At 48.9% G+C, this 250,228-nt stretch overlaps 3 protein-coding genes and 1 pseudogene across 8 annotated transcripts; 1 reads left to right on the top strand and 3 right to left on the bottom strand.

The window, feature by feature from the left end:
• Nucleotides 1-20,640: 20,640 nt before the first annotated feature.
• On the bottom strand, nt 20,641-35,070 carry LOC102514438 (annotated as a pseudogene).
• On the top strand, nt 25,601-29,755 carry LOC116665709 (translation initiation factor IF-2-like). The gene is made up of 3 exons (XM_032486186.1): nt 25,601-26,269; nt 26,465-26,660; nt 28,725-29,755. The coding sequence occupies exons 1-2, from the start codon at nt 25,973-25,975 to the stop codon at nt 26,651-26,653; spliced, it is 486 nt and encodes a 161-aa protein (XP_032342077.1). The 5' UTR covers nt 25,601-25,972; the 3' UTR covers nt 26,654-26,660; nt 28,725-29,755.
• A 46,444-nt stretch (nt 35,071-81,514) lies between the features above and the next one.
• KCTD15 (potassium channel tetramerization domain containing 15) lies at nt 81,515-97,332 on the bottom strand. 4 transcript variants are annotated; one of them, XM_032486189.1, is made up of 8 exons: nt 97,203-97,328; nt 97,123-97,160; nt 95,431-95,529; nt 93,737-93,829; nt 92,920-93,095; nt 87,782-87,926; nt 85,223-85,528; nt 81,515-84,049 (listed from the first exon to the last, which is right to left on the bottom strand). In XM_032486189.1, the coding sequence occupies exons 4-8, from the start codon at nt 93,800-93,802 to the stop codon at nt 83,891-83,893; spliced, it is 852 nt and encodes a 283-aa protein (XP_032342080.1). In that variant the 5' UTR covers nt 93,803-93,829; nt 95,431-95,529; nt 97,123-97,160; nt 97,203-97,328; the 3' UTR covers nt 81,515-83,890. The 4 variants fall into 4 exon arrangements, with proteins under 4 accessions (XP_032342080.1, XP_006193863.1, XP_032342079.1 ...); XM_006193801.3 differs by lacking the exons at nt 97,123-97,160; nt 97,203-97,328 and adding an exon at nt 95,829-95,850 and having other exon boundaries at nt 81,520-84,049; nt 95,431-95,526; XM_032486188.1 differs by lacking the exons at nt 97,123-97,160; nt 97,203-97,328 and adding an exon at nt 95,720-95,743 and having other exon boundaries at nt 81,520-84,049; nt 95,431-95,526.
• Nucleotides 97,333-121,612: 24,280 nt separating this feature from the next.
• CHST8 (carbohydrate sulfotransferase 8) lies at nt 121,613-242,065 on the bottom strand. 3 transcript variants are annotated; one of them, XM_032486192.1, is made up of 5 exons: nt 241,546-242,065; nt 207,225-207,301; nt 185,594-185,809; nt 123,759-123,796; nt 121,613-123,194 (listed from the first exon to the last, which is right to left on the bottom strand). In XM_032486192.1, the coding sequence occupies exons 3-5, from the start codon at nt 185,721-185,723 to the stop codon at nt 122,088-122,090; spliced, it is 1,275 nt and encodes a 424-aa protein (XP_032342083.1). In that variant the 5' UTR covers nt 185,724-185,809; nt 207,225-207,301; nt 241,546-242,065; the 3' UTR covers nt 121,613-122,087. The 3 variants fall into 3 exon arrangements, with proteins under 3 accessions (XP_032342083.1, XP_032342082.1, XP_032342081.1); XM_032486191.1 differs by lacking the exon at nt 207,225-207,301; XM_032486190.1 differs by lacking the exon at nt 207,225-207,301 and having other exon boundaries at nt 185,594-185,812.
• Between the last annotated feature and the right edge of the window lie 8,163 nt (nt 242,066-250,228).

Below are 250,228 nucleotides of genomic sequence, written 5' to 3' on the forward strand. Positions count from 1 at the left end.
TCATTAGGATAGACTCTAGTCCAGTTTGACTGGTGTCCTTATAAAAAGGGGAAATTTGGATACACAGAGGGAAGATGAGGTGACGAGACAGAGGGAACACCACCTCCAAACCAAGGAATGCCCGAGGCTATAAGAATCTAGAAGAGAGGTGGGAAGAGGCTCACAGCCCTCACCAGGAACCGATCCTGCTGACATCTTGATTTCAGATTCCTAGCCTCTTGGGGGAGGGTATATTTTAGTGATGCAGTGCATGCCTAGCATGCATGAGGTCCTGGGTTCAATCCCCAGCACCTCCATTTAAATAAATAAGTAAATAAATAAACCCAATTCCCACCTCCCACACCAAACGAAAACAACAACAAATTTCTAGCCTCCGAAGAGAGAGACCGCTTTCTGTTGTGTAAGGCACCCAGTCTGTGGAAATGTTTTATGGCAGTCCTAGGAAACTGATACACCCTGTCCTGGACCTTTCACCAGGGAATGCTGAATTCAAGCGCTTAATTATGATTCATCCATTTAGCCCTGGTCTCTGACGTTATCTGTTGATGGAAAAGCAATGCCATAAGAATATGAACTACCCTTGGGCAGACTGGGTGTGGCCCTAGGAGAATCCCTGGCTGTGGGGAATTTCTATCAGCTGGGACAGATGCAGATGAGGAACGTCGGGATGGGGAGAAGACAAGAGTGACACACCTGCCCTCACTCTCCCCTCGACACTGCTGTCCCGTGGACCAGTGTGTGCTGGAGAACTCTTCTTTTTATTTCTCTTCTAATGGGGGAATGGGGGATTTCACTCTGAGCACGCACTCTCCCACTGAGCTATACCTCCCACCCCCACTGGAAACTCTTTAATGTTGCATTTGTGCTTAAAATGGGGACTAGAGGTAAACCTGATCATGAATGAAGAGTCGAAGAGGGAAGAGGGCGTGTGAAGGGATGTTTGCTTGGATGCAGTGAAAACCCCGCAGAAAATTTAAACTGGGAGCTGCCTGGCACATGCAGGAGGGAGACCTCAGGCCACAGCGGGGCGGGGCACGTGCAGCCTGCCAGGTGGCCACAGCTTCCTTTGATTTCTTCTTTTGACTGTTCCCTTCCTTCGTGACTGCTTTTCAGATCTTTCTCACTTATAGTTGCCTTGAAATAGTCTTTCACGAGGCTCAGTCTTTCAGGGATGGTAAAGATGCCGGGGGAGGGGGTACCCTCACAAGGGTCCCCACATTTCTAAACCTGCTTCTCTTATTTCTCTCCCAGAGAGAGGCAGGAAGACTATTCTTTGCAAACAACCGTTGGTCGCCCACTGGTCTTAGAGTTTGCTGTTTGTGGGAAGAGCACTGAGTTTTATGAAGTGACATCTTTTGGTCTGCGGGCCAGAGTCAGGGAATGTGAGTCTCAGGAGGGAGAGGAGAGGAGAGTGAGGATGGAGTATAAACCCAGAGCTCACCATCTGCTTCCAGCGGCATTTTCTAGCTGAGGGGCCCTGGGCACACTCTTGACCCCTCCCGATGCCCTGTTTCTCTGACTATAAACGGTAGTAACATCAGCACCTGCTCCAGAGGAAGTGCCCAGCATGAAGTTGGACATGGATAGAAGTGTGCTGTATCTGAATTTGAGTCAGTATGTTCTTCATTCACAAGACCGTTTTAGCAGCTACCTAACGACTAGTCCCCAATGCTGAAAGAAAATGCCTTTCTGGCAACACTGTGAGCACCTGAAGTGGAAAAGATGCTGAGGTCATTCACTGTCCTCAGTGGAGTCAGTCCCTCCGGCTGGCAAGGTGTGGCCGTGTCCTCGGGAAACATCAATTAGGGGGTAAATGTGACTGGTGGTGTCCCCACCACCACGCTGCTGTGCTGGAGGTGACTGCAGGCTGCACCCCTGGAGCTTGGCTGATGCAATGGGGAGCTCATCTGGCAGCTGCCCTCAAGATAGCAAAGATGGGTAAAGATGGCCAATGAGCAAAGACAGGTAAAACCAAGGCAGATGGCCAGGGACTAAGCCCGTGTCCAGCGGCAGCCTGTTCTCACCTTGAGGCCAAGCTGGTGACCAGGTGTGGCCCTGCGAGGGCTCTGCCCCTCTTTGGAGAGTGGAGGAGCTGGTGGTTTCTGCCCCCGCCGTATGTCCCACGGGACTGAACGGCACTGAACAAATCTCCAGAGAGGGTTTCCCATTAGACATCTCTGAGTTTTGGAAGAACTAGAAATAAACATGAATGGCAGGTACTGCTTAGGCTAAAACACACACAAATGGATCATAAATCCCAAACCAAGATGCCGATTCTTATTTCAAGCAAAAACGCCCGTGTTTTTAGCAACACTTTGCCTGGAAAGGCTGTACAAAGGGCTGGCACAAACCCTGTCTTACCCGAGGAGCTGATCCCTGAGAACAAGTGAATACCCATGAAACATGAGGATTAAAATTAGGTGTTTTTTTTTTTTTCCCCAACCGTCTTACTTTTAATAGGTATTTAGCAGAAATCTGCATTTTTTCACTTGAAACATGCCTTGCCTTTGTTGGCCAGCTTATGTGTACCAGTCTGCCTGCCTGTTTCCGCTGGCTTGTCATGCTCACTAATTAGAGAGCTGCCTGCCTGATTCACCTTGTTAATTAGAGTGACTTGCACACGGAGCCCTTCGGGCAGTGAGCGAGAGAGCCTCGCACCACTGCCCCGAGAACGCTGCGTCTGTGAAGTCATTCTTCTCATCTACCTTCTATTTTTCATTTGAAATGAATAAATCATTGAGATTTTTTCCTTGTGGAGTGAGAATGCAAGAATTCACATCTCTGTAAGATGTAAATTGCATGTGATCAATAGGAAGGGATGACTCGTGTTTTGTACTTACATGATTTCCTAATTTACTTCTTGTCAGTGTATGAAAAACAGCCTGAAATGTGTGTCTCCTCGCCATGAATCAGTGTCCTTCATCTGGTAAAGGAGGGTGGTGAGTGAGAAACGCAGCTCGCGGAGTCTGGTCTGGTGGTGGGTTGTTCGTTTGCACAGAGGGAGGGACGCCTCTGAAACCCTGACCTCAGAGGAGAGGGTTTGACCAGCTCCTTCTTCTCCAGCTGCCCCCGGGCCCCAGCTGCCCAGCGGGTAATTTTGATGGAGATATTTCTTGTGTAATGGAGATTTCCACTTCTTGGAATTGAGATTTTAGATATACCATGTGCTTTTAAAAAATCAAAACATTGAAATGATAGTTTGGCTTGATCGGACCACGGACACAATCACAGAAGCAGTAGTGCCTTTCAGCACCCTGTTGCCTTCTATTCCAACCTGCAAAACTTTTCTGAAATTCGTTTCAGTGGTTTTCTCTCCAACTGCTTGGTTAAAACTAATCGTTATAGTTAAACCAGAACAGGAGAAGGCAGGGAACTCTCATTAGTTGAAAGGAAGGTGGTGGAGATAAAAAAAAAAAGAGAGGGATGGGGACTCAGCCCTGCTAAGCCTGGGTGTCTCTGCTGAGAAGCCTGTTCAATAACCCCATTATCAGTCTGTGTGGTTAGATAGTATCTTAAACAGGGTTAACCTTTTTGTTCACCCACAGCATTCACAGTAATTGTACACAGTCACTTGCAGAGATTTTGGCAAAAGATTTGCAAATATTTCTCTAGGAAAAGGAAAGAATTTTATACCTGCTCTTCCTGGGAGAGGCACAGACCCGGGTAACTGTTCTCTCGATGCTTTTTCCACCATTTTCAACATCTGATTTTGTGCCCACGAGCACGCATTGAGCACTTGCTGCATGGAAAACACTGCCCCAGCCTGAGGGAACCCCTGGGACACAGAGGTCATTCCTGTCCTCAGGACCCCATGTGTGGGTGGAAGAAAGAACTGGAGAAGTAGATCATTACCAGAGTGCTGGGTGCTGGGACGTCTGCACAGAATAGGGGGGTCAGGACTGAGGTCACCAAGGGAGGGATGTCTATGAGGGTCACTGGGACTGAGCAGAGCTGGCTAGGTGGAAGAGGCCTTGCAGGCAGGGAGCACAGCATGTGCAAAGGTGTGGAAATGCCACGTATGTTAGTGGAGTGTGAACAGCGGAAAGGCTAGAGGATGAGTGAGTCTGAGGGGAGAGGGCGGTAGGGGAGGGAGGCACTAGTCAGGTCCCCAAGGCCAACATTCTACCCTGGACATTACCTCCAGTTTTCAGTATTACTGCTGGCACTGCTACGGCCTCCAGCCTCGGCAGAGGGATCAGTGTGTAACAGCCCCAGACCTCGGTTCGGGCTCAGCAGGATCGCCTGCAGGTCCGTAGGACTCCATAGGAGGATGCAGAAGTGCACCTGGCCTCTTCGGCACGTCTGCCGTCCGCCCAGCTCCAGCCCATCGGATGTAGGGAGTAGAGGGGGTGATGGGGGCAGATACTGACCTGTCAGGAATCTCATGGTCAAAAGAAGCTGTCCTTGCAAGAACCTCCACCTGTTTGACCTTGCGAATTTTACCGAAGATCCAGGTGGCAGCCTGGGCCCTCACACAGCATGTCCCAAACACCTCGTTCAGTTCCTCAAGTGGGGTTTGAGCACCCGCCCTTTGGCTAGGGTCAGTGCAAATAGCCAGGGTTACAAAGATAAAAGTTGTCTTTAAGAAACTCACAGAGATGGCAGAAGTGATGCCTGTTTACAGAGATGTAGAAAATGCACTGTTAAGTATCAAAGCAGCAGCCCAAAGAGGGAGGTGTCACTCGGGGGAGGTGACACTGGGTTTTACAGGATGAATAGGATGTATTAGACTGAAGTGGTGGCGAAGGCTTTTCTAGGCAAGGAGCAGTAAGTGCCGGGTTCAGGAGCTGCAAGGATTCATTCAGGTTCTGACTCAGGGAATGAGCCTGGAGGGTTTGCAGTAGGGTCCCAGGGGATGAGGATCTGTGGGTTTAGGGCTGAGTGGAAACAGGATCAGATTTAAATCGATAAAGGAGGCTTTTGCCAGCCCCTCCCTAGTTGTACAACACCAGAGGCGCTTTCCACGATATTTTGTAAGTGTTGCACCTACAGTGTGATGGCAGAGGCTCTTTTCCCATCCAGGCAAGAGCTAGCCAGGTCTGAACCAGCAGGGACTGAGAGAAGATTCTCAGATTGAACAGTCAGGGCTTGGGTGGTGAGAGGGCAAGAGCCATCCAGAAGGAGGCTTACAGTTTTGGGGACTGAGCTTCGGAGTTAATTAATAGCTTTCTATTTGCAGAATCTTAACAATTGCATCTCTTAGAGATGTGAGACTTCCTGCTTCACAGCACTGGTTTACAGCCACGGAAATGGAAAATCTAGCCACATTTGCACCCACCGTCCAAGTGGTGTTGGATTCGATGATGAATTCATCACCGCCAGGACATACCACTGCTTCTAAATTGGTTAAGATGACAGTTGCAAGCTGTACCAGCTTTATATGGTACAACCCAACCCCTTTTAAATTTATTTTTTTAATATTAGCATTTTCTTTTTTATCGACATATAGTCAATTTATAATGTTATGTTAATTTCTGGGGGTTTGGGGTGTTTTTTGAGGGGGGAGATGATTAGGTTTATTTATTTAATGGAAGTACTGGTGATTGAATCCAGGACCTCGTGCCTGCTAAGCACGCGTTGTACCACTGAGATATACCTTCCCCGCTGCTCCTTTTAAAAAAAAGGTTTCTCTTCCCTATGGTGAGTGGTCAGGCTTGTGCCAGGCAGGAGGGAGGGCCAAGATACCCAGAGCTGGACCCCTTTCTAACTCAGGACTCCCTGGACATCAATTCATCTCCAAGGAGTGAACTCACCTTCTCAAACAGGTCCTGTATGTGGAGTGAGCTTTCCAGATCACTGCGGGGGGCTTACAATCATATCTAAATATTGACGTAAAGAGTGCAGCAGCCCTCAGTCAGCTTAGTCCCCTCTTGTAGGGGAAGGTCCAGAGGCACGACTGTGCTCTGTCTCCGTGATGCTCACAACTGCCACTAGGCTTTACCATGTTCGGGGTTAGAGAAGATGCTCAGATTGAATCTAATCCTTCAGGATTCATTCAGTCACTTATGCATGCCAGGCCCAGAGCTGGGCTCTGAGACGGTCCCTCCCAGAGCCAGTGCACCAGGAGAGGCTTCTCAGGAAGGGCCATGGGGTTGGGGTCTCTCACAAGTGCATCAGTGCTCAGGCGAAACCCTGTGTCTCTGTCTTTAGAGAAGACCTCAGTGTCAGACTTTGTTCCTTTAGCAAGTTATTTGCTTTGGTAACCTGAGTTACAAGACAATGAAGAGGTGGAAACGCACACACATAGTGCAGTGAAAGCAGAATTAACATAGCAACTGAAAGCCCCATGAGGCTTCTCCTGGGACGTGAGACCTCGTGGACACCCTCATCCCCTACTGCACACACATGGGCTTTACTCTGCTGGCTGCCCACCAGCCACCCTGCTGTCCTCCAGCCTCCTCTGGGCGGAGGGCCACACGTTGGTGCTCTAGCTCCCTAAATCTGTAACATATCCCTGAGAGCAAAATCTTGCCCACCTCCCATTGCCCCAGCAGTACAGAGTCCAGACACCATGGACTCTTGGGAAGCCTCTGCTAATTGATTAGTAGTTTCTCCACATATTCAAAAATTTCATCCTTTGCTTGATTCTAAAGGCAGTGCATGTTGACGGCAGACAATTTGGAAAATACAAAGCTGCTGAACTGCTTAGAAGTGACTGTTTCAGCTTGTTTAGGCCAAATATATACCGCCTGCCCTCCCGAAACCCACCTTCACAATGCTCTAGTTGATTTTACACTTTGATTTCTGAACTTCGGCTTCCTTACATTGTGATGGTTCTTGTAAAATTTACTTTCAATGGACTTTTTCTGGGGGAGAGATGAGGGAAGCACTCTAAACTTTGTGGTATTCCTTTGCAGTAATACTATGCAGGTATAAAATCCTAGCAGGTTGATTTACCCAAAGTGGGAATGCTCCCCTCCTTCCTGGTAGGGGGTCTGGGACGCTACAACACCAGGTGAGATTAAGTTGGTACACACAAGGCATATAAGTGAGCATCACTCACACTCATGAGAACGATTCATGTTGCCCACAGTGGTACTGCTAAGCTCGGATGCAGGGGCATGCGGATGTGTGCAGACAGATACAGGTGTCCCAGCTCCAAGAGGCAGGATGATCAGCTGAGGGCTCGCAGCAAACCACATACAAATCGGTGGCTGGTGAATCTGCCCATAAGATGCAGGCAGCACCTGTTTTTTCCAGTTGGTCTTTTGCTGGAGTAGACCAAATGATTTTTTTTTTTTTTGCTTTCTTTTTCACTGAAGTATAGTCAGTTACAATGTGTCAATTTCTGGTGTACAGCATAATGTTTCAGTCATACATATACATACATTCGCTTTCATATTCTTTTTCATTATAGGTTACCACAAGATATTGAACATAGTTCCCTGTGCTATACAGTACAAATTTGTTTATCTATTTTATACATAGTAGTTAGTATCTGCAAATCTCAAACTCCCAATTTATCCCTTCCCACCCCCTTTATCCCTGGTAACCATAAGTTTGTTCTCTATTAGACCAAATGATCTTGAAGCCTAAATTTAACTAACGAGTCCCTTTGAAACAACTTTAATGCATGTTTATGTTTCCAAATTTGGTGATTTTGGGGGTCTACTCTGAAAAGAAAATGTTTGATTTTTTTTAAGGGTGAGGACATAGTCATCATTCTAAATGTATCTGTTGAGCACTTCCCAAGTGCCAGGTTGTCTAACAGACACAGAAGGATTCAATCTTATCTTTGAGGTGCTCCCACGTTCTGGTGGGAGACTGAAGGTGAGCACCACCTCTGCAGGGGGATGTGAGCTGGGACGGGGTCGGTCCACCAGGAAAGCAGGAGTTAGTCAGACAGGGAGCATACTGGGGCAGGGGCAGGGTGGCCAGAGGAGTATTTCCAGCAAAGGTGGGAGATCAGGTGATGCCTGCGGCCAGACAGAAGCACGTACCGCAGCTGCTGGGTAGAGGTTGAAAGGGAGCAGCTCAAAGACTTCTTGGGGTGGCCTGCGGTATGTTACATTTTCTTTTGAAATCAGCTGCCAAAATCTAAATACTGAGAGGCTTCACATTCAAAACCAAACCAAGCCAAACCTGGATTCCAGGGTTTTCTAAAAAATCTGGCATCCGCATTCCCACCTGACAGCAGTCCTGGCCTCCAAGGCATCTGAGCCTGGAGCTGTGGTGTGGTGAGCAGCGGGGAGAGGGATTTGGACCTCGTTGAGGCAGTGAGCACTGTGTCCTGCAGGCAGCAGAAAGCCATTGAAGGGCTGGAGTGTGCAGCTACCTAGGCAGGTTTGCCTTCTAGAATACTCTGGTTACAGCCTGCAGGGTGGATTTAATGGGGCCGGAGAACAGGCCATTCACAGTAGTTCATGGGAAGGGTGATGGGGAGATTTATGATGGGTGAATAATGCCCAGAAGATACCAAAATTTAACCCCTGGAACCTATGAACATCACCTTATAGGGGGGGAAAAAAAAGACTGTAGGCATGATTGAAGAGTTTTGAGATGGGGAGATTATCCTGGATTATCCAGGTGGGCCCAAAGTGCAGTCATGTGTATTTTGTGGGAGGCAGGGGGAGATTTGACAGAAGAGGAGAAGGCAGTGACCATGGCAGCAAAGGCAGGAGGGATGCGGCCACAGACTAAGGGATGCCAGTGCCCCGAGAAGAGGCACCACAGAGCACATTCTCCCCTGGAGCCTCGTGAAGGGGTGTGGCCCTGTTGACCCTTGACTTTAGCCCAGGGGTCCTGATTTCTAACTTCCTGCTCTGGAACTGTGAGAGAATGAGGCATCGGGTCCCCAGGCTGGGTCCTGCTGGAAGCAAGCCTGAGACTCAGCTTGAGATGCAGGAGCAGGCCCCGGAAGCAGAGGGAGGGCCCAGGGGATGCGATGGAGCTGTAACGGCAGTGGGCAGAGAAACCATGTGGAATGCTCCTCCGAACTGTCCTGCAGAAGGACACGGAGCTGGGGCTTCTCTCCACTGGCTTTCATCTCCCAGTGGTTGCTGGTTGCCTGGATTAGGTTTTCCAGAGAAACAGAACCAATGGGCTATATAAATATTCATAATATTTAATATAAGTATATTAAATATTCATTATAATAAATCTCTCTGTATGTAAGTCTCTCTCTTTATATATATTTGTTACATGTAACTAAATTAAATATATATATATATATATATATATATATATATATATATATATATATATATAAAGAGAGAGACTTATTTTATAATAAACTGGCTCATGTGCATTTGAAAAGGATGTGAATTCTAGGTTTTTTTGAATGTTATGTCCTGAAAATATCAATTAAGTCTAACTGTTCTCTTGCATAAACTGGCTCATGTGATCACAGAGATCTGCAGCCCAAGATCTGCAACCAGCCAGCGGGAGCCTGGGAGAATCAGTTGGGTAGAAGACCACTGAAGGCCAGCAGGCTCGAGACCCAGGAAGGGCTGATGTTTTAATTCAAGTCCAAAGGCAGGAAGAAAAACGATGTTCCCAACTCAAACAGGCAGGAGGAATTTCCTTTGGGGGTTCAGTCTTTTTTGTTCTATTCAGACCTTCAACAAACTGGGTGGGGACTGCCCACACTGGGGAGGGCAGGCTGCTTGACTCTACCGAGTCAAGTGTTTGTCTCATCCAAAAATACCCTCACAGGCACACCCGGAATACTATTTGACCAAGTATCTGGGCACTCCACGGTCCAGTCAAGTTGACACACAGAATTCACCATCACGTTGACTCTGGGGTATTAATCCCTCTACCCTCTGCTGAGTGGCCTCCTGTGGCCACTGTAAAGTCTGATGGATGCTGAGAGATGCCTTTGAGAGGGGACCCAGGCTTTGTACAGGCGACCATTCATGATCGCTGTGCCAAAATCAGGTGTGCTGGGGCGGGAGGGTGCGGCTGGGACACAGAAAGCACCTTCCCCAGGCTCCTGAGCTTCTGTCTTGGGCAAGGGTGGGAGTAGGGAACCCAGTCAGAGAAGCAAGGGTGTGGGGCGATGCTAAGTCTAGGCAGCAGCGGGTCAGGTTTACACGTGCTGGGACACGCAGGCAGGTTGACGTGGGGCATGGCTGAGGCTCTGCACCCCGGAGTGGGTGAGGTGGCACTTGTGGTCTTGGTGAGACCAGCTTCAAAGAAGCAAAAGGGCAGAGTCTAACCGCAGTGGTGGGAGTGGAGATGGTGTGGTGGAGGCATAGCTGAGGACAGTCCTTTTGAGGAGACCCACAGGACAGAGGCATAAACGGAGGACTTAAAAAAATTTTTAACTTTTTTTACTTGAAGTATATTTGATTTACAATGTGTTAGTCTCTGGTGTACAGCATAGTGATTCAGTTATACATATATACATTCTTTTTCAGATTCTTTTCCATTATAGGTTATTACAAGAAATTGAATATAGTTCCCTGTGCTATACAGTAGGATCTTGTTGTTTTATATATAGTAGTGTGTATCTGTTAGTCCCAACTAAGGGAGGACTTTAAAAAAAAAGGGTTATCTGTCAGTCAGTCAACAAGCATTATTGAGCACCTAATCTATGATAGTCCCTGAGAACATGGCCATTATCAGCACACACTAAGCTTCTGCCCTCAGAGAGTCAACATGTAATAAAAAATATAATAACTTCAGATGCTGTAAACACAGAACAAAAATAATTTCAGATACAGATAAGAAGCATGAAGAAATAAATCAGGGTGATATGAAGGCAAGTGACAGGGCTACTTCAGCTGGACTAGTTAGGGAAGGCCTCTCTGAGGAGGTGACAACTGTGGTGACTGTGGGAGATGAGAAGGACCTCATAGAATACATTACCTGCAAACTGATGCTAGGCAATTATCAAGTTTCTGGCAGAGAAATGGGGGAGGGTGTGCCAGTGCAAAGGCCCTGGGGTGAGTGTTCAAAGAAGAAGGGGGTAAGTTGCATGCCTGGAGGGGATGAGACCAGGAGGCTGCTGGGTCGCACCACGCAGGGCACTGTAAACCACAGGGCAGGGGCTGGAGGTGAATTTAGTTGCTCCAACAGCTTCGGAAACAGGACACATCTGATTTACGTATTTCAAAGGTCACTCTGGCTTTCATGGGGAGAATGGACTCAAAGAAGGCAAGAGTTGAAGGCAGAAAAGCTAGGGAGGAGGCCCCGTGGTTGTCCAAGCTGGGGATTGTGGGACAGATTTGGGCATTGCCGGGACAGGCCTGTCTGGGTGTTCTAGGATAAAAATGATACACAGAAGGATGAAATTACCATTTCTACGGTAATCATGCTGCAGTGGTGATGTAATGTGTTGTATTAAATAAAGAGGAAACTTGATAATTGCCTGGCATCAGTTTGCAGGTAATGTATTCTATGAGGTGTATGTTGTTAGCAGGATTAGACTTGTTTAGGAGGACTCCATCAATTAATGAGCTCTTGCAACTGGGTCATGGAAAGCGTACCTTTTGTTTTTTAATTGAAGTATAGTTCCTATACAATAATATATGTTACAGGTGTACAATATAATGAGTCACAATTTTTAAGGTTATACTCCATTTATAGTTATTATAAATTATTGGCTATGTTCCCCCTGGGTTGTACAATATATCCTTATAGCTTATTTTATACCTAATAGTTTGTACTCCTTACTCCCTCCCTCTTCCCTTCCCTCTCCCCACTGGTAACCATTGGTTCTCAGTATCCATGAGTCTACTTCTTTTTTGTTATAATCACTAGTTTGTTGTATTTTTTTAGAATCCACGTATGTGATATCATTCAATATTTGTCTTTCTCTGTCTGACTTATTTCACCTTGCATAATACCCTCCAAGTCCACCCATGTTGCTGCAAATGGCAAAATTTCATTCTTTTTTATGGCTGAGTAATATTCCGTGTGTGTGTGTGTGTGTGTGTGTGTGTGTGTGTGTGTGTGTGTTGTGTGTACACACATACCCACATCCTCTTTCTTTTTTTCTTTATTTTTTTATCGAAGTATAGTCTATTCACAATGTACTAATTTCTGGTATACAGCATACTGATTCATATATATATATTTATTTATATTCCTTTTCATATTCTTTTTCATTATAGGCCATTACAATGTATTGAATATAGTTCCCTGTGCTATACAATAGGACCTTGTTGTTTATCTATTTTATATACAGTAGTTAGTATCTGCAGATTTCAAACTCCCAATTAATCCTTCCCCACTGGTAACCATAAGTTTGTTCTCTATGTCTGTGAGTCTGTCTGTTTTGTAAATACGTTCATTTATGTCTTTTTTTTTTTTTTTAGATTCCATAGATAAACGATATCATATGGTATTTTTCTTTCTTTTTCTGGCTTACTTTACTTAGTATGACAATCTCCAGGTCCATCCATGTTGCTGCAAATGGCATTATTTTATTCTTATGGCTGAGTAGTATTCCATTGTATGTATATACTACAACTTCTTTTTTTTGTATATATATATATATATATATGTATATTTTGTATATATATATATTTTTTTATTGAAGTCTAGTCAGTTTACAATGCTGTGTCAATTTCTGGTGTACAGCATAATGCTCAGTCATACACGAACAAACGTATATTCATTTTCATATGTATACTACAACTTCTTTATCCAACTATCTGTCGATGGATATTTAGGTTGCTTTTATATCTTGGCTATTGTAAATAGTCCTGCTGTGAACACTGAAGTGCATGTATCTTTTCAAATTGGGGTTTTTGGTTTTTTTGGATATATACCCAGGAGTGGAATTGCTAAGTCATAAGGTAGTTCTATTTTTAGTTTTCTGAGAAACTTCCATACTGGAAAACGTACCTTTACTAGAGGTAGACTTTTCATAAATCCATCTGTGACTGGAATGGCGCTTTCAGAGTGCGAGTGCTTCTCAGGGCAGGAGCAGAAGGCCTGCTTTGGGAGAAGACTTGTTCCTGGAGACAGTTAGTCCCTCTTGCCCCGACCCTCACCGCAGCTTTGGAGGGAGGATGTAAGATGGCTCAGGGGGAAGGTGGCCGGTGGGGAAGGTGGTGGGCTGCTTGCAGGCAAGAGTGTCTGCTCACCTTACACCCACAGGTGGAGAGGAGGGTTGGAAAGTCAGGGTGCAGAGCTGAGTTTTGGGAAGGGTCTGGCTGGGGACCCGCTGCCCAGAATGGGTGAGGTTCTTGTGCCAGACCCTAGCGACCTCAAGAAAGCTTTTTGGAGGAATGTACCATTTCTTCTCTGGCTTTGGGGGGCAGTGTGCATTGACTTAAGTTCAGCATAGGTAGAAGAGGCCAGGTCGCTGCTCCTTGACTGACTCTGGACCACTGATGGCAGGTGTCCTGCTGTCTGGAGCAAGTGACGGACTTAGTCAAACTGAGGAAAAGTCCCGGCTCTACCCTTGTGAGCCACAGAATGTGCCAGCCAGTCTCCACTACCACACGCAGGGTGAGCAGACCTTCCTTTTCCCAGATGGCTTTTCCCAGCAGGTGTAGGAGGCCCCTGCTCCCCAGTCATCAGCAGGGTGGGCACAGAGCTAGTGTTTGCAGGGCCACAGTGGGGGTGCATCTCAGACCTGAGAGCTGATGCGAGCTCCCCTACTTCGCTGTCCTTCAGCAAGACACAAGGACCTGGCCAACCCCCCAGTGTCAGCTCTCCAGGGTCCCCACTCCGTTTGCGGCCTTTGCTTTCTTGGTGATCATTTTTAGCAAGTAGACCCTCCTTTTAATATATTCAGCAGACATCTGACAATTGTGATAACCCTGATGGGTGGTGAGCAGGGCAAATTAGCTAAAAGATGATTGATTTTTTTTATGCGCAATTTTATCTTCAACCTTTCCTAGCGACGTGCTCTCCCTGAGTAATAATTTCTTCTCCCAGGTATTTGCCAGTATCGAGATTGCACATCTATTTACGGTTGCCTGGGAGCCCCATAATTACAATACAGTCCAAGTGCCCATTTTCTTTCCTTGACTACAAATAGGGATCAATCGAATTTTAAATGACCGCTCCGGGGCTGGCTCTCGATCGTGACCTTTGTAAATGATTAGAGCTCACCACTGTTGCTCTGTCTGCCCAGAAAGAGTGAACGGGCAGAGCTTTCTAACTGGCATTTCATCTGGATGTAGGCCAAAGCTATTCCAGGTGAAAACCAGCCACGAGCTGCTGTTGGAGAAAGGGCTCGTGGACTTTCTCTCCACCCCAAGGACACTTCCGGTGTGTCCCCCACACCCTCTTTCCTTTGCCTAAGTCCTGGGTTCTGAGGGTGTCTATGGATGGAGCTGCGCTCAGCACCCTTGTGGGCAGAATTCTGAATATCCTCCGAAGCTTTAGACCTGCAGATAAAAATTTCTTGTCAGAAAGAAATTTCTCTCTTCTTCTTTTTTTAATCACTGAGTTTGATCTCCATGCTAAGCTTTAGTTTGTGAAGCCTGAGAAAGTTCAGTGTAAACAGTTCTTACTGAAAGAAGCTGGGTCCAGGCTTTGCATTGAGCTCCCATTTAACACCCTAGTCATCCTCAGGGCTGGGGTTTCTGATTCAGGCTGGAGCCAGCTGCAGTGTGTTTGAGTCTGAGGTCCCTGGCGGTGCTGGAAGGCTTGCTGAAGCCCAGTGGCAGAGGCCTGGGCCTCCTGAATTTCCAGGGTCAGGGGTCAGGAAGGCTGTCTCCCACCCACCTCCCTTTATGGCAATGAAGGGGCCATGGGGAGGGTGAGAATAACTGACTTGTGTAGTCAGGTAAATATAGTATCACGTGCAGACCTACTGGCAAGAGCAAAACCAGCAAAGAAGATGGCTTTCATGAATGAAAATTTAGCTGAAGTGGGCGGAGCAAACAGCCACATCTTCTAACGTGTGTTCCAGGAAACAGCCACGCAGAAGCAATAGATGAAAGGGGGCTACGGGAGAAAGGGCTCCATCGTCAAGGCAGTTTGGGAGGTGCTAGGTCAAACCTTGTGAAACAGGTTTCTTTTCATATAATTTTTTTTTGTTTTTTTCATTAGTGAAAGCTTTTTATTTTTAATGGTACTACTGGAGATTGAACCCAGGACCTCATGCATGCTAAGCATGCGCTCTACCGCTGATCTATACCACCTCCCCTGAAATAGGTTTCTTTACCAGCTTGCACCCTGTATCTCCAAGAGAGGGGCATGATCTCCCCCTGCCATCCCAGCTCGGGCCTCCATCCCTGCTCACCTAGACAAGTGTGACAGTTTCCACCTGGTGCCGTGTCGTTCTTTTGTCCTCCAGAACCTGTTTTCCACACACAGCCAGAGGGGCTTTTTAAAAGACGATTTGGCATGTCACACCCCGACCTAAACCCTCTAATGGTTTCCCACTGCACTCAGAATAGACTTCAGCTGTCATCGTGGCCCCAGGCCTGCCTGCCCTTGCCCTGCCTCTCCTCTTCACCTCTCCTGTTCTAATCTCCTCCTTCCCAAAGGCTTCAGCCAGCCTAGCCTCTTCAGTCCTTGGAACTTCTCAAGCCCTTTCCTGCCTCAGGGCCTTTGCACTTGCTGTTTCCCTGCCTGTGAACTTCTGATGATCTCGATTAGCTTCTCCTTGTCATTCAGGTCGCAGCTCAAAAGCACCTGGTGAAAGGTGCATTTCCCCACCAGCTCTACCCCAGCTTTATATACCACTGACATGTATTATTTTCTTTACAGTCCTCATTGTTCTCTGAAGTTATTTTGTTTATGATCTCTCCTTGCCTGAATGTGAATCTCATTAGGGCAGATTGATGTCTCGGTCTATCCCATTCACAGTGACCCCTTATGTTTGGGACCATGCTTGTTACTTGGAGGAGTCTCTATAAATGCTTGTTGAGTAGCAGAATCAACAGCAGGCACGTGTTTGTTAGAACCTGGTGAGTTACCAGACGGGCACAGGCCACAAGTCCTCGCTGATACGTGCTGTGCACTTAAACCACGTGCAGACCCTGGCCCAGGTAAAAACCTCACCATTTGAATGTGTTCAGTATTTGGAAAATTGCTTAGAACCCAAGGGCTCAAAGCTGGTTTTGAAGTCTCTCCTCACATCCCCAGAACTCAGCAGTGGCTGTGCATGTCAGGTGCGCCCCCGCCCCCCCAGTCTCCTGGTCCTGATTACAGATGCCCCCTCCTGCCATTTGTGCTGCGGGCAGAGTCCTTTCCGGGTAACAGGGCTCTGTGGCTCTGTCACCCCACCTCTGTTCCTGTGTCTGGGATTTGGCTCCCCATCCTTCTTCTGGCCCCACCTCTGTAGGCGGGAACTCTCATTTCACTTAAATGGCCCAAGACATTTAGGAAGGTAAGGAGGGAGGGAGAGGGAGCCCTGGTTGAGCAGACTGGGCCCAGAGATCCTGGGCTGACACAGTTTTCCCTGAGCTATTGTGTCACTGAGCCTGGGAATGCCTTCCAGTCTGAGGCTCCCCTGCACCTGATGCACTGTGTCAGCAGGATTGATGGGGGTGGCAACAATGTTGCCAGAGCCCGAGGGTCCCCCACCATGGAGGGGGCCAAAATGATGGCAACCTTCTGGCCAAAGCCTGGTCCCTGCTTGTCAGATACCGTGGCCTCAGAGGGTTGACCTCCCACCTCATCTGAAGGACATAAGCCTGCCTCCTGGGCTCCCACCCGACACTGCACACCTGCCCAGAACCTTGTTCCCATCTCTGCCCTCCCATCCTCTGTCCCACCCCCATGGCCTCCCTGGTACCTTCCTCTTCTAGACTTAGGTAGTCCTCCTTTCCTAATCAGGGATGGCCGGTCTTGTTCATTCTCCTCGTTTCCTGCCGCCCATGGTGGTTCTTCGCTCATCCGTCTCCCTGTCATCTGTCTCTTCAGTCTTGCTTGGTTGACTCCCCTGCAGCAGCCAGAGAGAGTGTGGTGTGTTATGGCCAAAATCAGACTATTCTGTGAGTCTATGGAAGGGAAGATAAATCAGCATAGTAAAGAGTTTCCCTTCCAGTCACACTCCTTAGGAGCACGATTTTCTAATTGTTTACAACTTCCAGACTATAAAACAGGAACGTGGGCAGTGCCAGCGAAATCCGTGAAGCAGCCCCTGTTTGCTTCTGTAATGTGACAGCCATTCCTTTAGCCTGTGAGGAATACTGATGGATGAAAGTGTTGACTGGCCAAAAGCCCTGGCTGGAGAAAGCAGAAGATGTAAAACGTGAATGTCCTTTTACAGCGAAAGGAGCGTCTTTCAGGACAGACACCAATGCCCAGTGCAGGGAAGATGACTTAATTTTCATATTCTTTTTCACCATAAGTTACTACAAGATATTGAATATAGTTCCCTGTGCTATACAGTATAAACTTGCTGTTTATCTATTTTATATGTATCAATTAGTATCTGCAAATCTTGAACTTCCAATTTATCCCTTCCCACCCCCTTCCTCCCTGGTAAACATAAGTTTGTTTTCTATGTCTGTGAGTCTGTTTCTGTTTTGTAAATAAGTTTGTCTTTTTTTTTTTTTTTTAGATTCTACATATAAGTGATATCATATGGTATTCTTCTTTCTCTTTCTGGCTTACTTCACTTAGAATAACAATCTCCATGTCCACCCATGTTGCCGCAAATGGCAACTTTCCTGTATGTTTAGAACCAATTATAATGTTAAAAAAAAAAGAGAATAGAGGGACACAGTCAACAGGTTAAGTGAAAGAGTGACAGGAGTTTCATTAGAAATTAGAACCTCCACCTATGGACACCCACCCCTTTCCTCCTGTCCCCCTTCTGTCGTGGTAACCCAGGCTACAGAAAGCCAGTCTGCAATCTAGCTCAGTGGTCAGAGTGGGATGTTATAATCTTTATTCAAAGCTCCTGAAACAATATGGCATCTGTCTGGTCAAACAAAAATACAAGAATTTATTTCTCATAGAACACATATGCATTTTCTTTTGCTCCATCGGAGGAAAGGAAATGGATACATATGACTTCACATGCACTTCTGCTCTAGAGCAGCCAGACAGTTTCCCTGAGATGCTATCTGTAAACAGAAGTTACTTGTTGCCATGAATTTCCGCTCTCAAGTTTTTTTTTTCCCCCTTTGCCTGTTCCTAGACTTGAGCAAAGCCAGTCTAGCTAAGAAATAAGTGAATTATTTTTAGTTTTTTCATGAACTCTTTCCTTCCTTTGGCCCAAGGCCCACTGGACCATCAAAGGGATTTTAATACTAAGGTTGGGAAAGGAGAAGAGTCTTTGCTGGACCACTTATTTCCATGCTTGCCCCTTCCCAGCTAGAACCCTGGGCACTCTCAGGAGTCTGGAAGCCCTTGCTCTTATTTATTGCGGCTTTACAAGGACCATATTACTTCTCAGACGTCCCCAAGGTACTTCATATTCAGCACCTTTCAACAGAGACCTCTGTAATCTCCTCCTTGGAGAGGGTCACTTGAGCCAGAAGCCCTGAAGTCCTCCTTGACTCCTCCTCCTATTCATCCTTCTCCCTGTCACTTACCCACCCTTTCAAATCTTATTCTCAGTATATTCCAAATGGAAGGTTTATTTTTCCCTAAATAGGCTTGGGGCTGCCAGCCCTAGTCTGAGGGTGGGTGATCTTTGCTCAAGCGTTACATACATAAGAAAAATCTTCCTTGCAAAGCACCAGCCTCTGTTGCCAGCCTCCGCAGCATCCCTTTCTTGGCCCCACCTCGAGGCAAAGTAGTTGTGCAGGGATATGAAAGTGTGACCTCTCCGGAGTCCCTCCTTGGAGTCTGTCCTTTTCTGGAAGACAGATGCAAAGAAACAACAGTGCAGCAGAAAAAAAAAATTAACCCCAGATGAGCAATAATTCAAAATTTGTGCTCATCCCTTCTTTTTCCCTCAGCTCCCCATAATCTAAGCAGTAGAATGGATTTCCCTTCTCTTCTCCTGCCCCTCCTGTCGGGGTGGGAATGACACTGGGGATGGGGACCGAAGTGATCCTCAGTTTGCAAGCAGGATTATCTCTGTTCCTGCCTCTCTCCCTGATAAGATTAACTCCCCTCGTGGCTGAAAAGGAGTCAGGAGACATGAAGGAGAAGCAATATATCCTTAGGGGAGAAATCTCTGGCATCTCTATCTGAAAGAAGAGCTTGCCATCTTTCGAGGAGGATTAGATCTCGCCTGCCACACTTGTCATGCGTGTTTTCAACTGCAGTCTGGCCTTCAATTATTGTTATTTTCACTTGAGGTGTTCCAAGTGTTGATGATTTGGTTCCATCCCTTTTTGGGATTTGCGATTAAAACTAGGTCTTCATAAACCTAAATGTAAAATGCAAAACTATAAAACTCTTAGGAGATAACCTGGGAGAAAATCTTCATGCCCCTTGGGCTTGGAAATGGCTTTTTAGATATAGCACCAAAAGCATGATCCATTAAAGAAAGAATTGATAAGTTGGAGTTCATTAAAATTAAAAACTTCTGCTCTGTGAAAGACACTGTTAAGAGAATGAAAAACAAACCAGAAAATCTTTGCAAAGCATCCATTGCAAACTCCCTATTAGAGCTAAGAGGGAATCTTCCCCTTCTCTAATTGGATGTACCATGGAGATTTTGGTTTGCCCAGTTTCTCTCCATTAGACTACCAGCCTTTTAAAAAAAGACTGGAGTACAGGAACCAGCCTCCCTTCCTTCCTTTTCTCCCTCCTTCCTTCCTTCCTTCTCTCCCTCCTTGCTTCCCATCTTCCTATATTTTGTTATTTTCTCTGGTGACAAACCATAGTACCCAAGCTAAGCTGGGACCAGGCAAGGGCTCAGGTCCAAGACAGGGATGGATGTTGTTGTCTGCCGTGTTCTGGATTTCCTCAAGGGAAACATAGGTTGGCTACTTACTCCATTTTGTTTTATTTTTTAATTGAGAGATGATTTTTTTACTTTGAAAGCCAATGACATTGATCCATTGCCACATTTCTAGATCCAAGGTTGAAAGGACAGCATTTTCAGAGATGACTGTGTAAAGCCTCAGGTATGTGCAAAAGTATTGGGGAAAAAAATATGTGAGGACAGCATCTTAAAGTCTACTTCTGAAGCACTCGGAAAGCATGTTTACAGGCACTGCACAAGTCTTGAGGGATTGCTTCAGGGAAATTGCATCTTAGCAATGACTGAATCTCCATATCCGGGGACAGAGGAACAGATTAAACCTGTGCCTTAGTCAGGTACCCTCGGGGAGGAGGGACAGCTTAATGACTCGGGGACAGCAGCACCGGCAGCATTGCCCTGACCAGCAGAGCTCCCAAATGTATCTCACGCCTCCGCATAGCCTCTGGCAAGAGCCTCTAGTATCATTGCACACATGCAGCAGAGTGACCGTCAGAACCGTCGGGTGTGAATAATGATTGTTTCTCTATCAAAATATCAAACTTTTTATAATTCTGAAGATACTTTTTAACATTTTTATTTTTGAGTAGTATTAGACTTACAGAAAGTCGTGAAGGTAGGGCAGAGTTCCCATATACCCCACACTCAGTTTTCTGTTATTAACATCCTGCATCAGTATGGTATATGTCACAATTAATAAGCCAATGTTGACACATTATTAACTGAAGTCCATCCTTTATTCAGATTTCCTTATTTTTCACCCAACATCCTTTTTTCTTCCCAGGATCCCACCCAGGACACCATATTACATTTAGTTGTCATGTCTCCTTAGCCTCCACTTGCCTATGACAGCTTCTCTGACTCTCCTTGTTCGTTTGTTTGTTTGTTTGTTGTTTCTGCTCCAGTCAATGAAAGGGAAACTTTACTGAGGCCCTAGAGCCATGAGGCTTGCGCAAGCAGCCGCCTTGCGGGCAAAGCAGGAGCCGGTGGAGGGGCCTTGTTTGAGCTTCTTGGGGCGCAGGTTGCTGGTGTGGCCACACTTCTTCTTGCGGCAGTTGACAGCCCAGGGGTGCAGGCGAGTATGACACTTGCGGCAGATCATCTTGTCACAGTTGTATTTCTGGGCAAGCTGGCGGAGGGAAGGCTCAATGAGGCCACCTCACAGACGACGCACTAAGTGCAGGGTGGACTCCTTCTGAAGAATATTGTAGTCTGACAGAGTGCAGCCATCCTCTAGCTGTTTGCCCACAAAAATCAGATGCTGCTGATCAGGTGGGATGCCCTCCTTGTCCTGGATTTTAGCTTTGACATTCTCAGTGGTGTCACTGGGCTCAACCTCGAGGGTGATGGTCTTGCCCGTCAGGGTCTTCACAAAGATCTGCATCTCTGCGTCTGCTGCTCAGCTGCTTTGTTGAAGAGAAAGAGCTGGACTCTCCTTGGTTTGATGATCTTCAGATTTTAGGTCAGGTAATTTGTAGACTGTCCCTTACCTGGAATTTGATGCTTTCTCTCATGGTTAGACTTAGGTTGTGGGTCTGGGAGAGGAAGCTCACAGAGGTGAAGTGCCTTCTCATCACATCCTGTCACCGTGACCTTGATCACCTGGCAGAGGTACTGTTTGTCAGGTGTCTCCACCTGTACGGCTCCTCCCCACCCCGTTTTCCTGCTATACTCTTTGGAAGGAAGTCATGGTGCTTAAGGAGTGGAGGAGTGTGCGCCACCTGCTTAGGGCAGAGTGCATACATAAATTATTGGGAATTCTGCATGGAAAATGTGTCTATTTCACCCCAATTAGTTATTTATTTAACCAATAATTTATTTACATAAGTATGGACTCATGGATATTTTTATTATACGTTGAGTTAAAACCCAATTCTGTGTTAGTTACTTTGTTGATCAAATTATTCCACGGGGAGCTTATTCAGTTGGCTCCTGTGTCTCTGACTTACCTCCATAATTGTGCCTTTATGGACCACTTTCTTACTTTTTAGCACTTTAAGATGCTCCAGGCTCATCCTGTATATCCCAGTCCTAGAATCATCCATTTCTCCAAGGAGCCCTGGTCCCTTTTTATTGGTGTGTGATAACAGAAATCAAGATCTGGGCAATAGATGTGTTCATTGCTACCAGAGTCTCATTGCTTCTAGGGCGTCTCAGATGACAGAGAAAGAAAACGTATGTGTGTGTACTAACCTGTATATACACACATATCTCTAAATAGTTCTATATGTAGCCATATTTATCTGTATTAAGCTAAAAGTAAGTTCATGCCAGTGTCTTCAACCCTAATCTTTTACCACATGGATCATTCGTAGTCTCCTCCCCTTGCTTATGTGCAAACTAACACCCCATCAGTGAGAAACCAGGCTCCAACCATCCACCATCCATTTATTTAATTGTTCAGTTCATAAATAAATAAATAAATAAACATATATGTTTCTACTGGTTTTACAGTTGTTCACCCCTCCCCCTTTGGGAAATACTATATCAACTGGAGTTCAGTACTTACATACAGTTCCTTTTGCCTTTGGTCCTAAGTCTCCACTCATTTCTAAAGTTACTTAGGTCGGCACCTTTCTTCCCCACCCCCTTCAATGAGGTTATTTCATACATTTGTAATACAGTTAAATTCTTTTGTCATCATCTGCATTCCATCATGGGATTCTCCAACCTCCTGAATAATTTTTTTAATTTACACAAATTAAGTTTTGTTCTTTGTGCTTTAAGGTTTTGTGGGTTTGATAGTGTCATGTAGCCATCATTATAGCATCATACAGAATAGTTTCACTGCCCTAAAAAAAAATCTCCTATCCTTCGCCTATTCAAGTATCCTCTCTCCCCAAACCCTCGGCAACCACTGATCTGTTTACTATCTTTATAGTTTTGCCTTTTCTAAAGCATCCTATAAATGGAATCATATGGTATAAAGCCTTTTCAGACTGGTTTCTTTCACTCAGCAATATACATTTAATATTCATATTTTTGCATGGCTAATTCCTTTTTATCACTAAATAGTATTCCACTGAATGGATTTACCACTGTTTATCCTTTCACTCATTGAAGAACATCTTGGTTGCTTCCAGTTTGGGGTAATTATGAATAAATTTACTATAAACATTCATAGACAGACTTCTGTATGGACATAGTTTTCAAATCAGTTGGATAAATACCTAGGCGTATGATTGGATTGCATGGTAAGACTATGTTTCACTTTGTAAGAAGCTGCCAAACTGTCATCCAAAGTGGCTGCCCCATTTTGCATTCCCACCAGCAATATGAGTTCCTGTTGCTTCACATTTTCTCACCAGCAATTGGTACTGTCAGTTTCTTGGATTTTAGCCATTCTAATATGTGTGTAGCAGTATTGCATTGTCATTTTAATTTGCATTTCCCTAATGATAAATGATGTTAAACATCTTTTCATATGCCTATTTGCCATCTGTTTAGCTTCTATAGATAATCTTTACTTTTAAATAATTTCAAACCTACAGAAAAGGAATAAGTACAGTATATACAGTATCAAAAACTTCACTGTTCTTAAATAGTATGAAAATAAGTTGCTGGCTTGATGCCCTGTCACTCCCTAAAACTTGAATGTGTATTTCCTACAAACAAAGACATTCTCCTAAATAACCATACTACATAGCTGAAATTGGGAAATTAACACTGATCCATTACTAATACCTACTCCTCAGACCTCACTCGTTTTCCCCAGTTGTTTCAGTGACATTCCTTATAGCAGAAGGATTGAGTCCAGACTCATGTGATTCATTTATTTGTCACGTCTCCTAGCCTCCTTCAGTCTGGAACTATTCCCCAGTCTTTCCTTGACTTTCATGACCTTGATCATTTTGAAGGTTACAGACCAGTTATTTTGTAACTGTCCCTCAGTCTGGTTTGACTGATGTCCCCTCATGTTTAGATCCAGGTTTTGTACTTTGGTCAGGAAGGTCAGGGAAGGGTTGCTCTGCTCCTCTGGTTGTGTCTTATCAAGTGGCACTTAATTTCAATTCGTCCCCCTGCTGCTGCTGCTAACTTGATTAAGGTGTATCTGTATCTGCCATGCTTCTTTACTACAATTTTTTAAACCTTTGTAATTAATAAATATTTTGTTGGTAAGTGCTTTGAAACTGAATGAAAATCTTGTTCCTCATTGAACTTCCTGCTACTACTTCTAGCATCTACCGATGATTCGTGGATGAATTAATTACTCTGTTGGCTGTGAGATGATGCTTTTCTCACTCCATAGTTCCTTATACATTTGGCATTCTGCCATAAGGAAGCATTCTAACTATCCTCCCCATCTATTCATGTGTATCGGTGTAGACGCATGGATTCAGTGGATCATAATTGCCCCAGATATAGCCAGTGGGAGCGCCCTCTGTGTCTGTTTGACAAGTCTGTCTCATTCTTTGGGCACTTTCTTATTTTCCAGCAGAACAAGCTGTTCCAGGCTCATTTGTACTCTCCTTGCCCTGCCCTTTTAGTGGAGAATGATCCATTGAAAACCATGAAAACCATGAATTTGCACTGATAATTCCAATCGTCATCTAATCCTAAAGACTTCTATGTTCGTTTGGTAGGGCTGCCATAACAAAATACCACAGGGTGCCTTAAACAACAGATATTTAATTTCTCACAGTCTTGCAGGATGGAAGATGAATAGATATGTGATAAAGCACGCATAGTAAATACTAATTGTGGAATATGCATGGATGTTCACTGTACAATTCTTTAAATTTTTCTGTATATTTGAAAATTTTTACAATAGACTATTGGTAAGGGAGGAAAGAATAGGAACCACTGTGAATAATAGAAAAAGTGCTAGCTAGCATTTATCATGTATTACAGTGGGCTGGGCCTTGTGCCAAGCACTTTTATAATCAACTCATTTAACTTTCTCAACAGCCCCGTATTATTATTTTCTGGCGCTATTATTTTATAGCTAAGAAATCTGAGGCTGAGAGAGTTAAGTCCCTTATCTACGGTAAAAATGCTCGTAAACAGAGGCAGGGCTCCAATTCAGGTAGGTGTGATTCCATAACTGATGCTCTGAACTCCCTCAGATCTAGAACTCCAGCATTCCTGTCCACCTTCCATCTATTTCTTTGATAAAAAGAGAAAAGTTGAAACCCAATAAATGGCTTCGAGCGACTCCTTGAGTTTTACACTTCTCCAGTATGGGATTGTATTTTTTATAGAAGGAAAAAATAAACTTCTTATTTAAGTTCTCTTCCTTCAGGGATGGGATCGTCTCCCTCCCAGCAATCTTGCCAGTTGTGCCTTCTTTTCCACGTGCTAAGAAAACAATGAGTTGTCATGTTTACTGGCTCCGTGTGTTCTTGCTGTGCTCTGAAGGTAGCGCAGGCTCTTTTTATGCATGAGAACACTGTGAGACCCAGAGACTTTAAAGAAGTTGACCAAGGTCACACAGAATTAGGGGACAGGACAGATCTCGCTCTCGTGTCTCCTGATGCCGAGTTTGGGGTGTTGGACCTGAGTTTCTCTTAACAAGTCTCCAAGCTGATTTCTGTCTAAACCGAGCCTGGCAATAAACCATCACTTGCTCTGAAAGCCCCGTGGTTACTGTGGGTATTTTCCAGACAGTCGTACTTCCGGATCAGCACTCCTCGCCTGGCATAATTCCCGAAGAGCTTCCGAGCAGCGAGCTGGGATTTGAGCCAGTCGTCGACAAGCGGTCTTGGTCACCTGCGCTCCTTCCCCAAAAGGGCTATTTTCTTTCCAGGTTTCCGTTTTCACAGAAGGCCTGTAAAACGTCCGGATGTCCCATCCTATGCTGCACTGTGACCCTAGAAGAGCCTTGGCAGATACCTGGGGGTGCCGATCTTCCCCAGCAGGAAAGGGCCCCCGTTCTGCAAAGATGTGGCCCCGGGAGGCAGTGCTCTCTCGCCGCGCAGCAGGGCCGCTGCCTGGGCAAGGGCCAGCCTCCCTCGTGCCCTGACACTCCCGGGGCGGAGCTGGAGGCCCCGCGTGAGCCGGCTGACCAGATGGTCTCAAACCCCAGAGACCCTGGCGGGCACTGGCAGCCCCCAGACCCGCCCGTATTCAGCCGGGCCTTCCTTATGGGCCTTGGGCGAGACCTGGGTCCCGCCGCCACACGGCTGGGCACTGGCACCCCATTTGGAGGCTGCGGCCCACGGAGGTGGAGTAACTGGGCCGAGGCCGTCCAGCCCCACCCTGGGCCCGGAGGCGCGGCGCTCGCAGCCCATGCGGGGCAGGCGGGGCTGGGGTCCCGCCGGAGCACCCCCGGAGCCGCCGTCCGAGGTTCCCGTCTCCGCCTGGGGTCGCCTGAGCACTGCGGCTCCAGAAGGCTGCTCGGAACGATTGGGGGAAGGGGGAAGAAGCAGCTGCGCCGCGACTGCTTGCGGCCGGAGCCCGAGGCGGGGGTCGGTTTCTTGGCAACGGGGCCCCTGCTCGGGTCGGACCCTACCCCTCCCGGTCGGTCTCCCCTCCCCCATTGAAGCTCCGCGGAGTCAGAGCCCGGGGACCGGAGGCGGAGCCCAGGTGGCCGGTGGTGGGGCCGGGGGGCGCGACCGGCGTGGGAGGGGGTGACCTCGGGGTTGCCCAGCTGCGGGTCGACGTTTCCCTGACTGCGGTGGGGCTGCGCGGCGGGGAACCCGGAGGGCCCGGCGGGGCGCAATGGGTGGGTGGGTGGGTGGGGCAACAAGTCTGTTTCCGCCCGGGCTCCGCCCGCTCCAGCAGAAACGAGTCTTTCCGGTGGGGCTGCCCAGCCGGGTCCACCCCGCCCAGCCTCCCGGAACCCGCCCGGAGACGTGCACGACCCCGCCCCGGCCGAGGGCGAGACCAGGCCGGAGGGTGGAGACGCTGGAGAGGCGAGAGAGCCGGGATCGTGGGTTCCAGGACTGCGAGTTCCGGGCTCCCTCTTAATGATCCGGTGGGTCCCCAGGGGGACCCTGACAGAGGGTTTTGGAAGAGCTTCCTGGGTAATTCTGCTAATCGAGGCTCCAGTCTTAGCTTATTATTACCTTACAGCTGGGGAAACTGAGGCACAGACAGTCCCAAAGCTGCACCATGAGTTAGCAAATCACAAGGAAGCCAAGTGAAAGCCTACGAGGAGTCTACCCGACAGAGGCCGGGATTTTCCCCAGGGCGTGAGTCCTGAGGGTCTGGGGTAGACAAGAAGGTCCAGGGACTCTGGAAGGCCTGGGTACCCGCTGCCACAAGAGCTTCTCGGAGCTGACCGAACTGGATCACCGCGAGAGTCCCCAGCCTTACGAAATTAATGAGGAAGATGCCTTTCTCTCCTCAGCCGAGGAGCAGAGACTCCATTTAACCTCCACAGACATCAGGACAGGGACCATTTTCCCTCCCAGCCTGGCGCCAGCATGAACCCGAGGGCATGTCAACAAGGAGCCAGGAACGGGAGGCGAAGCATCCTTCATTTCCTCTGCGGCAGTGGAACAAGTGAGGTCTCTGATTGCCAGAGTCTGGCTTTTCAAAATCGCAGCATGCTGAGACCCAAAGCCGGGGTACCCTGCAGGTTTCTTTTATCTGCTCAACCTTGAGTCAGACTCGCAATCAGCATTTGATCAAGAAACTTGGTCAGTTTCTCAAAATGCAAAATCAATCCCCGATTTTACTTTTCTACTTGGCATTTCCTTGGGATATTCTCGGTTCTGGGAATGAAAGATTATAAACTATTGTCTTAAATTCTGTTCTGATTAGCATCCTTTCTCAATTCAGAATTTCCCTGGAGCCAGATCTTTGCAGCTTCAGGATTATGACTTTTTAAAAACATAATTTTGATGAATTTTTATCTGTTCCCTAAATTAGAAACTCCCTTAATTACAGGAGAAAACATTTTCAAAGAGAAAGGGTAGACCATTAGAGCAAGCCCTAGAGCAACGCTTCTAAAGAAAATCTCAGGGCAGGCAGGTCCTCTGAACCAAGCGAGATGGTCTTTTCTGCAGCTGTCAGGCCCACCGTCTTTCAGTTAACTCTTGACTAAAAAATAAGGAGTAAATGAAGATTTGCTTAAAGTTGTTCATCCTCCTGCAGAGGATTCTAACTTGAGAGAAAGCATAGTTTTGGTTAAATTGTTTTAAAATTGGGCTTGGGTGGCCAGATGGTAGCAGAGGGGAAATTACACTTTATTAAAGAATTTCCAGCTAATAAATAAAGAGTGATGGAACATCACCATTTTGTATCCTTATGGGAATGAATGGATCTAGGCATGATCAGCTATGGCTACTAACATCATGAAAAGGGAGAACCCACGTGATGTGGTAACGGAAAAACTCAGCACCAACTGTGAAGTCATTTTGACCCTCCTACCCCCTGCCCCACCACATGAATCAAACCTGCATCCAATCAAGATCTGATCTGGATCAACAACGCTATGAGAACATCATCAAAACTGTCCATATACTGTGAAACTACAAATGACCCAGTTCTCCAATAAGCTATTGCAAGGAAAACAGTCACATTTAGATTCTAAATCAAATAATTGTTTTTTTAAAAATGTGATGGGGAGAGGGTATAGCTCAAGTGGTAGAGTGCATGCTTAGCACACACAAGGTCCTAGGTTCAATCCCCAGTACATCCTCTAAAAATAAATAAATAAGTAAACCTAATTACCACCCCCCTCAAAAAGTGACATTCACAGGACACTTGTAAATTTGAACACTGATGGTGTATTTGATATTTTAAAAGTATTATTACATTATTTCAGAATGATATTATACTTATTTTTTAAAGTATTTAAAATATTTTAACATATTTTTCATGTATTTTGGAAATACGTGCTGAAATATTTACAGATGAAATGGTATGATATCTGGAGTTATTTTGAAATCGTTTTATGTAGAAGTAAGAAAAGTGGGTGAAGGCATAGATGGAAAGAGGGTTGCACATTAGTAATGAGTATATGGTGGTTCATTATACTATTCTCTTTATTTTGTATTATGTTTGAATTTTTTTTATCTTTTACTTTTTGCAGGGTATTCTCAACCTTGGGAACTGGCATTGAAGCCTGACTAAATTGTCTGGGATGGAAGTCAGGATGACCAGCCCGTGTCTCTGCTCTATGACTTTGCATTTGTCAATTTCCACTTGTCCATTCAAGAAACATTATGGAGGACCTTCTATCTGCTTGAGTGTCTGAAATTATGGAGCTCACACTTTAGATTAGAAAATGACAAAGAGGGAAGCCACCAAGTGGAACTGTGGAAGGCTCTGCAGAAGAATTGATGTTTGATGTAAGTCCTTACAGATGAAAAGATGTCAGTTCCTGTTCTGTAAGATGAGATGGTCAGACTAGATCTACAAGGACGACCCATTTAATCCTAATAGATTCTGTGGTTATAACCTGCCCATCACCTGACTTTTTCTTCTCCGTGTGTCCCTCCAGGGGGTTAACAGACCTGTATCGACTTCCTGTCATCATCTTTTATTCTGTTACTTGAAGCAATCCACCTTGAGCTGTTGTCTTGGGTCTCCCAGTTGTGTTGAGAGGCCAAAGCATTATCATGTTAGCCCGTCTATAACCTTCTTAGGGAATGGTATCTTGGGCTCCAAGATTTATTTCCATCCATCTAGTTCCCAAGGCATTTCACTTAGTCAACTTAGCTGTACATTTGATAGTAGTTATGCCCAGCCTTGGTGATAAGGCCTGTTTGCTCATCAGAATATGAGTGCCTGTAGCCAGTCCCCTCAGCCTTCCCACCTGCTCTATCTTCCCTCTTTTCTTATAGGACATGCAATTCAGCATACAGCATGCAGCCTGGCCTTTGGGTTACCCAGTTCATCCTGATACTCTGCTGATACAGGTTGAACTTCGTACTTTAATGACCTTTCCACTCATGTGACATGAGCCATCTGTTGGGGCAAAGCTTAAAGCAGCAGTTGTCATTTGACAAGTAGTTGGCAGTATCACATCTCTCCTGTGTTATAGAAAGTTGTCTTCTGTTTTCATCTTCTCAGCTTTTATGGATGTTTGTACTTTAAAAGAACAATTTCTGAAACTTTTAGGGAAGTGAGATAAGACTCTAAATTTGGTTGCTGTATGTTCGTTGAATGAGTTTGCCTAGGCTATGATACTGAGATACATTGTCTTCTTTTTTAGGGGGAGGGGTGCTGGGTAATTAGGTTTATTTATTTATTTATTTATTTAGTGGAGGTACTGGGGATTGAACCCAGGACCCCGTGTGTGCTAAGCACGCGCTCTACCACTGAGCTATGCCCTCCCCCATTGTCTTCATAGGGACCTGGCAGCATCTGGCAGCATGATCCAGAGCCTGGCAGAGGGCTGGGAATGCTAGCAGCTCCTCTAATTCTTACTGCTATAAACCAAAGGTATACTTCACTGTGGGAAAAGTATTGGGAAATTAGCTGTGATATATCGTATGTTTCCAGTGACTGCTCAAAAGCTTCTTATACTAATTTAGTTAGAATAATTTCCCTTAATAGAAAACTATAATTTTCTACTTTTTCCAATCAGTTGAACCAATTTGTACTTTTTTTTTTAGCCACCCATATGGAATGTATTACACCAAAGCTTTTACCCTAAACCTTAATTTTTGTGCTAACCATCATTATAGCTGAGGAATTATGCTAAAGGAATAGTTGAGACCTCTACTTCTGGCTCTGGAACACCAGCCTGGATCAAACCAAACCTCCCACCTCAAGCAAGAAGAACAACTGTATAATTTTAAAAACCTGTCTGACAGTGAGAACTTGAGAGGGCAAGATGCTGGAGAGAACAGAAAAATAGAAAGGTGAGCCTGACCTCTGACTCCATTTTAGTCAGCTTGGGTTATAAAATAAAATACCAGTAGACTGGGTGGCTTAAGCAGCAGACATTTATTTCTCACAGTTATGGAGGCTAGAAGTCCAAGAGCAAGGTGTTGGCAGATTTGGTTGTTGGTAAAGGCCCTCTTCCTGGCTGGCAGATGGCCAGCTTCTCTCTGTGTCCTCAAATGGCAGAGAGAGGAAACTCTTGTGTCCCTTCCTCATCTTATAAGAGCACTAATCCAAAATCATGTTGGCTTCACCCTGGTGACCCCATCTGAACCTAATTACCTTCCCAAGGCTTCACTTCCTTATACCATCACATTGGGGGTTAGGGATTCAGTATATGAACTATGAGTGGTGAGGCATAAATACTTAGTACATAACAACATTATTATTCCCCTCAAGGCATTTACCCCTAAGAGCAGTGACTTAAAGCCCAAGAAGCTGAGCAAAGCTTTGGCAATCTCAGAGAGTCCACGGTAATATCCTAGGCTCTTGGTGAGGACCTCTGAAAGGTTATACCAGTAGTAAGGGCAAATCCAAAAAGGATCAACTCTCACAAAGGAACAGCTTTGACTCAAACCAGACTAAGATGGTCTGACTCTGTACTAACTGTGTTATGAAAGCAAAAGAAAATCTCTGGAGAAAGGTAGCATCATCCACAGTACTGCATGGGTTCTATAATTTTTCATATACAGCATGTGGCACATGATCAAAATTTACTAAGCATACCAGGAGACAAGACCAAATCACTGTAAACCAAGAGAAGAAATAGATAATAGATACTGATTCATAGGAAATCCAGTTATTGGAGTTATCAGATATAGACAGATATAGATAGACTAACCTCTGACTGAGACATTCAAGGAGATAAAAGGCAAAATGGAAGATTCCAACAGAGAATAGAAATATATTTAAAAAAAAAGAATCAATGGAAATTGTATAACTGAAAAAGTATAATTAAAAATAAGAATGTATTAGATGAGTTAAGAGCAGATTAGACACAGATGAGGAAAGGAGTTGTGAATTGGTAGATATTAGAAAAATATCTGAAAAGAAGCACAAAGGGATAAAAGGATGGAAAATACAGAAAGGGTATCTCATATTTGGGACATAGTGAAAAAGTTTTAGCATAATTGTAATTGAAGTCCCAGAAGAGGACACACGGAGAGAATTAAACAGAAGCAATATTTTTTTTTGTTTTTTGTTTTTAATTTAATTTAATTTAATTTAATTTTTAAACTGAAGTACAGTCAGTTACAATGTGTCAATTTCTGGTGTACAGCACAACGTCCTAGTCATGCATATACATGCATATATTCATTTTCATATTCTTTTCCATTAATGGTTATTATAAGATAAACATAGTTCCCTGTGCTATATGGAAGAAACTTTTTAAAAATCTATTTTTGTATATAGTGGCTAACATTTGTAAATCTCAAACTCCCAAGTTTATCCCTTCCCACCCCCTTTCCCCTGGTAACCATAAGATTGTTTACTAGGTCTGCGAGTGTGTTTCCGTTTTGTAGATGAGTTCATAGTGTCCTTTTTTTCTTTTTTCTTTTTCTCTTTTTAGCTTCCACATATCATATGGTATTTTTCTTTCTCTTTCTGACTTATTTCACTTAAGATGACAATCTCTAGGTCGACCCATGTTGCTGCAAATGGCATTATTTTATTCTTTTTATGGCTGAGTAGTATTCCATTGTACAAATATACCACAACTTCTTTATCCAGTCATCTGTCAATGGGCATTTAGGTTGCTTCCATGTCTTGGCTATTGTATATAGTGAGAAGCAATATTTGAATAGATAATGGCCAGGAGTTTTCCGAAGTTGATAAAATATATAAATTCACAGATTCAAGAAGCCCTTTGGAACCCTAAGCAGTATGAATACAAAGAAAATCCCACATTGGCACATTAGAGTCACACTACCAAAAATCAAGAAATAAGAGATGATCTTAGAAGTAGCCAAGTAAAATGACCGCTTGCCTTCACTGGAACTATCATAAGACTTAGAGCTAACTTCAACAGAAACCATGCAAGCCAGAAGGCAATGAAATAACATCTTACAGCACTGAAAAGCTAATCTAGAATTTTTTAACCAATAAAAATACTCATCAGTAACAACAGTTAATTGAGGATATTTAAAAATAGACAAAAAGTGAGAGCATGTGTTAACTAGCAAATATCCACTAAAGGAAATTCTTTTAGCCAGAGAGAAAAATTACCGCAGATGGAACTTTAGAAATGCAGAAAGGAGTGAATGCAGAAAGCAGCAGAAAGAGTAAATAAGTGGGTAAATTTAAATGAATAGCGACCAAAATAATGTGTTGTGGGATTTTAAATACATTTAAAATTTTTTAAACAAAATATATGTAAGAATTCATTTGTATGATAACAATAGAACAAAAAAGTGTGAGGGAGTGAATAGAGTTAAGATACATATTTTTGTTTAGGTCTGTTTAGGCATAGGTTATTATATTATTCAAGAATTAGTAAAATTACTAATCTATTTTAGATTTTAATAAGTTAAGGATTCATGTTATAATGTCTTAGTCTGCTTGGGCTACCATAACTAAATAATGGACTGGGTGGCTTAAACAATAGAAATTAATTTTCTCACAATTCTGGAGGCTAGAAGTCAGAGATTAGGGTGCCAGCTTTCTCTCTGTGTCCTCAGATGTCAGAAAGAGAGAGAACTCTCTGGTGTTTCTTCTCATAAGAACACCAGTCCTATCAGATCGGACCCTTATGATATCATTTAACCTTAATTAGTTCTGTAAAAGCCCTGTCTTCAAACACAGTCACATTGGGGGTTGGAACTTCAACATATAAATTTGGTGGTGGGGGACACAATCCAGTCTATTACATAATCTCTAGGGTGTTGCCTCTAAAGGAATGGTCAAAAATACCTATATAACTAACAAGCTAATACTAGAGGAAGAAATGACATGAAAATAATCACTCCCAAAGAAAACAAAGAAGGTGAGGCAGATAGAAAATGAAATAGAAACACTGTAGATTTAAATCTAAATATGTAAGTAATTAAGGTAAATGTAAATGAACTAAGCATTGCTATCAAACTACAAAAATTGTCAGACCAGATAAATAACAGAAAACCAGCCAACACATTGAGACACACCTTAGGCATAAGAATAGGAAAGGTAGCAGGAACAAAGATGGAAAAAGCTATATCATGCAAACAATGACTAAAGAGATAGTTGGGAGGCAGAAAGATAAATATTTCTAATGTAACCACACAAATTTGCTACTATCAGTAGCAGTTAGTGGAAAATATATTTTCCTGACTTTTATTGAATCAAATTGGCTGTTCTCACATGCCTTTGAAGCTAGCCGTTTTCTTAAAGCAGGATCACACTCTGTCTTACCCACAATGCCACCTGTATCAAGGAGTCAGGTGCTGAGAGCCTCATGCCAGCCTACAAACCATGCTGTTGAGTCTGGCGATCTTTGTGTCATCTGCAGGCACTAGACCCTTTCTTTCCATTCACCCCATGTTTGCTGAGCTTTGCCAAAAGTCAGGTTCAGTGTTGGGCAGTGCCTGTCCTAGTGGAGTTCACAACTCCAGAGAGAGAGAGGCATACAAGGAGAGGACCTCACAGTCTCTAAGTCTTCCCTGTAGCAAAGGCATCGGAGCCTGATGAGAGAGAGACCCATTCTTCCTGGAGAATGGCTCGCCTTTCTCCCTTCCCCAAATATTTATTGAGCACCTGCTATGTGCCAGGCTCATCAACGTGTTCTTTTGTTTTTGTTTTTTTCTGACCTAAGACCATATTCTTACCAAAATACTATGACATCTTTAAAAAAAAAATGTGGGGAAGATTTTTCTCACTAGTCACTGAATTTTGCAAAATATTTATAAACACAAGAGCAAATGGGCAAATACAGAGGCCAAGGTAGGAAGAAGGGGAAAGGAAGGGACACCAACCTTTACAGAGCCTTCATTTTTATTATTTCACTGATCCCAAAATAACCTAAGGTGGGAGGTGTGGATACACTTTACAGATCATAAACTCAGGCACAGAGAGGTTAAGTTATTTGCCTGGAGGCCCCAGCTTACAAATTGAGAAACTGATCTATAGATACCAAGTCTTTTGACTCTTGGTTCAGTGTTCTTCTTACCCTAGGCAGTTGAGTAGTAGGTGTCCTAAAGATCTTCTACATTCGTGGAGCCCGTGGGCTTGGCAGTGGCATTTGTGGAGCAATGTGAGGAGACTGGGGGAACACATTTCTGCCTCTGTGTCTGCTATGCTGATGGGCTGAAATGCCCAGATGTCCCAGCTGGGGTTGGAGGCTGGTGCCTCCTCCACCCACGGCTCACCCTTTGGCCTCCCTATCTTTGGGACTTTGTACCAGCCTCTTGTCTGCTGGCAGATGATGAGATAGAGCATCTGAAGGTGGGTGAAGGCCTTTATTCTTGTGGGTGACCCTCTCATCATGAGGGTCCTTGCATTTTCTTGTCATTTTTCAGAAGTTTTCATACTCACTAAGAACTGGCATTTGCAGGGATGGCACTGGTGGAAGGTGTTCACCTAGTCTATTGGGCCAACAGTGTAGCTTCAGAACCAGATAGGAGAAAAGAGAAGAGAAAACCATTCATGGGTGTCTTAATATGCATATCTTCAATACCATAGACTGGATGGCTTAAACAGCAGAAATTTCTTTTCTCAAAGTTCTAGAGGTTGGAAGTCTGAGACCAAGATGCCAGTATGGTCAGGTTCTGGTGAAGGCTCTCTTCCTGGCTTGCAGAGGACTGCCTTCTCACTGAGTCCTCAGTGGCAGAGAGAGTGAGCTCGCTGGTATCTTAATAAGGCCACTAATCCCATCATGAGGGCCCCACCCTCATGATTTCATTTAACCAAAGTACCTCCCAAAGGTCCCTTCTCCAAAGAAATTAGAGGTTAGGGCTTCAACATAAATTTGGGGGGACACAATTCAGTCCACAACCATTGGCTCTTTTGCCAATGGCAAATCTCTTCATCTCTTGCCAGGGTATTGAGCATATAATGATTCCAAAGAAGTAGAAAGGAAAAGCACCTGCCCTACTGTCTATCCTTTTCCTTTTGTCTTTTTAGGGGACTTTTGGCAGGTTCACAGCCAGGGATCAAGAGGGGCCACTCTCCCTTACTGAGGAAAATGACCCCAGGCAGGCTGCATGCTGTTTCTCCGGATGAGTTTAGTGCAGGGGGACCAGATGTCCAGGTGGTGTTGAGCATGTATTTAGACACCTGGAAACCTAAGGAAGGTGGCTGCTGTTTCTGTCTGAAGGTCAAGTCATTAAGTGGCATTTATATCTTTTAGCTTTCCAAATTAGCTTGTTTTTAAACCTCCAAAGTTTGAACCTTGTAGGTTTAGCTGTTGAAAACAAAGATGCTATACAGGCTGTTGGCCAATTTTCCCTTGGATGGACTCAGATGGGCAGTCTCTCTGCCCCAGCCCTACTCTCTCCTCTCCTTAAGAGAACCCAGCGACTAGATCTTTCTTTTTGGGACCCAGCCACCTAGTCTCTAGTAGGACCTCCCCCTTCGTGCTCTAGGGCTCCAAGTGGAGGCTCATGCCCAGCCCAGTCCCGTCTCAGGTGCTGGGCCTGCACCACGGGTCTGAGTTGGGGTGCCCAAGCCTCCGTGCTTCTAATAGGCTGAGGATACCTGCTGCTTGACTTGTGACAGCTTCTGACCAGCCTGGACCTAGACTTGTCCCTTGACTGAACTCTGGTCCTGGCTTCTGATTGGTGACACCCCTGTCTCCATTTCCTGGTGTCCCTGAACCACTGCTGACTCTTCCTGGCTTCCCTGGCTACACCTCCCGCACACACATCCCTCTCACTAGGGTGTGAGCAACTGTCCTGGGTCTTCCTGGGACCTGCTCCCACCCTCCCCGCCCTGCAGGGATGCCCCTGTGACCACATCTAGCAGGTGGCTTGTGAGGAGGCCAGTGAAACCTTCAGGGAGGGCAGCCTGGGTGGGGTGCTTCAGCAAAGCTGGAGGGTGTGGATTGCTCTGTTGTGGCCTAGAAACAAGGGTTTTACAGAATGGCCCTTCATGCATGCTCTCCCAGTCCCTGATGCTTCTTGGTGGGAGGATGGATTCACACACAGCTGAGTAATGAAAGCCAGCACTTCCTGTTTTGATGGCTCAGCTTTGACAAAGTGGCACCAAAACAGCTGGCTCAAGCTGGCCCGTGTCAGGGGGTACTCTGGGGCAGAAGCAAGGACTTCACACATGCTCTCTTTTTTAGCTCTCACCACCACCCTGTGGGGCCCATAGTGCTATCTTTCTGAAAACCGAGGCTCAGAGAGGTTAGGTATCTTGGCCACAGTCACACAGCACATCCACGACAAGGTACCATTCATAACCAGATCCTCTGAGGCCAAGACTCTCAGGACACTAGGCTGGCGTGCACCCCTTCTGTTGCTCCACACAGTACAGGCTCAGGGTAGGAGTGGGGAACTGACATCTGCAAAGATATCTAGTCTTTTCTTCTTTGAAAAAATACATCACTCTGCACATCTTCAAGTGTGACTGTGTTTCACAACTTTGTAGACCTTGACAAATGCAGAATATGACGGACAAAGGGGCGCAGTGGGAGCTCCCTGGCAAGTTAACAAACCAGCGAAGTTGAGAGGGGGTCTTCTCACCCTGCCTCAGTGCCTGGAGCTTCCCTGAGCCCCACCCCAGATGTTAAGACTCTGCTTTGATGCCCACCAGGGCTGTGCCCACACTTGGGTCTGGGTGCCTGGCAAGTAGACCTTTGCCTTCACCGAGTGATGGTGTATCCCAAGGGATACATTTGCTCTAAACAGCACCTTCTGAGACCCAGTTTCACCTCTGGGAAGGATGACACCCTGTTTCATAGAATCTGGAGATGGGCTTCCTGGTCAGACCCCTTCTGGGACAGAAAAGGGATCTCCACTTGGCAGCCACTGGACCCAACTCACCCCTCCCTCCCTCGACCGCCCAAATGCCCTTTGTTGCAGAAAGAGCTCCACATCCCAAGCCCCCTGACCGCTGGCAGCCACATCTAACCAGCCACCACTCCCAGCTTCCTGGCTGCCCCTGCATCGGGCGCCAGGCCAGGCTCTCAGACAGCGGCTGGCCTGACGAGGTGGTGGCCGGGGGATGGTGACCGTGGCTGATTGAAGTCCCCATTTCCCTTGTACAAAGGCAGCATAATTAATCAGGCAGTAATGAATTCAGGTACCACTGGCTTGTCACCTCAAGAGATAGGCTATCGGAAAGAGCTGGAATTCAGAAGAGTTAATCAGGTCACCATTAGAATTTTTCAGTATTAAATGTTAATATTAAGTGGAAGATTTATTGGAATTTAACCAAAATTTGGTCTGTCGACCTTCAGGAACCCCTATCCCCCTTTCTCCCTTTCTCTCTCCCTATGGCTCTCCGGGCAGGGGAACCAGGGGTGGGTGGGCCTCTGACTGACTCTGGCCCTCCACTCGAGGCTGTCTTTGCTCAGGGATGACTCTCCCCTTGTGCACCTGTTACTCAGCATCCTCTGAAGTGGGGCCATGCGGAGGAGGAAAGCTTATGCTCCCCAGCACTCTGCCTCCAGCGGCGCGTGTGCTGTGAAGCGGGCAGGGGTTTTGGGAGGAGTGCTGGAGGCTGTGGCTGGGACCTGACTGCGCCGGCCTGAGCTCTCTTCAGCTTCCAGGAGCAGCCAGCCCAGGAACGCAGCTGGGCCGTCACAAAGCAGGGATGCTGATCTGAGCTCAAATCTCTGTCTTCTCAGGGCCCCACTGGGAGTTGGCTTCTGTCAACGCAGTGGGATTAGATACAGTGGTGATTGTGAGCCGCCTTGCTTGTGGCTTGTACACAGTAGGCCCCCAGCTGAGGAAGGCTCTTGCAGGTGGAGCCCCTAGAACCCTGAGCCCTGGGCTGAGGCCAGGCCTGGGACTAGCCCACCAGAGGCTGCTCAGCTCCAGGTGGAAGCCCCAGCTGGTTGTGGGGCCTGAGGTGTAGTGTGTGTCAGGGTCCCTGGCAGCACTTGTCACTGCCAGGTCAAGATCAGCGATCCCCAAAAGTCCCAGGAATACTGAGAAGGCTTCCCAGGAGAGGTACTATTTGATCTCTTTTAAAGGAGTATGCTGGGGCGAGAGTATGCTATAGATCACTGGTTGAGCACATGCTCAGTGTACACAAGGTCCTGGGTTCAATTCCCAGCACCTCCATTAAAAATAAAATTAAAACAAATAAATAAATAAACCTAATTACCTCCACTCTCTAAAAAATATATATATAATAAAGGAATATGCCAGAACCACTGGGTGTCCCCAAGCCACTGGGTCCCCAATACAGAGTGAATGGGTGGCTTGAAATCCCATGTATCCTGAGCACCTACTGTGTGCTCAAGCAGAGAAGCAAGTGATAGGGTGAAAAGACCATCTGTTCATTTTTTTTAACGGGCAATTCACAGAAGAGGCATGCAAAATGGCTTGTAAATTGATTTTAAAAAAAAGATGCTCAATCCTGCCTAATCTTAAGGAAAACGCAAGTTAAATAAGGTAACATTTGTCAGTCATCAAATGGGCAGAAATTTACAAGCCTGACGGTATCAGGTACTAGTGAGGACGTCAGAATACTGCTCTCAGATGCTACCTATTGGTGCAACTGCTTTGGAGGGCCGAGCCGTTGCCTTTAGAACTAGAAATATGCATACCCTCCAACCCAGCAATTTCCCTTCTGCTTTGTCTACCCGCAAGAAACATGTATGTGCACAGAGAGAGAATTGTTGCACCAGCCTTTCTGATAGCAGAAACCTTAAATGCCCATCAATATTGGAATGTCTAAATAGATTAAGGCATCTTCACAGCATGGAGTTTTATATGGCAATTTAAAAAAATTGAGTTGGACCTATACGTATGCAAATAGATCTCAAAGATGTATTATTGAGTGAAAAAAATCTACAGAACAATATAGATATGGTTTATGTAAAAAAAAAAAATCCCAACAACAGAACTCATCAATGACAACTAATACTGCATAGTTTTAATGGAGTCCCCTGTATGTTGCAAAAGCATAGAACAAAAGTCAGAAAGAATGTATCCAGACTCAGAAGTTACCTTTTAGAAGGCTGAGGGGTCAGGGATCATAGGAGTTCGGTGAGGGCAGATGGCAGGGGCGCAGCTTGAGCTTTCTCTACAGTGCTATAGATTTTGGGGAGGCAGACGGGTTAATGTACCTTGTGTAGAATAGAGATTAATTTTTAAAAGAGTTTGGCTAGGAGAAACAGACAGTGCATCTGGGGGCGGTTGGCAGAATACAACGTGTAGAGCTGAGAGAATGGCTGAGAAGGAATGGAAGTGAGCAGACGATGAGCAGACGCCCTCCGGGGCTTGCCGAGGGGAGGAGAGGGAAGGGGAGCCTGGGAAGGCCAGGGAGCCTGAACACACAGAAGGAACCGCTGGGGAGGGAAGGTGCAGAGCTGGGCTTGTGATTGCTTTGTCCTTGGCCAGGCTGGGAGCACCACACACAGAGATGCATTTCCTGATGCTTAAGTTTCCAGCTGTGACAACCAAGATTCTTCCCCGCACCCCTCCTATCCTCCGTTTAAACTGGCGATCTGTTTCTCCTGCTGCTCAGACAGGAAGCCTTGATTATTTTAGCATAAGGACCCAGAATTAAAAGTCAGTGCTGCTTCTCTTGGGGTGTGATGGAGATGTTAGCTCTCTTGATTGTGGTGGTGATTTCATGGGTGTATATATACATCAAAACTCATCAAATTGGACATCCGAACTATGTGTAGTTTACTGTACAGGAATCATACCACAATAAAGGTGTTAACAAATAAATAAATAAATAATAAAATTCAGTGCTGCTGACCCCTCTAAAAGCATCATCCACAGGAAGTGGACTCTGGTCCTGGGCACACCTTTGCTGGCCAGGGCTGCCCCGTAGGGCTGGAGGTCTGCCTCTCCTGGGTCACGCTCAGGGGTCCTCAGGCTTACAGGTGGTGGTGGTGGGAGTCTCAGTTGCAGCCACCTGGCCAACCTTCAGCCCTGAGCTCAGCATCCCTGCACAGAGTTAGACCAGAGAAATGTGCAAAAAGGATTGTAAAACCAAACTTATCTCCAAGGCTCCACAGTATGTGGGCTTTGGAGTCCGAGCTGACTTATTATGCCAGCTCAGCCCCATGGCTCGTGGGTATAACTTTGTGCAACCTCAGATTTGCCAGCAGGGTTTCTGGGAACAAAGCAAAATAAAATATGTGGAACTCTCAACTCCATGAATGGCACCTGGTAAGTGATGATGGTGGTTGGAAATAATGATGCTAACAATACATCTCCTCCTGTCTCTTCAAGACCTTTATCAGAACAGCAAATCTTTACATACTATGAATGTGATTTCTGATGTACTGAGAATAGCTTATTCTAGTGTGATGTACAAGAGAACTCTTTTAATTCAGTAAGTCATCCCCATCCTGGGTTTCTTAAAAGTGGAGTTTTATTGTTTCAGAAATCTTTACAAAGAGAGACCCCAGTGAACCTGGAATGAGAAGGGCCAGTAAAGAAATTGCTTCCAGCCTTCCAGGGGAGGGATGGCTGCTCCCCTGCTGTGTTATCTGGTCCAGGTGGGACCCCACACAGCTAGCAGGGCATCCGTCATTCCCCACAGCAAGGCCAGGACCAGGGAGAGGTGAGTAAGACCCTGGCCTGGGGGCAAAATTTAAGGAGGTGCCAAAAAACTCAGTAATCAAGATAAATAATATTTTAATGCAATATATTTTTAATAAGAATTAATGCAAAAATATCTGCTGGTGAACAGAATGTCACCACTTTATACCCTGGCTTCCAGCCCCATCCTACCCCATCAGCAGCTGTCAGGCTCCTGACATCCTCCTTCCTGGGCTCTCTGGGGCACAGCTAGTCTGCCCGGGTTTGGGGGAAGGCAGCTGAGAAGCAGGCTCTGTGACTTCCCTCCCATCAGCTTGGGGAGGAGCTAGGAAACCTTTCTGGACAATTATCTTTTGAGTGTGTGTGTATGATTTTTTTTTAATTTTAATTTTTTGGTTACCCTGTTGAAGAAAGGAGAGATTTAAACCAAATAAAGCATCAAACAAGGAATAGGAACGTGCGAGCTGACGGTAGAAAAAGCAGATTTGAAAACTGTTTTCAGAAAGCCTCCTACTGTCTACTGTCTGATCTTTCAGAAAATAGTCAAGGGTTTGCAAAACCAAGAACAGCTTTTCAGTTTTACATGCCTTCACTTTCCCCCAACAATACTGCTGCAGTAAATACACGTTCAGGGTACATCCTGTCTGCACCGCTAGGACCTAAGCATTCTGTACATCTGACTTGAAAGAAAGCTCAGCTGATTTGCTTTCAGACGCTACCCATCTCAATCTTAGGTACATCTCTCCATCCCTGGCTGATGGGTCCGGATGCCCAGCCAGCGAGGATATTTCCACCCAAGAAGAGGCAGGAAACAGCTACAGTCTAGAAGACATTGGTTTGATGAGACAATCCATTAGTTGGTTGAACCCCCTCCAAAAGAAATGGGATTAGGGGAAACAAAACCTTTTTCTGCAAGTTGGAAGTTGTGTGACAATCCCTTTTTGCTGCAATAAAATATTTAAATCAAACTAAATGAGTAGTAGCAATAATAATATAACCATATACATTTATTCTGCTATTTTTCTATATATTTTTAAAAAACTAATTTGAGATATTTAGAAATAAGGCATGCTGTTTGTAGCCAATTATTTGTGGTGTGTGGTTAAATTCACTGCTAAAGGGGCTGCAGTTCTATTAAGGAGGATGTCGGGAGGCTGGGTCAGGGGGAGTCGGAGGAAATCTGAGAGGAAAAGGACCCCACTTCCGAAAGAAACGGCAGTGGAGGCAGGCAGACAGGTTTTGTTTTAAGTTTTCAGGCAAACACTCCTTTTGAAAAAAATGGATGCTGTAATTTGTTATATTAATGATATTCTTTAAATTATTACTCAAAATGCCATCCAAGTGAATGGTAAGGTAGAATCCGTTTTGTCCTTCCCTTTATCTGTGGACTTCATTTTAAAATCACTTTATTTTTCAGCACCTTGGTTTTGTTGTTTTTGCCAGGAAGTAACTTTTTTGTTCGAAAGTGTATTAATGCAGAATAGAAATAAAGATGCTTTAAAAAAATTCTTTCAAGCACAAAAGGAGATGGTTTTCGACAGATAATTTTACATATTTACATATTTTACCTTAAGCATTTTGTAGTCTCTGCCTACTGGTGAATGGATCAGATTTTTACACTCTCTCAAAATGAACCAGTTTGACTTCTAAGCCATTGCAAAGGACGGAAATGAATTCTAACTTTTTTTTTCCACTTCATTTTCGCATCTTCACATTTCCTTATTTCACATGGTTTAAAATAAAATGCCTCCAGCATTATTTTTCCTTTCTCAAGAGCAAAGTGAATGTGACTTTTCGGAGGGGTCACAGGATGCCCTGGGGGCCTGTGGGTGTTGTTGGACCGCTGCCTGCTTTCAGCTTGACTGAAGGGCTTGTCAGAGTTTTCATCTCCTAAGAAACAAGCCGCCGGCGCTGGCCAGAAGCAGGGGAAGGCAGCAGTCTGAGTCCCACGCTGGTTCTTTCCCACTGACATCAAATCCTGAGGTTTTAAAATTAATCCCACACAAAGACAGCCCTTCATTGTGGTGCCTGTTTGAAATTAGACGAGCAATAATGACCTTCCTAAGATGTCTCGTTGTTAAGATAGCCCCCTGTTGAAACTGAAAGGCTGCTGAGGGGCACCCCCACCCCCAGGGTGGGTGAGATGCCCCAGCAGTCGGGTCAAGGTGACCGCCTGGCCTGGCCAGGGGTGCTGCCGGGTGGCAGGAAGTGGCCACTAGCCCAGATGGCCAGGCTGCCTCGGGCCTCTACAACCTGGAGCCGCGTTGCTTCCCAGGTCTGAGCCTCTGACTGTCCCTGGCTGAGAACCACTCTCACCTCCGGGTCAAACAGATTCTAACTAGTATTTTTGTTAAAGGGGATGGGAGACATAAAGGGACTAAAACTGAACATTAGCAAAGAAGGTAGTCATCCCTTCAAGAAGGAGAGGCTCCAAGGGATACAGAATGGGGAGCTCGTGGTCCTCAGCTGAACCCCTGCTGGACCCCCGCTGGACCCCACTTGTCTTGGCCCTTTTGCATGGTGACTTTTCTTCCCCATAGCACTGTGGCCAGGCTAGGACATGGCTGGGGTCGAGTGCTGGCCACCAAATGGGCCAGCCCAGGTTCTGGCAGCAGACTCTGCCCTCTGAATTGGGGGCAGCGCGGCTGCCTCTCTGCTGGGCATCTGGGCACTGGGCGCTCATCCACCAGCTCAGTGGTACCTACGGGCTCTTCGCAGGGCAACTAAGAAATCACTGCGCACGGAGAACAGACTTGAACAGCAGCACCCCTGCACAGTAACAGAAACGGAGTAGTGTTCAGCGCTTATGTGGTTTGAATGTGACCTTCTTACCAGACTAGACCGGAATAACAGTTTAGTTATTTTCGATAACTGCTTTGCTTCTAAATAATTAGATATTGTAATCATTCCCATCAGTGACTCCATTCGGAGCCCTGTTTCAGTTAAACTGGTCATTGTGCCACCGTGGCCTGCATGGAGGTCTTGGTCTTTAGAAATAGAAAGTACTCGTTAAGTAATCTGTTATCTGTGCTGCCCACCACAAGCTCTGCTGTATTTTTCCCAGTGTTCCTATTTGGAGAAGGATTGTGTGGTATTGAATTTTGAGATTCCTAGTGTCCGCTGCAAAGGTTTTTTATCTCATTTGAGTTGCTTCTTTTAACCCTTGGCAGTGCTTTTGAAGAGAAGAGGCACATGAAGACAGGCTGAGTATTTTGTAAACAACCAAAGCTGATTTATCAAAAGAGCGCTTTTTTCCCACTGTAATGGTCTCTGTCAAACTTCTCTCTCTATTCTGAGTGCTGGAGAACAGGGCTGGGTCTGGTCTTCGCATTCGGCAAGTTAGAATGATGCCTCCTTCTCCGTTTTAATATATTTCACCTCTCTCAGGCAGACGGATCAGAAGCTCAGAAGGAAAACTGATGCCCTTTCCCGCAGCGAAATTAACCAGAATCACGTGGAAAACAATCCAAGCCTTGTAGGAAAGGGGAGCCATTAAAATGTGCCCTGAGCGATGGGCTGCACCCAATCTTGCAGCCTGGCTCACGCGGCGGCAGCAGACAGGAGGCTGCTCCCCGGGATGGAGAGAGCCTTGTTGCAGTGCCACAATTAAAATCAGCTCCTCTGCCAAAAAATAAAAGGGAGGAGGGAAGAAGGAGAACATCAAAGACAGATTGAAATGTGTAGTTAGTAATAAGAGTGGTCTCCTCTTGAACCAAAGCCTGCAGCAATTCACGGCCCCCTTGTTAATGAGAAATTTTGACCTCTGGTTTGTAAGTTAAACTTGTAATCCCAGCTAATGAAGTAAATCACTTCCAACTTGAGTCTGTTGTTCCCCGTCTGCTGTGCACACTGGGTCTGAGAGTGAGGATCCAGGTCTACACACACACACACACACACACACACACACATTGAGGGGAAATAGAATTATTCGGTGATGGCAGAGTTTCTTGCCTGCTGAGGATGTGCTGGTGGCAGGGATGCAGGCACAGATTGTGGACCTTACAGTTATTTTATTGTAACCTGTGTGTTGATAACGGACAGAGCCTGTTAGACTCTGGGTTGAACAGCAGGATTGAATGACACTGCAGGGAGGTAAGCCGGGGACCCTCCATGCCACAGTTCTTCATTTCTTCAGCAAATGGAAATGCACCTTACTCAGGTCCAGGCCAACCACCGAGCCTATAGTCCAGTGCTTTGCAAATGGTAGAAGTCGATGCGTATTTGCTGAAGAATTGCTGCCGATTGAAGGAAAGACTATTTGGGTGATGTGGAGCTTGGAGGAAAGAGAGCGCTGCTCAGGAATGTGAGCCCGAGAAAGGCAGGGCTGAGAGTCTGTGAGCTGCCTGACTTCCGGTAGCAGTGGCGCTGAGCCTTGGTGCGGAGAAGAGCCATTGCGTGAAACTAGATACAGCTGGGACGCTGAGGGGCTTTCTTCTTAGAGTGACAGATTGTAGCTGAGAGAAACAGGCTCAAACATCACCCAGTTTTAATTGCGTGAGGGCCAGAGGAGGTAGCAGGCTATTGTTTTGTCGAAAAGGGATTTCACTCAGAGAGCTGTTGACCTTCTGTTGGACACTTGGAGGGCCCTTAGTTTTATTCAAGTCGGTGACAGATCATGGTCTAGTCCTCCTGGCTAGTCTAAATTCTCTAAAATTTTCCAGATTATTTTGCAAGTTATCTAAGCTTCTGATTGGGCCAGAATATTAATTTTTTGTTTGGCCAGGATTCAACTCAGCCACCAGTTGGCATAGTGACCGTAGTGACTTTGGGGCATGAGCTGCCAGAGGTGACTCTTCTGGTCTTTGGAAAATGTTATCCCTCCCCCTCAAGTAGAGGACGCCTTTTCTGGAGTTCAGGCCACCATCCTCAACCTGGGCCAGCTGCACTGGTGGTGGGGAGGTCAGCACCCAGAACCTGCTGGGACCACGAGGAATCAGTGGGAGCCCCCGTGGGGCAGGGGGGGAGCACTGCCCACCCTCTCTGCAGGCAGGATCTCTGTAGCAAAATCCCACAATGGCAAATGGCCTTTGTTCGGAAATTTTGGGGCAGCTGGCCCCTTTTTTCCTTCTCCCTTCTATGGGACATCCTTGTCCCTCTCCTATCCCTTGGTGAGCATCAGCCTAAAAGGGTTCTGAAAAATTCAAGCTCTCTAGGCAGAAGGAGGGGGTTAGGAGGAAGGATGTTTTTAAACTACCGATTCCTATTATTTCTGTTGAAGGGCACTCAGACCTAGTCTCCGTGTGTCTCTCTGGTTTTTCATGAAACAAAGCAAAGCATTTGGGCATTTGTCCTGTTTGTATGACCCTGCAGAGAGCTCGGGGGTGAGTCCCCAGGCAGGAAAAGTCACTGACCGGTGTCTGAAAATCTGAGGACGTCTGGAGCCTGAGGCTGGGCGTTCAGATCTACTACAAACAAGAGAGCGTTATACGTAAAGTGATTTGAATAATCTAATTTTTCCTCCAAATGTGAGCATGTATAAAATATTAATTTTGTCAACAAGTGGAGAAAATGCCACCGTGAATCTGTTCTCCGATGGCCTACCTGATGTGGGGAGAGGCCTGTAGAGGGGGCCGTGAACGTAATCAGTGGTTTATTAGCTGCACAAGCTTTTTCCTTTGTTTCTTTTCATTTAATTCAAAGTGAAACAACTCAGCATGCAAAACTAAAATTAGCTGGGAAAAAAGGTGTAAGTGAATAAACAGGCAGATCCATTAGAGTCGATGGGTTATCGGATCCCTTGCCACTCCTCAGACAGCGGCCTATTAAAAGTGGTAATGTTCGCTGCCGGCGGGGCCCCCGGCAAAGAAAGAAGGCCGAGGCAGGCCTATTTCACATGCATCAGACACAAGAATTAAATAGACCAATGTTCCCTAAAAGACTGAAGTACATCTCTTTCTGACGTTCATCTCAGGCAAAAATTCATTGATCTCAGTATGTCCCTTGGCAATTATAAAATATTAAATCCAAGTCACACTTTTCTAGTTGGCTTAATTTTTTCTCTTTTCACAGCTTTCTATTTGATCAATTTTAACAAGTTAGGAAGAGCATCTAATAATAAAAAGTGCAGAGTTTAAAAGTTTGTTCTTTTGCCATTCTTTTCTTTTCTTTTTTTCAAATTTTGTTTTGGGGTTTGCATTCACTTTGTGTTATGTAAAATGACTTGAATGCTATTTTAACAAACAGAAAGAACATGAGTGAGCCAGAAGGTTCTTTATTGAGAATGATACTCATTAGTAGGCATCCAGTGATAAGGACAGGCTGATTTAAAGATTTTTTTTTTTTTTTAGCACATGCCCAAACAGCCTTCTCATTGTTTTGTAGTCATTAATGTTCCCCTATTCCAAAATTACCATGCGGTTTCAGCTGGGAGTATGTGGTAGGGCTAGAGATTTGACTATGTTCCACCGAGATTTACAAAAGATGCATATTCCTTTCCCCATTTTTATGCATATGTAATTTTTCAGCGTTTGATGTTTGTTAATTCAGAATATAACATAAATGCTGGCATAGATACACATGAATAAAAATGCAGAATTTGGGGAGCCCATTTTCATTAGACTATCAGTATGGGAATTATTGGGGGGAGAAATGTTGCATAATAGTAACTTTACTCTCCAATTTTTGCCATAAACTATGAGAACTTTCCCCCCAAATGTATAATTTATAATATATAGAATCATTTAATGTAACATAATAAATTCTTCTGAAATAAAATCTTGTTATGATCTTCTCCCTACATTTAAATTTTCCTATGGGAAAAATTATTCATTAGTTGTCCACTTTTTACCAATTCCTTTGTTAGAAACTTTTTTTGTATTAATGTAATTTAATTCTTATATAAACCCATGAGGTCAGGTAAGAGGTGCAAGGAGCTCATGATTGTCCAGCAACTTCCCTCTCTGGCCAGCCAGGCCCATACCTCTCGGGTTTTTACAGCAGGATCAGAGAGAGGGAGAGAAGGCCTCGGAGAGAGGGAGAAGCCTGGGGGAGGGTGTTGAGGAATATTGAAGAGACGGACCCACTGCGGTACGCCAGGGAGAAAGCAGGAGTGAAGAGATGGTTCAGCGGGGGTGCTGTGATCTATGTGTCTCCTTCAGACTGTTTGAGAAATGTCAGGGTTGAATTGGGCTCACTTTGAAATGATGTTTCGGTTGGTAGATTGTGCTTCTTTGTCTGAGACGCTGCCCTGAGACTGGGCCACATGGGTGATGGCCTTATAATTACTAAGGTTGTTTTGAATGCCCAGTTGCAAACCATGTTTCAAACAGAATTCAACAAAGAATTGGAGACAAGAAGGCTCTGAGCCTGGTGGCTTCTGGGCTCCTAATAGGCTTTGCCTGGATCTCTAAAGGGGCATCAGACTGCAGAATTTTCTGCACGGACTCTTTGTGGCCGCCTTGTCAGTTCTCCTCCTGTGCCTGCTTTTCCTTCATGCCCTGTGCCTCCTCCTCTGTCTCCCCATGCAGTGATGACTGCGTCGCATTTTCCTCTCGGAGACCGCAAGAGGAGATGGTTAGTGCCCTGGGGCCCACACTGTGCCATGAGCCACCTCTTAGAGTGGTCCAAGCATTGCCGAGCCTCCTGTGGGGCCCAGAGCCCAGGGCCAGCAGTGTGTACAATTGTGGCTGGCTCACCCATCTCCGTGATGTCCCCTCTCTGAGTCACTAGCCCTCTTTAAGGTCTGCTCCCTCCTGTGTCTGCTGGGACCTCTTTTATCACCCCAGCACTTAAAACATGACTTGACACAGAACAGGTGTCCAGGAAGGATCTCTCTAGCAGAAGGATGGGTGGGTGGGTGGATGGATGGACGGACAGACTGGAGGATAGTTGAGAGTATCTCACAAACTCATGTCAGGAACTGAATAGGCTACTCCTCCACGGAGCACCAGCGTTTCCTGAAAGACCTAGGAAGGATGCTGACACACACAGAAGAATGGTACCCCACATCAGGGTTTCCAAAGGTGAGCTCCTCCCACTCAAGACCTACTCAGTTAGAAATGTGTCTCTTCAATATGTGCTACAGAGGAGTCTAGTGCGCTCCAGTATTTGAGAACCTCTGCTTTTCTAAAGGCAGGATTTCAGGAGTAAGGGTGCTGATCTGCTGGAAGTGGAGTAGAAACTCTTTCCTGGTCTCAGCAGCTAAAACCTCCTCCTGTGCCACCTACTATTTGCCGGGCCAAGGCTGCCTGAGGATCCACCCAGCCTCCTGGACACGAGGTGCCCTCCCTACCACCAGGCAGAGGCTACGGTCCCACAGCCCCCAACCCATCTCTCTCAGCAGCAGGCTTCCTCCTCGTGCCCTGGTATCAGGGTGGACCTTTGCAGCTTTGCCCTATGCTCCCCACATTAAGCTCCTCGGGTCCCAGGCCCTCTGCATCAGGGGTAGCTTTGAGTTTGTCCAATTCCCCCAGAGGAGGGAGCCTAGACCTTCCTTCTGGGATTTTATCCCCTCTGGGAGGAGTTCCTGGGATATAGCAGCTGTTAGTGTGGGAACAACAAAGCTGTTTCTTCTTAGGTGGAGCCTCAGTCATCTCATCTGTAAACTGGGGGTAAAAATAACAACCTCCTTGCCTCACTCTCTGGGCTGCTTGGCTGCTTCAGACACCTCGTGAACATGAGAGGCCTTTGCAAGTCTTAAAATGCACACACAAAGGCTCTGTGCATGTCCACATTTTAACCTGGAATCCTGAAGTGTGTCTGGGGTGATTTCCTTCTACCATTGGTGGAACAGTGAGTAGGCTCTCCTCCTCCCCAGATCTGAACCCCTGTGTGCCTTGGGGGAGAAAAGTGCCTCTTGAAGTTCTGTGTGCAGTGAAATTTTGCACAGGCTTTGAGAGTTGCAGCATCTCCTCACAATCCCCTTCTCCATTTTAAATGTTTGTGTCTCTTGTTCTATTAGGAATTTGACCTGGTTTGTGATCATTGCACCCAAGTATCTGGAAAATACAGCAGTGGCCAGTGTCTATGAATTGACTGTTTTTGGTGTGCATACATGTACATGCCTCTGTGAGTGTGTGTGTGTGTGTTTGTAATGTATATTCGAGGTAGGCAAAACGGTTTACATATTCCCAGCCCATGTTAACACGATGTTCTTTCCTGAACATAACATGTTTCAGAAAATTCCCAAATCTTTCACTCTGAGACTCAACGATACCGTTATTAAAATGGTTCTGTTTAAAGAACACTTTGGTGAACTTTATTTCCTTTTTAACAACATACTCATTTTAAAGGTCATGGTGTTGAGTTGCCGGAGCAGTGACCTAAGAATAACCTTTCCCTGCTACCTGCTTTTCTGATCTGTGGTGTTAGCATTCGGAAATGCTCTTTCCCTTGGAGTTTCAGCAGCTAAATAAGTTGCAGCCCCTTCAGCTATACTCATAAAAATTTGCTTCCAGACAACATGGTCTGTTTATTGTGTAATAATCGAAATGGCACTAAATTGCAGTGATTGCCGAACACTTAGGAATTGTATTAACCTCTTAAGTGCTAAGCGGTTTCCTGTCATCTCCCCACTCAGACATGCAGCCCCATCGTGTTTCTGTCACTGTGCTTCCCTTGGTCAGTGTCATGGGGCAGCAAGTGCCCTCAAGCCCAAATCTTGCCCTGGGAGCAGGCTGGACCCTGCTCACACCACACTAACCAGAGGACAGTCCAGCCTGGCCTGTGGCAGAGACAATAAGCTGTCCCTGCCGGGGACCTCAAGAGGCTGGATTGGCCAGTCTTGGCCCGCAAGGTCCCACTTCTGTCCCCTGGCTTCAGCTGTGTTGTGTGTTTTATGACAGTTGCTTTATAGCTCAGTTTGCGAATCGATTCTCCAAAGAGCAAAGGGAACGGCTGGTCTTTCTGCCGGAGCTGCCACTTTTGAGAAGCTGCGCCTACCTGAGAGAGCCCAGGCTGCCCTGCAGGAGGCTGGGGGGCTGTGGCCTTGGCATCCCTGGGCCTTGCCCGCCATCCGCCAGCCCTGTCCGCACTGCTCCTGCAAGCGGCAGGCCCGGGAAGGAAGAGTTAACCAGAAATGGAGCGGCGCTGCTCCGGGGCAGGCAGCCTCGCTGCAGAACAGAGCAGCGTTCGTGCAAAGGCAAGTCATTTCCCGAAACACTGCAGACACACGGCCTCGGGCAGCCTAAAACCTTTGGAGACCAAAATGGCTCGCAGGGGTTGGAAGTAATAAGGTGTTTTTCCCTTCTTTCTCCTTCACTGAAATTCTGCGAGGTTGCTCTGCATGGCCGGGGAACAATGGTGCTGTTTTTGTGTTTTCCATGGGTATTAAGATCCATTACGCGGTGACATTTTTAAGATTGGTTATCCTGTAGTTTGGTGTTAAATTGAAGTTGTTTGTTTTGAATTTAATTCTTTCATTTTTCAAATGGAAAAAAGGCAGCGGTGCGGTGCGGTGAGGCTGGCTCGCTGAAGTGTGCCCGTTCTCGTTCTGGGGCCAATCTCTTCGCCATCCCCGGACCTCGGCAGAATTAGCCATGAAAGAACATGACCTCTTTCTCAATTGGAAAGTCGGTAAGAATCCTTGGAGACGACTTTCGCAAACTAGGAACTAGGGGTCATCTCCCTTGTATCTTGAGAGAAACAGGATATGAGCTGGTTTTTAACACAATGTTAGACATCCAATCTGTTATGCCTAATGCAGCCTGCATATAATTATTACTAACTCTCTGTATTCGACAGCAGCAAAATCAGCTTCCATCCAACACATGACCCAGCAGCAGCGGGCCAGCCGCCTCTGAAATGACATCTGTTAACTCTTTGTCAAATGCCCTCTTGCTGTCCCTTTTCTCCCAAACAGCTCTGTGGTTAATTATGACCGGAGCATATGACACAGTCTTTAGAGTGGAGAGAACTGCTTAGGGGCAAGGAGAAATCTAGCTCCGGGAAATCCTCTTCTCTCTCCCTTTAAAAAAAAAAAAAAAAAAAAGCCATAGCAAATTGTTTTAAAATAAACATTCATTTGTAGCCCCAGAATAGTTTGTTGGAATATGTTTTGATTAAGCCCCAAGATTACAGGGTTACTGTATAGCATTGTGTCAAGCAGCCCAGCCCTTCATGGAAAAAAGAATCACATCAAATTCTTGTCAAACCATAAAAAAGTTTCCATCAGAGGAACATGGGCGGCCTGGATGCCCGGGAGCAGGGAGCTGGCCCACGTCTGTGCCAACGTTATCAACTCCGTTAATGGTGAAAGGCAGTTTCATCTTCATTGGTCACTGGAACATGGAAAGACCAATCTGATAAACCAAAATTTAGGCCCGGCCCTAACTAATGGAGTAAAGGGACATCTACATCCTGCTGCCCGGGGTTCATGGGAGCTGGGTTTTTCCCCTGGAGCCCATGTGTAGTGGCTGGTTTCCAGTACTGGACCTGATGTGGCCTCCTTACCTTCACCTTCTGTGAGATGAGATCAAAGCTGTGAGTCTCAGGCCTTCACTTCGGATCCATACATCGGCACGGGGCTGACCGTGTGTCGATCTAACCGTCTGGGTCTCTGCTCTCTGCCTACTCACAGCCCTGGGTTTTTGCTAAGTGTCTCCCGCTGTGGCAGCCCACTAGCCTCTTTGTGGATGTTGTCCCACGTCGGATCTTGTCCCACATCGCAGAGCCCTGGCCCTGGGTTATCCCTGGTCCCTCCTGTGGACAGCATCTCCCCCGCGTGACTGATACACTGCTTCATGTCACCCCCTGCTTGCTTCAGGGCTTTGAGACCTTGATCGTGGGAGAGGAAGTAGAAGGAGCTGCTTAGCAGTCAAACCCCTCACACCCAGACCCTCTGCCCGCCGTGTGCTATAGAGTACAGGCCGTAGAAGCTACCTTGCCAGCCTCCTTTCCCAAGACACCCCCTCCTGCCTGCCCAGGACACAGGTGGGGTACGGACTCGCGTTAGGAGGGACCCTGAAATGTGAGTCCTGGCCAGTCCTGAGGCCAGAGCCCTTCTCTGCCACATCCACAGGGCTGAGGCTTTGGGCCTGAGATGCAGGACCCCAAGTTTCCTTTTAGACTCTGTCCTGGGGATGCACATGTGGATTAAATTAGGGCAATATGTTTTTCTAACAGCATCTTGGCTGAAAAGCCAAGCAGATAAATGGAAACAAACCCAGCTTTATGTGAATGAAAAGGGGCTGAGGGGGGAGCCACTCCAGCCTGAAGCATCACAGCCAGCAGAGCTGCCCTCCTGGGCTCTCCCCACCCTCCCACCTCCTCCTCCACCCCTGACCCCGGAAGTCCTCACCACAGGGCTCCTTCTGCCCCTCAGCACCCCTCACCAGGCCTCTGCCCTGGCCAAACAGGCTTCCTGCCCTTCTGCAAACCCCGGCCCTTGGCCGTGGCCATCACCCAGGCTGTGCTCTCTGTGCAGGACCTTCTGTCCAGGTCCGGCACCGTGGTGAAGAGTACACATTCCCGAGTCACTGTGGGCATGTCCCTTACCTGCTCCACCTCCAGTCTCCTCACCTGTAAGTAGGGATGATGCTACGCCGCAGAGCTCAGGCAGGACTGAGGGAGTGATGCCCATGAAACCCTTAGCGCAGCACCTGGGATACAGCCAACACTTGTTGTGTGTTACCTCCATTGTTATTATTACCACCACCTCTCAAACTCCTCCTGGCCTCAGGGCGTGCTTGTCTTTGCCCCCCTGATCACCTCTGTTGGACGGGCCATTGCCTCCTCGTGGAGTTCCTTCTGCACCTCCTACGGCTGGTTTCACGCTGGCTGAAGGCAGGGAGCCCTGGGGGCAGGGGCCTTGTCAGGGTAGCAGCAGAGATGAAGATGGCAGGTATTTGGGTAACATTTGTTGGAAGTTTGGTTTGTGATGATGGGTTTCGTTGTTGGTTTTAATGAGAGGGAAGAGTTGGCCAAGCTCCCCCACAAAGGTGGCCTCTATCCATCACTCCTGGGCCCGCGCACAGGTCTCTCATGTGGAGCTGGTCCCCCAGCTCCCAGGGGAACAGGTGGTGACTTCCTAGCAGCTGAACGCTGGTCAGGAACTGATTAGCCCCTGCGTGACTCAAGAGTCCAGGAGAAGTGTTTTGTATTATTTTAAGCCACTCTGTTGTGTAAACACTTCCACGACTTTCACTAAAGGAGCCTCTCTTAGTATGAGAAGAGCGTTCGTGGATTCCCGACTTCTCCATGGCCTTCCTGACTCTCCCCAGCACCCACTGGCCGCTTCCCCACCAGAAAGCCTTCCTTGTCAGATGGCCCCACTCGCTTGACATCCCCCGGGAGATCGTAATCTTTAAGAGGGAAGGGAAGGGTTTAGCCCCCAACTTGCACACCTGCCCCCAATGCCAAGGCACTTAAATGAGTTACAGGTAAGGCACGTGCTTCGTAAATCTTGAATGACTGATATCACTTAGGAATGCTGGACCCTCCTCTCCTCTCGGCCCTCACAGCACTTCGCTACCCAACACACCACCTTCTCCTCGAAGGTAGGGACTGCATGCAACTCCTCCTCGTCATCATCCCAGTGCCTAGAACACGGCAGGTGTTGCATAAATTGATGCTGGGAATGAATGAGTAGAAGGAGACAGAGAGTGTGTGAGATAATTGAAAATACATATTGGTCTCTGTCTTTGGTGCCTGGCCCGGGGCTCCTGAAACCCTTGTAATTTCCTGGATGATAAGAGCATCTTTTGTTCGAATGAGGTGACTCTTGGGGGCTCCTGGATGGCTCCTGGATGCTGGCTGGTCACTGGAAAGTCCAAGCCATGATTAGAAGCTTGGAATTTTCAGCCCTGCCTCCAATTCTCTTGAAAAGGAAGAAGGGCTGAGAAGAGAGTAAATGGTAGATCATGCCTACATGATGAAGCCTCCATAAAAGTCCCAAAAGTACAGGGTTCAGAGACCTTCCTGGTTGGTGAACACATCCACGTACTGGGAGGGAGAACCACCTTAACTCCCCAGGGACAGAAGCTTCTCTGCTTGGGACCCTCCCAGACCTCACCCTCTGTATCTCTACATCCGGCTGTTCATCTGTATCCTTTATCATATCCTTTTATGAACTGGTAAATGTAAATAACTGTTTACCTGAGTACTGTGAGCTGCTCTAGCAAATTAATCGAACCCAAGGAGGCGGTCGTGGGAGCCTCTGATTTACAGCTGATCCATCGGAAGCTCAGGTGTAACCTGAACTTGTAACTGGCATCTGAAGTGGGGTGGGGGCCTTGTGACACCGAGCCCGTCACCTATGGGATGTGACGCTATCTCGGGGTAGATATCAGAATTGAGTTAAATTGTAGGACATCCAGCTGGTGTGGCAAAACTGCTTGGTGTGGGAACCCTCCCGCACGGACATCTGGTGACCAGAAGTGTTAGAAGGGAAGTGTTCTATGTGAAAGTAAAGGAGAAAGACATGGGAGGAGGAAGGAGTTTTCTTCTGGAGAGAAAGAGGAGAGAGAGAGGAGAGAGATTGCTAAGAAAATGGCAATACAGGTTTATTTCACTTTTAAGATATTGTCCCCAGAAGCTGGTTGTGAGTGTGAAAGAGAACAAGGGCCATGATACCCCTCTGAGCAGTGACCTTCACCGAGGGTGGCCCTGTAGGGAATAAATGTCCCCTCTCATCCTCCTCTCTTATTTCAGTCTTGAGCAGGACAGTTAGGGGTCTGGACCCAATTAGAAGCCAGAGGCAAAGGGGCCCATTGATGTGGTCCACAGGGGCCAGCCTTAAGGGCAGAGAGCGGAGCCCGGTAGAGGGGGCTCTGGAAAGACAAAAGGAGCCTGCTTGGCTCCCCCCAGAAGCAGGGAAGTGGTTCCCATTTCTCAGCAGTGTTTTCTGATTCGCACAAAAGGGACTTCCTCAGCTTTGGGGGTCCTCTCCAGCCTAGACTCTAATGCTTTTTAAATCCCCCACAAAAGACAAAGACTGACTCAGGTAGGGTCGTGCTCAGAGGCAAACCTCTGACGTCCCCACGTCCCACCTTCCTACAACCCAGTCCAAAACGGGGGATCAGAAGTCAGGAGCTTAAAATCACAGCCGGGCTCCATGCGCACGCTGGTTTGGGATTATCGAGGTCAGAATTCATGGGAGGGAAAAACGCAGATTTCTCTACTAGGAAAACGGTTACAACCTACAAGCTACCCTTACATGCATGCCCTTTTTGGAGACAAAGGGCAGGGCAGGTGGAAAATTAGGAAGTAGGTTTCTTCTCTCTCTCTCTTTCTTTTTTTGGATTTGATGCTGGTGTCTTATGAATCTGAGTTTATATTAAAAATGTGAAAGTGCCAAACCTCAAAGCAAGTCCGTGGGGCCAAAGTCAGTGGAATGGTAGCAGAGAAGAAAAACGAAGGCGAGGTTGTGATGTGGTGTGGCGCAGGAGGCCCTGGAGGCCCGCTCATCTCGAATTCTGCAGCGCCGGGGTTGTGTGGGATCACAACGCTTTCCAGTGCTTGTTCCTGTGTTATTGCCACAGGTGAGACAGGCGGGCAGCAGCATCCCATACATTCAAAAGACCGGCGCTGCTGATGGCAAGCTTGGACTGGGTCTCTGTTGGGAAGTCCTAGAGTCCAGGAGATGCCTTACCCCACCCCAGTAGGGCCCCCTTCTATCTCTATAAAGTGGGGACTCCTCTCTGGGTCCTCATAAGCACCTCCCTTTCTGGGCAGTGTGTATTTTTTTGAAGCTTGCTTTTTCACATTCTCTCTCCAAACATATAATACACACACACACACACACACACACACACACACACATTTTTTTTTCCCAACCTTAACAGTTTAATAGGTGAAAAATTGGGACTGTTCTCATTTATTTTAAAAATTGCTTTGCTAAAGTATAATTGACATATGGTAAGCTGTATGTAAAATGTACAGTTTGATAGGTTTTGACATATGTGTATACCAGTGAAGCTGTCATCACAATCAAGATAGTAATTGAGATGTAGATAGATTGGCAGATACAGATATGTATACGATCTTGTCATGTGGGTATGTATAGATCTAAGTTATTCATTTTAATTACCGAATATATTCCATTATAGGACTATACGACATTTTATTTATCCATTGCTCAATTAATGGAAATTTAGGATATTCACTCTCTGGGGACAATAAATGCTGCACTCAACACATTTTAATGTCTCCTTGTGCGCCCAGACTGGAGGACACTGGGGTATTTACTCAGTGAGGAACTGTCAGGTGACGGGGCAGTACGTTTACAACTTTCCTAGCTGTTGCCAAATTCATCTCCAAATTGTGCCGCTCCCACTGGAAACAGAAAACTGGTCCCATTTCCCACATGCTTGGCAACAGCTGATGTTATTGGGTGATTGCATTTTGCCATTCTTATTTATATTTGCCTATTTAATAGTGAGCTCAAATATCTTTTCACATGTTTATGATAGACTATTTAGTTTTTCTCACCTATGATTTGCCTGATGATATCCTGACATTTTTCTATTAGATTATTCCCCTTTTTCTTATTGGCATATAACAGTTTGTAAAATATTATGGATACTAATTTTTTTTTTTGGTTATATAGGTTGTAACTATCTCCTCCCAGACTGTGGACTGTTTTTTTTTCCCCCCACATTGCTAGCAGTGTCTTTTGATGTGCAGAATTTTTGCATTTCAATGTAGTAGAAGTCTCCTTTTCTTTTGTGGTTTATAATGTCTCTATCTTATTCAAAAAATCCTTCTCTAACCTGAATGATGTAAAGATATTTTCCTATATTTTATCTTAATTCAAATTAATTGAGGCATAATTATATACAATAAAATGCACCCATTTCAGTGTTCTGTCTAATGCATTTTGACAAATGTATATAGTCATGTAACCAACCACGCCCCCCCCCAAAGAAAATATAGAATGTTCCCTCACCTTGCCCAGACAAGCTACTTTCCTATCCCCCCCAGCCCCAGGCAATGAATGACTAATCTGCTTTTTGTCACCATAAATGAGCTTTATCTTCTCTAAATTTCATATAAATAAAACATATGGCACATAGACTTCTGGCTTCTCTTGCCTAGCATAATGCTTCTGGATTTATCCACGTTGTCACACGCACGTGAACTCCAATTCGTCCTCTTTATTGCCGGATAGTATTCCATTGTACAGATAAAACACAATTTGTTTTTCCAGTTAGTCTGTTAGACATTTGAGTCATTTCCGGTTTGGGGCTATTATGAATAAAGCTGCTATGAGCATTTGGGTACAAGTCTTGGTTATGTATATACATTTTGCTTTTTGTTGAGTAAATACCTAGGTGTGGAATCTCTGGTTTACATGAGCATCTGTTTAATGTTATGAAAACTGCTAAACTGTTTGCAAAGAAATCGAATCGTTTCACACTTTTGAAATGTAACAGAGTTCTAGTCACTCTACCAAAACTTGATATTGTCAGCCTTTCTAATTGTAGCCCATTTTAGTGGGTGTTTTCTGGACTCTTATTGTGGTTTTAATTTATATTTCCTTAATGACTAACAATGTTGACCATCTGTCCGTGTGCTTCTTAGCCTGTGAAATGTCTGTTCAAATCTTTTTCCATTTTAAAATTAGGTTGTCTTATTGAGTCCTTTGTAGATATTATACAAGTCCTTTGTAAGATATGTATTAAGAATATTTTCTCTCAGTTCATGTCTTGAATTTTTATTTTCTTAACAATATCTTTCAGAGAACAGAAGTTTCTTTTCATTTTGATAAAGTCCAATTTATCAAATTTTTCTTTTATAAAAAGAAAATAAGTGTCTTGTCTAACACATCTTTGTCTACCCCAAGTTCACAAAGATTTTCTCCTATATTTACTTCTAGAAGTTCTGTAATTTTATATTTTACATTTAGGTCTATTAGTCTATTTCAAGTGAATTTTTGTGTAAGTTCTGGGATAAGGGTAGAAGCTGATTTTTTCATATGGATGACCAATTGTTCTGGCACCATTTGCTATAAAGACTGTCATTTTCCCAATCAAATAAGATTAGCACGTGTGTCAAAAATCAAGTAACCATTTAAGCGTGGGTCTATTTCTGGACCTCTATTCTGATCTATATGTCTATCCTGACACCAATACATACTGTCCTGATGACTAGTTTTACAAAAAATCTTGATAACAGAATAAGTCCTCCAACGTTTCTCTTCTTTTTTTCTCAAAATTGTTTTAGATGTTTTAGGCCTTTACAGTTCCATATAAATTTTAGAGTAAGCTTGTCAGTTTCAACCCGAAACAGAAAAGCCTACCGACATTTTTGATTGGGATTGTTTTGAATCTGTAAATCTACTTGGAAAGAATCGACATTTCAGCAATACTGAGTCTTCAGTCAATGAACACGGAATATGTCTCCACTTATTTAGGTCTTCTTGAATTTAGCTCAACAAATTTTATGGTTTTAAGTATAAAAGTCTTGAGAATTTTTTGTTAAATTTAGTCCTATATAATGTCATGGTTTTAGATGCTGTTGTAAATTTTTTAAAATTTTGCTTTTCAATGGTTTGTTGCTATTGTATAGAGAAAAAGCTGGGCTTTTAAATATTGAGCCTCAACTCTGAGACTTTACTAAATTCACTTATTTCTAGTAGGCTTTCAGATATTCCTTAGGATTTTTTATGTATGATAGCATGACATCTTTGAAGAAAAAAATTCTTACACAAACTGTATATTTGAAAATGTTCATTTTCTTGCCTTATTTCATTGACTAGGATATTCCTGTACAATGTTGACTAGAAACGGTGAGAGTGGAAATCTTGTCCCTGATCTTAGGATGAAGACATTCAGTCTTTCACGGTTACGTGTGATGTTAGGTGTAGCCTCTGCTTAGATGCCCTTGTGGGTTAAAGAAGTTCTTTTCTAGTCCTCATTTGCTGAGCTTTTTCTTTTTCATGAATGAATGATGAATTTTGTCAACAGCTTCTTTGAGATGATCTATTGAGATGATCATATGGATTTTTCTCCTTTATTCTGTTAATTTGGTGAATTATGTTGATTGATATTTGAAATGTTAAACCAATGTTGCATTCTTCAGGTAATCCCCATTTGGCCACCTATTGTTGGAATTAATTTGCTAATATTTTGTTGAAGACTTATGCACCAATGTTAATGAGGTATATCAGCCTGGAGCATTCTTTTCTTGTAATGTCTTTGTTTGGTTTCACTATCAGGTTAACATTGGTCTCAAAAAATGAGTTGGGAAGTGTTCCCTCCTCTATTTTCTGAAAGAATTTATGTTTATGAATGACTTCTTCCTTCAGTGTTTGACAGAAGTTCACAATGAGGCCACCTAGGCCTGTAATTTTTTTTTGTCAGAAGTTTTATAAGTTATTAATTAACCAAAATTCCAAAAACCGATGGGGAACTATTTAGACTTTCAGTTTCTTACTGAGTCAGTTTTGACACTTTGTATCTTTCAAGGAGCTTGTCCAGTTCATCTCCATCACCAGACTCGTTGACATGAAGTTATTTATAATATTTCCTCATTATTCTTTTAATATTTGTAGGCTATCTGGTGGTTACATCTCTTTCATCCCTGAAGTTGGTAACTGTCTTCACTTTTTCATGTGATCAGTTTAACTAGAAGTTTGTAGATTTTACTGATGTTTTCAAAGAATCATGTTTTGATTTCATTGATTTTTCTCTATTATTTGTCCATTTTCAGTTTTATTGGTTTCACCCTTATTCATATTATTTTATTCATTCTACTTTCTGTTGGTTTAATTTGCTCTCCTTTTTCTAGTTTCTTAATGTGGTAGCTTAGATCACTGACTTACAGACCTTTCTTCTTTTCTAAATATATGCATTGAATTCTTAGTTTTCCTCTAAACACTATTTAATTGCATTCTACATTAGCTGTGTACTAATGATTTAGTATGTTGAATTTTTATTATTGTTTAGTTCAAAATATTTTCTAATTATCTGTGATTTCTTCTTTGCTCATGAATTATTTAAAACTATATTGCTTAACTTCCAAATACTTGGGTATTTAATGAATATCTTATTGTTAATCAATTCTTAATTCAACATTGTGTAGTCAGAAAACATTCTATGATTTCAGTCCTTTTAAATTTATTGAGACTTGTGTTATATATCAGCAAATAGTCAGTTTTGGCGACTGATCCATGTGAACTTGAAAAGAATGTGTATTCTTCCATTATTAAATGTAATGTTCTATAAATGTTAGTTATGACAAGATGATTGATAATAATGTCCAAGTTTTCTGTATCCTTGCTGATATTCTGTCTATTTATTTATCAATTATTAAGACTTCTCCAACTATGTAGAAATCTCCAACTATGATTGTGATCTATTTATCTATTTCTCCTTTTAGTTATGTTAGCTTTTGCTTTATGTATTTTGAAGCTCGGTTATTAAGTGCTTACAATTTTAGATTTTTTTGTCTTTTTGATGAATTGATCCTTTCATCACTGTGTAATGTTCTTGTTTATCTCTAATGATACTCTGTCCTAATGGCTACATTGTATGATATTAATATAGCTACTTCAGGTTTCTTATGAGTATTTAAATGGTATATCTTTTTCTTTCTTTCTTTAAAATTTTTTTTAACCTCTGTTTTTATAGTAAGAGTGTTTCTTAAACAGCATATAATTTCATCTTGCTTTTTAATCCAGCCTGACAATCTCTGCTTTTTAGTGTTTAGACCACTTATAGTTAAAGTAATTGTTGTAATTGTTTATATGATTAGGTTTAAGTCTACCATCTTGCTGTTTTTCTTATTGTACTGTCTTTATTGTTCTTTTGTTCCTTATTCATTCCTTCATTTGGATTAAATTTTTTAAAATTATTCCATTTCTGTGTTGGCTGCTTAGCTACACTTTATTTTATTTTTAATCATGCTCTCTGGTTTATTTTGTGCATCTTTAACTTAATAAAACATTTAAATGGAAAGATATACAATGTTCATTGATGGAAAGAGGGTATCATGAAGACACTGAATTTTCCCATATAGATATACAAATAAAATATATTTTTAATTAAAAGACCAACATAGTTCTTTTTCGTGAGCAACTTGAAGTCTTAGAAGTCACATGGAAAAGTGCAAGGTTACAAATAGTGAAGAAAATTAAAAAAAAAAAAAAAAAAAAAAAAAGAAGAAGTAGGACTTGCTCTACCAAAATGGAGGCTTATTATAAAGCTATGGTAGTTAAACCAGTGAGGTCCTAGCACTGGGTAGAGAAGAAGAACCAAAGAAACAAAATAGAATGAAACGATGAATGCAAATATAGAAGCAACTACCTGGGAAAGAACAACTATCAAGAAGCAGTAAGTGGAACAATTTCCAGAGCTCACATAGAGCTGGAAGATATTAGAATTCTAACAAGGCAGAGTGGAGAAAATTCATTAAACACAGAGGCTATTCAGTAGATACTCCAAAGAAATACAGTGTATTATTAGAGCAAGACTAGCCCTAGCATAAAGACTACTCTAGACTCACCATAATAAATATTAAAAACATGCCTCAAATGATCCACAGGTAACTTAAGTTGGCTGCCAAAATAAAACTTAACTCTCTTTAAAGTAAGACAATAAAATACAGTCACTAAACAATGCTTAGCATCCAATAAAAATTGTTAGTTATGTGAAAATGTGACCTATAGCCATAAGAAAAATGAGTCAATACAATATATCAGAAATAAAAGAGATGATAAATTATCAGACAAAAAATTTTAAGTTATTTTTTTAATGTAAGAATTTAAAGGAAATATAATAAAAATTATGTTCCCCTGAAATCCTAATGGAATAGATAAAGAGAAGAGCCAAATAGAACTTCTAGAGATGAATAATTCGCATTTGAAATGAAGATTTCACTGGATGAAATTAATATCAGAATAGACACTGAAGAAGATAAAAATCAGCAAATATGAAGATACAGGATTCAAAGACATAGAATAGAAGTAAATTGAAGCAGAAAGAAAAAAGACTTTAAAAAATAAAGAGTCTCAATGACCTGTGGAACATTATCAAACAGTGTAACACATCTATAAAAGAAAATGAGGAAGGAAGCTGGGGGGGGGGGGGAGGTTCAAGAAATAATGATTTAAAACTCCCGTATTTGGTGAAAAAATGTCCACCCATAGATAAAAGAATCTCAAAAACCCCAAACAGGATAAGAACAAAGAAATCATATTTAAAGTTTTTCTCCATAGTATCTTGCATGTGTTTGGTTAAATTTATCCCTCCATATTTTGAAGTTTTTGTTGTGATTCTGAGTGGGCTTTTTTTAAAAATACTTTTTCTAATAGTCTATGGCTGGCATCAAATTATACCATTTTTGTATTTTGATGAGATGTACAGCAAGTTTGCTAAGCTCCCTTATCATTCTAACTTCTTACTTTCACCTTTTTTTCTAGATAGATGATTATAATGTCTCCAGTCCTTTTAATTCTTTTTTTTTTTTTTCCTTATTGCTGTGGCTAGAACTGCCAGTACAGGGTTAAGTAGGATCAAAAATGATAAGCCTCCTCATCTTGTTTCTGACTTTAAAGGAAACATTTCTGGGATTTCACCATTAAGTATAATATTTGCTGTTAAGTTTTTTCTGTCATTCTTTATCTCAATTTTTATAACAAGTGCATATAGAATTTTATCAAATGATTTTTATCTATTGAGTTGATCATGTGTGTATTTTTTTCCTTTAATTATTTTTAGTTAATTGCCAATATATTTTTCTAGTGATAAACCATCCACATGTTATTGGGTTAAACCCTAGTTGGTCATGGTGGGCTCTACATTGCTTTGTTCAGTTTATAACATTGTATTTAGTATTTTTGTGTATAAGTTCTTGAGTAAGATTGGTCTATAACTATGTTCTTTTTCAAACTTTCTCATAAATTCCTAGAAAAGTCATTAGCCTTTTCATCTCCAAGAGTATTTCTATCCCCAGGTTGTTCTGTTTTCATGACTTCTTGCCTTCACTTTTTTGGTGCAATTACCTCTTAAAGTTAGGAATATCAATTGGATCTTTACCATTTTTCCTGTTTCTTACATCTCTCTGTTGGACCACTGTAGGGAAATCCTAAATCTTAAGCTGGGGATTCCAGAGCCCAATATACTTCTTAGAAGTTTTAGTAACTGCCCCACAGTTCATCCTCACCTTCAACCCCTGAAGTCTTAGTAGTCACATGAGAATGTATCATTAATATTGTTCAGCTCAGTTCTGCTATCTGTGTACTCCTCAAATGAGATTTCCACTTGCAGCAAATTGACAGCTAATCTCACATCATTTCCTAGTTTCTCATAGTGATGGGGAGTTTCTCGTAATATATTAGTCAGTAGATATGATCCTGGAAATCTACATTTACATGGTGTTTGGCTGGCTAAACTGAGCACATGACACTGTTAGGGTATATAATCCATGTATTAGCCAGGACTCTATGCTGCATAAGAGCGAAAACCCAGTTCAAATTACCTTAAGACAGAAAAGGAAATATATTTGCTCACAAAACTTGAAAAATCCAGGGAAAGTGGAACAGGTTGCTTTAGACATGGCTGGAGGCATGTGGAACCATCACCTCAGTCAAGAGACTTAACAGTGCCATCCCCACTAGACTCCCTCACACCACCCCTTTATAAAGACATTCCTACCCTTTCTTCACCATTCCCCCTCATCTCTCCTGTTGACCACTAATCTATTCTCAATCTCTGTAGTTATTTTATTTCAAAAATGTTATATTAAATGGAATCATGCAGTATGATCCTTTTGAGATTGGCTATAAGGTTCATCCAAGATGTTGTGTTTGAACAGGTCATTCTTTTTTATTGGTGAGTAGTATTCCATGGGATGGATGTATCTAAGTTTAACTGTTTACCCATTGAAGGACATTTGGGTAGTTTCCAGGTTGGAGCTATTATAAGTAAAGCTTTTATGAACATTTATGTACACATTTCTGCCTAAAAATAAATGCCCAAGAGTGCATTTGCTGGGTCGTATGGTAAGTCTAGTTTTAGTTTTAAAAGGCACTGCCAAACTATTTTCCAGAGTTGCCGACAATTTTATATTTTCCCACCAGCAAAAATTTCTTCACCAGTATTTTTATTTTAGCTGTTTATACATTTAGGTATATAGTAATATCTCAGTGTGGTTTTGATTTGCATTTCTCTAACAGCAAATGATGTTGAGCATCCTTTCATGTACTTATTTGCTATCTGTATGTCCTCTTTAGCAAAATGTCTGTATGGATTTTTTTTCTCTCTCTTTCTTTTTTTAATTGGATTGCTTGATGTTTTATGTGGTTGAGTTTTGAGAGTTCTTTCTATATTCTAGACACAAGTTCTTCATCAGATAAGTGATTTTCAAATATTTGTTCCCAGTCTGTATTTTGTCTTTTCATCCTGAGTCTTATGCAGAGCAATGTTTCTCATCTTAATTTTGATGAGGTCTAGTTTATCAAATTTTCCTTTAATGGATCTTGCTTTCCATGTCAGTCTAAGAACTCTTAGTCCTAGATCCTGAACATGTCTTCCTATGTTTTTTTCACGACATTTTTATAAGTTTACATTTTACATTTAAGTTTATGATCCATTTTGAGTTATTTTTTGTATGAGGAATGAAACTTAGGTTGAAGTTGGTTTTTTTTTTTTCCACCTGTGACTATCTAATTGCTCCAGCACCATTTATTGAAAAGGCTATCCCTGCTCCACTGAATTGCTTTTGCCCCTTTGTCAAATATTAATTGGGCATGTTTGTGTGGATCTATTTTTATGTTCTCAATTATGTTCTGCTATGTCTATCTCTCTGCCAGTACCCACACTATCTTAATTACTGTAGGTGTATAATGAACATTAACAACAGGGAGAATGTTTCTTCCCACTGTATTCTTTTTCAAATTGTTTGGGCCAACCTAGGGCCTGTGTCTTCCCATATAAATTTTAGAACTAAGTTTGACTTCATCTACAAAAACTCTTAAGAATTTGACAGGAATTGCATTAAACCTGTACATCATTTTAGGGAGATCTGACGTCTTAAGTCTTCCAATCAATGAACATAGTATGTATCTCTGAGTATTTAGGTCTGATTTCTTTCATCAGCATTTTGTATTTTTAATCATACAGATCTTTTACATATTTTCTAAGACTTATACCTAAGTATTTAATTTTCTTTGAAGCAATTGTAAATGGTATTACATTTTTAATTTTAGTTTCCACTTGTTTATTCGTGAGTATATAGAAATGCAATTGATTTTTTTGTGTTGATCTTGTCTCCTGAAGCCTTACTGAACTCATTTATTAACTCTAGAATGTTTTGTTTTGTTTTGTTTTTGGTAAATTCATTGGGATTTTACTCATCAACAACATGTCATTTGCAAATAGGGAATGTTTTATTTCTTCCACTCCAATTTACATGCTTTTAATTTCTTTTTCTAGGTTCTTGAAATGGAAGCTTAGATGATTGTTTTGAAACTTTCCCTTTTTTCTAATGTAAGCATTTAGTGCTATAAATTTCCCTCTCACCACTTCTTTAGCTGCATGTCATAAATTTTGACATGCTCTGTTTTCATTGTTTTCATTTCCACTCGATATATTTTAAAAATTTCTTTTGAGGCTTTTTCTTTGATCTAATTTTTGGCTTAGAGGTAGGTTTTTTAATTTCAAAGTGTCCAGAGATTGTCTTATCTTTCTGTTATTGATTTCTAGTCTGACTTAGAGAACATACTCTGAATGATTTCAATTTTTAAAAATTTGTTAAGGTTTGTTTTACAACCCAAGATATGGTCTATCTATGTTTCATGAGTACTTGAAAATAATGTATTCTGTTGTTATTGGGTGAAATACTCTATAAATGTCAGTTACATCCTGCTGAGTCATAGTGTTGCTCAGTTCTATGTCTTTGCTAATTTTCTGTCTAGTATGTCAATCAGTTGCTGAGAGTGAGGTGTTAAAACTCCCCAACTGTAATTGTGAATTTGCTTATTTCTCCTTTCAGCTCTATCAAGTTTTGCTTTAAATATTTTGAAGCTCTGTTGTTTGGTGCACGCACATTAAGGATAGCTAGATCTTCGTGGTGGATTGATTCTTTCATCATTATGTCCCTCTTTGCACCTAATAATTTTCTTTGCTCTGAAGTCTACTTTATCTGATATTAATATACTCACTCCTGTTTTTATAAATTAATGTTTGCATGATATATCTCTTCCATTCTTTATTTTTTAATTGAGATATAATAAACATTTAACATTACATTAATTTCAGGTATACAACATAATGATTCAATGTTTGTATATATTGCAAAATAATTGCCACCGTAAATCTAGTTAACATTCATCACCACGCGTAGATACAATTTTTTTTCCTGTAATAAGAACTTTTAAGATCTATTCTCTTAGCAACTTTTAATTATATAATACAGTATTATTAACTATAGTCACCATATTGTACATTACATCCCCAGGACTTATTTTATACCTAGAAGTTTGTTTTTGACTTTTGACTACCTTCCCCCATTTCCCCCACCTCTTACCTCCTGCCTCTGGCAACCACCAATCTATTCTTTGTATCTGTGAACCTGATGTGCTTGTGTTTATCTCATTTTTGTTTTGTTTTTTAGATTCCACATATAAATGAGATCATATAGTATTTGTCTTTCTCTGTCTGACTTATTTCACTTAGCATAATGCCCTCAAGTTGCATCCATATTGTTGCAGATGACAAGATTTCATTCTTTTTATGGCTGAATAACATTCCATTGTATAAGTATACCACATATTCTGTATCCATTAATCTATCAATGATTGCTTAGATTGTTTCCATGTCTTGGCTAGTGTATGAACATGGCTGCAATGAACATTGGGGTGCACATATCTTTCTGAGTTAGTATTTTCACTTTATGCAGGTAATTATGCAGAAGTGGAATTGCTGGATTATATGATATTTCTATGTTTAATTTTCTGAGGTGGCGCCATACTGTTTTCCATAGTGGCTGCATCACTTTACATTCTACCAACAGTGCACAGCGATTCCCTTTCTCCACATTCTCACCAACATTTATTTCTTGTCTTTTTGGTAAAGCCATTCTAACAGGGATAAGGTGGTATCTCACTGTGGCTTTGATTTGCATTTCCCTGGTAATTAGTGATGCTGAGCACCTTTTCATGTACCTGTTGGCCATCTGTATGTCTTTGGGAAAATGTTTATTCAGATCCTCTGCCCATTTTTTAATCAGATTGTTTTTGGGCTTTTGCTATTGAGTTTATGAGTTCTTTATATATTTTGGATTTTAGCCCCTTATCAGATATATGATTTGCAAGTATTTCCTCCCATTTTGTAGATTGCCTTTTCATTTTGTTGATGTTTTCATTTGCTGTGCAGAAGCTTTTTAGTTTGATGTAGTCTGCATATTTATTTTTGCTTTTGTTGCCTTTGCCTTTGGTGTCAAATCTAAAAAATCATTGCCAATTTTTTAAAAAAAACATTAATGTTTATGTTATATCTTTTCCATCCTTTTATTTTTAACCTCCCTATGTTGTTACGTTTGAAGTGAGTTTATGGTAGGCAGCATATCCTTGGGTTGTGTTTTTTATACATTCTGTCAATCTCTGTCTTTTAATTTGTGAATTTAGAGCATTTATTTTTAAAGTACTTATTGATATGCTAGAGTTTAAGTCTGTCATTTTTTTGTTTGTTTTCTGTTGGTTGCCTCTGATTCTCATTGCTCTGTTTCTTTTTCCTTGCCTTCCCAGCGGCTATTTGAGCATTTTTCGAGTTTCATTTTGAACTCTTTATGATGTTTTTGAGTATATTGCTTAGTATAGTTTCCTTAGTGGGTGCTCTACGTATTACCATATACATACATAACTTATCACAGTCTATATTGTCAACGTTTGACTACTTCAGGTGAAGGGTAGAAACCATACTTCCATTTAGACCCTTTTACCATCTCCACATTTTAAACATCATGCTCGTGTTTCTTCTATATACTTCAGGTGATATTGTAACTTTTTGCTTCAACCACAAAATGTAATTAATGAAATTCATGAGTTGAAGGATAGTCTATTGTATTTAATTCTATTTTAATCCATTCTATTGTGTTTCTTTCTTTCTTTCTTTCTTTTTTTGAATGACCCAGCCTTCTACTGTCAGTTTCTTTCTGTTTGAAGATCTTTCTCTAAGCATATATCTGCAAGCAACAAATTCTCTTAGTTTTCCTTTATCTGAGAATGACTTTTATTTTCTCTTTATTCCTGAAAAATAGTTTCACTGGATAGAGGATTTGTAGTTGACGGTTCTTTTCTTCAGCACTTGAAAAATGTTGTGCCACTTCCTTCTGACCTCCATGGTTTCAGATGAGAAAGTCATTGTCGTTTAAATTGATGTTCTTTTACAAATAATGTAATGTTTCTCTCTGGCTGGTTTTTTTTTTTTAAGATTTTTAATTTTTTTTTTTTTTTTTTTTTTAGTTTTCAGAGGTTTGATTATGATATATCTTGGTGTTGATTTCTTTTAGTTATTACTTCACATTCTTTTCAGTCCCACACTCTTCTCTCCTTCTGGCACTCTGATTATATGAATGTTACGTATTTTATTATTGTCTTACAAAATTCTGAAGCTCTGTCATTTTTTTTTTAGTCTGTGATTTGTCTGTGGTTGAGACTGAGTACATTCTATTGATCTGTCTTCAAGTTCATCATCTCTACCCTCTGACATCTCCATTCTACTATTGAGTCCATCTAGCAAAGTTATTTCCAGTTGTTGTATTTTTTTTGTTTTGTAATTTCCATTTGGTTGTCTTTTATGACTGCCATTTTTTTGCTAATATTTTAAACTTTTAAATTTATTTCTGGAGAATTTGTGTTTGTTGAAGCATTTTTATGGTGCTGCTTTAAAAATTGTTGTCAGCTGGTTCTGACATCCAATTCATCCAGTTATTGGAGTCAGTTTTCTTTTCTCATTCAAACTGTGATTCTTTGGAATGATGAATAATTTCTCAGTTGTATCCTGGACACTTTTGTTTTTATGTTATGACACTCTAGACCTATTTAAACATTTTAGCATATGGGTTCTATTCATCGTATGTAGATATATGTAAACCAGAACCTATAGTATTAGTTCCAGTGATGTTTTGGTTATCAGAACCCTTTCAGTGGGATTCTGGTCTTCTAGTTTCATTCTTCTAGCACTGCTGGGGCTACTGCTCAGTCTCTGTTGGTGTCATCCCCAAGGCCACCTGGTGTTGCTGGGACAACTTCAACTGGATGGTCGGGGATGGTGGTCAGAAGCTGCTGGGCCTGGACCTTTTATGTCATGAGCTGGGCAAGCTCAGAAACCTTTACTCTTATTGTATGCAGGTGGATCAGACCACCTGCCATTGCTTCTTTCATGGAGCAGGCGTTGGGGCTTCCCACTAGGCCTCTTCGTGACTTTTACTTGGCCTTTGTCCAGGAACAGCAGACTTCCTTTGTCTTCTTTTTTCTTTTTTTTTTTTAATGCCTACTGCTGGTTCTGAATTGTAGGAATCTTTGACACCTAGTCCTGGGTATATAAGAGATAAAGAAGAAAACTGGGAGAACCCCTTATGTTGTTGTTCCTCAAATCCCTAACACCCTTAGCACCTTCTGCTTTCTGGCTTTAAGAGTCTTTTAATCATCGTCTGCTAAATAATTTCCAAGATACTTAATTATAATTAGAGGGCAGTATTTTAATCCCTTCTTCTTTACCCCATTGTTGAGAGAGGGCTTCCTGCCCTAGGGTTGTGGCGATAGTTGAATACACAACTGCTGAGACTGAGCAAATGAGATCAACAGCATTTTAATAGTCACATATAGTATAGCCTGAGGGAGGACACCACATGCCGTGCGAGGTCACGTGGGGTTTGCACTTGGGAACAGAGTGAACAAACAGGGGCTGCGGGAGGCAAGCTACCTAGTATCAAGAGGGTGGGGTGCCCCTTGGCTTTCACAGGAGAATGTCATTAGCTTGTTTGAATAATCCCATGAGCTGGTAGGGCATTGAAACCCGATACTCAGGAATAAACAGGAACTGTGTCTGATCCCTTTGAGAAGGAGGTTATTTGGCTAGGGACCTTATCCATGGGAGCAGAGTGAGGAGGGAACTTGCAGTTATGCCATTGGAAGTCCTCCTGATTTTATCTGATGCCAAGGTAGCACCCAGTATTGCGTCGTACCACCCAGGGAGAAGCACGGAAAAGTACCATCTTTCTCCAGAACTGGAACTCAAGTTTTGTTTCAAAAACTCAGGAGAACTTTGTACTCTGGTCCAGGTTTCTTTTGATATAAAACTGCTCTTCTCTAGATATTGTATTAACATTGTGGGTATCTTCTTGGACCATCAGTATGAATCCTGAGCACAGTGCATGCAGCTTGGGATGACATAGAAAATGCTATTTAAATTATGTCTTTCTTGAAATAGCTGAATCAAAAAGTAATATAACCATATTACAGATAATTTGGGAAATATGGAAAAGGAAGAAAACCTGCACAATTTTAACCTACAATTATACCAATGATAATTTTAGTATAACTTCTACAGTCTTTTTCCCACCCCAAATTTGAAACTGTAAATATAGAATGTATATAGTTTGTTCATCTGCTTTTTTTAATGCTCGATTTTTGTTTTTTAATCAAAGTTCTTCCATCTCTCTTTTTTGCCTTAACAATTCAGGCCAAAACGTATTAGTCGGGGCTGAGCCAGGGAGGAAGCTACAGTGGTCCAAAGGGCACCCTGAGAAGTGAGAAGGACATCTGCAGAGGAGAGTAGTTCAGTGCAGGATGGGGGTGTCTGAACCCGTGCTGGATGAGGGGAACATCTGCGTGGGTGTCACCCAGCACAGGTGTCGGTGCCCAAGGAGGATGAGCAAGTCACCTGAGGGTTTAAGGGGTGGGCAATGACTGGATGCTTTAAGGCTATGGGAGCTGTGTTTCTCACTGTTGGAAAAGGGAGAACACTAGACTGAAATGTGCGGTGTTAGGCTGGAATTGGAATTATTGGTAAGAACTCATTATTTTCTCTATATATAGAGATTAGAGGCATAAAAGCATGAGTGTCCATGTATATGCACACACATACATTCCCTGGCATTGGCCACTGAGAGGGTCTTGGAGAAGTGACACCCCAATAGCAATGAGTACACCTGGCCTTATATCTTGGTTTCTAAATACTATTCTCCATTAAAAAAAAAAAAAAAAAAAAAAGGATTCCTTGCAGGAAGGGCTGACTCCAGGACTGGAGCAGGAAAAATACAAGATGACCTTGTTATGCCCGGAAGCAAGGAGGTACTAAAAAACTTAATGAGGATATGTCAAAAGAATATGAAAGCCAGCATAAAGAGGCTCCTATGGGCCAAATCTGGGGCAACTGGAGCATCTAAATAAATAAACAGATTATGACCCAATGAATAGAATAGAAATGGATGAATCACTGACATAAACAGATAAATGACTAGATGGAAAATTCCATGAAGAATAGGGTATTACATGGTTTCAAAGTACTATGCATTACAAAAAGGAATTGAATAACTTTATGGAGGAGAAACCTGGCAGATACCACCTTAATCTAGTGATCAAAGGGAACATCATCAGGAATAGGACAAATAGAAATCATGTGCCACCCACTAGGATGCAGGGAAAAGAACAGGAATACCTTTCTGGGATATTCCAGCCAAAGACACATACCCTGAATATTTTTTAATTAAAGTGAAATTCACATAACACAAACATCATTTTAAGGTGAACAATTCAGTGCCATTTAGTACATTCACAATGTTGTGCAACTACCACCTTTATCTAGTTCCAAAATGTTTTCATTACTCCAAAATAAACTCCCCTACTCATTAAGCAGTTACTCCCTATTATCCCTTCCCCTCAGCCTCTGGAAACTACTAATCTACTTTTGGTCTCTACGGATTTACCTATTCTGGGTATTTCGTATAAGTATAATCATATAATACATGACCCTTTGTGTCTGGCTTCTTTTGCAGTACATAGTGCTTTTGAAGTTCATCCATGTTGTAGCTTACATCAGAACCTTATTCCTTTTCATGGCTGAATAATATTCCATTGTATGGATATACCACCTTTTGTTTATCTATTCATTCACTGGTGGATTGATGGATTTTGGTTGTTTTCTCCTACTGGCTAGTGTGAATAGAGCTTTACAATTATTTGTTTGGTTGTCCTTTTGCAATTTTTTTGAGTATATACCTAGGAGTGGAATTGCTGCATCACATATCCTACTCTTAACATGAGAAAATATCAGCAAGCCCAAACTGAGGGACATTCTACAAAAGAACTGGTTTGTAATCAGCAAAAAAAACTAAGGACATGAAAGTTAGGGAAAGATGGGGGAAATTTCCCAGATGGAGGAACTAAAGAGACATGTCTGCTAAATGTAACACATGATCCTAGACTGATTGCCTTGCTATTACGGATGCTACCAGAACAGTTGGTGAAACTGAATGGGTCAGAGGAGTAGATGTTGGTAACGTATCACTGTACTTTCCTGATGATGGTGACTGTGTGGTGGTTATATAGGAGAACATCCCTGTTTGTAGAAAACACACACTAGTATTTGGGGGTGATGGAACATCATGTCAACAAGTTATCATGAAATGGTTCATCAAAAAAACAAAGTTTTGAATGGTGCTTGCAACTTTTCTGTGGATTTAGGATTGTTTCAAAATGAATTTTAGATATTTGATAAATTTTCCCTCAAGGGTTGTCATTTTTGTTTCCAATTTTCTCCTGTTCTCTCTTGAATATATTCCATTCTCTTTGCATTGATAGGGTTAGTGGTAATGTCACCAATGAGCTCCATGCTGCTGAATCCAGCAGTCAAGCCCGAGGCTGCACCTTACTTGCCTAATCTGGCAGGTTGCTCTCTTCCTCCTCACTCAGCCTCCTGACCTTCCTCCCACCTTGCTGGCTGCTCCTTCTCGGACTCCTTTGCTAATCCCTCTTATCTCTCCTAACTTCTAGACACTGGGTGCCCAGGGCTCAGTCCTGGGGTCTCTTTCCCTTTTCTTTCTACTCTCACTCCCTTGGAGACTTCATCTAGTCTTGGCTTTACCTACTACCTATCTGATGACCCTCCAGTTTCTACCTGCAGCCTGGATTCCTTCCTGAGTTCCCCACTTGTGTACCAGACTATCTGCCTGCTCTCCACCTCCACTTATATGTCTGACAGGCATCTCAGCTCGACATGTCCAAACCGGAGCTCCCAGCCTTCTGTATTTTGCTTTCCCTGCAACAGTCTTCCTCATCCCAGTAAAAGGCAACTCCATCTTTCCTTTGCTAAGGGCAAAAAAAAAAAAAAAAAAAAAAAAAAAAAAAATCACCTTGAAATCACCCTAGACACCTTACTGTCTCTCATATCCCATATCTGAACAGGCAGTAGATCATATTGGCGCTTCTTTCAAATTATATCCAGAATCTGTCCACCTCTGACCATCTCCACTGTTTCTACCCTGCTCCAAGCCCCCTGCATCACTCCTCTGACCTATTCCAATAGCATCTAATCGGTCTCTCTGCTTCTCCCTTTGCCCTCTTCAGTCCATGCTACTCCTCTGATGATCACTCTGCAGTGGATGCTCATTCACCCTCATAAAAGCCCAAGTCCTAATAATGGCCCATAGGGTATCTTAGACAGAGATGCTGTAGAAGCTGATGCTGAGACAAGAGCTTGAGTACAAGTATGGGGAGAGAAACAGTGAAGTGAGACAGGGAAAGGAAGGAAGTCAATACAGGGTGTATTAATAAGTGAGTTACCACTATGGGCACGAGAACTCTGTGGTTCTGGGGACCACTGGAAGGTTAAATACAATTGTCAAATGCAAGAGGCAAGGCACCTGGGTATTTATTCACCAACTCCCTGTTGGTTGAAGTCTGCTTGCAGGCCTCTGGCCTGCCTTGCTGCACTTCTGTGGCCAGAAACGGGCCCCAGACAGACAGCTGCAGAGGCAGAAGGAAGCCATAGGGTCTGTGTACATCCAGTAGGCACTCAGTGCACAGGGGATATAGGTGGGGCCCTGGCAGCACTTTCTTCAAAAGCCCTACATGATCTGACTTCTGTCCTACCCCAGGTATCCCTGTGACCTCACCTCCTGCCACTCCTCACTCTCTTGCCTACTCTAGGTACATAAGCTTCCTTCTTGCTATTTCTTAAGCAAATCACACATGCTTCTACCACAGGGCCTTTGCACTTACAGCCACCTTGCCCAAAGTGCTCTTCCATCAGGTATCTGTGTGTCTCCTACCTTACCTTCTTTGGTGCTTTATCTAAATGTCACCAGCTCAGCAAGGCCTTCCTGGGAAAACAAATAGCACTCTCCAGCTAGGACAACCTAATGAGAGTTGAATAAAGTACTATTTACAAAGGTGTGGGCAGGGTATGGGGAAACCAGAAGGGGTGGTGAGTCCCCCTGGGGCTAGTAAAGGCAGCCATAGTTAACCAGCCCTAGGTCTGAAAGGGCAAGGAAAGGGAGGTGTTCTCTGAGCCTGGTGGGCTGTAAGGGAAGATTCCTGATAGGGGCTGAGACCTTTGGAGGAGGGATGAGGGATGCTGACCTCAGTGACATTCTGCTCTCCAGTCTCCTGAAAATGTTACCTATCAGTTATGACCAAAAGGAAGCCAGAGAGTAAGGAAATTCCTTTATGCTGTTGACAGATGTTCGCCACCAGGCACAGAGCAGGAAAAGAGGGGCAAATGGTAGATGTCCAGCACACTGACCGAAATGGCAATACACACACACCACCTAGCCTCTTCTCTGCTTTATTTTCCCCCTTAGTGCTAAGCACTGTCTAACCTATGATACATTTGGCTTCTTTATTTTGTTTACTCTTCATCTCACTCTACTGGAGCATAAACTCTACAAGGTCAGGGATTTTTGTCTTCTTCATTCACTACTGGATCCCAAAAGTACCTAAATTAGTGCCAGGCACGTAGCTTGTGTTCAATAAATAGTTTTTGAGTGGATCAGGTTGCTACCTAGCTGAGGCAGACAGAATGATGCCCCCAAATATGTCTGCATCCTAAACCTAGGAATCTGTGAATGTGGCAGATTACATGGCAAAGGGTTGCAGATGGAATTAAGGTTTATCAGTTGACCTTAAAATAGTGAGATTATCCTGGACTATCTGGGTGTGCCCAATGTAATCACAAGTCCAGAAGAGTCAGAGTCGGAAGCTTTTGGCTTTGAAGATGGAGCAAGGGGCCACGAGACAAAGAATGTGGGCAGCCTCTAGGATCTGGAAAAGGCAAGGAAACAGACTCTCCCCTAGAGCCACCAGAAAAGGAATGCAGCTCTGCTGACACCTTGACTTTAACTTGGTGAGGCCCATTTTAGACTCCTGATCTCTAGAACTGTATGATGATAAATTTGTCTTGTTTTAAATCATTATGTAATATGTCACAGCAGTGATATGAAAGTAATACACTAGCTTCTAGGTTTTTTTTAGGTTTTTCTTTTTAGGTTTTTTTTTTTTTTTTTTCTTTTTTTTTTTTTTTTTTTGGAGAGGAAGGTAATTAGGTTTACTTAGTTATTTATTTATTTTTAGAGGGGGTGCTGGGGATTGAACCCAGGACCTTGTGCATGCTAAGCATGTGCTCTGCCACTTGAGTTATACCGCCCCCCTCTAGCCGCTGTTTGTAATGACAGGAGCACAGGCTCCTGAGCCAGTCGGGGCTGCTCTTCTGGCCTTTGTTAGCAGTGGGACCTTACACCTTTCCTTTTCTCTGTAAATAAGACTACTGGTTGTTCCTTCATCCCAGATGTGGTTTAAGGAGTTGGTAAGCTGATGCGTGAAAGGCACACGGCTCAGAGCTCTACTTGATCAAGGGCCCTGCAGGTGCCTGGCAGCCTGTAGACAATACATGTTTCTGGAAGGAGAAATACATTTCATCAAATGGTGTTCCATAATAGACTTCATCTTTCCTCTGGTTTTAGGACATTGAGGTTCCCCCCATTTATTCTTTTCTTTTCGTTCTTTCTTTGTTTCTTTTTTAATATGACTTTATTTTGCTTTGTTGTTTTTGCTTTTGGTTTCTTTTTTGTTTGTTTGTTTGGGGGGAGGTAATTAGGTTTATTTGTTTGTTTATTTTAACACAGTTACTGGGGATTGAACCCAGGACCTCGTGCATGCTAAGTGCGCTCACTACCACTGAGCTATATCCTCCCCCTCTCATTTTTATTTTTACTGTCATAAGTAATATTTGAGAATCTTTGTGCACAGCTTCTTTTGAAATCAGTCTTCTACTTCTTCAAAACAAGAGTCCTAGTTGGATGCAAGGCTGGTGTCACCACACACAGGCAGATGGCTGCCTTCAGTGCAGGGTGGCTCAGCTCAGCGGACAGCTAAGAAGCTCCCAGGACAGTGAGCCCCCTGGGGCTGGAAAGTGGGGAGGGGAGAGAAGGCAGACTAGAGGCTGTGTCTGAAGGCACTTTGATGAATTCCCTTCCTGGGCTGGGCTTCCACCAGATTCCTCCACCAGGCCAGGGCATGGGAAGTAGGGGAGGCCCAGGGAATGGAAAATGAAGAATGTGAGTGATGGTGCTGCAGTCCTCTGAGCTGTGATGCAAGAGAAGTGTCAGGGGCCAGTTTGGCAGCTCCAGGGGTGGTGCCAGCCATGGTAAGCGCAGCCAAATCACCTTCCTCCTGGAACATGTCCAGGATCGGCGCTCCTGAGGCTGCACACTCACTACCTGTGTAGGGTGGTGGGGGCTTCCCCAGATACCTGGGGAAGAGAGAGAGCCTGAGCTCCGAGCCGGCAGGGGACGGAGGGAGTGAGGAAGCCAGCCAGCCTTCTGCAGTACCAGACCAGCTTGTGGGCGGTATCCATTTGCCCACCTCTGTGCTGCTCACAGCTGGCGCCCCTAAAACCCAAAGGACCTGAATCTGCAACTCAGAGGAGGGGGAAAGGGTTGTGAAGTGAAGCCAGCAGGAGAACAAAGGAGGCTTTGCCGGAAAGGGAGGCACCTTTGACTGAGGCCTCTAGGGCCGGGGGAAGTGACTCACAGGGCCCCCAGGATGGACCCACCCATGGGCGCTCTGTGGACTAAGAATGCAGCCCAGCTGCCCAAGCACAGGCCCCGTGGGGTGGGGAAGGGGTTGTCAGTCTTCTGAGTTAGTTGGGTGGGGCCTCCCCCTCTGATCCCCTCCTCCCCTCCCTCAGGATCTGGTCTACATCCAGCCTCAGGGCCTGGGGGTGGCCTATGCTTGCTGGTACTGCCAGGTGGGGCTGTGGCCATGGCTTCCGTTTCTGCTGCCAGGGCTGCAGGCATGGTCCCCACTGCCCAGTCCTCACTCCCATTGGCCCAGCAGGGACCTGGGTCCCCCAACTCTCGGCAGAGCCACACTGCTGCTCTGCCAAAGACAGGCCGTCATTGCCACCCAAAGGTGGCAGTTTTGGCATTTGGCTCTATCGCAAGCTCCCTGGATGCCTGTGGTGAGAACTGGGAGAGCCCTGGCAGCGCACCCCGGCTTCTCCCGCAGTTGCACAATCTCCCCCAATTACGCTCCTTATACTGCGTAGCAACCAGGGGAGAATTCCAGGACCTTGTACATACTCGTACAGATCTGCCTTTCTGCTGTTTGGCTGCAGGGAGAGGCGGGTCTCTGTGGGCCCCGAGAAACGGGGGTGTGTTCGCGTCCAAGAGGGCGTGGCCCGCGTCCGGAGTGGGAGCCACTGCCACGCCCTGCCGGTGCAGACTGCCCCAAACCGCAGCTTCCTCGGGAGCCCTGGACTGGGTCCAGGACACAGAGGAGGAAGCTCCGGTGACATTCTAGACATGGGCTTTAAGCAGCAGGCTTGGCCCCAAGCAGCTCAAGCCTGTGGCAGGTGGCGCATCTCCCGCCCCATCCAGCCAGGGATGTGGAGACCTGTGTTCTCCTGGGGGCAGGGCGGCATCGTCCCAGGAGCTTGGCTTGGGCGTCCTGGCCACTCCTCCCCGGCCCTGCCCCTGCTCTTTGAAGACTTTGTCGTGGTTTGTGCTGTCTGTGTGAGGAGGTCCTGGGAGTAGGGCCCTGGATGACCCAGCTATTGTCATCCCAGAGCCATGACTCTGGGTCAAGGAAGATTATTGTCCGGCTCTGCCGCCAGGCCAAGAGATGGCTGTCAGGACTGGCTGTTCTGTGTAATGGAAATAAAGACAAAAATCCAAATGCAGCTGACCTCCAGCCCTCTCCTTTGTGTTTCCTCTCGGGAGTGTGCCTGCCTCTGTCCCTGGATCTCTCATTAGAATTTCAGAGAAGCCTTGTTTGCTACTGGAGGTGCCAGTGCTGAGACTAGAGAGGATGTCAGCTCTGCTTGCAAATCAAAGAGTTTGGGGGTCATCTATGCACGAGGTCATGACAAAGTTGAAAACCGTAATATGGAAAGTTCTCTTCCAGATAACTTTACAGAGCCTCAAGTAAACAATTCTTGTGGATAAACCAACATCCTCTCTTAGCCTATGTGCTGTCTTGTCCTCCAAGCTTGGTAGTGGCTTGTATATGCGAGCTGTCAATCACTGGCACCCATGGGGTTGATAGGAAGATGAGGATCTTTGCAGTAAGTGGGGACCCTTTTGCTGACCGAGGTCTCTGCAGCCACATTAGCCCACTCTTAAAGTCCAAGTTATATGACCCTAAAATAGCACAAATACTGTCCAAGATTTGAGGGGTAGGAGGGTGAGACTGGAAATACAGGGAGCCTCTTCCCTGTATATAAACAATTACCAACAGGCAGCGATGCCTGGATAGACATCCCTGGGAGTGGCCCCCACTCACCATGGGTCAGGCAGGTGCCTTGTTTGTCCAGCTCCAGGGCTTGGGGGGAGAGAGCTGCCACCTGGTGTTCCCAAACAAGACCAGCTGGTGGGGCAGGGGTGGGGTTGGGGAGGCTTCCCGGGAGCTGGGCTCTCCCTTCCACAGAAAGGTCTCAGAGAAATACCCCTGGGCTTACTTAGGATGCAGAGGGCAGAGGCTGCGATCCAGGGAGAGTCCCTGGTTCCTTTTCTGACCCTCAGTCAACCCTCACTAGGTTGGGTTCCATTTGGGTCACCTTAGAAAACTCTGAAGCTCCTGAGAGAATGTCACGGCTAGTCTTGCTCCTGGCAGGAAGCTGCCCTTAGCTGTCACCAATACCCTTTTCTTCTCTTGGTCCACAAAGGGCTACCTCATGAGCCTCAACCTCCAGGTGGGGCAAGGCATCTCTCTACGTGGCGCTGCCTCCTTTGGGTGGGGTCGAGGTGAGCAGAAAGAGGGCCAGCCACGTCCTCATCACATTTGAGACAAGTCCAGCATTATGCGGTGACTTTAAGCTTTGTGGCTAAACACTACCCACCTTAAAATCAACAGAAGTCATGGCCGTAAAAATTGTGGCATCACAGTTCCTATGTTAGCCTGGATGTTAGGCTCAAGGCCAGAAGCTGTGCTCTCTGGCCAACAGTCCCTCCAGCTCTGTCTAGAACTCCCCATTGGCTTGAACCAAGTGCCCACCTTGAACTGAAAATCCCCTGCAGCTCCTGTTTTGGTATGTTCCACCTTGTGATCTACTTAGAAGAAACTCCAAGCTTGTGTGTCCTTACAGTGTCCTCCAGGGCCATTGAAGCTGTTTTCCAGCTGCTGGAGAGTCAGGAGGGTGGACAGGGCCTGGTAGGATGGAGCCATTTGGTGCGTAGCATTCTCCAGAGAATGCAGGTCTGCTATCTTGCTCTTCCCTCGGTCAGAGGCTCAGTGGAGCCATTTCTCACATCCATGCTGCTCGGCTTCTCAAACGTATTAGTGGTTTGGTTTATATATACAGATGCACAGAATGAATATAGTGCAAGAGGGCCCAACCCTCCATGGTGTCTCCTCACCTAGATCAGGAAGGTTTGGTATCTGGGACTTGGGCTGCTCAAGGTCCTATTCAGTGGTCAAGCCAAGTCCCAGGGGTGAGGTGTGGTGGCTCCAGAGTCATCCAAGCCAGAGTACCTTCTTGTGGCTGCCTTGGTGGATTAGAAACAAAGCGCTAGAGTTGGGTGTATAATTTATAAAATATTCTTTATTTATGCTATGGAACACAGTCAAGTGGTAGCTTTAAAAAAAAAACAAAACACTTTTTAAAAGATATTAGTGTGGTGACCCGGTTTTGGGCCCCGTGCGAGGACAGTGGCTGAAGCCATTTGCTTTGGCTTTGCCAAGGTCTCTCCCGCGCTGGGAGAGGTCTGGTGGGAAAGAGAGAAGCGTTGGTGCAGCTATCCGTCCACTTGCTTAGAACCAAGAATAACTTACGAAGAGCAGAATAACGTTTATACTGCTGGTATCTGATCAAAAGATTACTTACAATACAGTATATTCATTCCAGGATGTATAAAAATGTTTGTACGTACTGTTTATGGGGACTACCCTAGAATTTTAGCCTTACTATGGGAACATGGTATTTCTTTACAAATTTAGAAATTCCCTAGTTTATGTAGAAATCATACTTCCTGATTTTACTTAATTAGTAAAGAAATAATTAAGAGTAACATTCAGTAAGGTACTCTTTTTTTTTTTTTTTCTTAAGCACAATGGTTGAATCAAAAAAGATAGTTTGCTTGAAAACATTAGGGAGGCTCCACCAATCGGCAACCTGCACTGGCTGTCATACTAGAAAAATCCATAAACCCACGAGGCACTGAGCTTTCACAAGACTTCCCTTCTCATCAACACAACCCTTTCTCCTCCTCTCAGATGTGAACCTCAGATGCCAAAATACCCGTGTGCCAGCTGTAGGCGTGTTGCTGAGCACAGAAGGCTGGCAAGTCTGTCCAGCAAATTTGAGAGTATGATGGGATGGTGTCTGCTTTGCGGCCTTGTGGCTATGCTCAGGTCCTCTGGGCAGGTGGAAGTGGCCCTTACCAGCACCGGAAATCATCCCCATTAGAGCATAAGGACTTTCAAGAAAAATACAAAAAAGTCTGATTAAAATTGGAGGCCTACGTGAGTACGTTCAAACGCCTTCCCTTGGAATGAGCCGCACTGAGGTCTTGTGCTGGGCTTGGGTGGGTTACAGGTCCCCTCTCTGGCCTGAGCCCTGGACTGCGACCTCCTCCTCCTGCTCCGTGGGCTCTAAAGAGGACCTCATCCTCCACCAAAAACCAGAGAAAGGGAAAGTCACAAACATTGAGGACTGGGTTCAAAAGCCCCTGGACACCTTCTGTCTGCCTTTCCCCAGCCTGCATCTGGTTAGGGGCCGTGAAGCAGAATTCAGAATCTGTGCTGCCCAGAGGGGGACGGTCACAAAGGTAAGGAAACACCCAAAGGCAATAAATAACAGCAAGCTCGGGACCCTCACCCCTGCCCCTCCCCCAGCTACCACTGCAGGTTCTTCCTCATTTGAGCTGAAGGAACCGAGGGAGGAATCCCACCCCAAACCTCCCTGCACAGCACCGAACGCTGGGACCTGGCTGCCGCTTCTGCACAGGATGGAGCCTCAGTCTTTCGCTTTATAGCATCATTTATGGCATGAACTAGGAACATGATGTGTTTACACAAACACACGACAATTGTACATCGGCATCTTTACAATATTAAAGGAGTCATATACAAGTCTACAGGCATCGTACATGGGGCAGTGCCGGCCAGATTGCTCCACCCGCCCAGCAGTTCTCTGTGGTTTCTCCACCCCAGGGAAAGAGCCATCTCAAGAGGGGAAGTGTGGCAAGGCAGGGGGTATCCATCTTTGGGCCTGTCTTCCAGGAGGCAGCAGGTCTGCGGGGACCTCTCTGGGACAGTCCTCGTTGGAATCCAGGTCAAGAGCCCAAGGTGTGACTGTGTCTGGGTCTTACTGGCAGGTCAGGGTAACAACAGTTTAATTAAAATTCAGTGTGCATATGAGTGTGGGAAAATCAGAACTGGGGACGGCTTCCTGAGCTGGGGACCCAGAGGATGCTGACAGATGGGCCCCTTCACCATGGGACCCATTCCTGAGGTAAGGATGCGGTGTGGCCCCATGGCTGGTCCCGATGGGGAGAGACTCCTCTGGGAGCCCAGGTGTGAGTACATACAGATAGGAATCTAAGATCCCTGGGCATTAGTAGGTCAGGTAACTCACAAGTGTGGCCTGTGCCCCAGGTGGCAGCAAAAGTAGGGTCTCAAACGGTTCCAGAGCCATCCATCCCCCATGCCAGCACCACCTCAATCCCTGCGGCCCCATCCCCCATGGGGGCCCAGCTTTAGCCCCTATGGCACTGCCATCCCCGCACCTGCACCTAGAGCAGGGACCAGAAGTCTCCAAGCCCCGCTCTGCAGGCACCTGGGCCCAAGTGCCCAGCAGCTCTGCCACCCATGCAGACATGCTGCGTGTTCAATTGAGCTGAGCACCAGATAAAGAAGCATTGGTCCTTGTCAGCCTCTCTGACTTGCGCACTTAGTTACTTCCGCCTTAAATACTGTAGAAAAATAAGCCATCTCTGACGCAAGGAGACCCAGTAGAGTCTGCGCATGTGCAGAAGGATGGGTGGCTCCTCTGGAGTGGGCCGGGGGGGTCTTCTGCTGACCTTGCCTCGGCAGGCGTGGAGCCTCAAGGATGCTGCACCAAGCTGGGGAGCCGAGGGGCCTGGACCACTGGTGGCGGAGTTCCCACCTCAGCATCTTTGGGTCACATCAACAGTCCTTCAGTGGGCATGCCTCCAGCATCCCACGTTCTGTTGCCATGACACACCTAGGGCCCTGGGGCTCTCTGGGCAGGCACTGAACCCTCCAGCCCCACCCTCAGTCTCACGCCCACTGCTAAGCAGGCATCGGCAGAACTCCCCAGCACTGTTTCCAGGTCCCTGGGGCGTGTCCCCAGGGCCAAGGGGCCTCAGGTGGGCACTGAGGCAGGGCCTAGTCCAGGGGCTCCTGCTTTATTCGGACAGCAGTCGGGGTGGGCTGCGGCCGCCGCTCCTCCCGGCAAAGCACATACTCGCTGAACTGGGAGGAGTCCACGCCACCCCCGCAGGACGCCGCCACGATGAAACCCCTCTGGAACAGCCTCTCCAGAACCTGCAGAGGAAGAAACAAGGGTCAGCGATGTCCCGCTGCAAGAGTCTGCCTGGCTTAGTCTGGTGGGCAGGTGGGTACCAGCCTGGACGAGCTGCCTTCTCCTGTTAAAATCTGTCTTGCTTACTGACAGAGGTCCCAGCAGAGCCACGAGTTGGCTGCCGCTGAAAGGACAGAAGCAGCCAGACCCTGGGGCCCCTCAAGTGACCAGACCTGGATGGGTGACCACTCTGCTGCCCTCAGGGGTCCACAGCCTTGATGCAAGAAGGCAGAGAGTGCCTTTGGGCCCCTCCTGTTTTCTGGTGTAACCTGTCCCTCTCTCCAGATGCACGGTCCCAGGCCCCCCCCCCCCCCGAGGACCCTGTAATAGAGACCCTGCCCCAAGCCTTGGGGCAGCCACCTGCTTCCCTGAGCTGTGAGTCCCAGATGGTTTGAGGCCTGGGGGCCCATCAGCTCGAGGGAGCTCAGCGTGGAGAGGAGTCCTCCTCTCTGAGTCTCTGCAGGTCTCTGTGTCCACATGGGTTTGTGCCTCTGTGAGGGTGGGGTCTGGTCACTGTGTCTGACACCGTGTCCTGCAACTAGCAAGTTCTGGTGGACAGCCTGTGGAATCTGTGCACGGGGAAACTTTTCCCCACAAAGTTTACTCTGCCCCAAGCCTGAAATAGGAGTCTGCTCTTAGGTCTGGGAGAGCAGGTGGAAAATGGGTCTCCATGCCATCTGGGGCTTCCCGACTCAGGCCCATCTGGGTAAGGCCAGTCCAGAAACGCTCTGGCAGCTGTTTGGGTGCGGGTAGCCCCAGGTCAGCAAGATGAGGAAAGGCCACCTCTATTCTCAGCCTCTGACCTGCCGCTCCTACTGCTTGGGTTTAATTTGAATCCAAAGTCAGACTGTGGGTGTCAAATGAAGCACACTTTGTTAAAAAGACTCTAGGCCATTTTTATAGAACATCCTTTTGGAAAAAAAAAAAGCACAGATCAATTTTTTTAAGTCCATCCCCCAGGCGCCATCATTTAATTATGAGCAGGACATAAATTATGCATCGACACATTGTTGCCTTTTCTGTAAGATGGCACAGAGGGCCTCGCTATTTCAGGGATGGGGCCTCTCCCTCCAACTCCCTCTGCTGCCTGAGGGCTTTGGGGAGGCAGGGGCGAGGCGGCAGGGGCGGGCCCTCACCTGCACCGAGTTGAGCCGGCAGTAGCCGTTGAGCGGGAAGCGGATGACGTGCGTGGGGTCCTGGTTCCAGCCGGCGTTGACTGAGTTGCACATGACGTCCCCGGTCTCGGGGAAGACCTCCTCGATGAGGGCCTTCTCGCCGCTGAGCGCGATCCGCTCACCCAGGTCCGGCGTGACGCGCACCACCAGGCAGTCGCAGGCCCGGCTGCGGCGCCGCTGCTCCTGCTCCTGCTGCCAGCGCTCCAGCTCGCGCACCATGGGCTGCAGCTGGTAGTACCGCGCCTCCTCGTACAGCAGGCTGAAGTCCTGCGGGCATGCGCGGACGGGTGCGGGGCGTGGGGGTCTGCCCTGCAAACTCCGCACCCATCACAATTCCACTGGGACGGCAATCCTCCGCCACCCCAACACACACACACACCACCACTGTACCAATGGAAAAAATAATGCTCTTGTGAAGGCGTGCAAACTCAAGGAGTCTCGCCTTCCCCCCAGGGCAGTGGCTGGTGTGCACCTGTGCCAGACCCCCTGAGCCCTTCCATCTGGACCCAAGCAATGGACGGTTGCTTCATCCCCCTGAAGCAGAGAGAAGCGTCTGGAAAGGCTGGGAAGCTAGACTGGAGGAGCCGCAGGCTGTGCCTTTTCCAAGGGACCTGCTGCTTTCTGAGAGGAGAAGCTGGGCTGGGCACAGGGCAGCCCTGTCCTCACCCACCCTGGAGGAGCTCACTACCCAGCAGGGAGGCACAACACTTTTTTTTGCCGGGGTTGGACTTTCGACACCATTATTTGAGACCTTTTCTGAGCCTCAGTTTCTTCGTCTGTAAAATGGATGGAAACAACCAGCTCAGAGATGGGGTGAGGCTTAAAGGACAGGAAGATGGGCCCCTGCCCTAGCAGACAGTGTGAGGGGGTGTCTGGGGGGACACCCACCTCTCACCAGCAGCCCAGTCCTGGGCTGGCGGGCTCACACTAACCGTCCCTCAGGCCCTGATATCAGCCCCCTGCCCCGGTCAAACACAGGTCCACCCACACTGCCCCAGCTCTGGGTAGCTGAGAACCCATGATTTACGCCATTCAGCTCAAGTCCAGCTGGTGAGCCTGAGGACCCCTGGGGAGAAGCAAGAGACCCTCAAAGAAGGCCCACCCCTCTGGCCCTAAGTCCTGCCGCCTGCTGACTGACCCTAGCTTTTGGGGCCACCCCTAGGGAAGCCTCCTTGGGCCCTGTCACCAGTCAAGGACCCATCCGTCCCTCCACATGGGTTCCTCAGGGCCCCATGCTGGGCCTCTGCTCTCATCCACTCGAAGTTTTAAATATCTGCAAACCAGCAACCCCTACGTCTTTCCTCATAGTCCAGAACATTCCTCTGGAGGCCCCACCAGCTTTTCCACACAGGAGTGGGATGCCACACTCCCCTCAGCCTGTCCTACCCTGGGTCCCTACACATCCACTCAGGACTCAAGCTACAGCCAGAGGCACCCTCGAGAGCCCCCAACCCCAACCATTCACACACATGGCTTTTGCATCCTTTTCCTGAACATGAGTCTAATCCTCTGCAGATCTGATGGTCATTCCCCTGCTCACCACCCTTCCACTGCATTCAGGGTAAAATACCAAACGTGGAGCCGGCCGCCAAGGACACCGAACAGCAGCCTTCCTTCCTGCTCTTCCCTTCCCGGTTCATAAGGCCCCAGGCAGACACCTCCAGTTGTGGAATGTAAAAGGCACCTTGCTGTCCCCACTTCCCACCCCCAGAAGCCTTCACACTTGTTTGTCCCCGATCCTCCATCACTAACCGGAGACACATCTTTCCTCCAAACCCCCTGGGGCCAGGTTCCCCATGGGTCACTCTCACAGAACCCTCTGCCTCTCTGAAGCGTTTGTCCCTGTGGGAGCCAAGTGTTTTTTGGTTCCATATCTATCTTCCTACTGGACTGTAACCATGATGGGGACAGGACCCCTGTCTGCCTCGTGTTTCATCGCATGTTCAGCCTGATTTCAGTTGCTGGCTCCCAGTATCTGAACTGAATGAAAGATAAAACAGCCCCAGGGCCATTGGGTCCTCTGGGTGCCAGAAGGAAGGACATTTGCTGGTTGGAGCTGGGGCTTAGCCTGGGCCTGGGGTTCCTGCCTCCTGGCTCCCTGTGCCGTGAGGGGCCCAGTACCAAGGCAGGACTCTAAGAAGCACGTCCGCTGCCCCATCCAGGCTCGCCTGGGGACCTGGGGGGAACCTTGTTTAAGGGTGTTTGGTTTGGATCAGGGTTTTCCCCTGCAAAGTGCCAAAAAGGAAAATTTGGGAACCTCTAACTCCAGCCCTTCAACACAACAAACATGAAACTGGGGTGAGCGCCACTGCCACTGCTTAATTGTTGTTACACCCTGATAAATAAGCTAAAAATGTGAGAAAACAAAATTAGTTTAGAAAAACTGATTTAGCCCTCGGCTTCATCGTTTAAGTTTTTACGGTTGCCATGACAACCGCGGGTCCATTTATTAAGTCACAGCGTCCCCTGTGTAATGCCACCACACAGGCAGCGCAGGCGAGCCGCCGGCTGCGGACTTACCTTGAAGTCATCCGGGAGCAGCAGTTTCGACGTCCTCAGGAAGCTCAGGACATAGCGGAAAATCTCCCCATCCCGGTCGATGAAATAATGTTGCTTCAAACTGTCCAGGACGATGGGCTCGGTGCCGTTGAAGAGGCGGCTTATTCTGGGAGACATGGAGGGTGGGATGTCAGATGGAAAGGCCGGTCCACCTGCCCCGCCTGCAATCCGTAGGGCCCATCCTGCTAGAGGGGCAAGGGGCCTTACACAGGTGACCCTGAGATCACACCAGGCCTGAAAGGGATGTCTGCACACGCCAGGGGCAGCCAGGCCACCAGTGCAGCAACCAGCACATGCACACACCCCGCCTACCCTTACAAGCCACAGGCAGAGAGAGACACACCCAGCTGTACACACCCGCTGGCCAATGCAGGTTACAAGCCTGGAAGACTATAGTGAGACACAGCCACGCTGTCCCGTGCACACAAACCCTTGCCGGACAGACTCGCCTAGAAACTCCCACCGACAATCAGACACTCCAACACACAGCCACATGCCCAGTGAACCCATGTAGACCTGCCCAGATACTCTTGGGTCACACACAACCATCTCCCCCATCCCACGTGAACAAGCATTGGATGCAGGCACAGGGTCACAGGGTCCCCTCCTCTCGCAGCACACAAATCACAGGCAGACCCAGACCCATCCAGGTGACGGACACACCAGGCAACACGAGTCCACCAGAGGCCTGGCTGTGTACACTCGACAAACCCAGAGACAAACCACCCAGTCTCGCCTCGCACTCAGAGAGCCCTAGGGGAGAACAGAGGCAGACAGCAGGGGCAGCGTGTGTGTGCAGCCATATGCACACACCCATGTGAACATGGGCACACATGCCGCACACGCGCATCCCTCAGTGTGTGCACACACACCAGTGTGGATGCACACAGAACAGTGCACACACATGCACGAATGTGGGCACACCTGGGAGTGGACTGGGAGGGGAGGCAGGTCGTAGCACCCCATCCTCTGAAGGGCAGTAGTTCACACAGAAACACACACCTGCAGGAAGCTCTTGGGGAGCCCCCGATATCTGGCTTTCTCCACTCCAGGAAGAAACCAGGTCTCAGAGCCAGGGCTGCAGCCTCCCCAGTGCCCAGGGCACAGGCTCTGGTTTGGCTAATTCCCCTGCAGACCTCCGGCCCAGGTGGGGAGTGACAGGATTTCCTCAAGAGGGGGACACTTTAGGGTCACACACAACCACCAAGTCATCAAGGACACCAAGGGAACAGAAGGGAGGTCAGCACCTCCCAACACGCTTCGGCAGGCAGGGCCCCATGGGCCTCCCCAGCGGGACCCTGCACAGCCTGGGAGAAGGGTCGCCCAGATCTGGGGCCCAGATCTTCCAGCCCAGCCTGCGCAAGCCGATGCTTAGTGCCCTCACTCACTCCCTGCCTGCACTGGCGAGGACCTCCCAGGAACACTCCCGCTCCCCTCTGCCAGCGCCCACTCCTCTGTCCACTCCAAGTCACTGCTCCTCTGGCCCTGCCACCACCACTGTGCACCAGGGCGACGAGCTGGGCGGAAGCTGATGGGTTACAGCACCCCCAGCCTCTCTCGGGGCTGCCTGTCGACACACCCTCCACGCTGGGTACTGGCACACTCATGCATCAGGCCGTCACGCTCTGCCCGGGTGTGGAGTGACTACCTGTTCTCACTCTGGGGACATGCCCCAGTAGCCCCGCAGAAAGGGCAAGGATGCCTCAGAGATGGGCATGAGCAGGTCAGAGCCTGCGGGGAGGGGCGGAGGCCCCAGCCTGTGGGACCAGTGCTGCAGGCACCCAGATACAACTCATCTCAGAGCTCCAAAGGCCCTGGAGCCCGATCAACCCCCCAGGCCTGGTGACGACAATCCTGGGGGACACAGCCTATTCCAGCTGTCAAACTCCCCAAGACAGAACCTCAGCGGAGCTTGGGCATTCAGATGTCAGGATAAGGGCCGCCCAGCTTCGCTGGAGACAGGTGGGCCTGAGCAAGGCTGCCAGGTGCCATGGGGCCGTCACCAGCTGACAGCTGAGGGCCCTACATGGCATCAGCAGGAAGAAGTAAGAGCCACATCCACAGGGTAAGTCAGCAAGTCTGAAGCCCCAGATTCCCTGCAGAATTTTCTCTACCCTTCCTGGTGGAGCGCAAGCACTCTGGGCAGCAAGCAGAGTTCTAGGCCTGGCTGTGCTGCAAATCCCTGACATCAGGCTCTGAAGCTCCAGACCGTCCTCTCGGTCCAGAGGCCTGCCGGCCCCCCACATTCCAGGGCTGCCTGGTTCTATGCTGCCTTATCGGTCCAAGGCTAGAGTGTTCTCAACTTGCTTCATTTCAGGACAGGCTGGTTCTAGGTCTTTCCAGGGTTCCGTGTCTCTTCACAGACTAAGGCCTTTCACGCCCTCGGGCTCTGAGGCTATCAAAGATGTGAGCAGCTGGAGGGAAGGTGAGGACAGTCACCACAAAGGGACCTCCCAATTCTTGTGCGATCTCTTAAGAGTCAGTCTCCACCCCAGGCCACCCTCTGAGGGAGGCTGCAGGTTTGGGATGTCAACTTTAGAAGTCTTCCATGGAAGAAGCTGGCCAGTTCTTACCGCAGGTGTCTTCTTTTTCTTTTCTTCCTTTTTAAGCTTTGGGGCCAATTTCCTGGCTGCTTCAATGGAAGGTTTTATTAGTCCTGAAGCTCCTAGACATCTTAATTTGTTGCTTGTACAGAGGGGACGGACGCCAGTGTGGGGCTGTGATGGCAGCAGTTAAATGACATCCAGCAAGTGAGGTGGCAGACCCAGGGAGGCCACTGCCAGCCCCGGGCAGCCGTGCTGTTCCAGGGCCGCCCAGCAGCGGCACCCCCTGGAGCTGCCTGCATCGGAGCCATGCTGCCCTGCCAAGAACCCGAAGCCCAGACACAGCTCTGCAGGCACAGGGACCCAAGGGCGTGGGGACATGAGCCCCCGGGTCTCACAGCACTGCCCAGCGTGGGACTGCTGACATCTCAAATCCCCCAGGTGACCTTGACATACTTAATTCTCCATCTCCAGGTGACTCATGTATCAGTGACACTGGATGAGGGGCTGATCTTTGTTTCTAGAATTACTAAAAAAGTTTTTTTAATTTTAATGATTCACTCAAAGAAGGACAAGAGAGACCCGAGGGGCTCTTGCCAGCCCAGCTGCCCAACTCACTACTCAGGCCTGGCTTGACCCACTGTCCTGACTGTCCTCCTGGTCACATCATCCCCCTGGCCTCCAGGCTGAAGCTTCAGGCCTGGGAAGCAGCTCTCCTGTGAGCTGGAAGCCATCCAGGCAGAACAACAGATTCATCTCAAGGCCCAGCCCCGGGAAAGAATGCAGACCGCCACCCCCTCTGGGCACATCCTGCCGGGGGAGGGTCCCACATGCCAGGTCATGGGGCCACCAGAGGCCTCAGCTCCCTGGCCAGAGGGCCTGCCCCACGGCAGAGCAGGAGGATGGGCGAGGGTGGGCTGCCCTGTGGGTCTGGGAGGGGAGGGCCGCCCCCTGCCTGCCCTGCTCCAGGCAGCAGCCTGGAGACAGAATGAGGAGGCCCTTCCCCGCAGGCCTGGGCTGTGATGACTCCAGGAAGGCAAGTGTCTGATTTCAGGAAACACTCTTCAGAGAGGTTGTGGGCAAGGGTTTTATGAATTTCACTCGCAAACGTCGTCAACCGATTAAGAGATGATCTATCTCAAACAACGAAGGAATGCCGCAGAAGGCAAAATTGAAATTAAATAAGCAGAATCCATCTCCCATCCTAGACAGGGTTCTGCCAGCCAGCAAGTGACAGGCCGACGCGGCTGACGTGGCCTCCTGACTGCTACACCCCCCGGAGGCCCCCAGGCCACAAGTGCCCCGGGCCTAGCCTGTTGGGCTGAGGGAATAAAGCTCCAACCGCCAACCAGTGCCCAACTCCCCAAATTCTGAACCAGATGCTGCATCTGCCTCCAGCGGTCCCTCCTCCAGGGAGCCCTCCGCCTCCCTGGAGGGCACCACCCTGGCCGCCAATGAGCTCCCAAAGCAGCCACCACCACACACTATGAGTCCATGCTCTGAGCAACCACACCAGCAAACAAGACAGCCAGATCAGAAAGCTTCCCAGAGAGGCTCCCTCAGTATCTGGGGGATTAATTAACTCCTCTTTTTATTTTAAATGTCTAAAACAGGAGGTGATGCCCTGCAGCCTTGGCCCTCCTACTGCCAGCCCTTGGCAGTACCTCGCTCAACCAAGAGCACTAAGCAATCATGGGCTCAGCAAGCAGCACACTGCATCACCTCCAGGAGATGCTCAGAGACCCATCCCACCTCCGGTCAGCCCTGGTGCTACATGCCAGTGGGGAAACCAGGTCTGCCCCTAGGAGAGAAACGCTGGAGAGGCCAAAGCAGGAGAGGCACTAGTGCCGGCGCCTCCCACAGACGGGCCCTGGAGTCAGGAGCACCAGGGAGCTCGGCAGAGTGTAAAGCTCCCTGTAGGGAGGGTCCTGCTCAGAGACGCTTTGCCCGCTAATGGCGGGATGAGGCTCATGCTTATCCAGAGCTGTGTGTATCCCGGAACATCCTGGGATTCCTAGCCAGTCACTGCAACCCCCGCCTCCCCTGGGAGCCTGCTGCTGGCCCTTAGGGTCTGCAGTGGCCACCCAAAGATGACAAATCGCAGCTCCCCTCCATCCTTCCCCTTATGTACTTTCCCAAGTGTTAGACTAGGAAACAGGATTAAAGATTTCTCCCCAACACGACTCGGGGAAGCACATAGCATTGCTCACAAATGATCCCCTGCAGAGGCCAGGCCTGAGTCTCGCTCCAGGGGAACCTGAAGGTACATGAGATTCCCCAGCCAGCTGCTGGCCAGTTTCAGGTGGGGCTCGCTCTGAAAAGGGGCCTCTGCCAGTGGGCCAGGAGCTCCACCTATGCCTAGTGCAACCAATGCCACCAGCTCGGGGTCATGAGTCCCTGTGCAAAGCAGCCTTCAACAGGCAGACTTGGCCCCCTAAACTCTGATTGCCCAAGTCTGGGAGCAGGTGGAGAGCCCCGCATGTCGGCTGGCAGCAGGCTGTGGATGCTGCCTGTCACCCCAGCCCACCCCAGTGCTCCGAGGGGCTTGGCTCTTACCTGGAGTCAGGGTACTTGGTGAGCGTGGCCAGGCTGCTGGTGTACATGTGACCGCCCACGTCTATGTGCACAGGTGCGTTGGACTTAGTGAGCTGGGCGGGCAGTGGGATCCCCTGGGCGGCCAGGGGAGACACAGGCGACCGGGTGAGAGACAACCGGGACATGCTTCCTCCCTCCTGGAGGTGGAAACAAGGCAAAAACAAGGGTTTCTCCACGACAGAGCTAGGGACTCCCCTTTATTGCCACTGTGATCACAGATCTAATCAGATCACTTCTGCCTGTGCCTGATCACATATTCAGCTGACAAATTATGGCCACCACTGTAATTAAGTGTATTTGCATCATCTTCTTCCAAGTACCAGAGGGAACAAGGAAGATGCTTATTAGCAATAAGAAATCAAGAAAAAAAAATTTTTCAAGGTGTCAGCCTCCAGGGGCATAAAACAAACTGCAAAATTCTAATTAAAGGTCGCGGGCTTATGTGTTAGATGTGAAATATCCCCTGACAAACGAATCACCAATTTGTGAATTGGGATTCAGGGGTTTTTGCAAGTTTGTCTCAGTAACGAGACACCTCTAAATTAGTGACTTCCTCAGCACCTAAGGCGTTGAGTTTTATACATGTAGTAAATTTCACATCAAATTAAGAGCATTTTTGTTTCAAAAAAAAAATACATAATCGTACAGCCAGTCAACAGCCGTCTCTCGAAGGCCACAGCTGCGGCTGCGAGGAAGGGCAGCCAGTGAGCAGGCGCTCAGGAAGCAGGCAAAGAAGGGCACACCAGCCCCTGACCCAGCCCACCCTGCTGGCTCTCACCGCGGTGCCAGTGCTGCCGTGGGTGTGAAGTGAGGACCCGCTCGGCCGCTCCTTGCGGTGAGGCATCTAGGCTTCCATCTCTGCCCAGAGTATCTGTGGGAAGCACAGGAAAAACCAGACAGGACTTACTCCTCAGTAGTGATGGACGCCGTTATCTCCCAGAGAGTCAAAGATGCTCACAATCGACCTTTCTGCACATGCTTTCTGGGACCCCATGCCCTACCACCCAGCCCTCTCCAGATTCGCACCCCCCCCCCCTGCCACTAGCCCGTCCCCCTACCCCAAAGCAAAAGCCCCCCAAAGCCTCCGGGCGATAGATTACTTACACACACACATACATGCATGTAACGCACACACACTCACACACGTGTTTCCAGGGCAGCTCCACGCCTGTTAATTCAGCTAATGACAGTACTGAAACATATGCTCACCATTATTGCCCCAAAATGTTTCAGAACAAATCAGATTTTCTTGGTATTTTGGTTTAGAGCCATTTTACCAAGCGTGTCTCCTTGCTTCAGCAGAGAACACTGGGGACCACATTTCAGAGAGGATCCCCCACCCTCTATGGGCTGGGGAGCCCCAGGACCTCTCTGAACACTGTCTCTGCGATGTTTCAGGGGTAGCGTGTAACTGGCCAGACACAGAGACGCCTCTTCCAGCAGAAGCCAGAGCACAGGGAAGAGTGAAAGTCACTGAGGAAGCCACCGCTCCCCTGTGGCTCCTTTGGGAGGAAAACTTGTCTTTGTTTGCCCAGCCTGTACCTCTGCAGTTTCTCCCCAGGCCCCCCAGAATGGTCTTGTTGATGCCTAATGTATTCCAGATCCCTTTGGGATCACACCCCCAAGGCATTAGTGAGCTGGCCAGGAGGCAGCAGCCAGCTAATGAACCCTTTCTCCTGCTCCTCCCTAGTAACTCGGCGACTCTCTGTGCCACAAACACCTGAAATAAGATTGTCCCACAGTTTCTAGAAGCTGCCTGAGGATGCTCTGCAGGTCCTATGCAGAGAGCTGGAGAAGAGCAGGTCTAAGCAGCCCCTTCCGCTGACTTGGGGCTGTCTCATGGGGCTGGGGGAGGTTTGCACAGGCCAATAGCATCCCCTCCCCACTCCCCCACTGTCTTCCACACGGCGAACCTGGACTTATCTCTTGCAGGTTTACCCCCAACCTCCCTCAAGGATTGACTTTGTGCCTTGAAATTCAACATCCAATTCTAAAACCTGGACCAAGGTCCAATGAGAATTAAATCCTGCCAGTTTAAGTCAGGTCACTCTCCTAGCATCTGGTCTGCCCTCGGTGTCCTGACAAGTTCTCTGACAGGAAACTGGGGTGGGGGCTGCTATTAGCAGACAGTGTGGGGTCCCCAACAAGCTCAAAAAAGAAAACCAGGTCACTTATCTCAAGGAAGTTCTGAGCAACCAAAATATATCTCAGGAATAGGTTATCCTGTCCGGGGAGGCAATGCTGGGGGAGGAGTCAGAAGGAAAGCCACACTGAGGATAAACTGTGCTGGAAGAAATTCCGATGGAAATTCTATCAAAGCGGACTGCACAATGTTTTCCCTACTATCCGGACACTACTCAGGAGTGACATTTAACACCCAGTACCCATCACAACAGCTGCTCCATCCTGTTCTCACCCAGCCGCTTTTCCATTGCAAGCCCAACCGAGGTTCACGGCAAACCAGAAACTCACCATTGGAAGCCCCAGGCTGTACGCCTTGACTCGAACCTCCACTGCTTTCTCCGACAAACGCATCTGTGCTGGACAACGACCCTTTCCCAGAGACCACTGCTGAGGTCAGAAGCATAAAGTGGGTGCGGGAAGAGACACAAGTTCATTCCGTCAACACCAGCATCAAACCCACCACCCCAACCCCAGCGCGCCACCGCCCTCCCGAGGCTTGGCCAAACCGCCTGTTGCGGGGGCCTCGGCGGTAGTGTACTCCACCGCCCACGGGTTTCCAGACTGGCTGGGTACTGACCCGCTTCTCCAAGCTGCGGCGGGAGCCCCGGGTCCCGTGCCCGCCCGCCGCCGAGCCCCGCCCGCCCGAGCAGAGGGAAGCGAGCAGAATGCCACGCTCATTTACACACAAAATGATTTTGTGTCCCATTGTGCTCGCAGTTGTTCAGCTCTCTGGGGGTGATTAAACTGGCTGAGCTGCGGCAGCTTGAGACGATTTCACTAAATCGCTTCTTCGTGAAGTCGCTTCTTTGCTAAGCTGTTATTTTAACCATAAAAGGTAAACAGAAGGCGCCTCGAGAGCTCCCTTCAGCTCTGCGCCCCGGGCGCCAGGGGCCTGCAGAACTGTCCAGAGGGTGGGCCAGGAGGAAGGCGGGCGGGCCACCTGGCGCGCGCCAGCCCAGCCACGGAGCCCGCCAGCCGATGTGAACTTCGGGGCGGCGGGAGCTTGCTGGGCCCAGGCCGGCGGCGCCGCGGGGCGGGGGTGGCCGCGCAACCCAAAGCGCCTGGCAGGACCGGGAGGGGTGTGCGGCAGGGGCGGGGCGGAGGACAAAGTTAAATCAAGAGGCAGACACTTAGAGACCACAGATGGGAAGCTCGCCTAATTAAGGACGTAAAAGCGCTTTTGTTCTCAAAGTTTATTGTTGCAGGGATTAAAAAGAAATTGAAACTAATGCTGTTATTCACTCGTGCAGTTAAATACCTTCAGGCACATATGAGACACGGAGTGAAAATTTGAAGCTTATCTTTCTGCAGTCAGGGGTGGGGGACGAGGGAGGGAAGCACGCTCCAGCTCCGGGGGAGGGGGCTGTTTGCGAGTGTATGCGGTGCGCGGTCCAGATCCGGGGATGCCCGCGGGCAGCGGGGTTCCCGAGGGGCGATCACGTCTCCCAGGTGCCCCCCTGGGGCTCTAGATCCCGCGCGCTTGGCACGACCAGCAGCGCGCCAGCCCCTCCCGCTCCAATTCGGACTCGCGGGTGGGCGGCAGAGGACGCACATCTGTCCCGCTGGAGACCTTTTCTCTCTCTGACTTGGACACCAAGCTGGGCCCAGTCAGCCCAAAGCCCCAGCTCCGGGAGCCGGGCTCTGACCCCGGATACTCGCCGGCCCTGCACTGAGGCCCGTGTGCCAGGACCTGAACACCCCCCACCCCCACCCCGCCCCACGCGGCAGGAAGCTCGCTGCCTGCCCGCGTGGGTAGGGTCCACCCGGGGCCAGGGCCTGCCCACGTGGGCAATCCCCCCCTCCCACGCCAGGCCTTTGTGCTAGGTGCCCCCGCTCCGCCAGTCCCCGCCGCCCTGCACCGGGACAAAGCAGCCGCCCCTGCCCAGGTCCGAATCCCGGCTGGGCGACTTTCTGGGCGTCGCAGCCACGTTAGGGACAGGGGTGCGCATCGCTGAACGGTGGCGCCCGCGCCGGGCTTACGTTGGAGCGGGAGCGGCGGAGCGGTCTCGGGCGCAGCCCCCGCCCCCCGCAGCCGCCGGTCTCGGGCGCCGGGCGCAGCCACGCCGCCTGTGCCCGCGGCGCGAGACGCTCCGGTCTCGTCCTGGAGTTACTTTCTCTCTCGGTCCCAACCCTCCCCGCACCCCTCCCGGCCTGGCCCCAGCTTCGCGCGGCCCCTCGCGGCGCGGCGCGCCGGGGCCTCCCCTCCCCGCCCTCCCCTCGCCTCCTCCCCTCCTCGCGGCCGCCGCCGCCGCCTCCTCTTCGCGCCGCTCTCCGGCTGCCCTCCCGCCGCTCCCACCCCCTGTCCTCCCTCCCCTCTCTCCAGCGGCCTTCCCCGATGGCCGGCGAGAAAACCAGCCCCCACCCCAGCCGGTAGCCCGCGCACCGACGCGGCTGAGCCCGGACGCAAAGGGCAGCGATCCGGCTCCCAATTACCCAGCGCGGCGCGCGCGAGCGGGAGCGCGCGGCCACTCCTGGCTCGGGGCTCAGCTGCGCCGCGGGGCAGAGGATTAGAGTCGCAATTAGCTCCGCGCGCCCGCGCCTGCCGCGCTCGGCGACAAAAATGCGCCGTTTCCCCTCCTTTAGCCGGCCGATCACCACCCGCCTCCCTCGGAGCCCGCGCCTTCCCGCCGGGGCCTCCGTCAGGACCCTCCCGGGAGCGTTGCGCCCAGGCCCCCGCGCCCCCCGCCCCCCGCCGGCCAGCCACGCGGCGCCCGGGCCTCCTCCGGGCTCGGGAGGGGGCGGGGGAGAAGCTGATTTTAATCATTGTCATTTCATCTGATGTAATATTTCCCCGGGCGCTTTCAGCTGGGCATAAATTTTCGGCTCCCAAATAAGTAACACAGGGCACGTTTCTCACATTTCTTGACTCCTCGGTTACAAAGAGGAGAGCAGCCGCCGCCGCGGCGCCCGAGGGTAGGGGCGGGACTAGGGAAGAAACTGGGCTGCGAGTCGGCCCGGGCTGGAGCGGAGCCGGGGCCCAGGGCCGCCCCTCCCCCTCTGTGGCCTTCCTTCCCGGGTCTCTGCCCCGACTGCCCCTCTACCGGGGAGCAGCGCCGCCCGTGACGTCTGCGGACACGCGGTCGGCCACCGCGGGGGAGGGGCACGCAGGGGGCACCGGGCCAGCCGCCCGCGGCCAGACGCGCCATTTCCTTTAAGCGCGCGGCGCGATGGAGACTTCTACCGCCAAGACTCCCCACGGCGCCGAGGCTCACGCCTGGGGCGTCCCCCCTCGCCCCCTTGTCGGCTGTCCCTTCCTCCTCCTCTCCCACCTCCTCCTCCCCTTCCTTTTTCTCCTCTTTCCCTTGCGCCCCGCCCGCCCTCCTCCTCCTCCTGGACCATTTCCCGGCTCCTAGGAAACGGAGCGCAGAGCCTCTAGTGCAGTGCGCCCGGCCTGCACTGCGCCCCCGTCCGGCTCCGGGAACGCCGGGGCCAGAGCCAGGCTCGAGCTGGAGGGCCGGTGCGCTCTGGCCGGGAGCGGCACCGGGGCCCCCACCCCGCGCTCCAGCCGGACCTGGGCGCCCTCTAGCGGCCTCACTCACAGGGGCCGCTCGGGAGAGGGGGCGGGGGGGAGGGGCGGCGGGCGCTGGTGGGAGGAGGAACGGGTTGGGGGCCTGCCTCCCTTGACCAGTGGACGTCGCGCGTGGCAAGAGGCCCGGACCTCGCTTCTGTTAACTTCTCCACGCAGGAATAAACAGAAACTTTCCTCCTAAGGGAAGGTTTTATTTATTTATTTATTTTAGAGCTTGAACTACAGGAGAAGGGGGAAATTTTCTCATTAAAGTTACATCCCTGCAGTTAGTTCAATTACTTGATATATGCAGAAGATGTTGTAAATTTATAGATTTAAATAGCTTACAAAGACGCCGCAGGCCCCGTCAGTTAATTTCCTTAATTTATGGATTTTTAGCTGCTCCTAGAACTGAAAGGGGCCCTGGAAGTAGGTCAGGGATCTGTACGGCGGCTCCAGCACGGCCCACGGCTGCCCATTCTGCTCCGCATGCCCTGGCGCCCCCCCCCGGGCTTCTGGCTCTCAACTCAGGCCTGACAGTACCACTCTCCGCTCCCTACATCTCAGCCAGGCCAGGCCTGGGAGGTCTGCTTTGTTCCTTGGTGACTGCTGCCCCAGTCCCTCCAGGGCTGCACAAGGCCAAAGAACAGCAAAGCCCGCATCCACACCCACCCCACCCCGGCACTGGAGGAATGGACCCAAATAAGAAGTGAAGCAAATCTCCAAAAACTTTGACCTTCTGTGCCTTCCCTTAATTGCTGGCTGGGATCACAAATGGAAAAGGGCATGTGTGGGTACCCCAAACTTCTGCAGGGACAGAACTTTCCCCCTTCTCAAGCCTTTGTGTGCTTGCGGGGATGGGGGAGCCCAAGGAAGAATGCTCCAGGCTCCTGTTTGAGAAACACAGACCCACTGAAAACCTGCTTGTCATCAGGCCACCCCTGTGGCCCCCAGCTCTCCTCTTCTCCCCACGCTCTTAGGTGTCCTGCTAGAGCTTCTTTGTTTTGTGTTCAATGTGGATGAATATATACATATAAATTAATACTTAGAAGATGAGTATAAACCAAACTGTTTTAGGAAGCCACATGGCGATGTGATTAGTATTGGTATTCATGATTTAACATTTCTTTTCCCACTAGATGAAGTTTCTAAGATTTGCAAGGTACATGTCAAGGACGGGTGTATAAATGGATTTTTATTTATTCACAACTCCAAGACTAATTGCTTCTCTTTGCCTCAAGGCCACGAGATTGGTTTTAATATGACACTTCAAAAGTATTCTTAGAACTACAGAGATACTAAGTGTCATTGTTTAAGAGACAAATCTCACTGTGGTACTGGTGACCCTGAAAATAGGCTGTTCCATTTCATTTTAAATTCCTCAATGTTTTTTTAAGAGTTTCACTTTATACCAACTATATTAAAAATGCACAATTTAATCGAAACAAGAACTGGCCATTTGGAAAGACCTTTATTTCCTTAATATTGCTGGGAACTTTGTTTTCATATTCCTGAATCCTTTTATTAAAGAGCTGAACTTTATACGTGTCATTAAGAAGAGTAAGTTTGGATCATAATTTATTCTCAAGTGTTTTAAAAGTTCCCGGCTAAATGTCAACCATCTTTTACATTGAGAGACTTGGACACAGACTGTGATAGGCATTTAATGATCTGTGGTATCTAATGCAATGGGGAGGCTTTTTTTTTTTTTTTAATTGAAGATGTGTAATTAGGACTGAAAATATATTGAAACATCTTGTGAAATACATCTTGTTTCATGACTATTGTCCAAGAGACAAAATTAGATCTAATCAGAATAGAACTTGCTTTATCAGTAGATTTGACTAACACTTGAGCCATTATGGTTTGCATATTTTAAAAAGCAGGTTCAAATCTGAGTTTGCTTTGAGGCTGCCCTGCATGAGCTCACCTGAAGCGCGATGCAGGTCGGGCCCTGCATCCAGGTGCTGCAGACAAGACCTCAGTCTCCGGATGTTTCAAAGCGGCTTCCAGTGTGATTTTGTACTTTGTTGTTGTTGCTGTTTGCGGACTATATTTTAAGAAAAGTGAAATGAGCCCCAACATGAGGTCCCAGAGTCTGCTGAACTCGACCTTCTCAGGAAGTGTGTGACCCGGCACCAGATAAACAGGCCAGGACCCAGATGCTGCCCTCAGAGGATGGGGTGTGTGTTGGCGTGGTGAACAGCTGGGGTCTGGAGTGTTAAAGCAGGGCTGTCTCCTCTCCCACCCCCAGGCTCCCTGGGGTGAAAGCCAGACCCTCCTAGGTCTGTGCCCACCTCCAGGTTCAGACACGGCCCCTGACCAGGCTACGACGGAGCCAGCATGGCCCAGAGATCACAGTCTGACGTCCACGTGGCCTCTGCCTCCTCACCAGGAATCCCACCAGTCTTCTCTCTGGGACCCCAGTGAACCTAGAGATTAAGGCAGTGGCTAAATGTGGGACTGTTAGTGCTGCCTCCCGCAAACTGGGTCTCCTGACTGTCAGCCAGGTGACCTACTCCCTGGAGAGCAGAGGATTGAAGGAGGGGAGATAGGGGCAGATGGCCCCTGCCTGTTCTTAAAGAGAGTAAAACAAGACCAACCAGCTCTCACTGAGCTCTGCCCAGTCCCCAGCAAGATGCTCAGTGGGCACTTCTGGTTCCTGAAGGGAGAGGAAGCCAGGGCTGCCTCCAGGTGCTACTGACCGCCCCCTCCCCCATTCCTACCTTCTGCCTGCAGCCTGGGTATATGCTGCTCAGAACCAAACCAACCTGCCCTCCCCCGGAGCAGCATCAGAGTGACAGCAATGACAAGACTGAGATCTCCTGACCAGGAATCCTAACATGGTGGTGGCCTGTGGATGACCTCTGGGGGACCAGGACACTTCCCACCCCTCAAGTTGCTCGATGCTCTGCATTTGAGTTTTCTTCCCAAGAGAAGTTTCAGCAGTTTTACCAGATTCTCAGAGTCCATGTGAATTTGGGTGCAAATAACAAAACCTACCTCATAACGGCTTCATGATGAGGAAAGCGGGTTCTTTCACATAATGGGAGGCAAAGTGGCCCTGGAGCCCATTCAGTGACTCAGCAGAGTGTTCAGGGCCCAGGCTCTCTCCACTTGCCCCAGCCATCCTCTGCATGTTGGCCTGTCCTTACACCAAGTCCACTCTGGTCTCAAGATAATGTAGCTCAAAGCTTCATAACTACTTGGACATGCAAGGATAACAGGGAAGTGATCCAGTGACCTTCACAGCCCTCTTTGGCACATCCCATTGGCTAACTTGCAAGCCACACCCTGGGAAAGCATGGACCAATCAGGTTTAGCCCTGGCCTGCAACAGGCTGGGGTGGCTGCCCTGAGTGGTGGGGAGGTAGGTGGACCCTAGGCACAATCAGGATCTGCCTGGGGGAAGGAGGAGAGGGTGGGCTTTTTGTTGGGGGCCCCAAAGGTGAAGAGCTGTTGACTAGGACCCTGAGCTGGAAGGAAGGTAGAAGCTAAACAGGAAAGAGAGGCCCCAAACCCCTAAAGGGCACCTCCAGGAAGGTGGCAACAGAGATGCCCCTCCGGGGGCCTGGGAGACACCTGACCTGGCAGAGTCTGGCTGCCCCCAGCCAACCGGGCCAGGCCACAGGCCCCAGACCCTCTGCCCTCCTCACCTTTGGCTTCCTCTCAGTTCTTCTCTCGAGCTGCATCAGTTAAACCCCGAGGTCCTCCCAGCAGCCCCTCAAGGTGTGGGGATGAGGCTGTTCCCTGTCAAAGGCATCTGGGCTTCAGCTGGGCAAGCCACATGTGTTGCTGTCTCTGCACAACACACAGAAGAGAGTTCCATTAAGCTGAAGCTGTTGCAGTCGCTGGGGGCCCATGAGGCCCTCTCTAGGGTCTGGGTCTCTCAATCATTGTCAGGCGAGCCTGGGGAAAACAGCCTTAAACACCAAGTCCTGACCCTAAATGTGTGGCTGCCACTCTGGCTCCAAGTGACCATCTAAGTGGCCCTAAGGTCACAGGACAAGGGGCCCTGCAGATGCATTTGCACGGGCCTGAGGGGAAAAGAAGAGCTGAGTTAGTGAGGCAAGCAGCCTTTGGTCAGTCAGAAACCCCGCCCAGGGCTCCTTCCTTCGGCCAAAGCTCGGTACACTGACCCTCTTCCTTGTCACAGGCAGTTCATTCTCCTTGGACTTCCTGTCGGGAGGCATTCTGTGCATGAACTTGGAAATCTGAGTACAATGGAGTGACCTTGGGATTAATCTTGCAGCGAGTGCCAGTATCCTCCTGTGTAACGTGAGAACAGTAATAGTACGGAGCTGGTGGCCTTGCTGGGAGAAATCAGTGTAAGAGCAGGTGCAAAGAACTCGGCCCAGCCCAGTGGCAGTGCTCTTGAAAGGGTGATGGTTGCTTCCTCATCCAACTGACCTTCCGAGCGCCTCTGGTGGGGCTGCAGTTACATCCCCAGTCCTACACCGGGACCCACCTGCAGGAGGCGCACAGGAGCTGGGGAAGTGAGTGAAGGGGAGGCCCCTTGACTCCCAGATTTGGGAGTTAAAACCTAGTGCTTGTGTAATTAACAGAAACACGTATACGTTGAAGGGGAGAATGTGAAAGTTGCTTAACATTTAAAGATAAAACACAAGACTTGAGAGAAATTTTGTGCTTGCTTTGGGCTGTGTCCCTGGGGTGGGGCCAGAAAGTGTCCTCAGGCTCCTCTGAGCTCAGGGCGCTTGGGGGCGGATGGAATCACGGGTTGGGACCCAGAAGGCAGAGAGGAGCCTCGGAGGGTAGCAAGGATCTGCTGATAAATTCTTTTCATTTTTCAAACTGTGAAACTCTTTGCTGTCTCTTTAAGAAGTATTTTAAAATTTTAATAAAGAATGTATGAGGGGGAGGAGGGTATAGCTCAGTGGTAGAGTGCGTGCTTAGCATGCACGACGTCCTGGGTTCAATCCCTGGTACCTCCACTAAAAATAATAAATAAACCTAATTACCTCTCCCCAACCAAATAAATAAATAAATAAAAGAATATGTGATCACTGTTTAAAAAAAAAAAAGAACACACAGACACACACACACACACTGTGAAGTGTACAAAGAGGAAGCAAAAATTGGTTTCTCCTTCCCAGAGAGAAATGATTCAGTGATTTGGTGTTTGTCCAGCCAGCCATCTTCCTATTCATGTACACACATAGCCACACAATCGCATAGACTCACACAGATACACACATGTGCACACATGCCTGAATAGATATGCAAACATGCACACGGGCACGTGGTTTTTAAACTGCGGCATCAAACTGTTCATACTAATCCGCAGTCTATCTTCCCTCCTCTATTGTGTATTTCAAAATACAGAAAATCATCTAACAGATATCTACATATGCCCATCACCCAGACATAACAAATGTCAGAAGCACAAATATTTGCTTCAGATCCCTCTTTAAACAGCAAATGAACTAATAAATCAGTTTAAACCCCTCCCTTCTTCCCACACCCTGTAATTGCTACCCAGAAGTTGTCACATTCCTAAGCACATTTTATACTTTTTGCAACACATGAATGTGTTCATCAACAGACATGACATTTCTGTATGTTTGAAACTTTCACATAAATGGTATCCAGTGGTACCTCCTCTTGCATTTTGCTTTTGCCACTCGCTCTTCTCACATCACTGGGCATGGTCGGTGCCCTCCCTTGTGGCTCCCTTCATCCACGCAGGGGGCCTCTGCCTCCTGCACTGGCCACCGCCCCCCCCCCCCCCCAGCCAGCTCTTCCGTGTATTATATGCCAAGGTCTCCCAAAGGCATCTCCTGGTGGAACTGGGTCTTTGATGCAAATGCTGAAAACAGTGGTTTCTGGCCACTGTGGTGTCAGCGGGAAGGAACAGCTCCACCTCCCGCCTCCCACCAACCCCTCCCATCTCCCACCTCCCACCAGGCTGCTTTGGGAAGAGATGTTTGGGTGGCTGCAGTCCACTCCTCCCCTGTCCCACTTCGTCCCCCTCCTTTCTTCCCGTCCTCCCTCTTTTCCCCTTCCTTTCCCTCCTCCTTCCTTCATCTCCCCCCTCCTCCCTTTCCCCATCCTCCTCCTCCCTTTCCTCCCCCCCTTCTCCTCCTCCCCCCTCCTCTCTCCCCTTCCATCTCCCTCCACCTCTAGGCAATGCAAGCCTCTGGCTGAAAAGCTGGAAGGTCACCCAAGGAAGTGCAAAAAGAAAAGGCATCTCCATATATTTCAAAACATTATCTCCCTGAGAATTCTTACAGTCCTGTTTTTACATTTAGGTCTCCTATCCTTTTAGAATTAACTTTTGTTTGTGGTTTGAAATCAGGATCTAAAAATGAATTTGTCTTTCAAAACAGCTAGCCAGTCTTCCAGGTGAAGTAACTAGTATAAAAATCTATATTAAGATTTTGATCGGGCAAGGGGAGAATCAAGGTCTTCTTATTTTTGCTCTCTTACAGAAGAATGTGGGAATACATGTAAGTTGTAAAAAATTAAGCTATCTGTTATTTTAGTAATTGGAATTAATTACAAATTAGCCTCTCCCCCTCAACACACATACACACCCTGGTAATCTCATATTCCTCTTCCTAGGGAATCTCAGTTTGGTATATGTAATAGGTTAAATTATTGATACCAGTTTTTCCCTGTCCTGTAGTGGCTTTAGACATCTTTACCCTTGCCACTGCATCCTGCCTGGCAGAATGTCCTCCTCCACTCCCCGACACTGGGCTTCACCAAAGGGAAACCAGCAGATGTGGCAGGAGCGGAGGTCTGCCGTCTCCTCCTCTCGAGCTTCTGCCACTGCAATAGGGAGAAAGTGCCCCAGGCAGTTCTGCCCCTCCAAGCTGAGCTCCAGAATGAGACACGTGGGTTGGGGCTGCACGAGCAACCCTGAACACATACAGGAGAAATAAACGCTGATTGTTTATGCCACTGAAACTGTGTTTTGTGTGCTTGTCACACGGCAAAAGCTGACTGATACAAACTGTACCCGTGTGTGTGTGTGTGTGTGTGTGTGTGTGTGTGTGTGTATACCATCCCAATCCAATTTGGGTGGGAATGTATATATGGTAGATGTATAATGATCTATATCATTTATGTTTGATTTATGATCTAGGATTTATAATTATATTATATATATATATTTATTGTGTATTATAGATAATAAAGACAGTGTGTGCAATTTTATGTATGTGTACATTTATTTGTTTATTACCTACCTTGGTCCTCTCCTAACATTTGGAACAAGAGGATAAATGGAGAGCCTCATATCATATGTCTAAATACTTAAAAGGTATAAATCAAGCTCATAAGTGTTAAATCAAACAGATTATATGCTCCAACCTTTGACAAATACACCTTCATAATGACTTGAAAGGCTGGGTTCCATTTGGAATTCTTGGATTCCTTGATGTGATGTGCTAGAACGTGGTGGCATGGGGTCCAGGCCAACCCCCTTCTCTCACGACACCTGGCTCTATCCCCCACCGTGTGCCGTAGCCACACCCCACCCTGCACACCCAGGCTGTCCGCACCACCCACAGATGGCAGACCTGGGGGTGCACACACTGGTGGATGCTGTTTACCCTCAAAGGACCTGAGAAAGAGGCCCCCTTAGGCCCAGGTAGTAAGCTTCGGGCTGTTGGGGCAGGAAGTTCCGGGGCCCCAGGTACATCTGTACACATAGACCTCTTACCTGCTGATTGTCCCATCTTTCTCTTGCATAGTTACTCTCTCCCAAGCAATGGATCCTTTCCATTAGCCTTCGTGCACATTCAGGTTATCTCTCACTCGAAAAAAGCAAACAGAACTCTTAACCGTTCAGCATCCTATTCCAGCCTCTTCCCTGACTCGCTCCACCGCTCCCAGCTGACATAATGGAAAGAAAGGTCTACACTGCCTGTCTCCTACTCACCTCCCAAACCCTCCACAATCAATTCCAGTCGTCTTCTGGCCTTTAATCCCTGAAGGCCACCAAACAGCTCTTTCTCAGGTCACCAAAGACCCACATCACCTCATTCAAAGGGCATTTCTCAGTCCTCTTGCTACTCTGCCTCTCAATAGCTTTTGACTCAGCCAGCCATTCCTCTCCTTTCCTTGGGGTGGTGACTATCTGTGCTTCCCAAGAGCTCCCAGCTCTCTTCCTCTGTGGGCTCCATGGCGACATGGTCCCTCCCTCCGTCCCTCCTCTGAAGTTAGGTGAGGCCCCAAACCTGAGTGAGGAGCCAGGGTGCCTAGTTTCAAGATGGAGCCTCTCATCACCCAGTTCCCAAGTGACCGTGATGAGCAGAGCGCCTGCTGACCCACGCTGCGCCCGTAGAGTGAGGGAGAAACCAACTTTGGTCTTTGCTATTTGGGGCCTATTTGTTCTTGCAGCACAACCGCCCCTGTCCTGACTGCTACACCAGATGTCTGCAGAGCAAACCTCCAACCTGTGTCTTCCCCTCCTACTCAGCCCACTGCTTTTCAATTTTGTTTGCTGACTCATCCCCTCTCCGCCCCAGTCTGGCCATTCCCAGGCCTCCTTCTCCTCTCTTCTCACACTTTCTCCCTCCATGATCTCACCCAGCTCTGCAGTGTCAATGACACACAGGTTTACACCTCCTCCCACCTGCAGGTGGTGCCGCCCACCTGATGCCTCTGGGGGATCAGAGGTTCTTCAGACTACACATTCCCTGACTCAGACTCATGATCTTGCCCCCTCCTCCAAGTCTGGCCTCCTCTCCGGGTCCCCGTCTCACCTTGCCACTCAGATGTGCAAGCTAGGACCTGGGAGTCATCTGGGAAGCTCCTTCTCCTTGACCCTCTTCATCTCCTCTTCATTTCCCATTTCTAGTCCATCACCAGGGTCTGTCAGATTACTCCCCACACCCACCCTCGTTCCTCCATCACCACCTCTACCAGCCTGGTCCAGCCACAGTCTATCTCACCTCATCTGGAGGCCTGCCGGACAATCCTGGCCTCACTGCTGTCAATCTTGCCCTCACAATCTTTTACTCATGCCAGCCAGAGGGATCTTTTAGAAAGATCGTGTAACTGCTTAAACCTTGCCAAGGCTTCCGTGGCTCTAAGAGATGATACCGCCATCCTCTGTGGCGCGTGTGGACTGGCCCACCTCTTCCCTAGCCCCACCTCCATCCTTCCCCTCATCCTCTGTTGCAGGTTGGGCTCCCTGGGAAGCAGGCGCTGAGGTGGAGATTATTGCAGGAGGTTTACTACAAAGAGCTTTCGCATCTGCATCTGTGAGAGGGAGGGCAAGGAAGGAGTGGGCAGAGGGAGAAGTTGAGCCCTTATCAATCTCAACAGAGGTCTCAGCTGACCCCTCAAGGGGCAGAGTTGTCCTCCGTCTGGGGCAAGTGTGCTGGGCTTCTGTGTCTGCGCCGCCATATTGGCCACTGGAAGTGTCTTTGGAGGTGGGGAGGCATCTCTCTTCACCTGAGGCATTCTCTGAAGGGAGCTGATGGCTAAAGGCTTTCTGCAGGCAGCACTCCCAGCAGCTGCGGGAGTAAGTTCTTTCTCACTGAAGTGGGGTCTGGTGGTGCACGACAGTGTCCAACACAATCCAACCTTTGTGTTGACCAGGCTCCACTTTTTCATATACGTTCAGGGAGCAGCTCCTCCAGGATTCTGGCATGCTTCCCTCTGGGGGGAGTTAGAAGAGGACGGTTGATGGGGTTAACTGAAGCGCACACTGATCCTCATCTTCCCTTGCCTTCACTATTGATTCTGGACTCCCCTCCCCTCAGCGAATGACTGTCCTGGTCTCAGTGGCTTACCTGGTGGCATAGCCAGACCCTTGTCCCGGAGGGGATCTGAATCCCTGGCCAGAATGACCTTCTCAGGCCAGAGTTGCCGCGCCTGCCCGTTTACTGTCAAAATTGGGCCAGGGAGTACCAGGAAGCAAATGCATTAAGCAGGCACCAGATGGATCTCACTGGGCGAAAAATCCAGGTGTAGGCAGGGCTGCGTTCCTCCTGGAGGTCCTGGGGGAGAATCCGTCTCTCCGCCTTTTCTAGCTCCTAGAGCCTGGCTCATTCCTTGCCTCATGGCTCCTTCCCTCATCAGAGCCAGCAAAGGCTGGTTGAGTCCTCCTCACTCTGCACCCACCCCTCTGACACTCTCTTGTTTCCCTCTTTCACTTAGAGGGATGTTGTCCCCACCCAGATAACTAAGGATACTCTCCCCATCTCAAGGTCCTTACCTTAATCACGCCTCCTAAGTCCCTTGTGCCAAGTAAAGGGAACCTATTCACAGGTTGTGGGAATTAGGACCTGGACAGCTTTTGGGGGAGGAGCCATTATTCTGCTGACCTCACGGTAGACCCATGTCAACCTACTGCTTATTTAAAGCATGCACTTTGCTCTGGAGAATGACACCCCCATCTTTGTGAAATAATATCTCTGAGCTGGCACTTGAGCTGTGCCAGTAACAGGCCCTCCGTTGCTTTATCAGACCGGCAGATTCAGGGAGACACAAGTGATACGACCAGTGCACCTTGTGGTCATGTGCCAGCCCTCACAGCTCGGGTGCTGACACGGCGCTTTGGGGGACCCTGCGTGGGTGCATCCAGTGCTCCGGAAGTCCCTTAGACAGTGGTCTGGCTTAGGCCCTGTGGGCAGGAAAAGCAAATCTGTATCCAGAATATGTGTCTACCCCTAACAAAATGTCTCACTGCTCCTTTCAGGATGAAAGGGATCCACTGTGGTCAACTCGCCACTAGGCTGGTGTCCTCAAGGAGTGGCACTGTGTCTGGGACTTGGCTTTGGGCTCTGTTGCTGGAAGACTGAACATTCAGTAGCAGTAGCAGAGCAGCTTGATCAGCCTCGGTGGGTGAGATCCTACGCTGTTAGACGTCTTCCTAAATGGGTCAATGACAGAAGCTGGTTGATGTCACTTGGCCAAGTCATTCTGTTGACTCGCTTGTTTAGTGTCTCTTTCATGGTGGATGCTCTCCATTGAGACAGAAAGCTTCACACTTTGTGCCGAGTCCCGGCCACAAGACTGCCCCAGATAGCCTTGTCCCACCATCCAGTCATTCTCCTTCTGGTCCCCTGACTTCTGTTTCCACCAAAGCAGATGCCAAGTGCTCTGCCCAAACCTCTACCTATTGGCAAGATTTCACTTTGCCGTCAACTCTCCAGGCCAGCCCTGAGTGGGGCTGCAGTCCAGGCACCATCTGGTTTTCACTTGCTTCCACAAACCAAGCCAACACTTCTGGGAACAAAGCTGTCTTTCATCAGCTGGTCACACCCCTCCCCCTGGGGCCATAGGTGCAAATCAAGGGAGGCGCCTCTGCAACAGTGGTGGGTAGCAAGGTGGTCTAAGCGGCCTGCCAGCACACCTTGCTTGTGGCCTCTCATCCTGCTCACCCCGGTCCTGGATGTACCACTTCTGTCTTACGATGGATGACGCTGGGTCCACTTGACCTTCTGAGCTGGTGGGTCTGACAGAACCCAACTCGTGATGGGCAGTGCTACGGTCTGAGTGTTTCTGTCCCCCAAATTCATCTATTGAAATTTGATGGTATAAGGAGGTGGGGCCTCTGCCAGGTGCTTAAATCATAAGGGTGGGGCCCTCATGAATGAGATCAGTGCCTTCTAAAAGAGGCTCCAGAGAGATTCCCCAGCCCCTTCTACTGTGAGAGGACAGCAAGAAAATGCTGGCTGTGAACTAGAAAGAAGGTCTTCACCCAGCCATGCCGGTGCCATGATCTTGGACCTCCCAGCTTCTAGAACTGTGAGAAATAAATATTTGCTGTTTATAAATTATCCAGTGTATGGTATTTTATTATAGCAGCCCGGACAGACCAAGACAGGCAGTTATGGTGTCCCACAGTCAGGGCGAGGGCCCACAGCATGCCAGGAACTGCTTTCCAAAAGATTTATAATTTTCCCTATGGCATGGCCTTGTGGCAGACCCTTAAAAGTCTTCTTTGTAATTCTCTCTTGGGGGCTTGCCAAAAACTCTGCATGGTGTCTTCTACCGGTGCTGTTAACTCCAATACCATAGGGCCCTCTGGGTCAGATAGCCCGAGTCAGCTATATGAATTACACCTCTGGCACCATTGCCTAGACCTGCTGCAAAGTCTCTGCCATCTCTGGACTGACTCAAAGATGGCAGCTCTTCACATCCCCTGGTATGTGGTTTGCAGGTACTCAATCCTGAAGGGGGACTGTGCCTTCAGAACCCACAGAGGCCTCCCAAGCATTGTGCCTCTTTCTTTGAGGTGGGAGGTGCAAGCGGCCATTATTTGTCCTTCACTGGCTACCCTGGCATGCTCCAGACCATGGCAGCTCCTAAAGGTTTTACTGAGATGACAGGCCCCCGAAACCTCACCAGGCTTACCCTCCCACCTTTTGGAGTGCATGGGTCTTAATCAGACTCACAGCGTACTCGCCACTTCCCATTCATTCATTCTGATGGGCACGAGGTTATTGATAAGGCAGACCAACGTGATATTTTGCAGGATCCTCGGCCAATCCAGAACTTGGAGACCTGAACGTATTTCTGGGGCAAGACTGTAAATGTATCCTGTTATCCATTCCAACTGAATGCGAGCTGGTTTTGATCCTCTTTTCTGATCGGGATGGAAAGTGATGCATTTGCCAGATCAATGGCCAAGGACCATGCACAGAGGTCATGATCATTGCGCTAGCAAGACTACCACATTTGTCACAGCAGCTGCAGTCTTGACTATCACTTGGCTGGATTTGAACTGTCATCCTCCAGGATCTGTCTTGTTTTTGCAAAGGCCAAACGGGTTAGTTCAATGGAGCTGTAATGAGGACCACGACCCTTAGATCCTTGAGCTTTTAAAAGGTAGCTCCAATATCTGCTACCACCCTCCCCCTCCCCGAGCTGGGATGAGGTACTGTTTTTTATTTACTACCTTGAAAGGACACAGAGGACAGTTTCAGGGACTTCCTCTTTGCCTGGCCCACTACAAAAGCTGTCACCCTACAGGCCAAGGAGTCAAAGTGGGAGTTGTGACAATTACTAAGTGTCTAATTACACTTTGGGGAGTAGGGAAAAGATGACTGGGTAAATCCAAGGATCCAGTGGATCCACTGTAAGCCAGGCCTGGGCCAGCATTCCATCTGTTACCTGACCTGTGTGCCCCTGCTCGAATGGAGGTCCACAGTGATCCATCAGAGCTTAACGCATCTATACTGAGTTGGACCCCGTCCAACGCCCCAGATTTATTTAGCTTTTGCAGGAGGACTGGGGGTATGACTACTAGATAACACTTGCTTTGGTGTTGCAGGCTCATCCTGGGGGCTTGGTTTCTCCTTTAGTCGGTGGGTTCCTGGTCTGAAAACTGACTTACCTCCAGAAACAGGGCAAAGAAATCATGACCATTACTTTGGTCGGGAGGATTGCCATTAGGCTCTTGATTGTCCGTTCTTGATTTCTTTGATTGCACAGACTGAGTAGAACATTTGTTGGCTGCCCATCTATTTTGTGCCCCAGGGGACACCTTGTTCTCCAGGACTCGCTGCAGCCAGGCCACCTGGGGCCACTCCTACCTGGCCACTTATTATAATTGCATCCGCCTCTCTCTGGATGGGTAAAAGTCACCGCAAGACCTCTGTTGTTTGCGGTTCTCTTGCTCTTACTGCTGTTAGTGACCCTTGGACCATGAGAGCTGGCCCTACCAGTAGCCTGGGCCACAGACGCTTGCTGTCACCCACCGTCTCAGGGCTCTTCTCACGGGTGTGTCCCTGGCTGCTTGGGTAAGTGGTGTGTCTGTCGGACCCTCCAGAGGAACGTAGTCCTCCTCCAATGTTCCCTGCCTTGGGGCTTTAGCACATTCACTCCAGCGCGCTCACTTCGCAGAGCCCTTCAATTCCCTTTTCCACCATCTGACTCAAAAATTCTGGCACTTTTAAAGGTACAGGCCGTGACTTTTTCTGTGCTTCTAGGAGCCACCCTAGCAGCATTTTGGCACCATCGCCTGTGGTGCTTGCAAGGACACTGAACCTCGTATCCTAGGAAAGTGCCCGCGTGTTGATAAGCTCTCCAAACATTCCAACCATATGTGTCTTTCCTGCTCTCCTGCCCATCTCTGGACGATGCATCTTCAAAATCCAGTCCCACCTGTGCTCTCCTGGCCCCTCCCGTACCTGTGGGCTATAGCTCCTTTCCCTGCTTATCAAGTCCCAGCACTGTCTTGGCCCAGTCAGGGAGGGACTTGACCCCTAATTACAGGTCTCATGGCCAGAAGGGAGATGGGGGCAGATCCTGGGGGGGGGGGGCTGCGTACTGTCTCACAGAGCAGAGACCTCCTGCATTTCTTCAAGGAATAGAGGAGCATTCGCCCTGAATAGGGAAGAATGGGCTACTTCTGCAGGCCCAGAGGGTTCAAGGCAATCCAGGGACTTCAGATTTGGGGTGCATCAACTCAGGTGTCCCATCTGAAACCTCCAGGTGACACTCCTTCCCAGTCAGAGCATGATCTTGACACAGAGCTACTTAAGTTGCATTTAACTTTCTTTGGAACTTGGCTGCTCTGAGATCCTCCGCTACCAGGACTCAAGGACCTCCTTATGTGCCACCGCCGGCCCTCTGGTTTTCACGCTTAGCTCTTAATCGAGCTCAGCCTTTTGTTAGCTTTTTTCAAAGTGTCAGTCAAGTTTAGCAATAATTCCACCGATTTCACTTTTCCCTGGTATTTCTCAGGTAGCTGAATAGCCCTCAGCATCGCATTTCCTTCCACGGGTAAACTATCTCAACTCACCGAAGGTGACCGTTTTAATTGCACTGTCACCTTGTTGTAACCGGAGCTGCCAGTGTCCCACTGACCACTGTGACCAGGCAGGCGAGATGGGTGAACCTGTTCTGGAACCCAACCCCTCACCCCAGCATCTGCTTTCCTGGACTACTCAGCTGTGGCTGCTGTACTTGGGGGTCCCCTGGAAGCAGAACTCATCAGTATGTGAGAGGTTTACCAGGGAGAGCTCCCGGGAGCAGCGCTTGTGGAATGGAGGGGAAGGAAGCAGGATTAGACAGAGGGAGAAGCTGGGCTCTGATGCTGGGTTCGTTTCCTGCTGCTGTTACAACGAAATGCCACACGCTTAGTGGCTTAAAACAACACGCATTTATTATCTTACAGTTTTGGAGTTCAGAAGTTGAAAATGGGTCAGCAGGGGTTCCCGCAGTCCAGCTGGGTGTGTCCCCATCTTACCAGACCTTTGGTAAGGTCCTCCTTTCCCTGAAGTTGGTGCTGACAGATTTCCTATCCTTGCTACCAAAAGGGCTCAGCTGTTATAAATTCCAATTCTTGTCATTGTTCTCTAAATATGTGGCTTTTACATCCCTTCCTTGGGGACTGAAGGGTGTGTGTGTGTGTGTGTGTGTGTGTGTGTGTGTGTGTGAGTGTGTGTGTGTGTGTGAGAGAGAGAGAGAGAGAGAGACAGAGGGAGAGAGAGATCCTTGATAAACTTTTGTGTGTATTTCAGAGGCCTTGAAAAAGATGACACACTCTGTTGGTTACAAAGTTATACTTAAGCAGACTGTGCGCGCATCAGCGTGAGCCCCTCCTTGGCCTTGGCTGGGCTGGGTCTCCGTGCCTGGTTGTGGGTCAGGGGTGGAAGGAAGGGAGGGTTATGTGGATAAGTACGTTCAGTGGCCCAGACCTTGTGCCAGATACGATGTCAGTGGACACAGCAGGGTGAGGTGGGGGGGGGGGGTGTCACTGCACAAAGAGACTAGGCTGAGGGGCTGAGAGGCAGAGGGGGAGCAGAGTCTGAGCAATTTCCCGGCTTTGTGGCTGGGTCTGGCAGCAGGCTGGCCCTGCAGGGTCTTTTGTGATCCCTGAGCCTCCCAGTGGTCCTGCGAGGGCAACGGGGGCTCTAGTGACCTGTCTAGGGGGCCGAGGGCCGTATGGGGGAGGAGTGGTCCCCAGCCTGACCGTCATCCCACCTGCTGACCACGTGTCTGCAGCGCCTGGCGGATGTGTCTGCAGCGCCTGGCGGATGTGACGCTTAGGTGCTGCGGAGTGGACGGTCTCTGCCTCCTTATGATCCTTTTTGACGTGAAAAAGCGATCGCATTTCCCTGTCCTAAAGCCCTGCAGTGGCTCCCGGGGGTTTTCTGCACAAAATCCAATCTCCTTATCATGGCCTGCGGGGCTCTGCCCTCCCCCCAGCTCAGGAGCTGCAGGCGTGTCTGTGCGCACTGTCCGGACTCAGGCCTGCTCCGCCTCAGGGCTGGTCCCCATTCCTGCCCTAGGAGCCAGCCCTACGGGGGTCGGGTCTCACGCCCTCTCAGCCCTCGGGCTCCAAGTCACCGAGCCCCCCAAGGTCAGAGTCCTCAGCCCCACCCTGGGCCCCGCCCACATCGGTTCCCTCCGCACAGACCCCGTCAGGCCCCAACGCCCCTGCAGCTCCGTGGAGAGCACAACCTCTGAAAAAGGATGGCGAGCCTTGTCCCTGTGCCATTAACTCTCCTGTGACCAAGGCCTTCCCTCGGGGCACAGGGGAGCGCTGGGCGTCCCATCACACCTGCTGGGCCCGCCAGGACTTTGCCAGTGTTGTTGGAGTTTCCCAAGTGAAATGCAGCGTGGAGATGAAATGACCCCTGAGCCTCAGGCTTGGGTGGGCGAGGCTGGGAGGAGCCGGACCAGCCCATGGGGCCTGGACCCCCACCTGCTCCACCCGCCCCTTCTAGGAGCAGGGCTGCCGGGTCTTTACCTTCACCCAGGTTCTCAGGATCTCCCAGAAATGGTTGCCTCGGCTTCATGCCTGAAACCTCAAACACAAATAATTTTCAATTTGCCTGGGAGTTTCCATTGCACAATCCAATGTTAAATAATAGATTAGATGCCTCAGGGAGAGAAACAGGGTTTAAGCAGAAGAAATAAATAAAAGGAAAAGTAAAATTCAGCACATCGGCTCAGAGAGTAAGAAGGCAGCTTTCCCTCCTGAACTGCATTTGCTGCCCTGGCCTGTCCTGCAGGCTGGGTCCGCCTCCCTGTGTGGCCTAGAGCTGCCTGGAGAAGGTTCCAGGTGTCAGTGGTCCTGGGTCTGGTTCCACCCCTTACCCTTGCTCCCAGGCACTGCACACCAAGAAGATGTCTGACTCACAGCCCAGGGACCTGCCACCTGTCCTGCAGTCAGGCTGACCTGGACACTTAGCAGTTATAGCCACAGAGCCACCGTCAGGCAGACACAGGCTGTTCTAGGTGACAGGCAGTTTAGCAGGCAGGTGGCAGACATGACCTGATGGGGCTGGATGCAGGTGTGGGATGATGGCATCTTTGGACCCAAGAGGAGGCTGAAGAAAGTATGTCTATGGGACGTGACTTGTCTTCAAGCTCTGGAACTGATGTCATCTCTGTCCAGTGACCTTCCCTTCTGCCCACCCTGCCCTTGCATCTCCCCCCATCAGCCACAGTCTGTCCTTGTTACACAGAAACCACACTATCTCCAAGGTCACAGATTCCCAACTCCCATCTTTCTTCTTCTCCATAGACCTTCCTACCTTCAATCTGCCAGCAGCCTTTCCTGTCCTGTCCCTTCTGGTCTTGCCCAGGTCCCTCAGGCCACTGTTTCCCTGTCCCCTCCCCTCCTTCCAGCACACATGCCTAGGAGGAGCCCAGCTCTGACCTTGTCTGTGCTGTTTGAGAAGCAGGACAGCACATGGGGGACACGAGGGCCAAACTGCCAGAGTTTGAACCCTGGAATATCCTCTTAATAGCTGTTTGAGCTTGGGCAAATTACTTAACCTCTCTGTGTCAATATCCTCTTCTGTAAAAAATGGGAGGATAATGACTGTATCTACTTTACAGGGTACATAAGCTAATATATATATGAAATGCTTAGAGCAGTCTCTGGTAAAGCAGTAAAACTATAATTCTTATGATTGCTTCAGGGGCTGAGGAGGGAGACAGAGGTGGCTTGGGTTAAGCTGAAGGCACTGGACAGGGAGAGAAGGATGGATTCAAGATATACTCAGGGGACAGAGAGAATGACCTGTGTGAAAGGGAGGAGTCCAGGGCTAGAGGGCTGAGACAGGATGCCTGGGGAGGAAAGACCTGAGCGGGGAGAGATGCGAGGCTCAGCTGGTACGTGAGAAGCCAGGTGCCCTGAGACACGCCCACCAAGGTGTGCTGCGGGGGTCTGAGCTCAGGGCTGGAGGTGCCGATTTGGGCACCAGCAGCACAACGATGTGAGGCTGGCTGAGCACGTCCAGGGAGTGTGTAGATCCAGGAGTCTCTGTCCAATTCAGAACATGGGATAGTTGGAGACGCTGAAGCGAGCTGTTTCTATGGGTGGGGGGACTGGAAGGCAGACCATGGTGAGCTCAAGAGTAAAAGGCTGGTGAATGTGTGAGGCAGCGGGACAAGTTTTGCTGGGAAGGAGAGGACAGAGATGGGGCAGGAGCTGGGGGGGGTGGTTTGGGGCTAAGGCTTTCCTGGTTTTGAAGATGGGGCACTGATCAAGCCTGATGAGCTGGCAGACAGAGGGTGAGGTCTTTGCGGAGGAGAGGAGGGCTGGGATGAGGGAGTGGAGGGCTGACCCTGGCAGGGCAGGAGGAGAAGGAGAACTGAGGCCAGGGCATAAGGAGCATCAATTCGACAGGAGACAGAGAAGGCCTCTCTGGTCCTTCCCTTTCATTTCACTGCAGTAAGAGGTACACTGTCAGCTGTGCACATTTCTCTGTGTGTGTGTTTCTGTGTGTGTGGATGTGTTTCTGTGTCCAGGTGCACCTGGGTCTCTGTGCATGCTTATATGTGTATATGTGTCACAAGTGTGCATGCGTGTGTGCGTGCGCACATGTTTGTATCTGTGCATCTGTGGCTGTGTCTCTAGGTCTGGATGTGTATGGATTTCGGAGAAAGGGTATGTGTGTATCTGTGTGTGTGGGCATGTCTGCATGTGTTTATGCCCACAGAAGTGTGTGTGTGTATGTATGTGTGTTGTGGCTGAGGTCACAGAAGGCCTGTGTCACCCTCCTGGAGAGTGGGAGATAAACACTGGCTGGTTGGTGGTGGCCCTGTGAAGTTTGTGATCGTGAGTGTAAGGAAAGCTCAGTGCACCCTCTCTTCCTGCAGCAGAGGGGGCAGGCTGGAGTGGGTTGGTTGCACTGGGGTCCGCCAGGGGCAGGAGACAGAAAAAGGTCAAGGTCGTAAGGTGGGTCAGAGTGCACTAAGCTTGCCAAAGGAGTGAAGCCAGCAGAGGTGATGGCAGCCCCCCCATCCCCCCACCCCTGGTGACACTTGGCCCTTCTGCACTCTGTGTCCTTCGTGCTGACCAGTCTGTGCTTTCCATGGCTTCCTGGCCCCATTAGGCCTGTGAGGGGTGAGGAGCGCTGGGGAATTTTGGGGTTTTGGTGTTAGGGCAGATGTGTCCTCTGGAACTGGTGGGTTTGAGAATGACCTCCAGGGTCTTCCTGGAGACAGAGTTGGAGAGGCAGGGTCCCCGTGACCCCATGGCTGGGAGGGACAGAGGGCAGAAAACCGATGCACTTTCCGCTGGGTCTGGGGGAAGCACCGCCTCGCATGAGCTGCACACATTCGGGGTGTTGCTGCCACCTCGTGGGCCGATCGGGGATGCTCAGGGCACAGCTCAGGAGCGAGGACTTTGCGCCCTCTGGTGGCCAAGTGCTGTCTCTGCCCGTGGAGACCCGCGCCCTCCTGCAAAACCCCCACCCCACCTTCCATCGCCCTCCCGCCCCCACAGCACAGTTGCCGAGGGGGCGGGGCGGTGGGCGGACACAAAAGCGAGGCGGCCCAGCCCGCCTGCATGGGTCGGATGCCAGCTCCAGGGCCTGTCGCTGTGCAGCTCTGGGCAAGCCTCTGCGCCTCAGTCTCCTCACCTGAAAAGTCCGGCGAGGCGTGGTCAGGGCTGCGGGGAGAGGCATTTCAGGCAGCACGTAGGCGAGGCCAGCACAGCACTGGCGCATCAGGAGCGCTTGATTCAAGCGGGCACATCCTAGGCTCCATGGTTTGGAATTACCCATTTCTGACCTCTGACCCCCGACCCTTACTCTAGGTTTCAGGTGCTCTCAGGAACAGGCCTCCAGCCTTCTCTCTCCACCTCCCACTTCCGGAGGCGGGGAGAGGGCAGGAGCGTCTGTTCCCAGGTGGTCCCAATTTCGGCAGACCCCTGATCACCCTCTGATGCCATCTTACGGTTGAGTCTTGTGTGCAAAGGGCCCTTCTGGGCAGCGTGAATAGTCAGGGAACAGCAGCGGGCCTCACCGCCAGGCCAGGCCAGCCCCAGGAACCAAAACAAAGCTCAGGGCTCTCGCACACCTTCCCCTGAGCCTGGGCCACCAGACGCTGGAGCCCATTCTCTCTGTAGTAACAGCTGTCAGAGCTAACACATGCTCCATGCCAGAGGCAGCTCCACCAGCCTCATTCAGGGTCATTGTACCCATCAGCCTCGGGGGCCCAGAGTTGGAGGCAGGAGTATTTCAGGCCTGCTCAGCCCCAGACTGCTGGCCCCTGGCTTCCAGAGACCATCCTGGTCCATTCCTGGGACCATGAGTCAACTCTCAGCCCCCCACCCCGACCTGTGCCCAGCTCTGGGTTCTCCAGCACTTGGGTGGGATGGGGGCGACCCCAGGATTAGCCAAGGGTGTTCCCCAGAGAGGAAAGGGCTAAGATGCTGGAGGGAGAGAGAGCAGACCACCTCCCCACCTCAGGCTCCCCTGGGGCACCCATCCCCCACTGAGGGGGCTCAACTCCTGAGGATGGAATTGGTAAATGGGCCCTGCCTGGGTGGGGAGGGGGTACTGGACAACTGTTCCTCCATCCACTGCCACCCACCTCGGTCCTGGGTCCTATGTGCAGCCAGGACCCTGGGGACAGCACATAGGAGGGTTTGGCCATGTCTAGGAGGCCGGGGGGCCTCAATTTCATGTCTGACCACCTGGCTTGATCTGGCACCTCACCTCCCCAGGGAACTCCAGACTTCTGGGGCTCACAGGCCTCAGTGGGGACCCTAGGTTTGGGGACATCTATTTTCTTCAGTACACAGAGAGGAGGGCTCATGTCTGGGAAGGTCTCAGCCACTCTCAGGGCAAAGGCCTGGTAGGGGCTTCAGTGAAGTTTGGAGAACCAAGCTGGCAGAGGGCACTGGGGGTTCTCTGGTTATTTCCCCAACTCAATGGGCCTGCTTCACTCCTTGGAGGAGTCCATGGCCCCTTCTAGATGGTTCCCTCTAGACTATACCCCACAAAGTGATGAGAAGATACAATCGGGCAGGGATGGGCAGGGGAGGGAGCAGCACAAGACTGTCCCACAGAGGAGGACTGCCCACAGTCCCCCGACCCCCTGACACGTATAGACTCACGCACATTTACATATCCCCTCACCCCAGACACTATCCCCATCAGAAGGATACCTACTATGTCACTTATACACACATACATACACGTAGACTCACATGCTCACCACCCTCTTCCTAGACACACACACACACACACCCACCATGGGAGGATGGCCCCCGGGCAGTCTTGATCATCTCCAAACAGCAGCAGTGAGTGAAGGCGCCCTGCAGGCTGCCTCAGCTGGGCTTCCCCGTGTCTCCTCGTTGATCAGATGACCAGTGACACAGCCACAGGCTTCACCAAATGCATCCATGACCAGAGACATTGTTTCTCTGTATTGTGTATTCCCTCTCACTTTGTGAGCACCACAGCCCAGGGGCAGCTGTTTCCGGGTCATTGTCCTCCAGGCCCCTCCCAGCTTCCTCCCATGCTGACCTGGCCCTGCCCAAGGTGTGGGTCCGTCTCTCTGGCTCTCTGAGCCTTCGGCATCTCCCTTCCTGCCCTTCACATCTGTGAGTCCTTCCAGCACTGATCACAACCTCCTACCCTCCCGCCTGACCTCAGGGGAAGCTTCACCCTGCTCAGGGTTCTTGGATGCGTGTGGCCCCAAGCAGACAGGTGGCAGCCTCAGCCCCCTGTTCTACTTTTATAAATTTCCAGAGCTTAGGAAGAAAGATGGAGCAGTTCATGACAGTGTGAGCCTGGCTGGGATCCAGCATCATGTCCCACCTTGGGGACCAGCAGCATCCCCGCAGGGTCTGGCGGCACCCCCCTAGCAAGTGGGAACAGATTGAGAGCAATCTCCCAGGAGAGACTCAGGCCACAGAAAGATGTGGGAAGCTGTGCAGCGGACTGCTGGCAGACAGGTTGACAGACAGATGAGACCTCAAAGTGGCAGAGAGACAGACAGACAGGCCGCTGGAAACAACCACGACAAACAAGACCCCAAGACAGCCACAGTCATGCCCTCACTTTTTCTGAGAAATTTCAAGAATCGCCCTGGCTTTTTGACAATTTCAGAACCATTTTTGAGTGTGAAAATGTATGGTTTTGGAGAAAAAGTTTCCTATGCAGCTTCTCCTCCCCCTCCCCCTGAGTTGGTTCACAGTGGGGCAGGGAGTCCTAGCAGTTTTGAGGTGGTTTTGTCAGCTGGAGTCAGGGATCAAGGTCAGGGTCAGGGGGTCTGTGGATGACATCTTTGGGCCAAAGCCCTGCTTCCCCTGAGGTTCAGAAAGCCAGGGATGGCATCACTCCCTGCTGGAAACGCAACCCCCTGAGACCCATGTGCAGTGTCCCACTGAACCCAGAGGCAGCCCCAAGTGGTAGCTTGCCCGGAGAGACCTTGTCACTGCTCTGGATGTCCCCAAAGGGCCCCCCACAAAGTGCACTTACAAGAAGGGACTCTGATGGTCCTCCATGGGGACAGGTCTGTCTTCTTTTGGGATGACTGTGCTGGTAGCAAGACGAGAGGACCCCGCGGACAGAGTCCTAGCCTGGGGAGCCTGAGGTGGGATGCTGCCACCGAGTCCCCTGCTCCTTCTGCTCCTGTCACACACAGGCTGCTCCTGCCCTCGGCTGCCCTGGGTGTTGCTTGTGAGCACCTGGCTCAGGCCAGCGTGGGGAGGGAGGAAGAGCCCCAGAAAGCACAGGGAAGGGTCTGTGTGTTCCCACACCAACACACGGAGTATAGACAAGGCTGCTCTGGAAACCATGTGCTTTATTTGGAAACTCATCCCAAGGGACCCTTCCCCCCTTGGTCTTAGAAAAGCTGCAAACCGTGTGGTTTGGTACAAGGCAATGGCTAAGGGACTGCAGGAAATCCCTTACCGCTGGGGCCCCTGTCCTCTGGGCCTCAGACTTCCCTGGTCATCCTGACTCTTGGCCGAGCTGGATATGGGCAGCTGGGACTCCTGGGGTGTTCGGCTCACCCACCACCAGCATCTTCCTTATTTGAGGAGTGAGGAAGTGGGTATGGGGCAAGGGCCAGGGTCCCCATTCAAGGCCTGGGCCTCTGTCCCCCCTGACGCGCCGGCACCACCCAGCAGCCACGGCTCCTCACCTCCTCAGAGCCCTGTTTCTCTGGGTACATCTCAGCTCCCAGGTGAGGACCTAGGAGGAGCGGGATGCCGCCTGCCGACAGGTGAGTGGGTGGGGCAGGGTCGCCCACGCCCCTCAGTACAAATCTGCAAAGGGCTTGGAGTAGTTGAACATCAGGTAGTCCATGTAGTAGAAGTCGTAGGTGCGCTGCCGCTGCAGGGTTGAGAGCTGGGCGAAGTACTGGTGGGTGATCCGCGCGGTGGTCCGTGCCTCCTGCGAGTGCCGGTCCTTGAACCGGGGGAAGGTCAGGTTGCGCGGTGCATGGATGAGGCTCAGGAAGAAGTTGGCATCGTCCTCCATGCTCTCAAACTTGCCCACAAAGTCATAGTCGATGAGGCATGGGCTGCAGAGCCGGCTGACGTGGTCCCAGTGGATGTCCATGCCCACTGGCCGGTGCACGTCCAGCAGGTACTGGACAAACTCGGGGAACCGCACACCGGAGCCCGTCCGCAGGGCCTCCCGAGAGGCGTTGGCCCGGTACCGGGCTAGGATGGCCTTACCGAAGACAGGGTGATAGTAGCTATTGGGGTGTTCGAACTTGTCGCGGAAGGCGGAGACCAGCCTCTCGAAGGGCTCGCGAACAAAGAGCATCTTGGTGTAGGTGCTGAGGCGGTGAAGGATGCCCTGGCGGTCGAAGGTGTCCAGCCGCTTGAGGGCGCTGCCGTAGTGGACGGTGTTGTGCTGGATGTCGGTGGTGGATGAGGCCAGCCCTGCCAGCACCATGAGCACCCGCTTCCAGTTGGAGCAGCCCGCCTTGGGCACCTCGCAGTACAGCACGCGGTGGCGGTCCTCCACGAAGATGCGGGACACGTGGCGGGGCGTGACCGCCCTGCGGCTGCTGCTTGCCCGGTACTTGGCGCACGCCTCCTGCATCACTCGCTTGCGCTCCTGCTGACGCCGCTGCAGGCCGACCCAGTAGCTGTCCAGGGCCCTGGGTGCCGGCTGCACGAACGTACTGGCTGAGCTGTTGGTCAGAATGGCCGCCGCAGCCGGCATTTTCTTGATAAGCAGCCGGCGGCGGCGCTGCCGTGGTCGCAGACGGGCCCCCCTGTTTACGCGAGGTTGAGGCTGATCTGGCACCAGCAGGTTGAGGCCTCTTGGGGCCCGGCTGGACAAGTCTCTAGTGGCCCTCTCTGTGGGTGCCTTCAAGTCACCATCCTGGGAACTGCCTGGTGGGAGGTCCTGGGGCAAGAAGAGAAACAGTTAACAAGGTGGACAGGATAGCTGGACACTGAGGGTTACACAAGCCAGGACCTCGCCATGGCCAGGTCCCTGCCACCCTCTTTGGACTGAGTTTTTCCCAGGTGAGGGAGCGGGGGACAGGCTGACCCTGCAAGATGTGACCTGCAGGATGTGACCCCCTTGGTCTGAGCCCTGGTCCAGCCCCCACTGCCCCCTCCCCTCTGCTGGCCATAGTGTGAGGGGCAAGTGTCGTTTTGGCCACAAGATGGCGCAGGTCTCCCAGGAACCTCTGTCTGGCGAGGAGGAGTTGGGGTACTTGGTGGCCTGAAGGAGCCAGGCTCCGATTTAATGCTTCTATTAGCACAGACCAAAGCTGCCATCCAATAGGAAAGGGAACTTCATGGGCCCAAAGCCCCGGCATTTGTTCCTAAGGCTCCTGGGAAGGACCGGACACATTTTTCTTTCCAAAAATAGATTTAATGTGAGCTCCGAGTTTTCTTCCCTGCCCTCCCCAGCTTTCCCCAGGCTGCCCATGCTGAGATTTATCAGACTCTCTGAACTCACGTTGTGGTGCTGCTGTGGCCTGATGTTGAACTTTATTCCTGAAAAGCAAAGAGAACAGTATTAGCGGTGGAAGTACCACTGTGTGGCTCCCAGGGACCTGCTTATGGGCTCTTGACTGCAGGTGCCTGGGCTGGAGGGTACTTGGGGTGGACTCTGTGAAAGGCAGTTCAGAGGAGGGAGCAGAGGCACCCCTCAGTGCAAATGCCCCTCCAATCCCATACCCGTGGGGAGAGTAGGGGTGCAGCAAAGATTTGGTCTCACTGGCTCCCAGCTGATGCACACATCTGTGGGTCTCACTTCCTGATGTGACCTGGAAGGTCCAGGAAGCACCCTGCCCGGGTGTGCCCACACACCCACCCAGTGGAGCAGCCAGGAACCCCACACTGTCAATGTCACGAGGAAAGGGCACTTCAGGAGGATCTGTCCGTCTTCTCTCTACACCCTGCCCTGGCTCTAGTCGACGTGGACTTTTGCACTCAGCTATGACCCACTCCTACCCACACTCTTGCTCACGCCAGGCCTGGGAGTGGAACACACTCCTTCCCCTCAAACTGGGGCCTCCTCGCTGGCTCCAGAAAGTTCCTTCACCTAGGTATCTGTTTTGCGATTTTGGCTGTCTCAGGTGGTCATGGGGCTCTGGGGTGAACTGGCTTCATCCTGCTCACCTGGTCTCCTCTAATGGGCAGAGGAGAGGCCAACACAGTGATTGATTGCCTGGCTACCCCTGTCTGGAGACTCGGGGGAGATGGAGAGATATCAGTGCATCACTGGCTACACTTCAGAACATCCTCTCTGCCCACCAAGGAGGTGATTTGCCTGTGCTAGGGCCAGGGTCACTCAGGATAAGCTCTGGGGAGGCAAACCTTTGGCCAGAGGAGAGGATTCTGCTTCATACCCAGTTTGACCCATTTTGGGGGAGGTCCTGAGAGGATTTCCTTCAGGGAAACCTACTTAGGAGTCTTGGTCTCCTTCCCTGTCCCTGCCTGGCCACTGAGACACTGGGGCTCTTCCTGCTCCTGTGCCATGTGAGTAGATATTTCTGCTCTGAGGCTTTGCCAAAATAAGGACAAGCCATCCTTTAAACAAGCAGAGAGCTCCAGCTTCCAGCTGGCACAATGGGGCACTGTGTCGACCACACCTGACCGAGTTCTGGCTGCTGCCAGGGGTGGGGGGTGGGGTGTTTCGGAGGCCCAGCACTTCCCTGGCTGTCTCTGTGTACTTGGCAGAGGTCCAGTGGCTGGGGCCCAGCTGGCGAGGGGACATCCAGGTTCTCTGTCCCTGAACCAGGGACTCTGCTGATTTCTCATGCTGTCTAGTTTTGCAGGTTCAGCCACTGCTATAATCCTGGCCTTATACTGGTCAGTCTGCGGATATGCCCACAATTCTTCATTCATCAGCAATAGAGGACTGGGGATGGGGGAGGACATGAGGTCACCCATGGGCTGGAAAGTTAAAATCCCTGAGCCTGCCGGGAACTTCCTCGAGTCCCAAGAGCGGTGGAGATAAAGGCACAGCTTGTCACGTTGCATCTTTCATCTGCTGCAATACAATTCTTTGATCTCTTTGGACTGGGAACAGGGGCCGACCCTTCCCTGGGCAAAGGGCAGAGTGTCCACACCTTCCTGGGCATTTCCAAGCTGATGTGCATATGTGTGTGTGCATGTGGGTGAGCACTGAAACAGGCCGTCCAGATTCTTCCATGGAGGCTGAGGGGAAGCTCCATGTAGAACTGGCTGCACCTCTCAGGGGATGGGGTGTGAGTAATGGGTGCCCAGCCTTGAGAGCTCTTAGAATTAAGCCCCTCACCAGGGTCCCCCTCTCAGCCCAGAGTCTCTTTCCCTCTGCTGGCCACCCCCTGCCCCACGGCTGTCCCCAGCATGTGTTTCCTGAGCTCATTTCCCTCTGGTATGTGTGGGTTTCCTCCTGCAGCCAATGAACACAGATCCCTTCACTAGAAGGGACCTTCTGCGCACTCAGTTTTCCTCCACACTGCCGGGTTTCCTTAATTATTTTCTTCTGGTGATGGCAGCTGGCTCTGCTAAATCACTTCTCCTCAGAGTCTCAGATACGGGAATTTACTCTGCTTGTCAGTCCTGTCAACCTGTCAAGGTGCGATGGCACTTATTTATATTCCTTTTCTGGAGCAAATGAATCACGCCAGATTTGGCCGAGAGTGGGGTGAGGAGCCACTTACAAAAGGCATCTTGCTGGTGGGTGAAGTCGGACGAGTATGTGCTTACAGAGGTCACAGCCCCTACAGCTGTGACCTTCCACTGGCACCGTCCTCACAGCCTGGAGGGTGGTGGGCTGTGGGGCCTGACCCATTTTATCTGTGCAGACTGGACAAGAGGGCACTGAACCCAAAGGGTTTCCAAGGTTGGCCCACTGGAAGACAGGTGGGGCCAGAGCTCTGAGACAAAGACCTTGCTGGACAGCGCCCAGGGCTCAGTGAGTCTCCTGACATCTTGGTTACTTTTGCCCAACAAAGCCAACGTGGCTGCAACTGCCCGCTTTGGGGAAAAAAAATCAAACAGAATTATCTTGTGGAAAACCCAATAACAGATCTTATGTAGAGCCTGAGTTTGCCACAAGCTGCATGTTCCTGACCTTGAACTTATGACAGCTTGTTTGTGAAGACTGAGACTGTCCCATGTAGCCACTTTGGAATAAAGAAAGAAACAACGGAGGAAACGTAATGGGCTCGCCCGCTGGCCGGGGGCCCAGTGTCCATACTTTTTCCGCGGAGGAAGCTGCTCCTTCATGCACTGCGCAGATAACGGCTGAAGCAAAGACCGTCTCCAGCTCAGAGTGCAGCGACCAGGAATCCTGGGCATCTTGAGGCCCGGGGGGGGGGGGGGGCTGCGCATTCCCCAGAGGGCTGCACTTCAGGACCCTGGACAGCTCCGAGGCGGGCCAGAGGAAGGGCTCTGCCTCTGCTACACCACGAGGAAGGTACTGCCGCCAGGAGCCCCCAGAACCCGTGCCATGGGGGACTTAGAGCAGGGCTTGGCCTCAATGTAACACCATCAGCACCCCCCCCCCAAGCCCTCAAATAAGTGTGCAGTCTAGATAAAAGCCATGCCTTCAGCCTCCCCTTGCATCCAAAATCATCACGTTGCCTCTCACATCCCATGTCTCCCTACCCCGACACTGCGACAGGAAACCCCAAGGAGAGTCATGTACACGATCCACTTTCAGAGTCTGAGTCACTTGTCCTCTCTTTTCAGCATAATATTAACAACCTGTAAGGGAGCCCTATCCCCCTGAAATGGTGAGAAATAAACAACCACTTTCTCTTTCTGGACAGAGAACATTCGCGGAGCAGTTGAAACACACGCGGGATGATAAGAGTGAGCATTGGTGAGAATAAACAAGGCATGAGTTATTGGGGCTGCCAAGTGTGCTCCACACTGTGAGCTCTTCATTGGCTGAAGATTTTCTTCTGAGCATTTGGCTGAAAAGCTTTCTGGTTCCCTGCCAAGGGGAGGCAGAGGCTGATGTGAGGGTATGTTAGGCCAGGTTCCTATAATGAGGCCACACTGCCTGGGTCTGGAGCAGAGCTGGGGCAGGGGCTTCAACCAGCACGTGGGCTGCTGGGGAGGAGGGTCCCTTGCCCACTGTTTTCTAAATCACAGGAGGGACACCTGCTGCATTCAATTCAAAAGCCCCAATCCTGGATGCCCACTGGGGCTGGAGGCTGAGGACCAGCCTTTTGGTGAGGCTATGTAGACAGGTGACACTGACATGAGTCAAAACAGGACTCAAGTGCCTAGAAGGGGCTGCTTCATGAGCCCTTGACCCCCTGGTCCCAGGTTGGTCATGTCTGAAGAGAGTGACTGCTATTATGGCTGTTCAAATCCCAGCCCTGGGCCCTGATGGTCAGTAGGGAGAGGGTCTTATCACTGTGAACACTGCAGCCTTGGCGAAGGCATGGCCATCTTGAAGGAGTCAGACCCACAAAGAGGAACAGAGATGGGGAAGAACTGAAGGGGTCAGGAGAGGCCACAGGGCTTGAGGGTAAGTCCAAAGTCCCTGCCCTGTACAGAGTTTCAGACTTGTGGTCCTTGGATTCCCTAGAGTTTCTGACACCAAGCTGTGTTTCCTTGGCTCTTTTTCCATGGCCTGGCTCTTCTGTGGCTGAGCCTATATGATGGATGGCCCCACACCCACCTGTGCCATCCACCCACTTATCCACTTACGCTGCTCATCAGGCCAGGAAACTTCCAGTGGTTTCAAGCTGAGTTGGGCCAGGAGAAACACCAAAGGCAAGTCCCTCACTGCACCTTGGCTTCTCCATGCATAAGATCCTGTGTCCAAGTGTCAGTCCCACCCCAGATTTGCTGGCAGTCACATCTGGTGGGACAAACACTGTTGCCCTGCTCTGCCGTTTCCACATTCCAATTAGAAAGAAGTATATCCTGTACCTGGCATGTGTGCTGGGAGGAAGACCTCCACACCCTGGGGCTGCCCTGCATGGCTGGCCAGTGTACGGGACATCACATAAGTCGGGATGAGCCACAAGGTGTGAAGCAGGGCTGATGGCAGGAAGAAATGCAGTCAGGGTGCACACGCTGCCTGCTGGGGTCTGGGGAGAAAATTCTGAGGGAGCTGCCAGGCTTCACTCCAAAGGAAGTCTGTAAGGTTTCTGAATGAAGGTCTTCCAGGGAAACAATCCATAGGAGATATATATATATATCTGGAGGGCAAATTATTTTATGGAATTGGCTCATGCAGTTACGGGCACTTTGTGAAATCTGCAGGGCAAGTCAGCAGGCTGGAGACCCAGGGAAGAGTGGATGGTGCAGCTCAAGTCTGAGGGCCATCTCAGAATTCCTTCTTCCCTAGGGGACCTCGGTCTTTTCTCCTAATGCCTTCCACTGATTGGATGTGGCCCACCCACATTCTGGAGGGTAATCTGCTTTACTCAAAGTCTAATGATTTAAAGGTTAATCACAGGGAGGAGGGTATAACTCAGTGGTAGAGCACACACTTAGTGTGTACAAGGTCCTGGATTCAATTCCCAGTACCTCCATTAAAATAAATAAGTAAATGAATAAATAAACCTAATTACCTCCCCGCATCAAAAAGAAAAAAAGAAAGAAAGAAAAGAAAAAAGAAAAAAAAAAAAAGAAAAACAAATCCCAAAAAAGGAATAAAAAAATTAAAGGTTAATCACATCTAAAAATTATCTTCACAGTAACATCTAGACTGGTGTTTGACCAAACATCTGGGCACCATAACTTCGTCAAATTGGTTTATAAACTTAAGCATCATGGCAGGTATATTTTGTTCTTTAAAAAGAATGAACATTTATTCTCTCACAGTCTGGAGGCCAGAGGTCTAAAATGAAGGTGTTAGCAGGGAGGTGCTCCCTCTGCAGCCTCCAGGGGAGCATCCTTCCTGGCCTCTCTCAGCTTCTGGTTGACGAGGTGTTCCTTGGCTGTGGCAATTTAAATCCAATTTCTGCCTCTGTCTTCACATGGCTGTCTTGGATACCTATCTCTTCTCTGGTTGTTTTGAATTAGGGCCCATCCTAATGACTTCATCCTGATCACATCTAAAAAGACCCTATAATGTGGTCATGCTCACAGGTTCAACCCATTGTGGGGGAGTCCAACTCACAAGGAGTGGCGAGATTTCAGAGGCTTTAACAGCATGTGAAGGCAGGGCAGGAACGGCCTGGAGGAGGTGAGAAAATACTTACCCTGCTGGGTTGGGTTGTCCAATCAGTAGCAAAGGATTGTGTTAGTTCTCTGTGTTCTTCGGGGCAGGGACTGTGTCCTGTCCACCTGTGTTATTGGCAGAAGCTTCATAAATTCTTGTAGAAAAGCAGATGCTGTCTGAACTGAGAGCTGGCCCTGGACGTAGGGGTGGGTGTTGGGCTTTTCTCTGAAGAAGCTGGGCCCAGGGCTCTGGCTGGAGCCTGCCAACTCCTGGCCTGGCTGCCTGGGAAGGCTCTGTGTGTCTGGGGGCAGCTGCCAGCTGAGCGGCCAGATACAGACAGGAGCTGCCCCGGCTGAGGGTCTGTCCACCCCACGCTGGATGTGTGGGGTCTGTGGGGTCAGAACTAGGACACACCCAGCTGGCTGCCTCCTTCTGCCATCAGCAGGGCACATGCCGGGGCCTGCCCCCAGTGGCTGTACCTCCTCTGGCTCTTCTCCCACCAGCTCAGGCTCCGCCCTTTGGAGGGGCAAACCCTCTCCACTCCCCATCGGCCTCTGCCTGCCTCATTTTGAGCGGCTCCCTTCAACTAGGCAGACTGTTAATTTATGCAGATTAGATGCAAAACTGAAGTTTAAACACTCAGCAATTAGAGGGCAGCCTGGGCTCAAGGACACAGAATTCAGATAGAAGAAGCCTCACCAGAGGACCTTAAACCCTCACTTGTGTTCACTAGAAAATTCAACTCATTAAATTCTCTGCTAAGGCCTCTGTGCACAGCCGTGCCACCTCTGCTGCCCCCAGGGCCCAGGGCAGGGAAAGGGGGCTCCGGGCAGCAGGAAGCTCCAGACAGAGGTGCCAGGCTGCCCCTGGAACCCAAAGGTGGCTCTATGGTCAGAGTGTGGACCTCAGGAGAAGGTGAGAGTCACGCCACCCGTGCTCCCCTCTCCTCCTGCCTCTGGTGGTGGGGATGTGGGGGGTGCTTCTTCAGGTTGTTCTGAGACAACCCAGCTCACAGTGGTGTCACACATTTTTGGCCTAGATCAGAGCAGGGGCTTCCTCTTCCTTCACTTAGAGACTCCACCGAGTCATAGCTGTTAACAGGGGACAGTATATTTAAGAAGAAGAAGAAAAAAAAGAGAATGAGGACCTTGACCTCACTGAACCTTAGTCTCCTTATCTGTAAAATGGTATAAAAATTCCCATCTCACAGATCTGACAATGTACAAATGAAACGATGCACAGTGCTGGGCACAAAGAGCGCACGGGATGGAAGCCGCCGGCTCCCGGTGCTCCAATCACCTGGATCCCTTCCTGGTAGCTGAGTTTCCCTGAGCCCAGCTCCTGCACCAGCGCAGGGGCTCTGGGAGCTGTCTGTGGGGGAGGGAAGTGGGCATCTTCCCGTCTTGGGCTGATGGGCACCTGATGGCTCTGACTGCTACTTGTTTTGTTTAGCGATTCCATTGCCTAGCCTCTGTGATTAGGATCTACGATTCAACTGGGTAGTTCCCTGTCAGCTTAGCCTTGGCTGTGAATTCCCTTGGAGCTGTCAGAATGGAGCATCGGAGCTGCCTGTCAGTCAACCAGCCAGCCAGTTAGCCGGTCTGCAAACCCAACAGCTGTCCTGCCACTCCACATCCCACCCCCCATCTGCCCATCACTTGGTTGCAGGAGGAAGGGGGCAGTGTGTCCCTGAGCATCCTCTGTGTGTCCTGTCCACAAGGGAGGGATCCCCAGCTCCTGCTTTGAAGCTCTCCTCTGTCAGAACCTGTGGGTGACTCCACCATGTTTGGGGTGTGTGTGGCCCCAGTACACATGCCATGCACTGCACTGCACCCCCATGTGTGCATGCTGCATGGAACAGGGCTCATGCTGTTTTGTGCTGTGTTGTACCATGCGTGCCGAGAGAATGCATCACATCACATCTCTGTGCTGCACACTTGCAGGCTTCTGCTGTGTGCTGTGGCCTGTCCTGGGTGGAGAGTGTGTTCACAGCCATGTACAGTTTCTGAGAGCCCATGGCACGTGGTTTAGGGCAGGTCACACCTTTTCCTCCCTTCAACACACATGGGCCTGGAAGGATAAGTAGGACCTAGTGCATGCTGCTGCGGATGAGACAGAACTAAGTTTGTGACACTTGCCAGCAAAGCCACGGTGCCCCTGGCAGCCCCTGTCTCTTCTTACCCTGCAGTATGATGGCAGAGCACAGTCACACAGGCCACCACCATCTGTCCTTTCACTCTACAGTGACTGAGTACTGTATGAGCCAGGCAGTGACTCAGGCACCGGTGACGGTGTCTTGGCCATGAACAGGGCAACCGTGGCCCCGCCCTCATGGAGTTTACAGTCTAGCAAGGAGGTGAGGCTCTGAAGTTCCACGCGTGATGGCAGCAATGGAGGACGTGGCAGGCAGCATGTCGTGGGAGACGTCAGCAAGCCCAGGGCATCAGGTGAGGCCTCCCTAAGGTAGTGACAATTAATTGGCACTGGGCGGTAATGAGGTCATTCCTGGCAGAGGTTGGTGGCCTTGCACCATGACAGCAGGGCTCATGGGACAAAGAGATGCAGAGACTGGTGGGTGTCAGGAAATGGCAGGACCACGGTGGCTGCAGGAGTGACCAGCAAGCAAGGGGCCTTATGGTCCTGGTAAAGGCAGCAGATCTTACCTTCTCTCCTAAGACCCAAGGGGAACCTAGAAGGGCTTTGAGCCATGAGGTACGTTGAATTTACAGGCCATTCTGAGATGAAGAGCTGAAGACAGCAGCAGAAAGGCTGGTCAGCAGAAGTGACCATTGTCCAGGCAGGAGACGTCTGAGGCCTGGACCCAGGTGATAATGACAGGAGGTGGAGAACAGATGCAGAGGATATTTCAGGAGGAATAATCTGCAGGGCGGTGTGCTGCTAAATGTTGAACAACTGGCTCCTTGGGTGATGGGGTGGGGGTAGGGCGGAGTCTAATTTGTAGTATTTGCTGATTTCTGGGGTGTAAATACTCCTACTGTGGCAGATTTCAAGCTAATTATGTGAACGTGGTGTTGCTGGGCCCCTGTGGGCTGGTACCAGCCGGCTCCTGCAGCTGCCTGCTTCAGCAGGACCTGGGGACTGACTGAGTGCAGAATAAGGGAGAGTCTGGCTTTGGACTTGAGCAGTGGGTGGATGCTGGGACCATTTCCTGCAAAGAGGGGCAGACTCTCGTTGAGTCTGAGATGCTGTGGGTTTCCCAAGAGTAGACATCCAGAAGGCAGGGGACAGAGAGGGAAGGAGGGACAAGCAAGGGGTAGGGGCAGTTGTATGAGCCGGGGGCACATTCCACAGCCTGTGGCTGTCCAGGGTTGGTGGCGGTGTGGGACCCACACTTTCCAGAGGACAGATTGCAGGGCTGAGGCAGCCAATTACCTGAAGCACCGGCAGTGGGCCTGGCCCGAGTCCTGCCTTTGTCCAGAGCCTGTGGGGCACCACAGCTTGGGCTCTGAGTGGTCGTGGCCATGTTTAATGGGATGGATGTAACGGTTCCTCCTGTGTGGCTATCAGGACCCCTGGTGACTGCTCTCCAGCCAGCCCTGCAGAAGGGGGCCGAATTTGGCTTAGATATTGGTGAGTTCCCGCCGGGGGTTACCAGAAAATAAAAATGAGTGAGTCATGCTGGAGCCTGAGGTGGCCCCACCGAGGGGCTGCCTGCTTGCAGGAAAAATGCCAGCATCACCGGCTGGTCCAGGCCTGTGACAGACACTTCTTCACCGGAGCCGAGCCAGGCCAGCGGAGGCCACCAGCAGGGCAGTCTCATCATCGCGGTGGCCTGGCCGCAAGATAATGATTGGTCTGGCTCTAGCCGGCTTTAGGATGTGACGTTCCGGCCACGGCGTCAATTACTGAGCTGGGCTGTGGCTGTCAGACCCGTCACAGCTGTTGCCTGCGATGCCTGGAGAGCCACGGAAGTAAATCCTAGTTGATGGTTCCTTGAAGTGCACCCCTCCACCTGCTGCCAGACAGCTCGGAGAGGGAGGTGCTCCAGGCCCCCAGGGGGGAGTCGGGCTCCTGCAAGTGAGGCTGCAAAGAGCTGCCCAGGGGCTTGGGGATGGATATGCTGATCCTCAGAGGGGCACTCCAGATGATCGTGCACCGGTGGTCGCCACTGTCCCCTGACTGTACCCAGAGGGGCCCCCAGCCCCAACTCCAACACCGCCTAGGCTCAGCCTGTCTCCAGTGTCTCTTCCAGCACCTCTGGGACCACTGAGGGGCAGTGCAGTGGCATTTCAGAGATCATCCTGTGTGTCCCCTGAGCAGAATTGGGTCCCTGGTGACTCACAGATCACATGGGTAAGGTTGGTGGTGCCTGGAGCACCTGGGGGCCCTGGAGGTCAGTCCTGCTGTTCTCTCCCATGGGTCTGGAGAGCTGCCATCCACATCTAAGAGGAGAGGTGACTCTCCCAAGGCAGGGCCCTGAGAGTGGAGTTGGGTCCAGCCAAGCACTGCACCACCAGCAGCTCAGAAATCCTCTGGCCTGAGGATTTGGCTGGTTCTCCTAAGAGGTAAGCCCCAGAGTACAGATGTGAATCCTGGCCTTGGCAGTGGCTGGTTGTGGGAACGTCACTTTCCTTGGACATCTGGCTGAGACCCACTTCCTCTCCCTTCCAGTTGGCCAGCCCTTGGCTCTGCCCAGCTTAGCAGCCCTGGGGTCCAGCTAGCAGTGGACCCCACTGGGCTGGCAGTGGGCTGACTACGGCAGCCCCAGGCCATCCTGGGAAGCACAGACATCCTATCCTGCCACTGCTCCACCACAGCGTGCTGGGGCTGGGCTCCACACCACGTCACACAGCCCTGCAAACACCCACAGGCCCAGCGCATCCAGCTTCTGGCTCATGACCAATCCTAGGGCACTGACCGCATGACTGGGAAAAGTGGGGAGGGCAGAGGGGCCCTGTGGGCTGCATGTTCAAAGGTCTTTCTGGAGGCAACTGGGGAATGACCTGCAGAAGAGTAAGGCATAAAGAAAGGGGAAAACTGACTCATATCTCCTAACATAGGCGAGCAATGGTGGGCCCGAACTCAGGCAGGGCAGGGAGATGAGAAGGGGAGAGTAGATTCTGGAGGATGACCAGGTGGGAGGACTGGAGGACTTGGTGGGTCAGGAGTACGAGAGGTGAAGGTGAGGGAACTGTCTGGGGGACCCGGCCGCGTACATGCTGTCAGAGGGAGGTTCGGGGGAGGGAGGAGCCAACTGGAGGAAGACCCGCCCCTGGGCTTGGCCATCTAGAGCCTGACACCCAAGTCTTGAGTAAAGCCTGCATGTAGAGGCGCTCTGCTGGAGACAGTGTCCAGACACAAACCACGAAGCCCAGCCCAAACTTCCAACATCCTTGAAACAGGGGCCCATATAACACTGCCTAAAACCACCCTCATTAGCTCTGAGCACAGGAATTTTAAGTGGACCTGCACCCTGGCAATGACATCCAGAATTTTCACAAATGTCAAGTGTTCTTAGAATTTGCCAAAATCTTTAAGGAAATCCCTCAGCAGAGACCCCCCGCTCCGTGTCCCCTCCCCTGTCCAGGATTTTGGGGCTGTCTCCTTAACTCTGAGAGGCACCCTTCTCGGGGAACTCAATGTGGGCCTTTGCCTGCGCTGGGGTGCGGCTGCAGGTTTCCTGGAAGGCAGGTCTGAGGTCCCCCTGAACGTTCCCTTCAAGGCTCAGCAGGTCTCCTCTTAGCCTTGGCCTGCACATTAGCAGCAAACCCCTGGAAATTAGACCCGTCAGCTTTGCAAATAGAACATGGTCCCTGTGTAATGGCTGCTCGAAGGGTGGCGAGGGTCACCATGAACAGGGAGCTAAAGAAGATGTTCTGAGCTGTTTTCCTGTTTTCTTTGAAGTCCAACCAGAGGCTGCTCTCAGGACAACGCATGCCAATCACAGGCATAGACGCGGCCCCTCCCAGCTGTGTGCATTTCCTTTGGAATTAAGACTCCTGTCTGGACTGCCAGGCACAGGTTTGGGGCCCCTCTTTGCAGTCGTGAATGTGCTACTGCACAAAACAAAAGCAGCCTGGCTCGTCCCTTCGTCCTTCCAAAGCCTGTGTGCGGTGGAGACGAGGGGCTGCCCGTGTTGCTGCAGATGGGGCCATCTTCTCTAGAATTAATGATTCTCTGGCTGGGTGAGAACAGCTCAGCCCACTGAGGCTTCTTCTGCAGGATTAAACGTCATTCCTTCTAATGACTTGATTTATGTCTGGAGGTTTATAGCTCCAAACAAAATATTGTGATGATGGCAATAAATCACACGGGGGATGCTTACAACAGCGACTAGCATGTTTTCTGTTTGTTAGGGAGGTGATTACAGAATGAGGGGCTGCTGTGTAACAGCTCATGTGGCGCGTGGAGTGCCCAGGACACTGGCAGCGTCAGGTAGAGGAGCACTTGAACAGGATGTATCAGGCTTTGAATGCCTGAGGCCTTTGTGAGAATCTGTGGTTGGAGATGGTGGGGATTTTGGAAGAGCTGGAAAGCCACAGGAAGGCACTATCCTGGACACCGGGAGGGGCGGGGCACATGGGTGGCAGGCATCCTGAGAATATCATTTCCAGCTTTCAACCACTGTCTGCCCTGCTGCATCTCCGACTGAGAGCACAAGCCAGCTGAGATCGGGGCCCAGGAATCCATGTGTGCCTCCGGAGGTTATACCATTCCTCTGTGTAAGGACAGCTTCTGGAACACACTTGGGCCATTTTCCTGTCTTGGGTTGGGAGAGGACCTGGATGGGTCAGGCTAAGATGGCGCGGCAGGGCTGAGCTCCTGGGAAGAATGAGGACTAGTCGGGCTGCAGAGGACCCTGGGCTGGCATCTCTCACTGAGATGCTCTGGGATTGGCTGTCCTTGTGAGGCAGGACAGAGGCTGGAGATGGCATGCGGGGAGGTGAACACTCGAAAGTCTGTCCCAGAATAACCTGGACTGCTCCCACCAGCCCAGCTGAAGCTCCATTCTGGCCAGAAGTCTGTGGGAGCACGAGACTCCTTATTGGTAAAATGAATCCCATCCATGGCCTCAAAGCCGGAGGTGGGGGATGCGGAGCAGGGGTTGGGAGGTGATGGGAGGAGGCAGGACTGGGGTCAAGTTTCTGGGGAAGGTCTGCTCATCTAATGGGAACACAGCAGCTCTTCTGGCCCCTGGACTCTCTTCCTAGGCAAAGAGATGTATTCTCAGAGGAGCTCCATGGCCTAAAATGCCACATCAAAGACAGGGTGCTCATTGGAGGTCATGATACGGGGTGACTCAGGGCTGCCAGGCACTGGAAAAAAGTGATCCGTGGCCAGATAATGACCCCAGCTGCTCATGGCACATCTAACTGGGAGATGTGGGTGGGGAAATCTGGGTGGGGGGAGGCTCATGTGCTACACACAGGGTGTCTTCCACGTCATATGTGATGCAGCACAGGTGAAGGGGAGATGGCAGGTGGCTGGGACACTGACAGCAGCTGGGATACTGCACAGGTAGCGGGTGGGATGGGATGAGCATGGCATGTGAGTGGTGGTGGATGATGGGTGGATGCTTGGTGGATGGGGGCTGGACGGAAAGTGGATACTGGATGAAGGGGTCGAGGTCCAGGGAAAGGGTTTGCGATGGAGGCTAGGTGAGAACTGTGGCTGGACAAGTGGGTAGCTGGAGGGGAGATGGAGAGAGAAGGAAGTTACACAGGCGCAGGCAGGTGCAGTCCAGCCCCACTGGCCAAAGACGCAGCCTCTGGTTGTGCCTTGCCTGAGGACAAGATGGACAGGAAACTCCAGCCTCCCTGACCGTCTTTGGCTTCCCTGATGCTCAGGAGGTGGCTTAGGTGACAGCAGCAGTGGCAGCTCCAAGTCAAAGAAAAACCAGGGCCCCCTCTGACCCCCTTGGGCCCCGAGTGTACATCCTGGTGGCTTCGAAAGATGGCACTTCTCTTTCCATTAAATGCTGAAAGCAATCTCCAACATTAGAAGACAAAGCTTCTGTCCATCTTTGATTAAAACAAGGACCAAAAAAATGTTTGTTTTATAAAGTCTGGCCAATTTTGATAATGAAACCTTTAGAACATATAATACCGAAACCTTTCGAATTCCAGGCAGATAAGGAATGATGGTAACGTATTTCAACTTCAGAAGCAAGAAATAACCTTTTATCACCTAATTTAACAATGTTACTGGGAAAATATGTTAGGAGAATGTAAAAATGCTATTTAAATGATAAAATATGCTGTCTTGGATGCCAAGGATTTTAATTGCCACACTCAGAGTCTAAACACACTTTCACGCCAGCTCCAACAGACACCGCTAATGACATGGTGTCTGTCACGAGGCACCAAGGAGAGGGTCAGCATCGACTTCCACCGTCTCCCTCGGGATCTGCCAAAACCCGACAGCTGTCTGGGCTCCGCAGTGCTCATCTGCATCCCTGCCTTGTGAAGTATGAACCGGTTTGGTATTAATATTAATCGGCCAACACATTAATATTAATCAGTTAATATATACTTCCCATGACAACAAGAGATAAAGGAATCTTATTACGTGGGGAATCAGGGAACACGGAATATGTAAGTGGATTTCCTTGGGATGCACGGTCTGAAGGAACCTAAGCCTCTTAGGCGTGTCATCTCTGCACAGAATGGAACTGGGGCGCATGCGTGGGCAGAGTCACTAGCAGGAAATGCCTTGGGGGTGATGGTGAGTCCTCTCCAGGGGCAGGGAGATGTTCCCCTGGTTGGCAAGCAGGTTGGTGGGACTGCGGTGGGTGTGGGCGGCCCCCACAACCCTTCCTCTCCAAGGAGGAGTCCTTCCCAGGGGAAGCAGGCTTTACAGCTCAGAAGGAGAGAACACAATGACCCTGTTCTCAACCCCCAACCCTCCTGATCCTGGTGGAGGGGGAGCTTTGCTTCTGGAATTACTTATCTGGAACCTGGTGGGTACTGAGGACACAAGGGTGTCTCATGCACTCAGCAGAGAGGGTCTTGCTCTTTCTGTTTTGTACGAGCGCATGAGTCTCAGAGAGGTTCCTTAGGTTGCTGGCCTCCATGCTGCTGGCCTTGTGGGTGGCAGAGCTGGCGTCCAGGCCAGACCTGTCCGACTCTATGACCTCATTCTAACCATTATGCAACACTGCCTGCTAGTGTCTGGGGACAGTGGTCTGGCCAGACAGGGGTGTCACATAAGGTCTCACAGAGCCATCACGCTCTGTGTGTCACACAGTCAGATTGGGCACCAGGGTCTTGGCCTTGGGCTGCCCACTCTGGGCTTTCTAGGGAGGCCAGCCTGCAGGGCAGCAGCAGGGGGTGTGCAGAGGGTAGAACTTTGTCCACAGAGGACCGCCTTCCTGCATGCTCGCTCGCAGTTTCCAGAGGCAAAAGCACATCTGAGCACAATTAACATTTTAAGCACTAATTATTTTACTTGGGTGTCTAAGTCTGAGCATCCTTCAATTTCAGTTTAATTGGAGAAAAATGGTCATCAGTTATTGAACAACGGGAGGGCGGCTCCATGCTTCCCCAACACCGAGCCAAGCTGAGAATCATAGGAACATATGGGTCCCCACGGCAGCCGTGCCAGGCGAGGGTGCGGTGGGCGGGCCTTGGGCACCCTGCCCCGCCGTCCCTGACATCTGCTGGGAAGGCTTTGGGGCCAAGTTAATTACTCGCCTTTTTGTCTTTCCCATTTTGTTCCATTTTCTGCAACAGCATCTGTTGCAAGAAAACCAACTGCAAGAGGAAATGGGATTCATCATCAAAAGGGACCTTATAACATCCCCTTCCCTCCCCCTTGTGCTTGGTAATAATCTGAGCTCAGGCCCTCCCCCTCACGGCTGGGAGGGTTGGGGGCCAGGACGGGTTGCATTTGGCTGCGGCTGAGGGACACAGGGGCTGTCCTGCATGGGAAGCTCAATCTGAGGGGCTCAGGCCAGTGCCCATGGCTGCCCCTGCCCTCCCCTGGGGGTGGGAACCCCAGCATTTAAGGTCTTCTGGGAGAATCACGAGGTTTTGGTTTCCACACTTGTGGAAAACTAAAAGGAATGTTTTATTTTGCTCTGCCTATTTTTCATTTTGGTCCTCTGTGGGTAACCAATTAAGAGAATCAATAGTTCTGGATCCCTGACAGGGAGATGAGAAGGTGGGTCCCAGGAGCCTGGCTGCTGGCGGAGTGGGGGTGTGGTGTTCTCTTCTGGCAGTCTCTGCAGACTGGATGGTCTGGCCCACAGCTGGGGAAGGGGGATGGGGAGGGAAGGGTGGCTCAGGACACAGAGAGGCTCTAATTTTGTGGCTTCTCCTCAAAGACAGACCCTCAGGGCCACGTAGCCCCAGGGAAGAATGCACAAGAGACTCTGAGTAGGAAGGGTCTGCCCCAGTGCATGCCCTCACTGGGGACCAGAGTCCCTGGTGCAGTCCTGCAAAAACTGAGTGCAGTTGTGACCCTCTGAGGACATGGGACAGGCCCCTGCCCAAGAACACATCCTCCAGACCCCCCACTGACCCCACTCGGTAATCTCCCCTAGTCACACCCTGTGACCCCACTCACTGACCCCATCAGAGTCTCCTAAGTGACCCTGAGACAGGAGGGAAGGGGGCAGGGCACAACCATTAAAAGAATGGCACAGCCATTGATGACATGACAAAAACTGGTTAGAACCTACTAAGCCCAAGATGGCGGAAGTTTCCACTTCCACTAGACCTCGAGCCTCATTATATGCTCACTGTAACACACCAGCTTGCTAAGTGATACCCGCAGGCTCCACGACAGTTCCGAGGCTGACTGCCAAAAGCCAAAAAGTGGGCAGCGGCCAATTCTGGGAAATCCCCACCCCTTCCCCAAAGTAGCTGGAATAATCCTCTCACTTGTGAGCACGTGAAGTGACCGAGCCCTTAAAACCAACAAGCCTGCACCCTGTGGCCTCTCTCTCCCCCCTCTCACCTTCTGAGACGGCCCACACTCTGTCTAGGGAGTGTGTATCTACTTTTACTCTAAACTAAATGCCCCCAACGAAGTCGTTCTGTCTTATTCATGATTTAACTTGGAATTGATGCTAACTAGAGCAGTCTGCTTTATGGCCTATGGAACTTGCAGCGTACATCTGCTTTAGCCATTAAAAAAAAAGAATTCATTTAACAATCTGAATGGAGTAACCGTGGTTCAGGCATCCAGAATGGAGCCAGGTGGCCACTGTGGATGTGGTTCTAGACATGTTCCTGCATCACTGAGAACCTGAATCTTCTGATCTGTATCAGATGCAAGGACACCACCAGCCATTCTCAAAACAGCGTCTGCCAGCATCTGCCAGCTGCAGCCTTATGGTCTCAAGGTCTCCCCTTGTAACTGTGCAACCATTTCAGACTCCAACCAACCCTTGCTTAACAAGCACCCTTGCTTTTTGCCAGCTCCAATTATAATTCTTGACAAACAACTTACATAATTGTGTGGTTTTTGCCTTTATTAGCCTCCCCAATTTTGTAGTCTGGAAGAACACAATTCAAGTGCTTCTTGAATGTGCGTCTCCCAGGCTGTAGCCCTCAGTTTGGCCCAAATAAGACTTTTCTATTCCCATTAAAAACATAAACAAAACAAAACAAAACTAAACCGAACATCCCCACACCTCACAGCCTCTCGCCTTTTGAGATGGCCAGCATTCTGCCTATGGAATGTGCATCTCCTAAGCCACTCTCACTTTCAAGACCACCTCATCTCCTGGGACGGCCACTCTGCCTTCTGGGACAGCCCACATTCTGTCTATGGAGTGTCTATCTCCTTGAATAAACTTGCTTTCACTTTGCTATGGCTCACTCTGGAAATCTTTTCTGTGCAAAGCCAAGAATCCTCACTTGTCAGGGTGTATCCCAGGGACTCGCCCAAGACCTGGGACATGACCAACCTCTCACACCCCATTTTTCCTGCAACAACCCCATGCTGTCACCACCCTGCTCAGGACACTCTTCTTGGGCCCCATTTCTCTTTCAGCTTCCAGACTCCTCCTGACTCTCCTCCTCAGGGAGGGGCCCCTCCTCCCAGGCAGGCCTGACACAGAGCACCCTGATGCGGGGTCTGGGTCCTCCCAGCCCTGACCCCTCTGGCTTGCCCCAGTGCTGTGGCCCCTCAGTTGTGTCAGCTGCCTCGGACAACCTTAGCTCTGGTTGCACTTTATAGAGGCCCTCGGGCCCTGCAGGACTTAGGTGATGCAGCCTGTGGACAGATGAAAGGCAGGACCCATCCAGAGATTTGAGTGCCTACCGTGGCCCCACCTGGCCTGATGTGTGCCATTAATGACCCCAGTCCTCTCACAAATGTGTGAGCCCACCGCACAGTGCCCACCCTTGGCAAGGGGCCCCTGCCTCCCTTCTCCTAAGGCTCTGATCCTTGAAGGCTGGGTCTCCCATCTCAGCAGCCCACCCACAGTGCCCAGAGACCACTCTGGGGGCCACCGAGGGAAGAGCAGGCACCGCCCTGCTCCTGAACTGACCCCGTGTTCCTGTCAGTGAGGGCATTTGCTGATTCCAGGCAGCCCTGTAGAAGCTCTGGACCCTTACAGAAGCCCACAAGGCTGGTGTGATTTTGACCCAACTGACCCATGAAGAGATCAAGATGAACACGTGTTAAGCAGCCCATGGGCACACAGCTGGTCATGGCTGAGCCAGGATTTGAATCCAGTGGTCCTTGGTCCCAGGGTCTGCTTTCCTCCCCATCTACTGCTTTCTTTCTTTCTCCCCCCGCCCAATTCTTTCTTTGACTTTATTATTTAAAAACTTTTAAAATTGAAGTATAGTCAATTTACAATGTTGTGTTAGTTTCTGGTGTATAGCAACAGTGATTCAGTTATATATATATGTGTATATATATATATATTCCTTTTCATATTCTTTCTCACAATAGGTTATTACAAGATATTGAACATAGTTTCCTGTGCTATACGGTAGGACCTTGTTTATCTGTTTTATATATAGTAGTTAGTACCTGCTAATCCCGAATTCCCAATTTATCCTTCCTCATGCCCTTTCCCTCCTGGCAACCATAGATTTGTTTTCTATGTCTGTGAGTCTGTTTCTGTTTTGTAAATAAATTCATTTGTGTCATTTTTCTAGATTCCACATGGAGCTGTTCACGCCCACAGGCAGGGCTGCCCTTCCTGAAGCAAACGGGACTCTCCATCCACTGGACCACACTTAGAGCTTGTTAGGAGTGTGAACTTTGTAGCTGCACCCCCAGTGGATGCAGGGGGAGCCAAGAGCAGCCTTCAAGCTGCTTCCACGATCTCCACCAAAAAGCCATACCCCACGTGTGTAGGTGAATATAAGTTCAAAGCTTAAAAGGCTTCCTTAGGGTTTTTTTTTTGTCATGAAACAATTCATCACACAAAAGAATACACATAACATATAATGTTTACAATATAAAGGAAAAAAACCCACAAACATCCAGGTAATTCACCACCCAGCATAAGAAACAGCTTTGTTAATATTATCAGTATCACCCAGAATCCCTCTGCCCCTCTCAGACATCCCCATCCTGCCCGGCCAGGGTAACCACTACACTGAATTCTGCGTTTATCACTTTCTTGTCTTTTAAATGTCTTTTCTCTTTTTTTGCATTTGCTTCTCCTCCTAAGAAAAATATTTGTTTTTGCAAGGTAGCTTGGAATTGGCCACACTGCGGACATTTACACCACAGAAATTGGCAAATGCTACCAATCAGAGATTTGTTTGTTTGTCTCCTGCCCCCAAAACACGTTTACCAGCATGTGTCTCGTTGGAAGCCACCTCCAGGAGGAAGGCATCACCTTCCAGAACAGGTTCCTGTCAGCGGAGGTCAAATCTCTGATTAAGGGTGCAGCTGTGAGCCATCAGCAGCCCTCACTCACGGTAGCGGGTAATGGGCGCAGCCACCGGGGACGCAGATTTGGGCAGGGCACCCACAGCATCCACAACAAGAGTTATAGCAAGACCCAGATGAGAAGTGGCCTCACAAATCTGCCCCTTCGTTTTTTACTCTACGGCTCACAGTATTTATAGGCCACTCCCTGGAGTCAAGCACGTGCCTACCAGAGCTCTTCCCAACCTGAAGTTATTTATGACTTGGCATTCAGGGAGGAAAAGCAATTTTCTCGAAATGTCTCATGTCATGATATATAGTCCTTTTGACATGCATGTGCCAAACCCGATTGCTCTGCTGGTCTGCCCCTCAATTACTATTACCCTGAATTAAAAAGGAGAATTAATGTTGCTTGGCAGGATATGAACTCAAGTAGCACCCAAAGAAAATGCTTAGAGCATCTTCTAGAAAAATACATACCTTGGAAGAAACTACAAAATGCACCGGTTTTTTGGCCAGAGCATTGTCTCCTAGAGCTCTTTGGGTAAGTGATGCTGGAGGAAAGTCCAGCCTCCTGGCTCAAGGAGTCCCCCTCGTAGCTAATTCTGTCTGCATGGCTGTGTACAGGTCACACCTCCCACCTGAACTGCACTAAGGAACATGCTGCCTGGGTCCAGGTATGCCATGACAGTGAACTCTAAGAACATGCCCACAAACAGACGAATGGGTAAATAAATTATGGCAAATCCATACAATGGAGTGTTAACTGTCTGTAAAAAGACACAGCTACTGATACACATGGCAACGTGGATGAAATTCACAGGCGTCACGCTGAACAGACGAAGCCATACTGTATGTGCTGCGGGGTCTCACCTACGTGAAATTCTACAACAGGCAAAACTAATCTCTAGTGACGGAATAAGATCGGTGGTTGCCTAGGGGGATGGGGCGGAGTGGGCTGAGCGAGCAGGGGTATGAAAAAATGTTCTAGGGTGAGGGAAATGTTTTATATCTCGATTGGGGTGATGGCATTTCATTTGTCAGGACTCACTGACAATAAATGTGTTTTCCCGTGTATAAATTATACCTTGATTAAATTGATTAAAAATTGTGTGAACATGTTTTAGAACATGTCTAAGGTGCCATGTTAGAAAAAAATGCTCTTTTTGTTTTGCAGAGATTGTGCTTGTAGCTCAGAAACCAAATGGCAATACCTGGAACGAAAAGGTTTTTAGGAAACTGAAAAAAAGAAGTGAATTTATTAACATCAGCTACAGTTAATTTTCAATGATCCTCGAGTAAGCGAAGCAATTTGGAAAAACTGCTCCCCCACAATTAAGGCTTAAGCACATGTGGGTTGGAGGGGTCAGGAGAGTGAGGGCTGGGAGCTGGAGGTGAACACTGTGGGGAGGCTGGGATCAGATAAGATTTGGGGGATGATGGGGTGCAGTGGCCACTGTTGAAGCACAGTGACACTGCTCACATACAAGTTTCCTTCCAGAGATCACTCTCAGCTGTGGAAAGTTGCCTCACCCAAGGTCGCATCTTCCCTGGGGCTGCCGGTATCCAGTGACTGGTTGATGTAGACCATAAGGCTCCAGCCCCTTGCATCAGTTTAGGAGGACTGGCTGATTAAATCACAGTCTGATTTCTCCCTCTGCCCACTCTTACTTCCCTCCCTTCCCCCACTCCCCCTCCCAGCCCCCGAGCCCCACATTCCCTGCACTTCCTGAATCTGCTCTGCAAGAATCTGACAGTTGGTACCAGTGGTTTGAAAAAGGAGATGCTAGGATGAAGTATTAGAGTTGAATCACATGATGACCAGCCAGCAACAAGGACCCCAGACCTGGCGGTAGGTAGAGCAACAGACAGCCCTTGGCAAGAGGCAGTAATGCAATTGTTAAAACTTTTACTGGTGGTGAACTAGGATGGCATACCAGTGGAAGGAAATGAACTGGTGTGTACAAAAATGTATGAGACGTTTGAGAAATATAGGGCAAAAGGTAATTTAGGGACAACGGAATTGGCTGTCTATCGCCTCTTTGGCAGCTTATCAAAAGACTCTCATCTTCTGCAGCAAGAAGACCAGTCTTAGGACTTCATTGTAAGAGAAGTGGAGTAGTGGAGTGAGAAGGTTAATTCTCAGCAATGTCAGGCACCTGATGGGGAAGGGATGGGACCCTGAGAAATGGGATGGGGACATCTGGATTGATGCATGTGAAGAGGAAAGGGACTATACTCCTGAGAGAGGTGAAGGACCCAGGAAACAGGTACCAGTAGGAGCCAGGTGTATACATAGAACTTGATTCGGAGGGCATTAGACAAGAAAGCAGAACATCAAGCTGGAAAGGGAGGAACAATTTATAGGGGAGCATTCTCTTGAGATACAGGATTTAAGAGTATGGCCAGGACCAAAGATGGTGATGCTAACATGCTGCTATGATAGCTCTGAGAAACACAGAGAAGGTGACGGTCCACACAAATTAAGCAGAAATGACAGAACTTCTGTGGCAGACAGTGAAGGAAGAGATCAAAAGGCTCACAAAGGTGATCATGCCGGGGTAATCTGTGGAAGGCTGGAGAACCCATAGCATGACTGTTTTGTAGGAGGGCCTGGAGGGTATTCCCCTGCCTAAAGCAATAGAAAATGCACCGGTGAGAGGGGCACCAGCAGCAGTGAGAAGCTCAGTGTTGGCTCTCCTGTGTAGAACATGGCTGGGTAGGGAGATGCCTTTACAGACCAGGATTCCTTGATATCAGTGGGGGACAACAGGATCCTGAAATAATAAAAACCACATGGTGGTGCTTAGTTACTAGAAGTGAATCCTGAGCAGCAATGTCAGAGTGGCAGCCAAGAGGAGCTAACCTGCAGAGAACTATGAAGAAGGTTAATAGAACATTGTATTCCCAAGGGCAAGAGTGATGGACAGCCAACAAAGGTGTTGACCCATATATACAATGAGAGGAAACCAAGGATGGGACAATCAGGAGGCTGAGGGCAGCTGTCCCAATAAAATGACACAATCCCTTGGACAGTTTTCAAATCCAGAACTCAAGGACTGAGAAGAGGTTGGGTTCCCAAGAGGAAGACCCTTATATCATCGTGGCAAGGGTACACAGTAGTCCTCCCTCAAAGTGACCTATGGCCATTTATTTGGATAAGTGTACACTGCAGGGGTGTGTGGGGAATGACACCTGAATGTTTCTAGACTATTATGAATTGACATTTACACCTGGGAACTTGGCCCTTGGGGAACTGACATGTCACTGTAGCCTCCCTGGTAGGGTGCGGGAATATAAGGGTCGGGTAATAAATGGCCCACGTCTGGCTCAAGTCAGGTTCATAGACTCCCCCTCTGATCTCTAGATGTACAATCAAAATGGACATATGTGATAGTTGGCAGAGCCCCTGTGTCCTTACCCCTGGGATAAGAGCTATCACAGTAAGGAATGCCTAATGGAAGCCTTTGAAAGTTACTATATACCCTGAGCCAAGATATTAAATCAAAGATAATACTTAATTTTCCATTTTACCATTCCTGGGGAAATGGCAGAGATTAGTGCCACCTTTAGAGATCTAAAAGATGCAGGAGTAGTCAAACCATCAAATCTCCACGTAATTCACTAGTCTAGTCCAGAAAAGTGACAAATGGGTCCTGGAGGATGACAGTAGATTGCCGCAAACTCTATCAAGTTGTAGCCCCAATTGTAACCACTGTGTCAGGTGTGGAATCTTTGCTAGATTTACGTGGCCTCGGATACATGGTATACGGCCATGGTTTGACAAATAGATTCTTTTCCATCCCTGTCAAAAAGGAGTATCAGAAACAGTTCACACTGACTTGGAATGGACAACAGTAGATGTTTAGTTTGCTCCAAAGCTTCTTTAACTCTCCTCTCCCCTGTCATAATACAGTCCCAATAAATTTCCTGCACGTAAATCTCTGTCTCAGGGTTTGCTTTCCCAAGGAACCCAACATGCAATAGGCTGGAGTGGAAATAGAGCTTTGCAATCAGAGGCCAGAGCTGGTTCAGGGCCTGGCAGGACTGAGGTTACAGGCAGAGGTGATTCAGACAGGCTCACGTCAACAATTGCAAGGACTAGGGGCATGACTGAAGCAAAAGGCCAGATTCTGCCTGGGATCTAAGCTGGACCAAGAACCATAGAAATCAGGTGATTAAAACCAGGCACCACGGCATCCCTGAAAATGGGACCCTGTGGTGGCAACTGAGCCATCTGGGAGAAGGGAGGCTGTTTTCAGGACTACGGACAGCTCCCAGGGCTCTTTCCCCTCCAGGGTTTGGCCCTAGGTCCTCCTGTTCTTCAGCTCTCCCATTCCAGGAGCCCCCCCCGGAACTCTTGGGAACAACTCTTTGGGACTGATGGAATGAATCTTGAATTCCATCTAACACACAAGCAGGTACACAGTTTCATATCCATGCAATCACAAATGTAAGTACCACTTGAGTCTCATGCTGTGATTTGTGCAAAAAGTAAATGAGTGACTTAATTTTCATTTACTAAGCAGTCCTGAGCACACAGGATAAAGCTACAGTGTAATCTGGGATGAACAAATGCAGACACTGTGTGGAGTGTCTGAGGATGATCAGACAGCGCCTCACTCAGCTCAGACGGAACGGAAGGGAGGGAGAGGTGGACGGAAGGTTTTCTCTTTCTGTGACTTCTGGGGATGGGTGAAGTCCAGGCAGGGCTAACCTTTCTCTGCTTGTTATCACTCCATCTTGTGGGAGTGAGAGAAGAGTTAGCTCTGGCTGGGAACGGCCATGGCTGGGAGTGAACTGGGGAAGAGATTAGATGGTTGGAACTAAGTTAAAATGAGACTCTAAATCTCCAAGAACTTACATTTTCCTTGCTCCCCCCACCTCCCCCGCAGATGGAAATGGAGAGAGGACAGTCAAGGCACATCCTGTAACTTTAAATGGTAAACGGATTTCTGAAGGGGGCAATGTTGCATGGGGAGCCGTGCCTGGTCTTCTTGGACACAGCCCATACCAGGGAGCCCTTCTGGAAGTGAAAGCAGGCAGGATTCTCACAGCCTGAATTAATCCTGGCAACCTCCTCTGCTCCCACTGTCCCCCTCTCCAGCCAGGAAACCGTCAGTGCACTTGCTAAAGAACTTGTGCCCCGTCTCTCCAGACGTCAACGAGAACTAATATTTACATCAGAGTAACAGCACACAGGTCTGTAGTGGCTTTCTGACTCATTTGGAGTCCACGACTCCTTGCTTCTGAGAGAACTGAAGTTCTGAATGTGTTCAGTAATCCCCACTCTGCTTCGGCCAGCTGGGTTTCCTGGAAGCCCAGGGATGGCGAGCTCAGAATGACTGCAGTCTTTTCGAAGGCTGTTGTGAGCTCTCCTGCCTCTGCAATTGTTCCATTGCCCCGATTAATGACTCGGAGAAGGGCAGAGATGAAATGCTGCACAAACTTTCCAAACATACATTGTCAGGACCTTTCAAAGTGGCCAGCCCATGACTGCGTCCTCTCACACAGGCCAATGGTGGCTGGGGGACACAGAGTCCCCAGATCAGCCCCTGGGAAGTTTTGAGCAGTCAGAGAAAATGATATATTTATCTAGCAGAATGTTCTCTCGCTGCATGTCATATCCTCATCAAGAATGGGAAAAGGGTAATTGGATTTAAATGTCAAGATGTTCCCAGTGTAAGGTGGAAGGCACATATCTATTTTCTCAGCTACAGTTTTTTTTTTAAGGTCTTATGATAATGAAAACCGCAACCACATGTTGCTGAGGATGACAGGAGAAAATTCTCTGGAGATTTGGAGATAAATGCTGAGTCACAGCCCAGGGGCCAGGTGCGTGCCTACCAAAGGCAGAGGCCCCATGACAGGTGGTCAGGGGAAGAATGAGAACCCAGGATTGGGCAGGGGGAATAGGCTGGGCAGAGAACAAACTTGGAGGAGCCCTGGGAAGAGATGGCTAGGAGAATGTGACAAGCCCAGGCACTCCCTGGGGACAAGTCCTTTTTGGATTTCTGTCCTGTGGCCTTTGTCTGGATCTTGAAAAGCTAACTGTAAGGACTGAATAGCAGGGGAAGGTGAACTGTCTCCCCCATTTGTCTCAGCTCTAATTAAAGCCACCCTTATCCCCAGTCACCAGGCAGCCGATTTCCAATGCAGGGCACAGCTCTGAATGCATGTCCCACTGGCCCTGCACTTAGATGTGGAATGACAATGAGACACCACACATTCTTTCTTTCATGTATATTGGGGGCACGGCTGTATCCTACATGGCCACAGATCCCCAACTTCTGTGGTGTGGGGTCGGGAGGTGGTTGTGGGGGACAGTGTGTCTGCTGCTGCTGGACCATCCCTTCAGGAACAGGAAGGGAGTTTGGACAGGACACTTCCCCAACCCCAAGGACACAGGACCTCTGCAGTGCCCCAGTTCCCCACACTGCACCAACATACTCATCTGCCAAGTAAGCGGTCACCCCAGTTGGCCTGGCAGGCACTGGACTAATCATCTGGTCTGAGCTCAGGCAGACACCCCTAGAGCCTCAGAAGAGTCCTCAGAGGGATTCCTTCTCTGTAAAAGCGAGGTCCCGCTCTCTGGAGATGGCAGTACCCTGCTAAAGGAACAGCCAGGTGCAAACCATAGACAGGGGAGGGGAAGCAGTTTAGCTGAGGACCAGCTGGGGAGACTTTCTAAGAAGTGCCACCCACCCTACACCTTCATTCTGAACAGCAGGGTCTGGGGGAACCCCGTATGATCCTAACATGCATTCAACGTTCAAGTCCTGGTTAGACTTCTCCCTTGCCCCCATCCATGTTCATGGCTGATGATGAAAGATGGTTTCCTCAGGAGGTGGGAGTGGAGTCCCGGAGGGCACCTGAGGAAGGCAGGCAGGAGGCAGGACCCCAGGTCAGCACTGAGTGTGGCTTAATCAGTTCCTGGCTAGTTCTTCACTGCTGGTTTCCAAAAAGCACCTCAACTCTGATGCACTCTCTAATTCATCCTCCAGCCTCCTTCCTTGCCCTTCAGGAAGGGGTCCAATTCTCAGTTCAGCAAGCACAACTGATAGGACAAGGATAAAAGCAAATCATTCATCCGGAGGGCAGACTTTGGGGCGTTGCTAGGAACTCAGTGGAGCACAGGCTTAGGAAGGGATTCCAAAGGCTGCCTCCACCCAGAAGGCCTCCAAGACTGTTCCCAGGCTGAGGGTCCGTGCAGGGGAACGAGGCAAGAGGCCCTTCCAAGAGCAGGCTGGGGCTCGGGTGTCTGTTTTGTCATTTGCAGCAGCAACATAGATGGACCTAGAGATTGTCACTCTAAGTGAAGTAAGCCAGAAAGAGAAAGGAAAATACCATGTATCACTCATATGTGGAATCTAAAAGAAAAAAGAAGAAAAAAGGACACTATGAACTCACCCACAAAACAGAAACAGACTCGTAGACATAGTAAACAATCTTACGGTTATGGGGAAAGGGGGTGGGAAGGGATAAATTTTGGAGTTCGAGATTTGCAAATGTTAGCCACTCTATATATAAATACATTTTTAAAAAACTCACAACCCTTAATTAGAAACAGGTGGCGGAGACATTGGATTCCATTCACAGGTGTGAGTGATCCTTCTGGTGGAAAGCAGAGTCTGATTTTCTACGGCTGGTGTGGAGCGAAGTGTGTGTGTGTGTGTGTGTGTGTGTGTGTGTGTGTGTGTGTGTGTGTGTGTGTGTGTGTGTGAGAGAGAGAGAGAGGGAGAGAGAGAGGGAGGAAGGGGGAGAGGTGGGGAAGGAGATGGCTCTAGTGCAGACTCCTTGGCTGCCTGTGGGCTGGGGAACCAGGAGAGGGGGCAGCACTCAGCTGAAGTCAGGCAGTGGCCCCTCACATTCACTTCTCATGCTGCCAGGGACACACTTGGCGCCTTTCCCCATCAATCTGTGAGTTCTCTTCTCCAGCTCAATCGCTTACTCTGAGTGCTAAGTGTATGAAGCCTTGGCTGGATGTGCCCCCCTCACCCCCTGCTGAGAAGCAAGGAGGTGGCCTCTGTGGCAGGAGGCTGAGTGTCGGGGAGGAGGGGGCCCGAAGCTGTCCCCGCCTCTCTTCCCTCTCTCCCCAGCCAGGCTGTGTCCAGGGATTGTCTTTGTCTCTGCCAACAGCTGGGATTTTGCTAATGGAAAGCCAGCTCTGGCACTGCTGCTTGCCAGCAAACACATGCCTTTAAAGGCTGCCTCCTCCTCCTCCTCCTCCTCCCCAGGGCCGCGGGCTTCCCTGCCTGAAATTTACTGCAGCTTCTTGCCTTGCTTGGCTGTGGTACGGAGGACCCCTGGACAGAGACCCTGCTCACTCTCTGCTCAGCTTGATGCAGAAGAAGGGGGATGTTGGGGACCAACTGGGGAGGATTCATGGTTGTCACTGGGACATCACCCCCAACTCACTGTGCAGGGTCTTCACTCACTCTCCACCCTTCAGGCAGGAAAGGTACTCAGGGTAAGTCAGCTCTCAGGGAGGGGTGCCAGGCATGGCGGGAGGGGCAGGAGAGGCCTTACCCCGCTTGGCTCAGGGCAGCTCTGGGAGCAGGACGGGGGGTCCCCATTCCCGGCAGACTCTGCTGCTGGTGACCCTCCTGGCCTGGGTGGGCACTGAGTAAGAGCCCTCCCTCCCCCCTCTGCCCTCAGTGAGCTCCTGCAATTGGGGTGACAGTGGAAGGGCACACTCCTGGGGGTTAGGAGCCTGGGGCCTGGCCTGGCTAATCACCACCCCCACCCCTTCACCTCCACCCAAGGGCAGCACCCTGAGTCATGCCTGGGGGTCCCTGCTGCTGTCTGCTCATAGAGGAAGGAGCCTCGACTTGGAGAATCTACAAGATCAGCCCCTGAAGCCTGAGATGGGCTGTGGGTGTGAAGCGGGGCCTCGAGAACAGTGCTCCACGAGGTCGGGCGTGACACAGAGCACCCTTAGATGTCATGTGTTTTTTTGGAGCTGAAGCTGGAACCAGTGATTAATCCATGATACTCCATCTTGTGTGGAGAGGGTTGAGGATGGTGTACAAGACACGCCCGCATAAATTAAAAGTGGGCCCGACAAAGGAGAAACAAGGAAGGGGCTCTAAATGGATCCAACGTTCAGCCTTCACAACGATGTATTCATTTGGGAATAGGCTGTGGTGTAACAAAGAATATAAACAGTCTTTGTCCTCAGCTCCTGGCACAGAGCTTCAAAAACCCCTGGAATCTCCTGAGTGGTAGGTGTCTTTGTTATGCTAATGAGATGACTCCTGTGGGGGTCCCAAGAGAACTTCAGGATGGGGGCGGGTCACCAGAAAGGTCAACCATCTGATTGGAGAGTTGGGACTTTCAGCTCCTGACGGAGACGGGGTGGGGGCCTGCAGACTGAGCTCTATTGTGCGATCAGTGATTAACTGATCGTGCCTCCGTTCTGATACCTCAGTAAAAACTCTGGACACTGAGGCTCAGGGGAGCGCCTGGTTAAACACACTGATGTGCCAGGAGGGTGACGTGCCCTGACTCCATGGGGAAGGACATGGAAGCTCTGAGTTCAGGATGCTCCTAGACCTGCTCTGGGTGTATCCCTTATAACGGAGCTGTTACGGTAAAGACAGCACTTTCCTGGCTTCTGCGACTGATTATCAAACTGGAGGGGATGGTGGAACTCCTGAATTTGTAGCCCACGGGTGAGCAGCGGGGGTGGCCTGGGGACCCCACTGGCGGCTGGCTCAGTCTTACAGGGGACTCTGCCTTCCACTTGTGGGACTGACCAGGGTGTTAGAGTCAGAACTGCATTCTGTGTTGTAGCCCCCACCCCACTCCTAGTTGTGGGGAAACAGACCAGAACATGAGCTTCTCAACAGCCAAAGAAGAACAAGGATTCTTGGTGGGGGCATTAGACAAGGGGACTCCCCTGTGACAGGTGAATGCGTTGACCTCATCCTAAAATTCAGAGCAATGACAAGCCCCAGGAGCTGTTTTCCAGACCCCTTCAAAGAAAGAGTCAGCGTCACAGGGAGCACAGCCAGCTCTTGGCTGGACTCACAGGGCCATGCTCAGTGTGGTGGCACACCCAGTGGGGTTAAAGTGTACGCTCAGAGGCCCCAGCATGTGGATGAAGGGCCCCCCGACACCTGAACCCCAATCCCTGCCATGTGATCAAGGTGCTGAGATGCCTCTCCTGTTCCCGAGGCTGTGAGCTGCTTCAGGTGGAAATGGGGTCTGAGGCAGCCAGCAAGGAGAACAGAGCATCCTCACACCTCTCCTCTGCCCAGGCTCTTCCTGGGCAAACCAGAGAATTAAGCCGTACTCTGCTGCCCAGGGCCCAGAGCTCCATGGCAAGAACTTAAACTTGTCTTCAGTCACTGTTTGCACACATGCGGACACATAATGACACATCCAGTGAGCTGAAGGTGAAACCCAGTTCCCCTAACACCCAAGTTCCTCTGCTGAGTTTATGACTGACCTCTCTATCCAAAACGTTGTTATGCCTTTTCTTGTCCTGCACTTGTTCCCCTCAGGACTGAGGAATATCAAAGAAAAGGCGGATCAAAGCTGAGCAGGACACTGCGGGGCCCTCCCGGGTACAGGGGCCTTTCTAAGTCCCCCATCTCATCTCTTGTTTGTAGAAAAAGGCTCCTAAACCTTCCCTGAGTTCCAAAGAGTGTATTAGAATCGTTACTAATTAGACAAGTGAGGGAATGCAGAAACAAAGGAAAAGGAGTCAAGAAACAATAGTTCAGCAATAACACAGAGTCCAAGTTCCTCCTCAAGGGATATAGAATTGTTCTGCAGGAACTAAGGCCCCCCACCTAGGTGGAGGGTGGGGGATGATGGCTGCGTGCTGAGCAGAAGCATGCAGACCCCAGACTGGCTGGAGCCAGAAAATTGATGATTGATGTTCCTAAAACACGACCAACAGATCAGAAGAACGTTATGCCCCCTGCATCCTTCATCCCAAATGCCGGGGGCAGCCAGTAAGATGGATTTGAGACAAACCTGTATTTCCCATTCCCTCAGTTGGTGCCCTCTCGATCAAGAAAACTTTTCCCTGCTCCAAACCCCAATATTTTGGTTTGTTTGGCTTCACTGTGTGTCAGGCACACGAACTTGGGTTCAACAACAAAGAGGGCAGCAGTAAATGCCAGGCTCTGGGAGGGAAAGGGGCAAAACGATGTCCGAGGGAAAACGATCACATGTCTGCGTAGCCCCACGCCGAGCCTGGTCCCCATATTGCCTCATTTAATTCTCACCTGCCATGTGAGGAAGCTCTGTTAGTAACCTTACACCCACCTTATGGATAGGGAGACTAGTCTCAGAGAAGTCAAGCTTCTCCCCAGTGGTCTCCCTGCTTCACCCTTGCCCCACCCCAACTGTTTGCACACAGCAGCCAGAGTGATTCTTTATGCTGTAAATCAGAACACGTCATTTCCCTATGAAGGCGCCCCAATCACATCCCACCTGTGGTATGCAGCCCCCAATATGGTGCTCAAGGGCCCCCCTGCCTGGTAACATGCCCTTGTAGTCCCCTCTCCATGTGTGTGGGAGACCAGCCTCTAATACACAGGGGACAGCTAACGTGATGGATGTCACTTCTGACTGTAAGTTACAGACACTGAGACTGCGGTTTGGTCTGCCCTGTCCTGCTTACTCGCTCTGAAAGCAGCCAGCTCCCATGTTGTGAGAGGGGGAGGCCCACACAGCAAGGGACTGGGGGAGTTCTCTGTCCTGAGAGGAATGACTCCTGTCAACATCTATTTGTGTGAGCTCGGAAACAGATGTGCCCTCAGTCAAACCTTCAGATGAGACTGCCTCCCCAGCCACACCTTGATTGTGGCCTGTTTGCCCCTGAGCTTCCACTGGACTTCCCTCCAAGTTCCCCTGGCGACTGAGGCCCGGAGCTCCTGGGGGGCCCTAGTGGCAGGGTATTCTGGTGTAAATGGGGTGGGCCCGTCTCCCCTCTGTCCCACTCCTGCTAGATGCCAGCAGGGCAGCTCCCTGGGCTAGAAGGCTTTGTCAGCACTCGGTCAGATGCTCTTCTTGTCTGTTTCCAGCCTCTCCCACAGGATGCAATGTGGTCCACAGAAGGTGGGGTTGGGGGCAGAAGTCAGACTAGGGCAGCCAACACCATGGTTACATGAGCTTGTCTCCATTCTGAGGCCCAAGGCTCCCTCAAGGGGGCAAACCTGCCTCAGGATGCATTCTTTCCCTGGGGGACCCCAGCTCCTCTTGACCCCACCTCACAATCTCCCAGACAGCTGGAAGGGGTAGGCTCTGCCTCCCTCCTTCCCTCCCTCTCCTGTTATGGGCTCCCTGCACCTCTCTTCCCAGTGAGCTGTGAGTCTCATGAGGGCAGGTGCACCTCTGGGTGCCTGTAGACAGCTTGAGGGTGGCCAGGTTGCTGAGTGAATGAAACCCAAGTATCAGAGGACATGCTGGGAGCTCTCAGCTGGGACTGCATGAGGGCCCTGGGGCATGGTTATTTGAGGTCCAGCCTGAATGCACCCGATCTTCACCTGGTACCAGTTGGCACTAAATCCCCCCACCCCTTTGGATCTGGCAGGCACCCTGAAGGACATCCATTGTCGGAGGCTGTGGTGTGTAGTCCTGGGAAAAGCCAGGGGGAGAAGCAGATGCTACTCAGAAAGGTTAAAGGTACCACCACCCCTGCCACAGGAGCCACCCCCAAAGCCGCATCCACATACAACCAGATGGAGGACACAGACATCACCCCTCGCCTAGGCCAGAGTCAGAGTGGATCCTAAACTGGATGCGACTGTGTTAATTATCCCGAATTTGTCCAAGAAATCATGGGCTGGACTGAATTTACCAGAGAGAGTAGCTAAGTAGTCTGGGGAGGTGGGGTGTGGCTGCGGGTCTAGAACTAAACAATTAAAATCTATTCTGGAAAGAAAGTTCTGACTGTGATGCCAGAATTTCTGTGGACTGCCACAGGTGTGGCTGTGAACCTGTCAGGAGGCTAGGGCTGGCTGCAGCCCCCAGGCTCTGCTCACAGCATTGGGGCTCGGCTACCCACAGCCCTGCCCTGGGGCCCCTGGGGAGAGGACCCCCCATCCGTGACCCACCACAGGTGGTTAGAGCCTGGCTGGGTTTGGGGCTCAGCAAGACAGTGGGGCCAGGGCTGCGGGACTCTGGAAGGGGAGGCAAAGGAAGGCACACAAGTTTGTGCAAACAGCACACAGAGGCTGTCCTGGAAGGCAGCCACCAGCCCGCTGCAGCAGGAGGTGTCCCCAGGGAGCAGATTCACTTGGCACCTGGTCACGGTAATTACTGCTGAACTTTAAAACCTAACGCAGCAAAACCACAAATATTTAACATGTGCTCCTCCTCCCGGGGGGGCACGGAGGAAACAGGAGCAAGTGGCCAGATTCACAACATGAACTCCGGGTCTGCTCACAAAGCGGATTAATAAAGAAGCCAGCTGAGACAAGATGCATGCCCCCCGGCCAGCAGCAGTCCCTCGCCCCCAGCGCTGCTGGGAGCATGAGCCCGGCCAGCCGCAGATTCTCAGCTCCCCCGAGGCCCACTCTGGCACAGACAAGTGCACAGACACTCATGTGTGTGGATACACCTGCCCACAGGCTGGCAGGAGCCTCCCCGCTCTCTGCCCAGTCCCCGGGCCCCCCCACCCAGGACTCCTCGAGTGGTGCTGAGAGGAGCCATGGGAACTGGTCCAGCCTCCTGGGTTAGCACAAGTTAGTGGTCTGGCCCAGCCTTTCCATCCAAGCTCTGCAGATGGAGCACTTCCAGGAGGGGATGCCCACGGTACCAGGATTCCCCTCTGGTGGGAACAAAGGCCAGAGCAAGGGAACACAGTTCTGAAGAAGCTGGTGTGGGAGCATCATGACTTGGGCACATCTGGGAAGCCAGACACATGGCTGTCAATGGCTCCCACGTGATTCTGAACAAAGTGCATTGTCCCAGCAGGTGCCTGTGCTGGGAGCGGAACCCATCAGGTCGGGAGAAATTGGGCAGCATGGCCAGGCTGGGTGCTGGTGTGGGTGGGAGCAGCACCGAGGCCAGGCAGCTGGGAGGCCCAACTGCGGGGTCTGCTGTCACCTTTTCCTCCCACTGTGTTTGCTCACAATCCTCGCCCCTTACCAGGGGACCCCTCCTTCCTGGCAGCTAGATGAAGACACAAACCCAGAGCTGCCCTTGCCAAGTGTGGGGCTTGGCGCCTTTGTGGAGAGGCTGTTATTTGGTGGGTGTCTCTGCTCTAGGAAAATAGACCCAGCTCCAGATTTCCCACCCAGCAGAGAGGTCTAGGGTCCGCGGCCTTGCCACCACACCGAGGCTGATGCCTCACCTTTAAGTGGCCCAATACTCACTGTGACCAGACCCATGTGACCTGGCTCTGTCCCCTACCCTACCCACAGCCCCACCTTGCACTCCCAGTGGGCAGCATGGTCATCTCAAGAGATGAGTGGCCCAAGGTCCCACTGCCCAGGTCCACGAAGACCTCAGGGCAGAGCTGGGTCAACTCCAGCCTCCAGCCAACTGGCCTCTTCTAGGTCAGGGAGGGAAGAAGAGGGATTGTGCAGGATGCCCCCCCCACCATGAGCAATGACCTTCCTGTGCAGCCTGGCCACTTCCCTCCGGGCTGCTGGACTGCAGGCAAGAGCCCCGAGGGGCCCTATTCCAAGCGGCGAGTCTAGCTGAACCCAGGCCCCCGCCAGGCCACCCTGACCCAAGTGTCTTCAAAGTGTCTACCATGACCAGATGAGGGGACACAAAGGGACAGGGAACACTGGGGCCAGAGGTGAGGGCTCACGCATAGCTGAATGCCCCAGTCTGGTGCTGCCTGCTCCCGCTCCCACCCGACCCCTTCCCTGCTCACGCCTCTCTACTGAGACCCCCAGAGTCCCAGGTGAGGACCGGGATGGAGGGTGGTGGGGAGCCACAGGGGAAATCCTACCTCCCGCTCGTGTGCCATTTGGAACAGACAGGGAAGAGAAGGCGGGAAGAGTCACCCCCTTCTACTAACGGGGACACCAAAGCCCCTCCAGGTGCCAGGCCTCCAAGACCCCACCCAGGGCCCAGCAGGAGCCCAGGCTGGCACAGTGACCGAGGGATGTGGCCATTGGTTTTTAATTTTCACCTTTCCCAAATTTCATCAACGAAAATTTCAGGTTTGAAGGCTTAAGACCTCAGGCTCCACTCTTAGAATGCGGGTCTGAGGAGCCCGGCCAGTGGCCAGTGGATGTGCTCCAGGAGGGGATGCCCTGGCGGTACCTCTGAGGGTGGTCAACCTAAGCTAAAGGGAGATGCCCTTCCAGGCTCGGGATCTCCTAGCCCTGCTCGAGTCCCTGTGACATGCAGAGGCATAGACCTGGGGACCCAGCTGTGATCCCTCAGTCACACACACAGCTACTCAGCTTCTGACCCACCCACACAATACCACACACCGGCACACACACGTTCCTGGCTCTCATGACACCTGCTCCCCACCCCTCAACACGTCCATGCACAGCTGAGTTGGATGGCTCCCCAGGGCTTGGGGCACACTGCCTGCCTCCTTTCCCCATCACCTCTGGGTGCCTCCTTCAGGGATCTGCCTTGGAGCAGCTGCAGGCTGTCTGTGCTCCAGCCTGGCCCCCCAGCTGGAGTGAGATGGGCTCATATGTGGCTCCTCCCTCTGGGCCCCTGGATCAGCTGCAGAGAGGAGGGGCTGCTGGGGATGGCCCAGGCCACTCCCCTGCCCCACCCATAAGCGGCCTTTTTGTTTGAGCTGGCTCCCAAGCCCTTCCCAGGCTTTCCACGCCTGCACGTACAGAGGCAGTGACCCCACTCCTGCCCTGAGGGCTCCAAGGATGGGGAGGTGCGTAAGGAGACTGGTGCAGGGGGCAGCCCCTGAGGGGCAGGCTTGGGCAAGGCCTCCCCCCTCTCCAGGGCCATCCCCCGAAGATGAGACCCACCCAGCAGAGCCATCTGAGCCTGTTGCTGCACGCAATGGGGGAGGAGCATCCTCCAGGCTGCAGGCGCACATTTTAAGGTGCCTTCAATTATTCATGGAGACTTGGAAGAGCTGCCTGCCTGCTGTGAGCCACCCTGCTGCCACTCGCAGAGGGCTGCCTCCGGCTGCTCTGGCTGTACCCCAGAAGGGCCTTGGATGTCTCCATCCAGGATGGGAGGATCACTGGGAAGGCAAGGCCCCCACGCTGTACCTGACCCCCTAGGGGAGCACTGGCCCAGCACCTTCCCCTTCTTCTGAGAGGCTGCCATGGGGTTGGGGGACCCACACCCAGGGTGCAGACTGGGTCAGAGTCTGTCGGGAAGGGGGTAGGCAATAGAGCAGGAGCAGGACGGGGCCTGGCCGGGGAGTCTGGGGGGAGAGTTTGGGTTTCATGGGCAGAAGCCAGTTTAGGGCCTGGGTGACTGGTAACCAGTGGAGCCTCGTCCAAGGCAGGTGGCCAGGGGCCAGGGTTGTTGAAAGCCTGAAGCTAGAACAGCTGACCTCACCCAGGGCCCGCATAGTGGCTGTTTTGAGCTCTGACAAGAGGCTGGGGGCACTGAGGATGCAGGCCCAGTGCCTTCAGGCTGCACCTTTCGTACCTGGGACAGGAGACCCTCGCCAGGGAGAAAAGTGCCAAATACGGCTCCTGCCCACTGAGCCTCCCGTTCCCATCCAATCAGCACCCACTGTTCCCCCTCCCCACTCTCAGCCCTTGCAATTTGGACAAGATGACACCATATACACCAGGAGGGACATGTGATCCAGCTGCACCAACCAGCTTAGTTCATCCCCATAGGAATTGACTCAAGGAGGGTCAGGTGACAAAGCCAGGGTGATAATGGAGGCCTAGAGATGACAGGGCCACCCCTTGGTGAAAGGCTGCCTGGGAATGAAGCCCATAAGAAGAAAGCAGAGGTGAGGAATAGAGAAGCTGTGTTCTGATGACTGAGATAGCAGCTGAATACAGCCCTACCTGATGCCATCTCTTTCAACTGAAATGTTCTTGTCAACCCAGGACCCTTCTCCCTACAGATTCACTTCCTCTTTCTGGCACCTGCTTTCTCCAGCAGGAAAGGGACAATGGGTGGGCACAGAGCTCCAGTCACCACTCCTCCCTTTCAGGCACCAGCTAAGGGGGGAGTGACATGACAGTGAGATGGCCCAGGGTAGGGCATCCTGCAGGCACCCCTCTCCCAGAGAGAGGACTCAGGGGTACCCAAGGGGGCTGCAGCCTCTGGCATGTACAGCAGCATCCTGATGACACACACAGGCATCCGGCACACACCTTCATGTAGACACACATGTGCACACACAGTCACAGACATGGGCTTCTATACATGTGCACACACTCAGGGATGTGCATGCAGATCTGCACACACAGACATGCCTATTCTCAAATAAATGCTCACTGTCAGATGCACATACAGAGGAGCCCTCAGGCACACCCTAAAGCTGGCAGTCACCCTCCAAGCTGCTCATACTCACAGGCACACGTGTGCTCACGAGCTCAGGGAGAGTTCAGGTTCCCACTAAGTGGAGCTCTTGGTGGGATCGCGTGTTGGGAGTGGACCAGGGCGAATGCCCTTGGCCTGCAGGGGCATGAGGCAGAGTCTGACACTGCCTCCTGGTCTCCAGCAGGCCTCGGAGCAGAGCCATGGATCTCTGGAAGGGTGAACACCAGGTGAAAAATGATTAACTGTCACTCAGCCCTTGGCTGATGCAGCTTGCTCTTGGCAAAGGGCTGACACGTTATTGATCCACTTAGTGTACTCAAACCAGCAGCCCCAGAGCCTGAGCCAGGACGAACTAAAGAACATAAAGGGCAGGGGAGGACAGGGCCACGCGGGGTGAGGGGTGCGGTGCTGGACCAGCAGTTAGGCCCTGGCGGGAAACAGTGGTTTCTCTCCAGAAACCTCATTTCTGTAGTCACACCCGTTCCAGATCTGCGTCCCAGTGGTGAATGCCCAGCCCAGATTATTGGAGAGGGGAAGGGATGTAACCAGGGAACAGGCAGGACAGAGGTAGAACAGGTAGAAACTAGATGACAAGATCATAGGAACACTGGGTGTGAGAGCTGGAAGGAAATGTCAGCATTTGGACCTTTTTCCTGGAGATGTTCTCTGTTTCCTGAGAGAATTTAGTCCACAGCAGGGGCTATGGCTTCAGTCTATCAGTACACCTTTACTGATCTCCCTCTCACTTCCTTCTTATAGTACATCCACCTATCCATCCATCCATCCATCCATCCATCCACCTGTTGATCCATATACCCACCTACCCATTTGTCCATCCAGCCATTGATCCATCCATCAACCCACCAGTCCGTCTCTCCCCCTTCCCTCCTTCCCTCCTTTTCTTTCTTCCCTCTTCCCTTCTCCCTCCCTCCCTTTCTTCATCTGTTCTTCTATCCATCCTTCTGTCCATTCAACAGACTAGACAGTTGTGAGCTGGCTCAGGGCGCCCTCTGCTGGTGGCAAGGCAAATGCACACCTCTAAAGGCAACATGGGGCTCTAAAGACCTTGGAACTGGGCTTCGAGGGGTGTTCACAGGACACCCAGGAACCTAAGAACCTAAGAACTCCTAAGGGACCACCAGTCTTCCTGTCGGATTCCATCACCCCTCTACAAAATTTTCATTCATGGATATATGGACTTTGGGTTTCCTGTTGCTACAGACCAGTCACACCTGGGACAAATGAACTTGAGCCCGGGGACGGCCACATATGCAGGCCAGGGACAGGCAGAACATGTCTGGTCGGACCAAGCTTCAGCCACCCTGGCTCGGGCCAGGTCCGGGCACCATTCCTTCCTGCGTCCAGGCTGACTCAAGAGTACAGCAATGACGGGCATGGCCATTCCTGTGGAGGGCTCCCACACACCTGGCCCCAGCTCCCGGGCGAGATGGCCTCTACAGGGGGAAAGGAACTGAGAGGTCCCTGCCCTGGGAAGCTCCTGCACTGCACACCTTCGCCTGCCCAGCTCCCTGCCGGCTGCATCCTCATGGCCTTGGAGTGGACACGTGCCCTAGCTCTCATCACTGGGGCGGAAGCTGCAGTAACCACGGGAGCCCCAGAGGGTTAAAGGAAGGAAAAGGGCTGCCCCCTGCAGCATGCAGACGCCAGGCTTGGAGGCAGAGCTTCGGCCGTGCATGACTTTGGCTGGTGAACAGCCAATGGGACGGAGTGTAGTGTGTATGTATGTCTGGGTGTGTGTGATGTGTGTGTGCAGTGTGTGTGTTATGTGTGATGTGAGTATGTGTGGTGGGGTATGAGTGTGATATTCGGTGTGTATGATGTGTGATGTGGTGTGTATGTTGTGTGTGTGTGTGTGTGTGTGCACATGTGGGTGTGAGGTCCCTCCCTGCCCCTCCCAAGGCACCTGGAAGCCCAGGTCCTTTCCCTCCTCTGACAGGTTCTCTAGTCGAGATGGTCTGGCTGGGAGCTTCTGCCCCTCCGAGGGGTAAGTCCCAGCTTCCACGGGGGAGGGCCACTGAGGCAGACTGGAGGATGGCCCCGCCTCCCAAACGCCACAGGTTTGAAGGTCCCACAGTGGGGAAGCCGTAGCCCAAGTGTCTCCTGGTGGCCCTAAGCCTTCCCATTGTCATCCGGCAGCTGACAGGCTGAGTGTGTGGCCACAGCGGTGGCACTGTCACAACACAGGCTGGTGGCCTCCCTGGCGGCTTGAGGGCTGTTTACAGGAGCCGGTCACACGCCGTGTAAAGCCTGGGCTTGCTGTGAACGGTTCCGGTTTCACTGCAAGAGTTTCTTTATTTCTTGTAACTCAAAATAAACTGCTCCGGGCCCCATTCGGCTGACAGGAGGGTCAGGCTCAGCCATGTCTGGCCCCCTTTCTTCCTTGCCGGGGTCCTGGGGTGTCCTCCTTGGTCAATGCAGGCAGGTGGAGGTCCAGTCCTCAGGCACTGTCCAGTCTCCCCTGGTCCCTCATCGTCCTGCCACCTCCCTGAGCCTGTCACCTCCTACCCAGAGAACCCCAAACACCTGTCTCTTCCTAGCCTTGAGCAAACTCCCATTCGTCTCAGCTTTGGACATTGAATCTGCTCACATCTTTCAAAGACACCCCCGTCCCTTTCCCCTAGAACAATTCCTCAGTGAGTGCAGACTTTCCAGAACAGAAACCGGAAGTAGGGGGGCGTCATCTCAGATACAAATCCACTCCCCCACAAGGACACAGAGAGACCTCAGAAGGAAAAATTCAACCAGAACTAAACATGAATTACTATCACCATGGATTATTCTGCAGCAACAGCACAGCCCCTTCCTGCCTGCCCTGCAGCTCCCCCCTCCCCCCTTACAGACACAGGGTTCCATCCCCAGGCCTGGGTCTCCCCAGAAGCCTTTCTTTATTTCCTGGGGAGAGTCCTTGCTCTGATCCTGTTCCTCCAGTCTCAGGCCCCCCCACCCGCTCCCGACCCACACCCGGCTGACAGAAGGCATTTGCCTTATATCAAGGGAAGTGTAAACAGTTTTAAAAAACATTTTAGCAGCTTCAGCAACAGTTTGGAAAACATGCATTATTTTGGAGGTGTCAGACGCCTGCCCTGTCTCTGGCTCTAGAGTGTCACACCCATGACATCACTAGTGGGAGAGGGGGCCTGGCAGGCATGGCAGTTCCAGGCCCTGGGAACCAAACCTGGGGTCCGGAGCCCGCCGTCACGCAGAGAAAGACCTGGGAGCCTCCTCCCTCTATCCGAGTAGCAACAGGGATTCAGGATTCTATGGCAGCCCCACGGGCCCCTCCCGCAGACCCCGTCTCACCCCGTCTCAAGCCCCAGGTGGCTGTCGCCCCTCCCCACCGGGTCCAAGGGCTTCCGCACTGTCCCCTGCAGGCCAGGGGCTTCTGGGTGAACAAAGTGGACTGAACACATACATCTATCTCATCTTCCTCCCAAGATCCTCGTGTAATGACAGCCAAGGAATAAAGCAGATAGAGGAGCAGAGACCTGGAGCAGGGACCTGGAGGAGGGTCAGCAGCAGATGCCAGATTTCAACACATTTTTGGAAGCTGGGAAGTGGATGGAGGGTGATAACAGATGCTACAGGGTGAAGGAGCCGTGTAGCCAAGCCCGCAGAGGCACGTACGGCGGACTGATCTGCCTCACTGACTCCAGAGAGGCTTGGGACGTGGAAAACCCCAGCTGCCGGGGCTGACGTGTGGGCCTAGCCAACTGTCCCTTCATCACCACCTGCACCCCCGATCCACCCAGCACGGGATGGAAGATTTCCCCTCCAGTGAAAGTGCTAAGGGCTTGGGGACTCCAGGTGGGGAGGGGAGCAGGGCTGCTCTGGAGTGAGGATGAACTGCAGGTACCGGAGGCCTCCCTGCAGGCTAGAGACGGCAGATCTCGCTGAGACCCGAAATCCATCTGTTGAAGTCCTATCCCTCAGTAGTTCTGAATGCAATTGAAGATGAGGTCTTTAAAGAGGCAGTGAAGTTACAAGGAGGTTCTAATCCAACATAACTGGTGTCCTTGTAAGAAGAAGAGATTCAGACAGAGCTAAAGACAGACCATGTGAAGACGCAGGGAGAAGACGGCCACCTGTAAGCCAAGGAGAGAGGCCTCAGAAGAACGCAACTGTGCCAACACCTCGATCTTGGATGTCTAGCCTCCAGGACTGTGACGGAATACCCTGCAGTCTGTGGCAGCCCTAGCAGACTGACATTCTCCCTTGGAAGTCTCCGGCTAGAAGGCTGACGCCTCCCCACACTCCATGGAGGAAAGCCTTGCCCCCAACCTTACATCAAACAATCAGGTGTTTGGTGCCCTGCTGTCAACTATGAATCGATATCTTAGGGTCACCAAGTATCGGAGGACTGCCCCCAACACAAGAGAGACCAAAAGAAGCAAACAGGAAAAGATGACCCCAGAGGAAACAGAAATAATTTATAAACTAGACAAAAATTGCAAACACTTTAAACGTAAATCAGTGGGGAGCTGGTTAAACAAATCGATGGTACATCTTTACAATGAATACTGTAAGGCTGTTAAGAAGGGCAAAAATAATCTTTATGTGTCTGTGTGGAAAGAAGTCCACCCAGCAGCATTAGGTGAGAGAAAACAGATTACAGGGTGTGGGGTGTGATTGTGTTTATGCAGATTACATCTATCTAAGAAGGGCCTGGCAGAGGGTGGTAGGCAGGCTTGCAGTGCATGTGTGTTGAGAATACCTTCCAAATGGACTCACACATGTGCTGGTAGACAATCTCTATGGCCTGCCTGACTTGCGTGCTTGCCCAGGTACCTCTGGATCCATGGAACCACTTCTGTTTGACCTGGAAGGCCAGGAACTCATACACCTGCCTGAAGAGGTCAGCATGAAGCCAGGCACACAGCAGACGCTCAATGACTGCTTGCTGGATAAACAGATGGATGGATGGATGGATGGGAGGATGGGTGGCTGGTTGGATGTGATCACATGATCACGCTACGCTGGGAGCTGGATGACGACCAAGACCAACCAACTCAGCAAGGAGATGCGGAGTATCCTTGGCGGTGAGCCGTCTGCCTGTTGAAGACCTGCACATCTCCAGGGCTCCTGTCACCTCCTGCCTGAGCAGACACTGATGCCCAGAACAGAGACTGAACCTGTTGAGTTGCCAAGGCAACCAGAAGCATGCTGGGATGCAGAGCTGCCAGTCCCAGGCAGTCTTATCTTCCATTTCCTAAATCACAGCCCTATCAGCACTACCTTGAGACCAGTCCCTATCAATTCATAAACCAGCCCTCTGGGTCTGCTTTCCCTGCCTGACCTCAGTTCCAGGAGAAGCTGTAAGACCCCCGCCAAGACCCACTATGTTCCCCACCCCGGGAATGGGGGTCTAAGTCCCTGCTCCCGAAAGGGCTCAGATCACGCAGGGGGCAAGGCATAGCCAGGCAGCGGGTTGGGAGCTTCGAGCCATTCACAGCATACCCGTGGCCTGAACCAAACAGCAGCCCCGGGAGAGTGGGGAAGGGGAGGACCAGGGTGCAGAGCAAGGGAGTGACTTGTTCAAGGGCAGGGCTGGAGTTTTTTACTGGCTGGAGAAGAGAGGCAGTTCAGATGGCAACAGGGCAAACATGAAAACAGCAGGGTGAGCATTCTGCACGAGCCCCATCTAGAGGGAAGCGGGAGTGTGCGAGAAGGTGACAGCTGGTAGCCTCGGTGCTGGGGTGAGGGGGCTGTGGAGGGAGGGGCTGGCTGGGTGCAGGGCGGGTGGAGTGGGGTGGCTGTGTTGATGACCGTGCTGTGTGTCAGTAGGCTGTGCCATCCCCCTGATGGGCAAGGCTGCTCTGTAAAGCTGGAGCTGAAGTTCCGAGGCTTGGGTCAGTATGAGCATGTCTGGTGTCAGGATCCCACACCCAGTGGGATGGGGAAGGAGGGGCTGAAGCAGGGGCTTAAGGAGGACAGAGGGAGGGCCACCCCCAGCTGGGTCAGGACTCAGAGTGGAAGAGGGAGAGGACGAAAGAGCTGTCAGGAGCTGGAAGGACCCAAGCCTGGGCATCGTCATTTGATGACAGAGATGTTTGCCTGTGACCCCCGATGAGGTCCAGAAGCAGCCCTCCTCTCCCTCAGGCTTACTGGGCCATTAAAGTCTCCTAAACATGTCTCAGCCTGTCACGTGTCCAGCGTGTCTCGGCCTCCAAGTGCATTCACACCACCTGGGAATCTTATCAATCTGCAGATTCTAATTCAGGACATCTGGGGGCAGGTCTCAGAGTCCGAGGTTTTAGGAAGCTCCCAAGTGTTGCAGATGGTGCCAGTCGGTCCACAGGCCACATTTTAAGTAGCATGATTCAAATTATGAACACTTGCTGTTAGAAATGCAGAATCTTGGGCCCACTCAGACCCTCAGAATCAGAATCTGCATTTTAACAGGTTGTCCAAGTGATGAGGAGATACATTAAAATCTGAGAAACACTATTCTTAATCCAATGGCTTTCAGAATTGCTTGCAGAGTGGAGTCGCCTGGGGAGCTCTGTAAACTTCTGCTGCCTGGGTCTCTTCTCCAGAGATTTGGATTTGATTGGTCTAGCGGGCAGTTTAGACTTCAGGATTTTAAAATGTCCGCAGGTAATTCTAACATGCACTCTGGGCTGAGAACTGTTATTTCTAAGTAGTGGCTGCCCCTTCCAGTACCAGGTAGAGGGTGCTGGGTAACTGCAAGGCCTGGCATTCAGGCTGCTCTGGCCCAGCCCTGCACTCCTCAGCCAGGGTCTGTCCGGCACCTGCAGCTCAAAAGCCCAGGTAGATTCAAAACCCCCATCCCAGCCTCTCCAGCAGTCACAACTTGAAATGCTCGGGTTTTGCCTGGTAGCTCCATGCCTCGAGGAACGGAGACCCTAGGAGGGAAAGGGGGAGGGGAGGCAGTGGTCTCACCAGCACAACTGCCTGTAACCCGGTGGCATTTGAGGCAGCGCCTCAAAGATGGCTGAGGGGGAGCCTACTGCTGCTTTACTGCTAACAGGATGCCAAGGCCGCCCCGAGCAGCGGTGCCTGCCCGGGCGACCAAGCCTCGTTCCTCTGCTGGGAGAGCAGACACTGGAAGATGCGGTACCTCCACAGACCCCTGTGGACTGAGAGAAGCCATGAGTGGCAAGTGGAACCTCATTTCGCCCACCCACTGAAGTACACTGGTTCTTGAAATGGCAGTGAGCATGGCTGGGCGACAGACCCCTCTCATGCGTCAGGGATGGAGGGGCCTGTGCCAGGTGATGCTGGGGTTACCGATGGCAGGTAGGGGATGTGAGTGCCAGAAACCCCAAGGCTGGGCTCAGGGCCTCATCACTGATGCCTGGCTGCTGTCCACGGGGTGAGAGGGCCCACACTGGATGGCCAGTCTCCATCTACATTGTATCTGAAGGAGTCATGAGCTAAGCCTTTTATAGCATGTCCCTCTAAACAAGGGTGGACAGATGGTGGGGAGAGAGGTGGACATACAGACTGGCAGGGTGGAAGGGCAGAGGGTGATCGGCAGCAATCAGGCAAGGTCCCAGCACCCTAGCTGGGGTGGGGGGGTGTCCTAAGACTAGCAGGGCAAGGAGCCCCCTCTCCAGTTCTTGGCTCAGGGCTGCCCCGACTCAGAGTGAGGTATTTCCACTTAGGCTCCCATTGGACAGTCCGCTGCTGTGGAGCAAGGCCTAAAATTAAGGCCCAGTATTGTGTGCTGCCTTGACACCTGGTGAAATCGAGAGGGCCTCCCGTGGCCCAACTGCAAGCCCCCTCCCCACTCTGCTCCGGCAGATGAGGTCCCCTGGTCGAACAACCCACCTGTCGGGGGTCCAAGCACAGTTCAGGCTCACCCTGAGTAGCAGGTTTCAGTGCCCTACCAGCCCATGAAATTATTCAAATGAGCCAATGACATCCTCCTGTGAGAATCAGGGGGCCCCTTACCCTCCTGATACTATGAGCCTGCCTCCCATAGTTCCTGCTTGTTCCCTCTCCATGTGACCCTAGGGGAATGGCATGTGGTGTCCGCCTGCCCGAGGATGTGGGTACATGTGACTAGTCGATGGCTGTTGAGTTCAGCTGTCTAGTGTTGAGGGTTGGCCACCTCCATAATCACAGGTTGGGAATCCCTTCTTACCAACGAGGTCAATAGGAGGTAATTAAACAGGCACCCGGCTCTAGGAGTGGGGCTACACTGAGAGGGGCCGGTGCAGAGACTCAGAAGTTACATATTCTGCTTCCAAGGGTTAGCTGCATTTAAAAATAAAGTCCAAAGTTTATTACTATCCCTATTTTCCTCCCTAACATGATAAGGATCCTAGAATTCTTAACTCCAATTACTGTCTCCCATATAAATTTCCATGTTATTGCAGTTCCTAAACCTCTGCAAAATGAGTGTTTATTATATTTTTAAAGTAAATATTTAATTACATTTATCTACATACCTACAACTTATTTTCTTACCACCATTTTTTGCATCCCATTCTTTCTGGTTAAAATTTTTTCTTACAGAATTACATCTACAGGGTGATTTATCATCAAAATAAAGCCACTTCTGGGAGTTGAGGGAGCATGGATAACAATTATACCAGGCCATAGGTATAAACTCGGACTCTCCCAAGCAAACTGGACCAACGGGCAGAGGGCTTGATGCCTTCTGTGAGTGCTATTTACAGACAGATTACATTCTAGTTCAGCACTTTAGTCAGGCCAGAGATCTGCCCCCTCCTGTCTATGCAGACATCGAGACCCCAGGATGGAGGTGGGTGTCTGGAACGGCTAAGTGAGGAGCTCAGCAAAGTCCTTCCCCAAAGGAAATGACGTAACAGGAAAAAAAATCAAAACAACAACTTTAGAACGCTGGAAATTGACCAAAGATATACAACATATTAGGAAGCAATTATTCAAGAAATTCTACTGAATCATAGGAAGAACAATGTAAACCCACAGTATTTCAGCCTAGGGCTACTCCCATCACCCTCACCCAGTTTCCTGGTGGTTGAAGTCCCACCAAGGTAGAGACGGCTATGAAGATGAAACATTTCCATGCTCAGGAATGTTGTTGAAAGTAATAATTCCAAATTCCCAGCTAGCTCAAAGTGTGATACAGGGGAGGGGAAGGAATAGACCAGCAGACCATACAGAAAGTTAAAGTGGGATCTAAAATGAGACAACTAAAGCGGACTACAGATAAGGCAGTGCTCAGAAGGAAATTTATAACAGTAATATCTATATCAGGAAACAAGGGTCTCAAGCCAGTGACCTAAACTTCTGCCTTAAGAAACTAGAAAAATAAATTAAAGTCAAAGAAAGAAAAAAAGGAAATAATAAATATTAGAGTAGAAATCAATGAAATAGAAAACAGGGGAAAAAAAGACAAAAACAGTGGAACTAAAAGTTGGTTCTTTTAAAAGATCACCAAAATGGACAATCAGGAACAAAAGAGGAGACGTCACTAAAGAATATATAGAAATACTATCAACATTTTTACACCAACAAATGAGACTTGAATGAAATGAAAAAAGCCCTAGAAAGACGTAAATTACTGAAGCTAACTCAAGAAGAAATGGAAAATCTGAATAGACTTGGAGTAAAGAAATCAAGTTTGTAATTTAAAAATCTTCCCACAAAGAAAAGTCCAGCTCCATATGGCTTCATTAGCAAATTCTACTAAACATTTTAAAAAGAAATAATGCCAATCCTTCACAAACTCTTCCAGAAAGATAGAGGAGGTGGTGGAGGAAACACTTTCCAACTCATTCTAAGACCTATATTAATCTGATACCAAAGTTAGATGAAAACATCACAAGAAAACTACAGACAACTATCCTTCAAAAAATTCCACACCGTAACTTTACCAAAATGAATTCAGCAACCCATGAAAAATAGTATACACCATGACCAAGAAGGATTTACCTCAAGCATGCAAGGTTGATGTATTAGTGTAATACACCATATTTACAGAATAAAGGATAAAACCATATACACATTTTGATAGATATAGAACAAGCACTTGAAAAAATCCAACACCCATTCATGGTAAAAAAAAAATTTTTTTTCCCAACAAACTAGCAATAGAAGAAAACTTCCTCAAACTGGTAAAGGTCAAAAATCCTACAGCTACCATTATACTTAATGGTCAAAGATTGAATGCTTTCCCTCTAAGATTAGGAATAAGGCAAGGATGGCTACTCTCACTACTTCTATTTCATATTGGAGTAGAGGTTCTAGTCAGTGTAATCAGGCATGAAAAAAAGGCATTGAGATTGGAAATGAAGTAAAACTCTCTTTATTTGCAAACAACATGACCCTATATTTAGCAAATCCTAGGGAATTTACAAAAAGAACTACTAGAACTAATCAACAAGTCGCAGGGTACAAGATCAACATAGAAAAACCAACTGTATTTCTACATATTAGTGATTAACAATCCAGAAGTGAAATTAAGAAAACCAATTTAATTCACTATAGCATCAAAAAGGATAAAAAACAGGAATAAATTTAACAAAAGAGGGGTAAGACTTGTACACTGAAAGCTATAAAATATTGCCAATAGGAACCAAAGAAGATCTAAATAAATGGAGAGGCATTCCATGTTCATAGATTGGAAAACTCAATCGTTAAGGGTGCAATTCTTCCCAAGTTGATTGTTGGATTCAGTGCAAATGCCTATCAAAATCCCAGTGGGCTTTGTTGGCGGAAATTGACTGATCCTAAAATTTACCTGGAAATGATCTTTACAAAGACTCAGAATAACCAAAACAATCTTAAAAAAAAAAGAACAAAGCTGAAGGACTTATACTTACTAATATCACAACTTATTATAAACCTATGGTAATCAAGACATTGTTCTGTTGGCATAAGGATCAACAAATAGATGAACGGAATAGAATTAAGACACCAGGAACAAACCCTTACATTTCAAGCCAATTTATTTTGACCAAAATGATAAGGCAATTTAATGCAGAAAAGATAGCCTTCTAGAAGCAGTGCTGGGATAATTGGATATCCACATGCAAAAGGCCATTATCTCACACGAAACACAAAAATTAATCTATAATGAATCATGGACATAGATGTAAGAGCTATAACTTTTAAAGGAAAACATAGGAGAAAATCTTAATAACTTTCAGTTAGGCAAAGATTTCTTAGATACAGTTCGAAAAGCATGATCCATAAAAGAAAAAAAATGAATTGCACTTCTTCAAATTTAAAGACTTTCGCACTTCAAAAGACACCATTAAGAAAATAAAAAGACAAACCACAGATGGGAGAAATTATTTGCAAACCTAATAAGTACTTGTAGCTAGAAAACAAAGAATAACAACTCAATAAAAAGACAAATAACTCAATTTAAAAGATGGGCAAAAGATTTGAATAGATATTTCACTAAAGAAGATATTCGAACGGCTAATAAGCACATGAAAATATGCTCAATATCACTAGTCATTAGAGAATGCAAATTAAAACCACAGTGAGGTACCACTTCACCCTCACTAGAATGGCTATAATCAAAAAAATAGATAACAACAAACGTTGACGAGAATGTGAAGAAATTGGAACCCTCATACACTGTTGGCGGGATAAAATAGCGTAGCCATTTTGGCAACAGTTCCTTTAAAAATTCAACATAAATTTACTATACAGCCTAGGAATTCTACTCCTAAATATCTACCCAAGAGAAATGAAAACATATGTTCACACAAAGACTCGCATGTGAATGTTCGTAGCAGCATTATTCGTAACAGCCAAAAAGTGTAAACAAATCAAATGTCCATCAACTGGTGGATGGAGAAACCAAGAATCCATGCAATGGAATACTACTGAGCAAAAAAGAGGGATGAACCACTCATTCAGGCTACCTGATGAATCTCAAAAACATGATGCTAAGTGAAAGAAGCCAGATGTAAAAGACTACATATCATATGATTACATTTATGGGAAATGTTCAGAAAAGGCAAATCTATAAAAATGGAGAGTAGATTAGCGGTTGCCTGGGGCAACGGGGAATGACTGCAAATGGACCTGAGAGATTTTGGGCTGGAGCCGGGCTGGAGGGTGGGTGGAAATATCCTAAAATTGGATTGCGGTGATTACACAGCTCTGTAAGTTTATTAAAAATCACTGAAGTGTACACTTGAAATAGGTGAATTTCATGGCATGTAAATTATACCCGAATAAAGCTGTTTTGTAAAAAAAAAAAAAAAAAAGCCCTCGCCCCAGGCTCTGTGGCAGGCGTCCCCTGGTGCTCACTGCTTCTCTCTAATTCCTCTCATTTTCTGCCTCCTGGGAGTCCTCTTTCCTTCCTGAGTTTTAAAGAAGTCATAGGTTCTATTTTACCTGGGGTGGGCAGGTGTACCAGCTGTCAGCTGCACTGTCGGCATTTACTTTCCTGGGATTCTGGCATTTTCTCTTCCCTGAGGAGGGCTGTGTGTTCCCCTCAGTGAAGCGAGTGGAAGACATTTAAAAAATCGGCTTGGTGGAGGATGCTCCAACCTGGGTGGGAGCTCCGATCGGCTCCTGCTGTTGGACCTGGCTCCCCCACCCCTCTCTCTAGGACACAGGACAAGTCAGATGGGGGTCATGCCATGCCAGTGCCCTTCCTTTCCCTTTCTCTGATCAGCAGGACATCTCAGCATGGTCTCAGCCTCAGACCCTAATTCACAGGCCCTAAAGTGCAAGAGGAAGCAGACCCAGACATCATCGCTCTCCTAGGACCAGCTTGTTTGGGGAGGAGTCAGGTGGACACCAGGAACTCCCCATCACCCTACTCACTGTGAGTTCCTTGTGGTCCCGTTCTCTGCAGAATCCCAGTGCCTGGCTGTGTTAGGACTCAGTAAATATTTCTAAGATAAACAAATGAAAGTGGAAAAGTGCCCCCAGCAAGAACCCACCTCCTTCCGGCTTGTGGCCTTCTTGTTCTCACTGACGGTTCTTCCAGTCCCCAACAAGGGGCAAGGCCCACACACATTTTGCAAGCCCTGTAGATTGTACGTGCTCGATGAGCAGAGTTGGTTTAAGCCCAGAAAATCCTTTAATTACTGCCGCTACTTCTGGCTGGGCTCTGGGAAGGAACTAATTCGAGCAGCCGTCACTCGACCTGAAATATTATGAATGTAATTTCATTATTCGGTCTGCCCCGGTCGCAGGCAGGGGGGTTACAGTAACTGGTTCTGCTGAGTTCCTGCTGGAATGGCAATTAATTTCTTACCCACTTCAATGGTGACAGACAACCGCAGACAACTCCCTTCTGTGGTAGCACAGACAACTCCCTTCCGTGGTAGCAAAGTCACCTGCCCCGGGCCAGGTCCTGAGGCGCATGTCCCACGCCTGCTCATATCACCTGCAGTTGTGAACATCAGTGGGTGTTCCAGGCAGCCAGCCCCAGACTTCAGTGGGAAGTGTTTCCCACGTGAGCTGCAAGTCTGAGACACACCCTCTCTTGGTGTTGTGCACGCACACACTCCATACACACGATCGTGCATGAGAGCCAGACATGCACACGCAGTCATAGAGGTCCCCGTCCCTTCACCAGCACATGTATGCGCAGACCAGAAAGTGTCTGCAATGCACAGGAATGAAGCACACCCCACACATCAGTGTGGCACTGTATGCGGGCCCCCAGTCTGGCCCTCCAATACTGTGTGTCTCAGCTCCGAGTGACTATCAGGGTCACCAGTAAAATCCTGTGTCTTTGGGATCCAAAGACCCGGGTTCTAACTTAGACACTGCCACTTCCTGGCTGTGTAACCTTGGGCAAGTGACTCTGCCTCTCTGGGCTTTAGTTTCTCTATCTGGGAAATGGAGATTGGGTGCTGTGAGGCTTCAGTGTGCGAAAATTTATAAAGCATGTAAAGTGTGGTGCCTGGTAGACAGTAGGTCCCTGGCACTCACACCATCATCGCTGCTCACAGTGCAGCCCCAGGTGCCACCTCCCTGAATGCTCTCCGGTCCCACTCACAGCCCCCGTGGCATCACCCCCTAACATTGAGGCCACTCCCTGGCTCTCGCTTCCCTGATATCTCTGCCAACCAGTCACCTGGTCCTTGGTGCCCAGGTCCCAAGCCTGAATGGTGAACAGTTGTCTGGTGGGGCTCCTGGCCCCCTGAACCAGACAGGGGTCCCTCAGGGTTCTGGGAGGTCATCCTTGGGCAGCAGGCCCTAGAGAAGCTCTGCCCATGATTTGCTTGGGGACTGGCTTGATGTGAGTCCTGCCAGGACTGGAAAGAGCTAACAAGTCTCCTGCCCACCATGGAGACCCCCCACCTCTCTGTGCCAGGCAGGTGGGGGAGGAGGGGAAAGGCCTCAGCCTGAGGGAGAGTGGGATACGGGACAGACCCTCTCCTTCCAGCCCATCCAACCAACAGGTGTCAAGTGTGACCAACCAACTCTGAAGGCACCTTCTACAATTTGAGCTGCCGCTTGAAAATCAGGAGAAATTACATAATTCTATGTTACAGCCTCCTAGCTTCTTTGAAAAAAATAAAAACTAAAAAGGTGGATCTGGCCACCCTGGGTCTGCATCCCACACAGAATTCTTGGCTGCAGCTGAGCAGTGGCCCTGCCTGAGGAGCCAGGAACCATCTGTCCTCCCCTCTTCCCCATCCCATTCCCCGCGGTGCCCGCGCCCTGGCTGCTCTGTGCTGAAACATTTTCTGATGGACCTGGTGACCCCACACGGTTTTCACTGACATCCCCCCTCATCTCCTCCTCTTTCTTACCTGCCTCCCTCAGGCATAGGCCCAGACCCGAGGCCAAGGTCAAATGCACTCATACATGCTTGGTAGCCTTTGGGGAGGTGGGGTGGGGGGCCTCAGTGCCTCCCAGGCTGCCTTTCCTTGACAGGACAAAACACATTCAGGCACATAACCAAAATGTGGTGAGCGGTCCACAGATCACCCCCTCAGTCCAACCCAGGTTGGGAACAACCCAGGCTGAGAACCTTGGGCCAGGGACTGGACCCTTGACCTGCTCTGGGGACAGTCAAGCCGGGGTGAGCGGGGAGCTTGGAGAGGAGTCAGCCCACTTGACAGGTGGCCGGTTTTCAGGACTTCTGGAGGCTGGGAACTGCAACAGCCAGGCTGCAGGGCTTAGCGAGACGCAGCCCCCAGCTTCCGGCCCGGACCCCAGACTAGGAGAATGGGAGGACTCTCCCCCACCCCGGGGTCTCCTCACCCCTCCACTGAGAGCCAGTCAGCTGTGCAGGAGATCCCAAGCAGCAACTGCTGGGGACAATGGAACCTGTTTATGTTTGGCTATTTTTCCAACATAAATAAAAAAATTTTAATAACAGGACTGTCCACCGAGTTCCACCGTGATTCAAGTTAAAACTGCAGAGCCACAAATCCTGGGAAATAAGCTTTCTAATGAAAACATGGGCAAATCCGTAACAATGAGCTTCTGGCTTAGACGGGGTCTGCCTGAGCCCCCAACTTCCTGCAGAGATTTCGGGAAGGAGATCCGCATTGACCCTAAAGCCACATGAAAGGCATCACCACAAACAGGAGGGGTCAGCATGCCCATCTCTGCCCTGAGCAGGCAGCTGGGGCCCAGGTGAGAGCCCCACAGGACCGGGCCCGAGGCCCGAGGGCCTCAGCCCACACCCAGGGCATCCCTGATGGGCCCACTGCATCCATCGTGGACCCACATGGGCCTCCAGACCCAGCCTCCGGTGCTTCCGTTGTCATAACTACCACCATGACCTTTCCAGGGTTTACAGAAACAAGAACCACCCAGTGGCTGTGGAGAAGGACAACGACCCGTAGCGACAGCCTTGTCCTTGGACCGGGTTTCAGCACAAAGTCATCTCTCTGCTGCCAGCGTTAGCAACCTAGCATTTCTGGAAGGTTAGCGGAGCCTCGATAAGCACATGTTAGGACCTGACGGGACCCTTCCCCACGTGGGCAGTGAGATTCACCATGTGTCCTGAGCCCCTCTCCCCACACCCCGTCTCCTCACCCAGAGACTGAGGCCAGCCAAGTGGACCTGAGCGGGAAGACGAGACAGGCAGAAGAGGCTGCCCTCTCGGAGCCCTGTGCCACTTTGGGGTTGGAGTCTTGCCCTGCCCTCCTGGTCCCCCTGGCAGAGCTCCTGGGCTGAGTAGGGGGGCCTGGCTCTGAGGTCAGGTACCCCCCACTACTGAAGACTCCTGGCTGGTGAATGGGCACAGGGGTGGCAGAGGTGCGGGACACATGTGGAGGGAGCTCAGCCTGGCTAATGCTGCCACAGGTGCGGTCACCACGGTGGCCCAGGCCAGACGTAATTCTGGGGCATCACACACAGATCTTGAGCCCTCTTCCTCCTCCCTGTGTCCCTCTTATTCATTCTGGGCAGATGGGAAAGGGGTCACCCACACCTGAGCCCCGCTCTGGGCCTGTGGAGTTGTGACTCACATCGCAGGTGAACAGAGCCTGATTCACCCTCCCAGGTGGGGGCCTGGGGTGGGGGAATAATCACCTGCTGTGGAGACACAACCCGAAACCAGGGCTCCCGGGGCAGCGTGAGCATCGGAACCGCCAGCCCCACTTGGCCCGGCTCAGCACGGCTCAGCCCCACCCTGCCTGGACACAATGGGAAACCCAGTGTTCCACTTGCACTGTAATTTCAGAAGATGTCTTTGTGCGGGCTTCATTAACCAAGACGCCAGAGGAGACTTGGGGCTGAGCAGGGTGGCCAGCTGCTAACAAAACCTGCTGGGTGTTGGCAAGAAATGCCTTTTGAGGAGAGGGTAGAAAAACATCGAATGAGAAAATACGAGCACTGCAGACTGACACGTTAACCAGCAGCAACAGGCGAGGAGGGCGGACTGAGCTGAGTGAAGAAGGGTTTTGAAGCAGGCAAATCTGGGTTTGAATCCCGGCTCTGGCCACTCTGGCTGTGGGTCTTTGGACAACTGACCTAACGTCTCTGAATCTAAGTTGAGGACAATGATGCCTGCGTCTCTCTCACAGGGTGAAGGAAGATGAAATGAAGGCACTGGGGACAGTGGCTGGCGCCAATGAATGAAAACTATTACTAGGTTTCATGCACACTGAAGCTTAATTACATTGTCTCGTTTAAAAAATTATCATCGTACACGTGTGTGGAGCTCCGTGGATTTCAAAGCCATCTTTGTCCCTTACTTCATTAGAGCTACACGGTGATCCATCTTCTATTTTTAGCATTTTACTTTAGTTCCTTTAAAACCCAAGTCTTGCTCTTATTGGATCCGATTGTCCCCATTTTCCATTCATCTCTCCTTTTTAATTTCCCCACCCCTAGGAACCTTTAGCATAACAATGCTGGGACCATTTTCTATTAATATCAATTTTCAGATTACAGTGATATGATGTCTGTTTCCTAATTTAATTAGGTGATTCCTGTTATTAGTTCCTACATGCTCATTATTTTTCATTTAGCATATTTTAATGCACCAAAGGAAAAGTGAGGCTCTGGCTGGAGACCTCCGGGGTGTCTTCTGCAGGGGGTAAGGAAATGTTCCCTCCCCTCTGCAGGAGGGTAGAGGAACCCCAGAAATGGGGGCTACATCAGAAGCAGATGCCAGCGAGCTGCAGGCCAGGGCGGTGTTTCAGGTGAGAGAGGGTGGGAGCAGAGAAACTCCCACTGCAGGGGCCCACAGTGGGCACCCCTGAGGCCAGGGCCTTCCAGGGAGGGTGGTAGTGAAGGTCCTCCAAGAAATCCTCCCCAAAAGCAGACTCTAGAGAAGATTCCAAAGCCAGCACCCCCAGGGCTCCCAAACCCACTGGGCTGTGGCACTCACACTTGAGGGCTGCATGTTCTGACGACCCCCCCCCATTTCTGATCGCCATGGGTACGTCCCAGGTCTGCCCCTGTTGGAGTACTGTCCTCTGCACAACTCCAGGGGGCGCCCTTCACACCACAGTTTAAATCAACACTACCCTGGAATTAGCACTGCATATCACGTGAAGGGTGCCCCCCAAAATGTGCAAGCTCTGCCTCAATGCTCCCACCCCATCTGTGGTGGGTACTCAGCCATTATGCCATGGGCTCCAGCCACCCCTGGTCGCCAGTCCTCTAAATTGTCCACACTGACCCCACCAGTTTCCTTCCCTCGGCTGGCACAGTGATGGCTGGGCTGGTCAGCTCACTTCCCACCCTATGGCACCAGAAAGAACCCCGGTAAAGTCACTCGAGTTGAGGAAAGAGAGGCAGAAAGCCCCAGGGCCACGCTTGGAGAGAGCACTGCTATGAGCATCCTGGCCCGCAGCCCTGACTTTGAGAGGCCTGTGCATTCTGTGACGAGGAGCAGGGACTCCAGATACCTGAAAACTCACTGAGTGGGTTTACCCAGAGTCCACTTGTCTCTGCTGTGGCCGCAGAATGGCAAGGCGAGGGAGGTGAGGCAGCCTCCGTGAGCCCTGGGTGGCATTCGGTGAAGAGAGTCTGAACACACACGCTTGCAGGTGCATTGTTTAGAAACACTGGGTTCTGAGAGTCCCAGCCCTGCTGATTTTGCAATGATATATTGCCAGCTACTTAACAGGATGGATCACTGCAATTACATGTCACTTCTGATATTCACAGTCACAACAAGGAGGTGTCAGCCTTGCAAGGTTTGTAGGAAATATATATGATGTTCCACAGTGCCGTTAGAAAATGGTTTCAGGAGACAGACTCCAGAGGATTCCAATAAAACCCACCTGCCCAGGCAAAGTAGATGGCTCCATGGAAACTGGAGGGACTGGCTCCCCTGGCCCTGGAAGGAGCATGGGCGTAGGCACCCCGGCTCCAGCAGGCTGCCCGTCCCCCAAGGCCAGACTGGAGCCACTTGCCCAGAGAGTGCAGAGGAGGGACAGCCATCACATTGCTGTTTACTCTGTCACGCTCACATGGGTGAGCTGTTGAGAGCATCTCAGCATTTTGTCCCTTGGTCCTGGCCCACCCAGAGCTTTTCACCTGGTGACGTGTCTCGGGGATACAAGGGGTCACACCTGGACAAAGACAGTTGCTGTAGGAACAAGACAAATCTTCAGCCTTCAGTGTTGGCACAGGCAGGGCCATGGGTCCCTGGTAACTATGGAATCGAGGCTGAGGGCCCCACTTTATCCAGCCAAAACATCCCTGCCTCGTGGGTGCTCTAGGGTGGGTCAGACCCCTGGGCTTGGAATTCTGGCTCTGTCAGGTTCTAACTACGAGATATTGGGCAAGACACATAACACCATGCATTCTGGAGAGAGACCCCAGGCTCCCACAGAGTCTCACCCAAGTCCTCTTCTACTGTTTCCGCTGGAGGTGAGTACTTTGTTGCCTCTTGTGCACTGGAGAAGGCAACCAAACAACCGACAGCCTGCCTCCTCCAGGAAGCCCCCCCTGACTTCTCTGGCCAGGACCCTGCCCTTGGATGTGTGAGAGCGAAGGAGTGAGTGCATGACCTGTGAGTAGGGATGCAGGTGGAGGAGGGGGGTGGGGGCAGGGTGGGAGCTTCTGCTTCTCTCACCTGTTCTGTGAGTCTGGAACCCTGGATGCAGGAGTCACAGGGCAACACCACACACCCTGCCCAGCATCTCAGATGCCATCTGCCCAAAACAGAACACATGGTCTCCATTCCCTCCCCCAGACCACTCCCTGTCTGCTGTGTCTGCCTTGGTGAGTGGCACCCCAAGTCCCATTGACCACAGCGAGAAACCCTGAGCCAGAGTCACCCTGAACCTGGACGGCTGCCCTCCTCACCCTCCTCATTCTCCCATCCACATGGTCGCCAAATGCCCGGACCCGCTGATGCCCCTGAATCACCCTCTCCTGTCCCTGCCTGCCTGCCCCAGGCCTAACCATCTCTTCCGGCCTCACTCACCCTCTCCCAGCTGGTCCTTGGGTCTTGTGGTCTCCCCCTCTGCTGTTGCCCACGACTCCATGACATGCAGCCACTGGAGTGGGCTCTCCGATGGCCACTGCCCCTCAGAATCCCCAGAGCTCCCCCAGCTGAGTCTGTGGCAAAGGCTCGCTCCCCTGAGCGGTCCAAGGGCTCGGGGTCCCTGAGCCTGCCTGCATCTTCAGCCACAAGTCTGGACCCACGGATCTCACTCCAGCCCCTAACGTAGCCGGGGGCTCTTCCTACACACATTCTCTAGTGCCTCCGAACCTGGACCCACGCTCTTCTCTCTGCCACGCTCTGCTCTGGGCCTGGACAGGCCCTCCTGTAGCAATGACTACTGTTGGGAGGGCAGTAGGTACAGCGGGCAGGACAACTCTCGGCTCTGAAGCCCAAAGCTGTGTGATTATGGGCACAGCGTGTAACCTCTCTTATCTCAGGAGTCTCATCTGTCAAATGGTGTAATAGGACTTAACTCAGGGGGTTCCGAAACCATTAAATGAGTGCTAAATACTCGTGAAGTGCTTGTCTTCCCTAGTGCCGGGCACACAGGGAGTGGCTCGGAGGGTGAGCCAACATCAGTGGTGGTGGTGTCTGTGGGTCCACCCTGTACATCTCGGCATCTCATTTATTATAAGAATTATACGCATTACAACATGTAGAGGGCTTACATGAGACCTGGCATGTGGTGAATTCCCCGTTGTTATTACTGTTGTTATCCCTGGAAGCTCTTGCGCCCTGGATGAACGTCCTGGGGCCAGCTATCGACCAACAAGTCATCAGGGGCTGTCTAGTCCCCTTGTCTGCACCTGGGGCCCCTGAGCCGTCACTGTGGCTACCCTCCCCACTCGGCACCCCAGCACTGGCCCCAGCCCCCAGCAGCCTCACCCACAACCCCACGGCTTTGGGAAAGCAAAGAGCTACTTCACTAAAATGTGGAGCGGCCTGCTTTAAAGAAATTCACTCTGCAAAAGCCAAACATTGAAACAACTATAGTGTGCTAGAAACAGAAACTCTCATTAGATCGCTTTTTTTTTTAATGTATCAATGAATAAGCCAATCAATCCACTGATCACTTTGGCTTCATGGGTCACTAACAACACCTCACCTCACCCCATTAAAACAAAATCCATCCCACTTAAACGAATGACGAAGGAATGACACAATTAGCGCATGGCACTTGTGCGGCCCCGAATGAACAGATGGTCTAGACACACGATCAGTGGCAAATTGACATCCCAAAGCAGGTGCATGCCTCCCGACAGAAGAACACCGGACCACATGTAAATTCTTGCCAAAAAAAAGAAGTAAAAGCCAAATCTATACCTGGCCTGCTAGATCTACTTTACTGACAGGGGATACAAAGAACAGAAGGCAACATTGAGCTCCACCAAACGGGCACAGTCAGCAAAAATCCCAACTGTGGGAAACGTACAGGACCTGCAACCCAGTTTCCTCCAATAAATAACAAGAGAAAAATTAAGATGACGAGGGACTCTTAGAGACTGAGAGAGACTTAAACGACTCATCCAGCACCTGCGGTGTGCAAGCCTTATCTGGATCCTGGATAAAACAAACTGGACAGAAAGGTATTGGTAGTGTTTGCGGGACAACTAGAAATTTGAACACGGGATGTTTAATGATATTAAAGAATTGTTGAATTTAAAGAAGAAAGAGTTCTTATCTTTTAAACTGAAAAATATATTGAAATAATTACGGCTGAAGTGACAGGCCATCTGGTATATGCTTCAAAATGAGACAGGAGAGAAGTGGATGGGGTCATGTTGGGGCTGCTGGGTGTTGGGTGCACATGGTTCATTGTACTATATACTAATCTACTTTTGTGTGTGTTCCAAGCTCTCCATGATACAAAGTTCCTAAGGTTCATAAGTTTTTTATGAACTCATAAAAAGTCAGCCTGCCCAAACACACGTGTGGTGTGTGCCTCCTGCACCCCCAGGGTCAGCATATTGGGATGTGTCAGCCCTGGTTCTGGCCTGTTCTCCGAGTCTCCCACTTAGGGAAGGGGAAGCTGTAGTCTCCTGGGTCAACAAGTGAGTTTCCTGAGGCCCCAGGACCTGGCAATAGTGCAGACTGGAAAATAGTTGGATAGGTGAATTCTCTGATACCCAAGAAAATCTAATCTTAGAAGGAAGGTAAGCAATTTTATGTTTTGAAAGGTTTGATTTAAAATATAAGCAAACATTTTTGAAAATATGGCTTGGTTTACAAAAGTGGGCAACCCTGTAGGGTTACGTTTGATGCACAAAGCAGGTGAGACTGGCTGGCCTCTGAGAAGTTCAGATGCTGTTAACACCTGGGAGCTGCAGGGGAGAAATCTGAACCCCGAGGGACCACAAACAACTAAAGGCATGGCCTGCCTTCTCAAGCTTGTTTCTAGAGCTTCACCTGCTCCCCCTCTCCCTCCCTGCTTCATCAGGGCCCCCAACAGCAGATCTCAGGCTCTCCATTCCCAGGGAAGTTTCTGCAGCTAGGAAAGCCAGAGACGCCTGTGTGGAATTTCCTCTGTAAAAAAGTACCTGCCCATTGGCCTTGCCAGATCTAGATGGCAGGGCAGCCTCCGGAGTCTGAATGTCCCATGGGGAGAAATCCGGGCTTGTCCGGGGGCCCACAGTACCACCCACCCATGCAACTGGATACATACACTTTGTAAGCACTGTTTCCAACAGATAAATGTAATCAAGGTTTATATGTTCAGAGAAGCCAACAGGATGGGATTGTTTCACTTGAAAGATCAGAAGAAAATTGTAACTAATGTTGTGGAAAATTACTTTGATATTGCTTTCTTGGTACCGAATCACAATTAGGCTGCTGTGAGAAGTACAGGGAAAGAATAAATGAATAGTAACAAATCAACACAAACAGCCTGTGTCAGGAACACTTTGCTCAGGGAAAGTAACGTAAGCATTACTTAAAGTTTTATGACTGTGTTTGATGTGATTTACGTAGAATGGCCAGGTTGCCCACCACATGGCACGGGACGAGGGTGGTCCAGCTCCATTTACAGCCAGAAGAAGGCAGCTCAAGACCTAAGCATCCTCCTTGCCTGCGTCTGCCAGGTCCACAACATTCCCAGCTGCAGGGGACGCTCACCTACATGCCCTGCCAGCCTGAGGCTCCATGCTCCTTCCCCATTCACCACTCCACCCCAGAAATCCTAGCCGTCCATAGGCCCCCGCCCCAGCGATAATCAAGGAGGCCTACACGCACGTGCACTGGGGCAGCTGTGCAGGGCAATGCTGGCTGGGGGGAGGGACAGGAATCCACACCTGCAGAAGACATGAGGGGCAAACGCTCTGCTTTGCCAGCTGCTACTGGCACTGCAGGACATGTGTCGTGGCCACCAGACTCCAGCTCCACCCAGGAATATAACACCTGTCCCTGGAGGATACCCCAGATAAGCACATGGCCCGTCCTGCGTGGACACCACAGACACACTCATGCCTTCTCTCCCAGGCCCATCCCACAGAATGCAGATACCAGACATGAGGACCCTCTGCACACGTGCGCCCCAACCATGCACACGCCAGGACGTGCTCCAAGGATACAGAGCCATGGACCCCAAGCTGTGTCTGAGGGCCTTTTGGGGGAGCTCACTTCTGCACACAGTAACACCCAACTGCAGAGACCAACTCTTAGTGCCTCCTGACGGTGCTACGTGTGGGGCCTCGGGTCTGTTGACACAGGGTCGCCAGACACCCTGAGGCTCCCATGAGGCTGCAAAGTCTCCACAGAGCAGCCAGCAGGGTCATGGGTCCTTGCTTCTTTAGAAGCCAGGGAGCAGCCAGATCCATTTTGACCACCCCCACCCCCTCACCCCCGCCAGTCAGGGTCCAGCCCAGGCATGAGTCAGCACCTGTGACTCACCCGCCATCTCCTGGGGGCCCAGCGCCTGGGCTGCCTCTTGCTGACTCTCTGTGATGAAAGAACCAACTCACCAGCCTGTCCCACCAGGGCCTCTGATCACAGCTGCCAGGCCCAGGGTCCCAGCTCTGGATCCTTTGTGCTCTTTCTGCCTTTCTACGTGGTGCTTACAGACCCTCAGTCTGAGCTCAGGTGGGGTGCTGGCTGCCCTGAGAGTGTGAACCACAGCTGAGGGTGGGGCTGGGGAGGAGGCTGCAGGCCTGAGGGCCTGAGTGCCCTCCCCAAGGGCCAGGTGCTCCTGCATCATGCCCCACACTCCTGGGCTATGGGCTGCAGGCAGGGATGGTACACAAGTCCCTCTGCCTAACCCCCCAGTCTCCATGTCTCTTTCCTGCTGTCCATGTCCTGGAGCACAGGGCTGCCTTCACAAGGCCTCCAGGACCACTGCTGGGAATCGCTGGTCCCCGTGCCTGGCAACCGACGCTTTCCTCTCACCCCAAAGCAGAGTGACCTCTTGGCTTTGGCTCGGCACCTGCTGCCCTCCAGCCCTTCCATGCTCTCTGAGGTGGGGGCTGTGTCCCAGCCAGAGGGGCCTTGCCCAAGGTCCCCTCTCCACACCCCTTCTGTCTCAAGGCTCCAGAACCATCCTTCCTGCTCTCACCTCTCTGCCGTCTCACCTCTGCGAGTCAGGGAGGGTGCTTCCCTCCAGTGGGTGGGGGGCAATGGCTGAGGGGGCAGAAGGAGCCGCCTCAGTTTCACAAGCCAAGAGGTGCTGTGACCCCCACCCTGGTCCAGGCTGAAGGGACAAAATTCAAGGGGTCCTCAGGGTTGGGCAGAGAAACTGAGTCCTACTTGGGAGGCCTGGGCTCAGGGAGAAGTCATTCGTCCTCTGATATCCCAGACTACGTGGAAGAGGCCCCAAGAGGTGGCAGAATCCTCCTTAAATCTGAGTTTCACCAACCACAACAACTGGCTGGGAGATGGACAGTCTGGCTATCATTCCCAAGAGGAGTGCACTGGCCAGAGGCCAGAGGGCAGAGACCAGAGGCCAGAACCCTGAGGCTGGTGGTCTGACAACAGACACAGTGTCCCCATATTAAGGCTGATGACCACCAGCAGGAGGCCAGGATCCCTCCTCTGCCTGCTGGGGGGTCTCAGCACAGCCTTGGCACCAGGGCAGCATGGAGGCCTGCACGTTGGGCGGGAAAGCTGCGGCAAGTGGGCGGCGGGGCCGAGTGCACGGGCTCACCTGGCACCTGCTGGGGGGCGAGCTCCGTGGGGTCCTGCAGGCTGATGAAGAGGAGGAGGCCTGCGGCTCCGAACAGCAGGATGGATGAGAACATGCAGGCCAGCCGCATCGCTCCTGCTCTCGGGGTCATCCGGGGCTCGCTCTGGGGTCACCTCTCGGGTGTGGGAGGCGCGCTCTTCCTTCATCATCCACACCAGGCGTCCATCAGGCCACGGGCTACTGGGCAGCAGGGGAGAAAGACGGTCCGTCACTGAGGCATAGGGCCCCAGTCACTGCACGTGACCGAGTATCATCCCTGTAACCAACCCCCTTCTTACTCAGGTGTGTCCCTTTCATCTTTTCAAGCCCAAGCAGGTGAAAGGGAAGGCTGGCCACCACCTGCAGCTGGGACACTGGCTTCCTGCCAGGGTTCCTGAATCTGCACCCCCAGGAAAACCATGGAGGGAGACTCTCCAACTCCTGCCCCGGGGAGCCCAGGGTGGACCCATGACCCCCACAGCCAGGGATAGCAGTCACCCCCCTGCACTGTCCAGGCAGGAATCTGGGTCCTTGTCCCTCACCACTGGCCTGGTGGACATAAAAGCTCTTAGATCTCTCTGCCCTGGTTCCTCTCTACCAAATGCTGGGGACAAGGGTCTCCACAGAACAGGAGGCTTTGAGAAGGAGCCTCCCAGGCCCAGAGGATGTCAAGGACTGACTCCCCACCCACACCAGCCAGGGCTCTCCCTCCCTGACAGATCGAGGGATGGGCTAGTGGGATCAAGGTCCCATGGATAGTCCCACCAGTAGGAGCTGCAGCTCCGGCCGGATCACGGTTGTCCTCGCTCTCAAGACCCCTGGGCCTGGAGCTGAGACGGGGTGGCCAGACTTGGGTCGGACAGACTTCAGGCTCAGAGGCCGTGTCCCCGAGGACAGATACCTGCTGCTCTGGCCACTGCAGACCCACAGCATCCCCGCATGACTTGCCCCCACCCTGGTTCCTCCTGAGGGGGAAGAAATTCCAAATACCCCAAAGACCAGCCAGTGACCTCAACTGGGCCAAGCTGTGGGTCAGGACGGAGCACCCCAAGGCCATGTGCCCAAAGGAAGGATGTAAGTTCCTGCAGTGGGGTGGGATATGGGGACAGTCAGGCAGGTGTGGAAGACGAATCCATCCAGCAAGCTGGGCTAGATGGGCAGGAATTCCAGGACCTCCCATGGGGGGGGGGGTCACTCTGTCCCCTTACCCTCACCCGGTCCTACCCTCCAGGCCCAGGGATGTTGCCCCTTTTCCACCCAAAAGAGCCTTTGGGATCTTCCCCCTTCCTGGCACGGGGCAGTGCCCAAGGGAGGCTGAGGCCTGGTGGGCAGCTCCCAGCAGCCTTGGAGACCACAGCTGGGTGGCTGGGCAGGCCCCAGACCAGACGTGCTGCTCAGCACAAGGTTGGCTCCCTGCCCGGGGTCTCCTTGGCGAAGTACTTTGGTCAGGGAACCCATCCCCGATCTGGCACCTTGGTGATGGGGGCGGAAGCCCCCGATTTTGTCTCTCTGCATCCAGCCTCACGGGGCATGAGGCAGGAAGTGGTAATAAGAGAGGCCCCTCCCTCCCCTGTGCAGACAAAGATTCCCAAGGTCTAGCCTGGTCTCCGCAAAGCTCTGAGGCTGAGGAGTGTTAAATTGCAGGTTTGGGTTTCTTCCCTCTGCCGTCTCTGTAATTATTTTTTCACTCAGTTAACTTTAATTAACCTGCCCCAGGCCTCCACGCACGGGAACACGCCTGAATGCCGGGCAGGCTCTCTGGGCGATGCCGAGCAGGAGTTTCCCACGACCTCCTAGCTTTTGTGTTTGGGATGCATGCAGCGCTGAGCCGGGCTCAGTTTTGCCTCTGGAGTCGGTTTCAGGGTTCCAGCTGGCCCCGACCTCACTGCAGCAGACCCCGCCGCAGAGAAAAACGGTTGCTTCCTGCCATCACCAGGGACACAGCTGCCGTAGGCTTGTAGGGGGTGAAAATGGGCAGCCACGTGTCCCTGAAGGCTCAGACCCTGAAGCCCCTCGTGAGGGACCGTGGCCTCCCCAACCGTGGCTGCCCCAGGTGGGGTTTTCCCTGGGCCCTGGCTCCTCATCCTGCAAAGACACAGATGAAGGAGTGCGGGCCCCAGGCCCCGGGGAAGAACGAGGACACTCTCCACACCGCCCACAGCTGACACCCTGTGTTTTCCCAGCCCCTTCCCTCAGTGATCACAGGCTCCACATGCAGGGCCCAAGGGGTCAGCCCAGAAGCAAGGCTCCAGCCAGTAAGGAAACCCAGCTCATGCTAGCCGTGGTGTTGGCACACTTTCTGCAGACACAGCCTCCTGTGTCAGACACGACGTCAGGAGGTTGATCTGATCCAGGGTGAGCTCTGGGGTCAGGACACTTCATAAGGACAGGGAGAGGGAAGGAGGAAAGAAAGGACAGCAAGTTGATGGCCAGCATACACAGCTGCCAGGTAAAATAGCGAATAAAATGCCACCCGATGTCGACCCAAAGACTACTGATGGAAAAAGGGGACTCAGACGCACGTGGTTTTACCACCGAATTGTTTATACAGCATCTGGCGCTGCAGAAGTGACCACAGAAGAGCTGGCCAGTTCCCTCTTCTCTCCGATCTGTTACACCGTCGCCGTTCAGGCCAGGAGAGACTTCCCCATGTCCTGCAGCCACAGCCTGCCCTCACTTGTTTCTGAACCTGCCCAAACCAAGCTCACCAAGTGGAGCCAGGCTCCGGCAGCCCACGTGCCTGGGAGTCAGCATGAGGACCGCATCCCCACCCCCAAATCTGCTGCAGGGAAGAGAACAGCCCCAGGACCTCACCTTCACCATGGCAGGAGCAACAACGGTTCAGGTGTCTCATTTCAGAGACTCTCCCCTTTGCTGGCCCCCAGGAGGACGTGCGCACCCTCTCCACGCCCAGGGAAGCTGGTGTTAGAGGCGTGCATGTCTTTCCCTGCCCAGCTCCAGACCCTCAGCCTCAGACCCCAGTCTTCCCCTGCTGGGACCCTCCTCCCAGGGTCCACTCTCACTGGAGACCATCTGACCTGCTCTCTCTCTGCTCCGTGCAAACAGGAATCAAAGGTTAGCATGCCCCCGACCCTGGTTTGTAGTCTGGCAGGGTCTTCAATGCCCCAGGAGGGGGCCAATCTCACAGAATGTGTAGGAACCTCCATCCTTTAAAGGGGAGGTAGATGGGAGGTCATCAACAGACCACCAGACACTCCAGACAGGGTGCACGTCTGATTCCCTTTGTTCCTGTGAGGGTCCCTGTCTTCAAAATCACACATTATTTTCAAGGCAACGGGGAGGTACTGTCTCCCTCTCCTGGGAGTTGAACTGCTGCCTAGAAGAGGGCAGTACGCCCTGTCCCAGGCTGGGGCTGGGCTGCCCGGGGCCCCATGCACACATTCACAGGCCTCTGCCCCGACCTGGGACTGGTGCATCCTCACCACTCACTGCATCACACTCAGCTCCAATCACAAGTGGAAAACCCTCCCCTGCTTCCCTGCTTCCCTTCCAAGACCAACAGACGAATAAAAAAATTCAAATAGCTGGGGGTGGAGGAGGGAGGGGTAAGGCAAGAAAAATAAACAGCCCATGGAGTTTTCACGAGGTCCTGCCCTCCTCACAATCCCTGGTCCTCCCAGAGGCTTCTCTCCCTGAGGTCCAAATGGCGTCACCAATTTTTACAGTAAGAAAGAGAAATCCAATTAATCTTGTAAACACCTCCTGGGACACAGGGCAGGACCAAGGATTTCTCCTATTTCCTTATTTATCTGATTTAAAAATTTGCCTCTTCAGAAAATTCACTTCAGGGCACAAGCAAGGACTTGGGAATTCAGCCAAAACACACGCACCTCCAATGGTGAAGGGCCGGCAGGCAGACGGACGGATGGTTCCAAGGGCACACTTGGCTGCAGCTGCTCCAAGGCCTGGACACTTCCCCCAGTCACTCAGAGGACCCCTCTGGCTGTGGGGACCCACCCACTGCCCCACTGGAGGCAGCAGGAGGCATCCAGCCACATGCCTGTGGGTGAACCCACTTGGTGTGCAGACCCCAGGCCTGGGAAAGTTCTCTGTCCAGCCAGTCTCCTCCTCAAACCGGCAGGAACGAACAATGACGTCCCTCCCAGCTGAGGGCTCCAGGAGAAGCTGCTCATCGGGAGAGAGGCTGCTATGGCAACTTGAGGAGAATGGAGCCAGGCACTGCCGTCACCTTGAATCCGGCACCGAGCAGTCTGCCGTGGCAGCAGCGGGGGCCGTACCTCCAGCTCTGCCCCCACTGAGGCCAGCACTGAGGCTGACCTCCCCGGCTGCCTGCCTCAGCCTCCTGGCCCCAGTAACTCATTTGCTCTTTGTTGAAACAAAGCACACAACCCAGTCCCCTGAGAATACCACCTCCATCTGTTTTGTCAGACGAATTCTTCCGTGTGTGCGGCTCCTGCTCACTTCTGAGATGGGGTTCTTCTTGATTTCAGCTCATTAAAATCCTGCAGCTAATTAAACTTGCTCTAACGGCAGCGGTGGTGGCAGCAGCAAACTCTAAGACAAGTCCCTCCAGTTTTTATGCGTACACATAAAGTTACAATGCTCTGTGAGGATGATGAAGATGAGGAATGGCTGCAAGTGCTGAGGCTGAGGTGGGGCTGCAGATTCCTGCCCCAACACTGACTCAGGGGAGCGCTGACCTGGGTCCTGAAATGGCCAGGGACCAGCCTTGGCACATCCAGGAGGGCATGACTGCTGGCACATCCAGGAGGGCATGACTGCACCCTACTCCTGGGGGATGCAATTCACTTGACATCCACTCTCCTGTTACAAGGGAGGGATTCCCTCCAAAACACCTTGTTCTCTGCAGGGGGAGAGAAGGGACCATCAGGCAAAGGCTGAGGCATAAATCAGGCTCAAACAGCCCCAAAGCCTTGTCCCCACAGCCCCACTAGAACACCACAGCCCAGCTTCCCACCACTGCTCATCCAAAGAGGATAAGGGGAAGCTTGCAAATACAGAGATGCAGCAAGGGGGTCCCGAGAGCCTGGCCAAGGTGTCACAGGACACAAGGCCCCCCACTTGCTATCAGGGGTAAACCACACCATGCTATTTCTGATTTGAACTTCTTAACATTTTCAGGGCATTTTATGACAATGGGGTAAGGTATGGGGTAGTAATTCTGCAGGTAGAGAAACAGTCCCTTTTCACCCTAACTCTGGCAGAAACTGGAATAGGGACTCAGTATCTCCAATCCTGGGGGCATGTGTACCTCAGTTACAGCCCTTCCCCCACTGTGTGGAGAGCATTCACATGTCTGTCTCACACTCTTGGGGCCTCTGCTCATCTTTGAATTCCCAGCACTTACCTACAGTGCCTGGCACAGGTGATCGATAAACTTCGCTGCACATTGAACGGGTAGGAGTTAATAGAGAGAGGAGACTGGGCCATCTGGAGAGAGGCACTCCATAAACCTGGAATTTTAAAAAGGTCATTTATGTTTCAGGGAGCTGTGGGTTTGTTTTGATCAGGTCTGGGTTGGAATTAGGCCCGACGAGGAGTCCAACCCTATGATAGAAGAAGAGGCAAGGAACTGAGCTCCACCAGGGAGTCCGATGGGACTTGACAGATCCTAAACACCCAAGGCCCCCTTACCACCAGGATGCCACTTCTGTATCCTCATGTTGGTAGGACAGATTTCAAATCATGGGGCTTGAAGGCTAATATACTTGAAGAGGTAAATGATGACTCTATATATACAGGTATATTAACACAGAGAACACACACACACACACACACACACACACACACACACAAAGACACACACAAAGACACACACACACACACACACACAAATACACACACACACAAATACAAGTAATTTAGATGCTGTAAAATGGGTGATTCCCAAACGTTTAAAATATAGTATGATGCTAGGAAACTCCCAAACAAAACATGGTATATCATGGATGAACCTTGAGGACATCATGCTATGTGAAACAAGCCAGTCACAATAGGACAAATGTTGTACGATCCCATGTAGTCAAATTCAGACACAGAAAGCAGAATAGTGGTTACCAGGTGCAGCAGGGGAGGGAGGAATGGGGATTATTGGTTATCAATTTTAGTTGGGGAAGATGAAAAAAGTTCCAGTGATGCATGGTGGTAATGGCTGCACAACAATGTGAACGTTCTTAATGCCTCTGGATTTGGTTAAAATGGTAAATTTTATATTATGTATATTTTACCACAATAAAAAAAATGAAGGCAAACTTGAGCAGAAATCACTCTGATAGTTTCACTCATTCCACAGGTGACTGGATGTGGGCCCAGGAGCTAAGGAGGACAAGAACGGTCAAGTTCATGTGTGAAACATGATTAGGACATGGAGGAACTGGGCTTATAGACCCAGGTAGCCCGAAAAAAGTGGCCAGATGTCATGCGATGGACACTAGCCTCAGAGTGGGGAGCCCAGGTTCCCAGCTTGGTTGCCTCTCCAATTAGCTGTTGACCTTCAGGACTTGATTTTCCTAATTTTGGAATGAGTCTACATCCAAAATAGCCACTATAGGCGAGTTTCCAAGTTCCTTGCAGCTCTGATGTGAGACAAATAGGAGTCTTGGAGAACACAAAGGCACCTTGTGAATTTCATTTGCATGAGGCCACTTTTGAGCAGAGCAAGTGGCCCTCTGGAAAGGGCGTCCCTCACCCACATCTGCTGACTGTCCTTTGCCACGGATTTGGATCCCTGCTGTGCTCTGATGGACCAAAGCTGCCAAGCTGTTTTGGTCCTTTTGAGGTAACTCTGTCCTTGTTTGAGGGGGCAAAGAGCCTTCCTGCAAGCGTCAAACTGGAAAATGTGTTCTCATGTTCTTTCTGATCTGCAAAGCCATGCTCCCCTGAGACCTGCCTAGTTGAGGCCAGTCTCTCCTGGGGCCAGTCTCTACCGAGGTGACCACTGATCTATGTTTGAACCCCAACACTGAGCCCAGTGCCTCATTTATGATGGAAATCATTTCAAGACAGAAATCGAAACAGGGCTAATGATTTGGAACCCACTGTATCCACGGTCATCTTTGCCATTTAAAAATCTTTAATTTTTAAAGAATTCAGAAGGGCAATATGAGGCATCCTTGTGGTGATGGAAATGTCCTCTATCTTGCCTGTATCAATGTGAACATTTTCATTGTGATATTGGACTGTAGTTTTACAAGATGTTACTATTGGGGGAAACAGGATAAAGGGTATACAGTATTTCTCTGTACTACTTCTTATAACTGCATGTTAATGTTATTTCAAAATAAAAAGTTTAATTTAAAAAATCAAGAACTTAAAAATAAAAGCCACTGGCCTTTCAGCTCATACATAATGGAAGCAAATTCTAATGTTGTGCACTGTAAATAATAGATAACAGTTTTCATGGATCAGCGCCACCCTCTCTCATATAAGAAACATTTTAAAGTTAGGGGACTATGCCTTTAACAGGAAAATTTGATGTGTTAGCAACTACTGGTTGATCTTTGTGCATTTTTCAATTGTAAATTGCACTTTAAAAATGCAAACAATTATTAATATTGATTTGGACTAAAACAATATTGAATTTCAATATATTTCCAGCTCTTATATGAATTACCCTGTGGATATGTGGTGATTATGATAAAAGAGTATTTGCATGCTCGATTTCCTTTCAGTGAGGAACCTTGAAGAGGACTGACATGATCCACGGATAATGAACTTCACAGGGACAAAGCTGGCTCCAGAGTCCCCCGCCTGGCCCTTCAACTTAGCAGCTGGGATAAACTTTCAGGGACATTTTTGTCTTTGGGCTTTATTCAAATTGATATTACAGAGCACAGGACATGAACAACTCCTCAATTCCGGGAATGGGACTTAGTGTCACAGTGTTTAGTGGAAGGAAAGGAAAAGGAATAGACATTTGTCACACTCATTAATGTTCCATGAACTACGTTGGATATGACATAAACATCTCATTTAGAAGGGGAGGGTATAGCTCAGTGGTAGAGCGCGTGCTTAGCATGTACGAGGTCCTGGGTTCAATCTCTGGTACTTCCACTAAAAATAAATAAATAAACCTAATTACCCTACCCCCAAATTAAAAAATAATTATTTAAGGAAACATCTCATTTAGCTTTCTCATTTAGCTAATCTCCTGAAGTCAAAATCTTCATCCTTATTTTTCCCAGGCTGAGTTCTTTACAAATAGATGCTGAGATGGAGTTCGGGGTGCAAGATGCTTATCAAGGATCAACACCTGTGAAGGGCAAAGGGAGGAAGAGGAAGTGGGCAGAAGTGAAGTTGGTCAGGGATACAGGTCCAACAAAGCCTAGATGGGTGCTCTGGAGTGAGTGTCGGCTGTCAGAGCACTCTGCAGAAATGGCTGTGCCTTCATGTCTCCACCTTACTCAGTAATTAGATGTGGGGTGCCCAGGGAAGGGTGTGACCTGGGATGAGGCAGTTTGCTGCACATCCTGAAGTTGCTGACAGCTGAACACCTGTCTCATGAGTGGTCAGCGAGTCCTTCCTGGAAGGGGATCCAGGCAGCATATCTCCAATTCCACTGCTCTGTTTTACACAGACCCAGAGAGACTAAATATTGTCAAGGTTACACCGTAAAGAAGCCATCCCAGATCTGTTTGAGTCGTTTCTCCCAAACAAAATCATAGATCAGACTGTCCTGACCTTCAGTTACTGAGACACAAAGATTTGAAAGTCTCCAGAGGAACATGCAGAAAGTTTGACTGCGTAAGCAGATACCTTCGTTTCACCTCTGCTAACATCCCTGCAACACACACGCGTGATCTGCATGAGCATACACACACCTACTTCTTGGCAATTATCTCATTGCTAATAGTAGGTGGGGACATGAATTATTTGGGTTAAAAGTTCCCCTGACAGTACAGCCTGGAGAACAACCTCCCCCTGCCCCCCCAAGTAGAGCTGCTGGATCTTGCCAAGAGCAGCAGACGATGTATGAAGCTGCACAGCCTCCTTTTACTTTTAGAAAGCACTGAGCTATTCACATTTTCCAGCTGCTCTGACATCCACAGCCACAGCAGGGAAAATTACAGGGAGGAAAAAATTGCATATTTACCTCTCAAAATTGAAAGTTGGGGTATAATATGGACAAAAAGGAGTATATGAGTAAACCCAGAATGCCCTGGCCCCTGGCAGGGTGCAGCTGCCTCCAAGTTGCAAACAGCAATCCATAGCCTCCAGAGGAGGAGAGGATGGCAAGGAGGTCTGGCTTCCTTCCAGGAAATCCCTTTCCCTGTGGCTGACACAAGGGAGCCCCAGAGGACTTGTCTTTGTGTTTCCAACTGCCAGTTAGTGCCTGGCACTGAGTAGGTACATACTCGTGCAATGTGTAGTGAGTGATGAGAGAGTTAATAAGAGAAGGGAGGAAGGAAAGGGATACTTGCACACTAGGGCCAGCTGGGTCCTTTGAGTTGAGGTCATGTGGAGCCCAGCAGGTGTGCCCTGGGTGTCCTCTCTAAGCTGGCTCTAAGGCTGACCACCACATTCTTAAGGTTTATTTATTTATTTACTTATTTTTAATGGAGGTACTGGAGATCAAACCCAGGACCTCCTGCATACTAAGCACACACTCTACCACTGAGCTATACCCTCCCCCCAGCCCCCGCCTTCTTGATCCTCACCAGTGCAGCATGATTTTCCCCAGAGTTCTCCTCAGTACAGCCTGGTTTCTTAAAATCTGAGGGCTTAAGGACTGAGAATCTGTTAGAACAATCAGTCAAGACTATGGACTCTGTCCTGATTGTTCTGCTGAAAACTGGGTCTCCTTCAGGCTATCAGGATGGAGCCAAGGCTGGGAGTGACCTGGAAGTTCTAATGAGTGGCTATGCATGAGGTAGGAGCCTGCCTTCTCCATAAGTCTCTGCTTCATGTCTCCCTCTACTTGACCCCCCTATACTTCAAGTCTTTTCCATCCCAGTGACCCTCAATGCCTTCTTCCTCTTTATCCACATTGTTTTGGAAAGATAGAAATTTGGGACCACCTAACCCTCCCTCTCCTCTCTCCCGACACCCACCTCTAGACTTGGTTCCCTGTGTCCTGTCTGTCTTTTCCAGCCCCTCAGTGCAGCTGATTCAGCACTAGTGTCCTGGACAGCTCCCTGCAGTGTATTTGCTATCGCTAATCCTCCCCTGTTCAAAACCATCTGAAGTCCCAGTTGCCCAATGGTCCGAGTTTAAATGTCTCAGCATGTTCCACAAGGTCCATGAGTATCCAGTCTCATCTCTCACCATTCCCTGACAGCCCCCAGGCCATGTGAGACACAAGCCAGTATGCTCCAAAGAGCCCCTGGGCTTTTCTCCAACACAGGTAACAGTGAGAGGCTAGTGTAGAGAAAAGGCCACTGGGCTTTGAGTGTCTGCTACTCAGCATTAAATCTTCTCCCTGGGAGACTTTGAGCAACATGATTTTACATCTCTGAGCTTCAGTTTTCCCAAACAGGAAGACAGTCCCTGGTGGACTGATACCGCAGGGCTATTTGTGAAGATTCCTGCTGTGATGGGATGCTGTCCTGGGGCGGAGGAAAGAGGCTCAGGGCAAGTGGAGTGGGCTTATGGGTCCCAGTCCCTTCCCTGCAGGGTACATTCTCCCCACGGTTGGTCTCGCCTTTCTCTCCACATGGTTTTGCTGACTTCTTTCCTTAACTTGAATAACACTCATGGTGGAGAGGGGTTGTTTTTCCTTCCTCTGAGCTTGCAGCCTCTTTTCTGCTGTCCTGGGTCCTGTATGTCTTCATCTCTCAGCCTCAAGGACACAGGGCAGGAGTGTCATAAAGGGGTTAAACCTTTACAGTCCTTGAACATGGCACTCTGTGGCATGTTTGCCAGGCTGGAGTGGTGGGCCATGGAAGTAGGCAACACCCAGTGAACTGGGAGCATCTGAAAGCAGAATGGCATCTCCACAGGTCCCAAGCTGTGCCCTTGTCCCACTCTGCATGTGAAGGGTCACTTGAGCCTTGACTTCTTACATGGTTGCTGAAAAGAGGAAGACACAGGTGCAAATACACATTTTTTTTGATGAGACTCAGATTGGCCAATAGCTGGCCTTCAATGGATGCTCGTTTGAAGTAGCCTGTTTCTTGTAATTACCGTATGACAATTTTATATGAAAAAATTTTTTAATTGAAGTATAGTCGATTTACCATGTTGTGTTAATTTCTAGTGTACAGCATAGTGATTCATATACATATATATATGTATTTCTTTTCATATTCTTTTTCATTATAAGCTATTACAAGTTATTGAATATAGTTCCCTGTGGGAAATTATTTTTAAATGACCCTCAGATTTTCCAGTCTGGAAATCTGGATTTTTAACTTGAAATTTCCTGATTCTCAAATTGGCAGGCAATGCACATTTTAAAAACTGACTTAAGCCAATAAAAACTCATGTCCAAGTCGGATTTGGCCTGAGGTCCACCCTTCGCCACCTCTGCCATGAAGAACATAGCCTAAACTGGGGAAAAGCACCTGACCTCTGGATGAAAATGATGCCTAAATGTTCAATGAATTTTGTGCAAAATCAGTTGAAGGGAGAGAAGGTGTATGAGTCAGCTGCGGTGGAGAGAAGTTGCATTAGCTTCGCTGGTCAGGAGCTGCTCCCTACAGCTCTGTAACTGGATGACATTCACACAGCAACACGGGCTTCCAGCATAGGGCATCTGTCTCTGCCTGGAGAGTCACTGTGGTGGGACAGGGGAGTAGTGACATAGGACCTCCACCCAGGAATGGCTCACACACACATACACACACACACACACACACACAGACTCACACTCATATGCACCTGTTATGGGTTGAATTGTGTCCCCCTGCCCCTCAAATTCATATGTTGAAGTCCTAACCCCCAGTACTTCAAAATGTGATCTTACTCGGACATAGGGCCGTTGCAGAGGTGACTGACTAAGATGAGGTCACACTGGAGTAGGGTAAGCCCCTAATCTAATAGGATAAAACACCATTTTTATAAAAAGGGAAATCTGGACACAGACATGCACACAGGGAGAATGCCCTGTGAGGAGAAAGGCAGAGATCTACAAGCCAAGGAATGCCTGAGGCTGCCAGCAATCCCCAGAAGCTAGGGGAGGGGCCTGGAGCAGATTCTCTCTCATCACCCGCAGAAGAAACCAGCCCTGCTGACACCTTGATCTCAGACGTCTAGCCTCCAGAACTGGAAGACAATATTTTCCAGTTGTTTGAGACTCCCAGTCTGTGGCACTTCATTATGTCAGCCTCAACAAAGGAAAGAGCCCTGGGGAAGAAGGCTCAGCCCTGACCTACAGGCAGCATCCTCACAGGGACACTGAAGGAGCGGGGGTGCTGCCCAGAGACCAGGTTCTTGCCGGGTTCAGTGGTTGCCATCAGCTGTGTGCAGTGTCAGGCCAAGCATCTGACACGAGCCCCCTGACAACCAGAATGTGTTTGCAAGTGAGTAACAGGAAACCCAGTTTGGTGGGAATCCCGAAGTTCCACGGGGTCACCAGGACCCAGGTCCTTCCTGTGGCTCCCCTTCCCCGTCCTCAGGCAGATTTTATCCTCAGATGTCCCCTCTATGGTTGTATGATGGCTGAGCCACAGTCCAGCCCATGAGCATCCTCATTAAGTCCAGCAGGAGAGAGGGAACCCTGCCCCAACCATGGAACAAAACTCTTGGACCCTAGGCTGACAGCACCTCTGGGGCTGGGGGAATGCCCTGTGCTGGTGGGTGCGGGTCTGGGTTACTGGAACCAGTGGGATGGAACTGGCCTCTCCAGAGCCAGGGGTGGGGGGTGCCTCCCAAACTCAAGGACCAGGGGGCAAGGCAGGGGGCGGAGAGGCAACACGGAGCTTGCCACCAAGTCCATCACTATTCTCCCCTTTGCTCCATATAAAAGCCACATAAACAACTATAACATCATTTTACAGATGAGGAAACGGGCTCAGAGAGGCTGAGTAACTTACCCAAGGCCACACTGCTAGGAAGTGGTGGAGCCAGACTTGAATTCAAGTCTAAGTTCAAAGGACGGGCTTTCCACCACCCCCTATTGAGTCCTGGCATTAACTGTGCCTGTTACTGAAGAAGCCACATCCAAGACACACTCCAGTGCAGACCTGTGTCAGTCAATGAGGAGGGGGTCAGGGCGGCTCTGTGCTCTCAGAAGCCCTCTCCAAGCCACATCCTGCCTGCAGCAATGGCCCACGGGCTCCCAAGCAGATACCGGCCTCAGTGAGGGCTTGAGGGACAGTGAGAGCAAGGAAGGCCCTGAGAGGGCCTGCGGCTCATATATGAATGCGTCTGTGACTACGTGCGGGCACACCCATGTGTCAGCGTGCATATGTGTCTCTGTGACTCCATCCTGTAGATGGAGTGTGACGGCCTGTGTATGCATGCCTGGGTGAGCATGTGCATGAGTGGATGTGTCCATGTGTGTGTGCACGTGCGTGGGTGTTCCAGAACCTCCCATATCTCTCCCCTGTGGCCACTAGCTGGGAGCAGTCCAGCTGCAGCCCAGGCCATTCCCAACTCCTGGTTACCAGGACAAGGACCACAGCAGCTTTCACTCCCAGCTCCACAGTGCTCCCCCATTCCCCCTGCCACTGCCTGGGGTCCAGCCTCCTTCCCGGCAGGGGAGAGCAAGGCTCCCTTTTCTGCAAGGTCTGGAGGGAAGCCGGTGGGAGGGTGGGCTGGGGGTGCTCAGGGGTAGCAGCCCAGCAGGGCCTTCTGCCATCTGTGCCTCCCGCTCCACCGCCCTCTGTTCCCGCTCTGCCTCAGGGTGCATCACTCTGGAGACCCCTGGGAATCGGAAGCTAATTTTCCACGATCATTAGTGATGGAAAGACCTCAGGTTCTGCCTTTAATTAAAGTCAAACGTGGGGCTGAGGAGAAACGCTGCACGCAGGCGTCCTCTTCTCAGTTGTAAAAGCCATATGCAAATAATTAGCTAGACATGGAAGCCATAATTAAAAATTTCACAAACCCCCTCATTAGCTGAGCAGTCTGTACAGTGAAGAGGGACTGAGTTCCTTCCCCATGCTGGTGGCAGCTCCTACAGATGGTTAATGGGGGCTGGCGGGGAGAGGTGGGCTGCATCTAGGTGAAAGTGTCCCTCTCAGTGAGTTTGCAGGACTCCTGGCCTCCCAGGGCAGCAGTAATGACCTCTCACCTCTATCTAGGAAGCTTCTAGCCAAGGACCAGGGGTCCCAGAGTGACGTGGGTGAATCCAAACATTCATCCATCCATCCCAGGGCAAGGAGAACCACAACACAGGACCCTAGTCTGAAATCATGCAGCCTCCCTGGCCTGAGCCCCATTTGTGCAGAGAGAGGATGCACTGATGGAGTGGGGAGAAGGGTCTCAGCTAGAGACTAGACTCAGACTCAGCAGACCCCTTCTCTCTCCCAGCAGCTGCATGTCCTGAGGCCCTTCAACCCTCTCCACCCACACAGATGTCCCCAAACCTGGTGGCTGCTATGCAGGGAGTGACCCACCTGAAGACTAAGGTCCCATACAGGATACCCCTACACCCCCCAAGAACCACTCCGTCAGCCCCAGCTTCAGTCAGCATCCAGGGAGCTGGGGGTGAGAGGGGAGATGGCAATCTCGCTATTCTAGACAATCTCTGGTCCCCTCTCCTCCCAGGGCCCCAGCCTGAGCCCTCAATCTCTGTAGATATCTGGTCCACCTCATGTCCTGAATCGATCCTGCCTGGCCAGCCACCACAGGCATAATCTCCACATGCTTACTGACACTTTCAAATGAATATTCACTCAGTCCCGATCATGGCCACTTGTTTTCCGTCGGGTCTGATCAATGGCGCTCCCTCTGAAGGAATTATGCTTACCAGAGGCATTGATCGATGTCTTGGAAGCTGCCTGGCATGCATGCACACATGATGTGTCCTCCTAGCCACGAGCCTGGACACCGACCAGCTCACCGCACCCACAGCCCGCAGGCCAGAGTGTCTACACCATCAAGACCCTCATTCCTTCAGTGTCACAGGCATAAACTGAACATGATTAAAAAGAGATCCAGAAACTGGCTCTCCTTTCATGGACTTGGGGATCTTATGGGGCCACAGGAAGTCATGGAGCTGAGTTCTGAGTTCTGTTCCTCTCAGGTCAACCCCAACCCAGAGGAGTCCCTGCCAGACATCTTCCACCAGGTCCCTGAACTCAGCCCTTTGCACCTTCCTCGTGGCTCAGGAAACATCATTTCTCTTTCTGTCTCTTCTCTGGCAAGCAGAAAGGATGGAAGCTTTCCTTTCAAGGGTCATCACCGCCCTGCCAGCATCCTGCTCTCGGAAGCTGACCCCAGGCAGCTATGCTCTTGTTTCTCATCTGTCCCCAACATGCTGTGATGGTCAGCTCTGCAAGTCAGCCCGGGGCTCCCTTCATTTTGCTCACCCTCCATCAAGCTGCCCTGATGGTCAGAGCTTCTGCCTCACCTTCTCTTCCTGTCCCTCCACATCCCTCTGTTACAAACGCATCTGCCTAAGAACCCGCACGTTCAGCCATTGACAAAAATACTACACAAAAATGAGCCTATATGTTTGGATGGAGAAGGGGACCATCCCACTGACACAAAAATATATAAATTTTACTTTTTGACTCAGTTTGATTTTTAAAAGTTCGCTATGAAACATTTCAGATAGATAAATGATATATAAAAATGATAAAGAACAGCCAGTACACTCACCCTTAGCTTAAAGAATAAGACAATTACCAATATTTGGAGACTCTTTTGTACCCCTTCCTGCTACTTCCCTGCTCCCTCCCCTCTTGAGGTAACTACGTGTCATAAATATTTAATGAGCACCTACTATGTGCTGGGCACTATTCTAGGCAATTGAGATCTATTGGTGAACAAAACAAACATCCTGCCCTTGTAAAATCAAATTGCAACCACGAGAGAGACAGCCAGTGCTACAAACATAATACATTAGTAAATTATAAATAACATTAGAGGGTGATAAGTGTTACAGAGAAAAGAAAAACAGCAAGGTGAGAGGGCTGGAAGGACTGGAAGCTACAGGCAGTCTTAGGACCTAAGCATGTGGGAGTAGGTCTCAGTAAGAACTGACACTTGAACTACATGGAGATCTAGGGAACAGCACAAGCAAAGGCCCTGGGGTGGGAACATTCTTGATACCCAGTGTGTGTGGGGAGGAGTGAACATAAGGAAGATGAAGGAGAGACGAGATAAAAGAACTAAGTATGGGTACAGTCAGGTGGGCCATTGAAAGGACATTGGCTTCGACTTTGAGTGAGATAGGGGCAGAGTAAGGACATTATCTGACTTGTATTTCAAGCAGGGTCCCACTAGCCATGTAGGTAGGCAAGGGCAGAGGCAGGGAAGCCAGGGAACAGGCAACGATAACAGTTTAGGTGAGAAATGTCTACAAAGTGAAAATTGCTACAACATGAAAATCCGTGTCTGCCAGTCTCATGAAAATTGGCACTTTTAGAAGAGGGCTTTATTATGATGTTGAAATACACATATTTTTACTTTGATGTTCTGATACCAACATGTCTCAGGTCCACTTGCTGAGCTTTTCCCGCGTGAGTATTCTGGATCCTGAAAAATCTGTAAGTTACTCTTCACATTAAGCCTGGCCTGACAGCTGGTTTTCATACCTGGAAGTGCAGGAAACTCAGCTGCCTGGTATATGTGAGCAAAATGGAATGAGACATCAGGTGATGACAGGGAGGTGGGCCCTGGAGTGGCCAGGCTGCTTGGGTCCAAATCCCAGCTCCATCACTTACCCACTGTGTCTAGGCAAGTGACTTTAGCTCTCTGTGCCTCAATGTTCTCATCTGCAAAATGAGAGTAATAATGGCTACCTCTCATATATATTCTGTGTTAATGGATGTGATTCAAACACTGACTTTTCCGATAGTGTCCAGGGTCAGGAATTTGAAAGATTTGTGAAATCATAAACTTTACATGGACACATCTCACTATATTTTGTTGTATACAGATATAAACACAAAAAGAAAGAGGTAAGAAAAAATTACCATTAGACAATAACGGAGAAAATGACATTTTAGTTACAAACCTCTCCTCTGACAACCATGCCTCCTCCCCACTGACACTGACCAGATAACTGACCAATCCAGGATGTCAGTTGCTGGTTGGGTTCCGGGTGGAATGTTGGGGTGTCCCCTGGGGCTTTTTGTGGCTGGTGGATCCATGGTAACTGGGCAGAGCCCTGTGGTAGACCAGTGCCATGGAGGGGCTGCCGTCCTCTGTGGAGCTTGGCTTTGGGCTGATCCTTAGGAAGCTGAGTGCGGTCCTGGTTTTGCTGCTGCCCAATGGCCTGTGTTCCCAGTTCATGTTCCAGAGCTTCTGCTTGGAGATAGTGTTGAGTCTGCCTGTCCTCACCTTACTGCTGGGTGTCTTACTTACTTTCAGATTTATTCAGTCTGTTAGAAGTCAACTTAATAGAAGATGTGAAAAATAACTGGCAAAAACATTGGCTGCGCAGATCGAGGACAAATGCCACCTCATTGACAAGCTTTGTGTGGCTAAAAAGGAGCATGCCAGGATGGAGACAATTTTAAAGAATGTCAGGCTAGAGACGGAGCCAGTAAGTATACCCAGCCTCGCTGACACTTACAGAAAGTTGATGCCGGTCAACCTGAGTTCGAGGAAGGAAATCAATTTTCTCGTCCAAGAACTGAAGAAAGAGAGAGCCTTGTAGTCTATAAGAGATGGTGGAGATGCTAAAAGTGCTCAAGTTCCTGGAAGAGGTCATGAGAATCATCACGTCACAAGGGGCTTTTACCCAGCCAGGGGACCAAGCACCAAGTCCTGATGGTCCCTTTCCCGGGAGTGGGCCCTCGTCTTAAAGCTGTGCTGTTCCCTCCCCTCCACTCAGGCCTCCCAAACTGCCAGGTTGCATTCGCTCACTCAGTCAGATCCTCACCTGAGCCGCACTGAGGCCAGTGGATGGAGGGCAATCCCCTCCTTTGGACCAGGGTTCCTCCACCTTTACAACTGAGCACAGCAGTGAACTCCCTCATGGTCAACATCTCTCATCTAAAATATATCAGCAATGTAACTGAAGTGTATATATAGTTACTCTGTGTACAAATATTGCATTATAATTTGAAAATGTATGCAATTTGTCAATATAAACTTTTGGATGGCCATAGCATTTATTTCTAGACTTTAATTCTGAAGTTGTAAGTTTAAGTCAAAGAGCATTTTTTCTACCTGAGTATGTATAGTTTAAAAAAAAAAAGAACTTTTTTAAGCTGAAGTTAAATTGTACTCTTAGAAGAAATTTTTATCATTTAATTTTTATATTCTGCTATAACAATATCCATAATAAAAATAAATTTGATAAATTAAAAAAAACCCGGCTACCTCTCAAACTTGTTATAAAAACTAAACAAACAGTAAGAGTGATGCTCTTGGGGCAGTGCCTGGCACACAGCGGGTGCTCGGTCATGTTACTGATTGTTTTGGGGAAGATGAACTCAGCTCCCCAAAGTGCTTCTCTCTCAGGCAAGCCCATCAACCTGGAGCTGGAGAAACAACCACTTTTTGGATATCATCCAGCAAAGCCTGAAGGCCAGCAAGAAACGGGAGCCGTGGAAGCTTCCAACAGGGGTCTCCGGGAAACATCTCAGGAGCTCAGGCTACAGACAGATTCAGAGAAAAATGCAATGCGTCTGGAAAGGGCTTCCATGAAACTGGGTCTTGAGCACTTCATCCACTGGAAAAAAGGAGCAGCTGTTCTGGGCACCACGCCTCTGCAGCCAGCACTGGCCTTGGGCTGTCTCTACTGGTGTATGTCACCATGCACAATGGGGTTGGTATTTACTTTGAAGTTCCCTGTTTGCAAAACTATTTCAGTCATGTCTGCTGAGTGTGCCAAACACTTCAGAATGATCAATTTTTGAAAGTTTAATGCAATTGGTCTTTTCCCGGATGATTAAAAATAGGTAACCTCTACCTTCAGCCCATACACTCACCAAGCACCTTTGATCATTTCGGTTCAGACCGAAAGAACTCAGCATGCAATCCAAATTCTCTGGCGTGCAAATCTTCTCAGAATTAAGAAAACAGCACAGCATCCAATGCATTCGGTTTGGGTGGGTGTTTTTGGTTGTTGTAGTGTGTATGTGTGTTTTTTAACATAATTAATTATTTTGCTAGCAAGGTTGAAATCTTCTAAAAATTGGCAAACTGTTAGACGCTGAAGCTTGGCAGAGAACGATGGAGGATATTCTGAAAATATTTGAGAGGTTTTCCCTTGAATTCACACATAGAGACAGAGAAACACACATACACACAGTCTTCATCTTGAATCTGGTATTGCAAGAACCCCCATAATGGGAGTCTAATATTATTTTCCAGTTCGACTCAGTTACTTTGAAGAAGTGTGACTCTGGTTCAGAGACATAGTCAACTCTATTGGTAGTCTCCAAAGCTTAGGAAAGCAGCACTTCCTCTCTGATCATCCCCTGAGTCATGCATCACACACCTCTAAGTAGGTAGGCATGGTTTCCTTTATCATCCATTCATCACAGCTAGTAGCCAAATAATAGATCTGACCTTTTGCAAAACTTTTAGCTTGCCACTCTTGTAATGAATTCCTCCAGGATGTGTTCTCTGTTTCGTCACTAAGGTAAGGTCTGGCTGACCTCAGTGCAGGTTTCATGGGAGTTTCTAATAAGGCGAGAATCTGTATCCTTTAGGAGTTAAAAAAATTTTTTTTTTTGTGGGGAGGTAATTAGCTTATATTTGTTTATTTTTTTTTTAACGGAGATACTGGGGATTGAACCCAGGACCTCGTGCATGCTAAGCACATGCTCTACCACTGAGCTCTACCTTCCTACCAGCATTTAGGAGTTTTGTGCAGACTGGTGACAAATGTTTCAGATGCTGATGGTGTGTTCCACTGCTAGTTTCTTTCATGTGAGGCAGAGAATGATGTTTTGCAGAGGGAGGGGAGAAAAAAATACCCACAGGTTTTAGAATAAATTTCACATGATCTTGGTCCAACATTATTTAAGATGTGAATGTGGTTTGGCCTGATTGCCCAGAATCTGCCAATGCCTCAAGGAAGGTGCACCCTGTCTTTGCAGCAGACATAAATCTACCCTTGATGAGCCTCATGCATCATCATCAGCTACCCCAAGTGTGACAAAGACAGCAAAATCAGAGCCCTGATGCTCAAGTTTGATATGCAAATGGCAACGTGACCTCCACGGCCAGTAGCCAGAGGGTGGGGGTGTGGCAGGCCAGTCATCCACTCACGCCCAGGCTCCAAGAAGCCGGAATGTGGCCGTGGGTCTGTTTAGCATAAAAAGTCGTGAGCACAGTGTGCTAGTGCCTGTGGTGTTGGAAATGATCTTACTTCGTTTTCCAGCTTGTGTCGTGTTAGGACCAACTTCAACTCTTGGAAAGGATAACGCTGAAGATGTAACAAGCTCACAGTCCCTTTTTTTTTTGTGCTACACACTATAGTAAATACAAAAATCAAACTTTTCCTCAAAGCATATCTTCAACTTAACACAGAAAATGCTTATGTTTATGACTTGTAACAGGAACCACAGTACACACGGCAACACAGACACACAGACAGCCCACAACGCACCTAACACAAGGGTCACAGAGCAACATCTCCAAATCTCTTTCGTAAGAAACTTTGCAGGACCCCACCCACCAGGAAGACAGTGAAAAGCTTTACTTTCTATAGTTTGCTTATGAAAATACAATTTTATACTTTGAACTCTCCCCACAAAACACCTCTTCAATTATGAAATATTCTTTTTTCAAGCCTTACAAATCCTCCTCTCCCTCCCCAGATACTGGTACAAGTGCCTGAGCTTCACCTGCTCTGTCCCGCTTTCTCCCATCTCCCTGGAGAAGTGTGCTGTGGATAACCACCGCTGGGGAAGGCGGTGAAATGATTCCACCTGTTTTTCCAAACCCTAATGGCTCAGAGACATTCCTTCCTTCCCCACAAAGCCACAGCACCTCTTCCCATCTCAGACAACTTGGTCGGGACCAAGTCCCAACATCCAATGTGGCAGAGGGTGGAGTTCCCGGAGGCTGTGTGCTCTCCCTGCCCGGTGATGAAAACAGCCAGTGAGGGCTCTCAGAAGGAAGGCAGGGGTTTAAGCAGCGTGCCTAGCACGGAAAACCCAGGATCCCCAAGTGTTAAGCCTCCAACCCCTGGCAGCAATCACTCAGATGCAGTTTAGTTAATTCCCTTCCACATCATCTCAGCATTCATGGCAGCCTTCCCGCATACAATAGCAGAGGGGGCAGAGTCATGGGCGCGAAGGGACCTCAGAATCATTCTGTCTCAAGCAGAGACAATTAAAAACTAAGGGTCAGATTTGCTCTCTGACACATGCAGGGTTATGGCCACTCTCATTCTTTCCCTCAGGCTCTGTTGTTTTAGGATGATATGAAGTGACTCTAAAGATGGCCAATATTTCTCCCCCGGCACAAAGGCATAAATCACTACATCTTCAGTGCTTTCTTTGTGGTATCGATTCTTCTGAGAATGAAGGCAGATGGTTCCGATATGGCATCATCTAATATTCCCCCAGCTTGATTTATAGATTTCTTTGTGCATTACCTGAACATAAGCCAGTCTTGCATTATTTCTTGCACACTTGTCAAATTAAGGTAAGATATTCTTGTTGACCTTTAAACCTAAAAAAAAAAATTAAATGTGTCTGAGACATTTTCCAGCAAGTATTAAAATGAGCTGAGTCCTCAGATGCCAATTAAGAGGATGTAATTATGTAGGGGATCGTCGTCTGTGCTTTGGGTAATGATTTAATTTTAGTTTTAATGCGTTCACTCAATGGGGGAAAAGAAAATAAGCCGGTTACGAATAATCTCGTGAAAGAGACGAGAACAATTTGGCACCATTTGTCCCTTAATTTACCAAAATGGGAGGGAGCCAGGGGAGCTTGGCACCTCAGCCTTCCAGAAGGAAGGAGCGCTTCTTGAAAGGTGTGGAGAGAGGCAGCAGTGGCAAGAACCAAAATAGAGACAAGGCTGCCGTTCGCGGTGATGTTACCAAACAGAGCCAGCGCCAGCCTTCAGGCTGTGCGAGGGTGTGAATTGGATCTAACTTTCAGCAGAGGAGGAGATTCCATTCGGGCGCTGCATTAAGGCTTCCTCCTCCATTGTTTCTCCCTCTGTCTTTCCACAGTCAGGTCCAGACCCAGGAAAAGGGTCTCTGGGCAGCATCCACATAGGGCTGGCTATTGTGTGCCAGGACACAGATACAGTGAATGCACCATTCACCCTCCTTTTACAAACCTCACTCTTCAAGGCTAAATGATGCTGGTTGCACCTATCTGGGCCAGCCTTAGTATGTACAAACCTAGGAGCGCACGCACGTGCACGCACACACACACACACACACACAACTGTGATCACACTGGGGCTTGCCCATGAAGCTGGCTTTGGCACGTCTTAGGTCCCTTTCAGGAAAATATCCACTTAATCCACTTTAGTCACTTATAAAGCTAGACTGAAGATTAAAAGACAAAAGCAGTAAAAAAAAAAATAGCTGTGATTACAACAATTTGTTAAGGGATACACCAAGTTAAAAAGATGTAAGATGTGCCATCAAAAACATAAAAGGTGGGGGGGAGGTGGGGAGGAATAATGTTGAGCTTTACAATGAGAGCAAAATTAAGTTGTTATCAACTTAAAATAGACTATTCAATGTAGACCTCCTGGTAGCCACAAAGCAAAAACCTATAGTAAACACACAAAAGGTAAAGACAGAGGAATACAAGCATACCTCTAAAGAAAGTCATCAAACCACAAAAGAAGAAAGGAACACAGAGGAATTACAAAAACATCCAGAAAACAATTAACAAAATGGCAATAAGCACATACCTAGCAATAATTACTTTAAATTCTCCAACCAAAAGACATAGAAAGCTGATAGATTAAAAACAACAACAACAACAACAACAACAACAATGACAAGACGACCCATCTATATGCTGCCTCCAAGAGACTCACTTTAGATGCAAGAACACACACAGACTGAAAGTAAAGGAATGGAAAAAGATATTCTATGCAAATGGAAATCAAAAGAAAGCTGGAGTAGCTATACTTATATCAGGGAAAACAGACTTTAAAACAAAGATTGTAATAAGAGAAAAAGAAGAGCATTACATAATGATAAAGGGGTAAATTGAACAAGAAGATATAACTTCTGTAAACATTTATACACTCAACATAGGAGCACCTAAATATATACAGCAAATATTAACAGACCTAAAGAGAGAAATGACAGCAATACAACAATAGCAAGGGACTTTAATACTCTGCTTCCATCAATGAATAGATCATCCAGACAAAAAGTCAGTAAGGAAATAGTGGGGTTAAATGACACACTAGGTCATATGGGATTAACATGTTTATAGAACATTCCATCCAGAAGCAACAGAATACACATTCTTCTCAAGTGTACATGGAACATCTTCCAAGATAGATCATTTGTTAGGCCACAAGACAAGACTTAATAAATTTAAGAGGGTTGAAATCATATGAAGCATCTTTCTCAACATCATGGCATGAAATTAGAAATTAGTTACATGAACAAAACTGGAAAATCCACAACTATGTGATTAAACAACATGCTGAACAACCAAAGAATGAAAGAAAAAGTCAAAAGAGAATTCAAAAAATACTTGAGACAAGTGAAAATGGAAATGGAACACACCAAAATTTATGGGATGCAGCAAAAGCAGATCTAAGAATCTCAGGAACCTCAAGAATCAAGAAAATTCTCCAGTAAACAACCTAACTTCACTCCTCAAGGAACTAGAAAAAGAATAAATAAAATCCAAAATTAGTAAAAGGAAGGAAATAAAACAGATTAGAGCAGAAATAAGTGAAACAGAGACTAAAACAATAATAGAAAAGATCAATGAAACTAAGAGTAGGTTCTTTGAAAAGGTAAACAAAATCGACAAACCTTTGGCTAGAATCACCAAGAAAAAAAAGAGGACTCAAATAAATAAAATGAGAAGAGAAAGAGGAGATGTTACAACTGATGGCACAGAAACATAAAGGATCATAAGAGAGTACTATAAACAACTGTATACTAACAAATTGGACAACATAGAAAAATGTATAAATTCCTAGAAATATACAATCTATCAAGACTGAATCATGATGAAATAGAAAATCTGAACAGACTAATTACTAGTAAGGAGACTGAATCAGTAATCAAAAACCTCCTATCAGACAAAAGTTCAGGACCAGACACTGCTGAATTCTACCAAATATTAAAACAAACAAACAAACAAACCAACCAACCAACCAACCACTAATCCTTCTCAAACTCTTCCAAAGGGGAGAATAGGAGATAACTCTTCTAAATTCATTTTATGAGGCCAGCATTACTCCAGTACCAAAACCAGACAAAGATGCCAAAAGAAAAGTATAGGCCAAATAGATGTAAAAATCTTCAACAAAATATTAACAAACCAAATTCAACAGTACATTAAAATAATCATACACTTAATCCTAAAATAATCATACACTATGATCAAGTAGGGTTCATTCCAGAGATGCAAGGATGGTTCGGCCTCTGCAAATTCGTGTGGTATACCACATTAACAAAATGAAGCATAAAAATCATATGATCATCTTAATGGATAAAGAACAAAGCATTGGACAAAATTAAACATCCATTTATGATAAAAAAAAATTAAAACTCTCAACAAAGTGAGTCCAGAAGGAACATACCTCAACACAATAAAGGCCATACATGACAAGCCCATAGCTAGCATCATACTCAATGATGGAAAGCCAAAAACATTTCGTCTAAGATCAAGAATAAGACAAGGATGCCCACTCTCTTCACTTTTATTCAACACAGTATTGGAAGTCCTAGCCAGTAAAGATGGAAGACACAAAATGAATACACAAAAATCTGTTGCACTTCTGTACACTAATAATGAACTATTAGAAAGAGAAATTAAGAAAAAAAACCCATTTACAATTGCATCAAAAATAAAACAGGAATAAATTTAAGCAAAGAGGTGATAGGCCTGTGTATCAAAAATTATAAGACATTAACAAAAGAAATTTAAAAGACACAAATAAGTGGAAAGATATTCTGTGCTAACAGATTGGAAGAGTTAATATTGTTAAAATACTACCCAGAGCAATCTATAGATTCAATGCAATCCCTAGCAAAAATTCAATTTTGACATCTTTCACAGAAACAGAACAAACAATCCTAAAATTTCTATGGCACCATAAAAGACCCCAAATAACCAAAGTAATCTTGAGAAAGAACAAAGCTTGAGGCATCACTTGCCCTGATTTCAAACTATATTACAAAGCTGTAGTAATTTATACAGTATGGTATTGGCATAAAAACAGATACATGAATCAGTGGAACAGAACAGAGAGCCCAGAAATAAACCCACATGTATATGATCAATTAATTTACAACAAAGGAGTCAAGAATATACAATGGCGAAGGGACTGTCTCTTTAATAAATGGTGTTAAGAACATTGGACAGCCACGTGCAAAAAAGTGAAACTGGATCACTATCTTTCTCTACACACGAAAATTAGCTCAAAATAAATGAAAGATCGTAAGACCCAAAACCATAAAACTAGAAGAAAACATAGGTGGTGAGCTCTTTGATATAGTTCTTTTTTGAATCTGACACCAAAAACAAAATCAACAGAAACAAGCTCATAGACACAGATAACAGACTGGTGGTTGCCAGAGGGGAGAGGGTGGGAGAAATGGTCAACTGTTTGTTCATTTTCTTAGCTTAAATAAGTTGAATTTAAAAATACCCACTTAACAACCAACCTCTAATTAAATCTATCCCCAAAGCTCACCAAGATAATAAAAGGGATCCTATGGGTGATGCCCAGCTGCCTCTTGTCTCCAATCCAGTCTCCAGATCTTGCATGTATGCACATGCAAGCTGTTCCCCTCGTCTCTCTCCTCCCTCGCTCCAAATGCCCCAACCCCCTTCTCCTTTCACACCCAGCCCTGAGCCCCACAGCCCGCCTGGCCTCTCTCACCTTCCATCCCTTCTCTTCCCTGCACTTCCCTGGGTAACCATGTCCCCTCTTCCTTTCAGGACCCATGGGATCTGTCTCCTTCTTCTCATTACCCTGACCACACAGAGGCCTGGGAAACGCCAGGCAGACAGAATTCTCCTCTTGAGGCTGGGAGGAGGGGATGCTGGGGTCCTTGCCTATTAGTGATTGTTTCCCAGCCACATCCATCTGCGGGTGCCCGTTTGTGTTTGCTTGCGTGTGTGCGCGCGCACACACACACACACACGTGCTCATTCAGCGTGAAGGAGAAGAAGCAGACAATCTCTCGGGGTCCCCTGACCCTCCTGGTCACATGGGGCATGAGGTACTCAGTCCAGACACGAGTGCTCCATCTCGAGCCACATATCAAATGAATGTGGTCTACACAGCCGGGCCCTAATGGGTCCTTCCTGTCCTGCAGCCCACTGCACTTAACCTCAGTTCCCCAGCCCAGGAGAAAGCCAGGAGAGGCAGAGCGGTTCTGAGGCCCATCCAGGAGGGCTGAGGCTGGTCCCCGGAGAAGCCTGGCTTTCAGCATCCAGCTGCAGGGGTGCCACTAGACTCTTTTCCAAACCTGAGGATGTTTGCCCTATCCTGACCCTTCTACTGGCTCCCCAGGGCTGGGCAGGCCAGTCAGAGCCCTGTTCACACACCAAAGCTTCCTGAGTGCAACCATGTGCAAGCTCAGATCCCTCCCAGACCTGCACAGGGTCAAGGAGCACTTCCCAGAGGACCTGCCTCTCCGGCAGGAGCCACAGAGGAGCAGCCATCACCCTCCCTCCTGGGCTTTGGCAGCCCGGCCTCACCCTGGTCTAGCAGGACAGGATTTGAGAAATCTTTTTTATCCTTCAGTTTTGTAAATTCCCAAATAACACTTTCAATATGATAATTCTGATTAGATGCCTAAAATATTTCCATTTGCCATTTTTCTACTTTCATACCCATCTGTGTCTTAAGGATCAATTAAACCCCTAAGGGTCATCCAACTGCATCTCATAGGAAAAGACTTCACACAACACAATTAAAGCAAAGATCCCTTCAAAAACCACCCCAATCCAGTCCATTCCATCCTGGGATAATTTGGTGCAATTCCTTCCAGACTTCTTTCTAGCTGTGTACTGACGACTACGTGAACAGAGAATATACAGTTGTGGAGTTTTTTGCATGTACATATTTTTTAGCCATAAATGGTAATATAAGTACATACCGTTCACAAGTTTGCTTTTTAACTTAACAAAATGTTTTGGCCATGTTTCCCAGGAAGTACATCCAGATCTACCTCATGCTTTTTAACTATCCAGAATATTCAAATGTTGGGTATTGCAAATTCTAATCTCAATGTACACAAACACCTAGAGTGACCGCTGAGCTTAGCATAACCAGTTTCCCTTCTTCTCAGGAAAGAGGGCCCAATGTCCAAAGGTCACCTCGGAAAACCATCTTTCAGTTGATGCCCTGCAGGCTCCTGGCACACATACATCCCATCTGTTTGAAGACAGTCCCCATCCTTGGAGTCCCTGGTCCTTGTCTACAACTCGTGCCCTGTCAAGGAGTCTATGACCCTCAGCCCCTCCTGGCAGAGTCCCTAAGATCCATGACTCCAAAAACCCCATTCAAAGGAGCTATTTGAAAGGAAAATCACTGTGAATTTAAATGACTTTCTCAGAAGCTTGACTTTATAAAAGGAAGATGAATCTGGCCCTTGCAAATAAAAAACAGATTGAGAAGCTGAGCTTCGTGGAGTGACTTAAACAGGCATTCAGAGCTGGCACCCACTGGGAACAGTGCGGCAAAGGCAGGCGTTCAGAACAGGAGGAGCCTGGAGCTTGGCTCAAGAGCACCCTCCCTCCACCTTTTTGTCTCCTTCTCTTCGCCCTCTGCCTTCATCATCACCCCGCCTTCAACGCCTCCCTTTGAGGGTTCCACAAAACCCTCACTGAACACTGCACTTACTATGTGCCATTCTGTATAATATTACCCTCAAAGAGTTCCCAGTGATGCCAAGACACTTCCGAGGCAAGAGACCACAGCATGTGACCCTGGTCTTGGCAAAGGAAAAGCCCTGTGCCTGGCACATGCAACGTGAGAACTGAAGGAGGGGTGGGGCAGATATGGGATGAGGGATGACTATGAACCTCTCCCACCAGATTGTGCAATTTTCCCTTTAAAAAGACCCACTCTGGCTGCTGTGGGAAACAGATCTGTGGGAGGGAGCTGTCCCCCCATCCACTCCACCCACCCAGGGGCAGCCCAAGTGGCCCTGGGTAAACACCGGCCAAAGAAGCAGGGGTCCCACAGGTGGCTGGGCAGGGGCTGTGCAGGCTACAGGGAAGAGTGTGGCTGGGAGGTGGGCACCGCCTCGCTCCTGCTGGTCCAGCAAGGATAATTCAGCCATGAGGGGCCAGACTGCCCCTCCCTTGGGGAGGAGAGAGGGGTTCAGGGGGTGCTGAGCTCTGCTCCAGCTGAAATTTATGAGGTGGCCAGGAAAACAAGACCTGGGTGAAAACCCCACTGGACCACTGACCACCTGGATGACCACACACATGGGGCTCAACCTCAGGTCCTTCTTCATTCATCGACTGGATTCCAGACCAGGCTGCCAGCTCCACATAGCTTCTGTGCCCTTATGTTAGGCCAGGGGTGCAAGAAGCCTTCCTTCCTGCCATGAACGCATGTATAAATGGATAGCATTCACCTGGACATGTGAGGAGGCTGGGGCTAAGGAAAAAGGTCGAGCTGAGTAAAGAAAGAACTTTCTAGCTTGGAAAAGCAGAAATCAGAAGACGAAGGACTTCTGTGTTAAGGATGCAAACAAGCACCATTTTTCTAACTTCTTTCCCTCCAAACTTCTATTGAAAGGATCAAATAAATATAGACATGGGCAGGGTGGGAGTGGAGCCTATATCCACAGAAGAAAGCTGGTAAGGGCTCTGCCAGGAATTCCAGCAAGCCCAGTGCAACAGGCACAGGACAGGTGACAGGGCAGCCTCTGAAAGGTCAGAGCGCCTGGCAGAGTCCAAGGGCCATGAAGGAGGTCCACAAAGGCTTTAGGGGGACACCAGCGGTTAGCCCCGTGGAGTGACCTCCATAGATGGGCACCAGTACATCTCACAACATAGCTTCAGACTCTATAAAGCAAATGATTAGGGTGGAAGATTTGACAAATCCCCAGCCATAAAGGTTTTAACACTTTTTAAATGAACAAATTATGCAAACAAAATTACATAAGAATATTAAAGATTTGACTAATAAAATCTGGCACTCCCTCTCACACCTTCGTGCTCAGCAAACAAAATACAGTTTTCTCAGTCACTCATAGGATAGTTAGAAATACGGGCTTATATTAGACTACAGGGAAAAAATCTCAATAGAAGTCATTACTTTGCCATGTTGCAATAAAAATAGAATCTAACAAAAAAGATGAAAAATGTTGGTCACAGCATTGTTTTCAATAGAAAAAAAGTTCAAAAATATAAATTTCCATTAGTAGAAGAATGTTTAAATTTTGGTCCACCCAAACTCTGGAATCCTATTCAATTGCTGGAAAAAAAAAATCACCTCATTCATCTAATACAGAGTTTCAGAAGAAGAGAATGAGGTACTGGTAGAAAAAAACAATAAATTGAAGAAATGTGGCTAAGAATGATTCAGAATTGAAGAAACATGTGATTTTTTTTTGTACTGAAAATTTACACACAGGGCTAAATGTTTCAATTCACTGATTTTGGTAAAATTACAGGATACCAAAAACAAAAAGGAAAATCTTAAAGTTTACAGAAAGAAAATCTTATCTACCAACAGACAAACAGCAGACGTCTTAGCATCAAGAGATGCCCCGAAGACAGGACAGGAATATCATTTTTTCATAGGTGTTATAGGAAAATAAGAGTCATTCTATTCAATTATTCAAGAATGAGGGCAAAATAAAGACATTTTCAGGCACTCAAAGCTGAGGGTGTGCCAGCTAAAATGAAAGAATTACTACAGGATACATTTCTGCAAGAAAAATAAACCCAGAGAGAATGAGTGGGATTTTAAAAACACAAACACTGGTAAAATTTGTTAGGAAATTTAATTAACTATCTCAACATATTAAAAATACTATTTTTGTATTAAGGTAGAAAAAAATTCTCAACTATGACAAGAAGGAAGATGGAGGGAGAGGGTGTTTGGTGTGCAGTCCTCATGTGCAAAGCTCCTTGATTGTTTTGGAGGATGACAGAGATAATAAGCTTAGATTTGCTAAAAAATTTATAGTCAAATATGTCTGTTAACATTTTGAGGGTACTCAGTTAGATGATAGAAAAAAATATACTTTTCAAATCAATGGAGGAAAAAAAGAAAGAAAGAAAATTATATTGATTGAATTGAGCACATGAAAGGTCAGTAAACAGAAGCCACAAATAAGGTGATAGAAATGAATCCAAAATACTAGTGATGACAATAAACATTAAGGGATAAAACCCATTTAAAATTTAGCGATGCTCACTATATGCCAAGATGTGGTCTAAGCATTTCACATGTATTGGCTTTTTCAATCTTCCAAACAAGTGTATGAGTTAGGTACTGTTATGATCATATTTTATAGATGGGGTAACTGAGGCCCCAGGAGGTTGAGGGATATGTGCAAGTACCCGCTGCTGGCAGAGAATAGAGCCAGGATACATGCAGGTTCTCCAGCCCATGCGCTTTCTCACATTCTCTGCTGCCTTCAGAAGCAGGTGCTTGCACACAAAGAGAGCGCACTGCCAGCCCAATGAAAACCATCAATCTTGGTCGTAAAACACTTTTAAAAGCAACACAGAAAGGCTGGAAGTAAGTGGTTAGAAAGCAGAATGCCAGGAAGTACTAACCAAAAGAAAGCTGACATTGTGGTAGTATTATCAGATAAAAGTGACTTCAAAGCAAAAAAAAAAACCTCATCGGGGTAAGGAGTGGTACAGCATAATAAGAGAAAGAACAATCTAAAAAAGAAGGTATAACAAGTAGGAACTTGTAGGCATCTAACAACAGAACCTCAAAATACATAAAGCAGAAAGTGGCAATCACAAGGAAAATTAACAAATTACCATCAGAGTGGAAGATTTTAATAGTTCTCACTCAGAAATGGAAAGATCAAGCCAATAAAAAATTAGCAAGGGATAAAAAATTTGAGAAGCACAGTTTCAAGACTGATTTTTATATATGCATGTGTGTGCATATGTGTATGTGTGGAACATACAGAAATATGTGTGTGTGTGCACGCTCTCTGGGCATTTCCATAGCCAGCAAATAGAGAAGATACATAATTTTCAAGAAAATAATAATGTAATAATAATAATGTAAAACATTTATAAAAACTGCCACTTATCACATACCAGGTTACAATGTATTGCAAGGACCTAATATATTACAGATCATATTCTCTGATCACAATGTACTTAAATTTAAAATGAATGATAAACTCCATTATTTCATACATTCAAAGATGAACTTTTTCACATCGTCTCTGAAGCCAAGATACATCTTACAATTGTTGGAATGTTAAGAGTTTAACTAGCAGTTTTTTTTTTTCTTTCTCACTGAAATATAAAATAATGGTGTACAATACAGTCAGCGTTGATTTAAATTTCATGTGACTATGGTAGTTTTTTTAACCAATGTATGATATTTTGTATTTCTATTGTATTTGTTGTAATTTCTCCATTTTCCTTTCTTATTTTACTAATTTGTGCTCTCTCTTTTTTCTTCTTTGTGAGTTTGGCCAGAGGTTTGTCAATTTTATTTACTTTTTCAAAAACCAGTTTTTGGTTTGATTGATTTTTTCTACGGTTTTTTAAAATCTCTATTTTATTTATTTCCTCCCTGATCTTTATAATTTCCTTCCTTCTGCTGCCTTTTGGGGTTTTTTGTTCTTCTTTTTCTAATTCTTTTAGTTGGTGGGTTAAATTGTTTATTTGAGATTGTTCTTCTTTTTTGAGGAAGGCCTGTATCGCTATAAACTTCCCTCTTAGCACTGCCTTTGCTGTGTTCCATAAATTTTGTGTTGTTATGCTTTCATTTTCATTTGTCTCAAGGTATTTTTTAATTTCAGCTTTGATTTCCTCATTGACCCACTGGTTTTTTAATAGCATATTGTTTAATCTCCATGCTTTCCTTTTTTTCTCCTTTGTTTCTCTGTTGTTGATTTCTAGTTTCATGGCATTGTGGTCAGTAAAGATGCTTGAGATAATTTCTATCTTCTTAAAATTGTTCATAGACCTAGAATTACCAAAGCATTACTGAAGAGAAAGAAAGAGGCTGGAGGAATAACCCTCCCAGACTTCAGACAATACTATAGAGCGACAGTCATCAAGACAGCATGGTATTGGTACAAAAACAGACATATGGACCAATGGAACAGAATAGAGAGCCCAGAAATGAACCCACAAACTTTTGGTCAACTAATCTTCAACAAAGGAGGCAAGAATATACAATGGAATAAAGACAGTCTCTTCAGCAAATGGTGTTGGGAAAACTGGACAGCAGCGTGTAAAGCAATGAAGCTAGAACACTCCCTTACACCATACACAAAAATGAACTCAAAATGGATCAGAGACTTAAACATAAGACAAGATACAATAAACCTCCTAGAAGAAAATATAGGCAAAACATTATCTGACATACATCTCAAAAATGTTCTCCTAGAACAGTCTACTCAAGCAATAGAAATAAAAGCAAGAATAAACAAATGGGACCTAATGAAACTTACAAGCTTCTGCACAACAAAGGAAACCATAAGTAAAACAAAAAGACAACATCAGGAATGGGAGAAAATTTTTGCAAATGAAACCGACAAAGGCTTGATCTCCAGAATATATAAGCAGCTCATACAACTTAATAAGAAACAAACAAACAACCCAATCCAAAAATGGGTAAAAGACCTAAACAAGCAATTCTCCAAGGAAGACATACAATGATCAATAGGCACATGAAAAAATGCTCAATATCACTAATTATCAGAGAAATGCAAATCAAAACTACAATGAGGTATCACCTCACACCAGTCAGAATGGCCATCATTCAAAAATCCGTAAGTGACAAATGCTGGAGAGGCTGTGGAGAAAAGGGAACCCTCCTACACTGCTGGTGGGAATGCAGTTTTGTGCAGCCACTGTGGAAAACAGTATGGAGATTCCTCAAAAGACTAGGAATAGACTTACCGTATGACCCAGGAATCCCGCTCCTGGGCATATATCCAGAAGGAACCCTACTTCAGAATGACACCTGCACCCCAATGTTCATAGCAGCACTGTTTACAATAGCCAAGACATGGGAACAGCCTAAATGTCCATCAACAGATGACTGGATAAAGAAGGTATGGTATATTTATACAATGGAATACTATTCAGCCATAAAAACTGACAACATAATGCCATTTGCAGCAACATGTATGCTCCTAGAGAATGTCATTCTAAGTGAAGTAAGCCAGGAAAAGAAAGAAAAATACCATATGAGATCGCTCATATGTGGAATCTAAAAAAAAACCAAACAAACAAAGCATAAATACAAAACAGAAATAGACTCATAGACATAGAATACAAACTTGTGGTTGCCAAGGGGGCAGAGGGTGGGAAGAGATAGACGGGATTTCAAAATTGTAGAATAGATAAACAAGATTATACTGTATAGCACAGGGAAATATACACAAGATCTTATGTTAGCTCACAGAGAAAAATATGTGACAATGAGTATGTATATGTTCATGTATAAATGAAAAATTGTGCTCTACACTGGAATTTGACCCAACATTATAAAATGATTATAAATCAATAAAAAATGTTTAAAAAATGTATGTGATATGATATTATCTAACTAGAAATTATTAACAAAAGTAAAAAGAAAAAGGTTTAAAATACTCTCCTGAATACCTCTCTTGTATCAAAGAAGAAATAAAAACAGCAATTTTAGACTATGAAAAATTATGATAATAACAATTTACACACATCAGAACTTACGGACTGTGGCCAGAACCATACTCAGAGGAAATGTTATTGTTTTAAGTGTTTCATTCTTAAAGAAAAAAGATAATAAATGAACTGGATATTCAACTTACAATTAGAAAAAGAACAAGATAATAAACCTTAAAGGGGGATGAAAGATGAAAGAAGAAATTACAGAATTTAAAGAGTTTAATAGCAAGATGAATACATTCAGTACCTGTTTCTTAGAAAAGGTCAATAAAATATACAAATCTCTGGTAAGTCTAATTTAGAAAAGAGAGAAAAGCATTAATGAGAAAGAGATACAACCAGAGCTGCCAAAAAATTATTAAAATATAAGAATACTACATGGAATTCTATGCTAATAAATTTTAAAATCTTGATTAAATGTATGATAGTCTAGGGAAGCAGAAGTTACACAAACTGATTTCAGAAGTAGAAAAGCTGAATAGAAAATAAGTGTGGAAAACAATCATCCCCACCCCCAGAGGCGTTGTCCTCAGACAGATTTCACTGGAAAATTTCAAACCTTCAAGGAACAGAAATTTTCTATGCTATTTAAAATGTTCCAGAGGATAAAGAAAGGAGAGAAACTTCCTAATTAGTTTTATGAATAACGCATAACCCTGGCACCAAAACCTGCCAAAGATGAAACAAAAATAAAATCATAGACTAATCTTGCTTGTCACTCTAGATGTAAAAATCCTAAATAAAAGATCATGGCAGACACACATAGCCCCCACCATCACCACCCCCAGTTCCAAATGCAAGGAAACGCCAGATAGAAGATAATATAAAATAATTAAATACATAATTGAGCTAAAGGAATAAAAGGAAATCCTCTGGTGCAAAAGATGAAGAGATGTGAGAGCTGGAGTGATAAACAGTCAGCTGGTGCCCCAGAGGCCCTGAACAACAGATGGCAGACCCCAGAGGCCAGGGCTGGGGCGTTAGTGTCCACAAGGGGCTGGAGATACAGCCTGGCTCTCATCTCTCCTTAGAGGAGGAGTTGGAACTGAGCTCTTGTACAAAGGTTGGGCTCTAGAGGGGATCCCACCTGAGTGAAATGGGGACTGGAACACTCAACCCCTGTCTGAGGAAATACAAAAGATCTTGATGGGGAGGGGGCGGTTTCTAGAAAGAAAGGAAATCCCAAGCCTGTACCATGGTCATGGAGTCCAAATTTACACTACATATGTGGTGTTAGAATCCCCACATGTAGAAATAATGGAGAAAGTGGGTCCCAACTGATGCATCCACATGACTCCCAGGAGAAACAATTTTTGAAATGTTCTGAAGCAACACTTTACAACCCAGGAAGCACAGGGCTACCATTAAAAAAAAAAAAACAAAAAACAAGCTTAAATTAGTTTGGATAATTTTTGCTTCCCCAGAATATCATATAGAAATTATAGTCTGCTCAAGGAAATGATTCACCAAGAAGGAAAATCAACTGATAAACAAACAGAAGGACTAGTGCTCCATGAATGCAATAAGAAAAAAAAAAAAAACCCAAAGATAATATGTCTTAAATTATTAAGTGAGTAAAAGAAAGACTAAAAACAATGAAAGAACAAAAACTACAAAAAACAGCATGTAGATTTTCAAGGTCTCCATAGAATTTCTAGAAATAAAAAATATAACTATTGAAATTAAAAACATAGTACAAGAGTTTAATAACAAATCAACTAGTAAACCAGGAGATGTAGTGATCCAGGAGATAAACCTGGTATAATACCCAAAATGCATATAGGGAAACTATGAGACTGAGGTTTCAAGGCAGAGAACATAATGAGAAGGCCCCAGAAAATGCTAATAATCATGGAGACTCTGGCAGAAATGCATCCCTAGGGACTGAAACAAAGTTCGATCTTTCTAGAAAACTCACAATAATGATTCTGAAGCAAACACGTTAGTGTCAGTGTAGGGTCTCTGGAGCATTCCAGGGAACACTAATAACTAGGACTTACATAGAAATGACCATGTGCCAGGAGCTATTTTAAGCACTTTACATACATTAACTCAATTATTATCACAACAACTAAGAGTTTGGTAATATTATTATGCCCAAATTATAGACAAGAAAACTGAGAAACAGAGTTTATGAAATTTTCCTCAGCTGTGAAGCACTGAAGTAGAGTCAGAGCTATCTGCAGAGTCCATGTTCTGAACCACATGCTATACTGTCCCTATCCATGCGGTTGGCGTTTCAAAGGCCAATATTGAGAAGAAAGGGAAAGAACTATTTGAAGAGACAATGACTGAAAATTTTTCAGAACTTAAGAAATCCATCAGGTTGAATAAATACGCACTTCAACTTCCACGCAGGAGAAATAAAATTACATACCTAGATATATCCAAGTGAAGCTGATGAATATCAAAACAGAGAGGAAAAATCATAAAAACAACTAGAGATAAAGACATTATCTACAGAGGACAGACAGACTGACTCCAGGCTTCTCTGAGGAATTGTAGGAACCATAAAATAAAGGAATAAGTCTTCAAAAGGCTAAAGGAACACAACTACCATCCCAGAATTCTATACCCAGCTTAGCCATTAAGGGCAAAATCATATTTAAATGAACAAAGTTCCAGAGAGTCTTTGGTCTTCTACACAGGTCTTCTCTGAAAGAACTACTAAAGGGTTATGAGGGGTAGTTAGAAATGGAACCTAGAGAGGAGTAAGATGCAATAAGCAAAGGTGAGCAAAAAGTTGGTAAAGTTGTAAATCAAAATAATCATTAACTGAAAATAATAATAATAGTAATAATGATTTTAAAATTGGGGCATTTATTAACAATGTAGTTCTAAAATTAGACAAAATATATGGGATGGGACTATAATCAAAATTAAAGTGTTCTACAATTATAGTGTTGCTTTGGAGAAAGGTAGAGATTTTTACTTAATTCATACTGAGTGGAGGCAAGTCTGTATATTAAAAAATTAAAGGTAATCATTGAAAGAATAAAGAAGAGAATGTGTAACTTTCAAATCAATAGAGGGAGCAAAAAGGAAAAAATAAAATACAAGCAATCTTTTAGAAAGCAGAAAAGGTTTTCTAAAAAGAAACACTGAAAAAGAAAGAAAAGTAGAAAACACAAAATAAAACAGAAAAAAGAATGCAAATACACCAGCAACCACACACACACACACACACATTATTCTTGCTATGAGAAAGTTCCAAAACATGATGCAGCAATGTGGAAAGTCAAGCAATGCTATAAAGCTATACCACATAAAAGACAATGAAAAAGTGGTTTTTACAATAGTAATACAAGGTAAAACAAAATTAAAGGTAAAAAAGCATCAATGGGAATCAAGAGTTCTTACACAAAGAAAAAGATAATTCACTAGGAAGATATAACAATCTTGAACCTGTATGCAACTAATAATATAGCTTTTAAAAAAATATGGACAAAAAGTTGATAAGTTTAAAAAGAAAAAAATCAACAAGTTGATAACCATATTAGGAGATTTCAATACACCTCACTCTGAAATTGATAAATTAAGCAGTCAAAAGCTTTAAAGATATAAAGATGCAAGCAATACAAGAAGACTAAGCTAAAGAATGCATAAAGATATATGTAGACTCCTGCACCCAACAATTAGATAGTATGCATTATTTCAAACATAATGGAACAACAACAACAACAAAAAAACCCATATACTAACCAGAAAACAAAACAATTTTCAACTAAAATTAAAGAATCAATAGCATGCAAGCCACAGTCTCTGGCTAAAATGCAGCAAGACTGGGAAGCAGAAAAGAAAAATTTGCCCTTGAAATGCTTGTTAGTCTAAATAATTCATGAGTCAAAGAATCACAAAGGAAATTATAAAACTTTGGCTATTGAACAAGCAGTATAATAAAATAATTATGTACCCCAATAAATTAAGATTAATCCAGAAATGCATTACAGAATGGCTCAGATTTAGAATATCTATTAATATAATTTATTGCATCAATAGGTCAAAGGATAAAAACCATATTTATCTCCATAGATAGATTAAACCTTTGCAGGAGAGGGAGAAGTCCTTGATTATATACAAACATTAGTAATATGGGACACTTTGTTTTTCAAGTTCTGAAAATATTTTCCCATAGACAGTATTAGAAACATTAAAATCAGGAAAAGAACAAGGGAAGCCAGCTGCTATTTAATATTGTCCTGGGAAGACTTGCCAATTCAATTAGAAAGGAAAATTAAATTTTAAAACATATATAAATAAAAAGGAGAAAGGAGTAAATCTTCATGACCTTGAGTTAGGCAAGGCCTTTTTAGATACAATACCAAGGCACAGCAACAAAAGAAAAAAATAGATAAGCTGGACTTCATAAAAATTAAAACCTTTTGCACTGCAAATGACACTGTCAAGAAAGTGACAAGATAACCTACAGACTGGGATAAAATATTTGCAAATCATATATCTGATAAGGAACTTGTACCCAGAATATACAAAGAACTTTTATAATTTCGATAATTTAAAAAATCAATTTATGGGCAAAGGATCTGAATAGACATTTTCCAAGGATATACAAATGACCAATAAGTACATGAAAAAAGGTTCAACATCATTAATCATTAGAGAAATGCAAATCAAAACTGCAATGAAATAATATACTAAATACATGTCAAATATCAAATACAACTTTACATCCACTAGGATGGTTAAAATCAAAAGGACAGACAATAACAAACTTGTAAAGAGGTGAAAAAATTAGAACACCCACATTGCTGGTGGGAATATAAAGTGGTACAGTCATTTTGGAAAACTGGCAGTTCTTCAAAAGGCTGAGCACAGAGTTACCAAATGACCCAGAATTTCTACTCCTCTATATATGTCCCAAAGAAATGAAAACACACATTCACAAAAAAAAAACTTGTCCCATAATGTGTACAGTGCAGCCTCATTAATAAAAGCCAAAAGGTAGGAACATTTCAAATGCCCATCAACTGATAAAAGGCTAAAATAATAAATGTGGTATATACATTGCAATGGAATATTATTCAGCCATAAAAAGAATGCCATGTCACATTATGCATGAGACTTGAAATCATTTTGCTACGGAAAAAAAGGCCAAAAACCAAAAGACCACATATATATATCGTATAATGATTCAATTTATATGAGGTGCCCAGAATAGACACACTTATAGAGACAGAAAGTAGATTAGTATAGGACTAGGGGACATGTAAATGAGGAGTGACTGCTAATCTGTACAGAGTTTCTTTTGGGGGGTGATGAAAATGTTCTAGAATTGGTTGCACAACTATGTGAACATCCTGAAAACTATTAAATTGTACATGTTAAATGGGCGAATGATATAGTATGTAATTAAATCTCAATAAAGTTATGTGGGGCCGGTGGGGACAGAGAGAGAGAGACAGAGAAATTCCAGATTCCAGTCACCATCTGGGCATCCATGATTCTGCCCTCTCAGCCTTCTCTATCCTTTTGTCAGAGGTTACATGTCTGTGCTCCCAGAGCAAATCCCTCCACTTCCACCAGCTCCAATGCTCTCCAACCTTCTCAAGGACTTTGCTCCAGCAATTCTCTCCTCTCCTACCTGTAGAATTGTCCACATTCTACTGGATCATTTCCATCAACATAAACATTTCCTGTTATTTCTCCCATCAGAAAAACCAAACAACAACCAAAAAACCCTCTCTCAGCTCTTCCTCCCTCAGCAGCTAGCTTTCCATTTCTTTGCTCTCCTTCTCAGCAAAACGTTGAGTTACCCACATTCACCATCTCATCTCTTGCCATTCTCTCAAAGACCCACTTAAACCAGAACATTGTTCCTCCCACCAACGCCATCTTGCCAGGGAACACAGTGGATCCATTGGTCAATCCTCGGTCCTCATCTTCCCTGAACTGTCACCAGTATTTGACACACACTCCTCCATGAGATATCTTCTTCACTTGGCTTCTAGGTCATGACACTCTCCTGCTTTCTTCTTATCTCACTGGTCACTTCTTGGTCTCTTCTGTTGATTCCTCATCTCCCTGACTGCCTCATGTTAGAAAATTCTAGGTCTCAGTTATTGGTTCTCTTTTCTTCTCTATCTGCACTCACTCCTTTACTGACCTCAATCAGTCTTATGGCTTCAAAAACCATCTGTTGATGACCCCCCCCAATTTATATCTCTAGTTCTAACCTCTCTCTATAACTCCAGACTCATATATCCAACCAAAGAGTCAACATCTGCAGTGCGATGTGTACAGGACATCTCAAATGCAGTGTGTCCTTAGCTGAACCCCCTCCAACACCTGTTCTGCCTACTGCCTTTCCCATCTCAGTTGTGGGCAACTCCATCCTTCTAGTTGCTCAGACAAAAACATTCTTTTCCTCACACCCCCATCCAATCCATAAGGAGATCCTGTTGGCTCTGCCTTCAAAGTATATCCAGAATGTGACCTCATTTTCTCCATGTCACTGTCACCATCTTGACCCAGAACATCATCTCTCATTGCAACAGACTGCCATCTCTCTTTGTCCTTCATCATGGATGCTCTCAAAACATACTCCTGTTTAAAATCCCACCTCATATGAAGTAAAGTCAAATGCCTTATCCTGCCCTGTATAACCCAAATTGTCTCTCCATCCACCCTCCCACCCATGACCTCATTCCCAGCTACCCTCCCCCTCCATCTCTTCACCTCTTTGATGTTCCTTAATTTTGCCTCAAGACTTTCCCTCAGTGCCCCTCTGCCTGGAAAATCTTCACCTAGATCAGAATTTCTCAGCCTCAGCACTATCATTTGGGGCCAGACAATTCTTTGTTGCGGGGCCAGTTCTGTGCATCAGAGGATGGTCAGAGCATCCCTCACCCGTACCCACTAGATACCAATAGCACGTCCCAGATGTTGCCAAATTCCCCTGGGGGGGCACAACTGCCCCAGTTTGAGAACCACTGGCCTAGATCATCTGCATGGCCTGTGCCTTCATTTCCCTCAAATCTCACAATCACAACAAAGCCTACTCTGACCCACCCATCCCCTCCCCCTGACCCCGCACTTCCAATCCCCTTTACCCTGCTTGGCTTTTCAGAGCAACTATCATGTTGGCTTCACGGGGGGGGGGGGGGGGGGGGGGGGGGGGAGGCGGCGCTGGGATCTTCCTCTGCTTTGTTTCCCGGTGTATCCCCTGTGCCTAGAACAGTGCCTGACACACAACTGGTTCTCAATAAATATTTGTTGAGTAAGTGAACCAGAAGACTCAATATGGTAAAACATAATACATAAAGTAAAAGGTCAATTTATCTGCAAATTAATCTTAAATTTGTCTAAAATGAAACACAATCCCAGTACAAATCTCTGCGGGATACTATGTGAGATTTGAGCTGATATTTCTAAGAGTGTACCTAAAAGAATAAACATGTGATCTCACACAAAAATAATGAGGGGAGACTTGCCCTCTAAGATGTTACAAATGTGTTCATAAGCTCCACTTATTAAAATAGTGGGTTCTAGTACTGGAATAGACAGACTAAACCAGAAGAGTCCCAAAGCGGCCCCAGTGAATACAAGAATTAAGCAAATGACGAAGCTGGCATTTTAAAAAAAGTAAGTAAGCAAAGAGTGAGAGCTCAATAAATAATGCTGGGACAATTGGCTGGCCATTTTACACCTGCAGTACACGCATGTGATGTGGAAATAAATATAGAAGTCATAATACGTGCCAGGGAAACAGCTCCTGGGGGTTGTCTCTGGGGAGCAAGACTGGGAGGGATGTTGAGGAATGAAGCAGGGAACTGCTGGGTTTATTACACACTTTTTATTATCTGTGCTTTTAAAACTACACATACATACTACTTTGATGAAAACAAAAGTTATTTTAAAAAAGCAACAAGCATGCCTCTCTTTAACCTGTCAAATTGACCAAGATTTTAAAAATGAGGATTTGCTGGTATGCACCACTGGGTCCTTCTGTAAGGTGATTTGTCAGGAAGTATTAAAAGTCTTAAAAGCAAGCCTACCCTTTGAGTCAACAATTCTACTTCCAGGAATGTATCCTGAAATGGCACAAAGGAATATAGCAAGAACGCTCACGTCAACATTGTTTAAAATTGAAAAACAAAAATGAGGTTCCCCCCAAAATGTCCAACAGGGAACGGTTTATACAAATTATGATAAATTCACACCAAGGAATGCTGTGCAGGTGTCAAAAGCAGGAGGGAAAGAGACCCATTCCCAGGGGAAGGCATTCGTGGTGCATAAAGTGATTAAACAGTTTAGATGCAGTAGGCATAAAAATTATTATTGCATTTTTTAGTAAAATGAATATGACTTATGAGTTTATATACATAAAGGGATTTAAACATAAGATCCTCCCACTTGGTGACAACGTACGGGAGCCCCAAATCCAGAGGGTGGGTTGGGTGATAAGATTTTGATATTCTGCTTTTTGCTTTTATTAAAGAATTTCTGCAGGGAATTGCTAAGACTTGTGATGGTGAAGGCAGGAATGCCAAGGTGAGATGCCCCTCTGCCACCCACTCACCCACCAAACCCCAAGCTGAGTGGCCCAACCGGCCACGGCTGGACTTGCCTGGATCCAACTGCACTAGGGGTTCAGCCAGCGACCTGATGCCTGCAGCCCCGGCAGTGAGAGCCCCCTTCCGGCAGATGGCGGCGGGGGCTGGGGTCCCAGGACAGAGGCTACATTTGGGCAGGCCACAGCTGCCTGCAGCCTTGGCAGTTACTGTCCCTTTCTGGGGCTCTGGCTCTCACCCTCCAGGTGGCGAACTGTTCACCTTGCCAGTGAAGCTCCAGGCTCCAAATTCCTCCAGCCCAGAAGCCAAATGCAGTTCACAGGTATATGGTTTGGTCGGTGGAAGACTTTGATTTTAAATTCTGAATTCGTCTCCAGATTTCAGAAGGGGAGAGATGTCATATAAAAATCTACCCATTCTTGAATATCTGAATATCTGGCTACCCCGAAACCCCAACCAGTTTCTGCAGTGACAGCTGGCGCTGAGTTCCCTGACACCCTTCCAACAGGGCAGGTGTCCCCGGGCATCCCAAACTGCACCACTTCCTTTTCAAGAGGCCTGACTGCAATGGGAGCAGAATTTTACACCTGGGCTATTCCATGTCTGCGCTACATCATGCTCTCTCCCCACTTTACCAGGACCCTCTCCCCTCCCACCGTCAGCTGTGGGAACCAGGCTCCATATCCCGGTGCCCTTGACCCCTGTTCTGACCTGCCCCCTTGGGACATTATGGTTTTCATTGCAGAAAATCCTTCCAAGTCTGCCTCCTACCCACAGCCGAGTGGTGTGACAGCTCAGATCTCGGGGAGCCCTTTGGCCCTGCTGCTGCTCAGACCCTACCCAGGGGGACCTGGACTGAGACCAAGACCTTGTCAGTGCCTCACCTCAGCTCTGGGCTCAAGAAGGGAACATAGAGCAGAAAGGACGATCTTGGTCCTCGGGGACTCTGATCCCAGCAGAAGAGACTCACCTGGAAGACAACTGGTTTAGGAAAACTGAAATCCCTGAGAGCCAGTGTTGTGGACTGAGTTCCCTGGGAATTCTGGGGTTTATTGGGAAGGGCTCTGCGAAGAGGTCCCACAGGGAGCTCTGGAGCAGGGATGGACACAACCAGTCACTGGATGCAGGATGAGTGTAGCCTTGGGCAAGGAACCCCCTGAGGCCAAGGGCAGTTCCAATTTGGTGGGGGAGGGGTGCCACTAGAAGCATCAGCTGCAGATTTTCCCAGCAGCTCCCATGGGAGCATGTGGGCAGAGCACAACTTGGTGGGGGGGATGGTCAGGGACGGGTCGTAGGGGGACAGTGCCAGCCTGAGTGCTGGGGACAGTGCCAGCCTGAGTGCTACAGGCAGCCTCAGCAGAAGGGGTCAGGGATCCCTGAGAGACTCCTCTCTCTCAGGCAAAGCCTTCTATGAAGAGCTAGAGACACAAGAGGAGGAGACTGCACTGAAAATTCAGTCACATCCCAGCATTTATTTGAAACAGAACATTAATTCTGACTGTCATTAGAGTCCATTTCAATTTTGTAATAACATAAAAAGTTAAGAGTCTAATTTATTCATACAAATCTTGTTAGCATCCAATTTCCACATAATGTAACATATTCCTTAAAAAGCTGACAAAGCAGAAGGAATTAAAAACGTGAAAAAAAAAAGACATCCATGGGTGCTAACTGCCACAAAGCCAAAGGTGAGGAGGGGGAGAGCAGGATAGCTCCTGTTAGGGCTGGAAGACTGGAACAAGACCCAGCAGACGTCGGAGAGGCAGGCTGCGCCACCCAAAGGAGCTGTGGTCCCCTCACATCCCAGACTGTCCCCCGGATGCTGCATGGGGGGGGTCCTCTTCACCACCTGCACTGGCCCCCACCCCCCGACGCTGTCCCAGTGTGCGTCCTGGCCTTCCAGCTCCACAGACAGCTCCCTAGCACTTTCCTCAGCAAATCCATCCTCGAGAGCCCGTAACTCCTCTTAATTACACGTCTGCGGTGTTTGCATTAGATAGCTGTCACCCTATAATTTACCAGTACACGGGTTTTAATTGTACGTTAATCTTTCCTACACGCCACTCCTCTGCGAGAATCTGTAACAGCAGCAGTTTGGGCCATTTTGTTTATTCCTCAACCAAAAAGAGCTGATGAATGTAATTGCAGACTGTCCCTCCCCTTCTTTTCCAGGATCACCTGCTGTGTGCTGGGGCTGGAGAGGCTCCTGTCACCCGCAGGCTGCCTCTAAACACAATATTGGACTGTTTCGTGGCTGACATAAATTTCAGAGGAAAGGTCAGCAGCAACAAGCAATCTTCCAATCACCCGCTCTGTGTTCCCTGGGTGCCCCTGATCACATCCTCTCTCTCAAGCGCCAGCCTGATGGGTGCTGGAAGCGCTCACATGGGAAACGTTCTCACAAGAGAGGACGACAAGAGAGGGCAACGTGTAAGCCTAAGAAATCCACCAGCACGGAGGTTCCAAGGTCACTCAGAGAACCAGGAAGGAGAACTATAAATTACAAAGCCCTGGATGGCTGCCAGGGCCCTAGGAGGCTACATTTAGCATACGATTCTCCCAGCAGCAGGAGGAAGCTTTCACTCCCGTTCCAATGGAATTTGAATGGGATTTGTTACAAGAACACTGTGATTGAAATATCACCAATTGGCTTTTCATGACAACTCTGCAATAAATTGCGACTGCGATGGTGTCTGTGTGTGTGTGTGTGTGTGTGCATGTATGTGCGTGTGTGTGCGTGTGTAGGAGGGGTGGCTGTTGTGTTCTCCAGCTGGCCGAGGTGGCAGGAAAAGGACCCCATACAATATTTATGAAATCCAGATGAAGCCCTATGCTGGCAATGAGCTGATAGCATAACACAGATTTCAAAAACGCCTTGACATTTGCCCAAGATCAAATTTTCCCTTGCGAAACCCCACGAGGCTTTGTGCTGACAGCGGTCTGCGCACTTCCCCCCTACAGCAACCTTCTCTATTTAAACCCGGGTAATTAACACTGGATCGGCGGAACCCAGGGATGGGCGTGATGCAGACTGACACCACAGAAGTCCACTTTTCTTTTGTGGAAAACAGAAGCAGTGGGTTCTCAGTGGTGCAAGACAGGAGTTTTGATAATTTTTATTGTTAAACACTTTCAGGCGTGCAAAACAAACTCAGTGATCTCCTTACTGACGAGGCTCTGACAGCGTGTTTGGATGAAGAGAGATGTGTAATGAGCAGTGATCCATCACACATCAGCCTGGGAAACAAAAACGAAAGCAGGAAATGTATTTCCTTGGGGTCACTGATCTCATTTAGGTGCAACCCTTGATTTGTTTTAGGAGATCCCATTAGGAAGAGTGTCACTAGCCTTCCCATGACCTGGGTAACAAGTCATTTCCAAAGTGGTCCCTTAGGGCATCTTCCAGCCCAAAGGGTTCCCTCTCCTACCACTGCCCAGTACCCGGGACTTTTGGAGACATAGGCTCCCCATGTACCAGGACACAGACTGGTGAAATATTGCATGAAATATTGCATGGGATCCAGGCCTGAAGTCCCCAGAGATTGTTTATGAGTAAAAGGCCAGGGCGATTTAGTTGGGTTTTGAGAAACACTTCATACTGCACATTCTAAGAGAAGCAGAATCGTTGTCAAGCATGCATCTTTATGAGCTGTCCGCCTATAAACCTTGCACGAAAGGTCCGTGCTTAATGTTGGTTTGGCAGTAAATTGGCGCGATGCATGGGGCTGCTGCATCAAATTAGCATCAACTCATAAAACGTTACTGAACGATTCCTCAAATCTGCCAACTCTTCAAATCAATTTTGGAGTAAGCGTCAAGGTTTTTTTTTTTAACTTTGATAAACTTTTCATATTAGTTATCACAGAAGAGCATAAACCTTTCTAATCTGTCTTCCCATAAAAAAAAAAAAAGGTGTTGTTTTTCCCAAACTGCTTTTAGCTCTTCCATCTTTGCACACCCGCCTCCACATCGCATAAACAATGTGTGTGTCATGGATTCTTTGTTGCCCTATTTTAAAGCGACTGGTATTTGGTTCACACTGTCCCTGCCCCCGTGATCCCGCAGCTTAGAGAGAATTTCTACCAGCACCAGGATAAAATTTTCTTCTCTTGCCTTTAACATGCAGTCCCAAGCACGCCTCCTCCAGGAAGCTTTCCATAACTCACCAATGAACTCTGATCACTGCTCTATACACTTGTGTGTCATGTCAACTAGACCACAGTCTCCTGTGGGCTCAGTGCACCTCTTTCCCTGAGGACTTCATGCTTTGGTCCCTCGAGGCTGACACTGAGTGATCCATGAGGTGTTATCTCCCCGCTTCCCATCTATGAGGACCAGCCTGGGTCTCCCACCTCTGTGAAGTCCCCAGCAGATGCCCCAACCAGAATCCCTTGCTCTCGGTCCCCAACTTCAGAGATCTCAGCCTCTCCCAGTCAGCCTCCACTGTTTGCATCGGAGTTGGTATGAATCTTCCCTCAGGGGCAACAGCTGGTCTCAAAACGAAATAAGAAAAGAACCTGGATTTGAACCTGAGGGGTCTGACCCAGAACTCTCATGCCCCCAGCCATGCTGCTTTCCAAACAATTATGCCACCCTTGAGGAGAAAGGGAACTAGTCAAGCCCAAAGAAAGGCTTTATCATAGTCCGCATCAAAATGTGATAGGGCAGGAGTGGGTGGGCTGGTAACAGACATAGCTCTGACTTTCACTTGACCGGAGGGCATATCATTTATGCCCTTTTCATGTCATCTGTGAAGAGGTGGTGTTGCAAAGCTGAGGAGGCTGCGTGGAGCAGGGATGGAGTGCTGCTTTCAGCGGGGCTTTCAGGCTTCTCTGGAGGGACCCAATGACAGGTGAGCCCATCAGGGATGAGGTCCCCTAAGGGATGCTCCTAAATGGCCAGCGCCTGGAGCGCTGAGGGTGAGCATGGCTGCTGGGGGCATCAGCACAGAGCCTGGGGCTCGGAACCGCAGACCTCGGTTGGAAAATGACTTTGGAGGAGGGGGGGGTCATTTATAGGAACAGAGCATCAGGATGGGACACCCTCCAGAGCCCTTCCCATAGCAACCCAGGCTTCCAACAAATCCCTGTCAGGTCAGCTGGGGTAGGAGAGGACAGAAGCCAACAGGCAACACTCCATCCTCTGTCTCTTATTCAGTGGGTATTTACAAGGCCCTACTCTGTGCCAGGACCATTCTAGGCGCTGGCACACAGCAGTGCACGTGACAGACAGGAAGTCTCAATGCTCCTGGAATCTGTGAAGGGAAAGAAAGACAAGCCCCAGAGAGACTGATGGACCATGGAAATCCATCTGGTGGTTCTGGGGCAGGTGGCCAGGTCCCCAGCTTCATCCAGAGAAACACCTGTCTATTCCACCCATGCCTAAGAGCATGGTGGTTTCAAACCCGCATGGCTGAGGGAACCACAAGCACCCCAGACATTTAAGACACAATTTGGAGATGGAAGTGAATTTTCAAATTTGTTGAAAAATGTTTTCAACTTCAACATATCCTTGGCAAAAAAAAAAAATATATATATATATACATATATATATATATATACACACACTGTATTAGTCATCTGGGAAATAAAATTAAAACCACAGTGTAATAACTCTGCATGCTCATAGAATAGCTAACATGAAAAAGACTGACAACACAAAGTGCCGGAAAGGATGTGGAGCAGTTGGCACTCATATATGGTTTGCGCCATGGGAATTAGTATAGCCACTTTAGGAAACTGACAGCATCTACAAAAGATGAAGGTATGCATATTCTGAGACCCATCAAGTCTCTTTGAGGTATATCTTATTAAAACCTGTATATATGCCCAAGAGATCCAAGAATGTCCCAGCAGCATTGTTCATAAACCCCCAAACTCTGAATGATCCAAATGTCGATCAACAGGACAACGGTGCACCTTCACACCCTGGAATCCTAGACAGTAACAGGAACAAACTACAACTCCTCACTGCAACGTGGGTGACACTCACAGACACGATGTACAAAGGTACACAGACTTATGACTCCACTGCTGTCAAGTTTAAAAACAAAGAAAAACAATCCACACCATCACAAGTAAGGAGAGCGGTTCCCGGTGCTGGAAGGGAAGCATCAGGAACAGATCACAGGGATGCTGGCCACCTTCTGACTCCTGCTCTGGCCCTGGGCACACAGGCCTGTTTTGTTTGCAGATATTCACTGCACTGTACACACAATCTGTGAGCTTTTCAGTGTGCATACAGCACTTCAAATAAAGTTTTCAAATGTACTGAACGCAAGTCCGGGAAAAGGCATCCATGGGAAACTGCTAAGAAAGAAGACATCAGTCAGTGGAGCCACATGCCCCCTCAGCCTCTGTCACATCACCAGACAAGGCCCTTGATCAACATGCTTCCTTGCATCCGAGAGGGAGAAGGACTGAGCCTTGGCTGAAAGACCAAACACAGGAGATGCTGATGCTGGTGATAACGGCGGTTGCCATTTATTGCGGGCTGGCTATCTGTTAGGCACTACGGCTCTGTGAGGTCTAGGCAATATTGTCATCCCCATTTTACAGATGAGGAAACTGAGTCTATAGTCCAAGAGGGACCACATGGTGAAGCTGGGATTTCAACCCAGGCAGTCTGACTCCAGGTGTTGGCTTCAGTCACAACCCTGAGATGGCTGCATGGGGTGGGGTGAGGGGTGGAGCTGGTTGCCATGGCTGCACACTGACACTTTAATTCATGGAGGCAGACTGTGTTTTCACAGGGATGAAAGGTCATGAGATTAAATTTGCACATGAGGCCAACCCTCAGGAGGTAAAATAACATCCATGGATGGGGAGGCCCAAAATCTAAGCAGGAGATGGCAAGATGGACCCAATCTGGAGAAATGCGGTTCACCCTGCACACCAAGGCAGTCATCCATGCTTAAAAGACTTTCATGAGAAAAATGTGCAGGAGTGGCTGCTGCAAAGGATGCCCAGGGGGCCATGACCACTGACAGCTGGCTCAGCCCCCAAGCACAGTGACAGGGGAGGGGGCGTCTAGGTGAGATCACCATACGGCACCAGGTCCCCACACCCCATGTGACACCACCTCCAGCCCAGTGGCCACACCTCTGCCAAAGATCCTAAAAAGACGTGGGAAAGTTGAGGGAACCCTCAAGGAAAGCCCGTTGGAAGTAAGGCTCCTTATAAGGGAAGGGGTAGAAAAGAGTATTCCTGGGGAAAGTGTCAGAAGGAGCCCCAGACAGGCTGACTGCATCCCCTACTGGCTCCACTAGTGTAGACAGATGGCTTACACCATGAACTGGCCTCAGTCAGTGTAGACAGACTGCACTGCACTTTGGGCTCAACCACCCCAGCTCTGGGAGACAGAGCCTGATGGGCAGGGCCATGGCCAAGGGGAAGCGGAGGCCTGAGGGAAGTCCCCAAAGCCAGAGAGCGTTTCAGAGCCTGTGCAAAGACCCTATAGAGAGCCAGGCAGGCACAGACTAAATGGAAGTTTCCAGTGCTCACCCTGGACTCAACTAGTGTAGACAGACTGTCTGCACCATGTACTGGCTCAGCTGGTGTAGACAGAGTACCTGCATCACACGCTGGCCACGGTGTAGACAGACGGCACAGTTAAGCTCACTCCGCCTGCCAGCAGCAATCACTGAGTACCTTCTCCATGCTGAGCTCATCACGGCCCAGGCACAGGAGAAAGCAGTATTTGCACCAGCTCAGCTAGCTTCCTCCCGACACGGCAGGAGGTGCTGCACACGAGGGACCCCCATCAGAATTTGCTGGGTTCTGGATGCTCCCTCAGGCGCACAGGAAGAAAAGCCCCTTTGCACAGCCCCCAGCATCTCAGGGCTGGAGGAGGGTCTCAGTGTCCTACAGGCTTGGGCAGATGGGTCTTGTCCAGGGAGATGAGTCAGCCCCCAAGAAGAGGCAGCCTTGAAGGTGGGGACGACCAGTATGCCAAGGATGAGTCAGCCTGAGCCTGGGCTAGGGGCTGCTGGCACGGGGCTCTGCTGATGAGCATGAGAGCATGACCAGCGGTCCACGGTGGTGAAGGCAGCAGCCAGGATAGAAAGAAAGCCCATCTGGTGAGGCCACACTCCAGGCAAAGAGCCCAGGGGCTGGAGGAATCAGCCCCAGAGATGCCTGGAGCCCGTGGAGTAGATCTGTACCTTGTAGCATCCTCTCCTTGGCTCTCATCCCTTCTGTCCCAGAGTCTAGCCCAGCCAGGGAGGAACTGGCTCAGGTCCAGGCAGAGTGAGGACAGGGTGACAGTGACCTGGGCTGTTGCCTGCAGCTCAGCGGCCGCTCGGCTCAGGGCCCAAAGCCAGCAGCGTAGGCCCAATGGGATGCAGGGTGACTCACAGAATTGCTCCCCCCACCCCAGTTCTGGAAGACAGAGCCAGAGGGACCCAGCTGATGTCCACGGGGAAGCCAGGGCCCAAGCTGAGCTCACACAGCCCCAAGGAATTCACTGGCTTTGGAGGGGGTTTGGGAGCTCAGGACCGTGCCCATCGCAGAGGGTGGGAGCAGGTAGAGCCTGACTCCCCAGGGAGGAGGGAAGGAGAGGGGACAGAGAATGAGGGGCGGGCACAGGAGAGGAGTTCTTTCTGGGGCAGGCACCAGCTAGCTGCCAGGACAATACAAGTGGGTGGGAGGTTGAGGACCTACCAGGGAACCGGGAAGTTAAGTGGATGAAACACAGGCGGAGGCCACCTCTGGCCAGCAGGTGGGTGTCTGAGCAGCCTACGCTCACAAGAGAACACTGGCACTGGGCTGTCACTTACTGAGTGCCTGCCATGAGCCAGGGCTCAATGGTGAACACATGGTGGGAGGGAGCAGAAGGTCCAGGGGCTCAGGGGAAAGCTGGAAGGTGGGCTAGCTGGGCAGGGGCACAGAGGCAGGGCCACATGAGTGGCTGCCTGACCTTCCCTCCCTGGCCCTGGAGGATATAACCCAACTAGAGTGAATGGGCATTTGGACATTTTGGTCCAAGGGGCACCCAGTCACGATCCAGAAGTCACCACCTCCCCTCGGCACCTAACCCAGCACCAAGCCCTGGCAGATTCATGTCCACCCACCCCTCTTTAGCACCACAGCCGTCCTCCTCCAGGATTACTGCAGCCCCCCCCCCCCACTGGGCTCCCTACTCTCAGCTGCTGGTAGGTCCCAAGTCCCTCCCCCCGTCTGCAAGGCCCTATATGGCCTGTGTCTCCTCCACTCTCCTGGCCCCATGGGTCTTCCCACAGCTCCTGGATGGCGCTCCACGATCTCCCTCCCTCACTCACATTCTGTGCCAGGAAGCTCCCCCTCCCACCCCCACATGCTTAGTTCCAGCTCTTCCTTCAGAGCTCAGCTGAAGAGTCAGTCACCTCCTCAGGGAGGTCCTCCCGAGCCCTCAGCCTAGGTCAGATCATCCTATTTTATATCTCATAACCACCCAGATGTTTCCTTTATACTTTTATCATAGCCTAGACAACACTAGTAATGGTGTTGTCTGGCGCAGCGTGAAACAGTGTGCGATGAGAGGATGGTAAGCAAGCCTCTATCCCACCATCTGCAGACCCTGCCAGGGCACGGCCACTCTCGGGCTGGCCTTCCCCAGAGCCTGACCCAGGAACAGACGTTAATATGCACTCATAAACGCTCACTGACAGCAAAATGGAGAGTGACAATGAGCCTGATGCTAGGAGGGTGGGATGGAGCATTATTTGGCATCAGGTTTCAATGCTGACAACTCTAATTTAGTTCAAATAAATGTCACTCACCAGGGCCAGCTCTGGCCTTGGGTTGCCAGGGACAGGGTGTCTTGCTCTCAGTCACCAGGAGCAAGGAGCACTGATTTCCCAGAAACGCACGTCCTTCAGGGTATGAGTTAAGAATGCCAAGACCCAGGCCTCTGGGAGGGCAGCTGTCTGCGCTCCTAGCCCCTTGCCTCCAAACACTTTCTGACCTCCCAAAAGGTGGCTTTTGAGATATAATTTGGCTTCTTGGTGTCAACCCGCCTAGACACAGGCTTCCCCACTGCCGGTAGCCGAGGCTGCACTTGTGGCCAGCAGGCGCAGACCAGAGCTCCCGATCACAGATGACAGGAAGTTCCATAAAGGGTAAAAGTCACAACTTTTTCCCATGACCAATTTGTAAGTCTCATCTTCTGCCACAGTGATTTACCGACCGCACAGGTCACACATCCTCCAGCCAGAAAGAAATGAGACGGCGTCTCCCGTGTCCTCTGCTACCTGAGCTAATGTGTCCCCGGCTGTCTGAGCCCAAGGGTTTCCTCTGCTTTTGGGCAGCCTTTTCCCAGGAGGGAGGGAACACAGCTGCTCTGGAGTCAGACGAGTCTCGGCGAAGACTCCAAAGACAGTGCCGGGGAGCCTACTGTCACCACACTGTTCCCACGCAGGCTGCCTGCCCCCAGCAAACTTCCTGAGACTCCCAGACATCCAGACATAGTCACCACATACACATCCAGACAACTATCCTCCATTTATTTTTTATTTCTCACTGTCCCATGTCAGAGCTGCGCTGATCTCCTTGGGTCAGCACTACATGAACCTCCTGTTTATAACTCCTTACCTTCTGATTAGCTGAAAGGCTGGGTACTTGTTTCACAGTGTTATCTAATTGCCATAGTTACTCACAAAGGAGCTGCAATAATCCTTTGTCCACTTTCCCGCCCATAGGCTCCCTCCCTGCTCCACCTTTCTCCATTGTAGCTGCCATGCACAGATAAATCAGGGAGGTGTGGCAGGTACCTGCTAAAATAGAAGTCTCAGACTCCAGGTCGGGCAGCAGGCAGGAGATGGGGCACCTCAACCCCCCATAAGTAAACTAACAGCCCCCATAAGACTCCAGTGCCCACCACAGGTGTCTTTAACCGGATGCATCAGCAAACAACGATAAAAGCTCTAAGCTCCCATCTCTTCGATCAGCAAAACCGCAAAAAGCCTATCAGGCCACCACTGGCACGAACCAGAGGAAAGAGCAGAGAAGGAGCCTGACAATGTTTCCGAATCAAGAGGATCTGACATTCCTCCTTTTAATTGAATTGAAGGGGAATTCTGAGACAAGCCCACCAGGCACACTTTCTGAACAACCACAGGGTGAAAAAGTAGTTACCAAACTTTCCCAGACTTATTAGCTTACATAAACAGAGATTTGAATAAATGTTTAAAAAAATGAAATTCCCTTGATACTCTGTAATCAGTAAATGTTCATTATGGAAACACAGCAAATATGCATGAAATTTCCCAAGTGGTATTCTGGCTACAAGATTAAAAAAGCATCTCAAATAGCAGGCTGAGTTACAAAGCATCCTCCTCTGGTCACAGTCCAGGAAAGCTCTGCCCAGTCCAGGAGGTCAGACAAAGCTGCTCCTCTCCCGGCCGGAGTCAGGAAAAATCAGAAGATGTTCCTCTCACCCACTCAGGCAATTTAGAAGTGAGCCCCGGCACTGGCTGATTGATGTCTCTCTATAAATGATTAATCCTTGACCTTGCTTTAAGAAAGGACTTGACTTTTTAATTTGGGGTCTTTTTAAAAATCAATATTGGGGGAACATAATTCACTCTTGTGGAGTCTGATTCCGGGTAAATAAATAAATAAGCTATGCCTCCCCTGATTCCCAGGGTAAATGGGCCAGGCAATAGATGGGGTCAGACTTGGAGGTTCTCTGTGTTCAACTGCTATTGGATTATCGATCATCCTACGTGGCTCAACTCTCTTTAGGGTCTGAATTTTATCCCCACTGTGGGTTACTTCGCAGAGGCAGATCTGATGAAGTCTCCAGGATGTGCTTCCACACCCCCCAGAATCTCCCCGGAACCTGTCCTGCTGTACGTCGTAGTAGGCTGTCTGAATGAAAATAGGGCTTCCTCCAGGGACCAGAGTGTCACCCTTTCTGATAGCCTGTCTCCCTTGCCTTTGGGACAGGGGCAGAGAATGGGCAGAAGAAGCCATGACAGTTGAGAAATTTTAAAGAGGACTCTTAAAGGCCACTCTTGCCTCAGAGGCCACACTGCTCTAAGGCAGGACTTAGGAAAAGTTCTCCATCCCATGAGCAAGGGTCAAGGTGAACTTAGATGTGAGAGGTTAGCCAAAGAGAGTGGGCTTGGTAGTGCAGCTTGTAAGCAGCCCAGGGATGGGGAAGGGGCTAGTTTGCCGCTTACCCCTCTGCAACACCCCCGCGCCTCCTCCTCATCCCCAACACTGGTCCCCTCACTCACCGGCCTCTCCTTCAGGCTCCGCTGCCAGGCCAGATGCCGGCCAAGCGGATACAGAGGGCCAAGCCGGCTCCCCTTAGTGTAGCCAGTTCCGGCTCAGGCTTCAGCTGGGAGGGGGCCCAAGGACCCGGGGTCCACTGCGATACCGGAGGCTGTAGAGGGCCAGGGAGTCCTAAGATTGGCCCCCAATAACCGGCTGGGACAGACAGCCGGGCAATGAGTGCCCAGGGCGCTGCACCGATGCCGAGTCCACTCCTGGTCGGGGTCGCTGGGCCTGGAGCCCGGATGTACCGCGAAAGTTAGGGCGGCAGGAGTCCTGCGCGGAGGAAGAGAGAGGGGTCACTTCTGACCCAAGCGCCAGCACTGGCACTGTCAAACCCCGGAAACTCGCCTTCCCCTGTCTGGGTTTGCCTCTGCGAGACCACAACTGATGTGCAGAACTAGCAGCCAGCAGCTGGAGTCGCAGCCGCCGCCAGAGCTCGGCTGCGTCCCGCGGCAAAGCGTATCCTTTCCCCTTCCTCCGGAGCCGCCCAAGACTCCGACGCCTGCACTCCTGGACACACGCACGCACGCACCTTCACACGATCACTGACGCACACACACTCTTCTCGAGTTCAAAACAGGCGGGTGCCCGGGAGAGTCGCGGGATGGGGATGAATGCGATGGAATGGGAAGGCACCTTCCGCCGTTCGGCAGGAAGCCAAGAAGGCAGCCTCGAACTCTTGTCTCGCCCCTACCCGCCACAACCGGTCCCCGAGTCCCAGTCCCGAGCGCGCGGGAAAGCCCTAGGCGCCTCGGGGACTCCAGCCCCGCCCTTTCGGAGCCGGACGTTGCCTCCCCGTGCCCAGCATCTACAGCGGGAAAGAGGAGCGGAGGATCCGCAGGGACCTAGAGAGCCCAAGGGGTGGCAGTTCACAGACGCGCGGCGACGAGTGAAATCCAAGAAGTAAAAGTCTAATTAAAGTTCCCGCTACTGGAGCCAGTCCCCAAAGTGCAGCCAGACCGGAACCCCGTGCGCCCTATCTCCGCCACGGCTTCGGACTCTTATCCGCGTCGGTTCGCAAGGCTGGGGCGCAGTGCAGTCCCAGATCCTCCCGGGACCTTTCGGGGCGCCGCTCCCGGCGGGAGCTGGCATAGGGCGGGGACAGGAGTGGGGCCGGGACGCAGCGCACTTACCTGGCGTAGCCGGCGCTCGCGGGGCCGCGGACGCCTCCAGCCCGGGCGCGGTCCTCCACGCCGAATCCTCCGTTCCGGGACGCACGGGCTGCAGGGAGGACCTCCGCCCCAGCTCGGGCCCGGTGCCTCCTCCAGCTCCGAGCGGAGCCCCGTGAGGTCTGTCAGGCGAGACGCGTGGGGCCGGCGGCCGGAGCGCGCAGAAAAGGGAGAGGGCGCGGTGGCGTGTTCCTCCTCGGTCACTGGCCCCCGTCCATCCCCCTCCCACCTCCAGCCTCCCGCCGCCGCCGTCTCCCTTCTCCTCACGGAGCAGCCAGATCGGCTCTCGCACAGGGAGGGCTCCCAGAGAAGTGCGAGCTGAGCCTCCGGCGAGGCTGGAAATAGCGCCGCGCCCGACCGGCGCCCCGCCCCCGGCCTGGGCCCCGCCCCGCGGTGGTGTAGGCTACGGCGGTGGCCGGGCCGGGAGAGGATCACTCCTGCGATCTGCTCGGCCCTCCCGGGAGCTCATCCGCGCCGCGCCCACGCGCGCTCTGCGACTCCGGCGGCCTCAGGGGCCCCGCGCTCGCAGTGAAACGCCGCTGGGCGCGGTCCGGCGGCCACGGGGGTGGGACTGGGGGTGCTGGGGGCGGCGCCTGTCTCCCAGGTTCCCTGAGAGCCGGACTCCCGGCTGCCACTTGGCTCCAGACCGCAGCCAGAGTGCTGCCACTGCCTCGGTGGGTCGCAGGCCGGCGCCGACCCGGGCAAAGGACGAGGCGTCACCGGAGCGGGCCGTGACCACCGCTGGGCAGGAGGGCGCGCCTGTGACCCGACGCGGCGGGGGCGTGGGGCGGGCGAAAAGCAGAGGATTGATCCCAGGAAGACTCCGTGAGATCCCTTGGCTACAGCCTCGGTGGAATTCGGTCAAGGTCTTGGGCAGCATCGAGCCCTGGTGTCCGGACCGATCCCCAAATTCCTGGGGCTCTGGAAGTGCCCCATGACCCAGGCTCTCCTTGAAATTCCTGTTGGGTCACGGGCCTGAGAGCAGGGAGGGGTTGTGAACGAGGTCAACGTGGGTCAACCAACCCCTCTGCATAAACACCCTCAACAACAGAGTGGGCACGTCACAGATCTACAGCTACACAGCGCCAGGGCAGAGCAGGGACATAAAGGGGGTGGGTGAGATGCTCTGATTCGGTCCTTGTTATTCCTGAGAAGAGGCAGCCCCCATCTGCAGGGGGCAAGCAGGTGCCCGGAAGGAAGGCAGTCTGGCTTTTCACAGGAACGATATGAAACTAAATCCGTCACCTCTTCTTGAAGGGCCACTCAGTATTTTAAAAAACCTATAGAGAAACCTTTAGTAAAATAAAGCGAAAGGTGTTCACCCTCCTTTCATTTTATCTGCTGATAAAGTATCATGATCTCCCTTAGTTCCTGCAACAACAAAGCGGGCATTATCATTATTCCTGTTTTATGGATGAGTTACAAGGTTACCCCAAGCAGACAAGTGACAAGCCACCAAGCCCCAGGTTGCTGGAGTCCACACATCTGAAGGACGGCAGAACCAGGATTGATTCCACAGCTGTATAGGTTTGGGACCGGGGTTCCTTCTCCAAGACTGAGCTCAGACATTGTCAGATCCAGGGTGCTAGGCCCAGCCTCGCTCTATTGGCTGCGTGTTACTTGTGTGTGTGTGTGGGGGGGGGTGGATTGGGGGGAAGGATATGTAGACGGATGAAATTGTCCTCCTCCGCCTCAGTCAGGTGCATATTAGACAAGCCTGAATATAAGGGAAAAGGACTCAAATGTCAGAAAGAGCAGGACAGTGGCATCCTTATCCATCCTGTGACCAAAAGCTGTCAGAGCAGAGCAGAAGGAAAGAAGATGGCAGACAAAGAAGGGGTGGGGGTGCTGGTGGTGAGGTGAGCAGAAAGCTACTTGTCTGAGGAGCCCAGGATGCCCTGACCCTGTACCTGCCCCCGCGCCCTTTCATCCCTACACCTCCGACCCCCTCTCACCACCTGGGGTCCTTGCCGCTGGTTAGCTGGGCAGTGAGGCTGGTTGCTGAAGAAGCCCAGTGGTGAAGGGAACCTCTTCAGTACTGTGCACACTCACGGGGGCACACAGGCACACTTACTGGGCAGTGGGGAAAGGATGGGAAGAGGAGTTCCCATCCCCGCAGCCAGGAGGAGGCTCTCCACCACAAGAGCTTCCACAGGATAAGTCTATACAGGCTGTATGTCTGCAGGACGAGTCTACACAGGCTTTACTGTGGCCAGGCTAGCAGCGAGTGTGGCTGCCCTGTGCATCTGTGTGCAGTGATCCTGCTGGGAAGGACGGTTTTTCCATTAGCTTTTCCAACTGTGCTTATTAGCACTTATTGCATCTAATATTCAGGCAGACCCACTAGGAATCAACAGCGCTGCATTCCTTTGACATATGTACATGTTCGATTTTTCGCTCAGACTTCCTTCTTGTTTTGAGAGGCCCTCGGGGAAAGCCCTGAAGGGGGCCTGAAGTCCCTGGCACCAGCAGACACTGAGTTTTCCTCCTTGGGATTTGCCCAGGGCTGCGTGCCCTTTTTTGAAAGTCAGACTCGGTCTCTGCAGAGAGGAAGGCGGAGAAATGCTGCAAATCCCAGGCATGAAGCCCTGTGCTCGCTTACAGTTTTTGATATGTGTGTCTCCCCTGAAAGATTAGTGGCAAACTTGTCCCTTTGCAACCCAATGAAGGCAAAAAGCCATTTGCATTGGATGGCCCATGAGTCCATATCCCAGGCCCCAGGAGAAGTAACGGAGATTCAGAAGACACTCTGTTTGCTGCCAAGGGGGTGGATGCAGGAGGGGACTGGACGAGGCTTGGCTAAGGATGGCAGGCAAACCACTCCTCCCTGCTGGGCCCCAGACCATTCCCTGGATGGAAGATTCTTGCTGCCTTTAGGCAGAGAGCTGAAGGCAGCATGGGGCCGGGGAGGGGGAGGGGGAGAGGGGAGGGGTGTGCAAAGCACCTTGTATTTGATGAAAGGCATGTAAACCCAGTGGTATGACTGACTCCTAAGTCCTAAACCTTCCATTCTGTTGCAATGAGCAGAACTCGGGCGCTGTTTCTGGGAGGGGAATGGGAGCCATCTGGAATGGCAGGTCTGTCTCCCTTATTCCATGGGAGAAAAAAGAGAATGATGGGATGGATCAAAGGGTCTATCTCAGCTCTCAAAGGGCTGGCTGGGTGGTCTTGAGCATGTCTCCTAGCCCTCCCTAGCCTGTGTCCCCCATCACTTGCAAAACGGGAACAATAAACTCTGCCCTGGTGAGGTGAAGGGTGTGAAAGCATTTTGGAAAGTAGGTCTGTTCTGAGTCATGTTCAGATCAGCCACTTCAAGGCTTAGGTGTCCAGCATCTGGCTGTGTACTGGCTTCTGAAATATCGTGATCCCAAGGTTTCCCGAAGTCAGTTAAACACACCGTGACATGCTGATCCAAGCACCGTTCAGATGGAAGACTCTTCCCAGCCTCTTCTGCTGTGGCCCTGCTGTGGGTTGGTGGCCAAGCCTTCCCCGCCATTTGAACAGGGATGGGAGTGCAGCCCAGGTCTCTGAGGCCCCTCCAGGCCTGAGCTGTGATTTCATGATTCCTAAAATTTCCTCATCTGGAAAGGAAGCCCAGAGCTTCCTTTGGGCACTTGGGAACTTACCAAATGAACGTCCCTCCCCTGCCCTTTTCCTCTACTACTCATGATCCTTCTTCTTTCCTGTCCCCCATGGGTTTCTGAGGAGCTGGATGGAATGGGTGGCTTTGCTTCCTTCTGTGTTGAGTTGCCTGAAATTTCCTGAATGCCAGCGTGCTTGTGGGAGAGTTGGCTACATTAGCAACGTTGCTGGGGTTCCAGGCACCCTCGCATCCCACACACCTGTTATAATTTCTGAAATTTCACCATCATAAGAACAGTTCCTTTTTAAAGACCAGATTTCTGGGACAGGCCAAGGTGATACCAGTGTCTGTCTTTAACACGACAAGACTTGGGGAACAAATAGGGTTTTCTGGGTAGCACATGTCAGAAACAGACTGTGGCTAATGAGTAAAAAGGGAGGGCTTCCTTAAAGGATACTGGGGATCTCAGAGCAGAGGGGGAGCCTAGCATCCAGGAAGGAGTAGGGGGGAAATCAGGGCAGCAGGGTAGAAGACCCTTGGAGTCTCCAGGAAGGGACACCCTGCCCCAATCTAAGATCTGCAGGTCTGCAGATGGGCTTTTGTTGACTCCAGAGTCCAAGAAGGAACCAGATCCAAGTCCAGCCCATCCATGCAAACTGGGCCTGGAGCCAGCCGGGTTTCTCTGTTGAGGTCTTGCCAATTTCAAGTTCATTTTGATGCTTCTTAATTAAAAATAAAAACAAAAGCAAAACACTCCTGAGTTAGTCAGCTGCTGGTCACTCCTTCAGTTCCCATGAATCCTTGAGCCCCAACATCCTCTGGTGGTCTGCCTATGGTGAAGAGAGGACACTGTCTAAGGTGGGGGCTTGTCTGCAGGAGAAGATCCAATAGACCCTGAACACAAACGGTAGAGATTTTTCTTTTTACTTTGGGGTAAAGAGTGTAAAGCTCTAGAATATCTATACGTCACAATTCAGTAAATGAATTCAGCTTTCATGTCATGCAGGGTTGGGCTGAAGTTTACTCTTTCACTGTCGGTCAAAGACAGTGGGAATAGGCTGGTGGAGGGGCTTGTCTCCCCTGCCTTAGAGAGTAAATGGGTTTTGATTTCTTCTTGCCACTGTCGTGTTTCTGTGCATCTATCTGCAGCCAGATACAAACGAGCTCATTGTGAAGAGTCCCCTCTATTCAATCAAGTTCACTGGCTGACCTTTTTGGGAGGGGGCTATGTGTTATTAGTCATTAACTGAGGTGACTGTTAAAATGAGGAAATCACTGTATGACATAAGTAAATGGCACTTCTTTTTCAACAATCCCTAATTGGGAGAGCTTGCTGATTCTCTAGGACACCCTCTGGCTTATTCCCGATTGGCACGACTCAGCCTCCTTTCATGCCGGTCACCGCTCCGCCCTCCCCCCCCCCCCCCCGCCCCACCGGAGTAGAGCAGCTGTAGGTTATTCAGCTTGGTCCAGGGCTCTGTGGGGTCTGAGAGAGGCAGCGGGATCTCTAAGGGCAGGAACTCTTTAGCCTCAGCAGCCCATATGCTCTTACCAAGGGTCAGAAATCATCTCTTTCCATTGTGGGGTAAGAAAGTGGAGCTTAAGTATCTTCTGAATTCCTGAGATAGCTAAAAGCAGTTTTTATAACCACCAACTTGAATGCTGTTCCAAATTTAATGCTTAGTATTAAGAATCAGGTTTGGAGATTTTTGAAGAAAAGGATTGCTTTGAACTGAACACAGTATTTACACAGGAACACTCCTGAAACATTTATCAGGTGCCACTGGGGGCATGCCATGAGGTTAAGAAGGTACACCCTGAGACTTCCCTGACGGGGGTGGTTTATCATCAGATCAGCTAGAAATGTGACACAAAGAGGACTCAGAAGGGGCAATTTCTTAGCCAGGCTAGGAGAACCACATTCTGGAGGAGCAGATCTGTGTCTACGCCCTCAGAGCTGGAAAGCAAGAAGGTCATGAATTTCAGTAGTGATGTTTGTTTGAGGATAGACACTCCAAAAATCTCCCAGATGCAGTGGGTTAATCTCAAGGTTTTCTCAGACCCTTTGGGCACAGGCAAGTTGTGCCATGAGCCATGTGGGCGGCCACAGCAGAGATGGAAACACAGCGGCAGGTACTGCCCTTCTTCTCCAGGCAGTCTTGAGCAAGTGGTATTTTCACAGTGTGCCTGGAGCCCACACAACGCCTGGCGGCAAGCATCTTTCCACCGGGACTGAAAACAAAAGCTTGGTGGATGACGCATCGAAGGAAACAGATCGGGAGATGCTGTCAATCAGGCAGCGTGCCTCCCCAGAGGGACATCTAAGGCCAGCAGATCAGGAATGCCTGTCCCCAGTCCAGCACCCAAGCTGGGTCCCTGACCCGCACCCTCTGCCATTCAGTCTTCTGTGGGAAGATACCTCAACAGGAAACACCCGAGGTAGCCTTGGAGGGAAGGACATGAACCCTTCTCCTGCAGGTTCCCTGTGAAGGAGAACCTTGAAAAGCCTGAGCGGGTTTGGTCCCTCAGACCCTCCAAGGTTTTCCAGATTGGAAGCAGGTCCTGCTAAAACTTACTGTCAGCCCTTCCTCTCCCATGCCCCAGCACGTTGCTGAGAACCAGCCAGCCACCCAGACTCCCCTCCCAGACTCCCCTCCCAGACTTGCAAAGCCATCCCCCAGCACAGAGAACGTGCCAAGGTCACCAGGCTTTGGAAGCAGATGACATGGCCTGCAGAAGGTTTGCGGGGGAAGAGACATCTCCAGCTTCCCAGGATTTCTGGGTGCAGGAGTGTTCTGCAGGGAAACCCTTGGATACCTGGAGAAATTAAACCCTGTCACTGAAAATAGAAGGCAGTGGTGGCAGAAGCTCAAATAAGCAACTGCCACTTGATTGTCGCATTCTCCCAGATCCCAGGAAACTTCGTCCTGCAGGCAGAGCCTGAGATGCTCTGGAGTTCAGAGCGCTGCCCAGTGGCGTCCTGTCAGTAGCTATGGAAACAGTAAGCCGTTGCCTCTCTGTCGGCTTTTGTGCCAGAGACATCTTGCTGTCAGTAGTGTTTAAAGTTAGCTTTAAAAAAACAAGACAACCCAAATCTCCTCTTTTGACACCACGCAAGGGGTCCTGTGGCATGGAGGCAGCCCTGCAGTTCCCAGCATGGAGCCTGTCACACTCTGTCCCCCATCTCTGTCCTCAGACATGGCTTCCTAGCTGCTTGCTTTTAGCAGTGATGTCTTGGGCTCAAATAAGTCCACCTTTGTGCCTGTTCCAGCCTTGCTGCCTTGTCCCAAGATTCAGAGGTATGGGACATGAGCCCAGCTCAGCCCTGCGGAGAGGTGTGCTGAGATGATGCACTCACTGGAGATGAGCACCAGGGTGAAGTCTACCCACTTCTACAGTGTCTGGCCACTTGCTTTTATGCACAGACTGCCCAGCCCGGCCTTCACTCAAGGACTGCTAGGGACAGGATGAGGGGAGGCAAAGGGGAGAACAGCTCACAGTCACGAGGAAGGTAGATGGACAGACTAAAATACAAGGCAGATTATGATGGAATCATGAGAGAGGTGGCTGATTTGCCTTCCCCGAGGAATCAGGGAGGGTTTATTGGAGGAAGTGGCATTTGACTTGACCTAATCTCACCTGCCTGTTCTTACTCATAAGACTCACAGCCACAGAGAACCAGGGGGACAATAATTCAATGTATATTTGGTTCAACACCAAGAATACTCTGGCATCTATAGATAAAGGAGTCTCACTTCCACGTCCAGAAAAAAGTCAACTCTACAATTAGAAGGTAGGATTGCTGAATTCTGGAAAACAAGTCTAGCATTTAGAAAAAATGTAAAGGGGAAACAGCTAATCAACCAGGGCCTTTTGAGGAAGTAAAGGGGGCATAGACAAGGAAAGACAAACATTTCATTTGTGTAGAATAAAAGATGTCTCACCAAAGGCTATTAAAAATATTAAGCCAACATCATTCTATTTTTGACAGTCATAAGCAGGTTATACCACATGAGGGATGTTTGAAACAGCCAAGGCTCCTGGAACACAGCTTAGTCTCCATTTTGGGCTTTTTCCCCCCAAAGCCGACCCAAGACAAGCATTTGGGCTTGGGTAGTTTATTTGAGAGTGACTTCAGGAAGCCCAAGTCAGGCCAGCAAGCTTTGGTGGCACCAGGGAAAGCTCTAGAGAGGAGAGAGATGCAGGAGCTTGAGGTTGGAACCGTCTCCTGGGTTGAACTCAGATGGGCTGAGGGATCAGCAGGGTCTGCTGCAATGTCATAGTCAGCACAAGACACTCTACACAAATGACTGTTTACATGGCTCTTCTCCTCTGGTTCGACTGTGCAAAAGAAGCATCGCTCAGTGGTGTTAAAGTGCCAATGTTAAAAGTTCTCCCTGTGCTATTTTTGAGAAGATGGCAGCAGTCCTAGTAGTATATTTTTGAATATCCTTGAATCTCCTAATGAAAACAGACAGACCAGGGAGGGAAGCAGCTCAGTGGTACAGCGCATGGTTAGCATGCATGAGGCCCTGGGTTCCATCCCCAGTACCTCCATTAAAAAATGAAAAACAAACAGGCAGACGAACCAGATAGGCAGACCTAAAACCTGTGGGAAACGTTCTCAATAAAACTAGAGGACAATGTATTCCTCCAAACATCAAAATACTAGCAAGGGGAAAAAAAACAGGGTGCTTGTCACGCCTGAGAGCAGGAACACCCTCAAAACAGCCAGCAGGTATTCTCTGGGAAGCACAGAGATCCCCTTTTAGAACAGTGGCTGGAGCTGGGAGGCGCTTGCCCCCTCCAACAGCATGTAAGTGCAAAGGGCATCAGGTAAGATGATTTAAAGGGGATGGAGCAGCCCAGCTCCTGCGAATTTCCTGTAACTGACCAGCCAGGTCTCCCTTCCAGGACAGGGCTCCCACACAGAGGAGACACTGCTGAATGAGGAATCAGAATTGAACAGATCAGGGACAAAAGAGGGGAAGGAAACAGAAGATCCAGATACAAGTGGAGACATGTTTGTAAGAGCCAGAATCTTGGAAATCAAACTGCCAGATC

The sequence above is a fragment of the Camelus ferus genome, chromosome 9 (genome assembly GCF_009834535.1).
Source record: "Camelus ferus isolate YT-003-E chromosome 9, BCGSAC_Cfer_1.0, whole genome shotgun sequence".
NCBI classification, from domain to species: domain Eukaryota; kingdom Metazoa; phylum Chordata; class Mammalia; order Artiodactyla; family Camelidae; genus Camelus; species Camelus ferus.

Bases quoted from the DNA above. Each gene is read 5' to 3' on its own strand.
- LOC116665709 (XM_032486186.1), top strand. From the start codon at position 25,973: ATGCGGGGCAGGCGGGGCTGGGGTCCCGCCGGAGCACCCCCGGAGCCG. The intron at 26,270-26,464 runs GTGGCCGGTGGT...CGCCCGCTCCAG, and splicing joins GGACCGGAGGCGGAGCCCAG to CAGAAACGAGTCTTTCCGGT.
- KCTD15 (XM_032486189.1), bottom strand. From the start codon at position 93,802: ATGCCTCACCGCAAGGAGCGGCCGAGCGGGTCCTCACTTCACACCCAC. The intron at 85,529-87,781 runs GTAAGTCCGCAG...GCATGCCCGCAG, and splicing joins TGCTCCCGGATGACTTCAAG to GACTTCAGCCTGCTGTACGA. The intron at 84,050-85,222 runs GTGAGGGCCCGC...CTTCCTCTGCAG, and splicing joins GCCGGCTCAACTCGGTGCAG to GTTCTGGAGAGGCTGTTCCA.
- CHST8 (XM_032486191.1), bottom strand. From the start codon at position 185,723: ATGACCCCGAGAGCAGGAGCGATGCGGCTGGCCTGCATGTTCTCATCC. The intron at 123,797-185,593 runs GTGAGCCCGTGC...TTTGCTTTTCAG, and splicing joins CGCCCCCCAGCAGGTGCCAG to GAATAAAGTTCAACATCAGG. The intron at 123,195-123,758 runs GTGAGTTCAGAG...TTCTTGCCCCAG, and splicing joins GGCCACAGCAGCACCACAAC to GACCTCCCACCAGGCAGTTC.